At 26.0% G+C, this 219,476-nt stretch overlaps 15 protein-coding genes and 1 pseudogene across 33 annotated transcripts; 9 read left to right on the top strand and 7 right to left on the bottom strand.

The window, feature by feature from the left end:
- The first annotated feature begins 8,764 nt into the window (after nucleotides 1-8,764).
- Nucleotides 8,765-10,904, top strand: LOC122851250 (very-long-chain enoyl-CoA reductase). Its single transcript, XM_044150368.1, has 5 exons — nucleotides 8,765-8,894; nucleotides 9,059-9,112; nucleotides 9,342-9,649; nucleotides 9,913-10,322; nucleotides 10,421-10,904. Exons 1-5 carry the CDS (start codon nucleotides 8,889-8,891, stop codon nucleotides 10,546-10,548), a joined length of 906 nt encoding a protein of 301 aa, XP_044006303.1. The 5' UTR covers nucleotides 8,765-8,888; the 3' UTR covers nucleotides 10,549-10,904.
- On the bottom strand, nucleotides 10,065-14,254 carry LOC122851072 (cilia- and flagella-associated protein 57). Its single transcript, XM_044150126.1, has 2 exons — nucleotides 14,039-14,254; nucleotides 10,065-13,974 (listed from the first exon to the last, which is right to left on the bottom strand). The coding sequence occupies exons 1-2, from the start codon at nucleotides 14,239-14,241 to the stop codon at nucleotides 10,773-10,775; spliced, it is 3,405 nt and encodes a 1,134-aa protein (XP_044006061.1). The 5' UTR covers nucleotides 14,242-14,254; the 3' UTR covers nucleotides 10,065-10,772.
- An 82-nt stretch (nucleotides 14,255-14,336) lies between these two features.
- LOC122851094 (cysteine-rich protein 2-binding protein) lies at nucleotides 14,337-17,680 on the top strand. The gene is made up of 4 exons (XM_044150145.1): nucleotides 14,337-15,141; nucleotides 15,211-16,022; nucleotides 16,087-16,605; nucleotides 16,700-17,680. The coding sequence occupies exons 1-4, from the start codon at nucleotides 14,642-14,644 to the stop codon at nucleotides 17,053-17,055; spliced, it is 2,187 nt and encodes a 728-aa protein (XP_044006080.1). The 5' UTR covers nucleotides 14,337-14,641; the 3' UTR covers nucleotides 17,056-17,680.
- Nucleotides 17,560-18,830, bottom strand: LOC122860419 (leucine-rich repeats and immunoglobulin-like domains protein 2). The gene is made up of 3 exons (XM_044164231.1): nucleotides 18,406-18,830; nucleotides 17,724-18,354; nucleotides 17,560-17,613 (listed from the first exon to the last, which is right to left on the bottom strand). The coding sequence occupies exons 1-3, from the start codon at nucleotides 18,828-18,830 to the stop codon at nucleotides 17,560-17,562; spliced, it is 1,110 nt and encodes a 369-aa protein (XP_044020166.1).
- Nucleotides 18,831-33,995: 15,165 nt separating this feature from the next.
- Nucleotides 33,996-36,908, bottom strand: LOC122860415 (toll-like receptor 6). Its single transcript, XM_044164216.1, has 3 exons — nucleotides 35,451-36,908; nucleotides 34,876-35,213; nucleotides 33,996-34,827 (listed from the first exon to the last, which is right to left on the bottom strand). The coding sequence occupies exons 1-3, from the start codon at nucleotides 36,906-36,908 to the stop codon at nucleotides 33,996-33,998; spliced, it is 2,628 nt and encodes an 875-aa protein (XP_044020151.1).
- Nucleotides 36,909-64,367: 27,459 nt separating this feature from the next.
- LOC122860406 lies at nucleotides 64,368-69,156 on the top strand (annotated as a pseudogene).
- Nucleotides 69,157-83,829: 14,673 nt separating this feature from the next.
- On the bottom strand, nucleotides 83,830-104,643 carry LOC122850987 (phospholipid-transporting ATPase ID). 12 transcript variants are annotated; one of them, XM_044150079.1, is made up of 15 exons: nucleotides 104,386-104,643; nucleotides 95,516-96,186; nucleotides 91,459-91,517; nucleotides 91,176-91,388; nucleotides 90,509-90,870; nucleotides 89,791-90,433; nucleotides 89,311-89,493; nucleotides 88,218-88,962; nucleotides 87,945-88,137; nucleotides 87,243-87,385; nucleotides 86,825-87,177; nucleotides 86,532-86,757; nucleotides 86,237-86,472; nucleotides 85,758-86,164; nucleotides 83,830-84,219 (listed from the first exon to the last, which is right to left on the bottom strand). In XM_044150079.1, exons 2-15 carry the CDS (start codon nucleotides 95,547-95,549, stop codon nucleotides 84,204-84,206), a joined length of 3,813 nt encoding a protein of 1,270 aa, XP_044006014.1. In that variant the 5' UTR covers nucleotides 95,550-96,186; nucleotides 104,386-104,643; the 3' UTR covers nucleotides 83,830-84,203. The 12 variants fall into 12 exon arrangements, with proteins under 12 accessions (XP_044006014.1, XP_044006021.1, XP_044006029.1 ...); XM_044150086.1 differs by lacking the exon at nucleotides 104,386-104,643 and adding an exon at nucleotides 99,099-99,515; XM_044150094.1 differs by lacking the exon at nucleotides 104,386-104,643 and adding an exon at nucleotides 99,099-99,515 and having other exon boundaries at nucleotides 95,516-96,183.
- Nucleotides 104,644-105,195: 552 nt separating this feature from the next.
- LOC122851177 (RNA polymerase II-associated protein 3) lies at nucleotides 105,196-107,265 on the top strand. Its single transcript, XM_044150242.1, has 5 exons — nucleotides 105,196-105,429; nucleotides 105,583-105,705; nucleotides 105,787-106,809; nucleotides 106,880-107,072; nucleotides 107,146-107,265. Exons 1-5 carry the CDS (start codon nucleotides 105,286-105,288, stop codon nucleotides 107,232-107,234), a joined length of 1,572 nt encoding a protein of 523 aa, XP_044006177.1. The 5' UTR covers nucleotides 105,196-105,285; the 3' UTR covers nucleotides 107,235-107,265.
- Nucleotides 107,266-107,511: 246 nt separating this feature from the next.
- LOC122851185 (putative glycerol kinase 5) lies at nucleotides 107,512-111,502 on the top strand. The gene is made up of 12 exons (XM_044150254.1): nucleotides 107,512-108,012; nucleotides 108,530-108,623; nucleotides 108,819-108,918; nucleotides 109,032-109,191; nucleotides 109,298-109,412; nucleotides 109,524-109,717; nucleotides 109,792-109,918; nucleotides 110,090-110,194; nucleotides 110,273-110,367; nucleotides 110,697-110,860; nucleotides 110,960-111,093; nucleotides 111,177-111,502. Exons 1-12 carry the CDS (start codon nucleotides 107,917-107,919, stop codon nucleotides 111,317-111,319), a joined length of 1,527 nt encoding a protein of 508 aa, XP_044006189.1. The 5' UTR covers nucleotides 107,512-107,916; the 3' UTR covers nucleotides 111,320-111,502.
- A 158-nt stretch (nucleotides 111,503-111,660) lies between these two features.
- On the top strand, nucleotides 111,661-120,996 carry LOC122851116 (aldehyde dehydrogenase family 3 member A2). 6 transcript variants are annotated; one of them, XM_044150175.1, is made up of 14 exons: nucleotides 111,661-112,215; nucleotides 112,647-112,758; nucleotides 115,057-115,097; nucleotides 115,194-115,337; nucleotides 115,420-115,515; nucleotides 115,604-115,825; nucleotides 115,907-116,070; nucleotides 116,146-116,376; nucleotides 116,463-116,663; nucleotides 116,734-116,849; nucleotides 117,779-117,914; nucleotides 118,273-118,426; nucleotides 118,778-119,797; nucleotides 119,881-120,996. In XM_044150175.1, the coding sequence occupies exons 1-13, from the start codon at nucleotides 112,207-112,209 to the stop codon at nucleotides 118,805-118,807; spliced, it is 1,656 nt and encodes a 551-aa protein (XP_044006110.1). In that variant the 5' UTR covers nucleotides 111,661-112,206; the 3' UTR covers nucleotides 118,808-119,797; nucleotides 119,881-120,996. The 6 variants fall into 6 exon arrangements, with proteins under 6 accessions (XP_044006110.1, XP_044006102.1, XP_044006141.1 ...); XM_044150167.1 differs by lacking the exon at nucleotides 111,661-112,215 and adding an exon at nucleotides 112,413-112,498; XM_044150206.1 differs by lacking the exons at nucleotides 111,661-112,215; nucleotides 112,647-112,758 and adding an exon at nucleotides 113,089-113,107.
- A 938-nt stretch (nucleotides 120,997-121,934) lies between these two features.
- LOC122851309 (ejaculatory bulb-specific protein 3-like) lies at nucleotides 121,935-122,660 on the bottom strand. Its single transcript, XM_044150448.1, has 2 exons — nucleotides 122,367-122,660; nucleotides 121,935-122,209 (listed from the first exon to the last, which is right to left on the bottom strand). Exons 1-2 carry the CDS (start codon nucleotides 122,554-122,556, stop codon nucleotides 122,049-122,051), a joined length of 351 nt encoding a protein of 116 aa, XP_044006383.1. The 5' UTR covers nucleotides 122,557-122,660; the 3' UTR covers nucleotides 121,935-122,048.
- A 1,035-nt stretch (nucleotides 122,661-123,695) lies between these two features.
- On the bottom strand, nucleotides 123,696-124,670 carry LOC122851316. The gene is made up of 2 exons (XM_044150461.1): nucleotides 124,424-124,670; nucleotides 123,696-124,051 (listed from the first exon to the last, which is right to left on the bottom strand). Exons 1-2 carry the CDS (start codon nucleotides 124,620-124,622, stop codon nucleotides 123,873-123,875), a joined length of 378 nt encoding a protein of 125 aa, XP_044006396.1. The 5' UTR covers nucleotides 124,623-124,670; the 3' UTR covers nucleotides 123,696-123,872.
- Nucleotides 124,671-127,258: 2,588 nt separating this feature from the next.
- LOC122851289 (ejaculatory bulb-specific protein 3-like) lies at nucleotides 127,259-128,161 on the top strand. The gene is made up of 3 exons (XM_044150425.1): nucleotides 127,259-127,551; nucleotides 127,639-127,726; nucleotides 127,982-128,161. The coding sequence occupies exons 1-3, from the start codon at nucleotides 127,335-127,337 to the stop codon at nucleotides 128,082-128,084; spliced, it is 408 nt and encodes a 135-aa protein (XP_044006360.1). The 5' UTR covers nucleotides 127,259-127,334; the 3' UTR covers nucleotides 128,085-128,161.
- Nucleotides 128,162-128,261: 100 nt separating this feature from the next.
- On the bottom strand, nucleotides 128,262-131,430 carry LOC122851167. Its single transcript, XM_044150230.1, has 3 exons — nucleotides 131,045-131,430; nucleotides 130,525-130,967; nucleotides 128,262-130,447 (listed from the first exon to the last, which is right to left on the bottom strand). The coding sequence occupies exons 1-3, from the start codon at nucleotides 131,211-131,213 to the stop codon at nucleotides 129,368-129,370; spliced, it is 1,692 nt and encodes a 563-aa protein (XP_044006165.1). The 5' UTR covers nucleotides 131,214-131,430; the 3' UTR covers nucleotides 128,262-129,367.
- An 8,720-nt stretch (nucleotides 131,431-140,150) lies between these two features.
- On the top strand, nucleotides 140,151-145,677 carry LOC122851105 (ionotropic receptor 75a-like). Its single transcript, XM_044150156.1, has 8 exons — nucleotides 140,151-140,177; nucleotides 140,256-140,328; nucleotides 140,615-140,784; nucleotides 141,016-141,324; nucleotides 143,944-144,687; nucleotides 144,749-144,913; nucleotides 144,978-145,093; nucleotides 145,195-145,677. The coding sequence occupies exons 3-8, from the start codon at nucleotides 140,641-140,643 to the stop codon at nucleotides 145,502-145,504; spliced, it is 1,788 nt and encodes a 595-aa protein (XP_044006091.1). The 5' UTR covers nucleotides 140,151-140,177; nucleotides 140,256-140,328; nucleotides 140,615-140,640; the 3' UTR covers nucleotides 145,505-145,677.
- Nucleotides 145,678-156,674: 10,997 nt separating this feature from the next.
- Nucleotides 156,675-203,361, top strand: LOC122850962 (sodium channel protein 60E). 3 transcript variants are annotated; one of them, XM_044150023.1, is made up of 22 exons: nucleotides 157,322-158,890; nucleotides 177,630-177,838; nucleotides 181,795-182,015; nucleotides 187,321-187,501; nucleotides 188,827-188,904; nucleotides 192,833-192,974; nucleotides 193,146-193,280; nucleotides 193,351-193,571; nucleotides 193,907-194,373; nucleotides 194,444-194,532; nucleotides 194,876-196,263; nucleotides 196,362-196,677; nucleotides 198,510-198,626; nucleotides 198,743-198,901; nucleotides 199,021-199,317; nucleotides 199,460-199,614; nucleotides 199,720-200,206; nucleotides 200,296-200,615; nucleotides 201,079-201,438; nucleotides 201,518-201,889; nucleotides 202,149-202,164; nucleotides 202,771-202,877. In XM_044150023.1, the coding sequence occupies exons 1-21, from the start codon at nucleotides 157,388-157,390 to the stop codon at nucleotides 202,162-202,164; spliced, it is 7,233 nt and encodes a 2,410-aa protein (XP_044005958.1). In that variant the 5' UTR covers nucleotides 157,322-157,387; the 3' UTR covers nucleotides 202,771-202,877. The 3 variants fall into 3 exon arrangements, with proteins under 3 accessions (XP_044005942.1, XP_044005958.1, XP_044005950.1); XM_044150007.1 differs by lacking the exon at nucleotides 202,149-202,164 and having other exon boundaries at nucleotides 156,675-158,890; nucleotides 202,771-203,361; XM_044150015.1 differs by lacking the exon at nucleotides 202,149-202,164 and having other exon boundaries at nucleotides 193,351-193,565; nucleotides 202,771-203,361.
- The last annotated feature ends 16,115 nt before the right edge of the window (nucleotides 203,362-219,476 follow it).

The following is a 219,476-nucleotide window of genomic DNA, read 5'->3' as shown; positions in this document are numbered from 1 at the left end:
ATTTTTGACATTATTGCATCTGTGACAATGAGGCAAGATATTTGTCTATATTATTTTGTTTACAGTTTACTCAATAGTATTTATATAACCATTGAATTGCATATTAAATTAACTTAGCCACTATTTTAAATATATCGATTTATTGAATGTATCGAACGTATAACGTGTATGTGTATGTGAGCGAATGAAAATAAATGTGTCGACAGGGTCAGCCAATAGAATCACGAATAAAGCGGCGTCACATGAAGTTAGCTATTAGTACCTTGTTCTTTTTTATATAGGACTGTGCTCTCTTTTGCAAGGTCACATCTCAATTATAATTATATGTAGTTATTATTATTACCATTATTATTATTAATATTCTATCAACAATGCAAAAACCAATCAAATAAGTTGAATCGAGTTCTAGCATTTATCTACGTTCTATTGGTGGGTGTCGGTAGGTGGTAGACTGGTTATTGGTGAATAGCAATCAAGTAGTGTTATTTACTACAAAGTTACAGCTGTCGTTAAAGTTCAGTTCAGTTCAGTTGTGTTCAGACTTCAGACCAGTTCAGACTTCAGTTGGATAGCAAAAAACAATCGACTTCATCCCTGAACGCAGACATTTAAATTTTAAACCATTATATTTACACAATAACTTTATTATATGATAGACATTCATGTATAAACGAGTTGTTAAAGTTGAATACTATTTTATTCGCGTGCATCGAAACTAAGGTATATAAAGTGCAATCAAATTATCAAGTTGTTTTTATTAATTTTTCCGAATTCTTGTTGCTAATACTACTTCGTGAACAATTATTAACGTATATAAGCTACACACACATACGCACACACGTGTATTCGAAGCACGTGGACACGAGAAAATTTTCAAGTTGACAACTCTCAAATTTTTTTCGTCTTTTAAATTGTTGATCATTGCCGCGAAAATATAATATAAAGACTAATCCAGGCAAGATGAATATGGAAATTGATTTGAGTCCTGCCGAATGGCTTGAAAAATTCATTATAATTTCAAAAGAAGAAGTAAGTTTTAAATTATATATTAGGTATATATTTTTGTAGCTACTTTTATTATTTATTGTTAATTAAATTAAATAATAAATTAATTTTTTTCTCATATATAGCTTGAGTTATCAAAAAAATTCTCAAATGATGATGATGGTAGTGATAATGATGATTATAATGATGAAGATGAAGATGAAGGTAGTAATTATTATGATGATGATGACGATTATAATTCTGATTCTGATGATGATGATGATGATGATGATGATGATGATGATGATGATGATGATGATGATGATGATGATGATGATGATGATGATGATGATGATGATGATGATGATGATGATGATGATGATGATGATGATGATGATGATGATGATGATGATGATGATGATGATGATGATGATGATGATGATGATGATGATGATGATGATGATGATGATTATAATGATGGAGATGAAGATAGTAATTATGATAATAAAGATGATTGTAATTCTGATTCTGATGATGGAAATAACAAAACACTAGAAACACAGTATGATTTGCGTATGATTAACATGGGTCCTCTATTTGCTAGTCAACCACGACTCGAAAAAAGTAAGAATATTACAACACAATAATTTTTAATAATAAAGAAAAAAATTCGTATTACTCTAAATATACTAATAAAAATATTTTAATTAATTTTTCAGTATGCAAAGATTGGGAAAACAGGTTTCTTCCTTCATGCTATACAAAATATTCATTTAATAGCAATGAAAATGATTCAGTAAATGAATTACATGAAAAAACAAATGATTTAAAGTATCTACTGAATCTTTGTGGATTTAATTTAACAAGTCTAGATGTATCATGTTATCCTACTTCTCAAATAATTCTAATAATCAATGCTAATTGTCCAAATATTGAGGAGCTTCATTTAGGATTCAAAGAAATAATGAGTCAAGATTTTGAAAATTGTTTTTTTAATATGTCTCGCCTCAGAAATCTGACGGTTGAATGGCACTGTGAAAACTCAACTCTACCAATGACTTTAGCCAAGTCAATAGAACAAGTTGGTGGAACATTGGAAATTTTATATCTTTCATGCACCTTAGAAGGAAATGATATTTTTTCACCAGATTCATTGGCTTCAGTAAGTTTAAATTTTTATTAAATATTAGGTATAGGTATACAATAAAAAATATTATTTTATTTTAAATAAATTATTTATTCATTTTTCAGGTATTTCCTCGACTAATTGCTTTGAATTGCTTAGATATATGTGGTTTTGGACTGAGTCAACTATTACTCCAGTCAATAGGTGAAATGAACAATTTGGCTTATCTAAACCTAATGTCTTGTTGGCCAAAAAATCATCCAATGTTTGATAAAAGAATCAGTATGTATCCAATTGCGAATTTAAAAAATCTCGAGAAGTTATATATTGATTGTGATTATGGTGCTAGAGATGATTTTTTGATTAATCTTTGTAATAATGCTATAAAATTAACGAATTTATGTATACCTGGCACAAATATAACTGACATTGGTATGAGTGCAATTGATAATTTAGAACAATTAGAAGATTTCGATATTGGTTTGAGTTATGATGGTCCGCGATCAAAGAAAAACGAATTTATCACTGATGAATCAATTGAATGTTTATTTAATCAAAAATTGAAATACTTGGACATATCAAATTGCATAAATATCACTGATGAAGGGGTCCTTAAACTTGTTAAAAATTTACCAAGTTTAAGATCTTTACATATTACAAATACAAAGGTAACTCAAGGAGCTGTCGAAAAAATACGGAAATCAACAAAACATCGTAAAGAACCACTAAGGGTATATTAAAGTATTGAAACTGGTAATTGATTCATTTCAAATCATCATTGTGGATATCAAATCATCTTGTTCTAAAAATAAATATAAATAAAAAAATAAAATATTAACCCACAAAATTATTGACAAAATTTGTTGGTTTTTAATGATTTTTTTAATTTAAAAATCAAAAGACTATTTGATGATATTTATACTGTATATTTTTTTGTAATTTTGAAAAAGCTGATATTTACAAATACTCAAAACTAATTAGAATGCCTCATTTTGATTATAATTAAAATTGTTATAATGTCCTTTTAAAAATTTATAATTCTCTAGTCTTATTTTAAAAACGTAGAGTGTGAATAATTGTTCAATAAACACTCGTGATTATATTGTTCAATGCATGAACGTAAATAATAATTGTTAATCATAAATTATTCAATTTATATATTATAAATCATTATATTATTAGTAGTTGTAATTTTTTTTTTTTTTTTGTTTATATTTTTACTAGTATACATACATACTTAATGGAACATTTTTAAATATTAAAATATTGATATGACTATTTATGTAAATGAAAGTAAATTAAAAATATTTAATTGAATATATAAACTAAAGATTTTATATATAATATAAATATTTATGGGTGCCAAACATTAAATAGTATTTGGTTTATTTTGATTTAATTTTTATTAATAAAAAAAAAACACAAACAAATTATCTATATTTTTTTATTTTTGGAAAATTCAGTTCGGTTCAGATCAGTTCAGTTCAGTTGGTTCAGTACAGCACAGCACTGCAGTTGGAGTGCTTGGACACAGTTGGACAGGAAAATAAGGTTTTATAAATATATAAGGTTACACACCACGTGGCAATCGACTTCATTCCTGAACTAACTTTCAAAACCGTTTATTATTTACACATTAGCTTCATTGGACAATTGTAGTATCCAGTAAATTTTTTGAATATATTATTTGACGGTAAAATATTTTTTTTTTAAATTGATCGAAAATAAATTATGGAGATTGCTCCTCGTGAGATAAATATGGAGACTGCAAATTTAAGTCCTACCGAATGGCTTGAAAATTTCATTATAATTTCGAAAGAAGAAGTAAGTTTTAAATTATACATATTATTTTTTTGCACCTACTGTTATTGTTCATCGTAAATTAAATGAAATTGAATAATAATTTGATTTTTTTTCTCATATATAGCTTGAGTTATCAAAATCCCAGATGATGATGATGATGATGATGATTTTAGCCAAGTCATTGAAACAAATTGGTGGAACCTTAAAATATTTAGAACTTCGGCTTCGGTAAGTTTAAACTTTTAATAAATATTATATTACAATAAAAAATATTATTTAATTTTTAATAAATTATTTATTCATTTTTCAGGTATTTCCTCGACTAATTGTATAGGTGAAATGAAAAATTTGGCTGATCTATTGTTACACTCTTCTTGGTCGAAAAATCATCCAATGTTTGATACAAGAATCAATATGTATCCAATTGGAAATTTAAAAACTCTCGACAAGTTATATATTCGTTGTGATTATGGTGACAGAGATGAATTTTTAATTAATCTTTGTAATAATGCTTTAAAATTAACAAATTTACATATAACTGGCATAACTGATGTTGGTATGAGTGCAATTGATAATTTAGAACAATTAAGAGTTTTCAGTTTGGCTTGAGTTATGATGGCCCGCGATCAAAAACAAACGAATTTATTACTGATGAATCAATGGAATGTTTATTTAATCAAAAATTGAAATACTTGGACGTATAAAATTGCATAAATATCACTGATAAATCGCAATTTACCAAGTTTAATAAATTTATCTATGAAAATTGAAAAATACAAAGGTAACTCAAAAAGCTGTTGAAAAAATACGTAAATTATCAAAACATCGTAAAGATGTATGTATATGAAAATATTAAATGGTGATTGGTTTTTTTCAAATCATCATAGTAGAATCAAATAATGTTTTTTTTTTTTAGTCTAGAGTTGGATGAATAAAGAAACTATTATATTAATTTAATAAACAACAATAAAAATTGTTTTAATTTAAATTTAGATTATAAAAAACGTGTATTTTATCAAGGACTATACTGTTTTAAATATAAAGTTGTTTCAGAGATTGTTGTTGTATTTGTAACGAATTGAAAAATCAAATTATGTATATAGATATATAGTGTTTAATTTTTACCTATTTTATTCAACCCCAATAATTTTAGATAAATGTAGTAGGTGAATTTTTGCTTTTAATAGTTTACTGATGTTTATTAAATAGAAAAATAATTATTTTAGAGAATACACTGCACAAGGATGTTTTGGATTTTCATTATTCTTTAAGATATTAAAATTACTATTCAAATGTCTTTTAAAAATTATGTATTCAATATTTCATTTTTTAAAAGTTATTTTAAAATTTTATGACTTTTATAATTATTATTAATAATAATACTATATTATTTAGTTGAACGATTTTTATTCCTACATTAGTCTATAACGAAAATGAGAGTTCGACAATACTAGGTTTTAAGCATATCGTTGGTCTGAATAATAATAATAATAATAATCATGAATAAAAGAATTTTGTTTTGGAGTTTGATTATTAGATTTTATTTTTAGATAATAACTATAGCAGCCAGGCTCTGAGCGTTCGACAAGTTATTGCATCCAATTATTATCTTTAATTCTATTGCATTAATTATTATCTAATGATCACAAAAACATATGAGTGTTTTTGACTATTGCAGTTATGAAAATGTCAGAAATTTTGGTTTTTTCATTGCAATTTGCAGCGCATTGGGCATTAGTTCGTGTGTCTCTCTTAGTCACATGTCAATCTGACTGTCAGCTGAGTGCACGTCATTATTATCTAATATCTATAATAAACACAGAAACACATATGTTTTTGACTATTGCAGTTATGAGAATGGTCAGACATCTTTGTTTTTTCAGGAAAACTAATTTTTTTTTTTCTAATGCGCATTGCAGTTTGCACATGGGTTTGTTTGTCTCTCTTTCAATATATAAAATTTATGTTGGACCTGTTGCAAAAACGTGGTTTTGTTATTTTTAATAAAATTATTATAATAATTCAGCTTATAAATTGTTTCTACACTCAACTTATTTCGGTTGTATAATTATCAGTCTTTGAATTTCTATAATTACTTACATAAAAAATATTTTCGGTGGTATCATTGAGTATCACAGCGTGGAAAAAGTTTGATATTATACTACTGATTACCAGGATGGCAATACCATTGACAAATAAAAAGGTCAGTTAAAAAAATTAATTTAAACTCAAATTATCTATTCATTATATCAATGCTGCTATTTTTTTTATAATTTAAGAATCAAAACGTTTCAATTATGTACATGTAAAATCCAAAAAATATAAAATTTTGCCATTCATCAATTGACCACTCATGACTTGATTTATTTTTTATAGATAAAACGTCAGAATACTATCTGTGGTTGCTGTACTTCTTATAGTGCTGTTGTATGTGTCTCACTTCATGCCGTTGTAAGTATATAAAATATATAATAAATTTTAGACTTAATTAAGTCAACGCAGTCAATTAAAAATACACCATACTGAAAAATTAATCTTTTTGATATTTAGATTTCAACTATGTTGTTACCATTAACGGTTCGAGGTCCAATTGGTGGTCAATATGGTCTGCTGAAATCGGGGCCTGATGTAATAATGAATTTAAGCGTAGACCTGCCCCTTTGGATTGAGTTTTTTCTGATAAGTCCGCTTTTTCTTGTGCATTTAATCATTATTGATAATTATTCATTTTAGATATTTTTTTAACTGATAATTTCTTTTTCTATAATTTTAGCAATGGTCGTTTGGCATATTTGTTTATATTTTATTCCGTATCGCTGAGACGCCCATGTATGTTTATTGGTTGCCAAATGTATTTGATGAATGCATCAAGTCTCATACTATGTCACAATCTTCATTAGAATGGTATTGCTCCATTTCTATGTGTATGTTGAAATAATCATGTTATTTTTTTTTTTTTTTTACTCTTGAACCTCAGTCATTTAGTTCAAAAATGTTTTTTTTTTTTTTAGTTATCCAACTCTACTCTGTATTCGTATTACTTGGGTCGATGGTTACACAGAAAATAAAGTTGCCAAAACAATCGAGCGGTCATCATGTATGAGGAAAAACATTTAAACGCAACAAAAATAAAATGTATTAAATGTATTGAAAACTATAAAAAATTTATAGTTTTTTATAATGACAATTATTATATATTTTAATTGTCGTTACATATATTGAAAAATTAATAATTTTCCAAATCTAGACTGAAAAAAAAACCCATTTGGTTTCACCGGTTATTTGAAAATAATCTATTACAATTTTTAATAGTATAATATACATTTACCGGTCTTGGTATCGGATGGTTTTTCGGCTTACGACACGTTATAATGTTAGAACATTCAAATTGTTCATTTCACCTATTGACTGGAGTAATAGTCGACTTAGTCCAAAACCATCTATATATAGTTAAACGATTCAAAGCGATTAATAGTGGAAATACCTGAAAAATAAATAAATAAATAACTTATATTAAAATTTAAATAACACTTCTGTTGTAATATAATGTTTATTAAAAATTTAAACTTACCGAAGTCAATGAATCTGGTAAGAAAATATCATTTTGTTTGAAGAATTCTCACATTGCCATTCAATCGACAGTATTTTAAAGTGAGACATATTAGAAATTTAGAACAAACATTTTTGAAATCTTGACTCATTATTTCCTTGATCTTTGAATGAAGTATCTCAAGATTTAGACAATTAGCATTGATTATTGGCATTATTTTAGAAATAGGATATTGTGTTATGTTTAGATAAGTTAAATTAGTTCTACGCAGAGATTAATTAGGTATACTTTAGATCATTTGCATAACGTCTTGACTTCTATAGACCACAGAGCTTTTCATTTTTTCTAAGTCTTTTTCTAAGTTCTAATCAAGTTAACACCAACGTCCTTCTATTCGTCATTCATTTAAAAAAAAAAACATTTCTCCAAATTTTTTCCAAATAGCCTGAAATATAATATGCAAGTCGAGTTTTCTAAGAAATAATTATGTGATTTCTGAAACAATATCATAAGTTAATTATTTAAAAAATTTCTAGCAATATCAAAATATATTTAAATCCATATTTCAATAAATTTATGTTGAAAATGTTGAAAATTTTCTCGAGTCTTTTATTATTAATAATTAAATAATTGACGAGCTAATTAATTTTTTTTTATCACTCCTCTAGGATTTTTTAAGACCTCCAATTTAATCCTAATACGAGTTATTTTTGATGCTGTGGCTCTTGTTAAAAAAAGTCTCAGTTAATTCAATATACTAGCAGTCTCTGCCTATTATACTATTGTAATAATAACTTAAATTATGCTTACAATTTAAATTTAGATATAAAAAACTGTAGCCTTCTACGATGATATTGTAATTTGACTTTATAAAAAGTTAGTTACGTCGAAACGTAACTACAAAATTAATATTTTTTTAAGTCACCACATTTATACATTTTCTGAATTTCGAATAAATATTTATAACCGAGCTTCGGTCAGCTTCGGGGTCAGATTTTTACATATTATAGTTTTTTTTTTTTCTCTTTCTCAAAACAGTTACTAGCGCATTTTATAATTTCTATAAAAAAAAAAAATAATTTATAAAAAAAAAAATGATAATTTAGATATTTAAAAAACAATAAATATCAATTTCGAAATAGAAATTTTTTTAGTTTTCTTGTGTTAGTAGAAAACGGTAAATTTATATTTTTTATTTTCGATGTTTCGATGACGACGACAACGCTGATACGTGCTGCCCCCCAGCGCAGAATATAACAGGTAACTTATTTACAAAATAATAATAAAAAAAAAATAATTTGGCTTGTGTACGTCGTCGCCCAACCTGGACTTCAGACTGGTTTCAATTGGTTTCAATCAGGCCAAATCATACACGTCGTGATTTTTGTTGAAGCTAGTTCATAGTCTACTCCTTGCATCACAATCATGGAGGTAAAAAATTTACTAAAAAAATACATAATCATTTCAATATAATAACTCTTAAACAATATCATAATCCTATGGAGTTATCAATCTCATAAAACAACTGTCACTTTGTTTATAATTTTTTATTATTAAAATTGTTATTTAATATTTTGTTTGTTTTTTTTTTCTAGATAGAAATTGTAACTGCCAAAGGTACAAACATCAAAACCATCACCACAGTTCATGTAAGTAAATTAAATTGAATATATATTTCAATAAATTACAATAAATTTTAGTTAATTTAATAAATGCAGCTAATACAATTCGAATATTCAATATTATTTTGATTTAATTATTCTTTTTTTAACTCATCAATATATAATGAATTGGAATAATTAAAATTGTTGTATTATTTTTGATAAAAATAATAGTTTTATGTCATGTTTTATTAATTTAAAAAATTATGTATTTTAGGTGAATGGAAAAACAACAATTGGTGAAATAAAAAAAGAATTAAATAAACAAAAAAAAGCACCTTATGTTGAAAGACAAAGTTTAAGAAATGATGCAAAAGGAAAATCATTATCAGACAAAGACACAATTGAATCACTTGGATTAAAAAATGGATCGAAATTATTTTATAAAGATTTAGGACCACAAATTGGTTGGAAAACTGTTTTTCTTGCTGAATATGCTGGTCCACTTGCTGTTTATCTTTGGATTTATACAAGACCATGGATTTTTTATGGTGATAGTAACACACCAATACAACCAGTTGTTCAGTAAGTATCCAAAGTCCAGTATTAAATTTAACTACATTTTTACTAATGAACATTAAAATTTTTATTTTTTTCTATTCTTATCTTGCTAAATGAATCACTAATGATATTTGTCATATCTAATCTATTGTTATCATTTTTTTTTGTCCATATAATTCGAAACATATTCGTTTTAACTATCGAAAAAAAAAAAACTCAATTCAATTTTATATAAATTATTAAAATATTTTATTATTAATTTTTGTATTTTTTTTTTTATATTTCAGTTGGGCAGCAATTTGTTATTCAATTCATTACATCAAAAGACTTCTTGAAACAATATTCGTTCATCGTTTCAGTCATGCAACAATGCCAATAAGAAATTTATTTAAAAATTGTTCTTATTATTGGTTATTTACAGCATATGTTGCTTATCATGTTAATCATCCACAATATACATCACCATCACAATTATGCTCATTATTTGGTCTTGTATATTTTGCTGTTTGTGAATTGGGTAATTTTAGTATTCACATTGCTTTGAGAAATTTAAGACCACCTGGTACAACTGTAAGAAAAATACCAGTTCCAACTGGTAATCCATTTACATTATTATTTAATTTTGTATCTTGTCCAAATTATACTTATGAAATTGGAAGCTGGATTGGATTTTCAATTATGACAAGCTGTTTACCAGGTAAAATGATTAAATAATCAACTAATATTTATCTAAAATAGCAAATAATTATTTTTTATTACATTGAATAATCATATTATTTATTTTTATATTTTTAGCTGGATTATTTGCTTTCGCTGGTGGCTATCAAATGGCTGTCTGGGCCTTGGGAAAACATCGTGCTTATAAAAAAGAATTTCCCAATTATCCAAAAAGTAGAAAAGCAATCATTCCATTTGTACTTTAAATATATATATAATTTTTTTTTTCTTTTAAAATACAAAATAAATTAAATATTATTTAGTGTTTGGGTTAATATTTTGTATGGTAAAATTATAAACAAAATAGATTATCTATTGTAATGTCTTCTTCATTAATATTCAGACAAAAAAATTTGTTTTTTTTTTTTTTTAAATAAAATTTATCATGGAATTTATATATGAAAAAAAAAATGATAAATTTGTGTATTTATTAATCATTGTCATTGTCAACTTGATCATGGTCATTTTTAGATGAATGAATTTTTTTTTGTTCCAAACACTTTGCACATTTTGATTCAGTTAATTTAGTTATTCTTTTTTGTAATAAAGCAATTGTTCTTTCTAATTGTTCTCTTTGTTTTAAAAATTCACAATAAGCATCTGTATTATCTTCTTTTGATTTCAAGAAATTTTTTTCATCACTATAACGATGATATAATTTTGTAACTTGTGTTTTTAATTCATTTGGTTGTTGAATAAGTCCAGCAACATTTGCCAAATCATTTTTCATTTTATCAATTAATATTTGTAATTTTTTATTTTTAATAATTTCATTATCATATTGTTTTTTAAAACCAATAATTTTTTCTTTAGCAATATTTAATTTTAATAATAAATAATCATTTTTTTTTTGATAACTTGTTAATTCAAATTCAATGTCAATTAATTTTTTTTTTAATTCTGTTATTTCATCATTTTTTGGCTCAATAATATTTTTCATTTCTTGAATTTTATAATTTAATACAATTTTATATTTTTCAAGCTCTTGATTATTTTTATTCAATTCAAATAATTTTTTTTCTTTATCTTGAATTGTTAAATCACGATCATTTATAACATTTTTTAAATCAATAATATCTTTTTCTAAATCATTATTATTTTTTTTATATATATTTTTTTCTTCTTTATTTATTTTTATTTGTCTATGTAAATCATCAATTTCACGTTGACGTAATGTATATTTATTTTTCAATACTTCAGCTTCACCAGTTAGCTTTAAATTAATTTGTTTTTCATCATATAATTTTGATTCGTAATTTGATTTAATTTCTAATATTTCACGATCAGCATCATCCTCAATTTGTGATTTAATAATTTCATGAAATTCAATTTGACTTTGCATTTCTTTTTGTAAATCTTGAATTTGTAAATTTTTTTCATCAATAATAATATCTATTTTTTTATACAAATCATCAATTTGAATTTTATATTTATCATGTAATTCTTTTAATTTATCTTCATAATTTTCACGCATTTTATTATATTGTCTTTCAAAATCTGAATATTTATCATACTCAATAATAAGACGTTTATCATAATTAATTTCCATATTTTTAATAATTTTTTCATGCTCATTTTTCATTTTAATAATATCACTATTAATATTATCCATTTCAATGGTTTTTTCTTCATTCATAATATCAATATTACATTTTAATTCTTCAATAGCTTCAGTATAAACTTGATGAATTTCACTTATTCTTTCATTATAATATAATTCAGTTTGACGTGTTTTAAATGTATTTTCAGATTCTAATTCTTTCATTCTCGTATTAAGATAATTAATTGTATCAATTTTATCTTCAAGCTCATCTTGATCAATTAATATTTCATTTGTATATGAAAAATCACCTGACGTTGTTGTATCTGATGTTATTATTTTCCAAAAACATATATTACCATCATTATCAGTACTAACAAGAATTTGTTCATTAAGAGAAAATAATATATTTTCAATATCACTTGAATGTATATTAAATAATTCAAATTCAATTGGATCAAAAATTGGACATTTTAATGATAATATAATACCACCAGGATTTGTAATAAACATTATATTATCATTTTTACCAACAAGTAATTTATCAAAACTTTTATTATCAATATCAAAAATACGTACAACTGCATCACCACGTATTTCACGAATTTTTTTATCAGATGAAATACAAATTATTGTTTCATTATCAGACAACATACCAACATCATTTAGTTCAACATCTTTTATTATTATTTCATTGATTCTTAAACCAGTTGATATGTCCCATGTATAAATTGATCCATCAATACCAATTGATACAATTTTCATATCACAATTTGACCAAATAACAGATTTTATTTTACCACTATGACCACGTAATATAAGCTTATTTGAAAATCCAATTGTCGAATAAATTTGTATGACATTACCATTAACAGCTAAAAATAAATGTCCATTATGACTGAATGATACAATTCTACAATTTCTTATTGTAAATTCTTGTATAACACGTAAATCATCAATGAGAATTGTCATAAATCTTAGCTTATCACTAAATCCAATTAAACAAAATAAACCAATTGGATGTAATGCTACTGAAAATATATCCTCTTGATAATACTTTAACATTATTAAATTTTCATTTTCAAAATCCCATATTCTGATACTACGATCATCATTACCAGTTGTCATAAATATTGATTTCCATGCACACATTGATAAACTATTAATTTTACCATGATGTAATGATTGACCAAGTATATCAAGATCAACTGGTGTTAAATCAATAACCATTGCGTCATTCCATAATTTACCAGTAAATATTTGTGACCAACCACATGTTACAATTAATCTATCTGAACTTGGATTAATACTTATTGTATTTATTTTATATAATGATAAATAATCATCATTATTTTTTGTTATTTGTTGTGGTATTATTAATATTGTTTTTTTATAATATTTAAAATTACCATCTTTTTCAAATACAATTATTTTACTTGGTCCTTGAGCAAATACAAAACCTTTTGTAAATGATATTAATGAACCAATTTCATTTTCATTAATATCATTATTATTTAATATTATTTTTGATGATGTTGATGCAATGATAAATTCTTCTTTTAATTTTAAATTTAACATATTTATTTCTGTTATTTTATATATATTTGTTAAATCACCATTTTCAATGTATAATATACGACCATCATGAGTACCAGCAAATAAACGATCACTATTTAACCATGTTATTGATGTTATTATTAAATTTTCAGCTTTTGAAAAACCATATGGACGCCATATCGTTTCAGATACTGTTAATAATTTAAATGTAAATATACCAGCAAGTGCAATAACACCAATATCACCGGGATTACATAATATTTGATTGACAATTGAATTTTGATTTTGTGTATTTAATACTTTAATTGATGATTCTATTTTTCCTTTTTCCCAACAATAATAAAGCATTGTTTGATCTGGTTGATCTGTTACAGCTGCAATATATTTACTATCAAGACTAAATGATATACATGTAAATTTTTTAACATCTGGACAATCATATGGAATACCAAGTACTTTAAGACGACGAAAATTTTGTAAATCATAAATTGATATTGTTGGTTTTTCACCAATTTCACAAACAGCAACATGTTTTCTAAATTAAGACAAAAAAATGTATGTGTATTATAATTTTATTGATTTATCAAGTTATTACTTACTTGTTTGGAGATATTGCAATGATATTTATGTGATTTTTATCAGATAAATTAAGTAGTTTTTGATGTTGTTGATTAAAATTATGTAATGCAATTGCATTACCAACTGGATAAAGTACATCATTATCAGAAATATAATGTGCATTACCAGCAACATCAGTTTTTAAACCATAAAAAACACGAGGTTGAAGTATTGGTATTGACATTTTTTATTCAACAATTTTTTAGTTTCCATATCAACCAATATAAATTATTATATTATTATTATTTATCCAATTAATTTTATATTTATAAATGAAACATTGTTTAATTTGATTTGAAAAAAAAAGCCTAAAGAAAACATAAAGCATCGAAAAAAATGTGTTTCGAAAATCGAAATTTTCTTTTCGTTACATTGGACATACGCCTCTTTATTATTTAAGCACGTGGGATTTTGTTATTAGAAAAATAAATAAAATAAAATAAAACCGGTGTACACACACACATTCAAACATCTTGCCTGCTGATTTCTCTCAAAGTCTCAAAATAAAAACATTTTCTAACCTACAAAAGCATGTCAGACAAAATGATTGTTTAAATAAAAACAATTAATAATTAAGTGATACAATGGATCCACCAGTAAAACAAGAAACATCATTACTAGTCAAACAAGAAACATCATTATTAGTAAAACAAGAACCACTAGAACCAGTTGATACATCAGAACCTGAGAATGAGGATACTGCTCGAGATAATTATTTTAATCACAAAAAAATAGTAAAATGTAAATATTGTGAAGGTAGATGTGAGCCATATAAAAATCCTGGTTTATTATGTGAAACATGCTTGAATTATGTACATATAGAATGTCTAGAAGATAAAGTAAATATACCACGTAAACTTGTTGGTGATGTTTTTTTTACATATTGTTGTGCTGAGTGTCATCCACTTGAACAACATAGTATTTGTCGTGGTGATAAAATGACATGGTTGGCTGTTGTTATATTAGTTTTATATCATCTTCGAGAACGTTCACTTGGTCTTAGTGAACGTTATGGATTTTTTCATTGGAAAAATGATATTTCTCATTGTGTTTATAAAAATTGGGACTCGTTATTTCCAAAAATGTAAGAAATACTATTTAATTTATTATTTAACATTAATTTAATTATTTATTTATTTGTTTATTCTATTAGAAAAAGAAAAAAACATTGGACTGGAACAATATCAGGAACATTATCACAATATAAATCACAATGTGTTAAATCTGGAGCAGATAAATTACATGAATCTGGTTATTGGAAATTAATGAGCTCAGAACCACCAGAAGTTATTGTTTATAATAATAAAAAAAAATTAAAAGTTGGAAAGAAAAAAAAACACACAAGTTTTGATCAGGAATTATCATCAATGAATTCATTTAGTCCATCAAGATCAGAATCAATATCATCAATTGACGATGATAAAGAACATTTAAATTTTCCATCTTCACATTTTATAAAAGTTAATAATCAACAATTATCAAGTAGACCAATAAGTCCAGCTGTATCTGAATCCAATTCATCAATTAATGATGACAATAATATTGATACTGAACAATCAAAAACTCAAACACCATCAATGTTTTCACGTGCATATGTACAACCAACTGAAATTTTATCAAATTATTTATTTGATGGTGATGATCCAGATGATTTATTAGACGCTGATGAAACAGGTGATCCATTAGGTGCTTATGAAAATTTTGCTTCAATTGATAATTCAGAATTTTATAATGAAAAAGAAGATCAGCCAGTAATTAATTTTACAAAGTCATTTGATGGATTTCAATCACTCTGGATTACTGATGAACGTTCTAGAGAGGTAGAAAATTTTAATGACGATGATGAGGATGATTATCAAGATGAAGAATCAAGTGAACATGAAGAAAATAATAGAGAACCACAATTATCACTTTTTAATCAAACACCTCGTAGAGCTTTACCTTGGAAAAAAAATTCTAAATTAGGTAAAATTAATGAACTCATTATAAATAATTATAAATATTTAATTAATTAATTTTTTTTTTTAAGGTAAAATACGATTAAAAATGAGTAAATATGAAGAAAATTATTTACTTGCAACAATAAATAAAAAACAATTGGATTCAGCATCTGCATCAATTCGTCGTTTATATAGAAAATTATCAGTTCGTAAAATAAAACGTGATTCGAATTTGCCTGTTTTTGATTTTGATAATTTTACTGTTGATAAAAATCAAAATATTAAAAGTGATAAAAAACGTATTATTGATAGATTTTATAATGACAATTTAGAAATGATATTTGAGCAAAGATTACAAGGTTTTATGGAGCTACAACATGTAGAAAGTCCTTATACTGGTAGAACATTGCCACCATTTATAAGACGTGATAAAAATTGTCGACCACTTTGGCTTCGTGTCATGGAAGAATTGAAAGCCAAAGTTAATCGAAATAATAAAAATTGGATTCCTGAACCAATTGGAACTATTGATTATTGTTATGTCAAACCACAACATATTCCAGCAATGAACAGTCTTTGTAAACAATATTTTTGGGCTGGTGTTGATTGTAAGTTGATACTTATTTATAAATTAAATCAATAATTTAATAATGTTTGTTTTTCTAGCTCAATTTTAATTCTTTATTTTATTTTTTCTTTCAGTAACAGAGTGTTTGCAGTATCCAGAAACTACCTGTGTCGTTTTGTACAAAAAATTAGTCATTGGATTTGCAGTTATGATTCCAGATATTGATTACAACACTGCATACATATCTTTTGTTTTTACTCGTCCAGAATGGCGACGAGCTGGTATTGGAAATTTTATGATGTATCATTTAACACAAACATACATGAAAAAAGACTTGACACTACATGTGTCTGTTACAAATCCAGCATTATTACTTTATCAAAAATTTGGTTTTAAAGTTGAAGAATTTATTCAAAATTTTTATGATAAATATATGACACCTGGACCAAATGAATCATGTCATGCATTTTTTTTAAGATTAAGTCAATAAACGTTAAAATAATGAACCAAATGAAATAACTCAATTCGACTTTGTTATGGTTTTTATTATTTGTTTATTATTTTTAAAAGACTCTTAAGCTAGTGACTGATCAAGCCACTAAACGCTTGAAACTCAGGCAGTCATAGGGTTTTTTTTTTGAGGCCCTGGGAATAGTATTCAGGGAAGGGCATGAAAAAATAGAAACTACCTAGATATTGAACAGCATTATGAAGCATCTAAAGAACTAAAAAATATTCTGCAAATTAAAAGTCATTATCTCGTGTACATAAAGCTGAAATAAAATTATTATTTTTTTATTTTTTTTTTTAAAACAGAATATCTTTAAATAAAACAAAATGGTTAAATGTATAAATTGTGTTTTTATTGCTTTTACAAATAATCGTATAAGTATGCAAACAAGTAGATAGATAATAAGTTTTTTTTTTTTTTTTTGTATATATTGAAATAGTAAAAATGTATTATATATGACAATGTACAAAATGATACAATTTTTTATGATGAACAAAAGTAAATGAAGGAATCTTCCAAACTTCTTTTACTGGAGTACTGATACAATTATTAAGTAAAAATATATCGTGAATATTAGTATTTTTGAATGCATCATTTTCAATAATGCTAATTTTGTTATGTGATAAATCTAATTGTTTGCATTTAACATTTTTAAAAATATCTTTTTTAATAACTGTGAGTTCATTGTAACTTAAATTGAGAAGACGTAAATTATTATTATCAGATTTCATCAATGATTTACTATCGATGTCACTGATTTTATTATGGTTTAGATCGAGTGTAATTAGGTTATTTAAATAATTAAAAACACCAGTAGAAATATGAGTTATTTTGTTGAGTGCCAAATTTATATATTTGAGAGTATCCATTGAATCAAATACACCAGCTTCAATTGTCGTCAGTTGTGTTTGTGTTATTGACAATTTTTCCAGATTCTGTAGACACAATAATGAATTTGTTGGTAATTTACTGATTGATCCACCAGTATAATAAAGACCTGTGATAGACAGTAAATTGTTATTGGATCTTGGATTTTCACAAATATTAACTGAATCACTTTTTAAAATTTCCAATACCCTCAAACTTGGAACAGTTTTTAATACATTATTGATATATTTCGAAGGTGATTGTGGATTATATTTAATTTCAATTTTTAAATATTTTAGTGATATTAAACCATCAAATAAATTTTCTTTAAGTTCAACAGGTCCAACATTTAATTCTAAATTTTCCAAATTTAACAAACCATCAAATGATTCAGGATGAATGAAAAATTCACTTTTAATATTTTTATAAATAATTAATGTTTTTGGATAATTTGTAAATTGCAAATCTTTAAATACATATTTACCCATTGACGATATTCTCTCGTCAGATATTTTAAGTGTATCACTTGTTATAAGCCATCCGACAAAAGACGACAATAATGATTGAGAAAATGAATGTTCATATGGCATATCAATAGATGTTAAAGTTTTTCTTTTCATACAAATTCTGTATGTATCTTGAGTAACACAGTTATTTTCTATTTGTGAATCATCAAGATACCAATTACGAGAATTATTAAAAACACCAACATTATGATAGTAATATAGATGATCAATATTCATGTTTTTAAATACACCATCATCAATTTCAATAATTTTATTATGTGATATATCTAATACCTTTGTTTTAAGACCAAAAAATGTATCTTGTTTAATATGAGTCAAAGAGTTATAACTCAAGTCAAGCAGTGATAAATTTTTATTCATAAATAATTTATTATCAATCGATTTTATTTGATTTGATGCCAAAATTAAATGTTCTATATTATCAAGACCGTCAAATGCATTTGCTTCAATGACTTCAAGATTGCTACTTGTTACAGAGAGATATTTAAGTTTTTTTAAACACGAAAATGCAGTTCTTTGTAAATTTGTAAATGTTCCATTTTCATAATGAAGAGCTGATATATTAAAATTATTATTTTCGCATAATTTATTATCACAAATATCAATTTTACGTTGACGTATAAGTTGTAAGTTTCCAAAAAACTTGAGATTTTTAAATAATTTACAGAGAGGAATATCGGAATATTCATCTACTGAAATTTCAAGAAATCTTAATGACGTTAGATGATCAAGAATATATGTTTTAATTTGAATTGGTTTAGTATTGAGTCTGAGAACTCTAAGTTCTTTTAAACCAGCGAATGATGCGGGAAATAATTCAAATTTCTCAACAGGAGAATTTATTATCAAAAGTTTTATACTCAAATTATTAAATGCATTTTCTTCAATTGATGAAATACTGTTGTCTGTTATTTCAAGTGATTGAGGCTGCCAGTTTTCACTAAGACTTTTAACTGATTTAAGTTTCGTGCTAGATGTACAAATTTTAAAATAATAATTTTGACTCAAGTAACATATGTTGTCATTGTGATCCATTGAACTCATTGATTTTTTAATATTATCCGATGCAGTATCAAAATTTATGTATTTTAAATAAACAATGGTACTGACATTAAGACCCCAATTTGAATAATCAAACATAAATAAATTATTGTCAAATAAATAAATGATATCAATTTGTGATTTATCAAATGCCTCATAAACGATATAGACTAATTTATTTTTCGTAAGATCAATAACCTTGCAATGAATATTTTGAAAAAAACCTTCTTCAATAACTTGCAATGAATTGTAGCTCAAATTGAGTAATAATAATTTATTACTTCCAGTTATAAATGCTCCATTGTCAATTTGTTCAATTGAATTATTACTCAAATTTATAATTTCAAAACTCCGAACATTGAATACATTTGAAGGTATTCGAGTCAGTTCTTTGCTTGATACGATAGACACTTTTTTCAATTTTTTCAATGCATTAAATGTACCAGGAACAATGAAATTTAAATTGCTCTCAGTTATTGTAAGATGTTGAAGATTTTTTAAACAATGAAGTGAATGACGAGATATTACTCTCAGGGAACTTTGAGTATATTGAATATGTAGAATATTGAGAGAAGTATCTCGACTAGTAAAATCGCAAATATCAGCATCTTGATGATTGAAAAATTCCAATTCATGTAAATTCGGATGTTTATTCAATACATCATTGAGATATGATTTTGTTTTATTGTCCAGTTGAATTTTGAGATGTTTTAAATTATTCAAATCATAAAAAATATCGGGGTCCAGCAAAACTGAAGCTGAATTAATTTCAAGATTTTCCAATGATTGTAAATTTGAAAACGCAAGTGGTTCAATATGCAATTTTACATCAGCCAAATTGAGTTGTAAAGATTTGATGGACAAAGATGATATATTTTTCAATGCATTATTTTGAATAACGTTAACTTTTTTATTTGTGATTTCAATTTTATCTGGATATACATTGATAGCTGAATTGTTTTCGCTAAAAAATGTCCAAGTACCTGTCTCACAACTTTTGTAGGTTCCCAAAAGAGTTGTATAACAATAAGTTGTTTCCGAAAAAACAAATGATGGATGTATGATGAATATTAATTTAATTATTATACTTAAAAAATTAATATTATTCATCGTTGAATATATAGTTTTAGCGCACTGATTTGAATAGATACCATGAGTTTATACTGATGACAAAGATCTAATTATTTTAATTAATTGTTTAGCCTTTTTATAGGGACAGCTTATCACATCTTGAATATAATTTATTATATATCGTTATAATTTTATTATTTTTCACATTTAACTGAGATCAAATGTACTATTTGCCATATTTTTTTCTTATCTTTTCTACATCTAAAAGCAGAGTTTAAAAAACATATTAATTTTATCTTTTATTTATTTTTTACTAAAATCATTATCATGTGATCTGATGACGCCTGTTGCTAAGCCTAATAATTTGAATTGTTGAGAAATATAAATTCTAATCGTTCTTTATACATACAAAATGTATAAAACAAAAAATTTTTTATTTACTTTTATTTTAATTTTTTTCTCTTGGAAAAAATATATTTTTATTTTTTTGTACATAAATTCAATTTGTTTACTTCGAAACATCAAGTTGAAGAAAAAAATTATTAAATTACGATTATACAAGTTTCTAAAATAATCTTTGTAAAATAATTTTAAATTTAATTTTGTTTTTTAATCATATATATAGATTGTTTCAAATAAATTTTAATTCAATTCATTAACACAAATAAATTTATTAAACTTCAAAAGAAAATAAAAAAATGATGTAAATTTAAAATACATTCAAATTTTAAAACGTTTTATTATAAATAATAAATTATTAAACAAAATATTAATTTTATGCATTGACAAATAATCAATTTTTCCATGGCATGAAAATTAGAAGTAGTTTCCTTAAGGAATAATTATTAGCAAGTCCCTTAATTTTATTCGTTGACAAGTAATCATATTTCTCCATCGAGAATGTGGCTGTGTTCTTCATCATATTTTTTTAATTCGGCTGAACTATGCCTAAAGTATTTATAGGCCTTACTAAATGAATACCCGTCAAGCTGCTGGAGTCTTTTTTGATATATCAGGTAGTTGTAATATGACATGAAAATTAGAAATAGTTTCCCAATAAGCAAATGTTTTATTAAGCAAATCTCAGTGAGCAATGAGAATGCTGTAGCGTCAGTAAAATAACACATAATTAGTACGTAATAAATTTTCGTGGGTTTAGTTTTTTTTTTTTTACAACTAAGCACATGAAAAATACCTACTTATTTTGATAAATATTATAAGCTATACGAATAATAAAAATGCTAATGTCAATGATCAGCCGTTTTTTTTTGATAAGGACTTATTGTGTAAAACTCGTTTTTATAATTTAAATTTAAAATAAGGTGGTAAATAATTTTTAATTATTTTACAGTCGTCATTGCAAAATTAATATGTAAAAAATATTAAAAAAATGCAAATGTTAAAATTTCTTTGATTGTTATTTTAACGTTTTTTTTTTTATTCTTCAGTATAGCGTTTACGTTTTAGTCCTATCATTTTTGTAAAATCATCATCATTTGATTTGTCAATCAATTTATCATTTTTTTTTTTGATAATAACTTGAATAATCTTCATCGATTACAAATCTATCATCAGCTTCATATTGTTCTTTTACCGCGAAGATGAATTACTTGAAATTTTCTTCGGTCTCAGTGAGTTTGGATTGTTTTCGACACTAACCATAATTATACATACATACATACGTATACATGAATTTTTTGATGGCCATCTGTTTGTTTACATTGACTACTGCCAATAATTAAAACCACTTCATCGGGTTGAAATAGTTTCTCAAGAAAGACTGAAGGCCATATCTGTATATTAATTTGAAAAGAAAGCCTAGCTCATTATAATATATTCTTCCATCACTAACACATTGTAATCACTGATAACAAATTGCCACGTATTTCTAAAGCATATTATTATCTATAGTATTTTGGAAACTTTTTTTTCGACCAAATTCGAATTAGAAAAAAATAAAATTCTCTTTTTTTATTTAATTTATTGATTTTTTATTTATCAATTTATATTTTATTTTTTTTTATTCTGAGATTATTTTTTTTTTATCCGATAATTATAATAATAATTAAGATAAAAACAAAACATAAATTTACAATTGATGTCCCCGAAAGCCTCAATTTTACATGAGCTGTTTATTTTTTTATCGTAACTTTAATAATCAAAAGAAGTGAAATAAAAAAAAAATGGAAAAATTTTGAAGTATAAAGTTGAATAATTTGCTGGATAAAAAAAAAAAAAAAAAAAAATTAGGCGCTTTTCTACGATAACGCATGATAATAATATTATAATAAAAAACCTGGTACTTTTATCCAACAAATGTCAACTTTCTCACTAAAGCCCATTTATTTCACTTCTTTGTTAAATTGATAAACATCATTGAAACTTTAATTTATTTCATTCCTTTAATAGGTAACCTTTGATTTTACAAATCTTCTATTTTAATGTCTCCGTGAATACCATGATGAAATTATATAACTGTTAATTATATAAAAGAAATAACAAATCTTCTTGTATATGAATGAATCGAAAATTAAAGCACATATATATATATATTATATGTATAGCTATATGAAAAAATAAAAATAAAAAACAAATTCTGCTGTACCATCAATGGTAAAATCACCAACACATGCTTCTGTATAAACACACGTATATGCATGGAAAGAAAAATTCAGGGGAAGGGATAGGCGCGGGGTATGGCGCGACGTATCCGAAGAAATGTGGACATTTCAACTTGAAAATTTATTTTTTAGTAAGATTTGTTACCTGGCTTTTATTGAGTTGTATATCTTTTTTAATATTCGGTAGAAAAAATCGAGAGTAGGCTTATTGAAAAGAGAGGCATCGATATATATAGTGAAACTATTTTTAGTTTTTTTTTTCTAACATTAATTAAAGAGATAGAACAGAAATCAAAAATCGTAACGTCACAGACCGCTGACTTAAAATACTTATACGGTAAGGTCTCGCGCTAGAGTAAAATTGAGGCGAGACTCTACCGAGTCTCTTGATAAAAGTTTCGTTTTAGGCTCAAATTGAAGGTATTTAAAAACTCTAGAAGCAAGAATATGAAACAAGAAAAAAAAATTATCAGTTTATTAATTATTATTAAAAATAAAAAAAGACAAAATTTTTAACATCAAATATTAAGAAAACTACTTAACAAATCATGGATGCAATTTTTTGCCAGGATAATTTTTATGGAAAAATCTATAAATAAAAGGGTTTTTTTTTTTTTTATTTTGTTGCTAGAAATTTGTTAATTAACAAAATTGTAAAATCTTGTTTTTTTTAAAAAACGTGTAGCTTCTTTAAAAATAGTCCCACAAAGTTGATTCTGGTCTCAAAATGTGCCTTTTTTAAATCTCTAGGACCAAGGCTATACTTGAAAATTTTTGATTTATTTTTATTTTGTCAAAAACCCTCCCTGTGAATTACATGACCTTGACGTCGGTGGGAGAGCTTGAGTATCTCGGAGATCCGATGGGCTATACCGGGAAAGGGCACTTATTAGGTTAGGAGCTTCTTCGTGAAGGTTTCCTATACCGGGAAGGCCCTGGGGAGAGATCAGACTTACAAGTAATCCTAGCGTAGGAAGAGTGGCGTATCCATCGCTCGAGTTGTCTCGCAATAGCCTGGTTAAGCTAAAGTGTGGGACACCGTGCTGATGGCTGAATGGCACTTGACCATAGATAGTGTCATAAACGGTGCCACTGGAGGCCCAGGTCGAGCTCCAGTTATATTTATATCCCTGCCCAGCATTCGGGGCTGGAAGCATTTTTCCTGGGATTTCATATGGAAAGTAAAAAAAACCAATAAATTTATGCCGCAGGGCTTACTGATGATTACTGGGACTCAGCATGAGATACCAGAAAAGATGGATAGTAGCGCAGCCAGGAAAAAGAGGAGGCAGGCGAGAGCAGGGTTGGCAGGTACTCTTACTGGGGGAACTGTTGAACCTGCTGAAGCTCAAAAGCGGGCGAGACAATCGGAGAGTACCCCTCAATCTGCCGAGCAAGAGCATAAAAAGAGACGGAATGAGAAGGAAAAATTCTCATTCGCGGTTGTCACTGCCGATTTGCCCAAACTTTTGGATATTCATGAGGACCGGTCGGACATATCGGAGGAGGAATCCAACCTGGTGCATGGAGAACTTATGGAAAGGATGGACGAAATAGCGTCTGGCGATTTCGTCAGGCTCAGGGCGAACGTGGGAAAGCTAGAGAAAAAAAGGACAAACTTCTGGTCATAGATCAGAAGGACCTTCCAAAGCTGGTCAGAGTTATGGCGTACATTCAGGATAATCTGGTCAAGGACGTTGGTACGATACTGACGAGAATTGCCAGACAAAATCCCTGGCTACACACCAGCGGATAAGCAAAGTATGAAGAGAGCAAGAAGGATGCCAAAGGCTGGCGTCTGGTTCTCGGAATACCGGAAGCTGAGCATGAAACCCTTCTACGGGCTAGGCCGGGCACTTTTTCAGGTGCTGAGAAAAAATACCGGGGAGGACCTTAGGGCAACGACGACGGAAGGGGAAAAGGCGGCCTAATGGTGGTAAGTATCCCATTTGTTCAAAGCAATCTACATCGTAGCTCACAGGCTACGGCGTTGCTTGAACATAAGATAGTTACTGAGCACACCAAAGTCGTACTAATTCAAGAACCTGTGGCATACAAGGGAAGTGTCAGGGGACTTGTTTTAGCTAGGGGACAACTATTTTATGATATTACGGTTTCAAGGCCTAGGGCATGCGTTCTAGTTAGGGACGTGAATGCCTCCCTCTTATGGGAACATTGTGGGAGAGATCTAGTAGCAGTGAAAATTGCGACTGGATCAGGAGAAGGTGGAACAGTGGTGGTAGCGTCTGTCTACATGCCTCACGATTCATCTGACCCTCTAACGAAGTTGTAGCCCTCGTAGAGGACTGCAAAAATAGACAGTGGAATCTGGTACTGGCTGGGGATGTCAATGCGCACCATGTTGCATGGGCAGCGACGACATCAACAATCGGGGCAGAGCTTTACTGAACTTCATATTCGCCACGAACCTGGAGGTCATCAATCAAGGTAGGGAACCCACTTTCTTAACTAGTGTAAGGAAATCGGTGATAGATCTAACAATAGCCACAAAGGAGGTGGCAGGTAGAATTAAGAACTGGAAGGTACCCAAAGATCCGACGTTGTCGGACCACCGTTACATTCAGTTTGAATGGTCTGCGGCGACCACGGCTGAGGGCGCGCAAACCTTTCGTAATCCACGCAAATCAGACTGGCATACGTATGAAGCTGAGCTGGAGAAAAGAATTGAGTTTTTCCCGGCAAGGTTTGACACTCCGATTGAAATGGAAGTCACGGCGACATTTTTGCGGGATGCAATGGTCGAGGCGTATGAAAATAACAACTAACTAAGCGTTGTTAGGGATAAGAGTGAATGGTGGAGTAGCGAGCTACAGAAGCTAAGATCCGGTGTACCCTGAATGAGGTACTTAAAGGTAGACCGGGGGCGGCAGAGCATTAAAGAGCTCTGCAAACAGAATTTAAGCAGGCGGTAAGGATGGCCAAGAAGGACTCCTGGAGGAGGTCCTGTGGGGAAACCTCTAGTGTGCCAGACGCGGCCAAGCTTAAGAAAATTATTGCCAAAGAAGGTAGTGCAGTAGGTGGACCACTCCAACTTCCGATGGGGTATTACCAGTTATGCTCCAAAAAGGTTTGAATTATACACTTGTGCCATTAAGCAAGACCTTTAGGGCGTCTATTGCTACGGGTTATGTACCAAGGCAATGGCGCAAAACTAAGGTAGTTTTTATTCCTAAGCCTGGAAGGGCTGACAAAGACCAACCAAGAGAGATTATAGACCGATCAGTCTCACCTCTTACATGCTCAAGACGCTGAAGCAACTTGTAGACAGGTATGTAAGAGATGCGATTCGAGATAGTGGGCCGCTGAATCGGCTACAATTCGCCTACCAGCCAGGGAAGTCTGTAGATGCGGCACTCCATAAGCTTGTTAGCAAGTTGGAGGGGGCAAAAGACAGACAAGAACTGGGGGTGGGTAATTCCATCTTTAACAAGACCCCACTAGAGGCCATAGATAGGGTGGCAGAAAGACTTGGGATTGATTCAACTTTGAGGAGGTGGATCAGGAACATGCTTTCTGACCGACGGATTTGTGTGGAAAGAAGAGGGGAGACGCTGGGGGCCATCGTCAACCGAGGGGGAAGTGCTATCCCCGCTGCTATGGTGTCTGGTGTTGGATGACCTCTTAGTACCACGAGGGTTTCCATGCTCAGGGATATGCAGACGATATAGCTATCGTTATACAGGCAGGGGATGCGAATACCGCCTGTAGCAGATCTCGAATTGCACTAGGTATAGTGAAAAAGTGGTGTGAAGGCACAGGGCTACTTGTCAATCCGGACAAGACGGAACTGGTAATCTTCACGGGTAAAAGAAAGCTAGAAGGGTGGAAAAATCCAAAATTCTATGTCAAGGAGATTGTACCCTCAAACTCGGTCAAACATCTGGGTGTTATACTAGATAAAAGACTGAATTGGGGACTACAAGGAGAAAGAGTTCGAAACAGGGCCATTATGATGCTATACACGCTCAGAAGAATCTGCGGTAGAAACTGGGATATCAACCCAAGCATCATGGCCTGGATGTACCAAGCGGTAGTTATACCTGCAGTGGTGCATGGGGCTATTGTTTGGTGGAAGAGAACCGGGCAGGTAGGAGCCAGGGATCTTCTAGAACAGGTCAGAGGCTTAGCGCTGAGAGGCATTACAGGGGCTAGTAAGTCGACCCCTATTTGTGCTATGGGACAATTTGCACTATTAGATATGCCTCCGCTACATCTAATAGAGAGGATAGCAGCACTGAGGGTCGCGAGCAGACTTATGAGAAATAGGCAGTGGGTAGGACACGTAGGTAATACTGACATTTCGAGCAGAGAAAGTTAAATTCTGCGGTATTAGCTAAGCAGGATTTTTTAAAAGAAAGATACTGCTTTGAAAGGAAATACAGGGTAAATTATCCAGAACGGGAAGAGTGAATGAATGAACCGGGTCCAAGACCAAGAAGGGCACTCTGCATCGAAAAAAATATAACTGGGGCAGGAATCTGGCTCCAGGGATCGACCAAGGGCACTAATTTTACTCTGGGCGAAATCTGTACGGTCTTTCAAGCGGAGGTATTCGCGATGTTAGTATGTGCAGAGATAAACTTAGAACGTGGCTATAGGAACAAGAGGACCTGTATCTGTTCCGATAGTCGAACAGTACTGTTGGCAATTGACGCACCAGCAGACAAATCAGCCTTGGTGAGGGAATTCCGGGAGAAATTGAATTTACTGGAATCGCGAAACAAGGTCAAACTTTTATGGGTACCGGGACATTCGGGAATCCAGAATAATGAGACAGCCGATGAACTGGCTCGTGGAGGTTCAGCATTGAGACCCTATGGGCTGGAACCAGTCGCAGGGGTTGCGGATTGCTTTGTTAGAACAGAAATTCGCGACTATCCACACAGGGTACATAAGAAATTATGGAGAGAGGAGCCCAAGAAGAGGCAGACTCACGATTTTCTAGATGAACCTGAGCGGAAGGTTCAGCTATTAAATATGACTAGGTGTCAGCTGAGGCTAGTAGTAAGACTGGTAACAGGACACTGTAGACTCAGGGCACATCTGAAAAGGATAGGACTAGTACGGGTTGACACTTGTCGCAAGTGTGACGAAGGGGTGGAAGAATTCTAATTAAACAGTGAGTCATGTGCTATGGTATTGCATTGGACTGGTCGAGCTTAGATTTCAATGCTTTGGGAAGCACTTTTGTGAACCCGAAGAGATCATGAAGCTATCAATGGACGCGATCGCGGCGTTTGCTGCAAGATCGGGGGTATTGGTGGCTTAAGGGAAATGAGGGGACAGCAAAATGGACCGGAGGTTTAATAATAAATTGTAAAATCTTGTTTTTTTTATAAATCGTGTGGCTTCTTTAAAAATCGTCCTACAAAGTTGATTCTGGTCTAAAAATGTGCCTTTTTCAAATCTCTAGGACCAAGGCTATACTTTTAATTAAGAAAATTTTTAATTTATTTGTATTTTAGTGAAGAGCATTTGTTTATAACAACGACTACAATCAAGCATGTTCTGATTAATATGTAGCATTTGAAACATCTCTGTCAGATCACCATCATAGGCTTGGCTCCTGCAAATTCTATGATGAATTTTTTAAGCTTAATAAAATTTTTTTACAATAAATTGTTTTAAAGTTATTGGAGTTATAAACAATTACCGATTTGTTTTTAACATACTAATATCGAGACGCCACGCCCACTTTTTGAATGTGCGCATGCTCTACAACTATTTTGTTGATGGGTAAGCTGGCTTCCTTTTTGACCCATTCGTACTTGTTTGAATAATAAATATATATACACACAATATTTTTGACATATATTTTTTTTTTTTTTGGATTTTTGTTGTATGAATACTTTATTGTAAAATTTTGTTAAATATCATTAATGAAAAATAAAATAAAATAATTATTTTTTCTTGATATAAAGAATGATTAAATTCATTTTTATCGATGGTTTTTATATTATTTTTTTTTTCTTTAAGGTTAGATTTTCAAAGTAAGATCATTATTTATGATTATCGGATGAAAAAAAAATTATCTCAGAATAAAAAAAAATCAAATATAAATTAATAAATAAAAAAAGAGAATTTTATTTTTTTTAAATTCAAATTTGGTTTAAAATCATAAATGTAAATAACAACTTTTCTATTTTTTTCGTAGATATCAATTTTACTTTTTTTATTTATTTATTAAATTTAAATCGAATTTGATCATCTCATAATTTTTTATTGTAGTTTAATGAAAAAAAATAAACTTATAATCAAAATATTAGTGTGTCAGCTGGTTCGCTGGAGTTTAGAGAACTTTTAATTTTCAACATAATAATAATAATAATACTGACAATAATATTCAAATATAAATATTATTAAGTAATAGTAATTATTAGTAATTATATTTCGAATATTATTATTATAAATTTTATTATTAATATCGTTACATTAATGGAAGAAGTGCGTAAGTGCCATTTTTGGGAATTTTTTTTTTTTTCTAAAAGAAAAAAGGCGTAAGTGCAAATTTATAAATTTTCGGGCTTTGCATCTAATTTTAGGGCTTTAAAAAAAAAAAAATTACGGAGGCTAGGAGCCGAAAGGCTCAGCCGCAGTATTGGATTTATCCCCCAAAAAAAAAAAACGTTCATAACTTCTAAACTAATTGTCGTAAAGACTTCAGATTTGGCTCAAAAAAAGCGGCTCTGGAAATTCTATCGCCCCTAATAAAAAAACATTATCTATTCGGGTTTTTTTTGAAAAAACGAAAAAAAAAAAAAAAATTTTTTTTTTTTTTCACGAAAAATACTATTCGTACGATAAAAATTTATTTGAAAAAGTTATAGAATTTTGAAAAACGATTATTTTAAGCCTAATATGAAACCTCTGCGACAACTCTATTTTGAGTTATAGCTTGTGCCGTTTTCATTTTTTAGGCAAACGATAACTCATGATGAAATGGTGTTAGAGACTTCATATTAGGCTTAAAACATGCGTATTCGAAAATTCTATCGCCTCTCCGAAAAAATTTTGATCTATGAATCATATTTTTCATAAAAATTAAAAAAAAACCGATTTTTTTTTTTTTTAAATTTATTTTTTGTAAAAAAAAAAAAAAGTGACTGAACAGATAATGCTCTTTTTCATGAAGGGCGATGGAGTTTCAGAAGACGCGTTGTTTGAGCCTAATACGAAGTCTCTACTACAATTTTATCAAAAGTTATTGCATTCCTAGTTTCCGAGTAATTTCTGAAAAACGCTCTAACTTTCGACAAAATCGTCCTAGATACTTTGTATAAGACTTAAAAAGCATGTGTGGTAAAATCCTACAACTTTTAGCCGAAACTTTTTTCAAAAAAAATTATAGTTTTCATAAAATAGTAAAAAATAGAATTTTTGAAATATTTTTGTCTCTTTTGTTTCAAAAATAGAAAAAAATTGACAATTGGAATCAGGATAAACTCCTCAAGGGGCGATAGAGTTTTAAAAACTACGTTTTTTAAGCTTAATACGAAGTCATTCCGTTGATTCTAACAGAAGTTATAGCTTGCCTTAACTTGAACGAAAAAAAAAAAAAAAAAATCGATTTTCAGAAAAAAAAAAAAAAAATGTACTATTATTGTATTGTTACTTTTAAAAACCATTTAAGAGATAAAATTTAACACGGCCCTAGCCGGAGTATTGAAAATTTTTAATTTTCAACGGTAACGCGGGCCACACGCCCCAACAAACGTTACCAGATCTTTTTTGTAATTATTTTTATGTTTTTCTTATTAATAATAAATTTTTTATAATTATCAGTAACCAATCAATAATTTAAAAAATCCTGCCATTAAATAAATTTCAAATAAAATTGGAAATACGCCCTTCATCTTCTATCAAAAATTATTTGATACGCCGGAAAAAGGCGTAAATCATTGGACATACGCCCTTCATCCTTTATCAAATAGATTTTTTACTTCAAAAAACTTGGAAAAAAAAAAAATTTTACGAAAAAAAACCCTTATTTCGAACTCGGCAAAACTAGACGAAACGAGTCAGAAAAAAAATAAAATACGGATGGTCATAATGGCCATAATCCGCAATAAGCCGCCACGGGGGGCACTATGGAGTGCTCGGGCCTGAGTTCGGATATTCCCTTCGGTATCAGCCCTAAATTCAGAGGCACCCTATAGTGCCCCCCGTGGCGTCTTATTGTGGATTATGTCTATTCTACCATTCGTAGTTCCCTTTGCATTTTCTTTAGTTTTGGCTAGTTTTGCATAATTCAAAATAAGGGACTTTTTTTTTTTCGTGAAATTTTTTTTTTTAAGTTTTTTTTCTAATTTTTCTTTATTTCAAATATTTCTTTTATTCACAATTTACCCAAGAATTCGGATAGTGAAATAAGCTAGATATCGATTGTTTTGGATCGCTAAGGAAAAAATCTAGCTAAGAAAAAGATGTAGCTGAAAGAAAAATTAAGCTGGTAAAATTATGTAGATATTGTGTGCTTGGCTATAATCAAAGCTAAGTAAAAAATCTAGCTAAGGAAAAGATGTAGGTGAGGGAAAAATTATGCTGGTAAAATTATGTAGATTTCGTGTGTTTGGCTATAAATAAAGCTAAGTAAAAGATGTAGCTAAGTAAAAAATGTAGCTAAGGAAAAGATGTAGCTAAGTAGAAAATCTAGCTAAGGGAAAAATCTAGCTTATTATTAATTGAAATTAATTAAAAAGTAAAAATTATTTTAAGTCCCTTTTTTTACTTTTATTTGACTTGGCAAAACTAGCCAAAACTAGAGAGTTAAATAAATGGAAAAATCAATAAAAAAATCTAGAAATAAGAGTTTACGTACGAAAAATAAAAAAAGGAATTTCTTCTGAAAAAATTTGGAAAAAATCCAATAAAATCCGGAGAACATCCAATAAAACTACGAAATAGAATCTCCGGAAGTCTCAATCGCGTAAAAAATCCGGAAACGATCCGGAGAAATTATTTTTACCAGGGTTATTTTTAGCAATAACATTAGTTTAAAGAGAAAAATATGGGTGAAACAAGTAATTTAAAAATTTACAAATTTTGACGTTTTGAGGTTGACTCAAATCAACTAAACACAAAAATCCTCTAGCATCCAGACCTTTTCCAGAGTAAAACCAGACTTGTATAAATGCCATCTATTCATAACAATACTAATAATTATTAATAAACAATAGTAAATTAATATGTTAAAAAAAATTGTGGAAATAAATTAAAACATATTAATAAAAAATTAATTTTAATAATAAAAAAATCGTTAAAATTTATAAAAAATATATTTATTTACTGTTGTTCATTGATAATTATTAATATTTTTATAAATAAATGGCATTTACACGAGTCTGGTTTTACTTGAATTTGCAGTTATGATTCCAGACATTAATTACGACACTGTGTACAAAAAGCTGAAATAAAATTAATATTTTACGTAGGCGAAGCCTATAGTATTGAATTCATACACGTTTTTTTTAAAATGATCATATCTTGTAAAGTAATAAAGTTAGAAGGATCGTATTAGGATCAAATTATTCGTCTATGAAAATACTAAAACCGGGAACTTACTAAAAGTAATTTCAATTGTTAGTTAATTTATTAATAACAAATAACGATCACCGTATAATTTTCAAAGTCAAATAATAAGAAAACTAAGAACAAATCATGGATGCGATTTTTTGCCAGGATATTAGGAATGACTGAATTTATAATAATCGAGTTAAAAATTGTTTTTAATGTCGTTAGAAGATTGTTAATAAACAAAAAAACAAAATTGCTGTTTTTTTATGTTTTGCATAACTCTTTAAAATTTTAACTTACAAGCTTTGTTTATAGCTCAAATTAATTGTCTTTTCGATACCGAGAGCCACCCTCTCTTGATAAAATTTGCTCTGATCATTCGTTAATTAGATATCAGCAATTGTTTATAACAATCACTATCAGCCTTTATGTTACAGTCGAAAAATAGTAACGAAGGAGTGATTTTAGCGATTTTTATCAAGATAGGATGGCTCTCAGGAATTTAATATCAAATTTTTTGAGCTCAATAAAACTTTTTTATGTTAATTTGTTCAAAAGTTATCCAAAATATAAACAATTACCGATTTTTATTTTAAACATTTTTTCTTCAAAAAAGAGTTTAAAGCGCATGCGTAAAACTTTCTTTGCTGTGGTTATAATTTGTTTGATCGATAAAATAGTTATTTAAATTATCATGTTATTGAAAATAAAAAAAAAACTACCATGGACAAATTTTTATAATAAAAGTAATAAACAAAATGGTTCTAAAAAAGATTTGTTTAGTTAAAAAAAAAGTAAATTGAACGATTTATTTTTTTTATATTTGTATTGATTTTTTTTTTGAACGAATCTAATAAAATCATTAATTACAAGTGGTATAACCTCAAATTTTTTTCATCTGTATTTTGATTTATGTACATAATTTGACAGGTGAAAAACAGCGCGAAAAAAACAAAAAATATTTAATCATATAATTTAAAATTATTAATAAAAAAAAAACTAAAATGAATTTGGAATAATCAAGAGGAACCACACGGGCTTTCGCCGGAGTTTTGAAAATTTTCAATTTTCAATAGAACGAGTCCGTTACTAAAAATTTTTTTTATTTTTTTTCGAAACAGCTTTAAAAAAAATAAAATGGTCAATTACAAAATTGTGTTTTTATTGCCTTTATTAAACAAATAATCGTCCAAGTATATACACACGTAGATAGATAATAAATTTTTTCTTTTGTATATATGGAAATAGCAAATATGTATTATAAATGACTATGTGGAAAAGGATAAAAGTTTTTAAGATGAACAACAGTAAATGAAGGTATCTTCCAAACTTTTTTTACTGGAGTACTGAAACAATTATTAAGTAAAAATATATCATAAATATTAGTATTTTCGAATGCATCATTTTCAATAATGCTAATTTTGTTTTGTGATAAATCTAGATATTTGCATTTAATATCTTTAAAAGTATCTTTCTTAATAATTGTGAATTCATTGTAACTTAAATTGAGAAGACGTAAATTATTATTACCAGATTTTAACAATGATTTACTCTCGATGTCATTGATTTTATTATGATTCAGCTCGAGTGTAATTAAGTTATTTAAATAATTAAAAACACCAGTAGAAATATGAGTTATTTTGTTGAATGCCAAATTTATATATTTAAGAGTATCCATTGAATCAAATACACCAGCTTCAATTGTTGTCAGTTGTGTTTGTGTTATTGACAATTTTTCCAGATTCTGTAGACACAATAATGAATTTGTTGGTAATTTACTGATTGATCCACCAGTATAATAAAGACCTGTGATAGACAGTAAATTGTTATTGGATCTTGGATTTTCACAAATATTAACTGAATCACTATTCTCTATTTCCAATACTCTCAAACTTGGAACAGTTTTTAATACATTATTGATATATTTCGAAGGTGATTGTGGATTATATTTAATTTCAATTTTTAAATATTTTAGTGATATTAAACCATCAAATAAATTTTCTTTGAGGTCAACTGGTCCAACATTTAATTCTAAATTTTCCAAATTTAACAAACCATCAAATGATTCAGGATGAATGAAAAATTCACTTCTAATATTTTTATAAATAATTAATGTTTTTGGATAATTTGTAAATTGCAAATCTTTAAATACATATTTACCCATTGACGATATTCTCTCGTCAGATATTTTAAGTGTATCACTTGTTGTAAGCCATCCGACAAAAGACGACAAAAATGATTTAGAAAATAAATATTTATTGGGTATATCAACAGATGTTAGAGTTTTTCTTTTTATACAAATTCTGTATGTATCTTGATTAACACAGTTATTTTCAATTTGTGAATCATCAAGATACCAATAACGAGAATTATTAAAAACACCAACATTACGATAGAAAAATAGATGCTCAAGATTCATGTCTTTAAATACACCATCATCAATTTCAATAATTTGATTATATGATATATCTAATGCCTTTGTTTTAAGACCAAAAAATGTATCTTCTTTAATATGAGTCAATGAGTTATAACTCAAGTCAAGAAGTGATAAATTTTTATTCATAAATACTTTATTATCAATTGATTTTATTTTATTTGATGCCAAAATCAAATGTTTTATATTATCAAGACCATCAAATGCATTTGCTTCAATGACTTCAAGATTGCTACTCTTTACAGAGAGAAATTTAAGTTTTTTTAAACACGAAAATGCATTTTTTTGTAAATTTGTAAATGTTCCATTTTCATAATGAAGAGCTGATATATTAAAATTATTATTTGTGCATAATTTATTATCACAAATATCAATTCCACGTTGACGTATAAGTTGTAAGCTTTCAAAAAACCTGAGATTTTTGAATAATTTACAGAGAGGAATATCGGAATATTCATCTACTGAAATTTCAAGAAAACTTAATGACGTTAGTTGATCAAAAATATATGTTTTAATATGAATTGGTTTAGTATTGAGTTTGAGCATTCTAAGTTGATTCAATCCAGCAAATGATGCAGGAAATAATTCAAACTTCTCAACAGCAGATTTTATCATCAAAACTTTTATACTCAAATTATTAAATGCATTCTCTCCAATTGATGAAATATTGTTATCAGTTATTTCAAGTGATTGAGGTTGCCAATCATCAGTGAGATTTTTTACTGATTTAAGTTTCGTACGTGATGTTTTACAAATTTTAAAATAATAACTTTGACTCAAGTAACATATGTTCTCATTGTGATCCATTGAACTCATTGATTTATTTAATTGATATAATGCAATATCAACGTTTGTGTATTTTAAATAAATAATGGTATTGACATTAAAACCCCAACTCGAATGATCAAGCAAAAATAAATTATTGTCAAATAAATAAATTGTATCAATTTGTGATACATTAAATGCCCCATCAACGATATAGACTAATTTATTTTTCGTAAGATCAATAACCTTGCAATGAATATTTTGAAAAATTCCTTCTTGAATAACTTGCAATGAATTAGAACTCAAGTTGAGTAATAATAATCTATTACTTCCAGTTATAAATGCTCCATTATCAATTTGTTCAATTGAATTATTACTCAAATTTATAATTTCAAAACTTCGAACATTGAATACATTTGAAGGTATTCGAGTCAGTTCTTTGCTTGATACGATAGACACTTTTTTCAATTTTTTCAATGCATTAAATGTACCAGGAACAATAAAATTTAAATTGCTCTCAGTTATTGTCAGATGTTGAAGATTTTTTAAACAATAAAATGAATGACGAGATATTACTCTCAGGGAACTTTGAGTATATTGAATATGTAGAATATTGAGAGAAGTATCTCGACTAGTAAAATCGCAAATATCAGCATCTTGATGATTGAAAAATTCCAATTCATGTAAATTCGGATGTTTATTTAATACATCATTGAGATATGATTTCGTTTTATTGGCCAGTTGAATTTTGAGATATTTCAAATTATTCAAATCATAAAAAATATCGGGGTCCAGCAAAACTGAAGCTGAATTAATTTCAAGATTTTCCAATGATAGTAAATTTGAAAATGCAAGTGGTTCAATATGCAATTTTACATCAGCCAAATTGAGTTTTAAAGATTTGATGGACAAAGATGATATATTTTTCAATGCATTATTTTGAATAACGTTAACTTTTTGATGTGTAAACATCTTTAGGCGCGGGTTGGGTAAGAGTAAAAGGAAAAAACATAGAGTTTAGACGTCAGATCCGGTAACGGATCTGGGCAGGAATCCATTTTCTGTTTGCGTTTTTACATGGCTGCCATAATTCTAAACATGGCTGCCGTAATTTTAAACATGGCGCCTCCATGATCCAAGCTTTGAACACTAGATACATTACACACAACTACATTTTTCAGTGATATTTTGGCAATATATAGTAATTTCGAGTGATTTAAACGCGCGTGTGAATTAAACATTGTCGAGCGGGTGGATTAAATCACGGAGGCGCCATGTTTAGAATTAAGCCGTAAAACGCAAACTTTTGCGTGTCGAGTTCGCACCCTCAGCCTACATTGCGCCTTGCAGCGCCATGGTAATCGGTCGGTAACCGTTACCATCAGCCGTTCTGTAGTATAGATGAATTTAAATGCGCGTATTTATATATTTAATTTATTCATTATTATATATATATATGCGCTGTTGTATATATTAATATACAAGTATTTTATTTGTATTTATTAGTTAATTTGCATTTGTTAGGCGAAGAAAAGTTCATATTGTACATATATATACATGCATATGCAAGTATTTTCATTTACAAGATTAATATACCTATTATTATTGTTTATATAAAATAATATTCCTAAATACAAAACATAATATTGAATTATTATACAATAATAATTTATTTATAATATTGACTAATTTTATGTTTTAAAAAGAGAAATAGACATGATGACTGATGTGTTAGTTTGAAAGAGAAAATTATTATTGTAATTGTACAGAAGAATTTCAGAAGATATTATCATAACCGGGACAACATGTTATTTTATTCGGTTTTATAGAAAATTTTCAACGATTACGGGAAAAATACGGAAAAAAATTCCTACGAATGCGCAGTGGTTAAAATGGAGTTGAAATATGGAAAAACGGCTATTTATCGGTTATAAATCGTAGTTATTGAAATAACGATTAATTCTCGAATTTAATAATGGCCATCAATGAATCTCGTCAAGTAAAAAAAAAAGTCAACATAAAAAAATTCGATATCGCGAATAGTTTTCGAGTTATAATAACTTATATATTTCGATATATTAAGTTTTTTTTTTTAATATTAATAAAGGCAATCGATAGAACTCGCCAAGCTAAAAAAAAAGCCCAATAAAAATTTTTATATCTCGAATAGTTATCAAATTATCGATATTTTTTTTAAAATGTGTACAATTTTTTTTTCTCAAAAAAAAAAGTCGAAATTTTTGTTTTTTCAAAACTGCTAATTATTGATTGTCGCGTATAGTTGCACGAATATATATTTTTTCGAAAATAATGAATATATCCAAGTTTTTACATGGTCGCTAGGTTTTTACTTAACTATATTTTTACTTAGCTATATTTTTTTTACTTAGCATTTATAGCCAAACACACAATATCTACATAACTTTACTTCTATATTTTTCCTTATATTTTTTACTTAGCTATATTTTTTACCTAGCTATATTTTTTACTTAGCTATATTTTTTACTTAGCCTTATTTTTTTACTTAGCTCTATTATATTATCAATTATGAAAAAAATTATCATTAACATTAGAAAGATATCGATAATTCGAAAACTATTCGCGCGATCAAAAAATTGTATTTGATTTTTTTTTCTCCTTGATGAGTTTAATCGACTTCCATTATTAAATGAATAAATAAAAAAAAATCGATATATCGAAATTTTAAAAAAATATTATAACTTGAAAACTATTCGAGATATTCGTAGGAATTTTTCGTAGAAACACGCCGAAGATGTTTACACATAATAAACCCGCGAGTCTAGATGGCTCACAAAATTTTTTTTATTTGTGATTTCAATTTTATCCGGATATATATTGATAGCTGAATTGTTTTCGCTAAAAAATGTCCAAGTACCTGCCTCACAACTTTTGTAGGTTCCCAAAATAGTTGTATAACAATAAGTTGTTTCCGAAAAAACAAATGATGGATGTATGATGAATATTAATTTAATTATTGTACTTAAAAAATTAATATTATTCATCGTTGAATATATAGTTTTAACGCACTGATTCGAATAGATACCATGAGTTTATACTGATGACAAAGATCTAATTATTTTAATTAATTGTCTAGCCTTTTTATAGGGACAACTTATCACACCTTGAATATAATTTATTATATCTCTTCATAATTTTATTATTGTTCACATTTAACTGAGATTAAATGTACTATTTGCCATATTTTTTTCTTATCTTTTCTACATCTAAAAGCAGAGTTTAAAAAACATATTAATTTTATCTTTTATTTATTTTTTACTAAAATCATTATCATGTGATCTGATGACGCATGTTGCTTACTCTAATAATTTGAATTGTTCAGAAATATGAATTCTAATCATTATTCATATATACAAAATGTATATAACAAAAATTTTCTTATTTACTTTTATTTTAATTTTTTTCTCTTGGAAAAAATATATTTTTATTTTTTTGTAGATAATTTGATTTGTTTACATCGAAACATCAAGTTGAAGAAAAAAATTATTAGTTACGATTATACAAGTTTATAAAATAATCTTTGAAAAAGAATTTTAAATTCGATTTTGTTTTTTAACCATATATAGATTATTCTAAATAAATTTAAATTCAATTTATTGACATATATAAATTTATTAACTACAAAAGAAAATAAAAAAATGATGTAAATTCGAAATACATTCAAATTTTAAAACGCTTTATTATAAATAATAAATTATTAAACAAAATATTAATTTTATTCGTTGACGAATCTTTCCATGACATGAAAATTAAGAATAGTTTCTTTATTAGCGAATATTTTATTGAGCAGGTCTTTGTAAGCAATGAAAATCATGTAGCGTCAGTAAAATAACTCATAATAATTAGTACGTAATTTTCGTGGGTTTAGTTTTTTTTTACGAAATTTAAAAAAATGCTCCGCTCGCTTCACATTATTTATTTTCAGATATACAGCATGTAGATAAGAAAAAAACAACTAAGCACATGAAAATTACCGACTTATTTGATACATATAAACATATTATAAGCTATATAAATAATAAAAATGCTAATGTCAATGATAAGCTGTTTTTATTGGTAAGGACTTATGGTATAAAGCTCGTTTTTATAATTTATATATTTAAAATAAAGTGGCGATTAATTTGAAATTATTTTACAATAAATTGTCATTACAAAATTAATATTTAAAAAATATAAAAAAAAATGCAAATGCTAAAATTTCCTTGTTGAAATGGTTCCTTAAGATAGATCGAAGGAGACATCAGTATATTAATTTTAAAACAAAGCTCAGCTCATTTTCATATATTCGTCAAGTACTAACATATTGTAATCACTGATAACACTACTGGTTTAAAAATGAAAAATTGTCACGTATTTTTTTTTTTTTTTGTTTTATCAAATTTTATTTTCTGTTTTCATATATTATTGTATTTTTTAATTTCTAAAGTATATTATTATCTCTTATTTTGGAAACTTGTAACCATTATCAGTACATTTGGAAAAAAAACTTTATTTATTTTTAGTTGGGTGTATTTACTTTTTAACTTGAAAAATAATATTAATTGTCAATAAATGAGTACATTAATATTTGTATTTTTTAAATTTATATTTTAATCTCATCAACTTAATTTTTATATTGATTGAGAACATTACCATAATCAATGATTACTAAAGAAAACAAAGAAGTACATAAAATTAAAATTAGATAGAAAGAATAATCTCCAAAAATTATCTGAAAAAATATGTAATTAATCTGACATTTTTTTTTATAAGATTCATTACTATTATTTTAATATATCAGACGTATATATTTGGCTCTGCTGGTATCTTTGCAGACATTATTCGTGAAGCTTGTGCATCTTGTTGGCTCGATGGTAACGATGATGTTGGTTGTCTTGGGTGACTTGATGACCGTGCTCGACGTTGCTGACTTGCTGACCTTGCTCGACTTCGTTGGCTCGCTGCTCTTCGTCTTCTTGACTTTCTTCGTTTCTCTTTTTTTTTGTCTAATAGTTCTTTCAATTTTTTTATGATGAAATAAAAACAAGAGCAAAAAACAACAAGTAAACAAAGAATTACAACTAAAATAAATATATAAATTCCAATCCCTTCTTTTAGAGGACGGTATACTTCGTTGGGCAATTCAATGTCTCGACAAATTGTTTGATCAACACTGTTGGTAATGTTAACGCAACATCTCCATATTCCATAATCCAATTCATCACCATATTCTTCCCAATCTATTAAATTGACAAAATAAATATGAATATGTCCCATCAGTGACAGTCTCAATATAAATATTATTACAAGACGCATTATTAATCATCATATACAATATAGATATACTTACAATTAAATCGAAGTTCACATACAGAGTTGTTTTTTCGAGGAACATAATGTCCGGTATCAGGTTCATTAGCTGTAAAATTAATATTGTTACTATTGATTTTAGTCCATTTGCAACTAATCATATCTGCTTCAACCGTTGGAAGTATGTGACAATCAAGACCAGGACCAGTTGATGCAATTTGGTGATGAGAAGTGTAGGTAATGTTACGTTTCAGCTCTGGAGTAATTTTATAATCTAAAAGAAAAAAAATTGTATAATCTTATACTAACATAAATATAATTATATTGGTCAACAATTTATACTTTTCAGTATGAACATTCTTGGAACTTCAATCAAATGAATAGTATCATATAAGTTCAAGTTAGATAAAAGTTTTAGATGAGGGTTACAACTCCAATTGCCAAGATCTTCTTCATACAGACCTATTAAACAAGAATCATTGTTTCAGTATTATTATTAATAATTTGAAAAATTATATAAATTTGCATGAAATAAATATTATATATTTACTGTGTATTGTTAGGACACATGAAAATGATGTAATAGTATTGACTGTGTATTTATTCGAATTTTTGGAAATGATGGATCCATTTGGATGATTCCACAAGCAATAATCTATTTCATGACTTCCAATTAAATCACTTTTGAAACTTTTTATATAATTTGATATTTCACAATGCAAAACTACTTGTTTTATAATTGTTTCAACATTTTCATAAATATATTCAATAGAAGATCTAACATAAAAATCTGTTGAAATAAAAATATTGAACTCATACAATATAATTTCTATTAAATAAAAATAATCTTACTTCTCACTTGCACGGAAAAAAAGTATTCAATAATTGTGCTTCCAATGTTGCTTTCATTAAAAGCAAGTTGACATTTCCATGTTCCATTGTGATCTAATATATTTGCATTTTCTACAAGCATCGAACAATTACCAGCTTTCAATGAATTTTTGTCAGTTATGTGTGTTACTTTTTCTGTGGGAGCTTGAATTCTACAAAATAAAAGTGGTATATTGTGGGAACAATTTACCTTTAATTCATAAAAAAAAAATACAAATAGATTAATCATAATATATATACAATGCGTCATATTTATATAAATATAAATTTACCAAAAATTCATCGTTATATTTTACGAAATGGCTATTTTTTTCCTTCATATCTGATATTTTATTATAATTTTTTATTCCATTAAAATTCCTTTGTAAAATTATTGTCCGATTGATTGTAAAATTTCCATAATCAATTGAAAGCTCTTTTACACCATAATTATTTTCCAAGGATTGATTCATTTCAAATTTACACTCATTAAGCTTATCTATCTCGTAGTTTTGAATAAAACAACCTAATCTGTAAATAATCCAATTAATTTTTCAAAATTTTTTTTTTTTTCAATGGTAAAATGTATATTACCTTTTAACGTTATAAACTTGGGGTTTAGATTCTTCAATGACAGTTCTATTAGTTGATAAAAATAAACATCTTTTCGGGTTTTCTTTTATATTATATACTGAGATACTAGAATTGTCTATAGACATATCTACAATAACTTTGACACGAGTTGAATCTGTGCAAATAGAAAGAAAAAATTATGTAATTATTAATATATACATTTTTTTTACATGTAATATTTTTTCAGTTCATTCAATTTAAAAAAATTAAATCATCTATAAACTGTACCCCAAGTCGTGACAGAATAAAATTGTGTAAATTCTGGATACTGAGAATTTTTTGATAAAACATTGTAGTATGTCAATTTCCAAGGACCATTGTCAATAATAGACACTTTTCTAGATAAATAATTACGTTCCAACATAGTGGAATAGGTACCTATCAAAGTCCCATTTGGCATTTCAATAATAATTTGTGTTTTTTCTTTATATATATTTGCCGGGAGATAACCTGTTAACCAGAACAAAAACATTGATCTATCAATAGCTAGAACATCATTACAACTTCTAGACCATGCTTCTTTTAATGTACCGTCAAATAATATTATTGAATCCTGATATATTTTACACGTTTTAAAATGATATACTTTATTAGCTATATTTTTTCTGTGAAGAGTGCAATTATAATTTCCATGATATTTGGCATAAAAAAAATACGCATAATCGTTTTCATAATCGATTCGACGATAAAAATCATCTTGTGGAAGGATACTATTAATGTATTCTGGTAATTTCATCTGAAACCAATTATAAAAAATTTATTTATTTACAATTTAGATTCACATAATCCTCCTGGTCTATATAGTTGAAAATAAGAAAAATTAATGTAGTATATAACTGTGTAACTGATATTCATATATAGTATATTGTAACGTGACATGTTACCTTCTCACTCGATTTTTAGATTTTACCTACAGGCTCGGATCAACGAATTTTTCAGACAAAGGGGGGACAGTAAATTTTATTCTACGACGCTAAAACAACCCAAAAACGTCACTAAAACTACCGGGATTTTATTCTACGCCGCTAAAATCACCAAAAACGACAACTAAAATATGCCAGTTGCTTTATTCTACGCCGCTAAAGCAACAAAACGACCTTAAAACTAACCAAATAGCCAAATATCCAAATAACCAAATAACCAAATAGCACACAATAATCCAAATAATCCAAACAACGCACAATAATCCAAATAACGCACAATAATCCAAAGATGTTGATCCGGACCTGAAATAGTAAATCTTAAAATCAAGTTTTTTGCCTGGGCTCAAAGGACGGGTAAAGAATATTAAAATTACGTCACTTAAATGATAAAACAAGAGGAAAATAAATCACTCAACAAAACGATAATTAATGTACTCAAAATTAACCAAGTTTATTCAATAATTAAATACGAAAATCTATCAAATATCCAAATACAACACAATAAATGATTGACCAAATACGCTTACTAACAAAGGGAGACAAAAGAACCACACAATACTAACAATGACCAAGGTAAAGGGGAAATCTTAGGATGGATGACTCCTACTCCTAGACCTTGGTGGAAGGGATGGCTCCACTTCCTAAAGCTATGGAATGGATGACTCCAATTCCAAGTGGGCAAGGGAAGGGTTGTCCGAGGTTCTGGGATGACTCGCCAGAGAACCTGGACCCTACGGCTGTAGGCAAGGGAATGTGTGTTGTGTGTGCGGTGTGTGCTGTGCCACAGCTTAAATAGCTGTGATTCTACCCTTTCCAATTTTATTCCCACTATGACTGATATGGACCAATCTCAATTAAGTTACCCAAATTGACCAGTCAAAAGCATAGTAGGGCACACGGTGGGAATGGTAGTACTAGAGGGGATATTATTAGGTGTACAAAACCGGTTTTTCCCCTCTTTACTCACGCCAGTAAAAATAATAAAAGCGATACTGGTCAACCGTACAATAATAATAACAAATAAAAAAAATAGAAAAATTAACAAAGAAAAATAAATATAATTTTAATTTAAGGTGGACGAGCGAGACTCGTCACAATATATATTTCGAAAACTATTTTAATGTATATAATTTTTTTTTTTTTGTTTCCAAATTATAAATTTACCTTTTCTGTTTGTCCATCTCTAGGATTAAATTGACATTCAAATTTCGAATCTGTACTGTTTGTTACGGTATTTAATTTTTCAATTTTGATGTACGCTGATCCTCGTATTGGTGTTAGTTCCCTTACAGGTAGTTTAGGCATCTGTTAAAATTAATTAGTACTATCAGTGTATGTATATTGATTACAGATTTTACATTCAAAAGATTAGTCTTTAATTGATCATCTTGACATATTTATTTAAATATATATGTTCAATAAAAGCTCTTTAATAAATAAAATCCGTGATTTACCAATATCTTATGAATATCAAATGTATCTATTTGATATGATGGTTCGTCTGTTAATTGATAGTTTTTATAAAACGTCCTTACCCAAGTGGAAAAAATATATTTAATGGAAATTTACTTTATATTTAAAAAAAACTTAGAAAAAATTTAGAAAAAATATAAATTAAATTTAAAATATACACAGATTTGGGCATACTAAAATTAAATTTAGAAAAAATTTAGAAAAGGTTTAGAAAAAATATAAATTAAATTTAAAATATATACAGTTTTGAACATACTAAAAAAAAATTTACAAAAAATAAAAAAAAAATTAAGAAAAAATTTAGAAAAAGTTTAATTTTAGTATGTCCAAACTTGTACATATTTTAAATTTAATTTATATTTGTTCGAAATTTTTTTCTAAATTTAATTTTAGTATGCCCAAATCTGTATATCCATTAAATTTAATTTATATTTCCATTGAATATAAATTAAATATGAATTACATAAATATATTTTTTCCACTTGGGTATTTCCCATCTTTCACACAACGGGTTTATGAATTTCATTTGAATTATTTTAAATTGACAACTTCTGTCATTCCCAGTAAATAAAAATAGTACTTGGATAAATTCCATAAACCTTTTTTTCGAGATTATGAGTATGAGAATTGAGTTTTTCCGTATTTTTTTTCTCATGGAACTTATAATAATGAATTGCTAAGCATTTTATTACATGTCCAAATACTTTTCTTGGTCTCAGTGAAATTGGATTATTATCGAAACAGTAAACATCGTTGGTACCATTTTTTTCTAATCACATGAAAAACAAAAGTTTATACATATATACATATTATTGTATTGATGAAATAATTGAAAATTATATTTTGACTAATGTAATTAATGATGGTAAAAAAACCATATCTTATTTTATTATAATAAATAAATTGAGAAATTAGGTACCTGTGTTATTTGTATACTCAGAATGATAATCTTTTGGATAGCTGATATTTTCCTGCAAATTAATGATTAAAAAAAATATATACATGTTTAAAATACAAATTAATTTTTGTAAGTAAATAAATATGTCAATACTTTTGGGGGAATTGTTAAGTAAAATTCTTGATATTTGTAACTATACAGGTTTTCTTTATCTTCACCAATATAAGTAGTAGTATTAACGATCCAATGTCCATAAAATTCTACTGAAAAAGGTGAAATCGAGAATGAACATGATTTATGATAATCTAATAATTTAAAAAACATCCTGACATCCTTATCATTTTTATTCAATTCCCATACTATCATTTCCACTAAAGTGTAATTTTTAATAAGAACTTTGGTATCAGAATATAATTGTGCTTTACAACTGTATAGTAAACTTAGTTGTGTTTCTTTTTCAACTCTCAAATCAACTGTGTCGTTGACATTGACAAACATCGTGATTTCTTCACCTGCAATTAATAAATATTTGACATAAGCCATCTTTGTGATATTCTCTTTCATTTAAAGAAAAAATCAAGATAATCGGTCGAGTAGTTTTCAAGAACATTTGCGACAAAAAATTTAGTTTTCAATTATATATAGAGATTTAAGATTAATATTAAATTGCCAATAATAAGAATGAAAATAAAATTTTATAATTTTTTTTTTTTCTCTAAAAGAACACATTATTTAAATGATACTTCAGTAATAAAATAAATTATTGATAACCATTAAAATATTACTCTGTCTTAATAATATAATTTATTTAAAAAAATGTAATGTATCACAAAATAATTTACTATATTGGGATTATTATTTAAAAAATATTCATCGCACAATATAGCTAAATATATAAATGATCATAAACGATTATAAACTTATTATGTATTTGTTTAAATAAATAAACATACCATATGTGTATTTATGCAACGAATTAAGAACCACGAAAAACAAAAACCATTTCATTTTGTTGGCTGTTCAGGCGAGACTGGTGATCTCATCATAATTTTCGTGGACACACCAACAAGACCAAGCTCAATTTTCTATTCTTACTTACACATTGTCATCACTGATAACACTTTAAAAATAAAATTTTGTCAGGTCAAATTATTTTTATGTTCTTTAATTTTGTAAGCCAAGCCTAATATTATCGACAATTCTGAAAACTTTTTCTAATCGTTATCAGAGCATTAAGAAAAAAAAAATTTTTTTTATCTTTAGTTTTTATTTATTTTAAACTCTAACTTAAATTCTAACTTGAAAAATAATATTCATCGTCAACGCCCAGGTAGGAGTAAACAATTGTGCCAGGCCTGGCACAAGCTTGTGCACAAGACTCACATGCTTGTGTCTAGCTTGTGCTACAAGCTTGTGCCAAGGTTGTTAAGTGATTGGAAATGTGCCTATGTTACAAGCTTGATGACAAGCCTTGTGCCAAGGCTCGTGTCCCAGCCTCGTGTCAAGACTCGTATTCCAGCCTTGTGCCAAGGCTTGTGCCTCGGGCTTGACTCAAGCTTCCAAAAACAATTTAAAAAAAAATAAAAATAAATTATTATGGTTAATCTATTATTATTGTTAATTTAATAATTTTGACATTGTTATTTTTTAATTCAGACAATTCTATTAAACGATAATAATTAAACGAAAAACTAGGGACGCGACGCGGGATCGATCCGGGGCCTCTCACGTGGAAATCCAATGCACTATCATGTCGACCATCGGGGTATTGATAAAAGTGGTCGTCAAAATTTTTTATATAAATAAATTCTATTGAGACTAAAGACACAGTCCTCGCGAATGCCTCACACAATAGTCAAAGCCTGATAATTTTCATTTGAAATTTATATTAAATTTATATATCTAATTACTATAATTTTTTTTTTTTGAGTTAAATATATGCATAAGTCAAGTCTCGTGTCGGGCTTGGTGAAACAATGGGCACCAGCTTGAAACAAGGCTGTATTACGAGGCTCGTGTGAGGGCGGGAAAAATCAAGGGGACAGTCTTGTGTCGAGCCTGGATTAACAAGGCTTGTCTAGTGACTGGAAAAACAGGTTTGACACAACCTTGAAATTTTTAATCTTGTGTGAGGCTTGGAACTAACGATTAACACAGGCTTGGTACAAGCCTGGACTAACAAGTCTTGTGCAATGACTGTAAATACAGGCTTGACACGAGCTCGGAATTTTTAACCTTGTGTGAGGCTTGGAATTAACGATTGACACATGCTTGTAACAAGCCTGGACTAACAAGTCTTGTGCAATGACTGTAAATACAGGCTTGACACGAGCTCGGAATTTTTAACCTTGTGTGAGGCTTGGAATTAACGATTGACACATGCTTGTAACAAGCCTGGACTAACAAATCTTGTGCAATGACTGTAAATACAGGCTTGACACGAGCTCGGAATTTTTAACCTTGTGTGAGGCTTGGAATTAACGATTGTCACAGGCTTGGTACAAGCCTGGAATAACAAGTCTTGTGCAATGACTGTAAATACAAGCTTGACACGAGCTTGGAATTTTTAACCTTGTGTGAGGCTTGGAAATAACAATCGACACAGGCTTGGTACAAGCCTAGATTAACAAGTCTTGTGCAATGACTGGAAAAATTCTCTGTGCCAAGCTAGGCACATTCTAGTCCACCAAGGCTAGGAAACACAAGCTTGTAACAAGCCTGGCACGGCCGTTCACCCTTGTGGGATCCTACCTGGGCGTAAATACATATTTAATTTTTTTTTTTTTAATTTTTCAATTCAATAATCTGTGTAATCTGTTTCTTCCAGATAAATAGTAAATTTGAATAGAACTTTACATAATTAGATAATTATCATGTTTAGATTTAAATATTAATATAAATATAATTATAAAATCTTATTTTTTTTTTTTTTCATAAATAAAAAATAATAAATTAAATTTACTATTGGTTTTTAAATATTATTTATTTATTGAGGTGTTTATTGTATATCAACTTCTCTGACGAACTAAATGTCACAAAAGAGTAAGAGTGGGAGCAACGTGCTTATAATATTTTACACGGAAAAAATGTGAAGTTCATGGTTTTCTGACATCAAACAAAAAAAGTACTGGATTGATATTTCTTTTACAATGTTGCGGGGTCAATTTTACAATAAATAATATGAAATTTAGCACTTTATTTTGGCGTTTTTTTATTTTCTAAGAAAAAACAGTTATTTCTATTGAAACAATGTGAAATTAACTATATAGGAAATATTTTAACTTTTACTGGATAACTATGGATTCTTTTTTTTCTATTGCTAGTAATTAAAATTTACATTTCAAAAATGTGAATTTTGCAATTGATTTATTCATAAGATTTTTAAGTTTTTACCAAATATATTTTACTATATAAAATAAAGTTTTTTTGTAAGGTAAACTTTACAAAGTTTCATATGAAATATATTTCTATTTTAATAAAATAATTTTTACCGAAAAAACAACCAAAATTTTACAGAGTTACCAGTGAAACGTATGATTTATGATTTTTCTATGTGAAAATTACAAAGAACTTCGACAATTTTCACAGATACATAATCCCATATATTTTACAATGATCTGTGTAAAAATCGCAGGGAATTTTTTTCAGTGAAAATGCATACAGAATTTTACGAAACACCCCTGGGGGAAAAAATCTCTCCGGAGTTTCTCCGGATTTTTCCGGATTTCTGCGGACTTGCTTCAGATTTCTACGAATTTTTACGTATTTGAGACAACCAGAGATATTTACGTAGTAGTCTCCGGATTATTTTCATAGTTTACCTCCAGATTTTTTCCGGAATTTTCGCTTTAAAAAACCAAGGAAAAAAAAACGCAAAAATCAATAACAAAACCAGAAATAAGAGTTTACATACGAAAAATAAAAGGGGAATTTTTTTTCCAAAAAAAGCCGGAGAAAATCCGAAAAACTTTCGGAATAATAGCTCCGGAAGCCTCGATCGCGTCGAAAATCCGGAGAAATCCGGAGAGATTATTTCTACCAGGGACGAAATCAATAAATTTACAAATTATACGTAACTTAAAAATATCCTTTCCCTAGCGAAAATGCCGATAGTCGGTTTGTGCACTGATCTCATACAAAAACGACACAAAACCGACAAACGACTATAAGAATTTCTAAGTCACAAAAATAAATAGTAAGAAGCATTTAAAAAATAAAATATAATGTCTAAAAATTTATAAATCATATTCTTATAATTTAAGACACATTAGAATTTTTTTTAAATAATTTTTTTATTGAAAAAACTCAATTCTGTTTATGTGTAAGTTATAATATTTTAATAATTTTAGGCATATTAGATTTTTTTTTTTTGAATAAATTTTGACAAAACAAATAATTGGAATCGTCTGTGAGAATTTGCGATTTGCAAAAATTTTTGTTTAATAATAAAATTATAATCTTTTAATAATTATAGGCATATTAGATTTTTTTAAAATTATTGAAGTGAAACTTCTTTAGAATGGGCAGTAAAAAAAAAAAACAAAAGATGGATGCAACGAAAGTAACGGTATGAAGGTAAGTAATTTTAAATTATTTTTTATCTTCCCGAGATGAAAAAATTTTGTATTCGAGACGTATTTTTACTCTTTCTGAGTCTTCATATAGTATTCGGTGATATTTTCTAATCGTTGTCGATGTTTTAAATGTATTTCGTGATATTTTCATGAAGAGGACGAATACTCTCTGTCCGGGACGCTTATCCCTGATTTATATTTCTTGATATTCGAGTATTTCAAATGTATTCGAGAGTATTCGTGACATCTTTTGAACTTAAAAAATTTAACATATCTTTTCATCGAAGACAAAAAGTCTTCAGATGAAAGATTGCCACTTAGAATAATTTTTCTAAATTGATTTACTTTAATTAGTTAATACTTAATTAATTAATTATTAATATTTCATTTATTAATTTATTTAAATTTTTTTAGAAAAGAAAAAAAAAACTCGAAAAAAAAATGATAAACGTGGACTTAGAATAATTAGGTGCAGCAATAGAATTAATGATTGAATCATTATTTTTGCAATAATTATTAACAAATATGAATATAGTAAATTATAATTTATTTATTTGGCTATATCCTTTCCTTAGCTATTTTTTCCATAATAAATTGGAAAGCTATTGGCAAATGGCTAAGGGAAAGATGTAACCAAATAAGTTAATTAGTAATCTTCATTAATTCCTTAGCAACATTTGCCATAATTAATTAATAAAAAAACTATTGGCAAATGTTTTTAAGAAAAAGATGTTGCCAAATAACATAACTATATAATAATTTTACAGGTCTTTTTTAATTTTTTAAGGTTGATTCCCAGTCGCATCACCGAACCAATATTTATGCCACGAAGGGCCCGTATATCAATAACGCTATTTTTTATTCCCGTGTCCTAAAATTTTTGGGGCGCCACTGATGAAAAAACTAAGTTCTTTAGTAGTATGTGTGTGCGTGGCTACACACTAGCAAGCGAAGATTACATCGTACACTGAAACCATGCTTGTGTTCATGTCTGTGTGCTGCGCTTCTCGCGAAATTTTTGAATTTTAAAGTGATTTATTTTTAAAACGCAACAGACGAAATACTTAAAATTTATATCGAAAATTTGTCTTTTCTAGCACTACAAACTAATAGAAATTTAACGTTTTCTGTTGCGTTTTGAAAAAGTTATTAATAAAAATATGATGTACCGCCTATATATAGGTATACCTTGCGTGTTAAAGTTGTCAACTTTGACAGTAAATATCTCAAAAAAACCACACAAAAAAAAATTGAAAAAAATTGACAATGTAGATAATTATTTCATTTAAACATAAGATAAAAAAAAAAAAAATCTGTTGCGATTTCAGATTTCCAGAATCAACCTTAAATCAAATAAATTCGTGTGGATTGCTTCGTAACTTATGTAAACAAAAATTCTTTATTTTGCAGCTTGTAAAATTGGTATCGCGCGTTAAGGCATAGGTTTCGTGATTAGGAAGTCGTAGGATCGAACCCGGGCAGGAGAGGAATTTTTGTAAAATAGGGCATCCCAAAATATATCAAGTACGATTGTATTTCTCACGTCTTGAGACCGCGAACACAATTATATTTTTCAAGTTTTGTGACCGCGAATACTATCGTATTTTTTTAGTTTCGTTTGTATTTCCCAAGGATCATATGGAATACAATCAAATATCTTTGAAAGACTAAAGATTGTATTCGAAATGTATTTTTAATGGCGCTGAGAAAGATAATATGGAATATCGAATACAATTGTCTCTTGCTAAAATACTTCGATTTTTTCTTCTCGGGATTGTTTTATTTATTTATTCCCTTAACAACGATAGGAAAAAATTTGTTTAAAATTTGTTTCAAAATTTTAGTTCCATGAAAGATTCAAGAGACAAAGGTGAATATTAAGGTTAAAACTTTTATTATATACAATATATAATTTATTATGTTATTTTTGATCAAATAATGAGTATTTAAAATTAATCTGTTAAATAAACAATGTGACGAGACTCGCTCGTCTACCTTAAATTAAAATTATATTTATTTTTCTTGAATATTTTTTCTTTATTATTATTATTGTACGGTTGACCAGTGACGCTTTTATTATTTTTATTTTTGTGAGTAGAGGGGAATAACCGGTTTGTACACTAATAATATCCCCTCTAGTACTACCATTCTCACCGTGTGCCCTACTATGATTTTGACTGGTCAATTTGAGTAACTTCATTGAGATTGGTGCATATCAGTCATAGTGGGAATAAAATTGGAAAGGGTAGAATCACAGCTATTTAAGCTGTGGCACAGCACACACCGCACACACAACACACATTCCCTTGCCTACAGCCGCAGTGAGTCCAGGTTCTCTGGTGAGTCATCCCAGAACCTCGGACAACCCCTCCCTTGCCCCCTTGGAATTGGAGTCATCTATTCCATAGCTTTAGGAAGTGGAGCCATCCCTTCCACCAAGGTCTAGGAGCAGGAGTCATCCATCCTAAGATTCCCCTTTACCTTTGTCATTGTTAGTAATGTGTGGTTCTTTTTGTCTCCCTTTGTTAGTAAGCGTACTTGGTCAATCTTTTATTGTGTTGTATTTGGATATTAGATAGGTTTACGTATTTAATTATTAATTAAACTTGGTTAATTTTGAGTACATTAATTATCGTTTTGTTGAGTGATTTATTTTCCCATTGTTTTATTATTTCAGTGACGTAATTATAATATTCTTTACCCGTCCCTCTCTCCACAAACCAGCATACTAAGCGACCCAGGCAAACCCCTCAACTTAATTTTAAGATTTACTATTGCAGGTCCGGATCAACATCTTTGGATTATTGTGCGTTATTTGGATTCTTTGGATTATTGTGCGTTATTTGGATTATTGTGTGTTATTTGGTTATTGTGTGTTATTTGGTTATTTGGTGCTATTTGGTTATTTGGTTAGTTCTAAGGTCGTTTTGTTGTTTTAGCGGCGTAGAATAAAGCAACTGGCATATTTTAATTGTCGTTTTTGGTGATTTTAGCGACGTAGAATAAAATTTACTGTCCCCCCTTTGTCTGAAAAATAAGTTGATCCGAGCCTGTAGGTAAAGTCTGAGAATTGAGTGAGAAGGTAACAATGTCACGTTACAACAAATAATACACAAGATAATAGTTATTCAAGTGCTTGAAATAATACGACAGCAACATCATAATCACAATACCAAACAACAATAAATAATATGCGGATGAAATATGGTACCACGTGAACGTAAAGATAGTAAAGATGGTATTTTAGATTGTATAGGATTTCAAGAAACAATTAATGACATTGAAATATTAGCAGAAAAATGTGACAAATGTACTGGTAATCCTAAATCAGTAAAAATTAAAATACGACGAGGTGCTATACCAATGTCTGATAATTTTGATGAGACTTGTAATGGTGGTTATAATAATTTTTTTAAACAAATAATGAGTATCTAAAATAAATCTGTTAAATAAACAATTAATACACAAGATAGTGGTTATTTAAGTGCTTGACATAATACGACAGCAACATCATAATCACAATACCAAACAACAATAAATAATATGTGGATAAAATTTGGTACTACATGAACGTAAAGATAGTAAAGATCGTATTTTAGATTGTATAGGATTTCAAGAGACAATTAATGACACTGAAATATTATCAAAAACATCTGATAAATGTACTGGTAATCCCGAGAAACGAAATTTATATATATCTTTATATACCTTTATATATTCACATATAACTTTATAAAATTTTATAAAATTTTATATAATTTTATATAATTATATAAAAATTTAAAGAATTTTTAAACTCTCTATATATAATTATATACAACTTTATAAGGTTACATACAGCTATATATAATTTTATAAAGTTATATATAAATGTGTACAAAGTTGTGAACGATTTGAGTATAAGTATATATAATTATATAAAGCTATATATTTCTATATGTAGCTGTATAAAGTTTCATATAGCTTTATAAAAGTATATAAACTTGTATATGAATATACGAAGATATTTTTACCCAAAGAACGATTGTTATAAAGGTATATAAAGTTATATATAGTTATATACAATTGTATGAAGATATATACAATTGTATATGACTATATATATAACTTTATATACCTTTATAAGGTTATATATAGCTATATATAGCAGTATAAATAAGTTTTATACATGTACAGTTTTATATAATTATATTAACCTTCATAGAACATAATATTTATAAATTAGTGAACCAAAGTTACAAACAATAATATAGAGCAAGTTCATATATTCGCTGGCTTCTTTAATTGGAATAATGTGTTCTATTCGGATTCCAACAGCATCATGAATGAAAAATGATAGGCTACTATCGAAAAAAAGGTCAATAAGTATAATAAGTATGTAAGCGAAGAAGGTATAATAAGGTAAATAGAGTTTACACGGAAAAAAAATTTCATCAAATTTTACTATGCTGCCACATTACCAAAGAACTATCTTTTGACTATTAAAAAATTTACTATCATTTTAACGAAAAAAAACAATTGTAGTCTTAAAAAATTAAAATGTACCATAGCAATTTTCTTACGTTTTTCTTTGCTATTTCCCGATGAAAAAATTACAACGCATAAAAAAATTTTTACAGAAACCAAATTTAAAATAATCCAGCCTAAAAATTACATTGCAGCATAGCAAAAAATAACTTTTTTTTTTTGCTTTGTATATTTATAAAATTTACTCTGCTGTTGTGGACAAAATTAAAATGATCCTCTGAAAATTTACAATGTAGCATAGTAATTTTAATAACTTTCTTGGCATTCCTGTAGGTGTCACTAACAAATACAAAGCAACATATTTAAAATTACAATGGGGCATAGCAAATTGATGACGGACTCAGAAATGTCAACTGCCCCCACTTTTTAGTCGACTGCGCAGGCGTGACTTTTGCTTGTTGATGTAAAGCAAATAAATTTTTGTATTCACATGCGTTATCGTGGCGCATCGTGTACTGCGTAGGGTTGGTAAGTGGTAACTAAAAGGTATGGGGTTCAAGTCCTGAGCGTGGACAGTTTTATATGTCTAAATTTTGCGTTTGACCATTTTAAAATACAGTTACATATACATTTATACAATTTTATATACCTTTATACACTTGTATAAAATTTTATAAAAGTAATAGTTATTGATCTTTATATAAAACTTTATACAATTGTATGAAGTTTTATATAGTTATATAAAGTTTTATACAACCTGTTATATATAGCTTTATAAATAAAGTGGCAATATAAAACCATATATAACTTTATACAACTTTATAAAATTTTATATAATTATATAAAGTTATATATAAATTTCGTTCCTCGGGATCCTAAATCAGTAAAATTTAAAATACGATTAGATCCTATACAATGTCTGGTAATTTTCATGAGACTTGTACTGGTAGTTTTAATAATATTTTAAATCAAATAATGAGTATTTGAAATAAATCTGTCCAATAATCAAATAATACACAAGATAGTGATTATTCAAGTGCTTGTGCTTGTTATGATCGTGCTTGCCATGATCGAAATAAATTCAAGATCTTGAATGAATTTGTTAAGGACAAAAAAATGGAACAGATGATTAAATATTGAATCATTCCATGAAACAACAACAACAGGAGTAAATAATAATTTAATAAATGATGTACCGAGTGGAAATCAAAATAACAACAACAATATTGATCATATATAAACAGCAGCAATCATAATAGAACAAATACATGGTGGTGGTAGTGGCGGCGATGATGCACCATCATGTGTTTGTGGTTAATTCGCTCATAAAAAAAATGTTGAAAAAATCGATCAATATTTGACATTAAATTTTTTTAACATCAAATAGTTCGTTTCGTTTTTTTTTTTTTTTACGGAGGCTAGGAGCCATAGGCTCAGCCGCAGTCTTGAATTCATCGGCGAAAAAAAAAAAACGCTCATAACTTACGAACTAACTAACCGAGAGACTTCGTACCAGGCTCAAAAGAAGCGCATTAAAAAACTCTATCACCCGCGTAATAGGTTTTTTGCTCTATTGATAATAGTTTTTAATCGAAAAACTAAAATGTAAATTTTGAAAAAAATTTTTTTCTTATATATATACTTAAGAATTTGTGGTGTCTAAACTTTCCATCAAAGAGTATTTATCACCAGAGGTTTTTTGTTCGTGAATCGTTTCTGTTTTATATTTCATCATTCTTAAATTATTATTTATGTAACTTAAAATAGTACATACGTTTTCATATGAAAATTTTACAAGTTATAAAAACGGCGCAATAAATAACTCAACGCGAAATCAAAAGAGAGACTTCGTATAAGGCTTATATTATGCGTCTCAAAAAACTCTATCGCCCGCATGATGGGTTTTTTCCCCTATCTATAATAGTTTTTGAGAAAAAAAAAAAACCTTCAAAATTTGACAAAAAATTCGGATATTTAATTTTTTTGCTCGAAAACTCTTATTGAGAGAAAAAAAAATCCGTAATGCCATATCATAATTTTTAATGACTGAATGAACATAATAGTTCACTCGGAATGAGAGCGAAAAAGACAACTAGTCAAAAATATATTAATGCAACGAGAGATCTTTCAATTACTATTTATTAGAATTACTAAAGAAGTTTCACTTCCCTGTGCGTACAATAACACACATCTTTTTTTTTATTAGAAAATTATCATTTTTTGGTTTTTTTATGAGGTTAAGAACGGTTTTTTTATAAATACTTTTTTTTCAAAACTAATACATTTAATCAGTTTCCCATGTATTTGGTATTTTTGTAACTTGTAATGAAACCATGTATTTGGTTTCCCATATGTTTCCAATTATTTTTTTTGTTAAAATTTATTCAAAAAAAAAAAAATCTAATATGCCTAAAATAATAAAATATTATAACTTTAATATTGAACAAAAATTTTTATTAATAAAATGCTTTTTTTTATATTAAATACAAAATATAAAAATATACTGTCGAACGTCTGTCGTAATTGTGTCGGATTTACAATTCTCACAGTCGTGTGTCGGAATTGTGTCAGAATTGTGTGAGAATTGCAAATTCTCACAGATGATTCCAATTATTTTTTTTGTCAAAATTTATTCAAAAAAAAAAAATCTAATATGCCTAAAATTATTAAAATATTATAACTTTAATATTGAACAAAAATTTTTATTAATAAAATGCTTTTTTTTATATTAAATACAAAATAAAAATAAACTGTCGTACGTCTGTCGGATTTGTGTCGGAATTGTGTCGGATTTACAATTCTCACAGTCGTGTGTCGGAATTGTGTGAGAATTGTAAAATCTCACAGTCGTGTACAGATGATTCTGACAGCTAACCTCACTTTTAATACATAAACAGAATTGAGTTTTTTCAATAAAAAAATTATTTTAAAAAAATTCTAATGCGTCTTAAATTATAAGAATATTATTTAGAAATTTTTAGACATAATATTTTATTTTTTAAATGCTTTTTACTATTTATTTTTGTGACTTAGAAATTCTTATAGTCGTGTGTCGGTTTTGTGTCGTTTTTGTATGAGATCAGTGCACAAACCGACTGTCGGATTGGTGTCGGATTGGTGTCGCCATTTTCGCTAGGGTATTTCATTCAACATGTTTATAATTCGTGATATTAAAGATAATCAAGTAAGCAATATCGTTTTACTTTTTCTTTATACTTCTTGTTATTGATATTTTTTTGTACATAGATTAATTCTGAAATATTTAAGTTTTAATTATTTTAAAAAGTATTTCTAAGAATAATACTTTTTATAAATTTTACTATTTTTTTTAATCAATATTATTTTGATTTACCTCATGGATTTGATTTTTTTTTTAACTTTTGCAGTGTTATCCCGTTTTATTCATCTTGTACGAACACGATTCATACGGAATTTGAAAAAAAATTATGCCTCATCTTGCTGAAGCATTGATAATTCCAAAACGAATTTAGAAACTTTAATAGTAGAATTTGATTAACTGTTAATGAAGCATTAAGATTCTACTTTCAATCAACAAAAATTCGCGTGCATGGTTTTACTATATAATGGTATTTTATTTTTATCAAATAAAGGTTGTATTTAGAAATATAAATTTTAGTAATTAATATAAAAATATTTTTCTAGAAAAACACACAACTATGGATGGACTAAGAACCTGTTGACTATGATGTTGAAAGAAAAAAAAATATCTAGATTTTTAGGTATAAAATCATGGTACCCTGGCAAAAATAATTTCTCCGGATTTTTTTTTTTTTTTTTTAGTTTTTTTTTAAGCGAAATCCCAAGATATTTTTTCCACCAGGATAATTTTAACGGTTTTTACTATTGTATACACGGAGAGAAATCCGCAGCATATATTACTGTCGTGGTATCGTAAAAATCATAGCTGACGTCATTAAAGCGACTAATTCCCACTTATTATAATGATAATTATTATATTTCATCTAGAATTTTTACTGCAGTCTACCGGAATTTTTGGAAGTCTTTTGTTAATGGTATACTTTACGCCAGAAATTACTGTAGTGTACAGCAGGTTTTCCCGCCAGATGACACGAATATTTATTGGAAATCAAGTGTGTTCCTAACCTCTTCTAAAAAAGTTAATTGTTTTTATTTTATTCATAAATCTAAATAAAAATGCGGTGAAACACATGAAAATTATAGAATGGTTTTTTTTTTAGAAATTAATAAACACGTTACATTTTTATTTTGATGTTTAAACAATAAGGTTTTATTTAATTTTTTGTGTTTTGTTTTAATTAAAATTACTGTAGTGTAGTAGGAAGTTCTAGTCGATCCTGGTGGCCTCCTCACGCAACTTCTCAATTTCTAGTAGACTACAGTAAAATTTGTTTGATACTCTACAATATTATTTGCTGCGGATTTCTCTCCGTGGAGTGTTCTCGATATGACTGATTACTCTAAAACCCACAAAAAATGAAAATTCGAAGACACTTTTTTCCAAAAAAGTTGATGTATCGAGGTACTTGGTCTACAAAACTCCCGTGATCGTTTCATCAAATTGATGAATGTGAGGAAAAGAGTAGAAAAATTTTCTATATTTAATTTTTTTTAAATATAGGTATATTAAGATGCTATCAATGGAAATGCTATCAGTGTGATGACCAACAAATTGAAATGATATGCAGGCCATGCAATTGCATATGTTTATGCCGTGCCTGCTCAGATTTAAATCGTGATCCGACACAAAACGTGGCTGAAGTACATATGCAGTGTCCTTTGTGCATGCAACGTGCCACTAACTATGATGCACTTTTCATGGACCTCACAAACAATGCAGGTAAATATGACAATAAAAAAAAAAAAAAACATGATTTATTACTAAACATTTACACTAACTTTTTCGATTTCAATTTTTAGCTTTTCCAATTGACTGGAAGTGTCAAATTTGTACTGATCGTCCAAAAACTCACGTCATGCAAGTATGCAAACATCTTATTTGCCTAGTTTGCATGGAAACTATTCGTGCAAACGACGTGAGAGATGTTTTTGTATGTCCTTTCTGTCGTCGTGAAAGTGGAGCAGTTCAGGCAAATTTTATCATGGTTTGATACAAATATACAATAATCACTTAATCACATAATGATTATATAAAATAATAATTTTTAAGTATTTAATTTTTACATTTTGATTATGAATAATAATAATAATAATAATAAAAATTTGACAGCTGTTTGAATTTTTATTGAAAAACTGAAACAATAAAACATTGATAAATCATTCATTTATTTAAGAATGACATATGGAAATAATAATTAATTTTCAATTAATAATAATAATAATAATAATTGTCAATGAGTGTTTTATTTTCATGATTAAAGTCATAGTTGTCACGGTTGTTGTACAGTCTAGAAATGTAATTGTAACTCTCATTATTAATTAATAAATTATTGTTGAGAAATACTTTGTAATATATGGGAATTGTTGTTATCAACCTAATTTAATTATTATTTATGAATATATAATATATATACACTCTTACACGCTACAAGTTTCGTCGGTGTCCCTTAATTCATACTCGAACAAGAATCCTTTAGTGTTTATTCGGAAAACGGTATCGGGTCTGCATTTATTGCATTCCTGGACATATTCGCTTACCGAATCAAGACCAATTTCTTCTAAAATGTTGAACATTAATTGATGAAATTCTTCTGGACGCCAGGACGATGGACATAAATTTATCACTGAATTAAACAGTTCTATAAGAAGTTCAATATCAAATTTTTCAAGTTGAGAAATTATTTCACGATCATTTGACATAAATTTTTTATTTTTGCTGGAAAATCTTGAAATCATTATTTGTTGGAATGCATATTTAACTTCAGTATTAGGCCAATCTAATTTTATTTTTCTAGTTTTTTGTTGTAATTTGTGGTGAGATAACCACCTTGTAACAATACTCCCCGGTGATAATGATTTCTCCGATTTTCTTCGGTTTTTTCCGATTTTTGAAAATCGGAGTACTTCGGAAAGAATCGGAAAAAATCGGAGAAAATGCAGACGAAAATCGGAAGGAGTCAGAGATAATCGGAAAAAATGATTTTTGGTTTTTCTCCAATTTTTCTCAGAAATTTTTATTTATTAATATGCGGAGAAAATCGGAGTAATGCGGGGAAAATCGGAGAAATATTGGAGAAAAACGGAAAAAAATCGGAGGGAATCGGAAGAATATCGGAGAAAAATCGATGAAAATTGAAGAAATCATTTTCACCAGGGCTTGTTTAAAAAAAATCGTTTGGCATTTGATCCATTTAAAATTCTGGAATGGTACAATTTAATGGAATATTTTCAATGATATTATATTCATCCGGATTATCCATTATCTTGTGAACGAAGTGTGAAGTCAACTGATTGGAATGGAACTAATAATCATTTAATTCTCCGATATTAAAACATTCACGTACTGACCAAGGATTATATACCGATTTACCATTTACTCAAAATCGATTACCATTATATTTTTTTTTAACATTTGCATCGTTTCATCAACAGTCATTTGTTTGTTAGTACTCTCTATTCAATTTTGCTGTCAGTGTTTTTAGTTCAGTTGCAAATGTTGTTTCTATTTCACTTTCAGTAAAACCAAATGCCGTAGGAAATTCCTCGGCATAAGTCCGTTTAGAAAAATCATTCGGTCCAGAATACATGTCTGTTAAACAACATGTTGTTATTCCAGTTACAAATGTTAGTTTTATAAAATCCATTTTCAATTTACATGTTTCAAGAATTTCTTTAACAAACTTGCTTATTTCTTCTTTAAAATCCTCGTATTTGTTCTGCAGTCTCACAATAGGCGTGTCATATTCGTCAATCCAAACAACAACATTTCTGCCTGTTGTTTTTTGCAAATCTCCTATTAAATTTTTAAATTCTGCTATGACGTCATCTCTGCTTAATTGTCGATGATATTTCATGGCAATATTATTCAGAAGATTATGAAGACGCTTTTTACATTTTTCTATTGAATTATATTGTGATAATGTTGATAAAGTTAAAAATATGATTGGTTGGCTATGAAGATGGTATTGTTACTGACAAATATCGTTCATCAGTAACATTTAAAACAAATAAAATTGGTGGAAAACTAGTAAGTCAAAATAACATAAATATTTTTATTATTACCCTGGTGGAAATATTTTTCCGAATTTTCTACGAATTTTTACGAATTATTACGAATTTCTACGAAATGACCCATTCGAGAAAATAGTTTCGGAGTTATCTCTCAATATTTCTTCGAGTTTTTTGGCCTTCGGAGAAACTTTTCAAGAACTTCTCTAAAAGTCAACCGTGTGTTAAAATACTTCCAAAATTTTCTCAGAATGTTTCTCCGAGTTTTTTTGAGCTTCAGAGAAGTTGGACTATCAGTAGAAATACTTTATATATTTTCTTCGAACATTTTACGGAATTCATTTAGTTCTTTAAAGAAGCTTTTTCGATTGTTTGCGGACTTTAGAAGAACTATTCTCAGAAATTTGTAAAAAGTTCGTTGAAATTCGTAGCAAGTTCATTGAAGTTCGTTAAACTTCGTAGAATTATTTCCACTATGAATTATTTCGCAAAAAACCTCGAAATGTCTCTTGAAGCTCAGACAAATGATTAAGAGTACGGAGAAACCTTCGGAAGATATTTTAAAATTATTTTCTCCGCATGGGTCAATTTCATAGAAATTCGTCGAAAATTCGCGAAAAATTTGTAGAAATATTTCTACCAGGGGCCTTTTCCAGTGTTTTAAATTGTGTACTAACGAACTATAGTATTTGGTACTGCTATCACTAAATTTTATAAGATAAAAATCAATTTACTGTTAATTTACAACAATAAAATATCATATTTTGGCAAATAGATATCTTGAGATCAAGAGTTGTATACACGTTTACATTGATTCAGAATGAGAATTTTAAAGGAAATAATACAGATAATAATGTTGACGGTTCATGGCTGATAGCTGGTGGTTGATTATGATGCTGCAATGACACTGCTATTAAATAGTTTGAATTCCTGAAAAAAAATTAAATAAGAACATAATTAAAAATTATTGTTATTCAGAGTCGTCATTACCATCATCTTTATCATCAGTATCATCAGTAAATTTTTTACGGAAGAATTTTCAGAAATCCCATTCTTCCTCATTTTTAAAGTAATTATTATCGACAAAATTTTCACGTAAAAGACCCAGTTTACCAATGTTACGCCCAGCATTAACATCTCTGTTCCAAATTGTGTGACACTTTGGACAATAACTGTACCGATGACCATATTTACCAACAACTAAATTGGTACTGCATTCACTACACAACTTGGTGGTATCATATTCGTCAACATATAAAACTGTTGAATTTTCTAATTTTTTAACTTTTTCAATGAATTTTGATGTTGGTGCATGTATGTAGCCTTTCACATGTTGTGCTATATTAACAATCCCAACAAACACCAATGTTTTATGTTGATCAACATGAATTCTTCTCAATTTTTTAACACTTTTTGTTTCTAATTTTTTTTTTAATTGTTCTTATCTTTTGGCTGTAAGTCTATTTAAAATGACCAGTTTCAAAAATTGTTTCTTTTGTGCTTTTTCAATGATTTTTGATGCTTTGGCTTTTTCTTTTCCCTCAACATTTTTTTTTTTTCTCGATTATCACGAGCTTTTTTTTTGTTTTAACAAAAGCTTTTCCTTGTGATCTCGTTGAATTTTCTTTATTATTAACTGTAATTTTTTTTTTATTTCTTCATATTTACTGAATCATTGTTTTTTTTTCGATTCTTTGCATTTACACCATAACTAATAAAGTATGGCATATTATCAATTATTGTTGAAAAATAAAGAAATCATTTTTAGATAAAGAAGTGGTGGAGAAATGGTAAAAAAAATTCGAAGAAAAATCAGAGATATGGTGGAGAAAAGTTAAAGTAAATTTCAGGGTGGAGAAAGTTTGGAGAAATTTGTCCACCATTTCTTCAACCATAGGTCATTTGCGTAAAAAGGTGAATAAATTGCGGAGAAAAGTTCGAAAAAAATCGGAGAAATATTTCCACGAGGGTAGGTCCTGATTTCATATTTTTTGATCTTTTTTTTCGATATTCATCAAGTAATTTATTCAATTCTTTGAATTCCTCAGAGTCTTTAGTTGTTTTTCTTGGCTTCCAATCACTACAAAGTATATTAAAAACAAAATCTAAATGATTAAATTTATCCTGTGATATAACCATGGATGTTGGTTGTGGTGGTGATGGTAATGGTGTTTGTGGTGATATCTGTGTACTATGTAGTGTTTTGCTTAGCCAAAGTTTTGAGATTTTGTTGTCTTCTGTCTGTTAATTTTTTATCAAAAGTTTCTGGTGCAGATGCATCCGACACCCGTGAAGCCGTTGATAACTGACTTTGTACTTTTTTTTTCTCTAGCGGTTCTTTAATATAATATACTGTAGTACTATAATCATTATTATTATTATTGTCAAAATAATAATAATATTCACCGTCCAGGTACCGCAAGGTATCGAGCTCTATCTTTATCATCACTGAATATTAAGTTGACATCTTCAATACTGCTACTTAAAATCATTTGAGAACAATAGTCTGTGTAATGTATTATTTGTTAATTGTTGTTTTTTAAAATTATCATCAATCAAATTTTGTAAAGTTGCAGCAGATTCATGTTGTTTTTGTTGATTTATATTTAAATATAAAATTTGAAATTCATTATTCAATGTATCACAAATATTATTTTGGCACCTATCACATTTTTTTTCAATTATTGTTTTAACAAGAAATATTTCATCTAACCAACATTTCGATATAGAACTAATTTTTTCTAACCAAATTGTTAATAATTTACCACTATCATGTTATTGTCCGATGGTAAAATTATCTGGTAATATTTTTTAAAAATATTTTTTGTCAATTACTATGTATTTTTTATCTTGTTTAGATAATACATCCAAACAAGGCATTAAATGCCAAGAGATCACATGCACTAGTATCAAGATGGACTAAAAACGTAAATATATTTAATAAAGATTTTATAATAATTCCCATAAATGAAAAATCGCATTGGTATTTAGCAGTAGTATGTTATGCAAGTTCATTTAAACAGAAAATTACCACAACAACAACAACAACAACAACAACAACAACAACAACAACAACAACAACAACAACAACAACAACAACAACTGATAAAATAAATGAAAATAAAATTCCATATATTTTAATATTTGATTCAATTCATCGTAAAGATGAATATAAAACTGTTGTTCAAGTATTACTCAATTACTTGAGATGTAAATATACAGTCAAAATTGGTGGTGATTCAACATTCTTTGAAAATTTTTATATTCACTGCACCAAAAGTACCACAACAAAAAACTGGCACTGACTGTGGGCTGTATGTGTTACAATATGTAGAAAGTTTTGTTAAAAATCTGACGATTGTCGATACATTGAACATTCAAAAATTAAATATTGATTTTGATGACATTGTAATAACGCGTAAAAGAGAAGATTTGTCAAAATTATTGGTTAAATTAATGAGAAAAACAACCCTGGTGGAAATAATTCTCCGGAATTGCTCCGGATCATTCCGGAATTGGCTCACTATGAAAAAATGTGGAAAAATACGAGAAATCCGTAGCAATTCCAAAATACTCAAATTCCCGTGTAAAATGAAGGAAAATAAATGACTAAAAAATTGCAATGGGCCAATTCCGGAGCGATACGGAGTTTTTCGGAATTGTACGGAGTATTTCCGAACTTTAACGGAGTATTTCCGGAGTTTTACGGAATTTTACAGAGTTTTTCCGGAGTTTTACGGAGAAATTATTTCCACCGGGGAAACGGTGATAAATTAATTAATATACCAAAATTACAATTTCCAACAATTGATGGTAAACCAGCAAAAGAATGGTTTGTTGATTAATTTTTTTATTATGTCTTTGAATGTATTATTATTTTTTGTCAATTCATATTGTTTTGATTGTCAAGGCTTGTCAAGACAAAACGTGATGCTGAAAATGAACTTGTACGTGAACTTGGAAATCTTGAATCAACAGCAACACCAGAATCACGTGAACGTGTTAAATCAGAATTTACTGATTTTACAAAATTATTTCAAAAATTTTTACAAGATCAAGGACCATCTGTTGCTTGGGAACAAATACAAAAACTTCCACCAGATTCTGTAAGTTATTTTTATGTTTTTTATGATTTTTTTTTCATTAAACTGTAATTTATTATTCATTAATAATTCCTGTTTTTTTCCACAGATTAGAGATTATGATTCATTACAAGAACCAAGTCATGAAGAAATACGTATGATGTTGAATAAATTAATTGTTGTTAAATTAAATAGTGGTTTTGGTACAAGTATGGGTTGTCATGGACCAAAATCATCAATTGTTATACGTAATGATTTAACATTTTTAGATTTAACTGTTCAACAAATTGAGGTAAATATTACATCATCAATAAATGAATATTTAAATGATATAACATTATTTTTTTATTTTTTTCTATGTTGTATAGTCATTAAACAAGACTTTTAATGTCAGTGTTCCACTTATGTTGATGAATTCATTTAACACAGATGCTGATACTGAAAGAATAATACGTAAATATCGTGGTCTTGATGTTAATATTAAAACATTTAATCAAAGTTGTCATCCACGTATATGTAGAGAATCATTATTACCAATTGCTAAAAATTGTGATATTGATGAAGATATTGATTCATGGTATCCGCCAGGACACGGTGATTTTTATGAAAGTTTTCACGTAGTGGTTTACTTGATGAATTTATAAATGAAGGAAGAGAATATTGTTTTATATCAACTATTGATAACCTTGGGGCAACTGTTGATAATAAAATACTTAGAATGGTACTTGAACCAAGTGGTAGATCACATGAATTTGTTATGGAAGTTACTGACAAAACAAGAGCAGATGTCAAAGTAATAATAATAATTATTATTATTATCATCATTATCAATATTGACCATCAATAACTGACAAAGTAACAAAAAATATGATTATTTACTTGGCTTTATATAATTTTTATTTTTGCAATAAAACAATTTGCTTCACCAATTCCTTTTGTGTTATATTATATTATATATTCTACATCAACAATATTCTACAATACAACTATAATATACAAATTGTAGAATTTTACGGAGGCTAGGAGCCATAAGGCTCAGCCGCAGTATTGAAATCATCGGCAAAAAAAAAAAAACCGTTATAACTTATAAAATAATTGTCCTAGAGAGTTCGTTTAGGGCTCAAAAGATGCGTCTCTGAGAACATTATCGCACGTGATAGAAAACATTTCTTCATTATTTTCTTTTTTTTAAGAAAACTTAAGAAAACTTAAAATTAGATGATTTTTTTCATCATTCAAAAAATTATAGAGTGAAAACTAATGAAGTTAGACTATCAATCATGCAATGTTTTTTCTTCCAGAGATTCAGCTGTATGAGAATAAGTTCATAAAAGATATTTTTGGGCAGGAATGGATGCATTAATGACGGTTTTAAGGCAATTTTAGGGAATTCTTAAAAACGGGAACCTCGATAACTCTTGATGGAATTGTCGTATAATTTTCGTATATAGCTTAAAAAATGCGTCTTCCGAATACCATATATTTTTCTACAAAATTTTTTTTTTTTTAGTTATAGTTTTCGAGAAAAAAAAAAAAAACTGTTTTTTTCGATTTTTAGTTTTTTTTTTTTTTCACTAAAAAATATAAATAATTAAAAAGTAATTTTGTAGGTAGGTGAAAGGTATTGAAAAGACGCTTCTTTTAGGCCTAACATAACCTCCCTAGGATTATGTTATTGAGACGATATCGTGTAAAAACGTCATATTGCAAAAATTATAAATTCGATAACTCTCGATAGGATCATCGTAGAGACTTCATCTTAGACTCAAAAAAAGCGTTTTTAAAAACTCTAGAGCCGCATCGAAAAACTATCCCTCCAGGCAAAATAGTTTTTGAGAAAAAAAAAAAAAAAAAAATTTCTCGTTTTATTTTTTATTATTTTCGCGAAAAACAATAATGCCTAGAAGAGTGGTTCTTATACGCGGTTCTAGAGTTTTTGAAGACGCTTTTTTTAAGCCTAGAATGAAGTCTTTCCGATAATCCTATCGAGAGTTATCGAATTTATAGTTTTTTCGCTATTCGATTTTCACACGATATTACATGATATCTCTGGATAGCATAATCGTAGCGAGGTTATGTTAGGCATCCAGGAAGCGTCTTTCCAATACCTTTCACCCACCTACAAAATTACTTTTTAATTATTTATACTTTTTAGTGAAAAAAACAAAACTAAAAATCGAAAAAAAAAGTTTTTTTTTTTTTTCTCGAAAACTATAACTAAAAAAAAAAAAATTTTGTAGAAAAATATATGGTATTCGAAAGACGCATTCTTTAAGCTATATACGAAAACCCTACGACAATTCTATCAAGAGTTATCGAGGTTCCCGTTGTTATTACATGGTTAGCGTAACGTTACTCAATCGATAACTCTCGATAAAATAATCGCAGCGACTTCATGTAGGGCCCAAAAGATACGTTTTTCAAATACTCATCACTTGTATATAAAATTATTTTTCTATGATTTATAATTTTTAAAGAAAAAAAAAAAATGAATTTTTTTTTCATTTTTCGATTTCGATGTATTTTACTTGGAAAAAAAAAATTAATAACGAGTTGGATCTGTAAGAGCGTGATAAAGTTTTAAATGACGCTGAATTAAAGCCTAATATGAAGTCTCCACGAGCATTTTATAGGAAGTTATTGAAAGTGCCGTATTAAAAAAAAAAAAAAATGAAAAAAAAACCGCCCATTTTAAAAAGCCATTCTGAAGAGCCATTTTCATGAGTCAAACAAGAAAAAAGTTTTAAATGAATTTATAATTTTGGAAGTTATTTGTCTATTTTCTTTATTTTTTAGTATTCTATATCCAGCAGCAATAGCCATTATAGAACGTTAGCATTTTAATAAATTTAATAAAAAAAAATTTTATTTACAAAATCGCGTAACACGGCCACGCAATGGCCCTAGCCGGAGTATTGAAAATTTTTAATTTTCAATGGGTAACGCGGGCCACCAGCCCCAACACACGTTACCAGATCTTTTTTCAAGTTTCTTTTTATATTCTATTTGAAGAAATTTTTCAAGCTCTTGTTGTCGATTTGAGTATGTGATTTTTGGTATTTTTTTTTTTCGTGAATTTAAAGATTTAAAATATATATCAACTAAATGTTTGCCATTTTTTTTACCAATCAAATTTAATGAGCCTGTTTTGTTTTGCACAAAGCAATCTTGAATATTATGCTAGCTGTTTATTCTTTTCTCTGGTTTTATATCGTAGGTTTATGTGTATGAAATGGTTTTGTAGGGTAAAAATTATTGAGTGTGCACCATTAGCTGCTTTTTATAAAAATTATATAGTATATCAATTTAATTTAATATTGCTTAATAATGATAAAAAAATTAATTGCCTAGTTCTTATCATAAAGTTCATGTCAATTGTGACACTTGAAATGTCTGTTTAAAAATTATTAAATAACAAAAATGATAATGAATTTTTATTTTCTTAAAAAACATACCAATTGAAGTGTAAATGAGACATTTTCTAGACCAGCTAGCAGATTAATTAGCTGATGAGTTTTGTCAGCATCATGAACAAGTGCATGAGGAAAATACTGTTTTTCTAAAGTTATAAAATCCCTCAAGAAACAAGCCAAGTAACTTTCAAAGCTACCCTCACTCAGTGTATGATAAAGCCAAGCTCGACCTGAATATATCAAACGAAAATAATAAAAATTAATTAATACTTATTTTTTTAATTTAATTAATAATAAATTATACCTTTTCCAATTGATGTTAGTACACTTTGTAATGCATGAATAACAACAATAGTATCTTAATGACTTAATTCACGTACTGTTCCCCAATATCCATGACGTTCAACACGTAAACCATGTCTTAGTGCACGATCAAGCCAATAAACAAGCCATGAATCACCATCCAGAACAACTGATCCATGCAAACTTTGTGCATAAATCTGTTGAATAAAAAACAACAACATAAAAATTAACCATACACTATATTATTTATATATAATCATGTAAAAATTTTAGAGAGAAATATAAAGCAATAAGAGAAAATATAAATAGACTTGAAGCCATGGACAATATGACATTGTTTCAGTAGAGTTATTGAAAGATCAGCTCCACGTATTACAAAAGTATAAATATAAAATATTTATAGAAGCTAAGGGGTTTCATTTGACACAAAAAACATTATTTATTTATATACAAACAAAAGGTGTAAAAAAATAAATAAAAACAGTATACAAATTTACTGTCACGTAATCGTGCATTCATCAAGTTTGAAAGTGATTTTCAAAAAGGAAAATACTTAAAAGTTCTCATGCTTCATTTATCGCAAATGCAAACATAATAATCGAGCCATTTGCTGTTACTTTGAAAGGACTCGAAAGATTAGAAATAACTTCAGGTCCAGTTCAGTTGGAATTGAATAGTATTCAAAATTTATCTAATTTGCAACATCTTAAAATAAAATTCAATGAACAATCGGTGAAAATTGGCTAAGTGTTAAAAAATTTGCCACGGTTAAAAAGTTTGAAATTGGTGGATAATCATACTATTGGTATATGTGACTCATCCAATAATGAAATTCAAATAGAAAAGCTTCTGTATTCAGGAGGAATTATAAAATCAATATCATTAAAATCATTTGAGTGTTTGACAAACCTGAGGAAATTAACAATCACAAGACAAGCTTGAAAATAATCGAGCCTGGTGCATTTGACATCGTAAAAAAATTACAAAAACTGACATCAACATATAATTTCAATTTGCATTCTATGTCTGAAAAGACAAACTAAAGGAAGTAAATATAAACATAAAAAATATTTGTGATATGATTCACAAAAATTTTATTTACTATTTCTTGTCAGTAATAAAAATAAAGATATAAAAAAACTATATCAAGGTGAAAATAATGATAATTAAATATTCAATATGCTGATATAGTGTTAATTGACTCTTATCTGTGTAATTTGGAACAGAAATAAAATTTCAATCAATAAAGAAATTTTAGGAAAATTTTTTCGGTCGCTTTTTCGAAAATGACTCGGGTGAAGAAAAGTTCGATAAAATTTCTCCGACAGTCTCATTAGTATAATTACAATTAGTGACGATTTCGAATACTTAACAATTCTTTTTGTAAAAAAAACTGATTTTTTTTCTTGTTATGATTAATATTATTCATATATTTATTTAATAACATGAAAAAAAACAACATTAAGGGATTACCACCACCAATCAAAAACGCAGATAGAGCCTTGAAATTTTTTGAGCAGATTAATGAAATAATAATACATACGCTCAAATTTTTTGATAATTTTCTTGTAGCTAATTACTTAGTAATTAATTACTAAAGTAGGCTACTTTTTTGAAGGTTATACATAGGTTCTTATGGAGAGTCTGGTTTAGTTTTTAGAAACCTGGTTAGCCATTTTATGGAAAACGCAGATAGCTTTTTCAAAAACTACAGATAGATAGAGGAAATAATAAGGAAAGTTTTGATATAAAAATTAATAGGGCTTTGAGACCTTTTTATTTTACAATAAATAAAAATAAATTTTTGTCTTTGTCTAAATACTCAAGTTGAAGTGAGAAACAAGATTTTCTCCTTCTTTTTTATCTCGTTCGCACTCATAGAAATATTATGTTTCTAAATTTCATACGCAAGAGGTCTCTAGATATGCGGTGGTAATCCCTTAAATACGTATACGTATTTTTAATAAAAATTTAGTACGTGGATACGTTAAAACTTTTTTTTAATATTTGTCGAATAAAATTTAATTTAACATAAGATTTTTAAAATACCCAGCTAACCAGTTTCTCGTAATTTTCCAGAAATTTTCCGGAAATGGTTTCCAGTAATATGAACTAGAAAATTTCCGGAAATTTTCTGGAAATCATTACTAGATTTGAAAGAAGCCTTTCTCGATATATTTATTAGAAATTTTTTAGAAAATTTCCGGAAATCATTTCCAGAAATGTTTATTAGAAAATTTCTAGAAAATTTCCGGAAATCATTTCCAGAAATGTTTATGAGATATTTTATAGAAAATTTCCGGAAATTGTTTCTTATTTTTATCAACTATTTTAATGAAAAACTTTTCTTGGAATTTTCTAGTAAATTTCTGGAAATCATTTCCAGAAATGTTTATTAGATATTTTTTAGAAAATTTCCAGAAATCATTTCCAGAAATGTTTATTAGATATTTTCTAGAAAATTTCCAGAAATCATTTCCAGAAATAATTATTAGATATTTTCTAGAAAATTTCCGGAAATCATTTCCAGAAATGTTTATTCGATATTTTCTAGAAAATTTCAGGAAATTGTTTCTCATTTTTATCAACTATTTTAGTGGAAAACTTTTCTTGGATTTTTCTAGTAAATTTCTGGAAATCAATTCCAGAAATGTTTATTAGAAAAGCTACTGCTTTTTCTTGGACATTTGTATTTTTAAAAAATGAATTTACATGTATTTTATTTATAAAATGAATGAAAAATGTCCAAGGAAAAGCAGTAGCTAAGGAAAAGATGTAGCTAAGGAATTAATGTAGCTAAGGAATTAATGCTGCCAAAGAATTATGTTTCAAGGAAATAATTCCCGAGTCACATTAATTCCTTAGCTACATCTTTTCCTTAGCTACTGCTTTTCCTTGGACATTTGTATTTTTAAAAAATAAATTTACATGTATTTTTAAAAAATAAATTTACATGAATTTTATTTATAAAATAAATTAAAAATGTCCAAGGAAAAGCAGTAGCTAAGGAATTAATGTTGCCAAAAAATTATATTTCAAGGAAATAATTCCTTAGTCACATTAATTCCTTAGCTAAATCTTTTTCTTAGCTACATTTTTTCCTCAGCTACTGCTTTTCCTTGGACATTTGTATTTTTAAAAAATAAATTGACATGTATTTTATTTATAAAATAAATAAAAAATGTCCAAGGAAAAGCAGTAGCTAAGGAAAAGATGTAGCTAAGGAATTATGGTTGCCAAAGAATTATATTTTAAGCAACATTTTTTCCTTAAAACATAATACTTCGGCAACCTTAATTCCTTAGCTACATCTTTTCCTTAGCTACTGCTTTTCCTCGGACATTTTTATTCATTTTATCGATAAAATACATGTTTATTTTTTTTTTCTTAAATGCAAATATCCATGGAAAAGCAGTAGCTAAGGAAAAGATGTAGCTAAGGAATTATAGTTGCCGAAGAATTATATTTTAAGCAACATTATTTCCTTGTAACATAATTCTTTGGCAACCATAATTCCTTAGCTACATCTTTTCCTTAGCTACTGCTTTTCCTTGGACATTTGTATTTTTAAAAAATAAATTTACATGTATTTTATTTATATAATAAATGAAAAATGTCTAAGGAAAAGCAGTAGCTGAGGAAAAGATGTAGCTAAGGAATTAATGTGGCTAAGGAATTAATGTGGCTAAAGAATTAATGCTGCCAAAGAATTATGTTTTAAGGAAATAATTCCCGAGTCACATTAATTCCTTAGCTACATCTTTTCCTTAGCTACTGCTTTTCCTTGGACATTTGTATTTTTGAAAAATAAATTTACATGTATTTTATTTATAAAATAAATGAAAAATGTCCAAGGAAAAGCAGTACCTAAGGAAAAGATGTAGCTAAGGAATTAATGTGGCTAAGGAATTAATGCTGCCAAAAAATTATGTTTCAAGGGAATAATTCCCGAGTCACATTAATTCCTCAGCTACATCTTTTCCTTAGCTACTGCTTTTCCTTGGACATTTGTATTTTTAAAAAATAAATTTACATGTATTTTATTTATAAAATAAATGAAAAATGTCCAAGGAAAAGCAGTAGCTAAGGAATTAATGTGGCTAAGGAATTAATGCTGCCAAAGAATTATGTTTCAAGGAAATAATTCCCGAGTCACATTAATTCCTTAGCTACATCTTTTCCTTAGCTACTGCTTTTCCTTGGACATTTGTATTTTTAAAAAATAAATTTACATGTATTTTATTTATAAAATAAATGAAAAATGTCCAAGGAAAAGCAGTAGCTAAGAAAAAATGTAGCAACTAATAATAATGGCTAAATATGCTGCCAAGAATTATGTTTCAAGGAAATAATTCATTAGTCACATTAATTCCTAGCTACATCTTTTCATAGCTACTGCTTTTCCTTGGACATTTTTATTTATTTTATAAATAAAATACATGTAAATTTATTTTTAAAATACAAATGTCCAAGGGAAGCAGTAGCTAAGAGAAAAGCTAAGAGAGTAATGTGACTAATGAATTATTTCTTTGAAATATAATTCTTTAACAACATATTCCTTAGTCACATAATTCATTAGTCACATAATTCATAGCTACATCTTTTCCTTAGCTACTGCTTTTCCTTGGACATTTGTATTTTTAAAAAAAAATTTACATGTATTTTATTTATAAAATAAATAAAAAATGTCCAAGGAAAAGCAGTAGCTAAGGAAAAGATGTAGCTAAGGAATTAATGTGACTAGAGAATTAGTTCCTTGAAACATAATGCTTTGGCAGCATTAATTTTTAGCCATATTAACAACTACATCTTTTCCTTAGCTACTGCTTTTCCTTGGACATTTGTGTTTTGAAAAATAAATTTACATGTATTTTATTTATAAAATAAATGAAAAATGTCCAAGGAAAAGCAGTACCTAAGGAAAAGATGTAGCTAAGGAATTCATGTGGCTAAGGAATTAATGCTGCCAAAAAATTATGTTTCAAGGGAATATTTCCCGAGTCACATTAATTCCTCAGCATCATCTCTTAGCTGCCCCTGGACATTTGTATTTTAAAAAATAAATTTACATGTATTTTATTTATAAAATAAATAAAAAATGTCTAAGGAAAAGCAGTAGCTAAGGAAAATGTAACTAAAGATAATATTGGCTAAGGAATTAATGCTGCCAAAGAATTATGTTTCAAGGAAATAATTCATTAGTCACATTAATTCCTTAGCTACATCTTTTCCTTAGCTACTGCTTTTCCTTGGACATTTTTTATTTATTTTATAAATAAAATACATGTAAATTTATTTTTTTAAAATACAAATGTCCAAGGAAAAGCAGTAGCTAAGGAAAAGATGTAGCTAAGGAATTAATGTGACTAATGAATTATTTCCTTGAAATATAATTCTTTGGCAACATTAATTCCTTAGTCACATTAATTCCTTAGTCACATTAATTCCTTAGCTACATCTTTTCCTTAGCTGCTGCTTTTCCTTGGACATTTGTATTTTTAAAAAAAAAATTTACATGTATTTTATTTATAAAATAAATAAAAAATGTCCAAGGAAAAGCAGTAAAAGAAAGAAAAAGATAACTAAAGAGTAATAACAATAAGTATTTCATGAAACATAATTCTTTGGCAGCATTAATTCTTTAGCCACATTAATTCCTTAGCTACATATTTTCCTTAGCTACTGCTTTTCCTTGGACATTTGTATTTTTAAAAAATAAATTTACATGTATTTTATTTATAAAATAAATGAAAAATGTCCAAGGAAAAGCAGTACCTAAGGAAAAGATGTAGCTAAGGAATTAATGTGGCTAAGGAATTAATGCTGCCAAAAAATTATGTTTCAAGGGAATAATTCCCGAGTCACATTAATTCCTCAGCTACATCTTTTCCTTAGCTACTGCTTTTCCTTGGACATTTGTATTTTTAAAAAATGAATTTACATGTATTTTATTTATAAAATAAATGAAAAATGTCCAAGGAAAAGCAGTAGCTAAGGAAAAGATGTAGCTAAGGAATTAATGCTGCCAAAGAATTATGTTTCAAGGGAATAATTCCCGAGTCACATTAATTCCTCAGCTACATCTTTTCCTTAGCTACTGCTTTTCCTTGGACATTTGTATTTTTAAAAAATAAATTTACATGTATTTTATTTATAAAATAAATGAAAAATGTCCAAGGAAAAGCAGTAGCTAAGGAAAAGATGTAGCTAAGGAATCAATGTAGCTAAGGAATTAATGTGACTAAGGAATTAATGTTGCCAAAGAATTATATTTCAAGGAAATAATTCATTAGTCACATTAATTCCTTAGCTTCTTTCCTTTCAACTACTGCTTTCCTTGGACATTTTTCATTTATTTTATAAATAAAATACATGTAAATTTATTTTTTAAATACAAATGTCCAAGGAAAAGCAGTAGCTAAGGAAAAAATAACTAAGGAATAATGTGACTAATGAATTATTTCCTGTCTTTAACAGCTGTCAAATTACTTAGTCACATAATTCATGAGTCATTAATTTCTTACTAGCATCTTTCAGCTTTCTGCTTGTCCTTGGACATTTGTATTTTTAAAAAAAAAATTTACATGTATTTTATTTATAAAATAAATAAAAAATGTCCAAGGAAAAGCAGTAGCTAAGGAAAAGATGTAGCTAAGGAATTAATGTGGCTAAGGAAGTAATGCTGCCAAAAAATTATGTTTCAAGGAAATAATTCCCGAGTCACATTAATTCCTTAGCTACATCTTTTCCTTAGCTACTGCTTTTCCATGGATATTTGCATTTAAGAAAAAAAAAATAAACATGTATTTTATCGATAAAATGAATAAAAATGTCCGAGGAAAAGCAGTAGCTAAGCAATTAATGTGGCTAAGGAATTAATGCTGCCAAAAAATTATGTTTCAAGGAAATAATTCCCGAGTCACATTGATTCCTTAGCTACATCTTTTCCTTAGCAACTGCTTTTCCTTGGACATTTGTATTTTTAAAAAATAAATTCACATGTATTTTATTTATAAAATAAATGAAAAATGTCTAAGGAAAAGCAGTAGCTAAGGAAAAGATGTAGCTAAAGGATATTGGTACAAAGTATATTTTTAAGCAACATTTTTCCTTAAAACATAATACTTCGGCAACCTAATTTAGCCTTATCTTTTCCTTAGCTACTGCTTTTCCTTGGACATTTTCATTTATTTTATCAATAACATACATGTAAATTCATTTTTTAAAAATACAAATGTCCAAGAAAAAGCAGTAGCTTTTTTAATAAACATTTCTGGAAATGATTTCTAGAAATTTACTAGAAAATTTCAAGAAAAGTTTTCCATTAAAATAGTTGATAAAAATGAGAAACAATTTCCGGAAATTTTCTAGAAAATATCGAATAAACATTTCTGGAAATGATTTCCGGAAATTTTCTAGAAAATATCTAATAATTATTTCTGGAAATGATTTCTGGAAATTTTCTAGAAAATATCTAATAAACATTTCTGGAAATGATTTCTGGAAATTTTCTAAAAAATGTCTAATAAATATTTCTGGAAATGATTTTCAGAAATTTACTAGAAAATTTCAAGAAAAGTTTTACATTAAAATAGTTGATAAAAATGAGAAACAATTTCCGGAAATTTTCTAGAAAATATCGAATAAACATTTCCGGAAATGATTTCCGGAAATTTTCTAGAAAATATCTAATAATTATTTCTGGAAATGATTTCTGGAAATTTTCTAGAAAATATCTAATAAACATTTCTGGAAATGATTTCTGGAAATTTTCTAAAAAATGTCTAATAAATATTTCTGGAAATGATTTCCAGAAATTTTCTAGAAAATTTCAAGAAAAGTTTTTCATTCAAATGGTTGATCAAAATGAGAAACAATTTCCGGAAATTTTCTAGAAAATTTCTAGTAAATATTTCCAGAAACGATTTCCGGAAATTTTCTAGAAAACATTTCCAGAAACGATTTCCAGAAAATTTCCGGAAATTTACCAGAAATGCAAACCGGAAATTTGTGGTTAGCTGTATACAGATTTTTTATATATACCATTATTATTTATTAGTTCAATTAACTTTTCAGGTTGTTTTCGTTATCATCTTGTTTTCATAAATGTTTGAAAATTGGCTGAAAAAAAAATGAATAATAATAATTTTATTTTTAAAAAATAATTAATTTTATTATCTTACCACTTTTGCCAAAATGCAGAAACGCACTTTTCTTACAGTTTCACATTCATCAGCACCATCTGTAATTATTGAAATAAAATTTCAAATTATCATTATAATTCAATTGGATATTTTTTTAAAATAATATAATAATAAATTATTTTTTTTTATTTTACATTCGCCAGAGCAAGTTTCAATTGCATCAATGAGTTTTTCACGATTCTTCATATCTGTTGGGACCATTTCAATGGCTTTTTCTTTAACGATTACGCCTTTACTTGTCATCTGTTAAAAAAAAAATTATAGTATGCGATCCTTTACTTGGCAAGGAACAGTACAACATATCATATTGTAATTAAAATAAAATCTCGAATAAATACATTCATTATAGTTAAAAAAAAAACTTATTGATTGAGAAAAACAATTATCAGCCGACTTTTACTCACTGTTCCCAATTGTTTCATCATGCATGCTCCCCAACACTTCATTTTAGGATCTTCATTATCAGTATCATTTTTATCGGCATTTTCAACCATTGCATTATCAACACTAAGTTCTTGTTTACACTTAACTATTGCTTCATGAAATTGTTCATGATTACCAATTACCTAAATAGATAAAAAAAATTATTAAGTAAATATTAATTTTTAGATATTTTAATAAACAAAAACTCGGTTTTTCAAACTTTTATTTTTTTATGATATTGTATTAAAAAAATTTAAACTTACCATGGTAAGAAAAAATATTCTTTATATAGCTCAAAAAATAATAATTTTTTTATCTCATTTATATGTCCTTCATGTATGCTTTTTATGTGTGTATATTTTTATGTGTGACACGCAAGAGAGGAGATGATAATTCAAAAATATTACAAAGTAATATTTATTCAATAATATTTTTCAGGAAAAAAATGTAAATAAATAATTACTTCCTTCTTTTAAATAATACTTACGCTAAATTGACAAATAATTAACTTTATAAAACTATAGTTTTAACAATAATTTTATTATTGAAAAACACTTCGTTCAACCTGTTCGTTTATTATTATTTTTTAAAGAACTTAATTACTTAATAAATTGCGTTGAATCGATTCGAATTTTAAAAATTATCTTGAGGTTTATAAGTTTTTATCACGTAAAAAATTATCAGCTGCAATGAGGTGTTATTTCTTGGAATAAATTCATATCCTTAGAAAAAATTCAACAAACACTGCATAATTAACTATATGCAAAATTGTATACTCTTAATGGCATTATTACTATAGTTGTCATGCATCATTATAGCTTATATAATAATAATTATATATTATCATTATTTTTTGCATAGCTGGATTACTGATTTTGCACTTCCTATAACCATTAAAAAAAAAAAAAACCAAAATACAAGTGTGCGGAACCCTGGGTGTTCCAAAAGGACACTTGTATTTAATTTTTTTTTTTTTTCTTTTTTTTAAACCAAAAAAAACTCATTAAATTCTGAATCAAACTTTTTTTTTTCTTGCAAAACGTTTGGTAAAAAAAATGACAAAATAATATATTAAGAAGGCTGAAGCCTGAAACTAAGAGATTTGGCAACCATTTGGTTGCAAAGTCTCATAAAAGCTAAATCAGTAAGCATGTACAAAGGTTAGACAAAAACACATAAAAAATGAGTGCAAAATAAACCCAAATAAGGTCAAGTTATAACATGACAACACATAAAATTAGGAACGGCGTTATATAAATGTTCCTTTCGGAACACTAAAAATGTTTGATTAACATTCAAAGAAATTTTGATGTTTGCATTTTTTTTTATATTTTACATTTTTAAATATTATTTGAGAATTGTGCTAATTGTACAATAGTAATTAATCTCATTTTAAATTAAAATTCTAAAATAAAGTCCTATATATATAAAAATAAGTCCTAGCTTATAAATAAAAACGGCTTATCGTTAACATTCACATTGTCATTATTTATATGGCTTATAAAATATTCATCATAATAATTACATAATTTGAAGAATGAAAGAAAAAAAAAAGCATCAGGTAAAATCAAGGTATATGCAAGAATTTAATATGTGAATAATTTGTGATACTTCAAAGTCATAAGACCATATACATATATATTATGTATTATTGTTTTTAATCTCTCATCTCTACATAGATATATTTATTTTTCTGTCTTAAAACTAATTTTCAATCTTTATGTCATTTATTCAACATGTCAATTTTCATTTCATAACAAGCTCCATAATTTTATCATCAGGCCTATCAGTTTTTTCTTGTTTTTCAGAAAGTTCTTGATTTGATATAATATTTTTGATTCTTGGTATAAGTTTTTCATATACAGACTTACTCAGATGGCTTGTAAGATTGTTCATATAATACGTACCAAATGGATCAATAACTTTTTCAAAATCTCGATACATTCCTTCTAGACGGTAAGACAGAGGCAACAACAGTGTGTGAAACTGAATTGAACAAAATACCTGTTAAATGGTAGTCCTTAAGACCCAGAACACGTTGCACCTATTTCCAATCATTTTTATTGTCTGCCGTCCACAGGTAAGCCAGGTAAAAAATCGATAATTTATATGACTCTGAATTGATTGGAATTTGTTTAATACTTTTAATTTTATTATATTAAGTTAATTTTAAAATTCCAATCAAATGAGTTATCATCCGGCCGAGATATTAATTTTTGAAAATTGAAAACAACATGAATTATAGCGTACGTCTAAACTGATTGGCGAGCTAGGTTATTTTTCTTTAATGTATTTTAAATATAAAAAATTTTTAGTAACGAATTCGTTCTATTGAAAATTGAAAATTTTCAAAACTCCGGCGAAAGCCCGTGTGGTTTATCTCGATTATTCCAAATTCATTACAGTTTAATTTTTTTTACAATTTTAAATTATATGATTGAATTTTTTTTTTTTTTTTTTTATTTACCCTGACGTGCGCTGTCAAATTATGTACACAAATCAAAATACAGATAAAACAAATTTGAGGTTATACTTCATGTTGGTATTGATATCAATGATTCTATTAGATTTGTTCAAGAAATAAATCAATACAAATATCAAAAAAAATAAATCGTTCGATTTACTTTTTTTTTAACTGAACAAATTTTTTTTAATTTTGTTTAATACTTTTATTTATAAAAATTTTTCCGTGGCAATTTTTTTTTTTTTTTTTAATAACGTGATAATTTAAATAACTATTTTATCGATCAAGCAAATTATAACTACAGCAAAGAAATTTTTACGCATGCGCTCATCCCTTTTTTGTCAAAAAACAGTGTTAAAATTTAAATTGTTAGTTGTTTATACCTTCAATAACTTTTGAACAAATAAACATAAAAAAAATTTGTAAAGCCCAAAAAATTCCTGATTAAATTTCTGAGAGCCACACTCTCTTCTAAAAAATCGTTAAAAGCAATCCTTCATGTCTATTTTTTTATTAGAACATACCAGACACTACTTATTATTATAAACAATTGTTGATAACTAATTAACGCGAGCTCGGAGCGTTTTTTATCAAGACAGTGTGGCTCTCGGTATTCGAAAGCCCAACAATTTGAGACCAAATGGAAGTACATAAGTTAATTTTTGAAGAAGTTATGCGAGGTATAAAAAAACGTAAATTTTGTTTTTTTGTTAATTAACAAATTTCTAACAATAGCAAAAAAAAAACTACCTCTTAATTATATAGATTTTGCAATTTTAAATGTCTAGGCAAAAAATCGCATCCACGATTTGTTTTTAGTTTTCTTAATATTTTGATTTTAAAATTTTTGCAAAAACATTTTTTGTTGATAACTAATTTATTTAACAATGGAAATATTTTTTTTTCTATTCTTGGTTGTAGTATTTCTTCTAGGCTTCAATTTGGTTCTAATACGAACATCCTATCTATATTATTTCAGAAGATATGACCATTTTTCTAAATTCATATAGTGAAAACAATACTAGTAGGCTTCCGCCTACGTAAAAAAAAAAATCCAATAAAAAAAAAAATCATTAAAAGGGTTAAAAAAATTATTAAAAATTAAATTGAAATATAGAGTAATGCGGCAGCTGAGCGTGAAAATAATAGAGTGGTGGGGAGTTTGGCAGTCAGCTTGGAGTTTATATTAGAAGAGGAAAACTATATAGAGAAAAAAAAGATAAAAAACTCCCATCACTCTATTATTTTCACGCCCTTCTTTATTCCCCTTACCGCTCAGCCCCCGCATTACTCTACAATTCAATTTAATTTTTAATAATTTTTTTAGCCCTTTTAATGATATCTTTTTGATTGGAATTTTTTTCTTTATATTTAAAATACATTAAAGAAAAATAACCTAGCTCGCCAATCAGTTTAGACGTACGCTATAATTCATGTTTTTTTCAATTTTCAAAAATTGATATCTCAGCCGGATGATAACTCATTTGATTGGAATTTTAAAATTAACTTAATATAATAAAATTAAAAGTATTAAACAAATTCCAATCAGTTCAGAGTCATATAAATTATCGATTTTTTACCTGGCTTACCTGTGGACGGCAGACAATAAAAATGATTGGAAATAGGTGCAACGTGTTCTGGGTCTTAAGGACTACCATTTAACAGGTATTTTGTTCAATTCAGTTTCACACACTGTTCTTGCCTCTGTCTTACGGACTATTCAAACAATGTAATACGTTTTACAAGGATATCAGAAAGATACTGATACTTCGGTATTTTACCTAAAAATGCAACCTTTGATTTACTGTCACTGTTAGTAGATCCAAATATTATTTTTTCTGCATATGATATCATTTTTATTTTATTTTGTATATCAAGTATCTCTCTATCACGATATATTTCATCAGTATTTGAAACTACAATACCGGTTATGAATTGAATAATACTATAACAATAATAAATATAAATACGACAAACAAACAACGACCAAAAATTGGATACAAATCAAATGATATCTCATTAGAATTAAATTCACCAATTGCCATAAGTAATGTGGAAAATATTGAGTTAAATATTCCATTGAATCGATTTATTTTATTCGAATCATCTTCTAAATTTTCAAGTATGTCAATTGTTGAATCGTTTGTATATCTTGTTGATTTTTCAGCTCTAAAAATTGAAAAAAAGCTATTGAAAAACCCCATATGAAAATTGCATGAAGTATTAATATTCTGAATATACTTTTTACAACTGTTTCAAATATACGACGTACTAATTAGGATTAATCCAAATGCTGGTATATTACCAAGTAAACAAACAGTTTTACATGTTGCCAATAAAATGACAACAGGTATACATGAATCATTATACCAAATAATAAAAAACCAGTTAACGAATACTATGAAATATCTATCCAATTTTCATAACTCTTAATGTACTCGTATTCAGCAATTAATATTTCAAATAATTCAGGTAAACAAAAAATTGGCAATATTAATATCAATATTGCTTTGAAAATATTTGGGTTTAACCAAAATTCCTGAATATGAATATTTGATTATTGTATTTAACACTTACTTCAGACAACCCTGGTGGAAATATTTTTTCGACTTTTCAATTATTAATTTTATACCTTCAATCTGAGCAATATCATCAATAAGTATCTAAAAAAAAAAGTAGTGAAATATTAAAAAAAAAAAACACCAACAAATTTTTTAAAAAATAATTTTTAATTAATTGATAAATAACGAATTAAAAATGAACATAAGTCACTTATTCAAATTTTACATATGAAAATATTTAATAATTTTTTTTTTTTCTTTTAATAAATTATAATTATTATAAAATAATATAGAAATAATATTTGCACTTAATAATAAAAGCTGTGCTTTTTTTAAATAATTTTTTTTATATGTTTCATTTTGTTTATTTTAATAACTTAATAAGTAATTATTATCTAAATTACGATGAAAAAATTTTTAAACAAAAAAAAATTATGTATATATTTTTTTTAAATTGTCGAATCACTTATTAGTCGATGTGTTATGTATTAACCACTCATTGATTCAGCTATACAACAGCAAATCACTCAATGTATCTCCTAAAAAAATTTTCATAAAATTGAATTTTTTTTGTATTTTTTCTTTTATAAATTTTTTATTATATAAATTGACAAATTTTAAAAATTTATTTAATGACATGTGTGCCAAATAACGAGCAGTTTTAATTGTATATTGTGTGCAGTCTCATCAGTTATACAGAATATTTAGCAAATTTACCATGAAAAAAAAAATAATATACATATTTTTCGTTATTTTTTTTTTTTCTTGTTTTTTTTTTTTAGCATGGTGCAAAAAAGCTTAAGAACTTTTTTCATAACGACGTCAATACATTAAACACATTTTTTTTTCGTGAACACAAATAAATATCAATGAATTTGAAATACAATTTCAAAATTGTGATACTTTTTTTTCTATTTATAAATTTTTACGTACAAAAATTTGACAGTTACAAAAAACTTAAATTATTTTAGTGAAAAAAAATTGGGATAAAATTAAAAATTATAATTTTGCAGTAAAAAAAAAAAATTACATTATATTCAGGCACATTTGAAAAACTAATATTAGCCATTTTTTTTAAATTTTAAATTAGTTTATCTTAATTTTTTTTCTTTGGAAAATAACAGTATGTATTTGATTATGAAAAACACAATTCAAATATTCAGTATTAATTAACTAAATTTATTAAAACTTATTTATTGATTTTTCTTTATATTCTTTTTATATTTATGATCTTAAAAAGTAGAAACACATTTCATTCTTAAATAATTAAGCGATTTTTAAGGGTTATTATTTGTATTTAATTATGTTTTTTTAAATGTTTATTTTTTTTTTCGTTTTTCTTTTTTCTATATTCAATAGTCAGTCTAAGGCAAATAATTGTTAATAGATATATATTTATATATATTCTCTCAATTGAATTTTAAAATTTCATCTTTCATTCTTGTAACGTCTATACTTATATATATTATTTTTTTTTTTATATATTACTTTCCATTTAAAAAAATGTATACTTAGCATTTAATATAGTATATATCTCTTTAAAATATTTACAGTAAACTATAATACATAATCAATAATTGATATCATTTTTGTTATTTGTTTTCTGAATATTATCTTTTTTAATTTATCATAAAGGCAATTATCAATGTTCCAATTTTTTCAGCTAAATTTAAATTATCATTTTTAAAAATCGAAATTGATAGATTATTATTTCGATGTTGTGTTATTTTATTTATTAGCACAAATATTTTTTAAATTAATATTATAATCTGTAAGCATGTGCTGTTTTGATCAATTTTTTTTTTTAAATAAACAATGATTAACAAATATAAATGAAATGAAAATATCACAAATTCACAATACGTAAATTAGTGCGTCACAAAAAGAAAAAAAAAATAAGACAACACTTTTTTGAATATTGTGCTAAAGTTTTGTTTTTTTTTTTCTCTCATAATCACATATGCTTCTATTGCATAATATACAAGAGAAGCTCACAGAAGTGAAGAATAATTTATTCTTGAAGAAAAAAAAAGGCAACAACAAATATAATTTTAAAAAAATAAAAATAAAAACTTACAGATTTAATGTATCTAAAGTCCTTGGATTTTTTGCTGAATTATCAGTTGGTGATGTCGTTGCAACTTGTTTTGATCCATTACTCGTAAATGGCATTGCAAATTTGAAATCTGAACCATTTGGTAATTTTCGCATAATTTTACCAGATGTTATTAAACGACCAAAGCCCTCTTGATGAGCAAATGCGTAACCAGAACGTAATGAACGACGTGTACGTCTTGTTGATGGTGTACGTAATACATCCTGACTTTGACGTGAACGCATACGTGCATGACGTTGTTTTAATCTAACTCTATCTGATAATGTTGGTCGTACATCAATGAAGAAGAATCTCCATGATAGTACTGGTATCACAAGTATAATGCATGATATAACTGTTGTAAACCAAAATGTTGCCTCCGACATTGCCTAAAATAAATCAGTAATTACCATAACTAAACTATTGACTCAAGATAAAAACAATTTAAAATTAAAACTCACCATTGTAAGACTTCCAACATAAATACCACCAAAGATGAAATTGTAAAAATAATCAAGAATAAAATACCATATAAGTGAACCCCAAACCATAATATGATTAATAACTGTCCAGTAAGATGTATCAAGGGCTATTTGAACAGTGACAACAACAACTAATATTGAAGCTACCACACTGCCCAGTAACATATGATCAGAAAGTACATAGCCTTTTGGTGATAATCCATCTCTATAAGTACCTTTAATAATAATAAAATATTATAATACAAGTAAAGTAAATTAATAATATATTACTTACCATAAGGTACTAAAAAAAGTACACAACTCGCCCAAAATCCATGTAAAGCACTCCAACAAAATTCTTTTTTATTAAATAACATATTTTGTAATCCAGGTGTATATAATTTTGGATAAAGTAAACTATTTTTATCATTAACATCTTGATCAAGTACACCAACAGCCAATACTGGCAATGATGTGTAAAATAAATTATATACTGATATATACATTGGATCAAATAAGGTCTGAAACAATAAATTTTATTAAATAAATTATCAAAAATTAATAAATTAATTAAAATTATAAATTTACCTGTGCACTAAATCCACAAAAAAATGCAAACCATATATGACACAATGTGAATGCAAAATTTTTATAAAAAAAATAACGTAAAAATTTTGACATTCTATAATAAGACCAACGTCCATGAACAAGTAATAATCTTTCAAGAAATTTAAATTGTCCAATTGAATAATCAGATGCAAGAACAGCTTGTAATCCTTCTTGACCACTTATACCAACTCCAACATGTGCTGTTTTAATCATTGACACATCATTAGCACCATCACCAATAGCCAAAGTAACTGCATTTTTATTTCTTTTTATCAAATCAACGACAATAGCTTTTTGAAGTGGTGTAACACGACAACATATCACGGATTTACCTTTAATAAATAAATATCAATTAATAAAAAAAAATTTGAATTAACTTTTAAGTATGTTAACTTACATGAAGTTGTAACTTCAATAAATAATTGTTCCATTTTTGGATTTAATGCATAAACCAATGAGTGTCCATTGATGACTATTGCAAAATCAGCTGAATAATCAGGTTCATGTTCATCAGGTTCATCTCTGTTATACTCTGTATCACTGATTAACAAAATTAAAAACAAAAAAAACAAATCATTATAAAGACAAATCTCAAATACAAAATAAATATTTTTAACACTGTTTTTATTTATTTTTTTTTTTCATTAAATTAATTTTAAATTAAGTAACTTAAATTATCTAAGTATGTCCGCACATGATACACAATTATTATATATTTTTTCCAAGTTAGTTGGATGATAATTAAACCACGGATTAATTCAAGCAACCAGAAAGAGAAGGAGTTGGGTAAATAATTAATAAGCAGTATTAATTTAAAAAATAAAAATACAAATGATTTATTATAAAGCAATCAAATTTGAATATAAAATATTCATAAAGCTCAAATTAAACATATCCCCATTGGAAAAAAAAAAATACAAATGACAATAAAAATATAGCATTGGTGGCAATGAAGTAATGAAAAATAAAAATCATCCCAAATGAATAAAATGAATGAATTATTATTTAACAAAAATAAATATATAAATGATAAAAATTATAGTAAAAAAAACATTTAGGGTGTAAAGATTTGTTACTCCGTCTCTTTCGTTTGCCTGACCTTTTTTTGTCCCACCTGAATGTGACGATTGAAAGTGCTGGCCTGTGTTGTTGACTAGCTGCTGTCTTAATTGTTTCAAGAAAACGATTTAGCTGTGTTTCAACTGCATCATATGTTGTTGCATCAACAATAAATACATCTGTTAAATCATCAGTTAATAATTGACAAGAATAACCAATATTTATTGCTGTTTCTAAAATTATAAATTAAAAAAAAACAACAAATTAATTAATAAATAAAAAAAAACAATGTTTTATTATAAATAAAACAAACCTTGTTTATCACCAGTAAGAACCCAAAGTTTAATACCAGCAAGACTTAAATTAGCAATTGTTTGTGGTACACCATCTTGAAGTTTATCTTCAATAGCTGTTGCACCAAGTAGTATCATATCTTTTTCAATTTCTTCATAAATTGCATCAAGTTTATCATCTTTATCTTCACCACCAGTCATAACAACTTCCATATGTCGTTGTTTCCAATCATTATAAAAACTTTCATCAACATCTTTATATGATAAACAAAGTGTTCTTAAACCTTCACCAGCAAATTTATTTAAATGTTCTTGTGTTTTTTGCATAATATCATTTGAATTATTTTTTAATTTTTCATAAATAACATTATCAGCACCTTTACAATATAATCTAATATGACCATTTCTTCTTAATATAACAGACATTCTTTTTCTAATATTATTAAAATCAAGAATACATAATAATTCATGAATTTCACGTTTTCCCATAACTTCAATTGTTATACTATTTGGTGAACGTTCACGAAATACAAAACCAAAATTTCTAGCTGCCGATACAAGTGCTGATTCATCTGGTGATTGTGCTTGATATTCAATTTTACCATTTTTTTCTTCAGCCATAACAGTATGACACAATGCCAATAAACGAAAAAATAAAAATACTTCATCATTTTCTTTTTTTACAGCATCAAGTAATGTAGAATCATAAAATTTAAATTCTGGCTCGTAGTCTTTGTTAAATGAAAAATCTAATGGTCGAAGTGTCTATAAAAAAAAACCATTTTATATTATTAATATTATTTTTTGCATTATACAATCATCGTGGTGATAGTTAGACTAAAAAAAATAATAGTAACTTTTGCAATTTAAATTTTTTTTGTAATGGCAAAGAAAAAGTTATAAAAAATTGATTGCATTAATTTATTTTATCCTAAGTAAGCAAAAATATTAAAAGCATTCTCCAGTCTGTAGAAATGAAAAAACCGAATAAATTAAAACTACAAAACACAAAACTAATAAAAAAACTTTTCAAGAATAATAATAATAATAATAATAATAATAATAATAATAATAAAATGTAAGCAACAAAAAAACATAAATAAGCATGCGTACTGATGATAATTGTGGGAATTTAGTATCCACTTGAATGCTTGATTTTGGAATATTCTTGTCAATTGTATCATCTTGTTCCAGTAGCTTATCACTGACCCCATTTATTGATGTATTAATATGTTGTATAAAATCATCACCAGCTTTCCATTTCACCTTTGATGTCTTGTTGAATTTTTTATCCGTCTACATGCAGCATACACATGCTGTATAATACGCACGAAAATATGTGTTTTTTTTTTCTTTTTTTTTCTCGCGGATTTAAATTTAAAAAAAAAAAAAACAAGAAACAATCAAACAACAAAAGAAAAAAAAAACTTTATCAATTAAATAACTCAAAAAATTTCCGACAAGCATGATTTTAGATTTTGATTTTATAATAACAACAGAAAATCAATAATTAAATTTAAAAATAAAAGTTGAATTTGAATAAATTGAATTTTATTTTTAAAAATTAAAAAAGACAATTAAAAAATAACTCACCTCACATAAATCGATGACTTCACCAGTTACTTCATCAAGTACATCACCATAACTTTTTCCATTAACTGAACACTTATTAAATGTCATAATATTTTGTGTTAATGTACCAGTTTTATCAGAAAATATATATTCAATTTGTCCCAATTCTTCATTAAGTGTTGTTGTTCTAGCACGTGCATGTGTATTTGATGGTGCATAATACATTTCTTCATCCCAATTAATAAGAAATGATTGTACAAATCTTATAACTTCAACACTAACATAAAGACTTATTGGCACAACAGTATTTAATACAATTGAATAAGAAAAAAATACAAGTACTGCAATTATTGTTGCACCACCAAATGGATCTGTTGGCACTAATGTATCCCATGGTAAATAAACTTGAAAATAACGTCCAATAAAGTATTCCCATATACCACAGCCAATCATGCAAAATGCACACAATGATAATAAAAAAAATACAATTCCAATAATAAGAAGATTCAATAATCTATCAATACAAGTTCTTTTAAATTTTGTTTTTCCTGAATTTTGCATTAATTTTGTATCTTTGCCAGCAAAAATAACAACACCATAGCACCATTGGGTATTTCTCAAAACACAACCACGTAATATTATTTTATCATTATCCAATGCATATCTAAAATTAAAATATACATATTTATTTATTTAATTTATAAAAAATAATAATTATTAAATGAAATCAATCAATTACTTGTTTCCTTTCCATGTTAATATACCATCAAATTTATTTAATAAATTATTTGGTGTTTCACAAACAATTTCACCATCAAATTTACCAATAAGTTCATTATTATCCATCATTTCCGATGTTTCAGCTAAACATTGACGACATTTTAAATTTGTTTCACCATCTAATTCAGCAGTCTCAATATAACAAAGGCCATTTGGTTCACTTGTTGATAATAATAATACATCAGCAGCAACAAATTGATCATTTTCCATTCTAATAACATCACCAACTTGTACTTGTGACCATTTTTCAACAATTAAATTTGTACCACGTAGAGTCTGGGATTTTCTATTGTTTACTTGTGAATCACTGCTGTGTCGTTGCTAAAAAAATTAAATTGAATAACGATAAAATTCAAACAAAGCTAATTGACTTTTTAACATGTTCTCTTCTGTTTACAATCAACAATCATTTGGTTCTTTTTTTTATTTTAGTAAAGTTTATAGTTTATTTTAATAGTTTATTTTAGTAGCTATTAGTAAAAACTTTTAAGTCAGCTATTAAAATATTCTAATAAAATTATCAAAATAACATTTGAACTTCTAATTTATAAATTTACAAAGTGGAACCTTGTTGATTGAAAACATTTTTCAACATATTTTGTATAATTAAAAAAGAAAAAACTTACAAAATCATCATAGGCATCTTTGACGGCAGTGAGTGTTAGCACTCCAATAAGAGGTATGGCTGTTGTGATTGGGGTAAGTGATGATATTGCAGGTATCATTTGAAGCACCAACAGACACAGGAAGTAAAAATTTGCAAGTCGTTGAAATTGCTCAAACAAATTTAATGGCAGGAAAGTCAGAACCGAGTACTTGGACGTTTTGATATAATTATTCTATAAAATCACAATAATTAAAAAAATTTAATTAATCGATATTATTTATCCGAGTGAAAATAATATTTACCGCATATTTAAATTGTGAGTTATAGCCCCGATTATTTGCTCGAATTCTCCTCTCTGTCTCTATAAATATAAAAGAAAAAAAAAGCAGAAAAAATCGGTTATTGTTTAACATTTCAACATTGTATAAATTATAATTTTTTTATAATAATAATAATTGTTATTTTTATAGATAAAAAAAAAAACACTCGATAATTTATTTTTTTTTTTTTGATGAGAAAATATTTTATAAATAATTATGTGACCTAGTTATAAAAAATAATTATTGCAAGTTAAGATAAATCAAATTTCTTAAGAATTTGAAGAAAAAAAAACAAATTGTATTTTGGGGAATTGATTAATGAACTCACCACTAGAAAAAAAAACAGTACTTCTACCAATACATTCAGTTGGTGGTGGTGAATTTTGTGTTGTTGTTGTTGTTGTTGTTGATGTTGGACGATATCTGGTACCTTTCCATACAACTAATTTACCCAATACTGTTAATAGGGATTCACGTAATCTGACATGACGATTATTTGTACCACCAATACTACATGATGAATCACGTTTTGAACATTCACCAGTTTGATTATCAATATCCTTTGATGATGATGGAAAATTACCAACAACAAGTCCACTTGATGATCCTTGTTTATCAATTTTTTTATGATATTTTTTATCTTTTTTATTTTTTTTGAATGGATTTTTATTTTCATTATTTAATTTTCTTTTATCAATATCATGTGGACGTTTTTTTGATTTTTTTATTTCACGATAATTTATTGTTGATTTTGTAGGCCTGACATCATCACCATCACCTCGAACCTTTGATTTTGTTTTTATATTTTTTTTTGATACATATTAATAATATTACAGAAAAATTGATTTTTTTTGCATTTAATTTTATTGTTTTATAAAAAAATATATAAATAAATAAATGTAATTGTTAAATAACTTGATTGTTGAAGTCATTGAATAGTGATTTGATGAGAAGACTCACCTCGAAAACCTCGAGCTCAAGTGTATCCGTCTCAGCATTCATATTCTATCTAATCCAACTTAAATAGTATCACTGTTACATCTTACCAATGAGACGGTAAAGAAAAATTCCGTCTCTTACATATTTAACACTGTATTTTACGTCTCGTGACATTTTGTTATTTTACTCATTGTCATAATCATCATCATCATCATCATCATCTTCATCGTAACCATCGTCATCTCACATCTGATTTATCTATCATTATTAATTATAACATCATATTTTTTTATGCATTATTTTTACCAAATTTACAATCTCAAGTTTCATATTTTTATTTATTTCTTTTTTCAACTAAAATTGTCTATTTAATTTATCAAGATTTCATTTTTTTTTGTTTGTATTTTAAATAAATTTTTTTAATTAATATTTGTTTTTTTTTTATTTGGATAAATTGGTAAGAATTTTTTCAAAATCATTTTTTTATTTATGTAAAAAAAAAAAAGAGAAAAATGATGATTATGTTTTTGAAATAAATTTTATTTATTTTATTATATTTGCGATATAAATATACAATTTTCCAGTGTCAGTAGACAGTACCAGAAGGTTTTCATTTATAAATTTGTTACGTAAAATTCTCAGTGGTGATCAATTCAAGTATTTAAAAAAATTTTTACATTCCATTGACAATATATTTTTATTATCATTAAACAATTATTGATAAATTTATTTATTTTTATCATTATTTTATTTATATGGATATAGATTTTCTTTTTAATAATATAAAATCAATTTATTTTGTCTGATAATGTGAAAAATAGTTAGTGGAAAAAGCCACGTGTGGCGATGCAAAAACAAGTTGATGTATATATTTATTTTTTTTTTTATGAGCTTTATTTAGACTGTGATTTTTAACAGATAATAAAATAAACTTTTTATTTAAAATAAACGATTATTTTTTATTAAAGTTTTAAAAATATACATAATATTATTATAAAAAAATCGTTTTTTTTTTTCGTTTTAATTATTTTTTTTTAGTTAAAAAAAAAGTATTATTTTATTTATTATTTAAAACTAATTTAAAAATCGATAACCGGGTCAACTATGCGTGTATAATAGACTTTTAATTGAATTTCAACCGACTAATACCATCTTTACCCCGTCAAAGACTAAAAAAAAATATAATGATATTACAAATTGAATTCTAACACTGGAAAATTGATTTTGAATAAAAAACAATCATCATAAATTAATAAATAAATATTTATTTTAAAAATTTTTTTAAACCATCACAGTATGCTAATGCTAATATTATTTTTATTTTTATCATAAACAAAGTTTAAAAAAAATTATTTTAAAATAGAGGGCAGCAAACTGAGAGAACCTATACTAACCATCAAAATTCACTTAGCTTTTAATTTCGATAAAAAAAATTTAAAATTACCACAAATTTAAGCTAATAGTATATATCTGCTTTCACTAACACACTATACAAATTATAACGTCCACAAATTATCAAAAATAAAAATTAAAAGCTCCAAAAATATTTTTCAAAATAATAATTTTATCATTTTCGTTTTTTTTTTTTTTCTATTAAAATTTTTATAAATTACAACAGCACAAGCACAAATACTATTTATATTCACTTTGTACTGATATTTGATTTTTTCCTATCATATAAGCTTAGTTTTACTGTATTATTATTATTTTCGAGGACAATCGATCGCACAAGTTGCCGACACCTTTCTCAGAAACAAAATTACAAATCAGAGCTTTTTTTTTTCACAAATAAAGAAAACATCTATTTTGATTGTTTTAAATTTAATAATTGACTTGATAAGTTTTTAAAAAAACTATTGTATGATTTATATAACAGTACAATAAACAAAAAAAAAAGTATATATAAATATAAAAAATATTTTAGAATTAACCCATTAAAATCATGGTGTATATTGAAGGATACGTACACCACACAGTGTGTCGACGTTGACGACGCCTCGAGTTTCGATGGTTTCGATAACCCAACACACGGTTACGAATAGTTACGAGGTATGAACCAATGACATACACATACAATAACAAGGATGATTATGTATAAAAAAAGTATTTGGGTGTGTTTAGCTGTACTGAGGGTTATAAAAGCGCTGCGACGGACTCGACGCCAGCCGAAAGGCGCCGAGTATATATTCAATATATATGTTTAAAAAGAATTATAAAAAAATAAATAATGTTTATAATTCTTTGTTGTTTAGTGGCGCCGCAATGCGAATAATATGCAAATTGTATTGAACAATTTATGATTTACCGCGAATTTTTAAAATAATTGTAGGTATTTATTCGCGGGAATTTTTTTTTTGTAAATTTAAAATTGTAATGCTTGATTTTTAGGCTCAAATCGAAATGAAATATTATATAAATATTTCTTTATTTTTTCTGATGTATTTACAAGCCAATCATCAACTATAATAATTTTTAATTATTCAGTGTAATTTTTTAACGTCGATAATCGAAATATATATTTATAATAATTTCTTCTCATAATTCCATCGATTTGAAAATGTTTTTAAAGAACAGTCATTCAAAGACGTAAAGAATATATATAAATTATTTTTATTATTACCTCGAATTTTCTATTAATAAAAATATATATTTATAATCAATGTTTAATTTTATTTATCAAATTGTTAAATACACTTTATTATATCAATTGGTTATATCAATTATACTGATAAAAAAATGAGATTAAAAGATAAAAAATTTACTTAATTTCTGTGCAATAAAAAACAAATGAATTAAATAAATAACAAATGTTAAAAAAATAAATTAATACATTGCTATGTTGGCCGATAAGCTATCATATTTCACTATGATATTATATATAGATCAAAGATAATACAAGGGGTGGGATTATTGACAAAAGCCGGTCAAGACTCAAGAATAACATTATAAATTATTTTACCATTTATATCATTAAATAAATTTTTATAATAATAATAATAAATAAAAATTTTAAAAACCATCATTTTAAAATAAATTATCGAGTGTTTTATTAGAAAAAAAAATAATAATAATAAATTTAAAAAATAATAAAAAAACTCACCCTGAATTGGAGCTGTGGCAGCACTTCGAACCATCTTACTTAAACTTTAAATTATTGCAATATTGAACAATGATAATAATCAACATGTACCAGCACGTTTTAAATAGTTTTTTTTTTCAATTATCTATTTATTATTAATTGATAAATAATCATTAAATTTGCGACTCGAGCAACAACCGCCAGCGGTGTCGTCGAATCGCTTTGTATCAAGAATTTTTAAATATTTAATATATTTATTAATAATAAATTGATTTTTATTATTATATAATGCTTCAATCAATTTTATAATTAGAAGGCACTTTAGTATTGCAAATTTATTATTATAATAATCATTATTAATAATAATATTATAATAAATAATTTTAATATTAAATGACAATATGATATTATTAATATTATTTGATAATAGGCAACAAGTGATGATTGATTTTATCAATGGTGTCAGGTTGATAATTTTTTTGTAAAAAAAATGTACTTGTAATTTAAAATTTGGATCGATGTTGGGTGATGTGGGCGCATTTGGCTCGGAGTCCATGTGGCTTTGATTATTAGCTGCACCCACGTGCTTTTATTGCAACTTGCCACAGTCAAGCCACTCAATAATTGAGTTATAATTTCATTATCAAAATTATTTGAAAATTTTTATCTCTGGCTCCATCAATCGATAACTACTGCAACAAAAAAAAAAAAACAAAGATATATTGTTTATAATTATTTTTTTACAAAGGAATTTCTACAAAATATGACCTTGAAAAATGAATAAACAACAACAAAATAAGTAGATAGAAAAAAAAAATATATATATTAATTATTAATTTAATGAATAATAATAATGATGAACGAAAATTTATTAGAAAAAAAAAAATAGAATGTAACACAGATTCCATGAGTTGTATAATATTAAATATAATGAACGACTAGATTTCTCGATGATACATGTTATTAAAATTATATTGCAAAATATATAATGACATCATGCAACAATGTACATAATAAATTGATGATTAGAAATAACGTAAATTGACCTTTATAATATATCTAATTTATATGGTGAAATAAAAAAAATTCGTTATCTACAAAGTTATTGTTTTTTCTATTAAATATATAGGTACCTTCTAAATGGTGATAAGAATTTTTTTTTTTTTTTTTCAATTTCATCGTCTTTATACAGTTTTGTTTTTTTATTTTTGAATTAAAAGTTTATTGAAAGAGCAGCCAAGGTCAAATTGCAAGGCTTGCCTATAGTCAAACTCATTGAATATATTTTTTTTTTTTTTCACGTAGAAGATTGGCAGATTGGGTGGTAGTGGTAGGTGAGTCGAAATAAGTCAAGCATAAGTCAGGGTAAGAGAATTGCAAGGGTGAAAATAATCACGTGTATGATCGTGGTCGATCACTGGATTGGTCAAACATTATTATGACCCACAACTACTACAATAAGTACACAGACCCCTATTTTAACTTCTTTATATATTAAACTATCCTCGATTCGATTTGAAAATAATAAAAAATAATATACTTTTATCATAATAATATTATGACGTGTTTGATGGCATCAAATGACGTGACCTTCAAATAAACAAATTTTTTAAATTTTTCATATATTTTAATAAATTTACAAAATTCATACATAAAATTTGTTGTCGTTTTTTTTTTTTTTATACACATACGGATTTAATATTTTATTTATTACAATTTAATGATAATTTTATTAACAAAAATGATTAAAATTAAATTTTAATAATTGCGTTAAAATCAGAGTCATTAGTAATGACAATTTTTTTATCATTATGTGAATGAGATAGTGCGTGTCACGTAAATGTCCTTATTCATTATAATTTATGAATTTATTATTTTTTGACTTGACATAAAAAAAAAAATTTTCAAAAGAATTGGGCTACTATTAATTATTCAATAATGAGCTTGAGTAATAGGTGTTTTTTTACAAAATTTATTTAAAACCACATCAGTATTTTTTTAAAGTAATTTTTTGTTATTTATTAATTAGCTAGTTTATTAAATTTGAAAAATAAAATAAGGCCAATGTTAATGATGAGTATTTTAAATGATAAATAATAAGATTGAATTTTCTTTTTTATAAATGGGTCATCTATACAATTTTTTTTTCTTAAACAATTAATATTGCATGTCATTTTTTTGTCGCGTGTCTGTTATAATTTTTTTATTTTTTCATATTCTACCGTCTCTTGTAATTTCCCATGTTTTTTTTTTTTTTTTACGTTCGTTAGCATATCACTTTGTTCTAGCTTTTAACGTTTTTTTTTCTCCCGAAAGAAGGTCGATTTCCTCGTTAACATTGCGACCTTACAAAAGACACTTTCAAAGTTCATTGTCACTGAAAATTTTAAGGAATAAATAAAATTTTAAAAATATGTATTTTAAGTTATTTTATAAATTTTTAGCCATACTTGATTAAATGCAATAACTTGAGAATTATTTTAAATAACTAAAGTGAAAGTGGTTATGAAATTTTTAATAACAAGAATAAATCTTTTTTTTTATTATTTTCATATTCATATAGCAAATTTGAATCTCAATTTAATAAATAAACAGCATATATCAATTAAAAAATATAAAAATAAAAAATTTAAATGAAATATTTCGTAGAAAAGATTAAATTTTTATTATATCGTTGTGAATATTATTTTATGCAAATTTTGCTAAAAAATATATTTTTGCATGATTTATGAAAATTATTATTATTATTATGTTAAAATGATTATCATTTGAAGATATGTGCAAATAGTATTTATACTTTTTTGCAGTAATATAAAAAAGAAACATTAAAAATTTAATAGTAGAAATTTACTGTCAAATTAATGTCATAATCGAGTAAATGTAGATATAAAATACTTTTATTGAATTTTTTATATTTTTATTAATAAAACATATATGATATAGATCAAGAATATTTATATTTATTTATCTTGATTTTTTAACAACTCTGTCACTTGATTAATCATTATGAAAATTGCAGTAGAAAAAGAGGCCAAGAAAAGAAACGGAAATGATTGAATGAAGGTTGAGTGAACTCAAACGTTTACTTTCAAAAGTATAATTTTTTTTTTTTTCTTTAAATATGAAAAAAACTATATTTAAAAAAAATTAACATATTTGTTTTTTAAAGTTACTTTCCTTTATTTGAACTTGAAAAAAAAATATATTTCGATCTTATTTGTAAAATATTAAACTGTATACTTTTAAAACTTTGATATCAATATTTGTTAATGTTTTAATCAATAATGTTTAATAAACTTGTATGTTTAAATTGAAATACAAAATTGTTGATTTTTTAAAATTTACATAGATATAATATTTAAGTTTATTTGAATGATAAATATTTTAAAAATTTAATTTCAATAAATCCATTGATAGCAGTGATAATAATTAAATTTCACAAGAAAAAAATTAAATCACAAATCAGTTGGTATAAATGTATGCAACAAGCGGATTTTAATATTAACAATATGAATCACGTGAATTGTCACAACAATTGGTAATAAATTTGTTTCATTTTTTTAAAAACTAAATAATCATTTAAAAATAATTTATTTATTTTCACCTGATTAATTATTATGTTATCTCCATTCTACCATCAACATAATCACTGTCCAAATTATAAAATCTTACACAATTATTAACACAAATAAAAAAAAAGAAATGACCTTAAATTTTTACAAAATTTTTCTTTTTGTAATCAATCACAATATAATTTACACCAAATTAAAAATTTCACAATTAAATTAACCATTATTATAAACTTTTAAAATGAAAAAATATATTTTATTTTTTTTTATTATTTTTACGTTTAAATTTATTATAATTTTGAAAAATAATTTTTATTATAGTTTGTTGTTAAAGTATATTTGTTTATCGAGAGATTAAATTTAATGGTAAAAATTTTATGTTATATACGTGTCTAAAGACACTGCGGGAAAATAAAAATGAGTCCGACACAAAGCTCACCTCGCACACGACTGATGACTGATCGCAAACGTGGACGATTTACCATTTCCACTAAACTTTTATTTCAAGTATTTAACAATGACTACACTGAACAACCAAACTGTATATAAATAATTTAAACATACACGCATTTAAATGCTATTTAATTTTTTTAACGTGACTCTTCTACGAAACAATGTTTATAAACTACATTTTTTTTTTTTATTCTAATTGATTATTTTGTACTAATGGATTTAAAATAAATAAATTTTCCATCAAAAAATTGGGTGAAATAAATTTTTAATAATAATTTATATTTTTAATATATAACTATTTTGTTTTCATTTCATTTTATAATTTCATCTAACCTATTTTGTGTGTGACACTTAAAAAACCCACGAGACATTTAAAAATTTAAATGTCGATATAATTTTCTCTTTTTTTTTTGGCCATTATTCATAGGGGTATTTAATTTAATTATCAAACAAAGATACTTGTCAAATGAATCAGCAAAAATTGAAAATGTCCTTGAATATTAAAAAACAAAAAAAAAGGTATATACATAAGAACTTAACAATAAATGAAAGCAAAGAATAAATAATAATATCTATAAGATAAGATAATATTAAATCGAGACGAAAAATGATAATTCATTTATTATTTGTACAGTGCAATATAATTCAAACAATATATATTAAAGATAAAATTAAATAAAACAAATTCATTGCTGGAGAATACGATTTTATTTATATTATAGAATTAAGATTAAACAAGACATACTTAATGAAACAAAATAGAAATTCAATTTGTTTTGTTTATGAATATGAGACTGTGTTTAAAAATCATTTATCAATGAATTCTTCAAGTCTAGTCTTTAACTTTGTAATTTAAATCTCAAAATTATTGTTACGGTTTTTTATTTTGTTTTTAATTAAAAAAAATAAATTAAACTATATATTTCACGTGAAAAATCAATAATATTTTAATAGACAATTTTTATGTGTTGTTAAAACGATATAATACAAGTGTACAAACAAAAGCCATTCTTAATATTCTAGAGCCATCAAAAAAGATTATATATTGTCTGTTATGTACCAAGTGAGATAATTAAATACCAAAAACACAAAGTGTAATTAAAACACATTATTTACATATTCAAAAATGATTTTAATTTACTAAATAGTAATCTGAACAATAAAACAGCATCTTATGTATATCTTATGTTTAAATAACTTTTTTTTATACAATAATTGAAAAAAAAAAAATTCATTATACATTGATAAATAATATAAATATTGATTTTTAAGTTTTTCAACATTAAACAAACATTTGAATCGATAAAAAAAAAAAAGTAATATATAAATATATATAAAAAATAACTAAAAATAAATTTTAAAAAAGTTTTAGAATTTTATATTCATCTTTATTTACGATTGTTGTCAGGCATATGTGTCTTATCAATTTATCATTCATTCAAACATACACATATATGTACTATGTAATATGTACTTAAAAATATGTTGACATTATATAAATAAGTTTATACAAATTTTCCCTCTATTATTGTATCAAATGATTCATATTTAAACTGACAAAAAAAAACTATATATTTTTAATTATTAAATATATATTTTTTTTATATGTTACATTCTGAATCATGAAAATTGAAGGGATTGAATGAAGAAAAAAAATAAATAGATGAAAAATATAATCTCGACAGTATAAAAGGTAGGGCTTGCAGATATAAAAATAGGTGCGTCATATCATTTCATTTATTTAGTTCAATTTTTTTAGCCTTTTATTATATTATTTTGTTGATATGTATATGTCTTAATTTACCTGTAACACTATTTAAATCACTAATCATTGATAAGGTTATTTAAGTTGTTATCCATTTAATTGACCTCAAGAAATTTAAAAAAAAAAAATAAAATAAATAAACTAAATTAAGAATACATTTTTAAAATAATAATTTCGGTTGATATATATATATTCAACAAAATTTATTTTTTCATTGAATTTAGAATTTATTTGTTTAAATTCAGAAGAATTATTATTTATCTTACTATAATTATCAATACATGATGAGAAAAGTTTGAATAATACTTCGTAGACGTAAAATATTTTAATTATTATTAATTATTTTTTAAATATATTGTATAAGGTGAGCATGTCAATGCTGTGTTCAAGACAGAGATCCATATCAAACTAAAGATTAATTCAAAAATATTTAACCATCTTAATTTTATTATATATAAAAAATAACACTTGTCTCCCATAAACAAATTCTTTTTAAAAAAACTATTCAGTTAGTCAATACAACTATTTTCTCATATTATTTTATTATTAAATCGAATAAAAATAAAATAATATTTCCAATAGTTGACGAAACAATGACATAAACAAAATTGTCATTATTTATAAAATTGCCAAATTTATCTTCTAGTAAAAATAAATTTACATTCAAATGAATATAAAAAAAATATACATTGGTAATTTATTCATTTTAATTTTAAACTTTTAATACAAAACAAATGAAAAAAAAAAAATATATAGAAATTAATTACGAGTAGTTAATTATTTTATGTTACTTAAATTTTTTATATTTATTGTAAATATCCTTGACCATCGAACAATATACAATAGAACAAATTCATGTGTATTATAGTTATAGATGATTTCGAGGTCGTGTAAAATAGTCTTTAAAACATTAACAGGGCAAAACTTAACAGGTGCTTTGTGGTGATTGGAGGATACATGAAGGTTGTTATATATTAAAACGATAAAAAAAAAACTTCTTTTTTTTTGTTATCATGTAAAATTTTACGATTGTTAATTTTTTTTTTTAATTTATATAATTATTAGTTAAATTTTGTTCAAGTATGGAATATAATTTTACTTTTATTTTTTTTTGTTTATTAATTTGTTAATTTTTAATAGATAAAATTTTAGTTTATTCAATTATACATATACATCGCGATTTAGAAAAGGTAATATTTTTCTTTTTGTTAATTTTCACTTGTGTTTTAATATATAAAATTATCAAAAAAAATAAAAAAAAATTGATAACTAAAATTTTTTCTAATTTTTAAAATACACTTGGATTCAGTAATAATGGTAATTTTAATTTTGTATGAATAAATTATTGATAAATTATTTTTATTTTAAGAGCATAATTATGTACTGATAATATCTATGCATTTTTTCTATCAAATTGACAGTATTTTTTGGTTAATTTATGAATTATAACTTGAATCAAAAGACATATAATTTTTTGTCAGAATTACTGTTAAATATAGAAAAAAAAATGCAATCCATTAAAAATATATTTAGTACTTTTTTATTTTTCTATATTTTGTAATTTCCTGGTATCGCATGGAGTTTACTTGATGTAAACAGACCGTCACACCTTTCCGTTAGTCACCATTAGACGATCCTGACATGTATCTACAAATACCTACTTACATATGAAACAGCAAAAAATATAAAAAAAGAAAACTAAAATTTTTCTTACAAATATATTTTAAACTTGTAACGGTAAATACAAAAGAAAAATAAAAAATACAAAGACACTGATGAAAAGTAATCGACATTTTTTAATTATTTAAAAAATTGACCTCTACAAAGTATAAAATAAAAATCTATTATATTAAATATTTCAAGCAGAAATGCATTTAATTATTATTTTTTTTAGCAAACTTGGTTATTTTTTTTCAAACAATAGTAGACAAAAGTTACATCATTTTTTTAAAAATTTATAAAAACAATATTCTTTTTTCGAAAAAAAAAAAAAAACGCCAGTCTATATTAAGATATGAAATTTACGATAAATAATGTAAATTTTCATTCTAAGCCAAGAAATAGAATTAAAAAAAAAATTTAATATTTTCTTAACTATTGAATATTTAAATAACTTTTTTTTTTATGTAAAAATTTGTTAACAATAAAAGGCATATGATAAATTATTTAAAAATAATTTTTATTTATATAATCTATTTAGTGTCCACGAAAAATTTTATCAAGTAAATGAATAATTAGATAAAAAACAACTGGTCTATCAAAGCTTCGAGTATGAAGGTTAAAAACTTTATTTTTTTTTTTTTCATTAAATATTTAATGAATTTTTTATTTCTCTTCCCTCTTTTTTTACATTTAAAAAAGCCAATCAGTATATTTTTTACCCTCTGTTCTTTATTTATTTATTTTATTTCGTTTGCTTGAATATTAAGCATTTTTTTTTCCCACAGACATAATGCTAATAATATAAATAAAATAATGTCAACGATAAATTGACTGGGATCAATGACTATTAACGTTCAAAGAAATAATATTTTATTTTTTAATATATAAAGTAGAAAATTTATTTCTGGTAAGTTTGTGAAGCAATAAATTATTCAATAAATTTTTATATTCGTTTATAAAAATTTTTTTTTAAATATTTAATTTTTTGAATGACCTAAAAAAAAAATAATACAGTGAAACTAAAAATTTTGTAGACCAACTTATTTATAAAATAATTATTTATTAATTATAATAATTTTATGTCGTTTTTTCCCCCACCTGGAATGCGATAACAGCTGTTATGCCGTATGGCAAAATCAAATTAAAAAAAAAAAAAAAACCTGTTGCATTGTCATCTTACAAATGCACTCCATGCACTCACACAAAGTAAAATAATTTCATCATATGTTGTCAAACCTTTTTGTTTTTTATAATTAAAAAAAATTGGAATAATTGAAATGATTAAAATTAAAAATCAAAGCACATATTGTTCTAAATACTTTATTTAACATAAAATAAATATTAAAAAAAAATAAATAGATAAACAATAAATTAAAATAATAATTATTTAAAAAAAAAAAACATTATTATTTTTTTATTTATTAGATAAAAATTTGACTTACAATTAAAAACTATCCTGAAGACTTTCACATTATTTTTATTTTTTTGGAGTGAACTTATTGAATAATAAAATTTTTTTTTACACAGAATATAAAAACTAGATGTTCATATTGTTTTAAATATTTATTATAAAACATATTTAATAAAAAGATTTGAGCTGTATGGATTTTGTTGAAATTATTTATAAAATAGAAGTATTAATTTGGTAAACTTGGATAAACTCAGGGATCCCGGGGAACAACAAAAAACACATTGGATCACATGTACCGCCATATTGTTTACTGTTCTAGATGTATGTTCTAGATATATATAGATATAAAAAAAAAAATATACATATTTGCAATGATTTAGACGGGTGAAACTGTTCCACGACAATGAATAATAAATGTAAAATATATGTCTAGAATATTAATTCAGCCATTTAACGCTCTCGATGTAACAATACTGAATACAAATCTTAAAAATTAAAAAAATTAATTATTAAAAAATGTGTATTTTAGTGCCATATATAATTTTAATATTTTATTTACAAAAAAAAAAAAAGAAAAACCAACTTATTTTCTTTAATATAATTCAGACATTATTTTCAATAATTTGATGAAAAAATAATAATTTTAAATGTTATCTATAATTATAACGAAATAATTAAATAATTAAATTCTTTTTTTTAAATTATGTAATTTTTATCAAGAATCGGTAATACAGAAGTATCGATTAGGATTTTTTTCTTTTTCAGAAAACAGATGGCGTTATGAATTAATTCTTCATCATGACAACAAAGAAAAAAAAAAAACGAAAAAAAAAAAAAAAACAACATAAATAAAACAGTCGCACAAACACACATGCTGGATTGCTGTTTTGTTAATATATTTATTTAATCGTTAATTGACAATCAAAATAAGATGGACAAGTCAATTATTTTGCAACAAAAAGTCAGAGATAATTCAAAAAGTTTGCAGGATGAATTTTTTGATCTAAAATTTTGGGAAGAAGAGATGAAAAAAAATGATAAAAAAATCCAAGATGCAAAAGCAGGAAAAGATGAGGTAAATATTTTGTTATTCATAATAATAATATTAAAATACTTAGAAAAGTTTAAACAATAAATATCTAGTTTATAAATAATTGACTAATTTAGTTTTATTTTTTTTTTTAATACTATGTTGAATTGTAATTGTTTTTATGTTCCTAACCTCTAGGAACTCCCGCCAATAAGAAAAAAAAAAATCACAAAAACATCAATGACAAAAACAAAGGACAATGAAACTCAATCAAAACGAATAAAATCTCATGATTATGCATCTTGGGATCAATTTGATGTTGTAAGACAAAAAGAAAAATTAATCTAAAAACTTGATTACTTTATCATTTATTTAATTTAAATTATTAACTTTATTTTAAAGGAAAAAGCATGTGATGAAATTGAAAAAGATAATGAAAAGACTGAAGAATATGAAGAAGTTAATTCTGAAGAAGAATTTGAAAAAAATCATGAAATGGCATCAAAAAAAAAAATATTAGGTAATAAATATGTTAAAGAACAAAAATGGGAAAAAGCATTGTCATGTTACAGTGAAGCAATTAAAATATTTCCATTTGACGCTGTTTTTTTTGCAAATCGTGCAATGTGTCATTTAAAAATGAATAATTTTTATTCAACTGAAGCTGATTGTACAACTGCATTACAACTTGATGGTAATTACATCAAGGCTTATCACAGAAGAGCAACAGCACGAATGGAACTTAAACAGTTTGATGATGCAATTGATGATTTAAAACAAATATTGAGTCTCGAAAAAAATAATAAAGAAGCACAAAAGTTACTTGAAATTGCCCAAAAAGCTTTTGATAAAAAATTGGGCATAAATATTAACAAAAAACCTGTCAATAAAATAACAAAATCTGAGGTAAAAGATGAAATAATTAAAAAAAAAATTGAAGTTAAAGATGAAATTGTTAAAACCAAATCTGATGTTAAAGATCAAATTATTGAAACAAAATCCTTGAAAGATACAACGACAACAATTGAAGATAAAAAATCCAAAGATATTTCAGAAGTAAATAAGATTGAAGTTATAAAAAAATGTGATACTGTTGAAGATGATGATAAATCATTTCCAGATTGGTTGCCTTATCTTGAAAAAGATGTTAAAGTTGTTAAAGTTATTGATAAATTACCACATCAAAGAAGCAAAAAACCTTTAAAATCAATTACCATTGTTCCCAAAGATTTAACAAAGACACCAACACAAGTTGATGAAAAATTATCAAATATAAATAAAGAAAAAGTTGTAATAATACCAGATGAAATAGAATTACAAAATGACATTGAAGCTGATGTACCACCAGTTCCAACATCATCAATTAAATTTCTTGAAACTTGGAAAAAACATAAATCACCAAATTTTAGATATAAATATTTAAAGGTAAAATATAAAAATTAATTTTATTTATTATTTCAATTAATTAATAACTACTTATTAACTTATTATTCAGCAAATTAATCCAGAATTAATTCCAAAAATATTCAAGGATTGTATGGACTCTGATACATTTAGTGAAATTTTTAGTATTCTGACAAGTCATTTCATCAAAAATCAAGATCCTGTTTTTAATTATATCAAATTTTTGAGTAAAGTTAAGCGTTTTCAAACACTTATCATGTTCATATCTGAAAAAGATAAAAAAGGTAAGCTAAAAAATTTTGAAACATTTTTTTTTCTCATTTTTATTGTTGCTAAAATTAATTAATTTATCAACAGATTTAATTTCATTATTTGATTACTGCAAGGCAACTGAAAATCAACCTGATGGAAATATAAAAGAAATGAGTATTAAGTATGAGCTGTAATTAAGCAAACAATATTTAAAAAAAAAAAAAATAAGTGTGATTTTATAAAACTCAAAAAAAAATAATAATAGTTGAAAAAAAAAAAAAATCAAGATACAAAAAAATTGGTTTCAAAGTTCAAGAACATCAACTGTTAATTGATTTCAAAAATAAAAAATAGAATAAAAAAAAAAATAACAATATGATAATACACTTTTGTTGAAAGTCTTTTGATAAGATTAGAGAGTGGGGGGCGCATGTGCGAGCATGTTTCACATAATAATCGTGAAGTCACCATATTGGACTCTAAACGCTACTCATCAAAGTATTAAAATTTTATAAAACAATTATTAATTTATAAAACATAAAAATAAACAAAAAAAAATAATAATATTGTTACATGTATTATTTTATTTTAAAAATAGTTAGAATATTTGTTTTTTTAATTAAAATTTTTTTTTATATTTTATTCAACAATCATGTGTAGTGGATAATACATTTTTTTTTTTTTTTTTTATTTATTTGTTTCCTGAAAGTATACTGAAACATTAAGTGGGGAATTTACACTTGAGTTTAGTCGTATTGTTTTTTAGTGAATGTTGGATTTGTGTCAACAACAGTACAAACAAATAATAACTGAATTTTTTTTTTAATTTTGTTAGTTTTATTTTATTTTTTTTGTTTTTATTTTCATTTATAAAAAATGAAATATATTGTTGCACTTGATGTTGGTACAACAACTGTGAAATGTCATGTTTTAAATGATAAAGCTGTATCTGTTGGTTCTGCTGTGAAAAAGGTATGTTTGTTATTAATTAAAATTTGCATTAAATTATAAAAAGTATATTTTTTGATTTTTAAAATTCTTTCTTTATTTAAAAAACAAAAAAAGTAAACTTATAAAATTATCAATTTGTTATTAATACATTATTATGAATTAGTTTTAAATAAAAACAATTATTGAAAAAAAATTTAACATTCACCTAACACTATAACATTATCATTCAAATTGAGGGCAATAAAAATTAATATGATGATCATGAAGCAACCGGTTAGTCAAGGTAGCTAGAGAGAGCCTGAAATTTTTATAGTTTCAAGTATTTTTTATTTTAATTTTCTCTTTATCCCTTTTATAATATTTTAATAAAAAAGAGTAAGCCCAGTGATCAAGAACTGATGTAATCGAAACACTCGAAAACTTGTTCAAAGTGCATTCATATAGAGAACAATAAAAATATATTTTTATCAATTTGTTTAATTTTATCAGAATATAAATTAAAAATCACATTTAATTTTATGTCATATATTTCTTAAAGGTTGAGCTTCTTTATCCAAAGCCAGGCTACGTGGAAATTGACCAAGATGATTTATGGGATTCGATAGTTACAGTATTAAAAGAAGCCGTTAATGGTAAGAAATTGTTCGAAAAAAAAAATGATAAAAAAAAACTTTTAAAACACAATACAACGATGCAACAATAAATTTATTTGATTATTATTACGAATTAAACGCTATCCTACGCAAATAGTTGTGCAATCGTTTTTAAAAACAAAAAAAAAAAAATAATAATAAATGTTGATTAATGAAGTTAGCATTGAATTTCAGCTAGCAACATTGACGTTAAAAGCATTGCATGTCTGGGCATATCAACTCAAAGAAATAGCTGCTTATCATGGAATATTGAGACAGGCAAATATTATCACAAGTAATAATTATCATCACTCATATATATGTTCATTTATCAAATAAATATTGATAACAATAAAAATTGTAAAATAAAATTTTTCAATTTATTCTTTATTTTGTAATATATTTTAGAATTATAACATGGAAAGATCTTCGTGCAGATTCAATGGTAAAAAAATGGAATTCATCATTGGTGTTAAAAAGCCTCAGAACGTTATCATATTTTTTATATACAATAAGCCGAAGAAAAAAATTTTTAGCTGGAAGTATGTTTAAACTAATGAATTCTCAGGTATGTTCAAAATTTTATTTTTCAACAGTAAATTATAGTTATTTAGATAAATATTTCATTGTATTCCATTAAAAAAATTATTATTGAAAATAATTATTATTTTTAGATGACCTTGAGGTTTAATTGGGCACTACAAAACATTCCTGGATTGAAAGAAGATGGTCTAAATGGTAAAGCTGTTTTTGGGGGTATTGACTGTTGGATTCTTTACAAACTAACTGGTATATATAAAATTCATAATTAATTAATTAACAATTATTCTTAATAATTATTTAACAATCTATAAATCATTTATTTACTTTTTTGTTTTTTTTTTTTAATTTATTTTACAGGTAAACATATAACTGATTATTCATGTGCATCTGCCTCAGGTCTATTTGACCCTTTTTCTATGAGCTGGGCACCATGGGCAATCAATTTATTCAAAATTCCTTGGATGATGATGCCAAAGGTTGTTGATACTGCTGGTGATTTTGGCTGTACACCTGAAGATATTTTTGGTATTTCAGTTCCAATTATGTGTTCTGTAAGATGATAAATTAATTTTTTCATTTGTTTATAAAATTTTTATATCAAAGTAAATGGTTTTAAATATTACAGATGGCTGATCAATCGGCGTCGTTATTCGGTAGTGGATGCTTTCAACGAGGTGATCTTAAAGTAACCTTAGGTACTGGAACTTTTCTGGATGTTAATACTGGAAAAGAAGCCCATGCATCTATTTCAGGTAATAATAAAAATTATCAAATGTAATTAGTTTTGAGATTGTGGCTCTAGTTGTTAATTGACATTCAAATCTTAGCGAAATAAACAGAAATTTTTGATGATTACTTTGCTATTTAACTGGTTTCAAGTTTGCACATTCATTACAAATTATTTTGTTTATTTAAAAAACAAGGCTTGTATCCACTTGTCGGATGGAAAATTGACTCTGAACTGGTGTACATGGCTGAAGGATTATCAAATGACACTGGAACTCTAGTCGAGTGGGCCAAAGCACTAGGTATTTCATTAATTTAAACAGTTTTTAATTGAAAAAAAATCTTTTTTTAATAAAAAATTTCAATTTTTATTATTTTAGAAATGATCAATGATCCTTCCGAAATGTCATTACTATCAAATTCAGTTAAAAACTCAGACGGTGTTTATTTCGTTCCAGCTTTTAGTGGGTTACAGGTAAATAAGAAAATTAAATTAAAAAATAAATTAAAAACAATTACTTTTTTTTTACAAAGTCAACTGTTTTTATTTAAAACTACACAGATTTTGAACAACTCAGCTTAAATATTTTATACTGGTTATGAAATAATATTTTTTAATTTTTAAAATTAAATTATATTTGTAAATTGTTTAATTCTAAATTATTCAAGCATTCTAGATTTTTGAATAGCAATAATGTCAATCATATTTGAAAACGAAAAAATTTATTTTTAATTCTGAAGAAATTTAACAGTAATTTAACGTGTTAATAAAACATTAATTGATAAAGTTATATATATTTTTAGGCTCCAATAAATGATCATACTGCAGCAACAGGATTTTTAGGAGTAAAACCAACAACCCGAAAAGCTCACATGATTCGTTCAATATCTGAAAGTATTGTTTTTAGAATTTTACTTTTGTACAATGCTTTACAAAAAGAAACACGACAAAAATATTTTAGCATTCGGTAAAATTAATTTCTATGTAAAAACTAATTAAAAATAATCAAATCGACATTGTTATAAATCAATCGGATATGTATATTAATATTTATTTTTATTTTTAGAGTTGATGGAGGTGTATCAAAAGACGACTTTGTTCTACAACTGCTTGCAGATTTGACAGGACTACCAGTTGAACGACCTTCAAACACTGAAATGTCAATTTTCGGTGTTGCATTTCTATCTGGACTTCAATGTGGTAACTGATTAAACCAGATTTATTTAAAACTATAAATTAACTATTCTTTACGTCTGTAATAATTGTATTTTTCTTTTTTTAAGGCATTTGGAAAAATAGAGACGAATTAATAAATTTAAGAAACGTCGACACTGTCTTTAAACCAAATAAAAATCGAATGCTCGAATATCAATCAACAATAAACCAGTGGAATCGAGCCGTTGACCGATTTCAAAACTGGTACTGATAACGCCTTAAAGCTAAAATTACGTACCTGATTTAAACAATCAAAATAAAAAATATCTTAATTGATATTTCATAACAAAAAAAAACTAAACAATATGTATTTTTTTATTAAAATAAATACTAGAAAAATTAATAAACTAAAAGTTTAAAAAATTTAATAAAAAATAAATTTATTAAAAAAAACAATTCAGAGTTAAAGAATTTGTTATTTGGTCTTGGATTTCGTTTTAAATTCGAGTAACTGATTATTAAATTGCTGAGTCTTAATTTAAAATAAAAAAAAAAAAACTGAGTCGTTGGTTCTTGACGACAACAAAATATTGTATCAGTTATAAAAGTGTAACGAAACCATTCAGTCGGTTGTGTAAAGAAATAACAAACAAAAAAAAAATTACTTGATTAATTTATTAATAAATTCACACAGGAAGACTAGACAATTATTTATTAAAATATATAAAACACAGACTTGGCTCATTAATGAATTTACCATATATAATTTATTGAATTGTTTTATTATTTTCTTTTTGTAACCAATGATTATCATATCAAGTTGATCCATAATCATTATTCCCCGTTTATTTCGTAACTGAATATAACAAGACGATGAAATTGCTGTTTTTTTAAATGAGAAATCAATGTGCATTTATTTTCAATACACAAACGTCTTCGAAACGTTCTTGAAACCACGTTTTTTTTTTTTTTTTGCAAACATTATTATTAACAAGATATTACATAAATATTGGTATTAATCTTCACTTATTAATTCATTTTATTACTCAGTGTTTGTTCAATTGAAAAGTCATAAAAATAGTTTTATTAGAATTTTTTTTTAACCAGTGGATCCAAGTGCGGAGTGAAAATAAATTAAACGTGAAAACACAAACAGCAATGAGCATGGTTTGTTGACATATTTTTTTTCTTTTCATTTTTTTTTTTTTTTTTACCAGAAAACTGGTTTTTCAAACTACCTTCATCCAACATCTGCATGACCCGGCATCAATACAGGGCCACGTCTTGTTGACCATTACATTATTATTGTTGTTATATAATTATGAAAAAATTTTATATTCAATTTTTATTATTTTTCATTTATCATAAATACTTTGAGCCTCAGCATCACTACCTATTTTCAATAAAAAAAATTTTTTTCTTGATGAAAAATAATATATTGAATTGGAAAGTAATGTGATTCTTTACTTAAGATATTTATTTTAAAACACAAAACTTAGTAGATCAATAAGCTGTTTAGAAGTTGTGATAAATAATTTATAAAAATTAAAATTGTAAAGATTATTGTGCAGAGGATTATTTAGTGATTTCGTTTACAGGAAGAAGTTTCGATTGACATGCCTGGAGAGGAGAAACTACCTGGTCCAGAAACATCTCTGGATGAGATATGTGAAATAAACATTGAAATGGAACCATTAGAATCTGAAGCAGGTAAAAACTTTTATCAATAAAATGTTTAAAGATTTTTATTTTTAAAATTTTTCTTGTTTGATAAAAAAATTAATAAATAAATCGAAAAAATATTTATATAAGATACAACTTTCTCTTTGATCAATATTTTTTATTAATAATATTTATGCGTCTTGTCAGCTTCAATAAACTTGTTGAATGAATTTATAAAAAATTTAAAATAATGAAAAGTCAACGACTCGTGATAATGTGTCATCTGATAAAATATTTTTTACGTAGAAATATTCAACTTTGAAAATATATTTCAACAGTAAATATATTTTAAAATAATAAAATGAAGGAAATAATTTTTTTTCAATTCAAGTGCCAGGTAAATGGATTTAAATTCATATTTTTTTCTTTTTGTAAGTATATGGTAAACGATTTTTTATTCAGTAGAGTTAATGCTAAATGCCTCGACCGAAAAGATCAAAAGTCATGCATTTATTTAATATATATAAATAGTATTTATTTATTTAGTATACATTTAAACGTTAGCGACTAGCGTGGTACCTTCTCGGGCTATTTTTTGTCAATATCCAAAATAATCTAAAATGAAAACTCCAAAAATATTATGACCAAAATTATAATTTATTTAAAATCCTCCAGGTAATTTTAATTTACGGTATTAAAATCAACAAACTGACAAATTAAAATTAATATTTTAAATCTTAGAAAAACAAGCCCAGTCAATTTATATAATTTTCAAATCATTGCAAAACTATTAAATAAAAAAAAAAACTCGAACAATAAATTCTCAAAAACATTTTTATCAAACCAAATAACTAAAGCAACAAACGAGAATGTTTTAGAGTCTTTTCAGGCGCGCTTTTCCAGCGCGATTTTAGTAGATTGGATAACCACGTGACAGCTTCCTCCTTAATATTCAAAACTGAAACATATAATAACAGATATTAACTTAACATATAATTAATTTACAAAACAACGCCTTCTTTAAAAAACTCGAAACCACACACGCTTTTATCAATTTCCTCGCTACTAACTTACCCCTCAAATAACCAAATTATAATATTGACTAACATATGAGTGCCAGTCTACACCAAATTTTTCATATTTTACCTAAATTTTAATAGATTAAAATTTTGTCAAAGTACAAATCAATCATTTATCTGTTTGAAACTGTGTATTTATATTGAAAAAAAAATGGTTGCTTGAGGCGCGAAATCATCATTTATATTTGAATGATTGTAAAGTAGAATTTATCACTCTTCAATTACTACAATTCTAAATCTTTAAGTTCTTTATGTAATGTTAATAAATTTACGTACTCTATATATTAATCAAATTACTGTTTACGATAATAACCAATAATTGATCTAATCTTTTTAACAATTATTCATTAACTCCGGATAAAAACTTTGTTATCATTTTAATTTTATTACAGCTTGAAACAATTTTAATAATTTTATTGTAAAAATTGAAAATGTAGATCGAAATACATGAGACCTTGTCTTTTTGATTTTGATAATTATATGAAACTATGTAAGTCCATAAGGTGCTGCCACATTGACAAATACAAGAACTAAAAAACCCGCTCCATAAATTTTTTGTGCATCACACATGTATATTAAACTATACATGTACACAAAATATGTATGTATTACGCAGATGCAAGATAACATTATTTACTAAGAAAACGTCAGAATAATAAAGTTGTTTGCTCCTCCAGTTTCCAGTGTTATGTTTTTCAGTCTGTTATGATACTCGAGAGTTTTCTTGTTATATTATTGTTATACTGATCTTTGGATTTTGATCTTAGCAAGGTCAAATAATAATATAAAAAAAAAATATAGAAGATTTGAATTATCATTTATCAAGTGTTTATTATCAAATAGTGGCTGTCCGGTGTTACATTGTTGTTTGACATTTTACAAGTAAATATAAAAAATAAAAATTATAAATAATTCAATATTAACTGTAATTGTTTATATAATTCTAAATATATTTTTAAATATTTATTGTAAATTTTATTTAGAATTTTTATTTATACATAATACTCCAAAAATATAAATAAATAAAATTAAATGAATATGTTGAAATGTTTATGTATGTATCACTTATACGTCGTACTTTTTTTTTTTTATTACTTGACAGTTAATTTTTTATCATCAAATAATAATAATAATTTCATAAAGAATTCATAGTACAGTGAGTGTGTTCTTAATCGCTTAATAGGATGAAAAAATAATTAGATTTACAATAAAAATTAAAATATCTTTCAATTGTTATTAATAATATTCTAATTGTTTCAATTTCCAGAAAAAATGAATGGAAAAGTAAATATGGTTGACTACGATGATGTAAGTTTGATTGAGTAATTCTTTTTGCTTTCTATATTTTTTAAATTTATTTTCCAACATGTTATTTATTTTTTTTTTCTTCAAATATTCAACTAGCTTATCCAACAAACCAGAGATACATTTTTGAGTGGAAAAACGAAACCATTAAAATGGAGAATTCAACAAATAAACCAATTGAGAAAAATGATTCAGGAAAATATTCCCCAAATTGAATCAGCACTTAATACAGATTTACGAAGAGTAAATATTGATTTATTATAATAAATTAAATAACCAATATACTATTAATTTCAAATGATTATTATTTTCTTTTATTTTACAGTGTAGATTTGAGACACAAGCTCTTGAAATTGAATACACACTTGGTGAAATTAAATTCATGTTGATGAATATCAAAGAATGGTCATCAGTTGTTAATGTAAATTATTTTCTTATATTTATTATTGTTATCTCTGTTGATGATAAATATCTTATTTAAATTTTTATATTTTAAATCATTAAATTAGCCAACAAAAGGATTTATCAACATGTTGGATTCAGTCGAACTTCACAAAGATCCTTATGGAGTTGTTCTTATAATTGGTGCCTGGAACTATCCAATTCAACTAACTCTGGTACCACTGCTTGGTGCAATTGCTGCTGGTAATTGTGCTATTCTAAAACCATCAGAAATATCAAGTGCTTCATCAGAACTATTAGCAAATTTAATTCCTCAGTATTTGGATAAGGTATTTTATAATAAAATTTAAATCTCATTTGTTATTTTATTTTAATGATTATATTTAATTTGTAATGATTTTTTAAATTAGGAATGTTATCATGTTGTTACTGGTGGTGTTAAAGAAACAAGTGAAATATTAAAACAACGGTTTGATTATATTTTTTATACTGGTTCAACAAATGTTGGTAAGATTGTACGTGAAGCTGCAAATAAATACTTGACACCAGTTACGTTAGAACTCGGTGGTAAAAGGTACTTTAAATTAATTTTTTTATTTTCATAATATATCTGTAATTTTATTTAATTATGTTTAATTTATTTTTTTAGTCCTGTGTATATTGACAGTACAGTAGATTTTACAGTTGCAGTAAAACGTATACTCTGGGGTAAATTTGTTAATGTTGGACAAACTTGTATTGCTCCTGATTATGTTTTATGCACCAAAGATGTCCAAGAAAAATTTATTGATGAATCCAAAAAAATTATCAAAGAATTTTACGGTGAAAATTCAAAAGAAAATCCAGATTTATGTCGTATTGTTAACAATAATCATTATCAGTATGTTTATTGTCTTTTATAAATAATTATTCAAATTTTTATTTTTATAATCATATTTTAAAAATTATTGCTCTTCTTTTTTCAAGACGATTGGCAAATTTTTTGAGTGGAAATGGACGAATTGCTGTTGGTGGTCAAACTGATTCATCAGAACGTTTTATTTCACCAACAATTTTGGCTGATGTTAAATTTTCAGATCCAATTATGCAGGAAGAAATATTTGGACCAATTTTACCAATTATTACAATTAATAATGCATATGAGGCAATAAGTCTTATTAATCAACGGTAATAGATATTCAATATTTATAAGTATTGTATTAGTAAAAATATTAATTAAATTTAATTTGTTATACAGTGATCATCCTCTCTCATTTTACATATTTACCAAGGACAAAGCAGTACGAGAATTATTAATCAGTCAAACTCGTAGTGGTGCTGTTTGTGTAAATGACACAATGATGCAGTATTGTGGTAATTATAAATTTTCAATGAATGTATTTAGTATTTTGAAATTTTACTACGATAGTTATTGTCTTTTACTGTTTTATTTATTTTTATAAAAACAATAATAATAGGTAATCTATATTTTTTTTTTTAATAATACATTGTTTGAATAATTTTGTAGTATTTAATATTTTTTTTTTAAAATCATTTCCGTTTGTAATCACATATACTTTTTATGCCTATCACTATGTTATTATTTTATTATTTATTTACATTTTTCAAATACTAAAAAAATAGAAACATAATTTTCCATAAAATTTTATTGTAAAATTTAGTTTATCTCTTTGACTTTACTCAGTTTGACCTGGCGATGTATTTTTAGATTATTAATTAAGAAATTTTATGTTTTTAAATAACAATAATTTCCAAGTGAGATGGTTAGTTTTTAAAAATTTTTTTTATCGGAATGACATAAGTTGTTTTTATTTTAGAAGCAGAACAACAAAAACGAAGTTTTGTTTTAATTAAATGACGTTAAAAGATTCATTGTTTATAATTAATTATCTCGAATAATAGCCAGACAATAATAATGCAAATAAAACCTCTATATTCTAGAAAATTTCAAGTTTCATTGGGTGTAGTTTTAACAAATTTTTAAGCAAATTAAAAGACAAAGTTATTACTGTCTATGTATATTTTTTATTGCACTTACTTTACAAGTAACAAAAATATAATAGACTACAGTTTAATGACAGTTTTATCAATATAAAAAAAGTACTTTAAATGAAATTTATTAACTAAAATTATTAAATTTCTTGGCTCTTTGCTTGCATTAATAATATTTAATACTATCATTTAATTTACATAAATTTACACTTGTTAATTTACAAGTTGGATAATTTGACTCGTATTACAATTTTCATTTAAATTGAAAAAAAATTTTACATTTTTTTTAGTTGATACATTGCCATTTGGAGGTGTTGGTGCATCTGGAATGGGTGCTTATCACGGCCAACTTACATATGACACATTTTGCCATAAAAAAGCTGTTCTAGTCAAGGACTTCAACATCATTGGAGAAACACTGGCTTCGTAAGGATGAAATTTATTTATTTATTTTTGTTGCTTTCAAAATTATATGAGACATTTCACGCTAAATTATACTATCGAATTTTTCAATCTTTCTACTTATATTTATTTATTTATTTTTTTAGCTTCTATTTGGTTTGAAAAATCCCTGAATTTCTTGAAAATTATCAAAAATTTTAATAAATGAAAAACTGTTCAAGTTTTTTAAAATTTTAATAAAGTTTTTTTTTACAAATTTGGGAAAAATTCAGCGAGCTTATAAAAGTTTTCGTCCGTAAAATTATTTGATGCGATTTATTGTACTTATAAATATGAAAAAATTGGAATAATTATTAATATAATTTATTTTTTTATTTAACAGAGCTAGATATCCACCGTATTCTGAAAAAAAATTGACATTTTTAAAGATGCTTCTGGACAAACGTCCTGACATACCTGGAATTAAGTATTTACCACATCTTTTAATGTTCGGTCTGGGTGTGCTCGCAACAGTTGGCTTTAAAGCTGCCATGAAGGTACACAAGACGACATCATCCTAATATATTTAACTCAATCATTATAAAAACATTGGTAAACTAACCAACTAAAAAAAAAAATATTAATTTTCTCTGTTATTAAGATCGTATAAATAATATTAAGTACAATTTTTTTTTTTTTTTCACTTTTTTACTTGATCAAAAGCACCAAACAAAGTCATTGCATATTTTTATAAATAAAAAAAAATTGCACAAAAATTTATGTAATTTAGAAATAAATAAAATTGTGAATTTAATTTTTTTTTTTTTTTTTTACATTTTTTTTAAAAAACAAGTACCATTTTAATTTGAAAACAGAACTTTTAAATTATGACATATAAATCTTTCTAGGATTATGGAATGCTGGATAATCAACAATAATATTTCTGATCAAACAAGAATATTGGAAACAAGTTGACAATATTTATTAAATATTTTTATGTATTTTTTTTTTGTTTTATTTTAATTGTTGGATTTTTAATAGTTTATAAGTAATAATAATAATAAAAAAGATACACATGTTACAATGTTAAAAAGAAAATAAAGTGCTTGTAAATTATGTAACTATTTCTTGGATTATTTGTATTATTTTATTATCATTTATTCAATATTGTTTACATTGATATTAATGTTATATTCAAAAATATATTTGTATTTTTCACCTTTGAATTATCAGTTGATATATTTTACAATAATTTACTTTTTTTTTTTTCATTCTTTATATTAATTATAAATTTATTATTTTTGAAAAGTTAGACTTAACTGAATGATTATTTTCTTATGTTTTAAATTTCTTTTAATATTTATCAATTTGTACAAGGCTTTTATAAGCGAAGGCTTACTTTTTGGGTCACTGTTGTTTGTTTCTCTTATCTTTTTGAAAGATTGAATTATTTAAATATCATTTATTTTCAATTAAAATTAAATAACGAAAAAGTATAAAGAGAACACTCGCTGTATGACATACATGTATATTTTTTATGAGTTCAATTGCATGAGTGTAATTATTTTTTTTCAACTTTAAAATCAATATTTCACTCAGAGTAAATCAAAATAAATAAAATAATTTAAAAACAGATAAACTATTATTACCAGAATATTATACGAATAACCATTGATGATTTATTATTTATCTTGTTATTAATATTTCATTGATTATATTTACTTTTATTTCATAGTACAACATGAATATCATTTTGATAGAATTCATAACGTTAATCGGAGTTTTTGTAAGTGGTCAGGATTATTATCCAAGTGTATATGATGATCTTCATTTAAATCTGATTTTAAATAGTGACAGAGAATTTAAAAAGCTCACAAATTGCCTCCTAGAGAAATCATTATGTACAGAATCAGCAGCATTTTTCAGAGGTATATATTATACTTTTATTTATTTGAATTTTAAATTTTATAAAATATAATAACTGTATGAATTTTAATTTTTTTTTGAACAGATATATTACCCGATGCTCTTATTACACACTGTAGAAAATGTACGATTAATCAAAAAAACATATTTGCTGCAATCATGAATCGTGTCAGAAAAAACAATTCTCTTTATTCAGAATTTAAAAACAAATTCGATCCAAGCAACTATTTATTTCAATTATTTCCTTATTATTATCAGGATAGTACTTAATAAAATGAATAATAAACAATTTTTTTAAATATCGAATAAATAATTTATTTGTCTACTTATTTAGTTACAAAATTTAATAAAAATACATAAAATCAAAGTTTTTTTTTTTGTTTTTTTTTAACACAGTGCAATTATTATTACAAGCATTACATTTTTTATAAAAAACCTAAATTGAATATGGAGCTTGAATAAATATAAATCAGAAAATCGTAACTCAAAAGGAAATCATTGAAGACAAAATAATTATTATTGAAATTAGATATAAAGACAAAAAAAAATTGATATAAAAAATAACAGAAGCATATTTATATTAACCTTTTAATAAAAATATAATTTACATTATTAATATTCAAATAAATATAATAACAAAAAAAAAACTGTTTTTTTTCCAATCATCATCATTGAAAATCTTTTCGTATAATTATACTTAAATCTAAAATTAGCTGAATGACGTTATTATCTTAAAATTAACATATCTATTTTTTTTTTTTATTAAATTTTTTGGTATACGTGCTTTATTCAACCAGTTTTGACATTGACATTTTAGTTAAATAATATGAAAAAATTCAGATAAAATTCCAAGTTCATATTGTTTTTATTTTATAATTATATAAAAATAAAATTATAATGTAAAATTTTATTTTTTCTTGGTGAAAAAGTTTTTCACGATTTAAATCATCAAATTACTATTTTTAAAGTCTCTCGAAATCACTTAAAATTTAGACTTAAAATTACTCGAAAACACAAGGTTTTAAAGTCTTCATGAAACACCTTTGAAATTTAATAAAACCACATGAATTGTTTAATGATATATTATTTTCAGTATAATATAAATATAAAAGATTACTTTTTTTACCAACGTGACTTATATTTACTAATGAGATACATTTATTTACAACGATAATCAGGCAAAAAAAAGAAAAAAAAGAAGTATAGTATTTATTAAATGATGAAATCAGTTGGTTTTTTTTTCTCTATTTTTTTATAGACATTGTGCATAACTTAATAATACAATGTCATAATAAAAGAGGAAACATAATAATTGTCATAAAATATTACAAAAAAAAATTCAAAATAACTTCAAGAGTAAAAACAATAATACGTGACAGTATAAATCAACAAAATGAATTTTTACATACACCAGTATAAAATATCTTATTTAATATATTTTTATATGAAAATTTAATTTATTAAGCACGTACTGTAAAAGTAATGAATCATCAAAAGTTAAATAATTATCATAACACTGCTGTGTATGTCATATATAAATTGATGAACAATTTAAAATATCACCCAGTTATTTTTTTCGAGTTAAACGCAATGAAGACTATTGGGTTAGTTTTTTTAATAAGTATTGGAACAATTATTGTTGCTGAAAATTGTGATTTCAGTAAATTCAATAGTTATAATTTCGAAAAAGTCCTGAATAATTCAAGACTAGTGAAGCACTATATTACATGTTTGGTTGATGCAAGCCAATGTGATGAAAATAGCAGTGCATTTAAATGTAAGTAATTATTATTTTTTGATTGAGATAATACTCTAATATATATTTTTTTTTTAATATTAAAGGTTCAGTGATGCAAATATTCGATTCAAGTTGTAAAAATTGGACACCATATCAAAAAGCTGATGTTAAAAAAATAATTAATCAATTTGAATTGTCAAATATTGGAAAGGAATTGATGACAAAACACGATTTATTTACAATAATTATTAAAAAATTTAATGATTGTTAAAAAAGCTATTATTTATTTAATGAAAAAAAATAATAATAATTACACAAAATATTTCAATGTTTCAATAATTTATTAAAATTTTTTCAACTAAAATTTATCAAATAAAGTTTTAAAAAAATTCAACAATCACTTTTTATATTTCTGTTATTTTTATTATTTCATATACATATTTATTTACAAATTTGTATTTTTTAAAAATTATTATCCATGAATAAAATCAATTGAGTAAATTATGGATTATTTATTATCCAGATTTTCTGCTGATTCTTTCCAGGGCTTTTGCAACAACAGCTTGATATTTTTCAGGCTCATTTGTTGTATACCAATCAGTTAATTTATCAAAACTTGTCAATTGTTTTGGTGTACATTTTGAACATTTAGTGACAATTGCTTCAGGAAATTTTTCTAAAACAATATAATGAAAAAAAAAATTAGTATTTTGTATAAAACTAAAAATGTTTTTTTTTTTTTTGTTTTTTTAAATTTCACTATTGTTTGTGTTTAAAAACTTTATTTATCTATTTCAAATTATTATTTAATAATTATAGTAATATAAACAAACCTTGAAAAAATTTTGCATCAGCAGTTACACAAGGTCCTGTGCCAACAAAGCACTTGTAATATTGTTCTCTTTGACGTGGATTTGCAAGGATGTCATCAACCTCAACATAATCATATTTATTTGAATATAATTCATTAGCAAACACTGCACTCAATCCAAAAAGTGCAAATATTATTATCTCACGCATCATTTTTATATTTTTTTAAATATAAAATTACTATTTAATTTAATTTTTAACAAGTTCTTTCACTATGAAAATACAAATACGCTCTGAGATAATTTTTCTTGTTGTTGGAGGTATTTATAGTTGTGCACCGGTGTTTGACTCAGCTCACGTCACAAAAATAAGAAAAAAAAAAACTTTTTTTTTTTAATTTTAAATAAAAAAAAATACTCTATGGAGTGGTTTAATACGTGAATGTCATTGACGGTTTTTGAAGGACACCACTGAAATGGAATCTTCGTGAAAGGATTTCTGGATCTATTCACTTGTTGTTCATTAATTTTACAATTTAACAATATAAAAAAATCATAAAAATATACTTAGAATAATAATTGACAAGTACTAAAAAAAATACTTTCATTATGTGCATTTATAATGAACAAATCAACTTTATTTTTTTTCTTTTTTTATAATCAATTTTTTATTTGAAGAAAAAAAAATGATTAGTTTGTACGTTTTTTTGTTTTTTGAAAATTTTAAATTCAAATCATAATGATAATCATGAATTATATTTTATTTGAAAATATAATACTTATATTATGAGAGACCAGAAAAAAAAAAAAAAAACAAAAAAAACACTAAAATATTTATGGAAAACTTATTAAAAAAAATAATAATAACCCAGTGGCTGAAATGAGTGCGAAGGACATTATAATCGAGGTAGTTGCCCTGTGACCTTGAACATATTTTTTGATAACCTTGAAGGATCAATTTAAAAACTGCGACGACAATCAAGGACAACTGCAGTAGCGGTCAATGAATTTACTTGTACAGTTTTTCCAAAATTTTGTTGAAAAAAAAAAAAATTTACTTTCTTTTCTTCGTCATCCAATTGATGAAGATAAAATATATATAATTTTATTTTTATGACTTAGATGACTTAATTACTTGGTCAATCATAATAATTTATTAAAATGTATTATTAAAAAAAATTAAGAAAAAAATATTCCACGAAATGTTATGTTGAACCCAACGGAAAGTTTTTAAAGTGTTTTGAAATCCTGTTTCATTTTATCAGTTAAAATGCATAAATGGATTTTGATGCAATATAGCAATAACATTGAAAAAAAATACCCATAAATAATACGTTAAAAAAAGTAAATTGAGTTTTTTTTTTTTTTTGGATGCAATTTATTGAATAAAATTTATTTTATAATATTTATTTAAATAAAATTACGAGACATGACAAGCTCAATTTAAACAAACGTAATTAACTACCTTAATAATACTAATATTAAGAGAAAAAAAAAAAACAAAATATATATAACAATAAATTATTAGGATTATTTTCTTGATGGAGTTACAATATTTTTGGCTTTGGCTTCATCAATGAATTTTGTAACAAAAGCATTCCAGGCATTTTCATCGTGCTCGGAATACCATGAAGCTATTTTGTCAAATGCTGATATTTGCCATTCGGTGCATCTTGAGCAAGATGTTACCACTGCCTCAGCCATATTTCCTTAAAAAAAAAAAATAACAAATGAATAAAAATTTTAACCAATATTATATTCAGCATTAATTAAACCAACAAATTATTTTTATTCAATATATTTCAAAATTAAATTAAAAATAAAAATTATTTCTGGCGTATATTTAATTCACAAGAATTTTTTTTTTTTTTAAATTAATGTCTCTTGCTGTATTTTAATTTGTAATAATTTCATTAGTCAATTAATTCAATAACAAAAAAATTCTTGAAATAATTAAAAAAATTAATGAGAATTTTTTTTTAGACTCTATGACTTACTCGTTACTTAAACTTGATAAGAAAAAATTTTCAAAAATATTTTTTTTAAAATAACTTAGTAAATATAATAAAAAAAAAACTTACCTTTGAAATATTCTGCTGCCTCATTTGGACAAGATGAAGTTCCCATAAAACAATTGTAATATGAATTTCGTGCATCATCATTATCAAGAATTTCTTCGACATTCATTACACTATCATATTTATCTGAATATTTTTCCTGACAATTTATTAATTTAACAATTATCAGTATAGTGACAAAAAAAATTATTAAACACTTCATGATGCTATTATCTATCTGCAAGTTTATTAACAAAACTGTTTATGTTGCATTTTTTTATTTATTCATGTGTATATATAGAAATTTTTATATCATTTGATTGACATGAAACATAATTAGCTTTGTTACTTTGGTATTATATTATTGTCATAATTTTATACTATGCCAATCAAATTTAAACAATTATTTAGTAAATTCAATATTGACTTTAAATAATTTTTCATATTTTGAGTTGTCTTTGTAAAATGTCAAATAAAAAACGATTTTCATCATGACATTGCAGTATGTCTTTGAGTTGAACTTGAAAATGACTTAAGTAACTCTTGAGAATCATTAATTAATACGAACATCAGTTTTATCAGACAGAAAAATTATGCATGTATTTTTTTTTCTTTATAAATCATGAAGTTCAGTTAAATTAAAATCTAAATATGTAATTTCATTTAAGTTTGATCATATTATAATAAAAATATGAATATGATAATTATATATTTTTTTTTTATAATTACTAGATAATATGAATATAGATAAACTGCAATAAATCATGTCGATAACTGACAGTATGTTTTATCATTTTGATCATTTATTAATCGTATATATGATTTAAAAAAAAATAAAGTATACATTATCTCTTTAAATTATTCAAAAATCGAATGACAAAGTAATAAATTTTTTTTTTTTATAATATAATTATTTTTACTATGTATTTGAAAAACATTTGACTTGTAGTATTTTTTTATGAAAAGTAAGTAATTGGCTGTATAATAATTAATTAAAAAATTTTATAACCATTTATACAAACAAAAAAAAAACGGTTAGTTAAAAAGATGACTCACTAAAATTTCCAGAAGTTCCTGTTGCTTTTCTATACCAGACTTCTTTGATGAGGTATTTATATTTTTGATCCTTCAACCTGTCATTCTCCGGTTGGTATGGACCAACATATCAAATGAATAACTTATTTTGTAACTTACTTGTTTAGTTTCTGATGACAAGAGTAAATAACAATAGCCTAGTCAAAATATTTATCAAAATATCAACCTGAAATTTATCTCGATTTATATTTAACAATTTACTGATTGATTTTAAAAATTTTATTTGTGAACAATTCCATTTGCAATAGAAGTAACAGTTACAGTTTTTATAATTTCATGTAATGTGAAATTTCAATCTACAGGTGTAGAAAAATAAAATTGTTTTTTAAAGTTGTTTTTTACGAGGTTTAGAAGTGAGTTTTATAATTTTCTTCCACGTGTCTCTCAAACGTAAAAAACAAAAAATGCAAATTTCTCGTTTTATTTTTCTCTGAACAAAGTATTTATAAACATTATACAAGTTATTATGTCTGCATGTAAGTATTCTGATGATTTGATAAAAGCTCGATGATGATTGTTCCAATTCTACTGGAACCATGACTCCGTTATAGAAGACAAATGGCCATTGCGCGCATATATATGTAATGAAACATATAGACTTATAAATTATGGATATGATAAAATCACAGTTGTTTAATATTTTTTTATCTGAACACATTTGGATATTCTATAACTCGTTATTTCAAAAATTACATAGTAGTGCAGTGATTCATAAAATCGATGAACTTCTATGAACTCTCTGAAAAAAAAAAATAGAAATACAAGAAATATTTTCTTTTTCTATATACTTATTTATTTAAACTGAGCTCAATTCAAACGTTCTATTCATTGATCGATATATTCATTAACAAAGTGAATGTACCGGCTGTGATTTTATCATATCAAGACAGGTATCAACACAATCAAGAGTCGGCAAGTCCAGAAAATTTATTAAACAACGGTTGGATAATTTCCACGAGCAGTACAAACCGCAATAAATTGCGAATAATAAAGTAATCAATGTGTGAATTTAATATTACCTCACAGCTGATAAAAATTAAAAAAAAATGAATATAATAAATGAATTAAAAATAAAATAAAAACGAGGTGATATTAAAAGAGGCCACATACTTTTAAAAATAAAAGAAAATAAATAAAATAAGTGGGTCAAAAAAATACGGAAGTCTGTCTAACGGTACATGGATTCTCCATTAATATATTTTCCGCAAAAACACAAGTATTCAATCAGGATTCTTGCAATGTGGTGATTTGAAAAGAATATATACAATTTATTTTTTTTAATTCTATTCTAAAATTTTACTATCCCATTGGTTTATTTTATTCTTTTATTTCTCCAATAATACACAAGTGTGTCCTTTCCTTTCTATCAATCAAAAGAACTCTTCAACAACAATTAAACTGTAATTTTCTACTCAAGGTCATGTCACGCCTAATTACACTTATTGTTTGTTAAGTTATTATCATAAACAGCATCTTCGCGCCTTTGTAACTATTATATTTATCTGCACGAAACGTCTTGTCTCATTCAGTTCGTCTAAACATAAAGAAGAAAAAAAAGCAAACTACTTGAATATCAACTGATTTATTCGTAAAAAAAAAAAAAAATTATAAACCCATTGAATCAAAAAAAAAAAATATATATAAATTGTTACTTGATATAAAAAAATCAACTTCAACAGTTTGATGTTTGGAGAAATTAAAATGCTAAACATCTTTCATTTGAAGAGAAACGTGTGTGATTATTTATATATATGATTATAAAAAATTAAGTGGCAAAAAGAGAGGAAGGGATTGTATAAAGCCTCGTTGTATTCTTAACATCAATTTATTTCCAAGTGAAATGTATGAACGAACGTGTGTGCTCATATTTATTTTATTATTTACAATACTACCATCATATATTAATTGTAACATGTGGCCAAAAAAAGATCATTACAATACGAGATGGGATAAAATGAATTTAGATAAAATTTTGGAAAATAAAAGACTTCTTAGATATTATTTTAATTGTCTTATGAGCAAGGGACCATGCCCACCAGATGGACAAGTACTAAAAAGTAAGTTCAAATATAAAATAAAGTAATAATTTAGATTTAATGTGTAATTAATATTCAAACTTATAAAAAAAAAACTTTTGTTATTAGAAAATTTACCCGAAGCATTGAAAACTGCATGTGAAAAATGCTCAAAGAGTCAAAAAGATGGTGGAATTAAAGTTATAAAATACTTGAGGTAATAATAAAATTTTTTAATGACATACAATAATTGAAAACCGTGAGAATTATATGTAATTATTTTATTGAACGGAAGTGAGTCAACTCAGCTTGAACGTCAGTTCAATAAATGACTATTGTAAATTGCAAAAAAATTTTATTGTCTTTTTTTTTTTTGCTAGTTAAAAAAATAATAATAAAAAAATGTTTGTAAATAATAATAATAAAATGTTTGTAAAGTAATTTATTCATTTTTTTTTTCTTTTGTTTGAAGGGAATACGAGCCAAAAATATTTGAAATTCTTGCAAGTAAATATGACCCCAAGGGAACATACCGAAGACGTTATCTCAAATCTGAAGCTGACAACACGACGTGATTTTTTTTTATCTTAAAATTGTTTAACATATTTTTGTTGTTATTTTTCTCTATTATTTTTTTACATTTAATAATTTATTCACGTTTTTATTTATTATCTTTGTTTATTGTTTACATTTTTCTTAATTTATTTATTACATTTATTTATTTTATATAACTGTTTGTTATTTTATTTTTTTAATAAAAATATGGTCATAAAAAAAATTAATTAATATACTTTTTTTACGAAAAGTTCATCCGAGAATATATGTCAAATTTTTATTTTAATGCAAAGCACTTGTCGATGATTATATGCAATGTCATTTACAGAGTATCTAGTTATTAAATTATGTATTATATATTTATATACTGCCTATGGGTGACTGAAAACTAAAAACATGTGACATCATTGTCATTGTGAATATAGACATATTATCAACGCTTAAGTTAAACAAACTTTAAGATTATTAATATATATAAATGCAAATAAAATTTTGTAGTGAAAACGCACTTTGATAGAATGAATGATAATATTTCTGCTACTTGAATTTTTCAGACATTTCAAGTCATCTAAATATTTTGAAAATTTGAATGTTTGCATGAAACAGGCGTGATGTTTAAATACAAAAAAAAATTCATTACGTTTAAATTAAGAAAAGACAAAAATTAATTGCAAGTCAAATTTTATAAATAAAAAAAAAAAAACGGAGAACTATTTAATGAACAATGAAGTGACAGACTGACATATGACTTACTATGATTTCCTGTGACCTTCAACGACTCACATAACATCAAATTATTTGTGTGAAAAATTTCGATAATCAACCCAATAATTAACAACTTTTTATTTTGCATGCTCTAAATTTTACGGGAAGTACTTAAAGATCTTGTGTATGATCTCTGTTATAAAAAGCAAAAAAATACCAACAAATATTTTTTATGATTTATAACATTTAATAAGCCACTTTTATTATTTTTGTTTTATGTTTACATTCTTGTAGATATTCTTTTAAATATACAATGTATATTGTATAATAAATGAATTTAAGTTTGTATTTTGAATAAAAAAAACAATATGTATATTAATTTTTATAAAGTTATTCGTGTATTAATGTTGAAATGTTTTATTTTTCAAAATTTAAATGTTATAAGATTATATTGTTATCACTTGATATTTTATGAATAGAAAAAATATTATGTTCATTCGAAACAAATAAAAAGAAAGAGAAAATGATTTGTTGTCGTAAAATGTCAAGTTTTTGAAAAAGTAATTGAATGCTAACATATCATCTCGAGCTCAATGCATTAAAAATCTGTAACTTTTAGCAGAGGAGATAAACTTGCAATATTTTTTAAATCTCCATAAAATCGTGACATCATATTGATTGTAAGCAAAGTATTGTTAGTACGACGACATGTTTCTTCAACAGCACATGATAAAACTTCATCATTAAACGGAGGTTGATAAATTGACAATTCCTCAAGATTTGGACAGTTCTTCAACAACATTATCATACCTTCAACAGTAAAATTGACGGCTATTGTAGATGATAATGATTTGAGTTTATGAATTCCGTTGAATATAGCATCTGAAGTATTATTAATATCATGAAAATTCAAGTTTTTTAAATTTTCTAGTTTCGCAATATTACGAAGACCAATTTCAGTCAATTTGTAACATGTACATAGTTCTAAAGATGTTATATTTTTACACTCACTCACAATGCAAGTAATAGCATCATTATCAAAATTTTCTACATTATCTAAAGCCAAGACTTCGAGGTTTTTAAGCTTTGCTAATTCACACAGAGCAGAAGCAGTTGCATCTTTACAGTTAGACAATTCAAAACGCTTGAGTTTACTGCAATTATTGGAAATTGAAATAATAACATCATCGTCAACATTAAAACCATCAGATAAAACTAAACATTCAAGTTTTTTCAATTGACCAATATCTTGTAAAACAACATTTGAGATATTTTCACAATTCATATGTAGTTCCATTAGATTTTTCAAAGAGCTTACAATACGAATAACAGACAGGTCATCAACATGATGCACTTTAAGACATTTTAATGTATCCAATTGAGTTATTTGTCCAACAGCAAATGACGATAAATCACAGTCAACCTGTAAACTTTTGATAGTTTTACAATTTTTCACTGTACGGATTACGCATTCTTTACTTATTCGACTGTCTTCGAGATGTAAAGTTTCCAAATTAATGGGATTAGAAATTAAAGCTGCATCTTCATTTTCAATGAGACATGAACGCAGTGATAATTTAACTATTGTTGTTTTTTTAGCAATTTCTCGCATTGTATTCTTGTTGAGTGTATAATTTGTAAGATCAAGAATACGAAGTCCATTGAATTTTTCGAGAGTCTAGAAGTACAAATATAAATTAATCATTTGGCATATTAGTTTTTTTATCATTTTGTTATTTATAAAAAGTAACTTACAGAATCAAATGGACTCACAGGAAAGTTGCTAAGAGTTATCTCATCTACTCCTTCTGAAAGACTATTCAATACTTGTGTTGGAAAGTCTTGATGAAGTGAATTTTCACGATAATATTCAATTTTAATACTACGCAAATTAGTCAACTTGATAAATGCCTCAGTATAATGATTTTCATCAATTGGCTCATCAAAATTGTCAAATTTAATCTCCAAATGAGTAAGATTTTTACAAGTGTTACCAAGAAGTGCCATAATACTTGAATCAACAATTTCAGATAGTTTTAAGTGTCGTAAATATCGACCACAATAAAATAATGCATTTATCACATCTGATTTGTTCATCTTACGATTATCGTAAGATCTACCAATGGTAGGATGACATACAAATTTTTTAATGTCATACCATGCAAAATTATCACATGTATCTTTCCAATTTCTACAAACTAAAAAAAAGAGAAAAAAAAATTAATGTGTCATTAAAATAAATATAACAAACAGTTTTGACATGATAAAAACTTACTTTTTCTAATTTCTATTCTATCAAATACGTCAAGACACATAAATATTCTTGCAAGACATTCTGAAGGAAGTGTGTTGATTAAATCGGTTGATGATGTTTCTGGTGAAGATTCATTGATGACATTGTCCAATCTTACTTTTTTTTCAACGGACAATCGTTGTTCACTCATGTTGATTTTTTTTTGACCTTCAATTTTAATGATATAATTAACTGTAAAATTGAATTATTATAATGTCGTTACTCGTTTAATTAGTTTTGATGTGTGAATAATTAACATAAACGCAATGAACGCGGATGAACACGAATGAACATGTTTGATGTTACATAGTAAAAAAATTTATTTATGTATGTATTGCTATGTATATGTAGATCAACGCTTTTATTTTGATTGCTTGTTTTCACTTTTTTTTTTTTTTAAGAAATGCTAGTTAGCACCATCTGTGTAAATATTCATAAGATTATGCCCCCCACGTCTAATCGGCGGTAATTTTTGGTATTATTTATTTTTTTTTTTATTTTTTTTATTTTTAGATTATTCGTTTATTTTTATCGTCACAAGTATCAATAATTAATTAACAGTATAGTGTTATAATAACTTATAAGTTATTTAAGAATTAAAGGTTGTATTTTAAGATCTGTATTAAAAATTTAATCAAATTAATATATATTAAATTTAAAATTCATTATTCATTTTCATTGGCATAAAAATTGCGCAGCTGCCTGATTGAAAATATAAATTAAAAATTTTGAATATAGATGAACATCATTTAATATATTATATCATAATAAATAAATATATATATTAAAAATTTGCTTGTTGCTCGAAGTTTCTTAAATAAAATCAAAATTTTGTCATCTATATTTATTATCATATACATTAATTTTTTTCACGTTGTAACTGTCTACTCAGTAGAATTATTCTTAAAAAAGTATATTTATAAACAATCAGTAAAAATATATGATTACTTTTAACGAGATTTAATAATTAAAAAATATCCTTGATTGCCAATGAATATTACAGCTGGTTGATTGATGTACACAGAATCATTAAGTTATTCAATTGGCAACCCAGGTCATCATCACTTAATAGTTGCTACATGTATAGTGCGTAGAGCTTACTCTTGACACTGGTGATAATGACACAAATGAAATGTATAACTTTGATTGTTATGATATGACTTACAAAGGTCAATGGATAGCTCTAAGTAGTCAATATTAATATAAACCAATTGGTGTGGTATGAACATGCATGTACATGAAAATATTTGTATTTTTAAGTGGAAAATAAAGTATATATAATGTAAATTTTATAACATCATAACAAAAAAAAAAAAAACCTAGTTTTTTTTACAAAAAAAAACCTCAAGTATTCGAAATTGTTGAGCTGTTTTATTTTTTTAATACAAAAAGATGTGATACCAAAAAAGTCAAGAATGAAATATATTTGTAATGCCATACAATTAAGTCTAAACTGTTGACAAAATTTTAAACTTGACCAAATCCATTAGTTAGTTAGAGCTTGAATCTTAATTAACTGTAATGATGAACGAAAAAATCGGCCCTATAGTATAAGAGCGTATTTTTTTTTGGAAAAATTTAAAATTAAAAAAGTTGGAAAAAAATTGAAAAAATGGTGGAGAAAGTTGGAGAAAGAGTGGAGAGATTTGTCCACCATTTCTCCAACCGTGTGAAAAAATAATTTTACTGCTGAGAAATTTTTTCTATAATCAATGACGAGGAGAAATTTTTTCGTCGTTTCTCCGAATCAACTTGGGTAAGGAAACGTTCTGAAATATTTCTCCGCGAAAAAAACATACGCCGAGAAACATGTGAAAAAAAAAATTTTATCGTGGAGAAATTCTTCCGAAATCAACGACGAGGAGAAAATTTTTCCTTTTTTTCAAAATGTTTCCACCCACTTTTTCAAGATTATTTAAATCTCTGGTCTTAATTGAGACTGGAATAATTGACTACTAAGGATGTTGAATCGCCAGAATAAACCCAGTAATCATTTCATTGTAAACAGTGAATGATGAAATGGGGTTCGATTGATAGAGAACCTGTAACCATTATATTTTTCTCTGAGCATTGTTATAATATCTTCATGTTCAATTTTTAGTTCAGATGCAAGTTTTATCAAATCACTTCTGAAGGTTTCCTGTATTTCTTTTTCAGTGAAACCACATAGAGTGTCGTATTCTTTTAGATAACTCAAATAAGTGAAATGATTTTGCCCCGAAAAAACACCACAAGTAGCAAAAGTTGTAATGCCTGTTACAAAGGCCATATGAATCAGTTTACCTTCTGATTTACATACAAACAATATGTTTTTAGCAAATTGACGGACCTCTTCTTGAATTTCCGGTTTTGCAAACAAAATTGGACTGTCATACTCATCAACGAGTATGACTACTTTACCACAAAATTCTTTATTAATATCAAATTTATGTAATTTTTTCATATTTGCCATGTCTTTGATTAAATACTTAAAATTACTCATCACTTTATCACCTCTCAGTATTAACTGTTAATTTATATGATTGAACAATATCAAAGAGAATTTCACGAAAAGAATTTTTATATGACGATAATTCATTTGCTGGTCTTATAATGGATAAATTTATTTGAATTACAGGAAACCTGTTCCACTCATATTCTGTACTCTGTCCAATTTTCCATCTTTTAAATGGTTCTTTATTACTTTTGCATATTTCCACAATGAGATCAAGGAGAAGAGTTCTACCAAAGCGACGGGGACGAACAAAAACACTTTGTTCATTTTTTCTTAACAATTTTTCAGTAAAGTCATTTTTCAACATAGTTACAAGACTTCAGTAAAGCACAAATGTCTTGACAAGCAGCACCAACAGTTATCTAATAAACAAAGAAAAAAAAACAAGTATATACAAGTTTATTCGTTTATAAAAAAATTGCATAAATAAAATCTCATGTGTTTTTTGTTTACTGTATTTTTATATTCAATGAAATATTTTTGTAATCTATTTTTAAAATTTCTCCACTCTTTTCTTCTCCATATCTCCGGCTTTTCTCCAACTTTTTTCCGCCATTTCTCCAACCTGAAATTTACTCCAACTTTTCTCCACTATATTTACGAATTTTCTGCAACTTTTTCCGCCATATCTCCACCATTTCTCCAATCTTCTCCGCCATTTTTCCACCTAAAAATAATTTCTTTATTTTTCAACAGTTGCTGAGCTTTCTCCACGTAAAATTTATACGAACCTTTTTCCATCATGAAACGATCACGGAAATTTTGTAGACAAAGTACCTTAGGTATACCAACTTTTTGGAAAAAAAGTGTTTTCGAATTTTCATTTTTTTCAAAAGAAATAAACATCATTATGCTTTGCGTTGTGTAACAATTAATAATAAATCGATTTTTTTTGGAAAAATTGAAAAAGTTGGAAAAAAGTCAGACAAATGATGGAGAAAAGTTGGAGAAATGGGGAAGAATAGTTGGAAAAACCTGGATAAAGGCCTTGGAGAAAAGATGGAAAAAAGTTAAAGTAAATTTTAGGTCGGAGAAATTTCTCCAACCATGGGTCATTTTTGTAAAAAGGTGGAGAAAGTTGAAAAAAAAGCGGAGAGAGTTAAAAAAAGATGGAGAAATGTTTCTACTAGGAATTGTTTTGATGGTGGTGGTGGTGGTGATGATGTCGGTCTTAATGTAATTGTTATTGGTAAACTTTTTTTATTTTTAATAAAACTGTCATATTTATCAAATATTGACTTTAGCTTTTTTGATCTGAAGTCCTTATTATTTCGATTATTATTGTTGCTGCTTTCAATTTTTTCATAAAATACTGCAGTTGGAGTATTTGAAAATCCAAATTTTGTAATTCATTCCCTAGCGGAACACTCAACAACAGCTTAATAGCGACTTGTTAATGAAATGGGCGCTTACTCAATAGCAGATTAATATCAAGTCAATAGCAAAAAGAATTATGGATTACAAAAGCTCTGCATTATACTAAACATATTACATTGATCTACATAAATTAAGAAAAAAATTAACAATGTTTCTATCACATTATTATAGCGTGATTCGATGTCATTTCTCAATAATCATAGCGAAGAATGATGTTAAATTTTTTTAGGTTATGTCCGAGCTGTCATTCGTTGTTATCTGAGTTTTGGTAATTTATGGAAACTTACTGCGAGAATAAAATGACATGACACATCCACTCAATAGCTAGTCAATAGCTAGTTAATAGCAAAAAAAAAAAGTCAAAAATACGTTATTTATCATTGTTATTGTGTATTGTTGTTGTTAAATTGTTTATTATATTGTTTTTTTAGAAGTTTTGACAATAATAATATAAAATTAAAAAAAAAAGTTTTTTTTCCGTATAAATTCATCCAACATCTAATAATATAAAGTCAACAGCAGATCAATAGCAAATTGTAGTAATTAAATAGTTAGTCAATTGTTAATAAAAGTTGTTATTTATCATTGTTATTGTGGATGTTGTTGTTTAATTGTTTATTATAATTGTTTTCAAAGTTTTTGACGACAATAAATATGTACTAAAAAAAAATTTTTTTGGGATAATGTAACATCCAGTCATTCAAATCGTTAGTATCGTCATACCAGTAGTTGTCAATATTGTTAATAAAGCAAAATTAAATCAAGAGTTATCATTGTTATTGTTTATTGTTGTTGTTTAATTGTTTATTGTATTGTTTTTTATTTAAAGATTTCAACAACAATACATGAAATTTTTTTTTTTTTCAATTTCATGTATTGTTGTCACAAACTTTTAAATAAACAATATAATAAACAATCAAACAACAACAATACACAATAACAATGATAAATAACGTATTTTGGATTTTTTTTTTTTGCTATTAACTAGCTATTGACTAGCTATTGAGTTGCTACGAATTTGCTATTGATCTGCTGTTGACTTGCTATTGACTAGATGTTGGACGAATTTATACGAAAAAAAAAAATTTTTTTTTTTTTAAATTTTATGTATTGTTGTTGAAAACTTTTAAAAAAACAATAGAATAAACAATTAAACAACAATACACAATAACAATGATAAATAACGTATTTTTGACTTTTTTTTTTTGCTTTTAACTAGCTATTGACTAGCTATTGAGTGGATGTGTCATGTCATTTTATTCTCGCGGTAAGTTTCCATAAATTACCAAAACTCAGATAACAACGAATGACAGCTCGGACATATCCTAAAAAAATTTAACATTATTCTTCGCCATGATTATTGAGAAATGACATCGAATCACGCTATAATAAGTGATAGAAACATTGTTAATTTTTTCCTTAATTTATGTAGATCAATTATTAATATGTTTAGTATAATGAAGAGCCTTTGTAATCCATAATTCTTTTTGCTATTGACTTGCTATTAATCTGCTATTGAGTAAGCGCCCATTTCATTAATGACTCTTCCGCTAGGGTTGAATTTTTCGTCTGTCACAATATCATTATTATATTTTTGCCACAAATTTGTTTTTTTTTATCTCTGGCATACGTATAATAATGTCCGCGCTTGGTTTGTTCACTAGAATGTACAACTGAACATAATTTATAATGTTCATCAGCTATTTGTAAATTTTGATTTTCTCGTCACTTTTAAATTCCATCATTTTATACTGACATTAGTTTTTTCTGATCTGTTACTAATTGGATAAAAATATGAATCAACGATGTTTATTGCCAAAACTAACGGGGTGCTTAGAATTTTTTCAATTCTAATAACGTTAGTTTTTTCTAGTGCAATTAAAACATTTTAATGTACTACTTAATAATTTTTGTTCTCTAAAATTAGAATTAATTATATCTTGCTAAGTTGATTCAGCTGTTCTTGTAGAGGTATATTTGAATGTAAACTTCGACAATTATATGATTTAATGTTTCACAAATATTAGTTTTGCACCTTTTACATTTTTCTTCAATAATTTTTTCAACAAGAAATATTTCATTTAACTAACATTCCGATAATAAACCAATTTTCTAGCCAAATCGTTAATAATTCGCCACTTTCATGCTGTTGTTCGATGGCAAAATCGTTTGGTACTCCCTGGTGGAAAAAATCTCTCCGGATTTTTCCGTAATTGAGACTTCCAGAGATATTTACGGAGATTTTTTCCGAAATTTTCGCTTAAAAAAACCAACAAGAAAAAATGGAAAATCAATTTAAAAAACCAGAAATAAGAGTTTACATACGAAAAATAATAAAGCAATTATTTTCCACAAAAAACCTGATAAAATCCATCAAAATCTGGAGAAAATTCTGGAATAATATCTCCGGAAGTCTCAATTGCGTAGAAAGTTCGGAGAAATCTGAAACGATCCGAAGAAAGTCTGGAGAAATCCGAAGAGATTATTTCTATCAGGGCTATTCCATTTAAATAATTGTCAATTGATATGTATTTTTCATCTTGTTTAGATAATGGAATGGAATATATGTTCAATATGACTTAATAAAATATTGTTTTATAATTTACGGCAGTTTTCAATTTTTTGTGCTACACATTTAATGAAAATGAACCTTGAATTACTACAAACAGAGAAGGATATGTTAACAGTTAACATATCCTGTTTAATGTTAACATATGCCATGTTAAAATGGGTGGTGGCTGATAAGTTTACATCAAAGATATATATATTAACATTAAACATACGTATCTTAATAGTTAGTATGCGTATGTTAACTATTAAGATATCTGTAATTGACACAATTTGAAGGTTAGGCTGATAGTTGAAAACATTTACGTATGTAAATATGAAAATTGAATGTAAAATTAAGAATGAATTTACAAAAAAACTAAATTTAAATAAATTTATGACAACACGAGTACATATTATATTATATTACAATTAGAATAGTATCACAATATAATGTCAAAAAAAAAAGATTACAAGAAGTAGACTGGCGCATCAAAATATTTGGCCGCGTAAAGATACGTATGTTAACTATAAACATATATGTTAACATGTATTTTTTGAATTTCTTATACCCGTATTTTCAGACATTTTTGTAGTAGGTATATGACAACAATCACGTAGGTCAGTAAAATATCTGCAACAATTATTAATAATTAATAAAAATAAGAGCCATGTATAACCTCTTTAAAACAGGCCTACTTTAATAATTAATTAAAAAAAAACGAATACTATTACCTATAATTCTAAGGGCACATTAAAAATCGTTAATATCTCCTTTATCGAATCTCAAAATTTCATAACATCTTCATTCCAACAAGTTTACTAGCGTTGTACGTTAAATAGTTGTAAAAATTATTTAGTTACAATTTAATTTATTATTTGTGAAGTTTGAAAATAACAGAAACTTGGAAAAAAAAAAAAAATAAAGTTCTCCCGCCAGGATCCGAACCGGGGTCTTTTGCATACTGGGCAATCACTTTAACCGCTAGACCACAGGGCTTCTTAATTTTTCCCAAGTTTCAACCTGTTAACACCGACATCTATTCGTCATTGATTTTTTTAAATGATGTTTGCATTTGTCCATGTGTTCTTATTTTTATGAAGAATAGTTAACCAACTTTTTTATGATAACAATTATAATTATAGCAGTTATGATAGTTTTTTACAGTCTCCGTATCAATCTGAAATATGCATTGTATAATCATTCAATTTATATTTGATTTTAATTATAATTAAAATTTACCTTTAATGTAATATATGTTTTACACTTGGGTTTTACATGTAACATGTGTAGTTTTTTTTGCAGCGATCTGAACCCAGGTGTAATTTTAATGAAAGTACTCTCGAAATTTTGGTTGCAACTTTCTTACTATATATTTTTAAAGAAACTGATGATACTTTTAAAACCTGATGATATTTTTAAAAAAACCAAAAGATGTAAATAATTACGGTCACATGGCACTAAAAAAAAAAAAATGTGTTCATTTAAATATAACTTTGATCTTGAAGTTGCTCCAATTACTACTGTAAAATTATTTTTTTTTTATTTATAAATTTTTTTTTTTTCATTCATTTATTTCTTCTTTATTTGCGTATTCGCTAATGATGTATCCACACTCTTTTTTTATCTTGATATTTTTTTAGACTCGAGAAATTTCATTACCAAAAAGTTTTATAAAAAATTAAGTTTTATGACAAATTCATTCAGCATAGATTAAACAAACTTCTCTTTTTCTTTAAGAATATATTTTCAATTTTAGTTTTTACTGTATTTTATTAAACTATGTAAATTCTTTTGTATTGAATAAAAACACACAAAAGAATAAGTTGGTGTTGGTTTGTAAATTTCACTTATATCTTTGTAAAAATTTTGAAGAACAAATATATTTGTATAAGCACTATCAACATTTACATTACCCTTATGCCTGAATGATCACCAAAGGTTTTCTTTTATATACATTTATGCAGTAAAAAATAAAAATACTAAAAAGTTGTAAAATCACTCAACCTATATAAAAAAAAGTTGACTATTTTAAAAATATTTTTAATGGCATCTTAGATTATTATACTCCAGTAAAAATATTCCTTTGTAGTTCTTCGAAAGAATTTGTGATTTCCAAAAAAATTTCAACCTTTATTTTTTTAGTTCGAAAAACTTCAATACATTTTAAAATTTTTATTCGGCTAAGCTCAGAGAAACACAGGAAAATGCACAAATTAAAACAGAAAATATACGCAGCAATATTTCCACCAATTAATCAATATTTTATAAATTATTGAAATATGAAAAAAGTTTTATCGAATAATTTTTAAATGCACAAAAGTGTATGTATGAAAAAAATAAATAATTTATTAATAATAGCGAAAAATAAAAAAAGGGAATAAAGTCAGTCTGTATTCAATAACATGTTAACTGCAGTTAAATGTCATATGTTATTTGGTTGACTAAACTAAAGTATCAATTTGAGGTCAATTATTTTCGTATATCATCAAAAATAAATTCGACATATACATTTGCTTTTATACGAGTTAAAATTTTAGTACTGTTATTTAACTAGTCACGATATATGCCAGTTAATGAAATAGTATAAAATAGAGTTGCACTTTGCATAAATTATTATTAAATTCACTTCTCAAATAGGTACATGAGTTCCTTGGAATATAAGCTAAGTCAAATATTAAAATAACCACAGTAATGTAAGTAAGATGAGGATAAATTTATTGTTATTATTTTTATCGATTGTTAACTTGTGTCATGGTGATGCGATTGTCCAGAAATTTACAAAAAATTTCTTTGGCGAGTTTAATGTACATCATGTTGTCATTTTTGCTTGCTGGGACGAAATAGGTTTGTCTAATTTCATTTAAATTATATTTAAATATTTTAATAACTAAGAACATTTGGATTTTTGAAGTTCTTGCTGATATATTTGTTGATTTATTTATTTAATTTTAAATTTTGTATTCTAAAATGTTTATATAACTTATGTATATTGTTAATATTTATTTTATTTATAATTCAAATAGTAAATTTCAAACAAGGTCTTGCACAGTTTCATATGTAAACTTGTATATGGATGGACTTTCTCGAATTAAACTAAAGCAAATAAAAATATTTTTAATTTTGAATGTAGATTCGTTCAAATATGTACGAAGTATTATGGAACTGGGTACAGTCGTTTCCTATATTAAAATTACACCAACACTTCAAAATAAAATTGAGGATATTCTTCAAGTTAATTATTATCACATTGGTGTATTTTTAGATTTCGACTGTCCATTCAGCAATATTGTTCTTGAAAAGGTTTTGTAATAATTTATTTTTTTTAATGTTCATTTTTCACTGGAACTATGGAAAATTTTTTAGCTGTATCCACTAATTTTGTCTCCAAAAGGAAAAAACATAAAAGATTTATATCTATTGAAAAAAAACAAGATCTCTAAGAGAAACAAAAAAAAAAATGGTTACAGTTAAAAATTTTTCTCATTAATTAATATTAAAAAAAATAATTCTCAATTGATTGTAAAAAAACAGTTTTCCAATCAACTGGTATTTAATGAATCTTATATTTGGCTGCTTCACACGAAATCCTCATTACCAATGGGTGAATCTCTCCGTAATTTACCTCTAACAGTGGAATCAGAATTAACAATTGCGATACGTGACCAAGATACATTTAAAATGTACGATGTCTACAATCCAAGTTATCGTCATGGAGGGTCTCTAAATGTCACGTACAGAGGACAATGGAATTCATCAATTGGCTTGGAAAATAAATTGACACAATACAAGTATAGTCGACGAGCAAATTTCAATCTTTTAACGCTGAATTTTTCGTGTGCCGTAAGTGAATTCTGATAAATCCGTATTGAAGCTATTATGGATTTGATTTTAGTGGGAAAAATTAAAAAAGATATTTAAATTATATGGAAAGTAAATTCATTGAATAACTAATGATTTTCATTGTTTCAAATTTTTTTTCTACACAGAGAAAAATTGACAATAGAACGTGTCAATAATGTCATATATATAGGAGAGCAATTTATTTTTGATTATTACTGTATTAATAAATTTATAATATAGTTAATTTTCTATATTTTTAAAATCCATAAATTTATAATTTTTTTTAAAACTCCGAAAATCACAATCTTTATATGTAACGAATTTTCTCCGAAGGGTTATTCATAATAGAAATCATGGTGTCAAAATGTTTCAACTTTCAAATCAAACGTAAATCACGCGAAGTCACAGTGAATGAGATTTAATTGGATTAGTTTTTTCAAATTATTTACTTTTAGTCACATTCAACCAGGAGGAATGAAATTATTAATAATTTTTTTTATAATTTATAATTATTGTATGTTCTTGTTCTTTTTCTATTTTTTTTTCTTTTTGTTCCAATTTCCATTTTTGATAATTTTTTACTTTGACTAACAAAGTTGACTGCGAAGGCGATGTCTGGTCTTGTCACCATTGACAGAAACATCAAACTACCGACTGCTTCTTTGAAGAGAACATTCAGCAAAGGTTCATCTTTCTTGTTAGTTTTTAACATTCTGTGCTAACAGGATGAGCCAACTCCATATTGAATTTTTCCAGAATCTTTTTGGTGAAGAGTGCCTGACGTGCAGCAATCAATCCATTTGTAGCCCTATTAAGCTGGATATCTAAAAACATACTTAAAAGAGACACTATAATATCAAAATTTTGTTTTAGGTGTTCAAGTAGAATTTTAATTTTCTTTAAATCTCTTGAGATTATAAGGCAATTATTTACATAGATGGCTACGACGATACATTCATCGATGCTGCCAGGTGATTGGAGGACACAAGAACCAGTATCAACTGGTTTCGGGTTGAATTTTTCAAGGCATGAGGCTAATTGCAAGTTCCAACATCTTGTTGCTTGTTTCAGTCTATATACAAACTTTTCTTTAATTTGCATATTTTACTGGAACCATCATTAAACCCTCCTAGTTGTTCCAGCTAGACTCAGCACTACTCTTATGGAGTCAAACTTTACTACTGGACTAAATGTCTCAGCATAATCAAACCCAGCTCTTTGTTGACAACCTTTTACAACCAGCCTAGCTTTATATCTGTCCACATTCTTACTTACATTGGGTGGAGGCACACAATGGCTCTGCATATGTTGCCATTAGATAAACCAACAGTTCTATTATCAACGCTGTCATATTCATCACCTGACATTCAAGCATCATCTACACTGATGAAATCATCTAACACTTCATTGTGTTGCTGTTCGGTCGCATCTTTTTTAAAAGTTGGTAATTTTATGCGTTAAGATTAAAGTCCTGACTCCTGATGTCTCTTTATCAGTCAGCTAAATTATCATCTTATCTTGTTGACTTGCTTGTAGAAGCTTTAGATCACATCGAGCCTTTACCTCGTGGCCCTTTGAAAAACCAGATTCGATATTCCTAAACCACTTGACTGTAGCCCACCATTACACCTTCTCTAGTTTTCAAGTCCAATTTTGTTCTTTTTTCTTTTGGAACATGTACCAACACTTTGGTACCGAATTCTCTGAATTGGTTCATTGGACACTTGTCTTGTGCCATATCTCATTTGGTGTTTTTTCTTTTGTTGAGCTTTTGCCAGTTCTGTTAATGACATATACAGCTGTGTTAACAGTTTCAACCCAGAGCTTGACAGGTACTTGTTTGCTGCATAGTATAGTTCTAGCAACATCAACAAACGTTCTGTTGTCCCTTTCTACCTTACCATTTGCTCTGGGAGGCTATTCTCGAATGAATACGAGTCGACTCGTTCACACGGATCGAGGTCCGTGAACGGATCTGCTTTGAGTAGAGATGTGAGATCCGTTCACGGACCTCGGTCCGTGTGAACGAGTCGACTCGTATTCATTCGAGAATAGCCTCCCAGTTCCTCTGTTTTCTCGTTGACGAACTCTTTGCCATTGTCCGTCTTCAATGTGTTTACATCTTCACTTGTTTCCTTTTTGATAAAAATAAATAATGAAAAATATTCAGACCCATAAGTGGTGGACTGGCATTTCACCACACACTCTATGTGTACAAATTGACCTACTCGAGTTGTCGTATTTTTTTAACGTGTCTATTATTAATGTTTTACTAATATAATAAAAGTTATAATTATTTAAGACGAAAATTCAGGGTTAAAAAGAGTCAAAAAATACCAGGCGATGCATTGAAAATCTGCTGAAGTAGTATTACTGTGTGTAAATACATACTCTAAAGACGTGGCAGTAAAGTAAAGAAATTTTAGACATTAGAGGGCACTTATTATTTCTTTAACTTGTGATTACAATGGTGCCTCTTTGAACGGAAAGAATTGTTCTACCTTGGGACTTACATACCGTTTTAAAGCATTATGTCACCGAAATTTTTTATGAATAACCCCTCGATTTTCTTATCGTAAAACTCTTGTAAAAATTTTCTAACTGTGCTATTGTCAACAGCTGATAAATCCACCATTACCAAATTTGCAAACTTACATGAGCAGCAGAGATAATCCTCATTTTGATACGATGACAAGATATCACTTCGCATTGGGACAACAACTTCAAGATATGTTTAATTTCACAATAAATTTAAATGTAGCTAAAACATGGGGCTACCTTGTAAATGGTACATTCAACGGTATCATTGGTGATATGTTAGCAGGCAAAGTTGACATAAGTATTTCACCATTTCAATACAAAGCAGAAAGATTATCTGTTTGTGAATTTACGGTTGAAACATGGGTTGTTAAACCAAACTTTATTTTCCGTCATCCAATTGGTAATTCACTTGAAAATCATTTTCTTCAACCATTCACCTATAAATTATGGTATGCAATATTGGTGGTTGGATTTATTTATTGGTTACTATTATTGGCATCATTGAAAGTTGAAATTTATTATGGAAATTCAAATGAATCATCTGGAAGTTTAGTTACAACACCAGCATCAGAAACTGGACTCATCACAATGACAGCCATATCTCAGCAAGGATTGAGTGATGGTCCATCAATTATTTCAGGAAGAATTATTTTTTTATCATTATTTATATGGGGCCTTTTACTTTACCAATTTTATTCAGCTAGTATTGTTGGATCATTATTGGCAGCTCGGCCACGTTGGCTCAATTCAATGGACAATCTTACTGACAGTAGTCTTGAGTGTGCTCTGGAAGATGTTGCTTATCATCGTGATTATTTTGCTGTAAGAAAAATCTGTGTTTTATCAATATAATTGACCAATCATTATTGTATATTACTTTCAGACAAGTACAAATCCAATAGATTCTAGATTTTGGAATGCTAAAATTAAACCAACAAAAAAACGTCCAAACGGTGGATATTATTCAGCAATAGAAGGTATGCAAAAAGTAAAAAATGGTGGATTTGCATTTCATATTGATCCTGCCACAGCATATAAAGTGATAGAGGTAATATCTTTCTAAGTTTTCTTTGTGTTTTTCTAGAATAATTTGAGTTTCAAAATTATTTAAGGATACTTTTGAAGAAGATGAAATCTGTGAACTGCATGAAGTTGAAATGTTACCTCCCCGAAAAGTAACTCTTGTCACTAGTAAGCACTCACCATTTAAAAAGATGATAATATATGGGTAAGTAGTTTGAAATATAGTACAAATACGTCCAATAAATTTTCATTCATATACATGATTACCATGATTACACTATTCTATATAATATCAACTTTCGACAGATTGAGAAAAATTGTTGAAACTGGAATAGCCCACCGTCTTCGTCAAATATGGCATCATCAAAAACCAAAATGTCCTGAAAGTTATAGTTCGAAACCAAGTCCTGTTCCTATCGAACAATTTAATCCAGCAATTTTTTTACTTATTATTGGTATAATCATTGCATTTTTCATTATGTTATTGGAAAATATTTTTTTTTATTATCATACGAGTAATCTCAATTTCAATGATGATCATGAAGTTTCATCAGCCGACAATCAGTTGGATGACATGAATGACGAGCAAATTGATATTGATACAATTTCAGGTTAAGCTGGCAGCTCTTGAAAACTTATCGATCATTTATTATTATAGTGTTTTTTTGTTTTTCAATATGTAAAATGAAAAATAATGTATTGTAACGATCACTTTTATTACGTACAATTATCACAATTTTTCGTTAGATTTCTTTGAAACAAAAATTGAACATTGAATAAAAGATACTTCATTTTGTTCAATTAAGCTATTGGCATAATTTATTAATATACAATTTTTTGTACTATATACACTATTGAATTTTCGTTATTTATTTAGATAAGAGTCAAGATTTAAAAAAAAAACAAAAAACAAAAACGAAATTGTTATTGAATAGAGAAATTACCCGAGAAGTTTGATTATAAATTATTTACTTATTTAAAAAAATTCCAAAACACTATACACTTTGTATACTCTCAAAATTCAATTATGTATTTATATTTATAAAGACTCTCGAGAGCGTGAATCGCACGACGTAGCAAAAAAAAAGCTCTTATGAATTTCCAGAGCTTAGTAAGAGTTCTCTTTGGGAAATTCACACATTATTCCCTCTGTCCCTATAGTGTCATAAAAGTATATTAATTTTTTTGAAAATAAAAATCAGGGATTTTTTTTCTCATGAAAATTTTGAAATTCAAATTTAGAACAAATGTTTTGATATAGAAAAATGTATTTTACATAGGGTGGGGGTAGCCAAGTTGGGTGCTACCTGTAAAAATTCATGGCAATATTAATAAACACTGATTTGAATCTAATAAAATGCCTGTGGTTAATGAAAGTGATAAATTTAAATAAATTTTGGCCAAATTTATTAAAATTAGATAGTTCTTGTTAAATATCTTGAAAATAACATTAAAGAAAAAATAAATTTTTTGGAAATAAATTTTCTCGAAAAAAAAATAACAAATTGCAATAATAAAAATTTGCTTTATAATTATTTTAATATTAATCAAAATATGAATCAAAGTTATGCTGGATATTAAAAGACAGCCAATGACACATATGAAATATGAAATATACGGCGTCAAGAGATGGCATTACTCTCAAGATTTGTATTGAATTCATTGTATGAGCTCAGTGGGTAATAAAAACATATTTACCCATAAAATTGTATTGTTTTTCAAAAAAGCAGTATATATTTTTCAATTTTTCTTTTAAAAACTGAATTTAAGTTGTTTTATTTCTACATTGTATAGCTATAGCCAAAAAAAATAACTGTCATATTTGCCTATCAAAATCTGCACACGAGTGAGGTGATTCTCGGTGGATTAGAAAATCTCGAGACAGTGAATAAGTAATGTAGTAGAAATATTCTTTGAAAAAGATTTTAACAGTAAACTTGTAAAATATTATTTTATTTTTTAAAGTAATATATGAATACATGAATTATTTGGACAAGATAAAAAGCACATATGGTATAATATGGGGAAAGACATCCTCCCACTTCTACAAAATATCTTGAGAACTTCATAATTTTTCTTGAAGTAAATTTTCAACTTTTTTAATTGGCCTAACTTGCAAAAATAATGTTCAAGAATTTCATCGACCTCAAAAAGAAAATGACCTTGGTATATCCAGTAAAACTATTTCAATATTTTCATTGTTTTCGCGAAACGCTTTGGTAATAGTACTCCGACAACAAAACGAAAATTAAAAAAAAAATGCTTGTATATAAAACAACAGGTGAAAATAAATACACAATATATATAAATCATTGTGAATCATGAGATTCAAAAGTCAAAAAAAAATAAAATAGATAAATAAATAACAAGTGTTGAAACACAAAAAAAGAGAGAAAAAAATAAAAACAAGAATAAAGAAAAGCAATAAATAAAAACGGAATAAAATGGTAGAAAGGAAATTTTTATATAGATGAAATATGAATACTTTACAGAAATGGTTAATGTAAATTTCTTTTGAAATAAAAAAGGTAGAGGATAGTTTAAAGGAATATACAAGGATAGTAAAGTAAGTTAGTAGGAATAGGGTTGAATGCCAAATCTATAAAGAGGAGACAAAAAAATCCAATGGCAAATGTCAGTAAAGTGTTAAACGAGGAAAGAAAAACCATGCTACCAGTTTGCTTCTCCAACTCTCATTTTTTCCTCTTTCTCTCCCTCTTTCAACAACCTCTTGTCCTCTTTACGGATCAATACGAGCAACTTCGTGACGCGGAGATGACGTAGTTCACTGTGTTGTATACATATTATATTCAAGTCACGTGTCACTATAATGCAGAAAAACTTGAAATTTTTTATAATATCAAATAAATATATATATCAACAAAATCAACAGATAAAAAAATGATTAAATAAAAAAATAAGGGTGAAATAAAAAAAAAGAAAATTGAAAAGAGGGTTTCAAGTTGAGGAAAAAATTAAAATTATTTAATTATATGAGAAATGATACAAGTATGCAGATGAGACAGATGCAGTTCACCTCTCAGACTGAAAAAATGGCAGAAAATAAAAATACAGGTGGGAAATGAAAAAGTCGCAGTAAAGGGTTGAAAGGTAAAAGAACTAGGTTCAATTTTACAAGGCCATGTTTTCAATACATTCACGTTTGGCATTATCAAGTAATTTTATTATTTTCACACAACACATTATTTTTATTATTATTTATTTTTTACAATCTTGATATTCGTGTTTTTTGTTTAATTAATTTAGTATTTCAAGTTAAAAATTTAAAAGTTATATATTTGAATATGAAATATTGAATAATTCCATTAGTGAGAATTAAATTTATCACAGAAGAAGTTATCAAAGTACTCGGTGATTAGCCGCATATGGCAAGCTATAAAGCTTGAATGTCGGATCCAAAATAACGTTTCAACTACCCTTAAACCCATACAATTTTAATAATTATCACTTGGAGCAGAAAATTAAAAATGCAAAGATTATAAAGAAAGAATTTAATAGGAATAATATATTCATAATTCGCTTGTTCTATATAAACTCATTCGTGAAATTTTGCGATTATTTTATTTTTTATAATAATTTCATAAGTATGAAAAACACTTTTTTTCTTTTTCTCATTTCTTTTGATGTTAATTTTTTTCTTTTAAACAAGAAATAATTTGAATATAAAAATTTTATATATGCGCTTTTTTTTCTTACAATTAAATTTGTTTTTTATTTTTCTTTTCACATATAAATATTTGATATAAGTGTTAGTTGCTTTATTTTTTATTTATAAGTTTTTTAGAAATTGATTTTTTAAATATAATATTTTACAACGTGATGCATCATCTGGGTGAAGTATATAAACTTCACCCAGGTGCATTACTATATTGACTTGGTAAACTTGACTATCACTCAAATATATATATTTTTTCTTTTTTATTACTTTTGAACTTTGGATAGATTTTTTTTCTTCTGAACTAATTGTGCATTTTATATTGGTTTCAACGGCAAATTTCTTGTTTAACAATCAAATGATTATCAGAGTTGAGCAAACATTTTCAATAATACTATCAAAGTAGTGTGTTGAAATTTTTTTTAAAAAAGTTTTTTTTTATTTTCATAATATACTTAGTAAATGTTTTTTAATCAGGAATATTATCGTTCGTAATTGATGATAAAGTTTATAACAAAAAAAGTTTGTTCGGAAAATACTGATAAAAAAAATATACATAATAAATTTATGATTATAAGTTTGCAAGTTTTTTCTCGTGAATAAATAAAAGAAGATGATATACAGCCGTGACGAATTGTTTAAAAATTATGAACAGACACAATATAGTGTATTTCAAAAAAAAAATACCTTCAATCGAACAAATTTGTTGGTCAATTAATGATAAATGCTAAAAGTGTATGTATTTCGAATTTCAATACAAGTGCCCAATAGGGCTTCATGCGGTACGAGACGAGACGAGATTCGACGAGTCTCGGTATCGGTCTCGCTCGTTCGCACCAGGTCTCGGTCTCGGTCTCGGTCTCGCAATTTTAAGATTTTAGGTCTCGGTCTCGGTCTCGGTCTCGTCTCGCAAGTATCGCCGGGTCTCGCTTTTATACTAATATTTATTCGTCCAAGTAAAGTAAAAAAAGTGATTGAATAATACCATGTATATCAAATTCGTGTAAAATAAAAACAATTAATATTTTATATTTTTTTAAAATTATAAAATATAAAATAATGCAATAAATATTGAATTATTTTAATTAATAAATTGATTATTAATTTTAATATTAATAAAATTGATTAATCATACCAAATTATGACGAGAATTATTTTTATATACGACGTTTGTTTTTTATCGAGTATCCTATTTTTTCCATCTCATTTTCTAGTTCTTCAACAAATGTCATATTTGAAGAGGTTATCAGTTGTAATACCTTGAACTTCATTCTAAACCGAAGTTTTTTAAATTAGTCTGAGAAAAGTCTTTAGAAATGCCATAAACAAATAGTATATTTTCTTTTTTTTTTTTTTCTTTTACTTCATCGATATGTATTTTTTTCCAAGAAGTAAATCATTGCTTTTGAAACATCAAATACAAAAAATATCAGTTGAGGAAAATATAATTGGCGTAACTTAAGTCTTTACAATTTTCATTGATACATAAGGCTTGTGACTCTGGCGTCAGTGCCCTACTGTGCAGTGTCTTACTGTGCAGGAATATAACAGTTCTTTTTTTTCAATATGATTCGATACGGTAAGAGGGAAAAAAAAAAAAAATATTATTTAAAATTTTCAGAGTCTCGCGAGACTAGCGAGACTTTCAGACGATAGTCTCGGTCTCGGTCTCGGTATCGTTTTATTGATTCAAGGCGGTCTCGGTCTCGGTCTCGGTCTCGCGTCTCGCGAGACGACGCATGCGAGACCGAGACTAGTCTCGGTACCGCATGAAGCCCTAGTGCCCAAACAGTGTGTGTTCACAACGAATATAAAAAGAAAAATTATGAGTCCCTAGGTAGGATCCCACAAGGGCGAACGGCCGTACCAGGCTTGTTACAAGCTTGTGTTTCCTAGCCTCGGTGGACTAGAATGTGCCTAGCTTGGCACAGAGAATTTTTCCAGTCATTGCCCAAGACTTGTTAATCTAGGCTTGTACTAAGCCTGTGTCGATTGTTATTTTCAAGCCTCACACAAGGTTAAAAATTCCAAGCTCGTGTCAAGCCTGTATTTACAGTCATTGCACAAGACTTGTTAGTCCAGGCTTGTACCAAGCTTATGTCAATCGTTAATTCTAAGCCTCACACGAGATTGAAAATTTCAAGGTGGTGTCAAGCCTGTATTTACAGTCATTGCACAAGACTTGTTAGTCCAGGTTTGTACCAAGCCTGTGTCAATCGTTAATTCCAAGCCTCACACGAGATTAAAAATTTTAAGGTTGTGTCAAGCCTGTTTTTCTAGTCACTAGACGAGCCTTGTTAATCCAGGCTCGACACAAGACTGTTCCCTTGATTTTTCCCGCCCTCACACGAGCCTCGTGTCAAGCTGGTGTCCATTGTTTCACCAAGCCCGACACGAGACTTGACTTATGCATATATTTAACTCAAAAAAAAAAAGTATAGTAATTAGATATATAAATTTTATATAAATTTCAAATAAAAATTATCAGGCTTTGACTATTGTGTACTACTGGCAATGAAGTACGCGTATTTGAGGGGGAAAAACAACGATATTTTTTTGGATAATTCAATATTATATTTTTTGACACTCTGTTTGTAGAAGACGCCATTACGCACCAATTATAGTGCGTAAAGAAATACTTTTACGGACGATTTTTTAACAAGAAATCGTGCGTAAAAGTATCTCCTTACGCACTATATTGGCGCAAAATGGCGTCCATATTACAAACCTCGTGTCAAAATAGTATATTTCGTTACAAGTGCCCACTCAGAGAGTGTGCTCTCAACGAATTTGGAGGGGCAAGCACGAGCCTTGGCGAGTGTTTCCCCTCCAAATGAGTTGTGAGCGGGCTCTCTGATTGGGCACATGTAACGAACTATATTTTATGTTACTAGGAACAGTGGTAATAATGTGTGAATTTCCAAAAAGCGCACTACCCCTCTTACGCTTTGAAAATTCACACATTATTCCCACTGCCCTTGTAACATAAAATATTGTATATAACTCGTGGTGTAGAAGAGGTGATTCCACGACTTTGAGTAAATATACTCGTCACCAGGTCGTTTTCGACTCGCCTTCGGCTCGTTCTCAACTCCTGGTGACTCGTATTGACACCTTCAAAATCATGCAAGAATCACCTACTTCACGTACTAGTTATATAATATACTATTTTGATGATATTGTCGCATTAGCGTAATTATCGTGAGAGAATTATCATATCGTCATATTGTCATGATAAAAATTTGCATTATCGTATCGTCGATTGAAAAAGTTGAATTATTGGCCGGAGAAACCACGGATATCTTTTTCAAAAACCAAGATAAAAAAAAAAAAAAAATAACCTAAATTTTTTAGAGATAGGCGGAGTTGCCTTTTTGTCCCACATGATTTTTACGATTAGAGCCACCCCTTTCCCCTGTGACGGCATTCAATAACATTAAAATTCTAAATCTGGGAATTTAAATATATAGTAGTACCATTTCGGCCAACAGGTGGCATAAGTTTTTCCCAAGCACTTTGTACGCTTGAGGCAATAACTACCTGGCAAGTAGGGGGCAAAGGGGGTAAAGGGAAATGAATTTCTTATGATAAAAGAAAAACCCTGTTTGCTGCTGGTCAATTTATAATGAATGGTTGTACAAAAGGATACACATCATCACCATTATCATTATTAAAAAAAAAATCGATAATCATCCGATGATTGTTGTTATAAATATTGATGAATTTAGAACAACAATGTTATGCAGTGTATGTAGGGGTAAAGTTATTACTAGTAAATCACCACATAGATATCAGTATTGTCCTAATTAAAAACTTCCTAATAAACTAATAAAAACAATCGTAAAACTTGATCCTCAAAGAAAGTATTTGATGAAAAATATTGATAATTTTAGTCGATCAACATTACCTGAAAATATAAAATGAATTTATCTTCAACTCATAACTTAATCTACTTAAACCTGTTTTTAGGTAGATTGACCCCTGTCATTGGATTAATTCGATGCAGGGGTTCTGAACGCTTCAACCGTTTGCACATGTTGTAAATGGAGGCTTTTATTGGACACCCAGAAATATAAAGAAAAGAAATCTAGCAACTTTAATACCTTCCCCGAGTGGAAATTCAGTTAAGGTCCTGATCAGAACCGGATCAGGGAACCTGATTTCAAATCAGAACCGGATCAGGAATCCTGTTCAGGAATGGATCAGAATGTAACGCTCTTTTTTAGGATTCTGATCAGAACCGGGTCAGGAGACCTGGCCAGATTGTAAGGTTAGAGCCAGGATACCTGATCAGGAATGGATCATAACTAGAATATAACCAGGAATCCTGTTCAGGAACGGATCAGAGTGTAACGCTTTTTTTTTAGGATTCTGATCAGAATCGGGTCAGGAAACCTGGTCAGTATACCTGATCAGGAATGAAACAGGATTCCTGATCTGAAACGGATCAAGTAATTTAAACAAAAAAATTGTTTTTTATTATTCAATGGTTGGTAAATCGCTTGACTAATTTACTATAGTAATGTTAATGATGTAACAGATTAAACGATAAGATTTTATATACCTAACATAACTTAAGTTATCTAACAACCAGTGGGACGCGAACTCGGAACGCTCAAACTACAACTACGGGCCTTAACACGCTCAGCCATGCCGTCTATCGATGATCTGTTGTGATTTTTTGCCTTTATAAATTACATCAGCTGAAAAAAACTTAAATTAGAATTTGCAACGTAAATTTAACGTAAAAATAAAACACAACAATTTGTTAAATTGTCCGTTGTCACTTTGTTTTAGAATTAAAATTAAAATTAAATCCAAAAAATATTTATCGTGATAGTATTCTTGTCAGAATCTTATCAGGATTCCCTTTTCAGGATATGCTCAGGTTTTCTGGTTTTTTTCTTAACAGGAGAACTGAGTGAAAAAAGTCAATTTATATGATATATTTATCCGGACAGTATTCTGGTCAAAACCTGATCAGGAAGCCTTATTCAGGATATGCTCAGGTTTCCTGTTCCCTTTCTAAACAGGAAAACTGAATGGAAAAAATCAGATTTTTTTTATTCATTCACCCTGATAGTATTCTAGTCAGAATCTGATCAGGAAACCTTATTCAGAATATGCTCAGGTTTCCTGTTTCTTTTCTGAACAGGATTGAATAAGGTCACCTGACCTAAGGAAATCTTCAGGTATCCTGACCAGATTCGAGCCAGAAATGAGTCAGGTTTCCTGAATAAGGAATCCTGATCCGTTAATTCTTATCAAGTTCTCAGATCAAATAGGGCATCCTGAAAATTTTTCCACTCGGGTCGTTACAGATCGTACTAGTAGCCGATGGTAATCCAGCACAGATTGATGGACAATTAACAGGTGAGGCAAATATAGCCAATAAATTGGATAAGTATTAACATTATTAGCAACAGTAAATCATGAAATCATACTGTTCCTGAATTTCTAATTTTATACCCTTTTTATTGAAAGAATTTGTAATTGTATCATGGACTTGTTCACTCTATTATTTTCCGATTAAAATCCCTTAATTATTAATAATAAAAAAAAGGCGTGTAAACTCATTTCAAGGTTGGAGTACGACAGGGCCAAAATTTAATTTATTCAACTGATCGACGATTGCATCAAGTTATGTGTTTTTTATGTTTAAAATTATTATAAACCAAGAATTTTTATAGCACAATATTAAAATTTATTTAATGGATACTTTTTTAAAAATTATTAAATTCATCATTGTTTCAGTCATGCATGTTTTCACTATACACATAACACATTGTATACATAAAGCTAAATGAATTAATCAATAAAATTGAAATGAAAAAAAAAAAAAAATGCATTTTATCACATGATCATTATAAAACAGTGAAACAATGAAAAGTATAAAATTTATAAAACATTCTACAATGATAAAAAAAAAAAATATCATTCTTTGTTATTATCAGTACTTTGATGTATGAAAAAAATGAAAATTCGATACAGGAAAATGACTCATTTATAAAAAAAAACGAAAAAAAAAAACAATGTTGAATTGAAATTGTGTATTCCGACAAGCTTCAATTCATTTGTAATATATTTCATCGTCCATTGGGTATACTCAAATTTTATGATCAATTTCAGATCAATAAATTATTCAGATAATTATTGGCAATGAACAGTGTGTCAATAATTTATACAGCTGTTAATTTTGTTGAAATTTTATAAAAATTATGTCAACATATTATTAATACTCATAACTAATTTTCCATTTAGATGAATTCATAGATAAATTCAAAAAGCTAAAATACTTCATTACATTTCAGTTATCTACTAGCTCAACTCTTCATTTTGTTTCTCAAACCAATCATCAATTATTTGACATATAATCAACTGATCTTGTAATGTCTTACACTTATGTTTAACAATAAAACAAAATCCATCAATGAAAATATTGTTTACAAAATTGACAAAATATTATTTTACTTGTCCTTGTTATTATTATTATAATATCAAAAATAAAAAATGAAAATAAAAGAAATTGTTAAAATCGTTAACAAAAAATTTATCTTGATGTTGTAATATTTATTTTATTTTTATAAAATTTATAATAGGTAAATTGGTGTTTTCCCGTAGACTGTGACTAATTCTCGAGGGGTAAAAATCTTTTTTTCAAATCCCAGAGGTTTTTATATAAAAAAAAAAAACAAAAAAAAGTATGAAATTGGTTTGCCTCAATTGCTTTTCACTCGGTTGGTTGGTCGGTCACAGGGGTTTATTTTGTGCACCAGGTAGGTAGCTAGGTTACTAGGTGATGTATGACTCTGGTGTTCGTTTTTCAACCCCACCTGGATTTCGTTCAATAGACGCGCGCGCGCTCTAATACATAATAGTTTTGTCGTTGTCATCAGACAGTGCCGCCACAACTCTCGAAAGGGAGGCCCGTGATTTTTTTTCTACCCAATTCCCCCTCTCCAGTGAAACATTCACTAATATATATCATTTCAAAATAATTATATCATTTATTCAAAATAATATTACATGATAGTAATTACTCTATCATTAAACTATTATCATAGATAAATTTGTTCAAAACAATAAATAATAATAATATTAAAATTTACATTTAAAATTCATTAAAAAATACAAGTGTAACTGTAAATTAACTGATAAAAAAATAACAATAAAAACTGAAAGAATTAACAATAATAAAAATAATAATAAAATTTTTTTTAAAGAATAAAAACACAATATCTATTCAATTTTATTAGAATAAAAAATAAAAATACTAAATAGAATTTAAATAAAACAAACATTATATAAATACACAATACTTTATTATTATTATTATTATTTATTAAAAAAAAAAAAAAGTAATATCATATATCAGGGTGTTTGTATTTTATTCGATATATCGTGAACAAACAAAACTTGGTTTGCGCAAAATATTCGTAGTGTATAGCGTTTACAGGTCGATGCTGTGTGAAAAGTGCGAAAGGTCACGGGGTTACATAGTGAATTTAAAAAATTATCATTTATCAAAAAAATATAATTAAATATAATTTTATTTATTTTTAAAAAAATAATATATATAAATAACTTTATAAACAATTTATGTATTTTATTTTTTATTTTAATTATTTTTTTTTTGATAAACTTGTTGGTTTTAAGGGATACAAGTAAATATTTAGTCAGACAAAAATTTAGTGATCATTTTATCTTGTGTCTAACAAGAGATAAATAAATAGTTAATGTGTATGACTTTTATTTATGTGTGTTCGTATGTGTGAGTGTGTGTATCAGGACGGGGTTAGCGAAAAAAAAAAAAAAAAAAAGTAGATATATGTATAGACTGAATAAGGGTTACATGAATATACACATTGAATCGCTTGTTGACAGGGTCAGGGTGTCTCAGTATGCTTTATGGAATCCATCAACTCATCTTCATCCCCTAATGACACATATTTTCGTCAGTGATCTTTGTTATTTTATCCGCACTTTAACAACTTCCTTCCTTCTTCCTCATAGAATTTTTTTTCTACCTTTATTTCCTTTAGTATTACTTTTTTTTTTTTTATCTTTTCAATTTTCATTTTTTTTTTTTCCGGATGTTTTATTTCTACAGTTCTATTAGTCCTTCTCTCATCTCAAAATTATCAAATAAATTAACTAAGATATTAAATTTAAATATAATAACAGTCGACGAAAAATAAAAAGAAATAAAAATATTAATTAATATATAAATGAAAATAGAAATATAATAAAATCAGAAGAAGAAGAAATGAAAAAAATAAATTGGAAAACATTTTAATATGCTCATCCGATGACTGTGACTAGCTAGCACAAACTATTTGGTAAAATCACAATTATATATACACTTGTATCAATCTTCAATATAATCATTAATCTTAAACAATCATTAATTAAAAAGAGAAAAAAAATTAAATAAAAATTTGTTATATATATATAAAAAAAAAAAAAAATTAATTAATAATAACGATGTTGGTGAATATTCTAAATTAAAATTTCAAACAATAAATTACCTAAAAGTGTTAATAATTAAAATTGAAAAAAAATGAAATTACAATTTTATATGATGGATAATAAATATTTATAGTAATGCGAAATGATTAAAAATATTGATGATAAAAAAAAAATTAAATCATCTCGTCAACAGCTATTATTGACGAGAATAAAAATTAAATCAAATGATTATAATTTGTCAATGGATGCATCAACAATAACAATGATAAATAAATTAATGAAAAAATCATCAATAAAAATTATTATAAAAACTGAATTAAAAATTATGAAAATATTCAAAATAAATAATAATCAATGACATCCCGTCGTGACGAGGGTGAGGGGTCAAATGTACCACCAAGTCCCTCGAGTAGTAGTTCAGATGATGAAAATGGTTTTGTAAATCGTCCAAAAGTTGTTGGTTTATTTGTTAAAAATTTAAGTCGTGAAGAGCTTGATAATTTATCAAAGGAAGGTATTTATGGACCAAGTGGTCAACCTAGTACATCATCAACAACAACAACAAATAATCAACGTACTAATTTAACAAGTGATACTATAATTTATTATCCATCGTCATCGTCATCATCAACAACAACAGTATCATCATCACCAACTGAATTATCAACTCCATCATCGTCTTTAACATATTCATTATCAACAACAACAAATAATCAACGTCATAATAAATCATCAAAACATGGTAGAAATTCTTCACGTGACAAACGTAGGCGTGATAAATTTCATGAATTACATTTGTCCAATGTACGACAATTGGATGAGAACAATCGTAGCAAAGACAATCGTACTAAAATGGATGATGAATCATCAACAAAACATTCCGATGATTCATCAAGGTTATCACCAGCTGGTTATGAAATATTTGAACAAGAAGATAGTTCAGAAATAACAATACGACAATTAAATGATGATTCTGTTGCTGAAATATCAATTGATATTGATGCTAGTGATATTTTTAATAAAAGTAATATGGATAAACCATCATTATCTGGTGGTGGTTTAGCATCTACATTTGCAAAATGTAGTCCAAAAAAATCACAAGATCATGGTGATGAAGAAAACTCACAAAATAAAGAAGAATATCATCAAGATTTTAATGTTTTACGTGATAATAATGATAATATTGATGAGAGAAATAAATCTAATCATGGTGATGATGACGATGATAATGATCGTGGTGGCGATGACAATGATAATGAGGATGATGATGAGGATGAGTATGATGTTGAATTAACAATTGAAAGAAGAAAAAGATTCCGTACACAAGACAGTATGAGACTTCGTCCACCATTAGTTGGTACTGCTGGTACATCAGCTGATTCAGGTACTGGTGGTGATTCAGCATCAGCTGAAATACAAGTTGATAATTATGCTGGTTTACAACCACATTCTTTATTATTATCATCAAATAATGAAAATAATAATAACAATAATGAATTACCAGAATCACAAAGTTTTGGTAATATTAGTTGTGCTAGTGGACATGATAATAATGAGTGTAGAATAAGTGGATATTATGGTGATGGTGATACTGGTGATATTGTTAAAAAAAATACAAGTGGATTTGGTAAAAATAGTGGTAGTTATCGTAAACAAGCGAGTGTTAAGCCATTTACTAGAGAAAGTCTTGATAGACTTGAGAATAGAACTGTACAACTTGTTAGAGAATACGGTTTTCAGCCGAGAAGAAAAACTTCTGTTGAAGATGGTGCTATACTTCCAAATAAGTTTGAGCCATTTCCGTCCGATCTCTATGGCAGACCACTTGAAGAAATTGACAACTTTATATATGATGAGGTAATACATTTTGATTATTTCTTTAGTTTTTTTTAATTTTAGCATAAAAAATTTAAACAACATTAATAAATTGTTATTAATTTTTGTTGAGAAAAAAAAAAATAATATATACTTTATATAAACATGTAAAAATAATAATAAAATATTATTATTTTTTTTATTTTTACATGCTGAGGATTGCTCAATTTTTCATCACGACTCTATTGTAGTTTTTAGGCTTGCTACTTTAATGTTTTTTGTATTTTCTTTTTTTTGTTTCATTCTCTTTTAATTTTTTGTTTGGAATTTTTTTTTTTACTTTTATTTCCTATTTTTTTTTTTTTTTACTCCTCATTTTTCTTGTGTACGCTGGAAACAGAGAGAACTAAATGGAAGTGAAAATAAAAAATAATGATAAAAACAAAGATAGAATGAATATATAGAACACATCTGCAAGCTTTTCATTTCTTTTCAATATTATAATATCCACTTTCTCGTTCTAATTGTTAGTATCGCAGTAGATTGAAAATTGAATTTTTTAATTATTCATTTTCATTTTTCACTTATCTATATCATTTCTTTTCTTTTTTTTTTTTTCATCTTTCATATTTAATCGACTCACTCATCATCATCAGTAAATACAAGAAAGGAGAAAAGAAAAAAAAAAATATTATTTCTTCCATTTACTTTTTTCATTTAATTTTTGCTTTTTTTTTAAGATAAAATATTTACATGAGATTTCTCCTTGGCCTTTGAATGTTTAAAAATAATTTAAAAAGAGGAAAAAGTTCATAGTATGATTGTGCAGCAGTCATTGCAGCAGTGAACATTTGTGGTGTTGCAGATCCAATGTTATCTATATCCCAAATGTTGAATACGGTTATACAGGTTATACTATTTACCCTCACCTATGTTAATGTATATAAACAAACATATATAAAAGTAAAACTATTATATTTTTTATTCCCCCATTATTTAAAGTATTTATCAACGACATAAAAATTTAAAATAATTTCGAATTCGTTTTTAGATATAGAAAAAAAAAAAAAAACAAAATGATTGGTTTAATTTGGTTATTTCGCAGTTTCAAAAACAATTTGGAATGTTAATTTAATTTGAATAACATTGAAGCTATTACGATAAAATTAAAAAAAAATCTTTACAAAATCAATTTGGTCAATATTTTGAATTTATTTCTTTCAGTGTAAACGATTTTTTAAATAATTTTATTTAATTATCATGTATTAATTTAAACTAATTGAAATTTTTATTTTCGGTCTAAGTTTTCTCAATTTATTGATTGGCTTAAATTAAAAAATTAAACGAGCAAAAATTTATTCAGTATAAATTAACAATTCTTTAAAAAATAAAATACGTAATTTACTAGTATGGATAAATGATTGATTAAATGGAAAATTTTCATTTGTTCTTTGACTTTAATATCTCAATGAGACTAGAAATTCGATATTTATCACAAAGTAGATATTTAAAATTTTTATTAAACATATATTGATGATATATGCATACAATTTATAAATTTAATACGAATATATCATTTCTGTATTACCATTTTTTTGTACACAATTGATTTTGTTAATATTAAAAATTCTATTCCCTCACTCAAGTGATAAAAATCAAAATTAGTCAGACCAATACAATTTCTCGTTTAATAAAACATAAAAATAAAAAATAAAATGTATAATCTCAATTTAAATGCTTTTTTTTTTACAAAATCAGTTTTTATAATATCAAAAATTTTTATCGATACAAAGCACATTCACGTATATTAATGTATAGACAATAATACATGTCGGATAAAGGTGTAAATGTGTGTTAAAATTGTTAAGTGCTTTGCAGTTGTAATACATACATAATAATTATATATATATTTAAATACATATATACATATATAAAAAGCTTCATCACGTCATTCAAGAAACCGTGTCGGAAACTCGTGTGAAAGTATACACAGTGCTATAGAATAATCTCCAGTCTCAAATTGTATTTCTCTCACCCTCTGGCGATCACTTGGATGCAGATGATGTCTCTGTGAAAATCCAACTGCATTTAACCAATAATATCCTCTGAATTTACATACACGTCATTTTTTACATACTTATACACTAATAACAAGCTTTTACATATTATTTTTTTACTTTATTTCTTTTTTTTTTTTACTTATATCTTATTTTACATTTCATAAACCACGCATAATAAAATTTAAAAATTCTTGCAGTATATTTATAATTTTATATCTACCATGAAAAATAAAGTCAAAAAAAGTTTTTTTGTCTTTTATTTAAATAGCTTTATAAATCTTGTGATTTATAATATACAATATGACTATTTGTAGCTTTGGAGTAAAATAAAATAAAAAAAAGAAAAAAAAAATTATTTTCCACAGAATTGATATATTCATGGAGTTAAACAAGCTTAACATTCTATAAATTTAATATCATTATTGATTATTGTTATTTATGTAATAACAACTTATAAGCAGATCAAAATTTAAAAATTCGGATAAAAAATTTGTAATCATATAATAAAAAAAAATTTTATGTTATTAAATTTTTCATCGTGTGATTTGTATTTATCGAAAAAAATAATATTTACTATAGTCAATTTTATAACTTTTTTGTTGACTCAACAAAATATATATTGTAATTAAAATTAGTGTTATCACCCAAGTGGAAAAAATATATTTAATTTATATTTAATGGAAATATAAATTAAATTCAATGGATATACAGTTTTGGACATACTAAAAGTAAATTTAGAAAAAATTTAGAAAAGATTTAGAACAAATATAAATTAAATTTAGAATATGTTCAAGTTTGGACATACTAAAATTAAACTTTTTCTAAATTTTTTCTTAATTTTTTTTTTTTAAAAATTTTTAAAATTTAATTTTCGTATGTTCAAAACTGTATATATTTTAAATTTAGTTTATATTTTTTCTAAATCTTTTCTAAATTTTTCTAAATTTTTTCTAAATTTAATTTTAGTATGTTCAAAACTGTATATATTTTAAATTTAATTCATATTTTTTCTAAATTTTTTCTAAATATAAAGTAAATATATTTCATATTTCCAATAAATATATTTTTTTCACTTGGGCATCTTGAATAAAATTTTAATTTTCATAGTTATAATATTTTCTAACTAAAAATATAAATAATGCATTCTTGCAAATTCAAGCTTATTATTATTTATTATTAATAAATAATTGTTTAAAAAAATACATACATATTTGAAGCACCAATCGCATCTGTATATATTTACGATTCATAAATTTATAATTATCGACAATGTTCATTCAATTATATTTTATTGTTTAACAAATAATATTATTTTATGTCGTAATAAAAATCTTTCATTTGATTTTAATTTTATACAAATTGATGCTAGTACGCATGCACGGTTTGTTATTTCATGAATATATATAAAGTGAAATAATTGAAATTAAATGCTCGTTATTTTTCATTTTATTTGACAACATTTTAGACTTTATTATGATATTAATCGAAAACTGATATTTTTCGCTACAAAAAATTATCATATAATAATTTAATATGAGGTATCCAATGCGCTAACTAATTATCTTATTTTTGTAAAGTTTTTAATGTAAAATAACTTATGATAGAAGAAAATTTTCTAATTATAATTACTCGCAACTAAACTTAATGATCTTGTTCATAAAATATGATCATTTTAGTCGAAAAAAAAGTCTATATAAATTTACCGCCACATCTTCAAGATCAACAAGAAAAAAAGAAAGTCGTTTTTCAACTTCAATGATTTTTGGCATTGATCCCAAATAATCTCGTATTTTTTTTGACCTTTTTCTCAACTTTTTTGTAAAATAATTCATCAGAAAATAAGCACATAAATTGGCAATTTCTCGAGTGCGATTAAAATTTAAAAAAATAAATAAAACAAAATAAAAAGAAAGGAAAATAAAAAAATTTACGAACGGAAAAATAAACTTTTGAGATTAATAGTATATAAGAAAAAACAAAATAAAGTAGAATAAAGAAAAAAAAAAAAAAAACAAGAAAAATGTTGATCTTGAAAAAAAGGTCATGGCTGCATATGTGATGTATTTGCATGTGACATATGAGTACATATACATGTTTATTTATTATATTGGTATATGACTGCATTGAAAATTTGTCTTCAAATAAAAATTTACGTCCTACATGCAGTACTGCATTGCGTATTAACATGAAGTATATTTTAACCACGAGTTCACTGCATAAACATGAAGTTGAAGTATTTTTGACATTTTACAAAATCAAAATACAACAAGTATAGAAAATAAATGACATTGTTAAACTCATCATTATGCACGGTATTTTATATTTCAACTTTTATACTCATTTTTTGATTCAACCACATAATCATCCCATGATTTTCTTCATTACTAGTATTTTAATTTGCTGCCCTAGTTATAAACATTGAAGTTTCAAGTTTTGTTTGCTTGTTTAATATTTAATTAACAACAACAATGATAAAGTAATAAATTTCTAAATAATTAAACATACAGTGTTTGCGTTAATTCAATTTTACTTTTTTAAATGAAGTTTATAAAGAAAATAATATTATAAAATATTATTCAATATATTTATATAGTATATATATTAATAATTTAAACTTTAAATAATCAGTTTTAATAATCAAATGATGTCTCGAGACTTGATAATGACCTAACATGACAAAGTTTCCTGTGTTGTATATTACAAGTGAATTATCTATTATAAATTCTTCAGGTGTTAAAATAACACTTTGTACATAAATAAAGTTTAACATGTAAAACAAAACACGTATTGTTACAATGTTGCAACATGTATGTGTGTGCATTGATTTACATTAACATGTAAATATATATATTGACATTAAGCACACCTTATCCTCAATATACAATAAACTTATGTATTTATATACCAGATGAACAAATCATGTATATATATACTGTTAAGCTTTCGTTGATTAATCATACGTGACTATAGAGATTCACCAAATTTCCTATACCCTTTTCATATACAAATGATTGATTGTAAGTTTGATCGTTTTGTATATTATTTAAAACATGAAATCACAATAGTACTAAAGATAAATTCAAATCGTTGAAGATTAATAGATAAATCAACAAGATGGACTAATTGGCTTTAAAAAAAAAAAACAAAAATTTATACTAGAAAAATTAAATTTATACCAGTGCTAAGATATATTTTATCTGAAAGACTGTGCGAACATACACGGGATAAAAATTTTAGGTACGGGTCTAGTAACAGTAGATTATCAGTCAATGTTTTAAAAAATTGAATGCCCGAGGCTCCAAATAACCCCTATGGATCCCTGGTTCTATTGGTAGTTTGACAATTTTAATCTTTTCAGTTCGACAATAATAAATACAATGATGATAAAAATGATAAAGATGAAAATCATAAAAATAAAAATAATATTTATTGTAGTGTAAGTTTTGATGGTCGCGATGGAAATGTTTCTGCGTCTGTACACGTTGTGTATATATGATCTCTCAAATATCTCCGAGAGACATAATGATTTTTACCCGGGTCAACACAACGTCAACGTTGACCAATGGCGAAAAAACATCTCTGCCTGCGAAATTTCTCCAACTTTTCTACGTCTTTTTAAAATTGCTGTAACCAAAAAAATGGCAAAACATACAAAACTCAGAAAGAAAAGACTTTCACCTTGGTGTTTTATTTTATTTTATCGATCACTCACTCGGTTTTTTTTTTTCTAAACAACTGCTAATTATAATTATTTAAAAAATTTCGGGCATAGCCTTGGTTGTTTATTATAACTAGGGCTTCATGCGGTACAAGACGAGACGAGATTCAACGAGTCTCGGTATCGGTCTCGCTCGTTCGCACCAGGTCTCGGTCTCGGTCTCGTCTCGGTCTCGTCTCGCAAGTATCGCCGGGTCTCGCTTTTATACTAATAATTTTTCGTTAAGTAAAATATAAAAGAATATAGAAACTGAATGATTGAATGATATATAAATATTTTATTAAAAATTCATATAAAATAAAAACAATTAATACTATATTTTTTAATATTTTAAAATAGTAAAAAAATATATTGGTTTCCCTGGGCTATAATAGGAATCGGGTACAGTTTGAACGCATTACAAAGTCGACATCCATGTCTGTCGCAAAAATGAGTTGTAGGAATTGACGGTTGGAAAATGTTTAAAGAAGGAGAGGCACCGTGCAAGAAACTTCCTAATAAGAAGTATAGCACGTTAAACAATTCATTTTTTAGTAAAAAGTTATAAAATAATGAAATAAATCAAATAAATATTAAATTATTTTAATTCATATTTTATATCAATAAAACTAATAAATTAAATCATACAAAATTATAACATGAATAATTTTTAGAGTTTTTAAAATAATTTTTCCGAAAAAATATAAAAAGAAAAAATGTTCAAAGTTGAAACTTTAAATTTTAAAAATCAATGAAGTAGTTGGACAAAAGTCTTTAGAAATTCCATAAACAAACAATTGATTTTTTTTTTTCTTTCTCTTCATTGATATGTATTTTTCCCTTTTCACGAAGTAAAATACTGCTTTTAAAACATCAGATACAAAAAATATCAGCTTAGGGAAATATAATCGGCGTAACTTTAAAATTTTCATAGGTAAATATAAGGCTTGTAGATATCTTGTTGTGCCTGTAGCGTCAGTGTCTTACTGTGCAGTATTATACTGCATAACAGTTCTTCTTTTCAATACGATTCGTTACGAGAAAAAAAAAAAAAAAAAAAATTCGATCTAAAATTTTCAAAGTCTCGCGATACCGGCGAGACTTTCAGTCGATACTCTCGGTCGCGGTATCGGTATCGTTTTGACGACTGAAGACGGTCTCGGTCTCGGTCTCGCGTCTCGCGAGACGACGCATGCGAGACCGAGACTAGTCTCGGTACCGCATGAAGCCCAGCTAATTATAACATGGGAGTATACTAAAAATAAAAAAACTTTAAAAAAATCATTTTTGGTCATTTTTTCTTGTAACTAAAATTTTTTTAACTGAAATACTACGGTGGAGCGCTCTACGAAAAATTATATATCTAGAATATACGCCTTTCAGATGCATCCAAATGACGTACATCCAGGGTATACATATGTATATTTTTTCGTGCGGAAAGCGCTTTGTTCCCGTTTTGTTGTATCATATATCAATTTAAAATAATTTGAGTTTTTATTTTTGGTCTAATTTTCCTCAATTTATCGATTGGCTTAAATTGAAAAATTAAACAAGCAAAAATTTATTCAGTATAAATTAATAATTATTCAAAATATAAAAAAAATATAAATGATTGATTAAATGTAAAATTTTCATTTGTTCTTTTACTTTAATATCTCAATGAGACTAAAAATTCGATATTTATCACAAAGTAGATATTTAAAGTTTTTATTAAACATATATTGATTATATATATGCATAGAATTTATAAATTTAATACGAATATATCATTTCTGTATTACTATTTTTTTGTACACAATTGATTTTGTTAATATTAAAAATTCTTTTCTCTCAGTCAAGTGATAAAAATCAAAATTAGTCAGACCAATACAATACAATTTCTCGAAACATAAAAATAGAAAATAAATCATTTTATAAATCGTAAAAGCTATCAATCATATTCGAGCCAATTTATTATCAATTGCAAAAATTTTATCATTATATTTTAAATTGAAAATATATAATAATATTCTGCTGTATTAATTAATTTCAATTATTATTATTTTGTCATTTTTATTCATTTATATTTATATGCTACAAACTATTTTTATTATTATTCAATATTTATTTTTTAAGCTTATTGAATAAACAGAAATCAGACGATGATCATTTTTTATTTTTTTTTAACCATCAATGTTCCGGTATGTCTTGAGAATCATACCCGATATTTATTCAGTCTTCAGGCATTTGAGCCTAAATAAAAAATTAAAGAATAATAATATATGCAGGCTTGAGAGACATTGAAAGACTACGATCACCTGAGGCTATAAATTTACTTTTATTTATATACTTTTCTTCTCTTGCGGCAAATTTTATAACGGTAAAAAAAAAAACTTAAATTTTTTGTAAAAAAAAAATATTAGAAACTACACATAATCAAAAATTAAAATTAAAACTAAAAAATGAATCTCGTAGAGTAAAGTGATGAGACAAGATGGAAAATAAAATAAATTACGAAACTGAAATTCGTCAATAATTTAATTTTCAATCTTATAGCCTTGATTCTAAGATTTTCTTGGTTGTAAATTTAATTTTACCTATACACGTGGCAAATAACTTGATGCACTTTAGTTATAAAATCTTGACCATAATGAAAAAAGATAAAAAAAAAAAAAAAAAAGAAGAAAAAGAAGCAAAAAATAAATCTTTAAAAGCTTTTTGAATTTTTAAATTTCGAGTCTTTTATTCAAGTTGATTGTAAAACATTTTTAGAAAGTAATAAAAGACAAAATTTTTGAATAAGTTTATTTATAAATTGATAAAAAAATAATCTATACATTAAGAAAAAAAAATTATTATATAAATCTACATATATGAGATTAAACTGACCGAGAAATTTTCCGATGAAAAATTTTGCATTATTTATTTTCTATATGCATATTCTATAAATTTTGCAATAGGTATATATTTTTATCAAATTTTTATCTTTTAAATTTGATCATATATTTTAACAGTATGTCTCTGATAAAAATATTTCTTTAGATTTTTTTTCCATATCTCATTTTTAAATTTATAGTTCATGAAAAAATTATTTCGGGTTTTTTCAATGCACCAAATAATTCAGAGTATTTCGAAAAATATTTTCGCCAAGAGTAGTCGTTGCTAGGCTTATCAAACAATTAATTCAACTCAATATATTATTACAATCAAATACTATTAATTTTTTAGTTGAATATAAACAAAAATTTTATTACAAAGCCGATTTTTTCTCAGTGTAGAATATTATATATAAAAAAAAATAAAAATTTCATAACGAAAAATATTAACTGGGTGAGTATGACGGTTATTATGAGATAAAGAAGAAGGGTTAAAATTATATAAGGATAATACAAACATAAGAAAAAGAACAAAGTTAGTCTAGTTAAAGCTCAAATGTTGGAGGACATGTTAATGTAATGAAGCACATACTGAGGTCATATTTATATATATTACAACTCAACATACATGCATAGTGCAGAAGAAAAAAAATATCGATATTTTATATAGTTATATATATATTGTATATAAAATGCGTGTAAATATATGACGTCATTCTGTCGTGCTACATTAAGTATGGCGGGTTTTGTACATATAGTGATATGTATCATATACTACTACAACATACATTGTGTCCTTGTTTATAATATTTTTATTCATTCTATAATTTATTTTTATTTTATCACAATTACTTCACTACCTAAATCTAATAAACATCATTTTATTTCCCCTATTTTTTTTTATATTTTTTGAAATAATAATTGGACAATAATTTTGAAAAATTTTATGTACATTATTTTGTTTTTTATTTGCTGAAATAAAACAATATAAAAATAAAAAAATATTTTTAATATAATAAATTTTTCATGTTAATTAATTTAGGAAAGGTATGTTGTAAAAAAAAAAAAATTATATTGCTATTTTGAATGGAATTTTTAATATGAATCATATTTCTAAATTTTAATTTTAATTGAATAAATTTTATTAATTTCATTAGAAATAAAAAAAAATATATATTTAATTTAATAATTTGTTCAAATTTTAAATACGATTGGAGCTGCAGCAGTACATTCATGAATATACTATATTTTTTTTCGTTGACTAAAATTTTTTAACAAAATCGATTTTGTTTGTAGAATAGTTTTTTTTTCTCAGTATTTAAATTTAAATAATCAATACTTGTAAATTTAAGCTGGTTACTGTTATTACAATTATTAATAATAGTTGATTAATATAGTTTAATAATAAGATATAAAAATAATAATTATCTCTTTAACAGTAAATTGTCACGCGATAATAATTTAACTTGGATAACGAAATGATAATGTGAAATTTTGAGGCAATTCAGAAAATCAGTTTTAACGTATGATTATACAGCAACCTTGACTAAGAAAATTATGTAAATTATTACATAGTATTGTACAAATATATACACAAATACTTACACAATATGGAATATACATACCAAGTTATGCAGCTAAACGTTGAATTTAGCCAAGTTGAAATAGAGTTTATACATGTATTCCCAAGCGGTAGATAATTTTATAAAGTCAGTAAACCTCACATATATGTTTTAGCTTATATATGCTTATGCGTATGTAGCTAAGGATATATATCTGTTTTAAAAATAAGACATATGTTACACAGCTCTATACAGTGAAAGCATCTTGGCAACGGTCTTGAAAAAACTATCTTTAAAAAGTTTTATATAATAATTCATTCCATTTTCTATTTAACTTGTTGTTATACCCAATAATTTTGTATTATACCAGAATGTGTTAATTTGTTATTCGTTCAATTGAATTCAAGGATACTTGAGATTTTTTTGATAATTAAACAAATATAATCATTTAAGTATATATATTAAAAATTTATATTCGCAAATTTAAATGCAATTTAAATGTTTTTCAAAATAATATTATTATCAAGACTTTGGTCTCAGTTTAAAGTTTATGAAAATATTAAACCACTAATTTGATTAAAATGACTTCATGTAATCATGTCATTTCATATGAGTTCATACATAATAAAGTAAAAAGTTTATATTACAAAAAAACTTTCTATACAAATGAAAAATTTTACGAATCGATGTTGAAAGCAGTGAAATATTAATATGAGGGATGAAGAAGAAGATAAAATAGAAATAGTCCATATGTAAATTTAGGCGTTATCAACTGTGGCAAGCTGCCAAAAGTCGAGCCCTCTGTGCCTGCAATCACAACCAAAAAAAAAAAAAAAAAAAATTGCAATGCATGCTTGAAGAAACAAAATAAAAACCGGAAATATTTTGTTGGTTTGTTTCGTGATATTACCAATGCAATTGTTATATATGTATATAGAGAATGTAACCTGAACTGTTATGTTTACAACTGTGTCCAACATCCACTCCAGTTTTTCAATATGCACTTTGATTGTATATATCTGCATTTGGCGTTTCATTGTTCAGTAAATCGATACAGTGTATTTACAAGAAAAAAAAAAAAAAAAGAAAACGCATAATAAATAAAAAATAAATAAATAAATAATCTAAACTTTAAATTCTAGGCTAGATTGATATTTGAAATGAAAAAATTCGGGTAATTTTACTATTTTATTTATTTACTCTTTTCATTTATAGCATACTTTGGGTTTATTCATGTGATATTATTACTGACCTTGATATATAATTTTAGTCTGACCAATATTGAGTTTGACTACTTGACTCCCCCAAAACGATAATCGTTCAACAAAATTATATGAAACAATATCGATAACTGGGAAGTACTTTGAGTTGAATTTTTTTTTTTTTTCTTTGGTTTTCCTCTCTTTTTCTCCCTTTGCCATTTTATTATTTTCTCTTTGTTGAAATATGTATTCATGTATATAAACTTGGTTGGACAATTTTGCGGATAACCACAAGCACGCAATGCTTTGCCATTGAGTGGTGGTAATCGAGCACGGAAAAACTATTTAGGTCTGACGAAAATCGTGAGTATAAAGGGTTAAAATAATAAAAGAGGGCTAAAATAATAAAAATAAAAAAGTATGTAGATATATTTACATGCACCAACATGAGTAATTTTTTTTTTTTTTTCATTTTCAAATCATGTTATTTGATTTATCGAGTTTATTATCAATCATTTTACTCGATTAGCCAAATTAATTATTATTAGTTCCTGTCATAATTTATCATAATTACTGTCTCGATAATCAAACAACCAGGTGATCAATTGTATATCAATATTTTTTTATACTGCTCATTTTATTTGATTTGTTTAATTTTATTTTAGTGAAAAAAATAACATATTTTATTTATTTATTTTTAACACTAATGTTTGACAGGAAAATTAATTGACATTGTATGTACAACGTATTATTTAAGTTACAACCTTGACGAATTGATTTTTTCCGGTCGCCTAGTGTGCAAAAAAAAACCAATACAATGAATAGAGTTAGAAAAATATAAATAAAATTATTAAAAATATAATCAAACAAATATTTGGACATATCAACCTGTAAATTTATTATTCTTGTTACACATGAAAAATTATTCTGCAAATACCAACAAATTTTACTTGTTGCACAAGACATTTTTTGCAACAGGTTATATATATCCTTAAGTATTATGTTATCATTTCAAATAGTGTTTTAATTTCACAAATTTATATCGTTATATTTTGGCGCACATGATGACACACTTGTGTATATAACTCGTTACATTTATTTATCAAGTGAATTAAATTATTTGGTCAAGGTTACATATACAGAGGGGAACTTATTTTATACATGTGTGAGAATTTATACAAAGCAACATTACCGACAATAAAGCTTAATATGATTTGTTAAAGGGTGTCATAAAAATAAAATGACAGTGAAGAATGATCAGTAGTTGTGAGTACTGACAAACTTGCTTCGGGGCAAACAAAATAAATATATATACGTCTGATATTTCATGTGAAAAGAGTAAAAAAATAAAATAAAATGGAGCATTCGTTGATAATAGTGAATAAAAAACAAGGAAATGAAGATAATGAAAAACTGAAATCAATAGTTGGAACTGATGAATTAGAATTGATACGTAAACGTTTTAGAAATGCATATCGTAAATCAAAACCATATATATTATCTGGACTATCAATGAAAAAAAAAATTAATAATGATTATTATTGGTTGTATATTGAACAATTAGAAACAGAAAAAAATAAAATACCATTAAGTAATGAAATTGAAAAACCAATCAAAACTTATACACTTGATGATTTCGCTATACCAAATGTGAGTTTTTTTTTCCATTTTGATTTGTAAAAAAAGTAATAAAAAAAAAATGAATCGTAAAATTGTAAAGTAGGTTAGTAAAATGTTATAAATATTATAAATGACCACGACAAGATTTATTTAACGTGTCAAAAGTTTCTCCGTAGGAAGAAAAAATAAAAGATTGGTGTACACTTTTCCTAATCCATTTTTGCTAAAAAAATTTTTTTTCTAAAACAATAGATTTCTAAGGAAATTTTTTTTTATAAAACAATATTTGCTAAAGATAAATATATATTATAAAAAAAAAGTTGCTAAAACAGAGCTACTTTCATATTAACTAAATTTTCTGTTTTTGTTTTTATCATTATATGTATATTATTACATATTAATAAAATAAACAAATATATCTATTCAGGAGACGTATTAGGAGCCGAAAACATACGTTGTTGCTTATTTCATTTAAGAAAGAGTGTATACCGACACATCCAACATGAAGGTCTGCAACGAAATTATTGTGATCAAGAAGACTCTAGCATTAGAGACGCGGGTCGATTGTTAGTCGCTTTATCGTTTGTGCTACTGACTGATATTGTTAAAGTCTTTCGATCTTTAAAGGAAGAAATGCCAGAAGATTTCTTAGATATATATCAATATTTTGGGAATACTTACGTCACTGGTGTAGTTCGAAAAGGGCGAGGCAGACCGCGAGATGTACCCCCTCGTTTTAATCCAATTTTGTGAAGCCACTGTTATTCAGTGTTACAAGGTACCACTCGAACATATAACATTTCTGATTGCCAGTTGTGCTCAGGAAAGATCCGAAGAGGAAGAAATTAGAAATACAATACGTGACATCGTGTCTAAATATCAAGATTATGTTGATAATGACGATATTTTAACTTATATTAAATCTTCAAGTTACAACATTCATATATAAAATAAAAATATAGAAAATAAACGTGTTTAGAAACAATTGATTATTTAGAAAAAATTGATTTTTTAGAAAACCTAATTTTGAAAAAAAAAATATTAGAAAATATATTTTTTAGAAAAAAATTTTTAGCAAAAATGTACTCCTACCAAATAAACATTTACACAGACAGAAAATGAACAAAAGAAAACATATATATAGTTGGTTATTCAACGATAGAGTGTTTATGTATATTGCATGTTTAAATGAAGCAATTTAAGTACAGAAGACGAGCATCAATGGTACCAAACACTGCACCATGAACAAAAATTGAAAAGGGCTTTTCATTGGCACTTTCTTCAACTAAAATAGAATTTTAAAATAACAATTCACATGGTTTATCCTTTTACCTTATTCATTCTCGTTTATGACATTCATAAATAAATTGTCTTTAGTGAAAAAAGATGTTATATATGATATATGATAAAAGTAAACTTGTACTTTAGCATACCAAGTTTGAACATATCATAAAACAAGTGTAAAAAGTATTCATACACAATAGATTTTCTTCTAAACATTTAATTCTATGGATGATATTTTTTTAAAAAACAAATAAGTCCACTTGTTGTAAACATATAAGCAATTATCCAGTGGTAAAAATAAATTTTAAATTTATTAGTCATGAAAGCATTTGTCCAGAAAAAATTACTCCAAAAAATTATTAGTTTATAAATAATTCGTATTAATTTTTAAAATATTATTGTATATATTTTTATTTCACTTTTAGTGTGCCATCAACCCCCAAGTATTTATATGCATATAAATACACACATACACACACATATATACGGCATGTTTAACTTGACAACTTTATAAAGTCACTTGTTTTCCAACTATAAAGCAATATATATATCCTCATAATAACAAATAACTAACGATCTAATAAAAGTGTTCAGGCCCGTGGTATATAGGCCTATTATCACCTGTCACTTTAATGATAAAAGAATATTTTTATCTTCATTAAATAAATATTATATTATATAAGTATATTGACAAGTTTATTATTTAAAGTTACTATTTTTATTTTCACTGCAGAAAATATACTTTAATTAAATTTTTAATCATGATTTAATTTTTATTTATTTTTTTATTTATTTCCAGTTGGTATATATATACGGTTTTTAAAAGTGGGTTACACTTGAGAAATAAACGTTAAATAAAATTGAATAAAGGGATAATAAAAGGTAAAAAAAAAAAAGGAAAAAATTAAATAAAACTCTTTTTTTTTTTTATTTACAGCATTCGGTGAAAATAGGTCGATTAAACTAACACTGAACAAATCGCGTGTCTTCAATCTTTCAAATCGTTTTTCAAATTGTTGGTATATAGTGATAAATAAAACAAAGAAATGGATAAGACAAAAGAACTGTGGGATATAATGAAAGAGATAAAAAAAAAAAATTGTAAAATGATAACGAGTATTCACAAAGATTTTTTTCAATAGTTCAATAATTTTTTTTTTTTTTTCGTTTGTTATTCAAGTTACAATGTATCATTTTATGATTTTTATTCGAATTTAAATTTATAAAAAAAAAAAAAAGGACAAGTAATTACAGAGTAAGATAAAAAAAAAAAATTGGAGAAAATCAGAGAAACATTTTTCACTATATTTGTTAAATATTTAATTAATATATATTTTTCCGAGTTGTGAAAATGAAAAATTTAAAACAATTGAGGTTTAAAAGTTAACTTAGAAAAAGTTTAAATAAAAATTGAATGTGTATGTTTTGTTTTCAATTGTCACGCTTCGATAAAAATTAAAAAATATGTATAGCTATTCAAAAATATGTACTGTCTCGAGTATTTGAAGGAGAAATTCAAGCTTTATCAAGCGGAAAATATTTTGCATATTGGTTTTTCATTATTGTTATTTTGTTATTATTATTTTATTTTTTTGTGTTTCATTATACAAGAGCTGGTTTTGCTACACCTCAATGATCAAAATTCCATAACATATGCCAACAGCGATTGTGTTTAAATTTCACTTTTATGAAAATAAAACTCATCGATGAAGAGTCTCGAAATTTTAACAAGGGAATATGGTTTTGATAATAGATAGACATGTACTTTTTTTTTAATTAAAAAAAAAATGATTGAAAAAGACTTGAAGCATTGCAATCAGCCTTTGATAATTTTGAATAAAATGAAACTGTTTGTAAAATGATAAGAAATATTCAACTGGCAGATTAAAATTTAATCATTAAATTCATTTCCGGAATGAATAATTTTTTTACGTTTTTCTTTTTGACAAAAGATTGAAGAGAATAAAAATATTCTCTCAATCAAAATAATAATAATAGTAAATAACAAAAAAATGATGAATAAAAGAAAATTATTTCTCGTTTGAATCTTTGGCTCATCGTTGTCAAAAAAATTTTTGTTGTCAACGTTTGAAAACGAAAGACTATGAAATAAGAAATATTCAATTTTTTGTTTTTGCACTTGCTGGGTTTACACCTTTATCCGGTGTTCACTTCTGGAGGAACAAGGAAAAAAAAAAATAAGAGTACAAAGTATAAAAAACAGGAAAAAAAAAAAAAAATAGAAAGAAAAGCTGGTAGGACATGAGATACGTGATGAACACCCATCGTGACCTAAATTTTCAAAGAGGCATATATCTTTTTTATACCTTCGTCGACTCAACTGTTTTATGACTTTTTTAAAAATCCATTTTTTTTTCTATTTCAATGAGTTTAACTGTCAAATAAACTTGTCATCGTTATTATGACATTAATAAAAACTTGGACTTGGAAAAAAATAACATCTATCAGCAGTTAATGTTAAAAAAATTCAACACTGTTTTGTTAATTAAATCCTCAGTTATTAAAAACTTTTATGCTATTAAAATTTTATTATTTTTTTTTTAAATATTTTTTAACAATAAAATAAAAACTAAACAAAAAAAATTGAGATAAAAATGAATGTGAAAAATAATAACTAGTGAAAATATTCTAGTGAAAAGTAGAAAACTTCAATTTCCTTTTTTTGATTTTCTATCGCACATTTGTTGAAAAAAAAAATAATGTGCACAAACATGTTTACAAAATTCAGTTGTATAAACGGTTAAATATATAAATATAAAAATAAAGATTTTTATTAATCATAAATTTTCATAATTGAACTTTGTTACAAAAACTTTTAATAATAAAAAATAAAAAATGAAAATAAATGGTTATAAAAAACATAAAAAAAGGCTAAACTAATTAGAGTCATGGCATGTGCAGACAAATTTAATTCCACAAGAGAACGAAGCTTTTTATCAGATTATTATCTTGATCCCGTGAGTTTCCCCTCTGTATCTTGTTTTGTATATTATATCTGACTAATATATACATATATTTTTGTGGGTGACCCTTAGATATCTTTGACCTGATACCATCACACGCAAGCGCAACTTAAATCACTGTGTTTTACCCCAAAATATTTTATATGCACATTTATCAACATTAACATATATATTTTAAAAAAATATATTTATGAAATACCTGCTTTTTGATAAAAATCTTATTTCTCAGTCTCACTTGTATAAAAAAGTCAATGGACAAACAAAAATTTCTCATTTAATTACCCAGTTTTATATATTATTTTTTAAATATATGTATACTGACCAACTTTTGCTCATTCAATGGGCTGATTTGCATTTTAGTGGGCTGATTTAAAAAAAAATAGAAAAACAGTGAAAGTCAGGGGGAAGTCGAAAAGTCACTTGAAAATTTAGTTGTTTGAAAACATGGATGAATTAGGGGAAGTTAGGAGAGTCAGGAAGCTGCTGAAATTATTATTTGAAATATGTACTTTATTTATTTATCATCTACGGGTTATAAAAAGTCTTTTTTTGATAATGAATTTTTTGAATGTTTTAGTATTTTCCCTGGTTGAAAACATCCCTTGAATAAACATGAACGTGTATAACCTATATATGCTTATACATGTTGCCTCGATCAGCTCCTTCGATTTTCTACCAGGGTTTCTATCTGTTTATTTTGTCATGCTGAACATAAAATTGTTTGTTTTTAAAGCTTCGGAGCTTGGATGTATCTACCTTAAATTTTGTCAATAAATATTTTGATAAATAATTCAATGAATAACAAAAACTAATAGGTTTTTTAAATTTTACTTTTATTTATTTGAAATGATTTGCATGACTTATTGGAAGTCATGGAAAGTCAATTCAAAAAAATTATTATACAAGTCATATTATTATGTAACGAAGAGTCATTGAAAAATTTTAATGCGTCATAAATCAGCTTGTCAATTAGATTTATTAACTTAAGTTGACTCAAATAGTTGACTTAATTTGATCAGTGAATAGCCTCTTGAATTTTTAAACTCAAACCCATCAATAGAGCGAAAAAAATAAAATCAAATGAAAAAAATCTCAAGTATTTCAAAATTATATAAAATTAATAAATAAAATAGAATAATTTTAAAAGACATTTCAATGCCCTTCATATCAGCAAAATTGGTTTTTTTTTTCAACTTCAAAACTATAAGAGCAACCCAGGTAGAAAATAGAGTCAATTTGACGTCAATTTGAGGTCATTTTTTGACTTTACATGTTAATTTAATATGAGAAGTCAAAAAATTGACTTTTATTTCTACCTGGGAACAATGGTATTTAGTTAACAAAAAATATCTTTCATTGTTTTTGAAACTGTAAAAAAAATTAACTCAATTATTTAAATTGCTAATTTATTCAACATATTAATGCAAATTATTATTATACTTATAAAATAATTTATTATTTAAAATATTTAAAAAACATGATTGATTAATCCATAATATTGTTTTTATATGTTTCAGACATTTTGTGTTGTTTCAAAAAGATTTCGTAAAAATTATATACACAGATTTACAGCAACAAAGAGTTGGTTTATATTTTCACCTTGGAATAAAGTGAGACGTTGTTGTATCTTCCTAAGTACAAATCAGTACTTTGATTACGTTGTCATACTGACAATCGTTTTAAATTGTGTCTTCCTTGGTATGACAGAACCGATTGAAGAAGCCGAGTATGTATATCCAAATTATAAAATATTATTTTTGTATTATCTATAAGTTATAGCTAATGATTCAAAATAACATACTTTTATTTTGTTGATCTTGAAACACGTAAATAAGAATAAACCCTTATCAAAATTTTTCATGCATCAAGGGAGAAAAAAATTTTACATTTACCTTGAGCATTGCGTGATGAGCTAATGCTATATATACCCAAGTGAACGTTCACTTTCTTTTTATTTATATTATTTGTTTTCTTTTTTTTTTTTTTTTTTCGGGCGACATGGCGATACAATCTCAGTGGCAAGGATTACCTGGGGATATAACCCTAATTCTAGTATCACTCAAAGCAAAACGGAAGCATGCCTGAGCACAACATGTCGTGATCAAGTTCACCTACATAAATTTATTTCTATTTATCATTTTCTTTCATTTTCAAAATTTCCATTATTTATACAACAAAGTTCAACTACTATTTATCAAAAACATGATTATGAAGGGTAATTTTTTTTTTTCCTTTAATATTTTTCAATGATGCTTGACATTTTTAAAGTAAAAAAAATAATAATCAACTGTAAATAATGGTTGAAATTTTTTTAATTCAAATTGTTTTAAAGATTATTAATTAAAAGTATTTGGTTATTTGAAGTTACGAAAAAGTAATTTAATTTATATTTAATTGTTTTAGTTAATTAATAATTTTTAATTTCATTTTTTATTTTTTTAATCATTTTAGTGAATATAGATATAATTTGTATCATATAATTTTTTTATTTTCTCATAGTAAATTTATGATTAATTCATCTTAAATCAGACATGTTTCCATGATGAATTTAATATTTGTTTCATGAGATAAATTCACTATGAATAATTTTCTTTTTTTTACACAAACAAGCTCATATTTTATTCGTTGTTGAGATCAGTGATTCAACAGTATTTTGCAGTCTAGGGGTATAAAAAAGAATGAGAAACTTTGATAAGTAAAATTGAAAAACTTCATCATGGTGAAATTAATTTAAATGAATATTAACATCTTAATATTATACTCTAATTTTGAGTTAATTTGTCAGCGTGAAATATATTGAATTTAAAATTCATTAGACATTTCACCTTGTCCAATGAATATTGAATAAAAATTTTGTGGTGATAAATAATCAAGAGGTTCAATTCTTAATTAAAAAATTTTATAAAATAAATAAAATTATTCCAAATAATTTGAGTGATGGCAAAAAAAAATAGTGGCAAATAAAATAAAAATACAACAATTCACTTTAAATTTTAGATTTACTTAGATATATAGAACGGGCTCTATTAAACGGCATTTTCAGGTTCACAAATCGATTTCACGGTAATGAATATACGATACGAATAATTGGAACGTAAAACTATTTTTTTTTCTCTACATTTTTTACATTTTTTTTAGGGTAAAAAAAATTGAGAGTATTTTTTTGTAAGTTTAAAATTAGACCAAATTAAAATTACGAAATGTTGAAATAAAATTTTTCAAGTGAAAAAAAATAGGTTGGAATTACAATTATAAAAATAAATATAAATTACATTTATATTTTGACATAAAAATTTAAATACATATTTTATATTTTTACAGTCAAATAAAAAATATGAAAAATACTCAAAAAATATATTTAAAACGAAATTTGTATGCCGAATGTAAATGTAATATTTATTTTTGTATCATATGTTTTTTTAAATAATTAAAATTTTTTTCCAATAAAATTCAATTATATTTTTATTAAAATTTTTATTTTTTAAAACCATTTCGTGATTTTTTTTTTAACTTTTATCAAACTTTATAAAAAAATATAGATTCAAAAAATTAGTCATATAAACTTTAATAAAGCTCTAGTAAATAAATAATTAGATATTTATGGCTTTTTAATTTTTAATTTTTATAGATTACTTATTGCAAATTTCAGTTATAAACAATTTCCGATTGATTAATTGGAACGGATTATCGGAAAATTTTCAAACACTCTCTCGAATTTGGAGATTAACAAAAAAGAATTTTAAAACCAAAATTAACCTTTACAGTTTATTTTCTAAAAATTTATATGTGATTCAAAAAAAAAAAAAAATAGTTTAATTAATTCTTCTAAAATTAGTTGGTCTTCTAAAATTTAAAAATATTGGATTCTTTTTTAATTATTATTTCAAAAGTTGCATCTTACTTTTGAAAAGTTTAGTCTTGTAAAATAAAACTCTATAATAAAATTTTTTATTTCATTTTTTTATAAATTCTCATTTCAAAATGTCACTGAGAATCCATCTACAAATTGCCCGAGGGAAATTCGAACGCATTACTTTTATTCTCCTTCGTTAAACCGTTAAGCAATGAGAATCTAAAGGTGAATAAAATGAGAAAAAAATAAATATAATTTTATTTCATCGTACATAATTTGAAACATGGGTAAAATTTTCACTACGAGTTTTCAAAAAATACCCTAGAGATAAACGCTAATTTCAAAAAACTTTTTATTATGTCCGACAAACGTAATTATTATGCTGATTCATCATTGTATGTATATTGTTTGCAAAATTCAAATTTATAATATATCGTTGCAAAATTAAAATTAAGGCAGTATGTAAATCCCAAGGTAGGATAATTCTTTGGGTTCAAAGAGGCACCCTTGTAACCATAGCTTAAAAAAATAATAAGTGCCCTCTAATGTCTAAAATTTGTATACTTTACTGACGCGTCTTTAGAAGTATGAGTGAGGGCGCCTCGTATTTACACACACTAATACTACTTCAGCAGATTTTCAATGCTTCGCCTGGTACTTTTTGACTGTTTTTGACCCTAAATTTTCGTCTTAAATAATTAATAACTTTTAAAATTCGTGGTAGAAATCGATGATTTTTTTAAAATTATTTTTGTTATTAAAAGAAGTATAAGCTGTAGTAAAATAAAGGTTTTCTGTGAGAGCGTTTTTTTAATAGAAGTGAAAACGTGCCGATGCTTCCTATGCTTGTGTGTTAAAGTGTTAAATTGTTGTCAACTTTGACCCTAATTATCTCAGTCAAATCGTGGTAGAAAATTACAAAAAAAATTTAATAAAATAGATCTTTATTTCACTTAAAAAATAAGCCTTCTTTGATCAAAATCTGTGAGAGGGAATTTTTTTTCAATATTTTGACATACTGCCTTAAAAGTGTCAAAAAGCTATTATTACAAAAGTAAAAAGTCAGAACTCCAAATTGGCTTTCAATTTATATTATAGCTATTTTACTATAAAATATTAGAAATAAATTATCAATTCAAAAACTGAATAAGTGAATATGTAATTATATAATTGAATAAATTATAATTGTATATCTTATCAAATATTAGCAAAGTAGTTTATATGAATAATATTTGTCATTAAAGCTAAAATAATAATAGTGGATAAAATTTATGTAAAAAATATTTATTTTATATTTTTTATATTTTTATATATAACCAGTTGACCATAAATATATATATGGAAATATGAAATAACTACAAAATATGCTCAAAATTCCTATGCCCAAATATAAATCTGATTTATATTTGATGTTATTAGAATTTAAATATATTCTAAATACATTTCAATTGTAATTTGAATTTATGGATCATGCATATATTTTTTTCACTGAAAATACTGTGATTGTTTCATACTTAAAGATCAAAATCCAATAAAGATATATCTTTTTCTTTTTAATCCATGAAACATACGCCTCTTCACTATTAAAAACTCTCAAGTTTTTAAGAAAAACTTACAGAAAAGTAGCCAAGACACTTGTCAAACAAAATTTCAAACATTTTACATACTATAAATTATTTTCTTCCATAAGAAAACACATAAAAATATTAAATAAAATTATAAAATCAAATTCAATTTGATATTGTAGTTGTAAAATAAAATATAATTTTAAATTTAAGGTTTTGGAAATTGTTTGTAGTCAAACTTGATAAATAAAATTAATATTACAGATATATCTTCCTCGCAATCTACACGGCTGAAATGGTGATAAAGTCAATTGCAAAAGGCTTCATACTCAACAAATATACCTATCTACGAAATCCTTGGAATTGGCTTGACTTTGTCGTAATAACGAGTGGAATTGCAACGATTGGTATGGAAGTCGGTAATCTTGCTGGTTTACGTACATTCAGAGTTCTCAGAGCACTCAAAACTGTCTCCATAATGCCTGGTAAGTTTGAAGTCAATCAGCTTTTTAAATAATACATTTTTAAAAAATACAAAAACCATAATTATTTCTTTATAATATTACTCAAAACTTTCCTCTGTATTATTTAAAAATTAACTTTCAAAAATAGTATATTCTCTTTGTATATGAACCCAGCTTACAAACTCAATATACTTTTTATTTTTTTTATGAATAATAAATTTTTAAACATCCCTAAATAATGAAAGTAAATGCTATTTTTTAAAATATTTTATACACATAATTTATTTCATCATAAATAAATAATCAAAAAAAAGTTAATTAAGCTCAATGACAAATTAACTTATTCGTTATATGTAAAATAAAATATAAACGTGAATAAAATTTAATACCTGTTTGAATATAATTCGCACATGAATTAATTCCATTGGCCGATTGGATTAATTATACCATGGGTAGACTCAGGTTTATTTAGCAATTAATGGAAGGGGAATTTGAGATCAGCCACTAGTTTAGTTACAAATTGTTATCTATTATCAGTCTATTCGATGATTGTATATATACATAATATGTATGGATGTGTGTGTTTCATCCTTTGCTGGTTGCTGACTATATAACTTTATAGTATAGTGCCCTCTCTGCATTCCCTCCTCCATCCAACATCCCTCAACATTCACCCATCTGCTTTTGTATATACCTTTGTCAAACCATCCACCTATATCTGTTCATTTACGGAGATGAATAACCACCTTCGTGTATTTATTTACACCACAAAATCAATATCAAACTAAATAAAAATGTCGTACATTTATTTATCTATTTATTTTATAAAATAACGATAAAAAAAAATCAATAAATTTAAAATAAAATTGCAACAAATTTATTTATTTATTCGTTTATTTAATTATTTGTTCATTTAATAAAAAACATGGAAAAAAAAACTGATTACAGTTCTCGTCATTACAAAATGGTTCATGATAAATCAACAATTTAAATTAAATTCCAGTACATTTATTTATTTATGTATTTATTTATTTATTTATTTATTTATTTATTTATTTATTTAACATAAAAAAAAAAAAAAAAAACAATAGATTGACTGCAGTTTAAGTCACTTGTACGGCCAATTAATTGTAATGCAAAATTATAAGACATTTATCAAAGCAACGTTCCTTTTCTTCGGTGGGAATTCGAATTTTCCTTTTTTTATTATAGATATTTTAATTAAATTTTTTACTGACATTTACTAATTCTTCTTTGTAATTTTTATATACTCATTTTATATTTTTTTCTATATTTTAATAAACTATAAAAATTTCCAGGGGGTACACCATGGTCTACAATATCAAGAGAATCTATAGAACCATCAACCAAACATTGAAAAAAAATTTATATAAGTGTTTATAATAATAATAATAATTGCTTATAATAATAATAAGTGCTTATAATAATAAAAAAACACTTGATTGGCTCATGACTTGCCTAAAACTAAACTCGATCAATCATTTTTTTTTATTTTCGTGATTTCGTGACTGAAGTATAAAAATGAATGTCATTTTGAAACTGATTAGATCGGGTAATATAGATGTATATAATTTTATGTGATTTTATTATTATTATTATTATTATTGTTTTATTGTTACTATTATTTTTATTATTATTTTATAGAAAGATTAAAATTGTCTGGTGATATTAATGACTCACAAAATTTAACACTTAAAAAAATGTTGAATTCAATATTTAAAAAAGTGTAGACCGATTTTGACATCCAAAAAATCTTAAATTTTACATTTTTTTTTTTACTCTGTAGCAGTTTATTCGAAAAAATTTCTACAAATATTATTCGTAGTTTATTAGTTTTATGTAATTTGTGAGTTACTGTAAAATAGCAGTATTGAAATAATTACTAACATATAAATGAAAATATATCAAGCAAAAAGTAACAATATACTGATGACATTTATAAAAAAATTTTAATTTATTTTTTTTAATTTAAAAATCTAATTTCATTTTTTTAAAGTCAATGTATAGTTTAATTGAAATAATGTGATAATTAAATTATAATTTATAACAAAGAGTAATTTGTCATTTTAATACATTTTTTTATTACTCACTTGGGTACTTTAATTGTACTCAAGCGGTCAGTTACTATCTAAATGAGTGATGAGATGATTAACATTTTTCAAAAATTTCCGATAACAATTCAACGATCCCAGAAATTTTAGCAATCGATTCTGACAGCCAGAGTCTAATTTCTCGACTGTACCTAATTGAATAATATGGATATATCAGAATTTATGTATAAATTTAAAATTATGCATAAATTTCATCTTGCAAATGACAATGTATATAATTAAATCAGCAAAATTTCAAATAATAATTTGGATTTAGCCTGTCTCTCTTGTCAGCAAAACGAAACAATTTGTAAATTGATTTATAGAATATCCATATTTTTTTTTTGAATTATTTTAAAATTCAATTTTCTATTTAGAGAAACTTTAGGAAAAATATTTTTACGGAAAATGAATTTAAAAATGTGATTATTTTTCATCAACATTATTTTTTTTATTCTGTATATTTCATAGTTTTGATTGAGCCAATTCCAAAGAGAAATATAGTAATTTCGCGATAGACGTGAGAACTCGAGACGAGACGAGACAGAGGTGACGAGAGACGAGACGTCTCGTCTCGCGGCATCACTAGAGAAATACCACAAAAGACTGGATAATGTAGAATAATTATAGAATAGTACTGAGTAATTACGGAGTGAAAAAAAAACAGAGAAAATTTGGAGATATATAAGAGGTAACATAACAAATTTTATGTAAATTGAATAAAAAAACAAAGAGATAAAACACTGTGAAAAAGCACGAAAGAAAAAATCAAAACACACGCAACCATATACGCTAATTTGAATAGACAAGAAGTGTCTAGGGGGATATATTGCATTAGCATATGCATGAGATAGTTGAGTTCCGAATGAAAGCCACAATATCCCAGTAGATGGCACAGAAACTTGGCAATGAGGATCATCAACGTTAGCTATTACATTGAGGATAACACTCAGCCTATAATCTAACAAATTCAAGTGTGATCAAATTATATTTAGTTAGAGTAATATGACCCTGTATATGGATAAAACAAAATACATGTTGTGACAGTCTTCAATAAATTTATTAAATTTACAATTCAATCATAATTTTATAACTAGTGTGTCATCAAAATTAATTGAATCAAAATAATAAAAAATTAAATTATAATCAATTTTATGAATACATTATTGTATATCAATGACCAACTGGTTAATAAATATATTATATGTAAATTTTTAATTAACGAATATTTATTAATTGCAATATTTATTAATTGATTTATTAATTGCAATAATAAATAGAATAATGTGAAAAAAAATAGAATTACTTTGATTTTTTTTTTTTGTATGTTTTAAAATATGTACTTTGTTTTAGGTCTGACTAAAATCTGAGTTTTTCTACTTACAAAAATTTTAGTAACTTGAATTTAATCAAAAATTCACAAGTCATTTTAAAATCAGTTTAAATTATTTGTAATTTTTATGTTATCTCTCGATCGCATTATTTTTTTCCTTCGTTAAATTTATTTATCTATTTTTATCTCTTCAATGTTGCAAAATAGAATTGAATTATTTTTATTCATTCTTTTTTCTTCAATCGCCTTGGTTATAAACATTAAAATAAAATAAAAATAACAACATAAAAAAAAGACGATAAAAAGTAAAATAAAAAATAAAAAAAAAAAAAGATAAAAAAAAAAAAATGTTGTAAACCACTTGAGATTCGATCATGCTTTTTGCTTCTCGAGTATTAGATGAGGAATGAATAGTCTTCTAACGACTTGCTCAAGTGTAAGTATCACCTTACTCTCATTTCAAAATGATAGTCTGATGAAGAATTTTTATTCTCATCATAATGATCATGACACTAATATACCTGTATATTAAACTATGTTTAGAAGTTGAAAGGTTGGATGAAAAAAAAAAAAAAATAAGAAATGATTAAAAAAAAAAAAAAATAAATAAAGTAGTCTTTAGCTTTTTACTAGGTCAATAGGGCATTTTTTACTCCTTTGATAAAAGCGGTATAAGCATCGTGTTGTATTTTCAATGCGATATAAACGAGCCAGTTATAATCCATGTCTTATACAAGTAATTCAACTTCTTTGATACTGTACACTCTGTGTCATATACTGATATTCATTATGAACATTTTTTCATTATATCTATATTATTGAAATTATTAACGAAAGAGTTCAACCACCAAAAGTTCTCGAATCAAAAATACCATTGATTTAATAACGATTCGATTTATCAGATTAATATAATTTTTTTGTTTTTGTTTTTTTTTCAAATCAAGTGCCGTTTGCCGAATTCATCAAACAAACGAGCCTACATTGTAACTAACTCAAAAGTGTTGGCCGAAAATATTTGTTTCGAGATGAAAATAAATTTATTATACAAAAATACTTTATTTTTTAATTTTTTTTAATGCCACCACGGTCCGTGATATGTGTCATGAATGATGGAACGTATTGCAGACCATGGTATTAGCAATAAACACTCGATTCTACGTCAACAAATAGATTTTTCCATCTGTTTTTTTTCGCATTGTGTCCGTTAAAATGTCAACTTATTTAAGTGATAAATTTTGATGATTGAGATTGACGGACAAAAAAAATGAACTATCAAAATAAAAAACATCTATATGCGTGAACGTGAAAAATTCAATTTTTTTTCTAATCGTCAGCTTTCCGATGTTTTGTTTTTCGAAACTAGTTATCAAAATTTATTACATAAATAATGGTGACAGTTTAATTGACTTAATGCAAAAAAAAACTCACGAAAAAGTATATTTGTAAATGTAGGAGTTAATTTTGAATTTATTATAATTTTTCTGCCATCACTGACTTTTCACATTCTTCGGATTATGGTGGCAAAATAAATATAGTCTCAAAATGCGTTCCTACATTTATAAGTAGAGACTTTTTCATTTGGTTTTTTTTGCATCAAGTCAGATTAAATACTGGATTATTTTCGAGATAAGTTTTTATAATCTTCACTTTGAAAAATAACAACGAAAATGTTAATTTGTATAAACCTTGAATTCATTTTTTTTTAATTGTTAATATTTCATGTTTATAAACGAATAAACTAATGATATATAATTTCTAATTTTTTTTACCATCACCAAATACCAAATATTTTATTTTTCTTGAATATTATTATGCTTCTTTTTTCATCATACACATTTTTATATAATAATAAATGTAATATTTATGTTTTTTTTTTTTCTAGGTCTCAAGACTATTATCAACGCTCTTCTTCACAGTTTTAAACAACTCGCTGAGGTCATGACATTAACAATATTTTGTCTAATGGTTTTCGCCTTGTTTGCACTACAAGTTTACATGGGGGAACTCCGAAACAAATGTGTCAGACATCAGGAACCTAACATCACTCAAATTGACTGGAGAGAGTAAGTGACATTATCAAAAAAATATTAATATTTTTTTTTTAATATGTTTACCTAATATCAACAATTTTTTTTGTGTACATTAAATGTATGATAAATAGAACGAGAAAAAATTTAGGGATGATAACTATGCATTGTTGTGTTTGAAATATTTTATAATGAAAAGAAAAAACATGTAAAAAATTTGATAATTATAAAAATGTGGCCTTCATTAGAGAATCAGGTGTTGACATGTTACTGACGTAATTTTAATATTATCATTATTTTTTTAAATTTTTTTTATGTCATTTTATATATATACAAGGATATAAATGTAATGTGCGAAAACTGTTTGGGTCACTGCGGTTGATATTCATGAAGGTTGATATTCAACGGTCAGCACAGTTTCTTGTTACAAAAATTTCCGGGTTTTGCTCAACGAGCCATTATCTCAGCAGGCTTTTCGCTTTTTGAATATTAAAACTTGCTTTAAAGGGGACGTATTGCTCTCTTTGTTTTTCTCTATTTACTATCTATGTTCTTTTATTATCATTATATTTCTTTCTTCCTTTTTTTTTTTTTTAGCTTTAATTATTTTATTTTTTTCTTGTTGAACGACGTTGATAAAATAAATAGAAACTACCTGGCTCCAAAAAAAAAAAAAAATAAAAAAAAAATAAAATCGTCATACTAGAAAAAGAAAAAAAAAATTAAAAAAAAAAAACCAAGTTAACTGGGATAGATAAAAATATAGACGTGTGATCCAGAGTAAGGAATTGGAAGTTTTTTTTTCTCTATTTAGTTTTTGTTAATTAACTTTGAAAATATTTTTAAAAAATTTATAAAATTTTTTTTTATTATTATTATTATTACTTTAGTTTTATTATTTTTTGTTTAAAGTGCGATGTAATATTTTTTTCAATTTTTTAGAGATGTAAGTTTAGTTTATGTAAAAGTTTAACATGTTTTGGTATCGTTTAATGGCACTCCCGTTTAATTTGCTATAAAATATCATATAAGCAATTTTTATCAACTTTAGTACAGAAAAAAAAACTCGTAACTAATGTCATCTTACATCACTTTGGTATCATATACTCAGCCAAATGGAATCAAAATGAAAAAAGTTATGTTTTATGATGAATAAGAAAAATGAAAGAAGAAAAAAAAAATAAATAAATTCACATACTCTATATTATAACTTTATGATTTATTTTTCATATTTTGGACATATAAAATATTTTAAAGTGAGATAAAATATTGTAAAATTGTATATATTGTATATAAAAAAAAATAGTAAGTGATATTTCATGAAGAAATGTGAAGAAAAGATTTATATTATTTTTCAACAGGTGGACTTGGAATTCATCCAATTGGGCCTTCGACGAGGACGAAAATCCTATCATCTGTGGAAACGTGACGGGCGCAAGGTTTGAAATTTTTTATTTTTTAAATAAAAGTTTTTTTTTTTTGACCCATCGATCAGTGATTTATTGAAGCTTGAAACAAAAAATATTTCTGGCTGAAAAAAAAAAAATAGAAAAAAAAGGATTAAATAGTAATTTAACTCTGAAAGATAGATTGTAATATAGTAACAAATAAAGTTTTTAATCTATTTATATTTTGTTAGATTTAAATTTAGTGAATATACATATATCAATTTTTTCGTATTAATGTTTTTCGTTAATAATAAAAAGTTGTATTGCAATAATATCAATTTGTATATGATGAAGATAATTTCAAATTTTATGATTATACAATTTTTAATCATTCAAAATAAAAATAATAATAATAATAATAATGGGTTAATAATTTTTTACAGTTTCAGAAACAATTGAACATGCTTATTTAAACTCAATGACATTGTTGCTATTTCAGGCTTTTTTTTTTAAAAACAATGAAATTAAAAAAAAAACAATTTTTACAGAATCAATTTTGTTAATATTATACATTTTTTTTCTCTCAGTACATATTGAAATAAATTTAAAATTTCTTTCAAATTACTTTATTGTTCAGTTAAAAATTAGAAATAATATATGCATATGTATTTATATTTGAAAAAACATCTTGAGGGTTCTCAAATGAAATAAGTAATGCTTTTCGGATCGCAAGGTCGAATTTAGGTCAAGAAAAAAAAACATCAGGGGTTTATAAAAAACAGAAAATTACAATATCACATTTAAAAACTTGGTAAAAATATTAAAGCTATAACTAATATTGCAGAAATACCCAAATAGATTAGTCTTTATTGACTTTTGGACAATTTAGAAATCATAATTATACTTGGAGAAATGTCAACAAATTATCTGATGAATATTCCAGGTCCCTTCAAACGAAATTCTTTGATTGATATATGTCACTTGAAATTGCTTAGGATCAATAAACCGTCGAAATCAATCATTCTATGCTGCACTAGAATAATTTAATTAGGCAAATATTCAGACATCAACTCTGAAGCAACTTCAAAAAATACCTCAACAAAAAAAAAAACAAAGTAAAAAAGAAAATTAACTGTTGGAAAAGTGAATTAAATATTTCAAAAAATTAAATTATGCTAAAAATATAAATAAATAATTTTCAACGTGTATGTAGCCACGATATAAACTTGACTAATTATTCGAAAATGACTCATAAAACTAATACTTAATAATATAGTCTTACAATAAAAATTTATAATAAAAAACGCGTGTTTAATTGAACGTACGTTAAATACATATATTTAAAAAAATTGAGAAAATTAATAGTTTAGACTCTCGATTGAACAATTGTTTAAATATAAATTTAAAATAATATTAATATAGGAATACTATTTTAATTATTTAATTTTTTTAAAATTATATTTTCTATAATTTTATGCGTAAAATTATAAAACTAGATAATTTTATTGAAATAAAATACGCTAAAATTGAATATAAGCTATTAAAAATTTATTCCATGCATAATAATTTAAAAATTAATTTAATAAAAAGTTTAAAAAAAAAATTTATTTTTACAACAAAGTTTTTCTTTTTTACTACAGTAAGACATGTCAGACGAATAAATAAAAAAAAATATTTTTTGCATTGTATGCAGTATTAATAAATTGATAGATGTCTATTGGAAATAGTTGTAAGTGAGTAGGCAAAATAAATAAATAGGAAAATTATAAATAATATTTTCATGACCACAAAATATTTTGGGTGATTTGCGTATTACTAAAATGCTCTTTGTTAAAATAAAAAAAAAAAAAATGTTATAGTATAAAATTTTATGTCGTTTCATGCTATAATATTATTCTATTAAGTTATATGAATCATAAACAGCACGCCCTATATATATCTGACGAATTAAAAATTTTAGCATTACAATAATTTTTAAAAAATAAATTTTTCAAATCATAAAATATAAAAAATGTCGTATAGCGACTAATGGACCGATGACTAAGTGATATAATCATAAAGCATTAAATTCGGAACCAAGATAACAACGTAAATTTTTATTACAATATATTTTACAATATAATTTGTTAAAAAAAAAAAAACATTGACTTGAAAAAAAAAGATATTTCTTGGTAAATTCACATATCAAAAAGTTTATAAAAATGGTAATTCTTTCTTCCGAGAGCAACTATCTTTTGAATTCCACAAACTAACAAGTTTTGTAAAAAAAATTGTTAATCTTTTTAAGACGAATAAAAAAGTTAGAAAGATTTTTTTTAAATAATTGAATTACTGACAGGGGTGTTTTTTGTTCAATTATATTCGTTTTTTTATTTTCTTCGTTTTCATACATTTCTTATAACTCGAGAATAATTTTTTTCTTGAGCGAAATACTGCAGATATAAAAGAAAAAAAAAAAAAAGGAATCGCTCATAGTGTTCATACAGCTCTAATCAAAATGAAATTCCATATTTTGCTAAATTTTATTTTCTAGTTTTTCTACTGAGACGGAAAGAAATCTATTTTTATTAAATAACTTTTTGAAAAAAAAGCAAATTACAAAAAGATGTATATATATACGCAAACAAGTTTTTTTAAAAAATAGATATAAATAAGATAAAAAAAAAAAAATATTTTGCTGACATGAGGAGCATTCAAGCAAATTTTCTATCAAGTTGTTTTTTTTTATTATTTCTTTTCAGTTCATTGGACCACAACTACCAAATAATTTTTTCCATATTTTTCCAGTTAAATTTATTCTAAAACTTTTACAATCTGCAACTAGGCCGTGATTGATTTCAAAATTTATCACAATTGTTGTAGAAATTGCTTATATTTTACGGTGAAAAAAAATTACAAAATAATTTACATTTTTCATCAAAACGAAAATGAAAAAAAAATTCATTCTTTTATATTCAAACATTGACGTAGCTACCTATTTATATCAAAAATACTTATATTTTATTATTATTATTTTATTTTAAAATAGTGTGAAGAAAACTTTAAAAATTAATAATACTTTTTTATTCATTTGCTTATATCACTATTCATTCAAGAATCTTCAGCACTTGTTAGAAAGTATACAATCCCTCAATTACTTTTGAAAATGTTCATTTTAATTTACTTTAATTTTTTTTACCCTAAAAAAAAAATTTCAACTGCTCTTTCACCAAGTCTCTTATAAAATCGGCAGAAACAAAGTTTTTAAAAAAGCAAACTTTTAAATTATTCAAGACTTATACTTTTGGAATATCTTTATATTTAAACTAGTACTTAAAATTTTCAACGAAATAAAGAAAAATATTGAAATATTTGTATTATTTTATTTTTAAAAATTGATTTTGTAATTATTTTTTTTTTCAAATTTTATTGAATCAATGATAAAAATGCTAATGATGACAGATTTATTCGATTTAAATTAACATGTTGAATTGTTTTTAAAATAACAAACGATATATATAATTTGTTTGTTGAATTACAAAATTTTAAATTTTATTTGAGATAATAATATAAATTTTTTATATATTTCAAATACCAAATTATATTTTAAACCAATTATTATATTTACCAAATTTCATGGTAAATTAAAACATCAAAAAAATAATAAATATTACAATTTTTTTTTCAAGTTACAACTATTTAATAAGTTTATTAATTAAAAATTATCCAAACGAAAATTGTTAATCTCTTCAAACTAAGTGAAGAGTTATATAATTTTAATAGATTAATTATTGATGAGAATAATTTTGATAAAGATATTAATTTATTCGATTAAATAATAATAAAAAGCAAATCTTCTAAAATTACTCGAGATTAGTAATTTTGGATTATTTCGATATTAAAACTATTAATTAAAATTTTAAATTTTCTACAAATTACTGATATATTCTGACTATAAATTTTACCAATTTTAATACTTTTTGAAATATTATTTTTACAGACACTGCAACGAGAGTTATACATGTCTGTGTGTTGGACCAAATCCAAATCATGGATACACAAATTTTGACAATTTTTTGTGGTCAATGCTCACTACATTTCAGTTGATAACACTTGATTATTGGGAGGATGTTTACAACAAGGTTAGTATATCATATAATATTATACCTAAAATATTTTATCAATTTTGATAATTAACATATATTTTTGAAGTCAGTATTATTGTTGATTTACGATATCAATTATTTCTGTAAAATGTATGCGGGTTTTAAAAATCATTTATCCATTTGTTGAAATTTAATAATCACTAACAGGTATTGTCAGCGTGCGGGCCTATCAGTGTTACATTTTTCACGGTGGTTGTATTCTTTGGATCATTTTATTTAATCAATTTAATGCTTGCTGTTGTTGCATTGAGCTATGAAGAAGAAGCTGAAATAACAAACGAGGTAAATTATTCAAAAAAAAAAATAAACTTTAGATAAATTTAAATGTAAAAAATATAATTTTTATTAATAGGAACGTAAAAAAGATTTAACTGATCATCGTGAAGATTCAACATTTAGTTTTGACCCAACAAAAATAAATATTAAAACATTAACAAAAGAAAAACAAAAAAAAATTGATGCGCGTAAAGGTGTATTATTGAGTAGTTATACACGAAAACGTACAAGAAGACGAAAACGTGGAAGAAGCATGACTGGAAATGAAAAAAATGGTGGAGCTAGAAGCAGGTTCATGTATAAATATGATCAGTAGGATCATTACAAAATATAAATTATAACAATCATTTATAAGATGTACATGAGACAAGATAAAATTTTAACGAGATTCAGTCTCATGAAAAATTTAATACCCAACAAAAATAGTCTTTATATCAATGATATTGTTTTTCGGTTTTTCAATTATCTAAAAATTAAAACAATGAAACAATTGAGCAATAATAATTATTAAAATATTTTCTTATAAATGAATTTGTCTTGAAAAAATTTTAAACTATACATTCTCGTCTTGTCTACATCTTCAACAATTAAATAATATTTAATTCTAACATGTATTTCGATAAAATTAATAGATCAGTGACACCAAGTCCAAGTCCAAGCCCACGACATTCAGGTATACGACCATCACATTTACCATTACAAATATTACCACCAAAACCGCCAGATCCAATAAATCGTCTTGCACCACATCGTAGTATGCTTCATTCACGTCAAGCAAGTAATAATAGTAATCAACAATCATCAATGGATGATTCTGGTGTTGTTGATGATCATGATGGTGATGATGTTACATCAGCTGAAGAACATGAAAGACGTGAACATAGAGAACATAAAAGAGAAAGTAGAATTGAAAGACAAGAACGTATGCAACTGACAAATCAAGCAATTATGGAAAAATCATTACCATCATTAGCACCAGTAACAGTATCAGTTAGAAGTCGTAATCGTGAAATAAGAGTATTAAAATGTAACGGTGTTAAGAATAAAAAACAATTGTATACATTACCACCAGAATATTTATCACATATTGTTGTTCTTGGTATGGATATTTAATTTAAATTAAATATATAAAATTAATCAATAATTATTATGTTTTTTAATTATTATAGATGATCTTCCTGATCGTAATTGTGACAAGTGTATACAATGCTGTGTAGACTATGAGGGATGGTTACGTTTTCAAAATTGTTTGTACAAGGTAAAGCTTGTTTACGTTGTAGAACATGTTTACACACACGCACACACGTATATTCAACTGAGCGAATTTGGGAGGAGAGGATAAAACTATGGAAAAAAAAAGCTGAGGAATAATTTTATCCTCTCTACTTCTCGTGAAGTAACATTCGCTCAGTTGACTGTATACACACCATACACACATACATGTGATAATGATTATTTATATTGAACAAATAATCTCAATGACAATTGACAAAAGCTTCAAATGAAATTGAAACTTGATGGAAATTTTTAAAATAATGTGTTTAATTTTTAATATAATATTGTTGTAAAAAAAAAAATTAATTTTGTTTTTTTGTCTACAGGTGGTTAGAGATCCTCTTTTTGAATTGACAATAACACTTTGTATTGTATTGAATACTGGATTTTTAGCACTTGAACATCATGGAATGAGTGAATCAGTTAGACAAGCATTAAATATTGGCAACAAAGTATTTACAAGTATATTTACATTTGAGTGCTTCCTTAAATTATTAGCACTGAGTAAAGATTTTTTTAGTAATGGATGGAATAATTTTGATTTAATAATTGTATCAGCATCATTAATTGATTTGACATTTGAATTAGTTGATGGTTTATCTGTATTACGTGGTTTAAGATTATTACGTGTACTTAAATTAGCACAATCATGGACAACAATGAAGGTTTTATTAAGTATAATAATATCAAGTATTGAAGCACTTGGTAATTTAACACTTGTACTTGTTATTGTAATTTATATATTTGCTGTTATTGGTATGCAATTATTTAGTAAAGATTATACACCAGATAAATTTTATCCTGATCCTGTACCACGTTGGAATTTTAATGATTTTTTTCATTCATTTATGATGATATTTCGGATACTTTGTGGTGAATGGATTGAACCATTATGGGATTGTATGAGAGCTGAAAAAAATGATGGTCCAGAAACATGTTTTGCAATATTTTTACCAGCATTAGTTATGGGTAATTTTATGGTGCTTAATCTCTTTTTGGCTTTGTTGCTCAATAGTTTTAATTCAGAAGAATTAAAAATGAAAAAACAAGAAGTTGGTGAAGATTCAAAATTAGCAAAATCATTTGATAGAATACGTTCAATTGTTAGAAAAAAACGTTTTAAAAAAATTAATACAAATGATAAAAAAAATATTAAATTAGAAAAAATTGTTAGAGAAGTTATGGATAAAACAGATAAAGAAAAATATGCAATACAAGAAACAGTTTTAACATTACCAAAAGAGAATATATATAATAGATCATATCAAGAAAGTTTAAATCAACCAGTATTTACATATGAGCCAATTTATCGTCAAGCAACTGTTACAACATATAGTCCAAATAATTTGGATAATATTCATAAATTTGATGATGATGATGATAAAAAAATTGATAATAATGATGAAAATATTGAAATGGAAATATTTAATGATACAAATGATAAATATGATAAAAAAAAAATTACAATAAATGATAATAATGATCCTCCCAAAGATAATAATAATAAAGATATTGAAAAAAAAGATAATAATATAAAGCCAGGTGAAAAACGTCCTTGGCATGCACTTGTTAGTTATGTCGATGAATTGACTGTTGGTGGTAGAAGAGACAGTAAGGGTCATTATGTTGATGGAATGGGAACATTTCCAGGTTTTGGAAGAAATAAACCACTCAAAGAACCACAAGATTGTTTTCCTCAGCATTGTTATCAAAGGTATACATTTTTTTTATATTTCGAAACGACAAAAAAACAAAAACAATGACTATAATAATTTATTTACTTAATCAATAATTAATTATTGACTATTCCAGATGTGATTGTATAAATTTATGCATTGCCACAGATCTTGGACGTAAATGGATCAATTTACGTACAACAGTATTGGGAGTTGTTGATACACCAGTATTTGAATGGATGATACTTGTATTAATATTTGCATCATCAATAACACTGTGTTTTGAAGATATATATCTTGATGATAATCCAAGTTTAAAAAAAATACTCTACTGGACAAATCTTGTATTTTGTTTATTATTTGCAATTGAAATGATACTCAAATGGCTGGCACTTGGGTTTTGTAAATATTTTACAAGCTTCTGGACAGTATTGGATTTTGTTATTGTTTTCGTGAGTATTATTATTTTTTTTTTTTTCCATTTTTTTCTATTTTAAATTATTTTTTTTTTTTATCAATAATAATAACAGCAATAATAATTATTTATTTATCTACACATTGTACACAGACACACGTTGCTTTTCAATATCATAAATGTACCATTAACTGTTGCATGGTAATATTTTAAAAGAATATTTGTGTCATTATTGTTATGTACATATAATTTATGATTTGACACGAAAAAAGGTATTTTGCTGAAATCTTTTAACAGATATCATCGTAAGTGTGGTAATGAAAATATAAAAAAAATTATAATTAGAAAATACTTAACTTTTAGTTTATTTATATATAAATATAATTGTTTTTTTTTTTATTATTTGTTTATTGTTGAATGTTTGTTCCCATGTGTATTTTATGTGTCACTTTTTGGACTAAGGTACGTCTATATATTATATAGATTTAGTGTGTGTCACTGTTTGTTCATTTTTTTTATTATGATATAATTTTAAAAAAAAAATTTTTAATCAAATTTGAATAATTCATTATTACGAATAAATATCATAAACAAAAATTTTTCGGTCAAATCATCACGAAATAAAATAATTTTCCTAAAGAGAAATAACTATCCTGTAGCTTGCATTATTAATTAAATAAGTATGAGATATCAGATATTTAAAATTAAAATTTATCATTATAAAAATTATAAAAGGATAGTAACATAAGTATAATGATTTAATGACTATTTCAAATGTTTCAAAAAATTATCATGACAATATTATATATATGGAAAAAAAAATAAATACTGCATTTGATAATTTCTTTATTTTTTAAAATTTACTATTATCATACATGTTGCATGAATTGGAATCTAATTAATTTAAAAACAAATTAATTAACCATCATGTACTGACTCAATGTTATTATTATTTCAAATCTAATTTTTTGGATGCTTACGTTTAAAATATTTTATGAAATGTTTATTTTTAGGAATTTATTATTATATACTATTGCCAAGATAATTATTGAAATAAATCTGTAATTTATTTATTTTTTACTTGTTAGGGGATATTTTTGTTGTGACAGCATTTAATGCTGAGAAAAGTTACTCCATAAAGTTGGTTAACTAATATAAATATTATTATTGGTTATTACATGAATTACATTGGCTTATGATTATTAATATTCAAATATTTAATATAATAACTCAATATTTAAATTAAAAATATACATATGTACATATGACACTTGAAATGTCGATATTATAACATCAGTCTCCCTTTACAATATTAGAAATACTGTTGATTGAAAGAAAAATATATTTATTCGTTTTTCGCTAGTGGATATTTTTTACGCAGGTGTGTTTATTCGTGATATTTTGACTGAGAAATTGTTACTAAAATATTTTCTTATGTAATGAATTAATTCAAATTAAAAAAAAATAAAATAATAATATTTCGTTTAATCTACATTTTTGATAATAATAGTTATTAATTACTCTAGATAAAACGTTACTGTCCACCAGGTAACAATTATATATTAAAAATTGATTTTTTTTTCTATTCTACAACTATTTTTAGTAAAATTTTAAAAAGCACTTTATTACTGCGTTGCCATTACACTCAACCACAGTGCCAAGCTTACTGTGTCAATATATTATTAAAATAAAATTGCATGTTAATTACAATAATACAAAAAAAAAAAATATTTATATTTATATTTAAAAAATAAATTTAAATAGTGTTAAGTATGATAATATGATAATATTAAGTTATGATACGTTAAGTATGATACGTTAAGTATGATAATATATATTGGTTAATGAAATAAAAATTTATTTCAACAGGTATCAACGTTTAGTCTTTTGATAGAGGAAAATGAAAATCTCAAAGTGCTGAGATCGTTAAGAACACTTCGGGCATTGAGGCCACTCAGGGCAATTTCAAGATGGCAAGGCATGAGGGTAATTTCAATCAACAAGTTTATTCATTCAATCATTCAACTATCTAACAATCTACATTATTATTTTTATCATATCAAAAAAAAAAACAAACAATAATGATTATTTAAAATTTACAGATTGTTGTTAATGCATTGATGTATGCTATTCCCAGTATTTTCAATGTATTACTTGTTTGTCTCGTATTTTGGCTAATTTTTTCCATAATGGGTGTACAATTTTTTGGTGGTAAATTTTTCAAGTGCATCGATGATTACGGTGAACTTTTAGATATTTCAGTAAGTTAAAAATAATCTTAAAAAAATATTTATTAAATACAAGTATAAAAATTAATTTTTTTAATTTTTTAATTTTTTAATTTGAAATTTTAAAATTAAAAAAAAAAAAATATTATCAGGTTGTTAATACAATGGACGAATGTTTGAGTAAAAATTATACTTGGGAAAATAGCAAGATAACATTTGATCATGTTGGCATTGCTTATCTGGCATTATTCCAAGTTGCAACATTTGAGGGTTGGATGGAAGTTATGCAAGATGCTGTTGATGCAAGAGGTGTTGATTTACAGCCTCAAAGAGAGGCAAATATTTATGCCTATATTTATTTTGTTATATTTATTGTTTGTGGTTCGTTCTTTACTTTAAATCTTTTCATCGGAGTTATCATTGACAACTTTAATATGCTTAAAAAAAAGGTAAAACAAGTTTTTTTTTTTCCTACAATAAAGTTAATTAATAAAGTAAATATATATAAACTTTGAAATAAAAATAAATAATAATTTTTAGTTTTTAAAATTAAAAAAACTATTATACAATATGATATTTTTATGGTTGCAGTATGAAGGTGGAGTGCTAGAAATGTTTCTGACTGAAAGCCAGAAGCACTACTACACTGCCATGAAAAAACTTGGTCGTAAAAAGCCTCAAAAAGTTATAAAACGTCCGATAAATCAATTTCTTGCAATGTTTTATGATCTTTCAAATTCAAGAAGGTAAATAAAAAATAATAAAAAACTATTGTAAAATTGAAAAAAACGAATAATAATAATAATAATAATAATAATAATAATATTATATTTTTTAATTTTTTAAAATAGATTCGAGATTGCAATATTTGTATTGATATTTTTAAATATGTTAACAATGGGTATTGAACATTACAATCAACCACATCCAATATTTTTTTTATTGGAAGTATCAAATGCATTTTTTACAACTGTCTTTGGTCTTGAGGCAATTGTTAAAATGGTTGGTTTACGTTATCATTATTTTACAGTACCATGGAATTTATTTGATTTTTTACTTGTACTTGCATCAATACTTGGTATACTTATGGAAGATATTATGATTGATTTTCCCGTGTCCCCGACGCTTTTGCGAGTCGTGAGGGTGTTCAGAATTGGTAGAATATTAAGGTTAATTAAAGCAGCTAAAGGAATAAGAAAACTTTTGTTTGCTCTTGTTGTTAGTTTACCAGCATTATTTAATATTGGTGCATTACTTGCACTTATAACATTTATATATGCTATTATTGGTATGTCTGTATTTGGCCATGTTAGAAAACAAGGTGCTCTAGATGACATGGTAAATATTTATAAACTTTAAATTTTATTAAAATTTATTTTTCCTTGGAATAATAATAATAACAATAAAATAATGATTATTTAATATAGGTTAATTTTGAAACATTTGGTCGGAGTATGCAGCTGTTATTTCGTTTAATGACATCGGCAGGATGGAACGACGTCCTGGAGTCTCTGATGGTTCAACCGCCGGACTGTGATCCAACCCCAAACAGCCGGCAGTTGAACGGAGACTGTGGGTCACCACTCCTAGCCATAACATATTTTACATCTTTTATTATTATCAGCTACATGATTGTCATCAATATGTATATTGCAATTATATTAGAAAACTTTAATCAAGCACATCAAGAAGAAGAAATTGGTATTGTTGAAGATGATCTTGAAATGTTTTACATAAGATGGTCAAAGTAAGATGATTTTTTTTATTTTTATCAATATAATTTGTTTTCTTTTTTTTAAAAAAAAAAGCTTTACTATATATTAAAAATCGTGAAATAAAAATGAAAAAAAGCTTATCATTAACAGCAAAATTTTAATCGTTTTGAGCATTAAAAAAATTTTATGTAAAAAGGATTTAATTTCACGGATAAAGAACTTTTTATGTTGATGGTTTTTTATTTTTTAATGATAAAAAAAAGCTAAGTCTAAAAAAATTTATGCTTTTTTAGTTTTTTGATTTTAAGAATTTTTAATTTTTTTTAATTTTATTTTTATGATGAAAAATTAATTTCACGAAACGCTAATGAATAAAAAAGAAAAAATTGGACTTTTTTAATATAAAACCATTGACTGTAAAAATAAAAAACAGTTTAACTCTTTTGTTGTCAAATAAAAACAAAATAATTTAATCTATTGAATTTTTATTTTCAGATATGATCCGCATGCTACGCAATTTATAAGATTTTCACAATTAAGTGATTTTATTGCTAGTTTAGATCCACCGTTGGGAATATCAAAGCCTAATGTTGTTGCATTGGTTAGCTTTAATCTTCCCATCGCAAAGGGTAATCGAATACATTGTTTGGACATCCTTCACGCACTTGTCAAGCACGTACTTGGACACGTTGAAGAATCAGAAGATTTTAGAAAATTACAAGAACAAATGGATGGTAAATTTAAAAAACAATTTCCAACAAGAAAAGAATTAGAAATTGTTTCATCAACAAGAATATGGAAAAGACAAGATAAAGCTGCAAGGCTTATCCAACGTACATTCCGTGATTATATAGCGTTAGTATCGAAAAGAAAAAAAAAGAAACAATCAAGATGTGCAATATTGATTAAATTTTAAATCCATTTTTTTTTGCAGAATGAAAAAAGAACGTGAAAGAATTGCTCAAGAGGTGGATTCACAGACACAAACGTCAAGTCCGGGTGGTATTGGAAGCGAAGGCAGAGGCGGTGGGTGGGGTGGAAAACTGTCGGCCCTTCTACACGTACATCGTGGTAGTAGGGCCAGTAGTCGCAAGTCCTCCAGGGCCAGCGACGCCAGCGATTTCAGTGAGTTTGGTACAGCATCAGCATGGCTATTTCCAAATCTTCCGCTCTTGCTGCTCTCCGGCGCCACGGGAACCCACGAGGACCTGCAACCCCCTGCGTTAACTGTATCCCGTCCTTCGCCAACCATGGAACAACCCTCGGTCACCTCGAGCTCTGGATCTGATTCCCATATTACTGGCAGGTATGTTATTGAAAAAATATAAAATAAAATAACAACACTAATAATTATCATTTTATTATATTTATTATTTATTATTAAATCATTATTATTATTTTATTTAACATTGCAACATTGTCATTTAATGAGAATAACATTAATTATTCTTGGCTCTCATGTTTTTGACGAGATTGCATACTTTAAATTATTTTTATATACATAAAAATTTTATTCCTTTTTTCTTTTCATTTTGAAAATGAACACAAATACACACACCCCGAAGGCAGTTAACTGACTAGGTAAAGAAGTTTTAAGCTATACGGATTAAATAACGTAAATAAAAAAGGAAAAAAAATTTTGGTTTGGCTGGACAATATAGTTATAGAGAGTAAAAAAAAAAAAAAAAAACAACAAGAGAGACAGTCTTTATGTTGATAAGTAGATGATATATATATAGCTTTTTTTTAAATTAGCAGATGCCTAGCTTAGTTTGATCCAACACGACTTTACAAAAAGTTTACTCAATTTTATGAACAATATATCTCTTTTTTGTTTTTAACTAAGTTTTTTTTTTTTAATACAGTTTAGTAGAGTCGTGCTGGATTTGTAGATTAGCGGCTTTGCAAAAAATTGAATTAAATAAATATAATTATAATACAGTAGTAATTTTGCATTAAAAAGTATACAAAAATAAAAATATTAATAATAAACTAACATAATATATAAAAAGTATCTGATAGTTTTTTTTTTTTAGGGAAGAAAAAAAAAATTAAATTACGTATATTTTTTCCCTGAAAAATAACTTTAGTATGTGTAAAGAAAAAAAAAATTATTTGTATGATTTAATAAAATTAACGTAATAATAATTATTTTGTGGAATAAAAAAAATTTTAAAAACTTTTTAGATCTTCTGGAGCAATGCTAGGACGCCAGGATGCAGTGGAATCACATCCTGACGATGAGATGTTGAGTCCACCGACGTCAAAACGTGGTTCATTGAGGCCAAGTGGTACCGCCCTTTCGTTGAACATGTTGCAGCGCGATATCAAAGATGCATTTACGCGCCGTTGCAGCAGCTTGAGAAGGCGGCCACCATCCTCATTATTAGAACCAGCACCACTTAAAATACCAGAACGTAATGACGTCAGTATCCTGGTGACTGAGCCAAGTCCAGAGACTGCTATACCACCTGGTAGACCACCACTTATAAGACAACAATCAGAAGCAACTGTTGTACATGTTCTTGTTCATCGTGAAAGCGAAGAATATAAAGATACAACAGATGACAGCTGATCATAGTTTTTTGAGACAGTTAAACCAATAATGGCATTAACTTTACTCAATAAAATTATCTATCTTGTATAAAACAAAAAAAAAAAAAACAAAAAAACGTACATAATTTCATCCAAAAATATGATTAATTAATTTTTTTTTCTTTTGGTTTTTTGTCTTTATAACTATTAAAAAATAAAAAAATAAAAAAAAAAAAAAAAACGTTTAATTGGATTGTCAAGTATTGAGCAATTTCAATGAATAATAATAACAAATTAAAAAAAAAAATAACTAATTTAAAAATAAATTATGTACGTTCTTTTTTTTTTTTTTCTCTTTTTAAACTATTCATTTAATATTTTTATTCGTTTTTTTTTTTTTTTTCGTTCACTTTAATTCTCTCACAAACGACTTATTTGTGAGAGGATTAAAGCGTACCAGTCTTCCGCCAATAATATAAAATTTTTTTGTTATTTAGAAAAGGAAAATATATGCATTATTTTTTATTGTTAAATTTTTATTTTATAAATACACACTGTGGTCTTTATTCGATTAACGGCGAAATTTCATCGTTCGTAGGACAGCCTGAAGAACATAACTGCCTAGCATAATGAAGCACGCGAGTTTCATCCCGGAAAAAATAACATAATTATTTATAAAAAATTCAATTATAAACATAATTACTTGAAAATAAGTCGTCTGGATGAATTGTAAATGAAAAAATATTAATATTATAAATATAAATAAACACACTTTTTACCCAGTTCAATTATCATAATTAAATAAATAATTAATAACTCTTCGGGACGACTTGATTATTATTATTTTTCGATAACGAATATTGAATTAATTACAATAATTATAAATTAAAACAAATATATATGTAAATTGATAATTCTATGTTTAATTCGGTTAATACGAAAAAAAAAAAAGAAATAATAAGAACAATACAAATAACTAATTGCATTTTATTATTATTATTATTATTAATATTATTAGTGATAAAATAATTAATAACGCAAAGTTATAGATGAAGAGAAAAATAAATAAATTTCAAAGTTATTTAAAATAAAAGTTAAGTAGGTGTAGACTCGTTTAGTATAATAAAATGAAAGAGGACTGTTGAATTTATTGTGAAGCAATCAGCTTCTTTATTTTTGACAATTATCAAAAAATTATAATTAAATTTTTTTAATCTTCAATTATTTAATAATGTTTTAAAATTTTTATCAGAGTTTCATTCAAATATAAAGACGCTGATTTTTTGCAATAAGAAAATAAAATATATTACAAAAATAATTTAAATAAAAAACGTGTATTATAAAATATAAGTCAATTAACAATATATCTATTATATATATATATATATAAATATATATATAAAAATATATATATAAAAATATAAAAATATATATATAAAAAAAAAATACATAGTAAAAAAAAAAAATTACGTGTACCAAATAAAACAGAGGAATAGATAAAAATTTTCCTATTGGGAAATATCTCAATAATGAAAAATTAAAATTAAAAAAAATATATATATAAAATCCAGGTAAATTAAAAGAAAAAAATGGGTTAATATAAAAAAAAATTTTACAATCATATGAGTGGGTCATTTTGATGCCTAATGATCGATTAAACTATAAATAGACAAAAATATAAAGCAAATCGCATGCGCTTTGAAAGCAGTGCATTAAAAGAAAAACAAATAAATAAATACAACACGCAGATTTAGTTACCCAAATTTGAAAAATACGAAATAATATTTAAAAAATTTAATGCCATTATTTAGTCAACGGTTAAAAACCCAATTGAGAGCCCAAAAAAAAAAAAAAAACGAAAAAAAATTCAGATCAGGGAAAAATAATATAATTTATTTTACTTTTTTTTGCAAATAAAAAAAAAAAAAAAAAAATACAATTATTTCTATGTAAGGCAAAAAAAAACGAAAAATCTAATCTCAATTTAGTAATAATTTATTCTCGTTTTGCTGAAACTTTTTTCATTCTTATTGATGATAAATTGAATCACGAAAAATGCAGAAAAAAAGAAAAATTTAAAAATGAATAAATGCCGAAACATTTTGTACGTCTGAAAAAATTTTATTCAATCATAAGTAAACAAATTAATAAACAATGAGCTTCTGGGTGAATTTAAATGCGTACGAACAAGTCATAATTTGTAAATAGTGATTAATGATAATGATAATATTTATGCTATATCTAAATTTAGTGAACCGAGTAAAAAGAAAACTATATGCGGGATTTTAAAAGTAAATTAAATAAATCATAGCATATCAGTAAAATGAATAATGAATGAATAATAAAAAAAAAAAAAAATAAATAATTAAAAAAATTTATGGTATTTATTTACAGAATGTATCATTTAGCACATCTGCATTTTTTTCAAGTTCAAAAAAAAAAGTCTAAATATGTACTTTAATTTTCATTGTACCAACTAGCGCAATTTTAAACTTGAATTTTATCATTCAAAAAAATGATAACAAATAAAAAAATGAAAAAGTTTGATAAATTTTCCAATGCGTTTATAGAGACGATCAATTTTTAGAAAATCTAGAAAATTATAAAAATTCTCAGCAGTGTGGACCCAGAATTTTCCAATGGGACTAATTAATTTAACAAAAAAAAAAAAAAAAAAACTCTCTTGAGACTGCGACTATGTGCTTTTTTCTAAAAATAATTTAAAAAATAAAAAATCTCTTAACATTTTCGTAGCTTCCATTCTTGGATAAATTAAATAAACAAAATTTATGTCTTCTTTACTTATTAATATTATTTTTTCAAACGTAAAAATACAATAAAAAACCAATTGGCACCCAATTTATGTATGAATTTTTTACTCCACTTGAGGAGATCCATCGCTTGAAATATTTCCATATTAAAAAAAATTATTGAAAAACCAATTTATTATTAAAGAATGTAAAGAAAAAAATTTTAATTAGGAAAATGATTATAATTATTTTCATCGAGATGGGAGATCACCTCCACGCGAGAAAAAAAAAAACTATAAAATTTAAAAATCGTCATTGACAATATTAACCGCTCGAAGAAGATATAAAAAAATAATAATAATAAAATTGTAAAATAATATTAATATTAAGAAATATGTATCGAGTGGTATCGTATGCAAATAAATCGAAAAACGATAATATCGTTAATTCAATAATTATTTAAAAAGAAAAAAAAAAAAACAAAATGTAAAGAAACTAATAAAAATTAATAATTTAAAAAATAATAATATATGCGTTTTAAATGTAGACAATCGGTTAATCGCGATCAACAATCAATGGCCTATGTAAACAGTAGATATCAAGTGGTGTTAATTAATGTCTTCAATAAAAAATCTTATATGGTGGTTTAAAAAAAAATATTTATAAACCGTTAAATTTAGATAGTCATAACGCATTTGTAATTAATGCATTTTTTTTTTTTATTTGTCATCACTGCGAATAAATATCATAGTTGAAAAAGAAAATAAAAAAAAAGATTATATATCATTTTCAAAGATCAATAATTAACAAGAACAAAATTTGGTTTTCTTTTTTTATTGGGTGTGAAAAATAGGGTTTCATATCAGTATAAAAATAATTTGATTCATTTCTTTTTTTTTTTTTATTTGTTGAAATATTTATTTGAGATAATTTAAATATACTCTTATCACAGATAAATTAATTAGTTGTACATCGTATCGATTAATGCTTGAAGGATTTGCAAGTTATATTTTTAATTAATTCAAACATCAAATTAAAACTCTCATAAAAAGCGAAACTCAATGAAAATAATATTACACGAACATAGAAAATATTAATTATCTCATAATGTCAGGTCATCTTTAAACTTCAACAAAACCTAATAAATGTAGCATCATTAAAACGGTATTACATTTCATCGTTAATTAAATTTATATTTACCGTTTATTTCAATTGAATTTAAAAAATTTCATAATATTAATTTTAATGAAGTGTTGAAAATAAAGTTTAAAAACTTAATAGAACATTTTTTTTAACATAAAAAAAAAAAGGAAACAAAAATTTAATAACCAGTATTTTATTTGGCTTGCGGTCAGATTTACACAATCAAAGTATACACAATGATTATTTGACACAATTTTTTTGTACACAAAATTGTTTTACACATATTATTTTACACATAATAGTTTTACACATAGGTTACTGAAGGGAAATTCGGAGAAATATTTTCACGAGGGGTACATTCGATCAAATAATTATCAAATAATAGTAATAATAATAATAATTCAAATAAAATAAAAACTTACAAAATAATCAAAAATAAAATGAAATCATCATCAGTAAATTTTTTACGTGAGAATTTTCGGAAATCCCATCCTACCTTGGTTACTGAAGGGAAATTCGAAGAAATATTTTCACGAGGGGTACATTCGATCAAATAATTATCAAATAATAGTAATAATAATAATAATTCAAATAAAATAAAAACTTACAAAATAATCAAAAATAAAATGAAATCATCATCAGTAAATTTTTTACGTGAGAATTTTCGGAAATCCCATCCTACCTGGTTTTTAAAATAATTATTATTCGCAAAATTTTCACTTAAAATACCCAGTTTACAAATGTTACGACCAGCATTAACATCTCTGTTCCAAGTTGTGAGACACTTTAGACAATAACAACTCACTATACACAACTTGGTATTATATTCGTCAACATATAAAACTAAAACATTTTCTCGTTTCTCAACTTTTTTAATGAACTTTGATGTTGGTGTACGTACGTAGCCTTTCATATGTTGTGCTACATTAATGATCCTAACAAACATCAATGTTTTATGTTGATCAACATGAATTCTTTTCAACTTATCAACACGAAAGAGAGAAAAAGTTAGAAAACTCTGGTGAAAAAAATTTGGCAGATTCTGTTAGATTCTTACAAATTTTGTCAAATTCTGGCAGATTCTTACAGATTTAGAGCAGTTTTTGGAACAACTGCCAGATTCTGTCGGATTCTTACAGGTTCTGTCAGATTCTTACAGATTTAGACAGTTTTTTGGAAGAACTGCCAGATTCTGCCAGTTTTTTTTACCAGGGAATTGTTTTTTTGATTGTTCTTTTCTTTTGGCTGTTAGTCTATTTGAAATGGCCAAAAATATTGTAATATTAAATATTATTATTAACAACTATTATTTTTACATATCTTGACACACAAATATTTATTATTAGGTGTATCATTTAAAATACAATTATCCAACGACGTAGATAAATCTGATTCTGCCATCTTGGACAATCTTGGATGACTTAAATTGAGTGTATGTGTTTTTTTTTTTTATATCATATGTGTATCATACATATGTGTGTGATACTACGTCGTTGGAATTGAGGCTTAATACTGAACTAGATGCAAAAAATACCCGTTGAGGGCGCAAAAAACAGAGGCACTTTTCGGTTATTCCACGACTATTTCGGTTATTCCACGATCATTTCGGTTACTCCACGATCATTTCGGTTACAGTTCTATAAACGTCAATTTACCTCACCGTTAGGGCTCGTGTAAAATCGAGTTTACAATGCATGAGTGGTATAAAATTTTCTTTATTATTATAACTTCAACTTTTTTGTTATTTTTTTTATTTACTGAATCACTGTTTTTTTTTCGATTCTTTGGATTTATACCATAACCAATGAAGTTTGCCATATCATCGATTGATTTCTTCACTTCAATTTTTTTATCGAATTTTATTCGCATTACCCGTAATTGAATAAATTGACTATAAACTGGTTGTAATTTATCAAAGCATAAAATACGAAATTTCTTTATGTTTTTATAATTAGTTGAGTCATTTGTATTAAAATTTTTAAATTCATCTTTTAATTATAAAATTCGAATGGATTCATCTACTTCAGCTGTTATTTTTTTTCTTTTTTCTTCACGGCTAAATTTATCAGATCTATAACGATGAGTTTAAGAACTATCAGTGTAACGTTGTACATTTTCTCTTTGACCAAAATGATTAATTGATTTTAATATTACACCACCAAGTAATCCAATATCATCAAAAAATTATCGATTATAATTATTAATATTTTTATCAATTGATATTGGATTATTTGTCAAGTTTTTTATACCATTACAAAATAATAATACACTACCCTGGTGAAAATGATTTCTCCGATTTTCGTCGATTTTAATATGATTTCTCCGATTTTTAAAAATCAAAGTAATTCGGAAAAAATCAGAGAAAATCGGACAAGAATCAAAAAAAGTCGGAGATAATCGAAAAATATGATTTTTTGTTTTACTCCGATTTTTCTTCGAAATTTTATACAAAATAGGAGGAAATCAAAGTAAAACAGAGTTAATCGGAGAAATATCAGAGAGAAACGGAAAAATATCGGACGGAAACTGAAGAATATCAGAGAAAATCTAAGAAAAATCTAAGAAAATCGGAGAAACCATTTTCACTAGGGTAACACCATCAGTTGACATTGATAACGGAAATACACAATCTAATCTACAATCATTTTTGATTGTAAAGTATTTTTTTCACTGTTCAATGTTCATCATCAGGTATGTCTTTTATAAATTTTTTGTATTACTTTTTTATCTGTCGGTTTTTCCAAGAAGACTAGAAATACAGGAGGACGAACTTGCCTCAAAAAACCGTATCGCTATATGGTCGCCGCATAATTGAGGGGCGCTAGTAGTACCCGGGTAACGTGCGCGACTTGTATCGCTTTTTTTTTACGATGCGCACAATACAAACATACTCTGACAAACACTAATAGAGCATTATACACATGATGTTTGTCAGAGTATGTTTGTATTGTGCGCATTGTAGAAAAAAAGCGATACAAGTCGCGCACGTTACCCGAGTACTACTAGCGCCCCTCAATTATGCGGCGATCACATAGCGGAACGGTTTTCATATACAGGCGAGATAGGGAGTAAGTCCTCCTGTATTTCTAGTCTTCTTGGGTTTTTCAAATGTTAATGCGAATTGTTGTAGTGCCATTGTTGAATATTTAACGTGTCCTCAACTACATTTTAGAACAGGAGTTAAATGTAACTTTTTTTGTTTCTGCAGTTCCAGATAAAATTTTAAAAATTTCCACCAATTTCGTTGAAGTTTTCGAAAATTTCAATTTTAAAATTCATCACGTTTGAATATTACAATATCTAGTAATATATCTTTTAAAAATAAATTTTTTGGCATTCGTACTTAAAAAAGACTACATTACACCCGTATTTTCATGTGTAAAGTTTTCAATATACACATTAATAAAAATAATGTGTAGTTTTTCATTTTACACATTGTTTTGACTGAAATAATGCGTAAAATGAAAAACTACACATTATTTTTTTAATTTTTAATGGGAAACCACCAACACAACTAAACATTGTATGACGGTGTGATATTTTTTTTTTTTTTATAAACTGGTGCAGCCCTCTGACGACTAAACATGCTGAACATAACTAAACATAACCATGGCTTTGTATACATTCTGTCTAAAAATAAGTGACAGCGTTACTTGCGTAAAAAGGTTGATAAATTGCGGAGAAAAGTTCGAAAAAGTCGGAAAAAGTCGGAGAAATATTTCTACCAGGGTAGGTCCCAATTTCATATTTCTTGGTCTTTTTTATATTCATTAAATGATTTATTCAATTCTTTGAATTCTTCAGAGTCTTCAGTTGTTCTTCTTGGCTTCTAATCACTACGTAGTATATTAAAAACAAAATCCAAATGATTAAATTTATCCTGTGATGATATCCATACGATTAACCATGATTTTGGATGATTAATTGCAAATTCTAAAAATATTGAAATTCTTCTGCCCATTCTGATATATATTCTACATACTTAATATCATCTGGATTAGTACGAGTGACAATACCACAAAATTTTTTCGATGAAAATTGAACAGTATACATATATTCTTAAATATTTTCTTTTTTTATTGATTGTATTTTTTTTCCCCAGCTGACATATTTGTTCGGTATGATGAAGCTAAGTAAAGATGATAATGATGGAGAAGGAGATAGTGATTTTGAACGTACTGTTGAAGTTACTGGAACTTTAAATATTTTGTGTTGTTGGTTGTGGTGGTGGCGGCGCTATTATTGGTTGTGGTGGTAATTGTGGTGATGTTGGTGTACTATGTAGTGTTTGATTAGCCAAAAGCTTCAAGATTTTTTGTCTTTTTTTCTATTATTTTTTACCAAAAGTTTCCTGTGCAGATGCATCCGACACCCATGAAGCCGTTGATAACTGACTTTGTACTTGTTCTTTCTCTGGTGGTTCCTCAATATAATATACTGTAGTACTATGATTATTATTATGATTATCATTATAATGATAATAATGACAATAATATTCACCGTCCAGGTACTGCAAGGTATCGAGCTCTATCTTTATCATCACTAAATATTAAGTCGACATCTTTAATACTGCTACTTAAAATCAATTAATAAGTATTAAAAATAATATTTTTATGAATATAATAATTTAATAAGTTGAATTAATACCTAATTACTAGTGTTAATACCTAGTTGGTAAGCATTATTAATTAATTGTTTTTATGAATGAATATTAATATTTATTTGATTATTTTTGAAAAAATTTAGATTTAGTTGGGACACCAAAATAATAAAAAAAATTTGTCCACGAGGTACACGAATTTTTTTTTTTCTCTTTTTCTAACACAAATTTTTTATTCAATACAAAAATCAATTCTTTTATTCAATAATCCAATAAAATATAAAAATTATATTTTGTTTATTATTCAAAAATTTTATCGAATTTAATAATTGAATAAATATCTAAGTAAGTAAATTAAATAATAAATAAAAAAGTAACGAAAAAAACGAAAAAAGTCGTTTTATAATGAAATGCTTCCTTCCGTTATTTTAAGCATCTAGTTTTGGAATAATTAATCAACAACAACAACTAATGATGAATCAACAAAATTCATCAAAACATGAGTCTCCTAATAGCCAACCCTGGTAGAAATATTTCTCTAACTTTTTCCAACTTTCTCCGCTTTTTTCCCAGCTTTCTCCACTTTTTGCCTAACTTTCTCTACCTTTTCACGACAATGACCCATGGTTGGAGAAATGGCGAAGATATTTCTCCAACTTTTTTCAAACTTTTCTCCACCATTTGTCTGACTTTTTTCCAACTTTTTCAATTTTCATATTTTCTAAAAAAAAAATATTACTTATTATCAATTGTTACATAACGCAAAGCATGATTTCTTTTGAAAACAATAAAAATTCAATGACACATTTTTTCCAAAAAGTTGATTTACTGAAGGTACTTGGTCTACAAAACTCCCGTGATCGTTTCATAATGGAAGAAGGCTTGTATAAATTTTAGGTGAAAAATAATTTTTAAGAGGAGAAAGTTTAGTAATTGTTGAAAAAGAAAGAAATCATTTTTAGGTGCATAAATAGCGGAGAAGGTTGGAGAAATGGTGGAGAAAACTTGGAGTAAATTTCAGTTTAATGAAAGTTTTATTCATTTTATATTTTTTATTCAATGGATTTTTCAGAAATACTGTGCAACAAATATTTATTGTAGAAAAAATTGTTTCAACTTTTAAAAAATTTTAACTTCATAATTTTCTACTGGTTTTTTTATTTTCAATATTTTTTTTTACAATAAATATTTGTTGCACAGTATTTCTGAAATATCCATTGAATAAAGGACATTTGGAAAAAGTAAAATATATTTATGTTACAAGGGCAGTGGGAATAATGTGTGAATTTCCAAAGCGCAAGAGGGGTAGTGCGCTTTTTGGAAATTCACACATTATTACCACTGTCCCTAGTAACATAAAATATGGTTCGTTACATGTGCCCAATCAGAGAGCCCGCTCACAACTCATTTGGAGGGGAAACACTCGCCAAGGCTCGTGCTTGCCCCTCCAAATTCGTTGAGAGCACACTCTCTGAGTGGGCACTTGTAACGAAATATACTATTTTTTGTGTATAATTTCTAAAATAAACATTTTAGACATTATGGATACAGGCTCGCGTAGCGCGCCAATGTGCTCGTATTATTAATAGTACATACATCGTTTGTTTTTGCAAAAACAACATATTGCTATAGCAATATACGCAAGTATTTCAGGATCCAACAGAAATTGTGAGTCAGGTGATTGGACAGTATTTCAAGAAAAAGATTCAATTTTTAAAACGCATTCAGATAAAATTGTATAATAACAAATAAAAACGTTAACATCTTTCAATATAATGCATTCAAAAATATATCATCATCTGCACCAATTAAAACTTTACAACTTAATTTGGCTGCTGATGTGGAACTGCATATTGGACCACTTGTTTTTTCCAATTTTAAAAAATTGGAAAATTTCGAAATAAATTCAGCCTCAGTTTTACTACACCCAGATACTTTTTAGGGTCTACATAATTTAAAATATTTAAAAATACAAATAGCCAGTATAAAACAAATCGACATTGCAGTTCAATGATATTTTGAATAAACATTTGAGTTTACATAAACTGGAATTTTTGAATCATTACAATGCAGATCTTATTAAGAAAATAATTCTTTAGACATAATACAACTTCAATATAATAGTGGTTATATTACAACATTAACTCGACAATCATTTACATGTTTAAAAAATATTTAACATTTTACAATCACTGAGAGTGATTTAACTTTTATTATTCCTGGTGCATTTAATGGTTTAGAAAAATTAAAAACAGTGTCATTGGTATCAAATGTTAAACTGACCCCCTTCAAATGCATTTGATATTGAAAGTTTGGATATTATTGATTTCAAAATTGACACAACATGTGATATTATGGAATGGATAATTGAAATATGTAAGTTTTCTTCCATCAAAAAATTCTATTCCATCTGTTGAATCAAGTACAGAAGTAATATAGAATGTATTTTCGATATTCTTCCATGGTCTGTGATTGAAAAAATTGAAATAAATGACAATAACATTCAGTCAATTGATAGATATCCATTTAAAAATTCAAGTATCAGACTGCAATTGGAAACACTGATAATTAGAAAGAGTAATGAGTCATTACTAATGACTTGTATGGATTTTATATTAATCCTGAATCATTTGATGGTTTAACAGGATTGGAAAATTTATAAATAAATGTTCAAAGCTGATTTATTTGGTTTTCTACCATCACTCAAATATTATACAGCTGGTATTTGTCAAAATTTATATTAAAAAAATATACCAAATTCAATCATTGATTTCAATTCATTTAATTTATTAAAAAATCTCAAATATTTAAATTTGTCATTCAGCCAGTTGACTCAAATTCTAATAAATATATTAACTGGTCTCAAAAATCTCGCTGTTCTTTTATTAAATAATAGTGAAATTAAAGACTTTGGCGATAATACATCATTGATATTTGGCCATAAAAATTTCAATTTATTTAATATAAGTTGCAACGAGATTAAAATAATTAAAAATAATATTTTCACTAGTTTTTAGATTTATCGCAAAACAAAATCAACATGATTGAAAAGGATGTATTTAAAAATACGACAATTGAAGATTTGTATTTATATTTAATAATACTAATATCATTGAAGCTCAACAAGCTTGGAATATTTTAAAATCAATTATTTTTTATATTCAATATATCCACCGTATAAAGTGAAATATTGTGCTTTAAATACAGGCGAAAGAATAGATTGTGATATTTGTGAATCTCACAATTGTTATTTCAGATAATCAATTCTGATAACAATTGTTTTCAATTATCTTTTTTTTTTTTAGTCACAATAAAATAAAGTTGAAAAAACAACAAAATTCTTTTTCAGTGTACTTTAAACAAAACGATTTAATTAATTATGAATTTATAAATTATTCATGTAATTCTTGAATACATCAATTATTATTTTTGATTATTCAATTTTAATCATTTCAGGCGTTTAATAGATAAATATTTTTAAAAAACTTCAATTAATGGGATGATATCGATTGAGATTTCTAAATATACGAGACAATCATTATGACTTTTTTTTTTTTTTTTTCCATCAATATTTGAGATGTTTTTCTTTACACATATTATATATAAGTATATATATATCTTGATAATAAATTACAAATGAAAATGGAATTTTTTTTTATAAATGAATAAGAGTTTTAAATAAATACAACGACAAATGATTATTCATATTTTTAAATTAAGTAAATAGGTATTTTTTTCAGTAAATGCCACGAGCTCTTCTCTCATCGCATTTTATTAATATTAATATCATAAAAACCAAATAATGATATTTTGAAAGAAGAGCTTAAAATTAATTCCGATACAGTTATTAGCATCGTGACAAAGATTAATTATACATGTGAAACTTGGTAAATAAGACTCCTATACTAGCAAATCAACTTTTGTAGAATAAAAGATTATTTTAAATATTTTTTGTTATCATGTGAAACAAGGAAAAGAAAAAGTATAAAATTTATATTTATCACTGTTAGAATGAGATCCGTTATCTCTGAAAAAAAATTAAAAAATTCTTGCAGTATTTTAAATACATCATTTGTTACAAAAAAAAAAAAAAAAAAAAAAAAACCCATCTTGTTTAATTGCTTTAATTTTAAATTCGTTTTTTAATTGAATAAATAATTTTAGAATTTTTGTATAATCATGTAAGTCTGGCTTGACAAAAATATATTTGTTCATCACATCACACTGTTGATTATATTATAATAAAACAAATTATATTTCAAATAATTGTGTTGTATCTGAAATCGTAATTAAAAAAAAAGATAAATAAAAAGCCATTAAGGAAATATTCATTTGCTTCGTTTAGATTAGCTATAAGGAAAAAATAAATAAATTATTTCCTTGGTACAATCAGTTACCTACATATTAGGTAGACTCGTGTGAATATGGGTATTAAGGTTGTTTGTAAATATTTGAGTTTCTACTCGATTTTTTTTAAATTAGGCTTATTTTTTAAATGAAATAATTATCTATCTTGACAATTTATTTCAATTTTTTTTGCCTCGGCTTTTTATAGATAATGAATGTCAAAGTTGACAACTTTTATACACGAGAATAGTGCGAAACAATTTTTTTTTTCTTAAACAGCATATAGTAGATTCGTTGTCTACTCGAAAACTTTTTTTTTTCTATCAAATTGTAGATAAGAAAAAAACGAATATAATTTGAAAAAATAAGTTATATTTGCCACGGATTTTAAAAGTTATTCAAGTTTTAAAAAAAAAAACATTTGCTTTCTCGCGGCAAGTGATGCGCACAGACGTGACACACACAAGCATATAATGTAGCTGTGTACTGTACTTGCTTGCTAGCCGTAGTGTTAGTGTCTGTCTGTATATGCACGGACACACTTAAAAGCCGGTTTTTGAGACAGAAGCGCAACAAAATTTTGGGTACCTGGGCATGAAATAGAGCGTTACGATATACGGGCCCCTCAAACTACAAATATTGGTTCGACGATGTCTTTTACAAACAACCTTAACGAAATTGTATCTTTACTGAAGCCAATTTGAACTGATGATACCATTATTTCGAATTGGTGCTTTGAAAATATATTCATATCCACGGTGAACAATATTAATATTCTGGGTATATTATTAATAATACATACATCATTTGTTTATTCAAAATCTATATATTGCTACCCAAGTGTTCCGAGATTCGACAGAAATCGTGAGTCAGATGATTGGACAGTATTTCAAGAAAAAGATTCAATTTTTAAAACGTATTCAGATAAAATTGAAATAACAAATAAAAAAGTTAATGTCTTTCAATATAATGCATTCAAGAATATATCATCATCTGCACAAATTAAAACTTTGCAACTTAATTTGGCTGATGTTGAATTGCATATTGAACAACTTGTTTTCTTCAATTCTGAAAAATTGGAAAATAACTCAGCATCAGTTTTAATAGACCCAGATAGTTTTCATGGTCTACCTGTTTTAAAATATTTAAAAATACATTTAACCAATAAAACGAGACGATATTTCAATGATATTTCAAATAAACATTTGAATTTACAAAAACTTGAATTTTTAAATCATGATGATATTGATATTTGCAATTTTATGAATGAAAATAATTCTGTCAAAATATTACAACTTCAATATACTGGTAGTTCAATGGAAATACTAACTCGTCAATCACTCATGTGTTTGAAAAATCCTCAACATCTTATAATTGCTGAGAGTAATTTAACTTTTATTACATTTGGTGCATTTGGTGTTTTGAAAAAATTAAAAACAGTGTCATTAATATCAAATATCAAACTGACTACATACCTGCAAATATATTTAATATTAGAAGTTTAGATATTATTGATTTGAGTAATAATTCAATAAAGATAATTGATAATGAAGCATTTACAATTGAAACTAAAAAATTATCATTGCTCAATTTGAGTTACAAATAATTGGAATTTATTGGAGAAAATATTTTTAAAAATATTGAATGTAGTGTTATTGATTTTACGCGAACTGATATTGTCTATGTCGATGATAAAGCATTTAATGAATCACATATTGATGTACTTTATTTTTTTAAAAATCTACTTGTTGATAAAAATACTTTAAGTTGGGGTATTGAGTATCAAACTCCTAGGATCTATTTTGATCAACAAACTTTTGATGTAGCGATAGGTCCTATTGAAAATAATGACAGCAATCAATATTCAATGGATATGAAAAAATCCACAGACATTTGTTAGTTGAGTAAATATAATTATTTTCAAATTTGTAAAACATCTGTTTTGAAGACATAGAAATTATGTTCAGTTAGATCGCTTGTCATTGATTTATGGCAACCCAAGACACTTCATTAAAACTTGAACCTAAACCAATTTTATTTAGAACATCATTTTTTTATAATTTAAAATCATTAATATCACTTAAAATATTAACAACTGACCTGTTGATGTTTGTGATGAAACATGTAAATATAAGAAATTTAATATTGTACATCTTCGCTACGTGAGTGGTACATTTAAAAATTTATAACCAATGATTTTTTCGTGTTTAAATAAACTTGAATATCTTGATATTAGTAAAAGCAACCTCGAAACAATTGAAACTGGAGCATTCAATGGACTTGAAAATCTCATTGAATTGACAATTATATCTAATCGAATAAAATATATTCATCAGGATGATTTTGCACCAGTAAAAAATCTAAAACAACTTATACTGAAAAACAATACAATTAAATCTATTGACGACAAATCATTTGCTAAGAAAAATTTATCACTACTTGATTTGAGCTATAATTCATTGACTCATATCAAAGAAAATACATTTTTTGGTGCTACATGTCATGATATGGATTTATCAAATAACAATATTATTTCAATTGAAAATAATAAATTCATTTCAAAATTTAAATCTTATAATTTTATAATAATATTAATTATATTATGTTTATAATAATATTAAGCTTGAAAAAAATCCTTGGGCATGGGCTGTGAGTAATTTAAAAATTGACACAACATGTGAAAATAATGAATGGATATAATTAAAATATGTAAAAGGCACAATTCTATATTTCATCTGTTAAATCAATTACAGATGTAACAGAATATATTTTCGATATTTTTCCATGGTCTGTTATTGATAAAGTTGAAATAAATGACAATAACATTCAGTCAACTGATAGATATGCTTTCAAAAATTCAAGTATTGCAATATATGCAAATAAAAACATTTATAATAAATAATAATAACTTGTATAGATTTTATATTTATCCTAAATCATTTGATGGTCTAACAGAATTAGAAAATTTAGAAATAATGGCTGGTCCAGCTGTTCTTAAAGATAATTTATTTGATTATTTACCATCATTCGAATATTTAAAAATTCAAGTAGATGAAACTTTTCAATATTTAAGTCAAATATTGAAAATCTAAAAAATTTAAAAACCTTGGAAATCGTTGGTAATAATAGTATTGGTATTTGTCGAAATTTATATTCAAAAAAATATACCAAATTCAATAATTGACATTCGTTATGTAAGTGGTAAAGTAGATAAATTTCAAAAAGATTCATTTATTTGTATGCCTCAAATTGAAATATTAACGATATCCAAAACACAGGTAATGACAATTCAAGCTGGCGCATTTAATTTACTAAATAATCTCAAATACATAAACTTGTCATGCAACAAATTAACTACTATTCAAATGAATTTGTTCAATAATCTCAAAAATCTGGCTGTAATTTTATTAAATAACAATGAAATTAAAGAAATTCATGATAAAACATTTATGTTACCCGGTATTAAAAATATAAAGCTATTAAATTTAAGTCACAATGAAATTAATATTAAAACCAAT

Source organism: Aphidius gifuensis, linkage group LG1 (genome assembly GCF_014905175.1).
Source record: "Aphidius gifuensis isolate YNYX2018 linkage group LG1, ASM1490517v1, whole genome shotgun sequence".
NCBI lineage: Eukaryota > Metazoa > Arthropoda > Insecta > Hymenoptera > Braconidae > Aphidius > Aphidius gifuensis.
The sequence above is the reverse complement of the archived record's forward strand: the minus strand, read 5'-3'. Positions and strand labels throughout refer to the sequence as shown.

What these genes read in the sequence shown, in the direction of transcription:
- LOC122851177 (XM_044150242.1), top strand. Translation starts at nt 105,286, where the DNA reads ATGGACAAGTCAATTATTTTGCAACAAAAAGTCAGAGATAATTCAAAA. An exon ending in CTTGGGATCAATTTGATGTT is followed by an intron (nt 105,706 to 105,786) that starts GTAAGACAAAAA and finishes TTTATTTTAAAG; the next exon opens with GAAAAAGCATGTGATGAAAT. An exon ending in ATCTGAAAAAGATAAAAAAG is followed by an intron (nt 107,073 to 107,145) that starts GTAAGCTAAAAA and finishes ATTTATCAACAG; the next exon opens with ATTTAATTTCATTATTTGAT.
- LOC122851094 (XM_044150145.1), top strand. Translation starts at nt 14,642, where the DNA reads ATGGATCCACCAGTAAAACAAGAAACATCATTACTAGTCAAACAAGAA. An exon ending in GAAAAAAAATTCTAAATTAG is followed by an intron (nt 16,023 to 16,086) that starts GTAAAATTAATG and finishes TTTTTTTTTAAG; the next exon opens with GTAAAATACGATTAAAAATG. An exon ending in TTTTTGGGCTGGTGTTGATT is followed by an intron (nt 16,606 to 16,699) that starts GTAAGTTGATAC and finishes TTTTTCTTTCAG; the next exon opens with TAACAGAGTGTTTGCAGTAT.
- LOC122851309 (XM_044150448.1), bottom strand. Translation starts at nt 122,556, where the DNA reads ATGATGCGTGAGATAATAATATTTGCACTTTTTGGATTGAGTGCAGTG. An exon ending in TGATGCAAAATTTTTTCAAG is followed by an intron (nt 122,210 to 122,366) that starts GTTTGTTTATAT and finishes ATATTGTTTTAG; the next exon opens with AAAAATTTCCTGAAGCAATT.
- LOC122851105 (XM_044150156.1), top strand. Translation starts at nt 140,641, where the DNA reads ATGGAACTGGGTACAGTCGTTTCCTATATTAAAATTACACCAACACTT. An exon ending in GCAATATTGTTCTTGAAAAG is followed by an intron (nt 140,785 to 141,015) that starts GTTTTGTAATAA and finishes GTAAAAAAACAG; the next exon opens with TTTTCCAATCAACTGGTATT. An exon ending in CGCTGAATTTTTCGTGTGCC is followed by an intron (nt 141,325 to 143,943) that starts GTAAGTGAATTC and finishes TATTGTCAACAG; the next exon opens with CTGATAAATCCACCATTACC.
- LOC122860419 (XM_044164231.1), bottom strand. Translation starts at nt 18,830, where the DNA reads ATGAATAAAAATTTATCACTGCTTGACTTGAGTTATAACTCTTTGACT. An exon ending in AAATATGTATTTAAAGATTT is followed by an intron (nt 18,355 to 18,405) that starts GCAATTTACAAA and finishes AAATATTAAAAG; the next exon opens with TGAATTTTTCATTCATCCTG. An exon ending in AAAAAGATATTTTTAAAAAT is followed by an intron (nt 17,614 to 17,723) that starts GTTAAATGCAAA and finishes TAATTGTATCAG; the next exon opens with TACTCCAGTAAAAGAAGTTT.
- LOC122851167 (XM_044150230.1), bottom strand. Translation starts at nt 131,213, where the DNA reads ATGAGTGAACAACGATTGTCCGTTGAAAAAAAAGTAAGATTGGACAAT. An exon ending in TAGAATAGAAATTAGAAAAA is followed by an intron (nt 130,968 to 131,044) that starts GTAAGTTTTTAT and finishes TCTTTTTTTTAG; the next exon opens with TTTGTAGAAATTGGAAAGAT. An exon ending in CTGTGAGTCCATTTGATTCT is followed by an intron (nt 130,448 to 130,524) that starts GTAAGTTACTTT and finishes TTGTACTTCTAG; the next exon opens with ACTCTCGAAAAATTCAATGG.
- LOC122851289 (XM_044150425.1), top strand. Translation starts at nt 127,335, where the DNA reads ATGTATGAACGAACGTGTGTGCTCATATTTATTTTATTATTTACAATA. An exon ending in AGATGGACAAGTACTAAAAA is followed by an intron (nt 127,552 to 127,638) that starts GTAAGTTCAAAT and finishes TTTTGTTATTAG; the next exon opens with AAAATTTACCCGAAGCATTG. An exon ending in AAAGTTATAAAATACTTGAG is followed by an intron (nt 127,727 to 127,981) that starts GTAATAATAAAA and finishes TTTTGTTTGAAG; the next exon opens with GGAATACGAGCCAAAAATAT.
- LOC122850987 (XM_044150034.1), bottom strand. Translation starts at nt 92,478, where the DNA reads ATGAATGCTGAGACGGATACACTTGAGCTCGAGGTTTTCGAG. An exon ending in TTGAGCTCGAGGTTTTCGAG is followed by an intron (nt 92,262 to 92,436) that starts GTGAGTCTTCTC and finishes ACAAAATCAAAG; the next exon opens with GTTCGAGGTGATGGTGATGA. An exon ending in TTCAGGTGGGACAAAAAAAG is followed by an intron (nt 87,386 to 87,944) that starts GTCAGGCAAACG and finishes TTTGTTAATCAG; the next exon opens with TGATACAGAGTATAACAGAG.
- LOC122851316 (XM_044150461.1), bottom strand. Translation starts at nt 124,622, where the DNA reads ATGAAGTGTTTAATAATTTTTTTTGTCACTATACTGATAATTGTTAAA. An exon ending in GGCAGCAGAATATTTCAAAG is followed by an intron (nt 124,052 to 124,423) that starts GTAAGTTTTTTT and finishes TTTTTTTTTAAG; the next exon opens with GAAATATGGCTGAGGCAGTG.
- LOC122860415 (XM_044164216.1), bottom strand. Translation starts at nt 36,908, where the DNA reads ATGTTTACACATCAAAAAGTTAACGTTATTCAAAATAATGCATTGAAA. An exon ending in TTACAAATTTACAAAAAAAT is followed by an intron (nt 35,214 to 35,450) that starts GCATTTTCGTGT and finishes CTTAAAACAAAG; the next exon opens with GCATTAGATATATCATATAA. An exon ending in AAATATGTATTTAAAGATTT is followed by an intron (nt 34,828 to 34,875) that starts GCAATTTACAAA and finishes TAAAAATATTAG; the next exon opens with AAGTGAATTTTTCATTCATC.
- LOC122851250 (XM_044150368.1), top strand. An exon ending in AAACCATCACCACAGTTCAT is followed by an intron (nt 9,113 to 9,341) that starts GTAAGTAAATTA and finishes TATGTATTTTAG; the next exon opens with GTGAATGGAAAAACAACAAT. An exon ending in CCAATACAACCAGTTGTTCA is followed by an intron (nt 9,650 to 9,912) that starts GTAAGTATCCAA and finishes TTTATATTTCAG; the next exon opens with TTGGGCAGCAATTTGTTATT.
- LOC122851116 (XM_044150167.1), top strand. Translation starts at nt 112,472, where the DNA reads ATGAAAAATAATATATTGAATTGGAAA. An exon ending in ACCATTAGAATCTGAAGCAG is followed by an intron (nt 112,759 to 115,056) that starts GTAAAAACTTTT and finishes TTCAATTTCCAG; the next exon opens with AAAAAATGAATGGAAAAGTA. An exon ending in ATATGGTTGACTACGATGAT is followed by an intron (nt 115,098 to 115,193) that starts GTAAGTTTGATT and finishes ATATTCAACTAG; the next exon opens with CTTATCCAACAAACCAGAGA.
- LOC122850962 (XM_044150007.1), top strand. Translation starts at nt 157,388, where the DNA reads ATGACATCCCGTCGTGACGAGGGTGAGGGGTCAAATGTACCACCAAGT. An exon ending in ACTCAAATTGACTGGAGAGA is followed by an intron (nt 187,502 to 188,826) that starts GTAAGTGACATT and finishes ATTTTTCAACAG; the next exon opens with GTGGACTTGGAATTCATCCA. An exon ending in CAAGATGGCAAGGCATGAGG is followed by an intron (nt 198,627 to 198,742) that starts GTAATTTCAATC and finishes TAAAATTTACAG; the next exon opens with ATTGTTGTTAATGCATTGAT.
- LOC122851072 (XM_044150126.1), bottom strand. Translation starts at nt 14,241, where the DNA reads ATGTCAATACCAATACTTCAACCTCGTGTTTTTTATGGTTTAAAAACT. An exon ending in ATTGCAATATCTCCAAACAA is followed by an intron (nt 13,975 to 14,038) that starts GTAAGTAATAAC and finishes GTCTTAATTTAG; the next exon opens with AAAACATGTTGCTGTTTGTG.
- LOC122851185 (XM_044150254.1), top strand. Translation starts at nt 107,917, where the DNA reads ATGAAATATATTGTTGCACTTGATGTTGGTACAACAACTGTGAAATGT. An exon ending in ATTAAAAGAAGCCGTTAATG is followed by an intron (nt 108,624 to 108,818) that starts GTAAGAAATTGT and finishes ATTGAATTTCAG; the next exon opens with CTAGCAACATTGACGTTAAA. An exon ending in CAGCTTTTAGTGGGTTACAG is followed by an intron (nt 110,368 to 110,696) that starts GTAAATAAGAAA and finishes ATATATTTTTAG; the next exon opens with GCTCCAATAAATGATCATAC.